This window comes from Schistocerca serialis, chromosome 2 (assembly GCF_023864345.2).
Source record: "Schistocerca serialis cubense isolate TAMUIC-IGC-003099 chromosome 2, iqSchSeri2.2, whole genome shotgun sequence".
Lineage (NCBI taxonomy): Eukaryota > Metazoa > Arthropoda > Insecta > Orthoptera > Acrididae > Schistocerca > Schistocerca serialis.
In genome coordinates, this window is record NC_064639.1 from 464,836,122 (window position 1) to 465,124,479 (window position 288,358).

General features: G+C 42.1%; 1 protein-coding gene across 1 annotated transcript; it reads right to left on the bottom strand.

The window, feature by feature from the left end:
- Positions 1 to 44,919: 44,919 nt before the first annotated feature.
- Positions 44,920 to 234,622, bottom strand: LOC126456089 (kelch-like protein 10). The gene is made up of 13 exons (XM_050091845.1): positions 234,502 to 234,622; positions 196,489 to 196,723; positions 172,644 to 172,895; positions 165,847 to 166,126; positions 134,674 to 134,901; positions 130,633 to 130,802; positions 125,859 to 126,028; positions 114,770 to 114,928; positions 108,100 to 108,304; positions 80,680 to 80,796; positions 76,489 to 76,525; positions 63,241 to 63,396; positions 44,920 to 45,081 (listed from the first exon to the last, which is right to left on the bottom strand). Exons 1-13 carry the CDS (start codon positions 234,620 to 234,622, stop codon positions 44,920 to 44,922), a joined length of 2,292 nt encoding a protein of 763 aa, XP_049947802.1.
- Positions 234,623 to 288,358: the final 53,736 nt, after the last annotated feature.

The window sequence follows — 288,358 nt, forward strand, 5'->3', positions numbered from 1 at the left end:
GAGGTTAAATTCTCACTGTTCTCATTTCTGCTAGTTCTCATCACTTTCATCATGCTTCAGCATATTTTCAGTCCATATTCTGTACTCAATGGACTGTTCATTCAGTTCAACAAATCCCATAATTCTTCTTCACTTTCATTGAGGATAGCAATGTCATCAGTGAGTTTTATTGTTGATATCCTTTCACTCAGAAATTTTATCTTGCTCTTGAACCTTTCTCTGTTTCTGTCATTGCTACTTTGATGTATAGATTGAACAGTGGGGGTGAAAGATTATATCCCCATCTTACACCCCTTTTTAACCCAAGCTCATCATTCTTGGTTTTCCAGTCTTATGATTCTTTTACATATAGCTTACCCCTATTTTTCTCAGAATTTTGAACATTTTGCCCCACTTGACATTGCTGAAGACTTTTTTCAGGTCAATAAATCCTATAAACATGTCTTAATTTTTCTTTAGTCTTGCTTCCATTATCAACCAAAATGTCACAACTGCCTCTGCCATGACCCATACCAATGTTGGGCTGGTGCCTGCTTTCATGCGGCATGATCAGCCCCAGTTGAACCGCTCTGTCACAAGGGTAAATATGGAGTTGGATCAATTGCGTAGGGCTGCCACTCTGTCAGACATTGGATTGGTTCCTGTTGAGGCTATTGATAGGGGGGATTTCACAAGGCATGGCCTACACCTAATAGGAAAGGGAAGGGTAAACTGGCAGGGTTGCTAATGAAATCTATAAGGGGGGACACTAGTACTCATGGATGTACCTCTTTTTTAGACTTATATCAGTGTCCAATGAGAAGTTCAGGCAGGTGGGTGCTAAAGAGGTCCAAAACTCACAAGATTCTCTCAGCAGTAAAGTAAATAATAATGTTACCTTATTTAACCAAAATATTGGTGGATTAAAGAAAAAAGTAGATTCTCACAAAAATAAAGTAAAAAATAATGTTACCATTTTTTACCAAAATATTCCGCGATAGAAGAATAAAGTAGATGAGCTCCTGGCTTGTTTAGATGACAGTGAATCTGATAATGTAATAGATATACTATGCCTGTCTGAGCATCACATTGTGTCTGATATGGAGAAGGTAAATATCAGTGGTTATAAACTTGCTGCACATATGAGTAGAGAGAATAAGGTGAGAGGAGGAGTTGCCATATATGGCAAAAGTTATCACTGTGTAAAAAGCTGGGACACCTAAAAGTTTTGTCTAGAACAACATACAGAAGAATGTGCCTATCAACTTAAACTGAAGGAGGGCTCTTTTATAATTGTAACAGTGTATAGGTCCTCTTCAGGAAACTTTCATTTATTCCTGGAAAACTTGGATGCCTTGTTGTGCTATCTGTCAGACAGGGGAAAACAAATTGTTATTTGTGGGGACTTCAATGTTGATTCACTGAAAGAGTGTAATAGGAAGAATGACCTGGAAGTCTTGCTCGGTTCTTTCAATATGACATATGTCATTGATTTTCCTACTCGGTTAGTAAAGGACAGCAGCACATTGATAGATAACACTTTTATAGACCAAGATAAGTTTAAAATGAATGGCCTTTCTGATCATGGTGCTCAGCTAGTTACAGTATATGACATAGCTCAATTCAGTAATTCAAAACTACCCTCCAAAGTTGTGCGTTCAATTAATGACACAACAATTAGAAATTTCAGGGAAAATCTTCAGAAGTTAGACTGAGATGAGGTGTACAAGGAACCCAATAATCATTTAATATATAACTTATTTCATGATGCACTTGTAAGAGAATTTGAAAACTGTTTCCCCAAAAAAGTAGTTAAATCTAATTATAAGAAACCATGCAATAAACCTTGGCTTACTAAAGGAATAAAAATATCTTGTAACCACAAAAGGGAACTGTATCTAACAACAAGAAAGAGTAATGACCCAGAAACAGACAGATATTATAAAAACTACTGTGCTACATTAAGAAAGGTTATTAAAAAGTCCAGAAGCATGTGCATCATGTCTGAGATTAATACCTCTGATAACAAAATCAAAAAAATTTGGAATATTATTACAAGGGAGACAGGGCAACCAAGACTACAGGATGACAGCATTACCATCAAAGCAAATGGAAACTTGAGAAACAACAAGCCGGAGGTCAAAAACATGTTGAAGAATCTTTTTTTAAATTTTGTAGAGAAAATAGGATCTAAATGTTCACTAGAAGAAGCAAGGCGTTTAATGGAAGAGGCCTTACCCACACAATTTGATGCAACTGAAATTCCACCTACCTCTCCTTCTGAAATTTAGAAGATAATAAACTCTCTCAAGAATAAAAGCTCACATGGAATTGATGGCATTTCCAGCAGGATAATAAAAGCTTGTTACCAAGAGATAAGTGGGATTCTTAGCCACATATGTAATAGCTCTCTGGTGCAGGATATTTTCCCAGATAGACTGAAGTATGCCATTGTTAAACCACTGCATAAAAAAGGGGATATGTCTGATGTCAACAACTACCGCCCAATCTCTCTTCTGACTGCCTTATCCAAAATTGTTGAAAAAGTAATGTATTGTACAGTAGCTTCACACCATTGTAAAAATAAAGTTTTAACAAATTGTCAGTTTGGTGTCCAGAAAGGTTTTTCAATGGGAAATGCTATAAATACTTTCACTAATGAAATATTAAATGCCATGAGTAACCAGAAGTCAACCATTGGGATTTTTTGTGATCTCTCAAAGGCTTTTGATTGTGTAAATCTTGGAAAACTTCTAGATAAGCACAAGTACTGTGGTATGAATGGGATAGTGCTCAAATGGTTTAAATCATACCTAACTGGAAGAATGCAGAAAACTGAAATATGCAGTTCACATAATAAGCAAAAGAAACTGGTGATTTCTCAAACTGGGGAACAATCAAGAATGGGGTGCCACAAGGTTCGGTCTTGGGTCCTCTGCTGTTATTAATATATATTAATAACTTGCCATTCTCCGGTCACGAAGATGCAAAGCTGGTACTTTCTTCTGATGATACAAGTATAGCTATCACACCCAACAGACAAGAATTAACTGATGAAATTGTAAACGAAGTTTTTCAGAAAATCATTAAGTGGTTTTCTGCAAATGGGCACTCATTAAACTTTGACAAAACACAGTATATACAGTTCCACACAGTAACTGGAATGACACCATTTATAAATATAGACTTTGATCAGAAATCGGCAGCTAAGGCAGAATATTTAAAATTTCTAGGTGTATGCAATGATGAGGGGTTGAACTGGGAAAAACACACTGAAGATCTGCTGAAACATTTGAGTTCAGCTGCTTATGCTATTAGTGTCATTGCAAATTTTGGCGATATACATCTCAGCATATTAGCTTAACCCGCCTTTTTTCATTCTCTGCTTTCGTATGGCATCATATTCTGGGGTAACTCATCACTGAGTAAAAGATTGTTCATTGCACAAAAGCATGTAATCAGAATAATTGTTGGAGCTCATCCAAGATCATCCTACAGACACTTATTTAAAGAGCTAGGGATCTTCACTGTAGCCTCACAATATATATACATTCACTTATGAAATTTGTTATTAACAATCCGAACAAATTCAAAAGTAATAGCTGTGTACATGGCTAAAACACTAGGAGAAATGATGATCTTCACTACTCAAGTTTAAATCTAACTTTGACTCAGAAGGGGGTAAATTATGCTGTCACAAAAGTCTTTGGTCACTTACCTAATGGCATCAAAAGTCTGACAGATAGCCATGTAGCATTTAGAAGGAAATTAAAAGAATTTCTAAATGGCAACTCCTTCTACTCATTAGATGAATTTTAGGATATAGTAAGTGGGTAATTTCTATGAAGTGTCATATTCATGATCTATGGAAAAGTACTAATCTAATTTCTCTGGTGCCTTTATGTTGACTAAACCCAAGCTGATCACCATATTATAATCCTCAATTTTCTTTTCTATTCTTTTGTATATTATTCTTGTCAACAACATGGATGTATGAACCGTTAAACTGAGTGTGCAAAAAGTCTCACACTTATTGGATCTTGCTGTCTTTGAAGTCGTGTGGATGATGTTTTTCTGAAAGTCTGGTCATATATCACCATTCTCATACATACTACACACTAATGTGAATAGTCATTTTGTTTCCACTTCTTCCTTTCATTTTAGTAACAAGTCCTTCCCCTCATAGAGACCTTGAATTGACTTTTTCGATCTATCTGCTCTGAGACTCTGCATTTTATAGTGGAGTTCCTATTGCACACTTAATGTTATCACCCTTGCTTTTAATTCCATCAAAGGTTGATTCCACTTTTTTGTGTGTTAGGTCCGTCCTTTTGACAGTAATCTTTCTTTTGATTTCTTCACATTTTTCATGCAGCCATTTTATGTTAGCTTCCCTGCCCTTTCTGTTTATTTCATTCCTGAGTTACCTGCATTTCTGTATCCCTGCATCTCTCTGGACATCTTTGGACTTCCATCTTTCATCAATCAGTGGAAATATTTCTTCTGTTACTCATGGTTCCTTCCTTGTACCTATATTTTTTCCCAACTTCCTTGAGTACCTTTTTGGAGATGCCTATTCCTATTCAACTAAACTGCCTACTGAGCTGTTCATCATTACAGTATCTACAGCCTCAGAGAACTTCAAGCATATCTCTTTATTCCACAGTACCTTCCGTATCTCATCTCTTTGTGTGCTGATTCTTCCTGACTAGTCTTTTAAATGTCAGCCTACTTTTCAAGACTAATGAATTGTGATCAGTGTCTATATCTGCTCCTGGGTACACCTTGCAATCCAGTACCTAATCTTGGAATCTCTGCCTGCCTATGATGTAATCTAACTGAAATCTTTCCATATCTCTGAGCCATTTTCTACTGACCTCCTCCTCTTGTGATTCTTCAAGAGAGTATTCATCATTACCAACTGATATTTCTTGCAGAGCTCAATTATTCCTTCTCCTCTCTCATTGTGCTACCAAGTGCATATACTCCTGTAACCCTACCTTCTTCTCCTTCCCCCACATAGCTTTCTAGTCTCTCAAGACTATTACATTTTTATATCCCTTTATGCACTGAATTACCCTTTCAATATCATCATATACTTTCTCTGTCTCTTCATCTTTTGCTTGTGACATTGGCATGTATACTTGAACTATAGTTGTTGTTGTTGTTATTATTGGTTTGCTGTTGTTTCTGACATGAACAATCCTACCATTGGACTGATTACAGTAGCTTATCCTCTGCCCTACCTTCCTATCCATAGCAAATTCTTCTTCCATTTTCTGTTGATTTTGATGAGAAGAACACTATCACTGAACTATTCACAGTAACTCACCCTCTGTCCCATCTTCCTAGTCATAACAAATCTTACTGCCTTTATATTATTTTCTGCTGTTGTTGATATTACCCTTTATTGGCCTGACCAGTAATCCTTGTTTTCTTTCCATTTCACTTTACTGACCCCCATTTTATCTAGATTGAGCCTCAGCATTTCCCTTTTCAGGTTTTCTAGCATCCCCACCATGTTCAAATTTCTTATGTTCTGTGTCCTGATTTGTAGAATGTTTTGCTTTCACTGGTTATTCAATCTTTTGCTCACCAACTCCTTCCTCTTGGTAGTCCCTCCCAAAGATCTGAATGGGGGACTAATCTGGAATCTTTTGCCAGTGGAGAGATCATCATGATATTTTTTGCAATTACAGACAACGTATCCTGTGGATACACATTATGTGTCTTTAATGCAGTGGTTTCCATTGCCTTCTGGATCATCATGCCATTGATTGTTGCTCATTCTTCTACCTTTTAGGGGCAGTTTCCCACCCGAAGGGCAAGAGAGTGCCTGAATCTCAGTCTGCTTCCTCACCCTCTTTGACAAAGGTCATTGGCAGAACAAGGGTGACTTATTCCAGAAGTCTTCAGCCCCATTGCTGATGATTTTTTATTCCAAATTCAGGATTGAGGACATTTTGATTGGTAGTGAAAAATGTTGCCCCTAGACCATGGGTTGAGTAATAATTGATTATTACTGTTCAACCTCCATTTGCTCATACTAATTTGCAATTATCACAGAAATGTGTGCATTGTTAGAACATTGCAAAATTTACTAATTTCTTTAGTATGTTGATTACTGTAGTCAACAGAGCAAGGGTGGGTCAGAACTACTGGTCTGTATGTCCGAGAGAGAAATATATCTGTTTTTCTTTATTTCCTGTAACATATATATCAACAAATATAAATATTGTTAACTGTAGCAAAAAGAATTTTTTTCCAAACAAAGCGCAATAATTATATTGGAAAATAAAGGAACTGGCTAAACCAACAATGACTGTGAATGTAGACAAGGGAAGTAAAATATATAAATTCAGTGGTTTTTAATAAATTTTGTGTTGTGTGAAAGTGAGTAGTAATGTAATAATGACAATCACCAAACCAATCTCTGAGGCAGAAATGGGTGAGTGTGAGAGTCTGTTGGGCATGGGAGACCGTACCAAAACAATTAAGCAAGAAAATAATATGTTTGATGTCAATGGATCAAGAGACGTAAACATGAAAAGTTTGTTGTTGCGGCTCCATCAAGAAAAGATAAATGCTTTGAAAATAATAAGACTATAGCTTAAACAATCTCCACAACAAATACCAAATTTAGGTAAAGACACAAAAGCATCACACAGTTAAATTCACAAACTTCAAAGAAAGATAGAAGGCTTTGCTCTGAAAAATAGCTTTATTTCTGCTGAAAGTAGTGTTTCTAAACTAGCAGTAACTCAAACTTGGGATAATTTGGGAAACGGATCAGCAATAGTAGATAATAATAAAGTAGTTGATGTTGAGAATGCTAAAGACAATGTGACTGATTAAAATAAAGTTTTTCTAGCTGGTATTATCCTTGTAGCTTGTGCTGAAGACTCAGGTGTGCCTGTTGTAATTGGTACAGGTAAGAACGTGACCAATTCATGTAATTTTTTGTGGAAGATGTCACATTTGCATGAAGTAGAAAATTTCTACAAAGATATCATAGATGATTCTGTTGCTGAGTCAGATTAATTTCCTGTTGTGAGAAGTGAGCTTTCAACATTACATACAGAAAATCTTGTAGAACACAATTTTAGCAACAACAAAATTGTTTGGGAAAAATTGTCAGATTTCTGTGTAACATTAAAGCTTGGTTGGTGGGACAAGTATCTAAACATATTTTACAGAGAATTTAACATTAATTGGAAAGAATTTAGTATAAATTTAGTAAGCCATGATGACACATTTAAAGTGTTTCACTCTGCTGAAAAAACAGTAGTCAGAACTTGGCAGCGAAACTAAGGGAAAAGAATTCTAAAGTATGTTAATGTAAAGTCATGAATGCCTTTTTAAACAACTAGTCAAGCTTACAGTGACTGGTGACTGTTAGTTTAGTAGAAACTATTTAAAAAAATTAGCAAGAAAATTATTTTTTAATTAAACTTCATAATGGAAAAATCACCAGCAGATGTCTTCCAGAAGGAGATTGTTTTTAACTCACATAATGGTAAGGTTGCTACTGTACAGTGATTAACTAATCTTTTGCTTCTATTATGTCTACTATTTATAATTTGGACAATGTTGTAGGATGGTTAGTACTAGAAAATGCAATGTATTATGATTCTGGTGATTTGTACAAAGAAATTAGTTTTGTTGTGCTATGTAATTTTTTACATTGTTGGAGTAGTGAGAAAGCTTTGGAGGGTAAACTTTTTCCAGTATTTGAAAACAATATTATGCCAATTATATACTAAAATCTGTTATTCACTATTTTGATGAGAAATGTTACTGAAGAATTTTTCACTAGATGTGATTTAAACTTAGTCATGTTCAGTGTGACAGAAAAACATTGGTAGATGAAATCTGAGACTATTTGGGACATTTTTACAGTGTCTACATTGAAAATACTTGTAGTGGCAAGTGATATCAATCAGTGAACATAGACAGCAGTGATATTTTTCCATGTGGTTTATCTTTATGTACATAGTTCTTTGTTCTATGGTTCTGGTGCTCACACTCAATAACGTTTCGACATGAACTCGCCATGTTTGTAATTTGTGCTTTGGTGTAAATATATTTAGTCACCTTGCAAGCGTAGAGCTGATTCTTTCTTGCCATCAATTCTATTCACTTAAGGTAGATAGCTAAAGTGGTGACCCAGCTGAAGATCTAGAATCACGATTAATGGTACTGACAGCACTATAATCAAGTTGGAGCCACAGCAGCAACCTCAAAATGCAGCTACACAGGACACCACAGTAGAAGCAAGTTCCTGAAATGAATCTAAAGTCTCTACATTTCAAGATATGAACTTTGGAAATGTTAAATTTCCATTTCTGAATGAAAAGACTGCACCTACGGTTCAGTCAGGTAGACAGCATATTTTTGGAACATGGTGTTGTAGCCACACTCAACAGATTTCATTGTTTGGGGGCACATTTGGATGAGGTACAAATTACGCAAGCAGAGAACCTCTTAAATTCACAGAATTATGAACTGTAAAAGTGGGTTTAATTCTTCACAGAGTGCTGCACTGAGAAGAGGTATCGATGACAGTCGGTGAGGTCTGGCACAAAGTCGGCGTTCCAAAACATCCCAAAGGTGGTCTACAGGATTCAGGTCAGTATTATGAACAGGTGCTCAATCGTGTTGAAAGATACAATCGCCATTCCCAAATTGCTCTTCAACAGTGGGAAGCAAAAAGGTGCTTCAAACATCAATGTAGACCTGTGGTGCGATAGTACCATGCAAAACAACAAGGGTCCAAACCCCTCCATGGAAAACAGGACCCACCACCACCTCCAAATTTTACTGTTGGCACTACACACACACCAGATGACATTCAATGGGCATTCGCCATACCCACATCCTGCCATCGGAATGTCACATTGTGTACCACGATTCATCACTCCACAGAAAATTTTTCCACTGTTCAGTCTTCCAATGTTTACACTCTTTACACCAAGCGAGGTGTCGTTTGGCACATGTGTGGCTTATGATCAGCTGCTCGACCATGAAATCCGAGTTTTATAATCCCTTGCCTAACAGTCATAGTACTTGCAGTGGATCCTGATGCAGTTTGGAATTCCTGTGTAATGGTGTGGACAGATGTCTGCCTATTACACATTATGACCCTCTTCAACTACCGGCGGTCTCTCGTCAACAGACGAGGTTGGTCTGTATGCTTTTGTGCTGTAATGTCCCTTCACATTTCCACTTCACTATCACATCATTAACAGTGGACTTAGGGATGTTTAGAAGTGTGGAAATCTTGTGTACAGACATATGACACAAGTGATGCCCAATCACCTGAGCAAGTTTGAAGTCCATGAATTATGCAGAGCACCCCGTTCTGCTCTCTCATGATGTCTAATGACTACTGAGGTTGCTGATATAGAGTACCTGGCATTAGGTGGCATCACAATGCACCTAATATGAAAAACATGTTTTGTTTTGGGAAGGGAAGGGGGGGGGGATCCAGATATTTTTGATGTAATGTATGTGGGTATCTCACATTTGACGAGCATCAATCAACAGGTGACGTAGCTCTGACTTGTAACAGGATACTTGGAACTAATTTTATGCCGATGGAAGGCACTGACTACTCTGCAACCCAGAGGCCTGTAAGAAGACAGTGCATAAGATTTATGGAGGGATTTGAAAACTACAGTGTTGAGGAGCTCCAGCTGGCAGATAGGATGCAACCTACAAAACAGATTGGCATTGCATGTGCAAGTGAAAAGCAGTGTTGCTCGTTATTTTTTAGAGACAACACATCTCAGGAACAATGTTTTTGGTAGACACAGGCTCTAATTGCAGTGTGTTACTGGCTGTAAGTTTACAGGTGAGAGTCCCAAGGTTTCAAAAACCTTGAGGAAAAAAAAAAAAGAATTTCGAACTGATATCATGGGAAAAAAAGTTTTGACACTCGATCTTGAGCTACAACACACATTTGCATGGCCATTCCTCATGAAAAACATAACAGAACAAATTTTGGGAGCCTTTTTTGAAATTTTTCTGACTGGCTCAGACCTGCACCGTCTTCTAACTGGCTCCTATTAGTGGCTAAATTGGCGCAAGTTCTCAGCGTATCTGACATGGTACCGAAGAATTTCTGGAGATTACAGAAATCAGGAACATTTTGCCAACACAACACTCAGCACTGCATTCAGTCTTTACTCGGCCCTCCAGTAATGGTCCACCCATGCAGGCTTATGCCACAAAAGTTTACTGCAGCTAAGGATAATATATACAGACAGATAATGAAGGCATTGTGACTCTAAGGATGAAGTTAAGTGTAGAAAAGTTGTGGAATGATTTCAAAGAGATAGTATCAACACCAGTTGAGAGATGTATATCACATAAATCAATAAGTGATGGTACTGATCCCCCATGGTACACAAAACAGGTCAGATCGCTGTTGCAGAAGCAGTGAAAAAATCATGCCACATTTAAAAGAACACAAAATCCCCAAGACTGGCAAAGTTTTGCAGAAGTTTGAAATATAGTGTGTGCTTCAATGTGAGATGCTTTCAATAATTTCTGGAACAAAACTCTGTCTCAAAATCCCAAAACCCCAAGAGATTCTGGTCATACATAAAGCACACCAATGGCAAGACGCAATCAATACGTTCACTGCGCGATAACAACGGTGAAGTCACTGATGACAGTGCCACTAAAGCAGAGTTATTAAACATTGATTTTCCAAAACTCCTTCACCAAAGAAGATGAAGTAAATATTCCTGAATTCCAATCAGGTTCAACTGTCAAGATGAGAAACATAGAAATAGATATCCTCGGTGTCGCAAAGCAGCTTAAATCACTTAATAAAAGTAAGGCTTCTGGTCCAGATTGTATACCAGTCAGGTTCCTCTCAGAGTATGCTGATGCAATAGCCCCATAGTTAGCAATTATATACAACCACTTGCTCACAGTAAGATCTGCACCTGAAGATTGGAAAATTGCTCAAGTCACACCAGTACCCAAAAAGGGAAGTAGGAATAATCCAATGAATTACAGTCGCATGTTACTAATGCCAATTTGCAGTAGGTTTTGGAACATATACTGTATACAAACATTATGAAGTACCTTGAAGAAAATGATTTATTGATGTGTAGTCACCACAGATTCAGAAAATATTCTTGCAAAACACAACTAGCTCTTTATACACATGAAGTAATGAGTGCTATCAACAGGGGATGTCAAATTGATTCCATATTGTTAGATTTGCAGAAGGCTTTCAACACCGTTCCTTACAAGCGTCTTCTAACCAAACTACGTGCCTATGGAATATCACCTCAGTTGTGCGACTGGATTCATCATTTCCTGTCAGAAAGGTCACAGTTTGTAGCAATAGATGGAAATTAAAACAACAATAATATCTGGTGTTCCCCAAGGAAGTGTTATAGGACCTCTATTGTTCCTGATCTATATTAATGACATAGGAGACAATCTCAGTAGCTGTCTTCAATTGTTTGCAGATGATGCTGTCATTTACTGTCTTGTAAAGTCATCAGATGACCAAAATGAATTGCAAAATGATTTAGATAAGGTATCTGTATGGTGCATAAAGTGGCAATTGACCCTGAATAAAGAAAAGTGTGAAGTTATTCAGATGAGTACTAAAAGAAATCAACTAAATTTCAATTATGTGATAAGCCACACAAATCTGAAGCATGTAAATTCAACAAAATACTTAGGGATTACAATTACAAATACCCTAAACTGGAACGATCACATAGATAATGTTGTGGGCAGAGGCAACCAAAGACTGTGATTCATTGGCGGAACACTGAGAAGGTGCAACAGGTCTACTGAAGAGACTGCTTACACCACACTTGTACTTCCTAATCTGGAGTATTGCTGTGCAATGTGGGATTCGCATCAGATGGGACTTATGGATGACATCGAAAAAGTACAAAAAAGGCAGCTCATTTTGTATTATCGCAAAGTAGGGGAGACAGTGCCACAGACATCATACATGAATTGGAGTGGCAATCATTAAAACAAAGGCGCTTTTCATTGTGACGGGATCTTATCATGAAATTTCGATCACCAGTATTGTCCTCCTACTGTGAGAACATCCTGTTGGCACCCATCTACTTAGGGAGAAATGATCATCACGATAAAGTGCTTGTTTTTCCTGCGTGTCGTTCGAGAGTGGAAAGGTAGAGAGACAGCTTAAAGGTGGTTCATTGAACCCTCTACCAGGCACTTTATTGTGAATAGCAGAATAATCAAGTAGATGTAGATGAGTGGGGATTATAGAGACCTAAATTGCTATACTATTTCCTATAAATATTCATTACCTCAGCTGGCAGATTGCAACAAAGCCATAGCAGGGTGGGAGTTTTCTATGTTATTGACTGGCACAAGGTATACGCACGGATCCAGTTGCAAAGGGAAACAGAAAGAAGACTGCTATCACTATTCCACTTGGTTTGTTCGATTTCAACTTTATGCCCTTTGGTCTCAAAAATGCCACGCAATCATGGCAAAGATTTATTCACCAGGGCTTCGAGGGTTTTGATTTCTGTTTTGTTACATGGATGATATACTTGTTTTCTCCAGCAATATGGAACAACATAAGGAGCATCTACGTACCCTTCTCTGAAGGATTAAGGACTTCAGAGTGATAATCAACAAATACATGTGCACTTTTAGGAAATAGACTGAACAGTTTCTCTGGTTCGTCGTTTTCATGAAAGGTCTGTCTCCAAACCCTGAAAGAGTAAAACTCATCCATGACTTCCCAGTTCCCAGGGCTTTCAAGGAATTCTGAAGATCCTTGGGAACAATTAATTTCTGCTGATGCCATCTGCCACAAGTAGCTGCAAAATAGACTCCTTTGACTGCACTCCTAAAGGGAAAGATCACCTCAGGGTACAAGAAGGTACCATCAAACCAGAATCTACTGGAGATCTTTAAGGATGCTACGGCAGAGGCTGTACTGTTACACCATACTATTCATGATGCCAAGCTGGCAATCATGGCCAATGTCAGTCAGAAGGCAGTCAGTGTGACATTACAACAGAGAGTCAATGGTGTTTGGCTACTGTTCTCATTTTTTTCCACCTCTTGACAGAAGCACTGTGCAAATGGAGCACTACAGACCATGAATTATTAGCCACTAATGCAGCAGTTAAATTCAAGCACTTTACAATTTATACAGATCAAATACCCCTTTTCCAAGATGAGAGACCCAGCATTGCCCCATCAATATTGCACAGTGGACTTTGTAGCTCAGTACTCCACAGACATTAGACACTAAATGGTGTGAATAATGTTGTGGCTGATTATTTATCACACAGCTGCGCCAGCATCAGGACAGTCTGCTGGGAGAAAATAGCAGTTGATCAAAAGGGGGCCTATGACTTGGCTCATTTATTGGCTAACCAAGCTCATGGTTTGGTGTTTGAAAAAGCAGAAGAAAAGGTGCAGGTACTTACCTTATGGTCTGATGTATACATGGTGGATAACATCCTTACATTCCATTGAGGCACAAGAAAGAGGTTTGCTGCACTTTCCATAATTTAGCCGACCAGGAGTCAGGGCCTTATCTAAACTGCTTGTAAAGTACGTCATATGGCCCAGAATAATAATGGATTTCCACTGCTGGGCTCATTCTTGTTTACAGTGTCAGACATGCATGCACATATGTGAACATTCACTGAACCTACAGCCCATTTCCATGTTCCAAAAATTGTAGCTATGCGTTGATTGTGTTGGATTGGTTTACCCATTTGCTAGAAGCATTTCCTATTTCCAATGTTTTGGCATACGCTGTGTCTGTGACACTACTGGCAAGCTGGTTTGCTCACAATGGCACACCACAAGTTATCACATCTGACTGTGGTAGAGAATTTGAGGCTTTTTTATTTCAAGAGCTGCTGCAGATATGTGGCTGCAGTGACACTCAAACAGCTAGTTACCACACAGTAAGCAATGGTTTGGTTGAAAGATTTCACTGATGTGAAGGCTGTGTTAATGGCAAAAGGCTCTAAGTGGACGAAAGCTTTGCCTCTGGTGTTGTTAAGCCTTCGATCAGCACTGAAAGAAGATCTAGGTTGTTGCTGGAACAGTTGCTGTTTGGTAATCAAACATGCCTACCTACTGATCTACTGGCTGACAAACTTACAATCCTACCATCCGAGGAACACAGGTCCAATTTTGGTAGATGATTAACAGAGAGAATGTCATGGATCAACATGCATCCTCCACAATGTCATGGCAACAAAGCAGTTTTCATGCACAAGGCTCTGGCCTAATCAATGCATATATTGGTTTTGGATGACCCCGTATGTCCCACTCTTGGCCAACCACATACAGATCCATTCTGAGTGCTGTGTAGATTGCCGAATGAGTTTGTAATAGATTGGAATGGAAAGCATGAAATGGTCTCCATAGGGCATCTAAAACCAGCTCACCTCAATGTGGAGGACAACAAAGCTTAGAGTGCAGCCACTACAAACTGTGACCTACGGGGGCCACATACACCTCGGGCTATGGACCACACCGTACAGCCTACAGACACTCCACCTGTTACTCCAGAGATTGCATGGGTTGGGAGAACTGTTCACCACCAGTATCCTGATATAACTAGGGAGATGATGTAGCAGCAAGTGATAGCAATCAGTGGACATAGACAACAATGATTTCTTTCAGTGTGTTTTATCTTTATTATATACTTCTTTATTCTATGGCTCTGATGCTTGTAATCAATATGTTTTGGTACTAACTTACTGTGTTCAAAACTCGTGCTTTAGTCTAAATGTGTTAAGTTATCTTGCAAGTGTGGAGCTTATTCTTTCTAGTTATCTATTCTATTCACTTAAGCTAGATAGCTAAATACTATTGGGAAGTTATATTATTTAATGTCTTTTGAATTTCATGGAAGTGTTTACATTTTAACGAAATTGCTATTGTTTTCGTTAAAGAAGAATTATTAATTATTATTACTTTTAGTTACTTAATTTGCCTTTCTTTAACTTTCTTCTGTAAGTACAAACTTTGTTGTAGAACCTCTCTCTTATTTACGTGTGGTAATAAAAAAATTCACTTTCAAAAGAATTACGTACATTTAAAAATTATGTGAACTCATATTGACTGATTAAGAATATTTAGTTGAGAATTAAATCCTTTACATCATTCGGCCTTGGCACACATTTTCTAAATGCAGTGGATTTTTTGTTAAATGTTTACTGAATTCTATCCTGGCGTTAACTATGGAATACAAGATTATCTGTATTAGCAGAAAATGGTTAATTATTGCCAAGCCGACATTTAATTATCACTGATCAAACCTACTTCGCTATACATTTAAGTTATTTGAAAGAACCAAAATTGTTAAATTTCAATGTTAACTAACATTAACTATCCGCCTACGAATGCATAAATGTATAATTAGTTTAAAATTCATCAGTCTCAGGATCACTGTAAAAGAAGAACAATTTCTTAATTCACTGTTAATTTTTATCTATCTGTTCCCGATTTATGGGTTTGGTTGATTTTTCCTTTAGCGGAACAATTTTTTAAATGTGCCGCCGCTGCAAATCGATCGGTCGCGGCACAGCCCAGCAACACCGCTAAAAATGCTGAAAATTCTTTAAAGAAATTTTATAGATGACATGGGCAAGCTAATTTACATTAATAATACACACTTTTTATAAATTCAGATATATTTAGATCAAACAATAATTCAACTCACATTAATTTGTAACTTCTGCTCTAATGGCGGCTAAATCTAGACAGAGACAAAAGAAGTCTACACATTCATAAATCGCTTCAACACAGCTTCCTCTCGCATTCAGCTCTACACAGAGAAGACCAAAGAATACGCTGTACATGGTTCTTTTATACTACTGCTGACTATTAACATTTCTTTGTAATTTGTCAATATTATTCTCCTCTGGCTAAATTTCACATCTCTGTTATCGCAGATACTGACACATTTCACAATCACATAACAAATATAGAAAAATTACTATCCTAAATACAGAGAGAATATTACTACAAAAATATTACGATAATAACAAATGTCTTTTACACAAAATTCAATAATATTTTTTGTTCAATAATTACGGTATATACAACTTGCTCAGAGCGGCGTATATGGTACAAATAAACTCTTGTTCATTAATAGTGTGAGTTTGCCAGGGAACGTTACAACATGTTTATGAATAGTTCTGGAAAAATATTTGGGTCGAACTTTTTCTTTTACTATTTGGGGTCAGCACTTGAGCAGAATGGTTATAAGAAACTGAATCAACAAAAAGTATTTTGCATTAAATTTGTAGTACATTATCCTCAGGTCATGAAGTAGCTTTTTATCCCATCCTAGCTGTGTTATCATAGAGAATATTGTTTTTAGAAAGAGAAGATTGCTTTTCAGATCACATAGGTAGTATTTGGAAAATATGTCATTTGATGGAAGTTAGGAAAACTGTGAACAGAATAATATGTGTGCTATGGTCAGAATATTTTTATTTATTTTTGCTTTGTGGACAAGACTGTTGTGAGGTGTATATGTATTTTGAGAAATAAAAGTGATAAGGCATTTCTGAAGTGGTAATGAATTGGAAGTTGATGTGAAGTGTATGATGTAAGAAGGTGGTATGGAAATTTATTCTGATTTATGGTGTAGTATTGTCAGATGTAACATGAAGTACGTGTTTGCATCAAGGAGTGAGTTGAGAGTTTACTTACTGTGGTTCTGATAAATCAGAGGAAAACAATAATTGCATTAAATAACTTTGGAGGTAAAAAAAATATAATGGGTTAGTACAAGTACTGAAATCATAGAATAACATAACACCTTCTTATTAATTAATTAAATTTTACAACACTTAAAAATACTGACTAACTTAATAAAAAGTTGCTGTCAATTTTAGAAGACTGATTACTTAGCTTTTGTAATGGAAATCTCCACCATATTGCAGAAACTGTAATTTGAAGTGCTTAATCCACTTCCAGATAGTCCCGAGAATCAGCATGTAAGGATCTGGTGTTTTTAATAAAAGTAAACTCCAGAAAGTCTTCATTTTGGTGGTTTTGTCAACTGTCAACACAACTTTGAAGAAAACAAATGTTTGTTTGCAGTGAATATAGTTTCAAGTATTGGCTTCTAGGTTTTGAGATGAAAATAAAGTGATGAAATGCAGTTAACTATATCTGACATGAAAGTGGAGATTCATTATTAATTATTTAATAACTTTTTGTGCTAACATACATTGTAAAACTTTGTAGACTTTGCAATAAGATTACAAACTTCATATTTTATACAAAAACTTTATATTGTCAGAATCTCAGAAACTCATTTCTTTATATTGGAAATTTCTAGAAAGTGTAATTACAAAATTACTTACAGGCATTCTGAGTCATGATTTCCTAAGATCGTACATGAGTTTAATTACATCTGATGTCATGAGACATTTCAAATTGTTAATTTGGCTTTACATGAAATTTTCTAATTGGTTACAAGTTGGAATTTGATGCTAATGTTATCATGGCATATCCACTTACAGTTTTCAAAAGTTACATAAGTAGTTTTCCTATAACAATTACCAAATTGCTGAATCTGAAATAATGCATTATTGCTAATTACAGTTCTGGCTAACTACTTTTACCCTGCAGGATTGTAAGCTACCACAATTAGTTATACTCCATCAAGCACATAATGTATTCATTGACATCTGATAATACATTATGAAGCAAAAGATGTTTCATTAGATACTGTGTTCTGCATAAATTAGATTATGTGGTATATTGAAAAGCTATCTAGTGCAGAACTGAACAGTGTCCTTGATTAAATCGTATTATAATTGGCAGTAACTATAATATAATGGAGTATTGTGACCCATATTTTACACCACTCACTTGATAAGAAAGGCTGATTATTTAAAAGGGGAAATGGTAAAGATGATTTTTTTAAAGAATTTTTTGTTGAAAGAAAAATGTTTCTGACTGGAAAAAGGTTAGAATATTTACTTGTACTAATCAAACATTGAAAAATGCATTTACTAGATTTATGTATATATGTGTAATTACTATTAATGTCATGAGTTTTTTGCAGTATATCACCTTTTGATTATGATAAAAATGTTTCCCCCAGAAGAATGTACACCCATTTGTACACAAACTGCTTAGCGTTCATGAGTTGTTGTGCATTAATTCCTCCTCATTTTCTGTGCTGTATCCTCTTACTCTGTATTTAAATCTATCAATGTTATCTCTGTCTACCTATACTATCTCTCTTCAGTTTGAATGAATGATGATTCTGACATACACATTTTGGTCTTGTAAATTATTTTATTATGTGCTGTTCCTTATCAATAATGCATGTATGTCTGCGACATATTTCATATTGAAGTAATTTTCATGGCAGTCTCAGAATCATTTTCTGAGCATTTACCACTTTGTAACATAACCATATTTACCTGTGCCAATAAGCCATTGGTAGTTGTGCCTCTATTGAATGTGCCTGAAAAGTGGTTGTCAAAAGTAGGCTATTTTAAATGATGTGGTCCACAGCAGATTGACAGTCCAAACACTTTAACTGCACTTTGATGTTAAATAACCTACAAATGTTTTATGGCCAGATCAAGTCTCACTTATTATAATTTAGGCACAGATAATCAGTTAGCCACATACTACACTTAGTTGATGTCCCATAATGTGATTGTTCAAGTGTAGTCACCCAATACTACGTAACACAAAAGTTCATGTGTGATAAATAAACATATTTCACATCCACAGAATTATACTATTAAATCATTATCCTTGGACTCTAACAGTCAAATCAGTATGAAAATGATGTGCACACTGAGTAATTTTTGAAACTAACCCTGCTTACAGTCTGATCATATTGTCACAATTCAAAAAAGGCATTACTGCCAATTAACACAGTTCATGAAATTAACTACCATTTTACAACCATTTATTAAAAACAGTCACTGAATAACTGACACATAATTTAGAAAAAAGATAATCCATTTTCTGACTTATAACTGAGGCTATAGGGTCTGTGGTATGTTTCTCCATTTTTTTGGACATAGTTCTTGCACCTTTCAAACTAAATTTACCTTCAGCTGTTTACTAATATTTTATGAATTACGATTTATATTTTGGATTAACTGAATAGTGGAGAGACATTCTTCTAAACGTGAACTTTTAAATGCAACAGTAAGTATTATTGAATTACTCTTTTAGTAAAAATGTGTTAACTTTGAATGTTAATTACTCTGCAACTACATGAGAGTAGAAGTTGCTATCACGTTTTCAACATTAACTGTATGAATGCTAGTCCCTCTTGTGGCTTTTTCATCTACATCATCAAAAGTTAGTAGACAGGTATATGTTGACATATGAGCACTGGTATCAAAGTTTTATAATAATTGGATTTGTAATTAGTACAATTTTTAGGTAAACTAATTACACTTATGAGTTCCAGCTAACCAAAGAATGTAATGGATAATAAAGTTGGCTAAGGCCTGAGTGAATATTCAAAACTTTTGGTACTGTGCACATGCCATGTAAGTGATCATATCAGTGATATTTGGGAATAAAAGGGTGGGAGAGGAGGGAGAAGAAAGGATGGAATCCACCTGCTTTGTTACAACTTACTCATATACAGTTTATATTTATTTCGAGTACACTATTCATGTTTTTATGTATGAAACACATGTTTATATTCAAATTTTGGTTTACAGAGTTCAATTTTCAGTGGTAAGGTTTCTTATGCTGTTGTTAAGGACATGACCACAATCATCTGTTTTGCCAATCAGCATTATAAGCTTATATTGGTGGGTGGTTGCCTTCGAATGCTACTCAGTTTAATTTTTGAGCCCTTCTCTTTCACACCCTTACTGTATTGTCTTATAAGTGTTGCTATCCTTTGTTTCTTCTTCTTTTGATGAACAGTAGTTTTGGATAAATTTCTCTGTCAGTACCAGTTTTCTGCCTTTCTTCTGTCCACATATTTTGTGGCATCAAGCTCCCCTTGTTTCAGTGTCTGAATAATGTTTAACTCTTGTTTTCTTTGCCAATGAGTGTGATGCTTCTTGTGTAAATAATCCCTTGTAAAGTCATGTGACTACTTTGAGTTAAATAATCTCCTCTTTTGAAAGAAAAATTAATATTTTATTAGTGCTGTCAAGTTGTCATTTAACAGATTCTATTTGCTACAATATATTTCATTCTAGTTAGTTAAAATGGTATTTGAATATGTAAACTCAATGTTATTTTAAATACAGGTCTGACTTGGTGCATTGTCAACTTACAGTCAGCATTTGCATTGTGTAGGAAGAACTAAAATCTGTTCATAAACTAAAGTTATGGGATGAATCTGATGTATGAAAACCATTTTGAAATTATTATCTTAATAATATTATGAAACGGATGCCATTTAAGTGAGGAAACTGATTTCAGAACACATAAATGAGAAAGAGAAGCTGATGGGCTTAAGTCTATATTGTGGTGATACATTGAAGTACAATTTTTGTGAGATACTGAAGAGAGGTTATGATGTTACTGATGTTGAGGAAGAGTTGATGAAAAGACTGAAGTCAGGGTTAGGGAACTATAGTCTGTATTATGATGTCATGTTCGACTATGACACAGTTCATGTATAAAAATCTCAGTATGTGGTTGCTGTGGTTCTAGCAACTGAAAGAAAAACTATTTAAAGTAATACTAAATAATTATTATAGTAAAAAGGGCACCTTTGGGCAATAAAAATGATGGAAGTAGCAGACAGACTGGATACAAAGGAATAAAGGTATATTTGTAATATCAGATTGTTGCTGAACATATGAAAAATTTATGTAGTGGCTTTCCGTTTTATATACAGGGAATTAGATGGCATTTATTTGAATTATTGAGTTATAAGCCTATGAATATTATTAGTTTATATTTTGAATCATTTTTTTTAAAGCTGACATACAATAACTAGAACATTCTATGAAAGTAAAATGCAATACACTACAAGTAATGAGATTATGCACTTCCAAAGACATGAAAGAGACCAAGTGAAGTAGTGAAGAAATCTGTGCCATCTAAAATGAAACAAAGACCATGATGTATGTGTTCTTATTTGCTGGTCTGCAGATAGAAACACAAGAAAATGAAAATAAAAAAAATAGAAACATACAATGGGGCATTGAATGCCAAATACAAAGAATGTTTTCTTGCATGCAGTACTGAAGAACACAATACTATGTAAATTAAAGTTATGACTCTTGTAATACATTATTAATATATATGGGGCATTCAAAAATAAATGAGCCAGAGTCATAATTCCAGAAACCAATATCTGTATGTTAAAAGTATTGACCCTGGCTGCTGAGACACTTGTTCCACTGTGTCACAAGGACGTGAATGGCTGTCTCATAAAGTTCCCGGGGCTGCAGTGTTAACCAGTTCCACACGTACAGCTGGACGTCATTGTCCACATGAGTGCAGTAAAGGTTATGCTGATGCTCTTCTTTGATCAAGAGGGCCCCCTTCTGATTCACTTCCCACATCACGGGACAACAGTGAAAGTCCTGCGTTACTTGCAAACCTTGACCACCCTTTGCCAAACAATCAAATCAAAACGACCAGGCAATCTCATCCATGGTGCCATTCTGCTCCACAACAATGCAAAGCCTCATACGGCCAACATAGTCGAGGCACTCCTGGAGATCTGCAAATGTGAGGTTCTTGGCCATCCTCCATACAGTCCAGACCTCTCTCACTGTGATTATGCCATTTGTGGTCCCCATAAAAAGTCTTTGAGGGGCAAATGATTCACCTTGGACAACGACATCCAGCTGTACATGTGGAATTGGTTAACACCACAGCCCCAGGAATTTTATGAGACAGCCATTCATCACCTTGTGTCACAGTGGGACAAGTGTCTCAACAGCCAGGGCCAATACTTCTAACATACAGGTATTGGTTTCTGTAATTATGACTCCGGCTCATTTCTTTTGAATGCCCCTTATAATACTTCCTGTTTTTCATAAACATTCACAAAGAAAAAACTGATTAAAAATGCTGTATTTTATGAAGTAGTAATTGCTTGTATCTCTTTGGTTAAGAAACATTGATTGTATGTGCATATCTTTGTGTCTCAATATGTGTTTGGTTTTGTAGACAGGAGTTGGAGTCTGTCTGTTGCTGAATAGCAGGATGGAAGTAGGTGTGTAAATTCATTTTGTAAATGATTTTGTTAAATTGTGAACAATTATTCAGACTGTTGTGCAGTGAAGGATTTGATGTTTAGTAAAAAGTTGGCGTGAAGAAATTAACCTGCTTCATTATACAGGAAGACACGGTTAAAAGTAGCTGTCTCCCCTTTGAATCAAATGCAATACTGTGACGTCTGAAATAAACAACTACAACAATGGACAGTTTTATGCAGAAAACAGTTGTTAACATTCTCCTATCAGCATTTAAGTTTTTTCATTAGTGAAGTTGGACGTTTTCTTTCTTTCTAAAAAATAACTTTCTTGATAGAAGAAAGAATTGAAATTGCGGAAGTGTATGTGAAAACAGGTTCAATTAAGGATAGAGGACTACTAGCAAAGAGAGCAGTACCGAGTCTGTATAAAAATTGGTGCACCTTCAGTTCACACACCAGAAGTTATTGCAGACATTCGCTGAAGAATTATTCAGAGCCCAAAGAAGTCTTCAGGTAAATTGGCCCAACAAGCGCATATAAGTAGGAGGAGGTGCCAGTGGATATTGAAAACTCTTAAATATGAAGCCATATCATGTGACAGTTGTGCAGCAATTAAGGGAGGATGACAGTCAGAAACATGTAGATTACTGCACATGGCTTTTGAATAACATCAATGATGGTTTGTTAGACCCTTTCCATTACCTCATGAGGCATAGTGCCTTCTTTCCTGTCATGTGAATTCACTGAACACAAGGTACTGGACAATGGAGAACCCAAAACTGCATGTCAGCAACCACTCCATTATGAAAAAATTGGTGTTTAGTGTGGTATATCAGGAACATGCATCATTGAATCGATATTTTTTGACACTACCCTCAACATAGTTGCATGTATGGAAAATTTTGATACATTTTGTGATAAGGTCACTGAACATGAAAGACAGTACTGACTCTTCCAGCAAGATGTGCAACATGTCAAGCATTTAAGGTATCCCTGGATCAAGTCCATAACGTCTTCACTGAAGAATGTCAGCAAACATTTATGGCCATCATATTTTCCAAACCTAACAATGTGTGATTTTTTCCCTGTGTGAACAGTTGAAGAGCAAGGTCTATGAAACAAATCCACACATAATACAGGAACTGAAATACAGCATCAGCTGTGAAGTTGCCGCCATCGGTATCTGAATTTCATGCCAGTGTATCTGAATGTGCCTAGACATGCAGCTCTGTATTGAGCTTGGGACCTTCTATAAATGTATTTTTCATTGTAAATAAATGGTAAGGCTATTTCAGCTCTTAGTTTCTGTAATTTCACTGTATTTCCTTTATACTTGCGGAGCTACTTTTATCTGTGCCATCCCGTGTTAATTTGATTTACATATTTCCAAACAACAATCCAGATATATCGCATCAAGGACAACTGACAATCCATACAAACAGATTGAAAATGATTTCAGCATCAATGAGCACAAAGATAAGTAAATAATAACGAATTATTATTGTTCAACCTCCATTTGCTCATACTAATTTGCAATTATCATGGAAATGCGTGTGTGGTTACTACAATGCAAAATTTACTAATTTCTGCATTACTTGAAGTCAACAGAGCAAGGATGGATCAAAAAAGGCACATAACATTCTGTTGCAAAGATTCTCAGATGATTCAGGTTGCCTGCTGATCATCCATACCACAGTTCACATAAGAAGTTTTGTTTCCAATAGTAGACTTCCCAGTGTGATTCAAAAGGTACGTAGCAGTACTGCACGCTTCTGTGCACAGTTTTTTTGGAAATTTACTATGGTTTAACATAGAATGTGCACATTCCACAATAGTGTGGTTTTCTCTTTTTGCACCACCATTTTGCTGTGGTGTGTTGGGTGGAGTAATCCACTGCTATAGGCTTCTGTTTGTCTACAATTCCAAGACTTCTACATCTACATTTATACTCTGCAAGCCACTCAACGGTGTGTGGCAGAGGGCATTTAATGTGCCACTGTCATTACCTCCATTCCCTGTTCCAGTCGCAAATGGTTCGCGGGAAGACCGACTGCCAGAAAGCCTCCGTGCATGCTCAAATCTCTCTAATTTTACATTCGTGATCTCCTCGGGAGGTATAAGTAGGAAGAAGCAATATATTCGATACCTCATCCAGAAACGCACCCTCTCAAAATCTGGATAGCAAGCTACACCGCAATGCAGGGTACCTCTCTTGCAGAATCTGCCACCTGAGTTTGCTAAACATCTCCGTAAAGCTATCATGCTTACCAAATAACCCTGTGATGAAATGTGCCGCTCTTATTTGGATCTTCTCTATCTCCTCCGTCAACCCGACCTGATACGGATCCCACACTGATGAGCAATACTGAAGTATAGGTTGAACGAGTGTTTTGTAAGCCACCTCCTTTGTTGATGGACTACATTTTCTAAGGACTCTCCCAATGAATCTCAACCTGGTACTTGCCTTACCAACAATTAATTTTATATGATCATTCCACTTAAAATCGTTCCGCACGCACACTCCCAGATATTTTACAGAAGTAACTGCTACCAGTGTTTGTTTCACTATCATATAATCATACAATAAAGGATCCTTCTTTTCTTTCTATGTATTCGCAATACATTACATTTGTCTATGTTAAGGGTCAGTTGCCACTCCCTGCACCAAGTGCCTATCCGCTGCAGATCTTCCTGCATTTCGCTGCAATTTTCTAATCCTGCAACTTTGGCTCCATCACAACTGAACTGTTTGATAAGATGACCATTTGTCTTACTTTTACTCATGAACTGTACCTAGATGGTGCTGGGTTCAGTCTTCTTCTTCGGGAAGAAAATTTTGCAAAACTTCCTAAAATTATCTTTGAAACATATGTAATAGTAAGCTTTTATGAGAGACTGTATATATATACTGGCTAATTTATGTCATTATGTACTTGGTGAATGAATCTCTCATGATTAACTTGCAGCATATCTGATGTCATCAAATGAATGGGTATGTCAGACACATAGAGACCATGGCTGACACTGCTAGTCATCATCATTTCCCCCAGTTACTTTGGCGTCATTTTTGACACTTTCATTATCAAGTCTCATGCTAAAACCTTTTTGTGCAGTTGTTTTTACAGAGAACAAGTGAGCACTTGCTTCAGGAATATAAAGTACATCTTCCGCTTCAGCAGTTTTTCTGATATTATCCAACTGAATTTGAATTTGCAGAATTCCCTGTCTGTGAGCCAAAATAACAGCCATTCTTCCCATACTCCCTTCATGAACAGATCAGGAAGAACCCCTAATAACTGATACAGTGGTTTTCTGAGTAAGGATGTAGATACAGATATGGAAATGTGGAATGAGTCATTAGCAAAATACAAGGAAATAATTGAAAATTCATCTTGTTCTGTATTAACAGTAAACTATCAATGTATTGTTTATGGCTATTCTTGCTTATGCCAGGTAAATTTTGGGAAAATACAAACAAAGATGCTACTTTTAAAAAATCTACTGGTTCCTCAGTTATATGAAATACCTCCTGTTTTTCTCCTTATTTACTTAATGCCAAGATATTTTTCATGTAAATATTGAGTCATTTTCAGTGTGTTACTTCTTGTCATGCAGCTTTACAATAAACACTACCTAATGTAACTTTTCAATTCTGTAATATGGGTTTCTTGTAGAAAGTTTAGCTAATGAGGTAGACTTCCAACTTTCTTTTGATATGATTGGAATTCTCAAATTTTTCTTTTGCTGGATGGGAGGTTATTGAAAACATTTGAACCATAGTATGTAACTCCACTCTGAACTTTACACACGGAGACAAAGTCTACGTGAAAATTATTTTTGTATCCTGTATTGTGTAGATCATAATTCACCCAAAGATAATGTTTATTGTCAGCCACAAGCACCAAAAATGAGTACATGTACTGGTAAGTGAGGTAAAAACTTGAAGATCCTTAAAAAGGACTCTGCAAGTTTTGTGGTAACCTCAGTGTTATGAAAAGGTTAGACTGCTACTCACTACATCACCGTATAGTGGAAGTGGAGATGTTTAGTTGTAGATAGGCACAACAAAAAAACTGTCAAACAGGTAAGTGTTTGGCAAAAAGGCCTTCTTTCAAATTAAACACCCCTCCCGCCCACACACACACACACACACACACACACACACACACACCAAAAGCAACTCACATGCACATCACCACTGTCTCTGGTTGAGCCATTGTCTAATTCAGAAGATGGTCTTTTAGCCAAAAGCTTACCTGTCTGACAAACTTTTTGTTCTACCTACCTGTGACTCAACATCTCTGCTATGTTATGCATAGCAATCTAACTTTTTCGTAATATTGTCATTATTTCATCCCGGATTTTCCATTGTTTATGGTAATCTGCTTTACAGGGTTCTCTCACTGCTCATTTCTGCTAATAAATTCTTTATTTACTTTAAGTGCACTGTCTCAGAAGATCATTCCATGAGACAGCAAGTACTGAAAATATGCGAAATAAGCTAACACATTTGTCATTAGGCAGACACAATGGGATATGCTTCTAATAATAAGCCATGCTGAACTAAACTTCTTGGTTGGTTTATGTATGTGATTCCATTTTAACTTGTTCCATAACAGGCACTACCAAATTGGGGGGGGGGGGGGGTGACTCAGCTCTTCTCATTAACATTTTCCAAAACTACGATGAAAATAATAAAGCAAATTAATAAACTAAATTTAACTGAAAGAAGTAACAGAACACCTAAATGCTACAATGTCATCACATTTTAATGAATTATTTTTTATGTTTAACATTATTTCAGCTGTCCCTTTTATTCAAGCTGTACTTTGATACTGGGATAAACAAAACAAAGGTGGACAAAATTTGTCATGAATGCCAGAAAAATGTTTTTATGAAAGCTCAGAACATTTTTACTACAGTCTGTTCCTTTAGAATTTGTATTTGAAATAAATGAAACTACTGAATATATTCTACTATTCTTCAAGCTACCATTGTCAAGGTAGCTCCCAGATTGATTTAGGACTTGGTTGGTCCCACTATTAACTTCCACCTCTTCTCATTCGAAGCAGGAAGTGCTGGTTGTCAAAATTGATGAAATTAAAGGCATAGAAATTTCCAATGAAATTGCTCTTAGCAAAATTCTGATTCTGTGGTATTTACCTTAACTGTAATTTTCATCACTTTTTTCCATATGACCAAAACAGCAGATGGAAAAGATTTTTATTCTTTTCTGCAACCGGTCAGAGTGGCCGAGCGGTTCTAGGCACTACAGTCTGGAGCCGCGCAACCGCTACAGTCGCAGGTTCAAATCCTACCTCAGGCGTGGATGTGTGTGATGTCCTTAGGTTAGTTAGGTTTAAGTAGTTCTAAGTTCTAGGGGACTGATGAACTCAGCAGTTAAGTCCCATAGTGCTCAGAGCCATTTGACCCCATTTTCTTTTCTGCAGTTTAGGAGAACTCCGCAAAACGGAGTTGAAGTTCATATATGGTGTAAATATGTGATCTACACTGCTGGATATGCAAACTGTATGATCACAACATAACCTTGCTACATCAGTCCTTATTATTAAGAAATATGTATAAGTGGAACTGGGCCCTATGGTTGATTGCTGGCTGCCATCCATATTTTTGTGGAGTTGAATGTTCTGAATCAGAACTCACTCAGTTCCTTCAAGTCAACTGGAAGGCTATTTGAATTAACATGTTGACTGCTGCACACTTAGTGATGTATGTTTCACCATGAGGCCAGGCCAGTCTATGACATTAGGTGTGAGGCCCTGGTGTGACTGACAACACTAACACGGCATGTCTGCTGTGGCTGCCAGTGGCCTTGTAACAGTCAATGAGTTCAGGGAAGAAAAGACTGAAATTGGAATACATGTATCAGACTGCATAGTAGCCATGGGGGACTCATATCCATGGATTATAAATAATGGCCTCCCCGTGGTAAACATCAGGTTTCATCTATGATTAACATTTTCATATATGCCAGAGAATCTCATGTGGATGCCATCTGTATCTACTATGAATGATACAGGACCAATGAGAGGAAATATTTTACAATTACCTCATCCTGTTACTTAGAGAAATCATTATCACATATTGTTAACAAAGAGGAATGAAAAACAAATCTCATTGGTGCATATGATGGGCTTCTATATGTGCAGTGCATATTATGGAACCTATACCGGATGAGTGTCACTAACAAACTTTGCATAGTGGTAACTGTCGGGCCAGTGCAAATTTATGAGTGATTGATATTCCAAACCCTGATATGTTAACAATTTGACTCGATACCAGTGAATTTTTAGACGTGGCTCCCTACTCAACTACAATTATCACAGTGCAAATCAGGCAAGATGACAAAAAAGGAACATGCACCAAATCACCACTTCAGTACTCTGCGTTTTGGGATTGGTAACTACATATTTTGCTGTGATTTTATAGGATTTGCATGAAACATCTCACAGCAAACCAAAAATTACTCCTTAAAAATCACTCAACACATCTGCCACACTCACTTATCAGCACTCATCTTTATCTCGATTGCAAAAATTTCTTATGTTAATGTGCTATAGACATTCCCAGTAGCATAGACCATGACAAATTATCCAGTCTTCACTACCTAGATTGGATGGAGTCATGTCCTTTATTCTCATTTACACAAATGTAATGGAAATTTCTTGCATTCTCTTCTTCATTCCTGGTAGATGGACTAACTGCCTAAAGCCAAACGAGTCATCTATTTTCTCTCCTACTAATGCAAAGTTCCTTCTCCATACTTCCACTTTTCATTACTCTCTCTCTCTCTCTCTCTCTGTATGGCACAATTATGAATCTGATATTTCTTTTCCAAACGCAAAGACTTGTGATGTCAACAGGGGTGCCAACTTACAAAAAATATTGGAGGGGGGTGCGGCATACTGGGGGGTCTTCCCCGGGAAATTTTCTAAATTTTAGATGAAAAATAGTGAGTTTTAAAGTTTTTTAAGCGTTTTAGAGTCATATGATCAACATTAGAAACCCAAAAACTGGACTCTTGATAACTCAACACTCCAGGAAACTCGACCAGCCTGACACATGTTTTGGCTTTGAAAAAATAAACAAAACATATGCACACACGCTATTTTTGTGAAAAGCTGACTTAATTTACAGTATTATTCATGCTTATAGACTATTACAGTGCAGTGAATATATAGCTCTGAAAAGATTGAAATTATATTTAAATAAATCCTAAACTATCATTAAAAGAATAAAACATAAAATATTGCTGTCAAACAGTAATAGCACTGTGATTAATAAATGAAATAACTAATTTAAGCTTACCTTGAATAAGGCTCAGGGCTCATTAAATATAAACAATATCTGTAAGTTAATGCTTTAATACTTTATTTTTTATGAAGTTTTCCTTTTAAGTATATTTTTCTTTACATCAGTACTACACAATAAGTGTTCTTCCTCATTAAATGTTTTCTGCAACATAAACTTTAATAGTAGGTTAGAAAACATCTTGGAGATGATCTGCCCTGAAAAGTCATCATTAGAATAAGACACGACACGTCACGTCCACAATCAATTCCAAATAAGCACATGCACAATGTATCATTTACAAATAAAATAAAGTATACAGCCTTGCTCAATTAATTTCAATTGTCATGTCCTGTAGAGCGTTTTTTGTGCGTGTTGTGTTCATGTGGATTGTGGTGTGAGTGTTCTAGTATGATAAAAAAAATTTATTATTACTATTAAATATATTTCAATTCTTTCAATTTAGATCGGTATTTCATACTAGAATGTCGTGTTCCCAGTTTGGCACAGCTTTGCCACAGGAGACACGAAAGCGGTCGAAGACGTCCGTCTTCTGGTCGGCTCCTGATCGTTGTCAGAAGGAGACTAGTTTTTGAATACGCAAAGACTTCTATTACTTGGAAAAGAACAACCCGGATTTCTTTACGTAATCAGTATGATTTTTAAATTACCTAAGGGACCTTTAACAATGAACAGTAAGAAAAAATGCATTTGCAAATGAAATCATTCATAAATGGGGCTGCTATGAGTTGTATAGAAGCTAAGGGGCGGCCTTCTGTACACGACCAGGATGCCGCAGTATTCTCTGCTGTAGTAAAAGCTGTTTGACATTCATAAAAATAATATGGCATGGAGATAAAAAAAGTATAAAGAAAAAAAAACAGAATAAGAAGTCTGGTAAACACTAAATATATTCAAACAATTCTCACTAGCAAATTAGGGCTTATTTATAAACAATACAACTTACATAATTACTTTTCTAACAGTATGGTGCGATCAGATTTCAGCCTGTCTTGTGCTGTTTCCCATGTTCGCGTTTTTTGTCACAAATTACAGTCACTTTTCTCCTTCGTTGAAGACAATTCTTGCACTGTCCAACACCCCCGATAACAATAGCTTGCCGAGTTACAATTTCGAACATAAATTACTTGAATGTTATTAATTAATAATGTTGTCTGCACGCTGGCAAGACCGCTCACTCTTTTAGCTTAAAGTCGACCTCCTTTACGCTTTCACACCACAAGCAGAAGTACATTAAAATCTGAAGATCTACAAACGTTTTCTACCGTCATCTTTTATTTAGATCGAAGCGGAACGACAGTTCAGCTTCTGTTAAAATGTTTCTTTGACTGCGCAATCGATGTATTAGCGTCCGCGCTAGATGCGCATCTTTACAGTTACGTAAATTATACAAAACAAATGTCTTTCAAAGAATACTCAAAGCTTTCGTAGTACGGAAATACCAATAATATTACAGTGTGAATAGCAAATCAAGTGTCTATCATGCCAATTAATATATCAGATTGAGGGCAGAAATTGTCTCCGGTCATTTAGTCTGTTAGCTTGTCTGCAGGGTATTAATAAATATAATCAGTAGTTGTGCTTTGCATGAAAATTGTTAGTTCTTCCTGTGTCTTATCTTCTTGCTGCTGCTGTTGTTGCTGGTGCTGTAAAATGTAGATACTTAAGATTATAGCTTATATCTTCTTCCAGCTTGAAGTACCAGATGTGACATACCTTGTTGTTGTATCAGCATACTCTGCTAAGGGCTAAAAGTTTTCAAATCTTTGTGAGGGTACAAACCTAAAATTCTCTTATTCTTGAGGTTTTGTAAAAGATATGCTCCAGGGTGTGGTATATCAATGATTGCGTAAGGACCTTCATATAATGGACGCCACTTAACATTACATTTTAGAGGTGATGACGATTTGTAGTGGGTCTTAAGTAAAACTTGCATGCCTATTGTAAAGTTTTGCCTTCTTTTAAGACTAGCACCATAGTTCTTATTTCTAATGTCAGCTTCTTCAGTAATTGCAATGAGTACTTCCCTTACCTTTTCCTCGTATGAAGGTTTGGTGTCAGAAAATTTTGGTAGTGGGCGCTACTCCATTCATTAGTTTCCTTTGTGTCAAACATGATTTCTCTGGGAATATAGAGTGAGTTGTATATATTTAAACTGTAGTGTATTTCCTCAAAAAGTGCTAGGTAATGTATCCAGTTTGTGTGCTGTGTTGAGGTGTAAGTTCTCATGAATCTGTTTAATTCTCTAAAAATTCTCTCACAAGGGTTGGCTGATGCATGAAATTTTGAAATAAAGATGCTCTTAATGTTATTATCATTTATAAATTTTCTCCAGGTGAATCCTGCATAATACGTGGCATTATCTGATAGAATGGCTTTAGGTTTTCCACAATATGGCATGTAATCAATTGTGAATCTTCTGATGATGGTGTTTGCTGTGGGTGACTTTATGGCAAAAAGTTTGATGTGCGTAGAAAATATGTCATAAAATGCTAGAATGCATTTACAACCACCGACGCTAGTTGGATGAGGTCTGCTAATATCTGTACAAAGTATCTCTCTAGTTCCAGTGGGTAAGATAGAATGCAAATCTGTTTTGGTGGATTGATTTTGTGGCTTGGATTTTTGACATATGAGACATTTGCTGATATCATCATGTATTTTTCTTCTCATGTTTGGAAAATAGCAATATGTATGTAACTTGTTTAAACAGTTCTTTGTTCCGTAGTGTCCCCAAACTGTGTCAGTGTGTGCAATGAGATTGAGTACAGAATCTTGTGGTATGCAAATGCACCAGTTAGTAGCATTTGTGTGTCTTTTGTAGAAAAGTATGTTGTTATGTAACATGTATCTGTCTTGTAAAGTGTTGTTGTGTTGTTGTACAATGATATGTTTTATTTTCTACCAGTGTGGATCAGAATCTTGTAGTGTTGCCATGTTTTTGCATAGGTGTGGTGTGTGTATTGTAAGACCTTCAGTACACACACCATCAGATTATTTGACCTGTTGCTCTAACGAAGTAGGCGAGTGTCAGCAATATGTCTTGTGGTCTTATCGTAGTGTGTTTATCATCTGCCGTTAGGTCGGACGATGGAAATGCCACTTGCACACTTAGAGCAGCAGATTGACGGTGACCAACTTTAAAAAGAACTTGATTAATTTTCACACAGCCTTTATTAAAATACTAACAAGCATAAAAATTACTTAACTTGGTTCTGGATGCTATTTACAATTGACAATCTGAAGTTCCTTTGGTATTGGTACATTAATCTTATTCTCACATATATCTCTGATACTTGACAAAAGTATCTATACATTTATCTTCATGGCTATGTACAGGAATATGGTAATCTTATTAGGTGCAGACTGAAACTTGACTACAGACTGGTACAGACAAATGTAGAACTCGTACAAGACTGTTGCAGACAAATGCAGACTGGTGCAGACAAATGCAGACTGACTAATCGGAGGTCTTTACACTCGTTATAATACCTCTCGCATTCATGTATCACTGCACGAGTGTGATTTGTGAGGAGAAAAGGTTCTACGTTAGCAGCAATCTCATTGGCTGTGTTACATGTTAATACGTGGATCGGCGGGAGCAGAATTTGGTCCGTCTCTATGGCAGCGCCATCTCGTAGTGCGGAGACGGACGAGCGCTGCGCCTGCGCTGTTGTGCTTAGCGGGGCACGCTCTAGTGGGAAAGTTGTGTACGTGCTGACTACGTGGAACTATGTACACAACAATAGGTCTTTGTAGTATCGTGTAAACTGTTTGTCTTGCATGAGTAGTATTCTGTAATCATGTGTGTTCTCAAAGTCTGTATTGTTATGGTGTAATCCTTGTGGTAGTCTTGAAAGTGTGTCAGCTATTATGTTGTCTTTTCCCTTGATGTGCTTGATTTCAAAAGAGTAATTCTGTAATGCAAGTGCTTATCGTGTAAGTCTAGGATGAATGAGTTTACATGACAAAAGGAAGATAAGTGCTTGATGATGAGTGTATATAATGGTGTGTCTTCCACACAGATAATAATTAAACTTTTTAAATGTCCATACAATAGATAATGTTTCCAGTTCTGTGGTGGAGTAAGATCTTTCACATTCCATCAAAGTACTACTGGCAAAACCAATGATCTTAATATGTTCTGAAGTTTCTGTTTTAACAACTTGAAATAAACAAGATCCCAAACTAATGTTTGATGCATCACAAGCAATTCAAAAGTTCAAATTGAAGTCTGGATGTTCCAGCATGTTAGAATTTACTAAGGCTTCTTTGATTTTAGTAAAGTCATTTTCACAGTCTTGGTTCCAAATCAATATCTGGTTCTTCTTTAATAAGTTTAATAAGTATCGGCTATTGAGTAACTGTTTAGGTATGAATCGTCTGAAAAATGAGCACGGACTGAGAAATGATTTTAACTGTTTCTTTTTAGTGGGACTGGGGAAATGTCTGATAGCATCTAATTTTGAAGGGTCAGGTTTAATGCCTTGTGTGTTGATGATGTGTCCTCGGTATTTGATCTCAGAACAAACAAATTTAGATTTACAAAGATTGGCAGTGATACCAGCTTGTGTGAATCTGCACGTGTGTTCCTTCCATGTTTTTGAGGTAATCAGTAGGTCATCTACATAGTGTGTAACAGTTTCTAGTAAATCATCACTGAGTACAGAGTGTAGTGCAGTAATGAATACTCCTGAGCTTAAATTTAGGACTAATGGTAATACAGAAAATTGATAAGTTTTACGATCAAACAAAGGCTGTATATTTTCTAGATTCTTTGCTTATTGGCACCTGCCAAAACGAATTTTTAAGGTCTATTGTAGAGAAATATTTTGCATCCAAGAATTTCTGAAGTTGTTCATCAAGATTCTCTGGTTTTGTCCTCACAGGTAAGATAATTTGGTTGATAGCTCTTGCATCTAATACTAACCTGATACTTCCAGTGTGTCTTTTCACTACATGCAAAGGGCTACAATATGGAGATGTTGATGGTTCTGTAATATTCCATGTAATCATTTTCTTCAGTTCTTCCCAAACCGCAGGTTGCAGAGCTAGAGATACATTGTATGACTTGCAGTAATAGATTTGGTGAGGCTTGACTTCAATCGTATACATATATGTGTTGATCCTACCTGGCTTACTAGTGAGAACATCCTTATTCTTAAGTAAAATATGTTTAAATTGGGATCTCTCCTCTTCATTAATAGCATCACATTCTGATAACTTCGAATTAATTTGTGTAAGTACATCATTCACTACTTCACTGTGTGATACAGGTTGTTGTGTGGAATCTACATCAGTCTCATGTATAATCTGTATCTTGTAGCCAGAACAGTGCTTTTTATAGTCTACTAGTCGAGTGTCCAAGTTCAAAACTATGTCTCTGTCTTCATACGTAAAATAACAAATGCCTTTGGAGAAGTCTATTGTGCAGTCCTTCTCGCAAAGAAAGTCAGTGCCCAATGTACAATTGGCAGCAAGGTTTTGGACAACTAGGAAAGGCCATTGTACGATCCAATTTCCCATATTAACAGTCACAAATACCTGCTTATTAACCCTACTTGACTTATTACCTAATGCAGTTAATATTAAACAGTTTTGGACTGGGAGCTCTGGTATCTTATAAGTTTCCTTCATCATGGTATAAAAATTGTGAGAAATCACTGACATCAGCTCCTGTATCAATAATATTTACAATAGGATATTGTCTTTGCCAATCGCCCTGTCTGTTTTCGGTTGGCTGAAGTCACTTGTTGGTTTGTGTTGCTTGTTTGTGCAAAATTCCCTTGTGGCATCTGAATATGATTTTGTGGTGGCGGTTGCTCTTTTTGCCACTGTCTCACATAATACTGGTTGTTGTTCCAGTTAAAGTGTGGTGTAGGTGTTCCATTTCTTGTGTTATCTGTGTTATTGTTTCTTTGCCAGTGTTTCTGTTTGGCTTTGTGTCCGTTGTTGTTTCCGTTATTCCTTCTTGAATTAAAATTGTCGTTTCTTCGTTTTTTGTACGGGTTATTTCTCTGTGTATAGTTACAGTTGTTATTTGTGTGCAGCTGTGAGTTTTGGTGATTGTTTTGCATGTTTATTGTGTGTTGTTGTGAATTTTGCTGTGTGACAATGTAGACATGTTGATTCCTCTAAGTGCTTCTAAGGTGTGCTTTCGTACTGTGTAGTTTACGCGTTTTGGTGAAGATGGATCCTCCATTTGATGAAGACACAAGTAGTGAACCCAGTATATTGCAAAATGCAGGATCTAGTGATGATTATGATCCTTCAGAGAATGAAATGTTTGGTTCTTCAGGTAAGTTTAACTCACGTAGTCTGTCATTTGGCCAATTACGTTAGTAATACATTATCATGTCTTTGAAGTTTAACAATGACTGGCCTATAAACGTAATTTCACTGAAAATAATAGCAAATGTGGTGTGCGAGTTAAACGATGTAGCATAATTTCTGCAAAACAATTCGTAAAAATAATAACAGTCTTGATACACAACCTCTAAACGTCGTAGCATAACATTCGGAAAATAATTATGCGTGTTTGTTTGGTTGCAGAGGAAGAAGTGGAAATAACCCAACACGAATTACCAAATCGAAGTAGAAAGAGGCAAAAAAGGGGGAGTACGAAGCAGGAAGGAAAGAAAAAAAGTAATTTGGGTCAGGCATATGAAACTAAGGAAGGGTAATTGTAACTGCAGATTAAAATGTGTAGATAAGATATCAGAAGTGGCACGCAGAAGTTCATTCGAAACATTTTGGAATTTAGGTTCTTTTTCCTGTCAGAATGCTTTTCTATGTGGGTTAATTAAGCAAATAAGTCCTCAACACAGGCGTCCTAGAGATGGGTCGCGATTGCCAAAGTCAACCAGCAATCAATTTTATATTCAAGTTGATGGAACTAGTGTTAAAGTATGCAAAAATTATTTCCTTCAAACATTTCAAATATCAGATGGGCGGATGACCAGAGCTGTACAAAAGTTGAAAATGGGAGAGCAACCAGGATCGGACAAATGCGGAAGTGGGATACCCGTGAACAAAATCTCTGATGAAAGAATGGATGTTCGGAAGCATATTTCATCATTCCCCTCATACCTGTCTCATTATACAAGAGCTCAAAATCCAAACAGAAAATATTTATCCCCTGACCTTAATGTACGTCTTATGTATAACTTATACAGAGAATACTGCAAAGAGATAAAAATCTTACCTGTTAAAGAGCCCATTTATCGCAGATGTTTCAGTCATGACTTAAACTTGCACTTTCATGCTCCACACAAAGATACCTGTGTGAAGTGTGACAAGTACAAAATACAGATGTCCACTTTAGAAGATGCAATAGAAAGAAATAACATGGAAGTACAACACGAACTTCATCTTCGAAAGGCGGAGGCTGCTAGAACATCCACGAAATTAGATAAAGAAAAGTCACAGAAAGATAAATTGTATTATGCCTTCACTTTTGACTTGCAGAAAGCTCTACCATTCCCCAAACTGATGACTTCTGTGGCCTATTATAAAAAAAAAAAAAAAAAAAAATGTATTTATACAATATTGGCTGTCATGAGCTGTCAATTGATATTGGCTTTATGTACACATGGGATGAGAAAATGGCCTCACGTGGGGCACAAGAAATAGGTTCTTGTGTTACGAAACATATTACTACAAGAGCTTCAGCTTCAAAACATGCTGTCATGTATAGTGACACTTGTACGGGGCAAAATAGGATTTTGAAATTTGCATTGTGTCTCATGAAATTGCTTCACACCAGTGTTAACATCGACATTAAGGAGCATAAATTTATGGTTAGTGGTCACTCCTATCTCCCTAATGATTCAGATTTTGGATCTATAGAATCCTATGCAAAAGGTAAAACAGTTTATGTTCCTGCTGACTGGTGGTCCATGATCGCAAAATCAAGAAGAAAGAGAGCTTTTATTGTTACGCAAATGTCACGTGAAGACTTCAAGTCTACGAAGAATCTTGAACAAGCTATTACAAGGAGAAAACAAAATGTCGCTAAAAAACAGTGTCGTGGCTTAATATGCAGTGGTTTCGTTTACTGAAGAACGAACCTTTTATGCTCTATTACAAGGAGACTCTTAATGAGGATTTTCCATTCTCCGCTCTATGTCTAAAGCCAGCCAAACCAGGAAGGCCAGTTTCACTTGGACGTATTGCTATGGAAAACCTATACCACGGACCAAGATCTGTAACCAAGGGAAAAAAAATCTTCTAGCATACATTCCACCCATCAATCATGCTTACTTCCAGGGCTTACAACAGCTGAAGCAACAGTAGATGATGCAGGCTCGCTGGATGTTGTTGATACTGAACGTGACTGAACATTGTCATAGCTAAGAAAGGATATTTCGTTGTACTGCTCTTAGTTATTTCTGAAATATATCATTTGTCATTAAAAATACCTTTTGGTTTTATTTAAATTTACTGAAAATACAAGATTGGTTAAAGGCAAAATGGTGTAAGTCATTTGGGCCCTTCAAAAGACACATAATTTTGTATTAAACCGTTTCCAATTATGAACACATCGAAACAATGACACCTTCCTGTGATGTAAAACACAAAAAAAGTGGTATTGATTTCCTGTGGAATTTATTATAATGCTTCTCACAAAACCTTCTGTTTCTCAAAATGGATGAAACATGACTTACACCACTTTGGCTTTAACCCCCTCAAATTGTGAATTAATGCGAGAGAAATGGGGTTCAGCCTCTCTCCGTATTGTTGTGTGAATCTGTGAATCTCAGCTACGTTTGTTTATATTGTATTCTCCTTTAAATTAATTTCGTCACATGCGCGCGTGTTTGATTCTAATTTGCAATTAATAGTTCCTCAGGTTTTTGTCAATTCATGGATGTGATTGGCATTGTCGCTTTGTCATAACTCTAAATTTTCAAATTTTTCTGTAAGATCGTTGACCTGTTTGGAAAGGCGTGTATTAATTTCATCTACCTTTTGAGTCAGTGTGACGAAGTCTGATTTTATCTCATTTCTGAAAGCTGCATTGTCTGTCATTAATTGTGTGAATTTTTCTTCATTTTGTCTTTGATTGCATTTCCAGTCCAAATTGTCTCCAGATTTTATTCGTTTTCTTAAATATTCTCGTCACATAGGTTGTTGCCGGTCAGGATGTACATGAAAAAGAACAATTATTTGTAGTACAGATACAATAATGAGTCCTGGGACACCGTGGCCAGTTTAACAAATAAAAATAAAAGAATATAATAATGATAATAAATTGTAATAATAATAATAATAGCTTGTCTGGATGAGTAATTGAGAGATTAAAGTTTTTTTCGCCTTTAAGATTGGAATTGAATTTCTTGATGTTTCATAAAATCTTACGTAGCATTGTTCATTGAGGTCACACAATAAAGTAAATGCATTTTACGCCGTGAATTTTTCGAGCTTCGCACGTCCGAAGATGTACAGAACGTAGCCAAGGCTCATTATATACTTTTTGTTGACAAAGTCTGATGTCTGACCTCAGCTTCAATCATGACAATCGGGTGACTAAAACTACTAAAACAGAGAAAAGCGTACGATTAAATAAAACATCAATGTGGCTAAATGTGGAGCCACACAAAATATTACGTCCTTCTAGGACAACGAATGACATAAGAGTGCTGATGTCTACTGGCTGCGACAAGAGAGCGGTGTTAATTCCTTTGTTTTGCTTTCTCTTGTCTTAAAAAATTAAATATCGTCTATGCTCGAGTGCAAATGGTTCCTTGAGAGTCCTAAACTAGTACAAATATTTTGATACTGAAAATTTAACATCATGTATGTATTTAATTCTCTATTTTATACAAATTTTTAATATTGCTCTAAATGCAATTATTACTGCTAGAATGTCTTTAGAAAGGTGCAAATGTTGACCGTCTGAATGGATTACTGAATATGAAGTCGTTGATGACTTGTCGGATATCCAATTCATCCAAAACATCTCGATGGGTATGAAGAACAGCCAAGTTGTTCAATCACTTCTGTCCCATTGTTGATCGGAGATATGACTTCAGATGTCCGAGGGCGCTAAATGACCTTTCTGCTCTTGCTGTCGTGATTGTAACTACTTGGGGAAGGTTAATGCACTTCACTACTTCACATAATATTTCTCCAATTGCAGGCTCTTGAGTAAGGTACTTTCTTACATCACACATGTTTTTTCAAGACCAATTGTTTTTTATTAGCGATATTGGCTAACATATTCAAGTGTAAGTGCAGTCTCTCAGTGTCTAGCTCATTTTTGAAAAGTTCAGTTGTATTTTTCCAAGTTTGTTTCACCTCTGTTTACTAAAAGCAAGCACTCTTGTTCAACTGCAATGACCTGTATGAGACCAGTTGAAGCAAACCACTCAGTAATGCAAGATTGCACCGTTTCACAAACTTCAATGTAAATAACTTTGTAGTATCCCTTTGGGGTTTTGAAAGTATGCGGCGAGCTGGATTTGTAGTTTTCATACTTCTTTGGTATACTTTGCATTCAAGGAAGCGAAGGATCATAAACTTTTGAAAGTTGTTTTCTTTTTCTTCTTCTTCTTCTTCTTGTCTCTCTCTCTCTCTCTTTTTTTTTTTTTTTTTTTTTAACACAATTCCCAAAAGTGTTCAAAACTATCATGCCTTCCATTCAATATACAAATCAATCCCACATACACTTTTTCCAGATCAGCAACACTTAGATGAGGGCATTGAATTTTTTCATTGACATCCTCTACAGGGTTCATTGCATGGCAATAAAGACGTAAAAAGAAATAAATCTTGAATTGTAACATTGACTCAAGGTAGCCTGCACATTTGTAACCTGCCTCAGTTTTGTCCTCTGCAGAAAATGTTCCAAAAAACTCTAGAAATTCTTCAAAGTTTTTCAATATTCTCAAGATACTAGAAGCTCACATAGCCCATCAAGACGGATAAGGGGTTGTAGACCAGCTTGGTCGTTGGCGCTCTCACAGTGTATGTTTCTGGAAAGTCCCATCCTTTTGTTGGATTCCCTTACGGTGTTTATTACGTCCTTGGCTAAAGTCATAATACCCCTCATAGACGTAAGATGGTGGAGACTGTCTGTAACTACTAAGTCTAAGTTGTGGGCACTGCAGTGCTCAAACGTGCTTTTGGTTGTATATCCAAAACTAATTAGTCCTTTGAACTTACCTCTCATATTCGAGGCACCATCATAGCACTGTCCTGTTAAGTTATCCATCGTCAAATCAAGACGAGCGAAAACATCTTTTAAAATACTAAACAGGGATTGTGATTCAGTGTTGGGGGTCTCGTATAAGCCAATAAACTCTTCGTTTATGATTAGAAATCATCGACAATACAAATACAAAACGACACTTGTTCATGAATCGAAGAATCACTTGTTTCATCAACCATAATAGGAAAATGTTCAGTCTTCTTGATTGAAGCCAATATCTTTCTCAACACAGACGTTCCTAGTAGATCAATGACCTCGTTTTGAATATCGTGGGGCATCCACCACGACATCCACTTATACCTCGAACGCCCTAAGCGATCTTTAAACTCAGGTATGTCATTCTTTCGGAGTTCCAACAACTGAAAAAAAAAATTTGAGTTTACGTCTTTGTGCCCTCTAATTGCTAGTCTTTGTCCTTATAGAAATTGCACGGTAGTAAAAATTGTCTCAAGAGCTAAACGGCCTTTCTTCTCATTACTATCTAACTGTTCTTTCAATTGGGAGGTGGTTAGACACTGGACTCGCATTCGGGAGGACGACGTTTCAATCTCGCTTCCGGCCATCCTGATTTAGGTTTTCCGTGATTTCCCTAAATCACTCCAGGCAAATGCCGGGATGGTTCCTCTGAAAGGGCACGGCCGACTTTCTTCCCCATCCTTCCCTAATCCGATGAGACCGATGACCACGCTGTCTGGTCTCCTTCCCCAAACCAACCAACCAACCAACCAACCAACCAATCAATTGGGAGGCCACACTTCGGTTAGTGATAGAATTTAATTTTCGGAACACCTTCTTTATGCATAAACATATTTTCATGAAGACGGAATTATTCCAAAGCCTTTTTCCAGCTAGAAAATCCTACGGAAAATTGTAATAGATTTTTAGTATCTGCCTCTTTGCAGGTTTTGCAAAAAACTTTTTCGATAGATGCTTCATATTCTAGCCATGTATATCACCCAAGACTTCTGAAATGATCTTCCCTCACCGGATTGTCCAGGCTTTGGCTGTGAACGGTTCTCGCCTGAAAACGACGAAGCAATTGACAACACAATAATTGTTGAAGGCTGACTTGCAGTATCATCAACTTCAAAGCGCATCTTTTTGCTAACAGATTTATCCATTGCAAACTTAATTTACAATACACTAAGAGACTAAAGTAAACGATAAAATATGGTCATATGAAATAGTCCACTAGACACTAAAGTAGGACACTAAGCACGTCTGCAGAATCTACATCTACATGGTTACTCTGCGATTCACATTTAAGTGCTTGGCAGAGGGTTCATCGAACCACAATCATACTATCTCCCTACCATTCCACTCCCGAACAGCGCGCGGGAAAAACGAACACCTAAACCTTTCTGTTCGAGCTCTGATTTCTCTTATTTTATTTTGATGATCATTCCTACCTATGTAGGTTGGGCTCAACAAAATATTTTCGAATTCGGAAGAGAAAGTTGGCGACTGAAATTTCGTAAATAGATCTCGCCGGCATACAGCAATCTTTTCTAAATCGCTTTGCAACTGATACTGGTCTTCGGATGACCTTAATAGACGGTAAATTATAGCATCATCTGCGAACAACCTAAGAGAACTGCTCAGATTGTCACCCAGATCATTTATATAAGATCAGGAACAGCAGAGGTCCCAGGACGCTTCCCTGGGAACACCTGATATCACTTCAGTTTTACTCGATGATTTGCCGTCTATTACTACGAACTGGGACCTTCCTGACAGGAAAGGGAACTATCCACACTGAATGACTGCGACAGCAGGATGGGCTTTATATAGCAAGTCTCGAAGCATCAAGGCGACGCGAGGCGGAGGGTCCCAGGCACTTGTGTTCCAGTCCTTCTGATGCCGTGGCCGCAGTGCTGGCCTGGCCGCCACAACGCTGGCCCGCCGGCACCAGACTTTACCCGAAGGTTCGCGCACGGGGGCAAACTCTAAGTGTGACCGCAGCGCGGTAACCCTATCACGATTCACACCACTCGTTTTCAGTTAACCTGCTTACTACCGTAATAATTATTTGTTTTAACTCATTACTGAACGTATTTTAAAAGATAACCATCGTCAAACAAGGAAAATAAAAAATTCCAACACAATTTTGTGATTACAAAGCATAATATAACTAATAATTTTCTTAAATTATTGGGGGGAGAGGGTCTCTACCCCCCCTCCCCCCCCCCCCCCCAAATGAATTTTTGAGGGGCTCGGACCCCCTAAGGCCCCATGGAGTTGGCGCAGTCCTCAACCTGTCATAACAACTCCGCCATCCACTCCCAATACAACAATATTTGGTACAACTACATTACAATCTGCCATCTGGCCATTTCAGCTAATTACTCAGAGCTGTCAGATGCAATGGGAATGTGGTTGCATGAACAAGAACAGGAAGGATCTGGGAAACAAATAAAACTATAAAATTAAAGCATTGTACCATCACTCATTAAGCACGCATAGAACGTATATTGGTGGTAGCAAACATTAAGAGATGTCATGCCATTGATGAGCAATGCAGTGTGAACTAGTACGAGACAGTGTATCTAGTGGGACAAAATCTTCCTTCCCGGAGTCCCTAATGTGGCATTACATCAACACAATGGATGTTTTTACTTTTCTACTTTGAACTGAAGATTATCTGAAAGCAAAATGGCAAAACGCTTTGTGAGTAATCCAAACTGTATCCTGAGACAGACAAAGTCTGAGTCATAATGTGGGCACCTTCAGAGAAATAAAATAAATGTATGTTCTAGCTCCTCATAATGTCAGATCAAATCATATTACAATATGGTAAACGTCTCAGAGAACACTGATACATGTTAGTGCAGCCAGGACACATCACTCTGTTTCGTAAGCAACTATGGTACCATGTGTTTCTCTGTGATAACCCACCTATTTACAAGTTTATACAGGATGAATCTACACTCCACTCACAGAATTTTGAAGCTTGTTCAGGGATACTTTGTTAGTACTTTTGAAGGTGGGACTCATGAACTCTGGAAACTCATTAAAGAGTATTAACATAATTATGACTTATTTGGTTTGTTCCTCCAGTTACCTATTTTTCTGTGAAAGTGCCTTCACAACAGGTAAGTAGTCAGCAAATTAAATGACCAAAACAGAAATCACAGAGGCAAAAGTATTATGATCATCTTCGCCAGAAGATGATGGGTACGAAATTCATTGAAACGTTGCGATAACTGTTCGTCAGTAGTGTTCATGCTGTTGTGTATCACCGATAACACACAATTAACTCTGCTGGAGAAACAAATCCAAGACAGAATCGAGCAGTACTGATTGCTAGCTTGCGGTTGAAGGTTTAACTGAGCTTTATGGTATTGTTGTCAACAGTAAGTACCATTAGTGAATGGAGAAAGTCTATTTCCAAATGGCACATGCAGCACACCCCATCAGTATTGCTCTGTTGTGCTGATATTTTCAGTGAAATACACACATGAAGGTAAAATGAGATAAGAAATCAGACTAAATGTATTTACTCTGAAGAAAGCCACTCGAGACCAAGTGACTCTTATACCAAAATACTCAGAAAATATCCCTGAACAAATGTCAAAATTCCGTAGCTGGATTTTGGTTTATCACTGTAGAATGAACTTAAGTCTCTCTTTTGACTGTATTCTGTGTGTTAAGATATGAATATGATTCGCAAACACTCACAGATGTCAGTGGAAATCACTTTCTATACCCATGTCATACAGTGGATTTGGAGTACTAGTTGAAAACCTGTCTCAGGAGCTCATTAGAGATTTTTGTGAGTTTACATTGAACAGTATCATTGTGTCAGTATTAAGAGGCCGTAAGAAACTTTGCTTTTTAAACTATTACTTTACACCCATGTTAGTATGAAAGTTCCAGGATGTAATGGATGTTCATTTTTTTAGGTTGATGCTCAATGAATAAAATTAATTCTTCTGTGTCGTGCGCTTACTTTCTTATTCCAATGTAGATCATTTCATGCTATGTATTTACCTTCATCCATGATCAAAAGATATGACGCATTCGTAACAAGATAGAAAAACTTCTTTATTACTGTTCGGCACTAGCGCGGAACGTGGCAGCAAGCTGTAGGTAGGGAACTGTGGAATTTAAGAAGCCGAAACAGGGTGGTGTGGCGCAGCAGCAGCATCTCAGCACGGTGGGTTTGGAAGGCCGAAAGAGTCGCGCCCCCGAATGTGTCCAGCTGTGGCGTCCAGGAAAGGCCACCAGCTCAGTCCAGCTCTGGCGTAGAGTCACTGTCGCGGTCCAGATCCAGCTCTACATCGTCAAAATCTGTGTCGCGCTCACCCTCGCCTCTGCCCTCATCTTCTTCTTCCTCTTCCTCATCCATCGCATCCATCGGTTCTTCCGGGTCACTTTCTTCCTCGCTTCCCTGCGGACAAGACTGCCACTGAGTGCTCTACTAGTCTGTGAGGGTCAAGGGACAAATGGGAGCTGTGTATATAAGTCATAGTTTTTAATACTGGAGAGAAAGTAGAACAATGTGACCCTAGGCCATAGAAGTACAGAATGTCCAAGAAGTACCCGTACCTCTTCAAAAAATGTGACACAAAACATTTGCCTCTGTCGTTCAGTCAAATATCAGTCTCCAATGAAATCCATTATCAAAAGAATACTTGAAGTTCAGTTGCTGTGGACAATACTGCACGGCCACATAAAAGAAAGAAACAAACAAACTTGAAAATGAATGGCCTTTCACCAATGCTTGTGAATGAATTATGTGACAACATGGAGCAATGAGTTGCAGCTCACCATGTTTTGCTACCCTACTTCCCAAATGACACGCCTTGCTGATGAGAGTGCAATGTACCGCAGTTCGTGCAGGAGGAATGTGATTTTCTAGTCTAAGGAAAATCTCCATTACCCGCAAGAATGGGAAAAGAAGCAGCCTCATGTTATGATATGGGCTGGGATGTCATCAATATACCTGATTGGACTTTACCACACCAGACAGTTCTACAGGAATAATCAAGTCACATGTTGTCCAATGTCGGCACAAATGTAATGAAGCATTGCGCAAAAGTGGTGACAAATCGTTTCAAAACATAACTTTTGAGATACTTCCCAAGATATCAAGGATGACATGGAGACCCATAAATCCCTGTGTTTGGCATGATTATAGAAATACATACTCTCTGGAAAGGATGAGTTTAAATCACTGCGTTCACCCCGAACATCTAGTGTTAAAACTAGATGGTGCCTTAACTTACAAGCACTGGAGACATGAGACAAAAGGTATGCGCCAGGAACAACTTCATCCACACACTGACAAATGCCACATGGGGAGAGCAGCCCAGCATCCTCTGCACGTCTGCTCTTGTTCTGTGTTTCTCTGCTGCGGAGTATGCTGCTCCAGTCTGGAGCAACTCTGTACATCAAGTTTATGTGGCTCTCAATGAGATTAGCTGCATAATCACAGGGTACCAAAGATCGACTCCATTCAATAAGATTTTTCCACTCTTGGGAGTAACACCTCCAGATGTAGGAAGAAAGGTAGCAGTGTAGATTCAAAAGAAGAAAGGGCTCATGCTTTTCCGTCACGACTGACATACAGAAAAAGGTTCCTCCTTGCAAGAATTCCAATTCCAGCGTCAGCTGTAGCCCACCAAACTGAGCTGTGAAGAACAAAGCCCCTGGTGGATTACAGACAGCAAAAGAGAATCTGCAATCAGACTGTCATGTCCAGATCTGGACTTACGAGACCCTCAAAAGGTCATGAACAGGGGTCACAAGGTGAAGACTAATTTAAAGAAGTGGGGTATCTATGACGGTAAGCTCTGTGAATGTGAGGCAAAGCAAACTCTCGAACACTTGCCAATTTGCAGTAATCTGAATGAACCCTGTGACACGGAAGACTTGTTTCCAGCAAAGGGCTGTGCAATTCTGACTGCTGAACACTGGACTCAAAAGAGTGGAATTCTCTCAATCGTTAATTTTAAGATTATATTGTATTTTAGCGTTTTTTGGACTTAGATAAAATAAATATACGAGGGTAATCCCAAATATAAGGTCTTCTATTTTTATAAGTACGTAGACCTGTTTATTTTTACAATAGTTTACAGCTTGAACATTTAGCTATTTTTCGACATAGTCACCATTTCTATCGATGCATTTTTGTAGATGCCGTGGCAGATTTTGTATGCCCATGTTATACCAGCTCGCCGCAATGCTGTTCAGAAAGTTACGAACCTCTTCTGTCACCTTGTCGTCGGAGTTGAATCGCTGGGACCACAGTTAACGCTGACAGGTACTGTGAGACGCTGAAAAACTCAAACGGGCAATTGAGAACCGGAGAAGCGGAATGTTGAGCAAGGGCGTACACATTCTCCACGACAACGCTCGCCCACACACCGCTCGGCTAACCGTTGCTCTCCTGCAATAGTTTCAGAGGATCATAATCACCCACCCACCCTATAGTTCTGACTTGGCGCCCAGTGACTATCACCTGTTCCCTAGGTTAAAAGAACATTTGGCCGGAAAGCGATTCAACTCCGACGACGAGGTGAAAGAAGAGGTTCATAACGTTCTAAACAGCATGGCGGCGAGCTGGTATGACGTGGGCATACAAAAACTGCGCAGTGTCTACAAAAATGCATCGACAGAAATGGTGACTATGTCGAAAAACAGCTAAATGTTCACGCTGTAAATTGATGTAAACCATTGCAGAAATAAACAGGTCTATGTACTTATAAAAAAATAGGAGACTTTACTTTTGGGATTACCCTCGTATTAAGTATTCCAACATACAACATACTGTTTTGACCTTTGGGTATGGGGCCTTTTCAGACACATAGTATATAGGCTGTACATTCCCCTATTTCTGAGGAAATGAGCTTTGAAACCAACATCGAATCTATTTGATTGGTGGAATACGCCTGTGTCCCTATTAGTATGCACTATGAAAAGTGGAGTTGGCAGCTCTTATTTGCCAGAAATCAAGCATTACATTTATCAGCAGAAAAATGGTCTTGTCCGAGCACAAAAAGGTGAATATGCTACTTTTTAATTACTGAGAGAAAAATGGGGAACCTGCTGCCTCATTCCTCTTTTCACTTTCCTCACAATAACTTGAGCATGCGAACATGTTCACGCTCTTTTAACACAGAAAATGTTAAATCCTTTAACCTAGCTTCTCTCTGGAACCATTCATACACAGTATATCCCTCTCACTGCCACTCTGCGGCTTATATAAAAGGAATTCTGAAAATCAGTGAAGTTTTGACAGTTTATTTACATAACTCGATTCATTTATGTATTTTGAAAGACACAATAATAATAATTAGACATAATACAAGATAACTCAAAATCGTTTGCTTTACAGGTTTCTGCATTTTTTTCTCTTTGAGCGCCATTCATTTAAAAGAGTAAAAATGTTATTAGGAATGTCATACTGAATTTGCAGTCTTTCCAGTTTTATATAATATTTGGTAGTCATTCTAATAAGACCGTTTTAGTCAGTTTTTCGCTCCGAGCATATCTGAATACTCGCTAGAAGTGGGAAGACAAGTATTTGCATGTGAGGACAATTTCACACAACGATCGGCCGATCTACGTCCATTATTATGGCTGAGGGAATATCTGAAATGCAAGTAAATTTTGGACAGATTTTAGTTAAACTATTACAGAGCTTACCATTTCCAAAACAGCATGTAAATATTGAGTCCAGTTGATAACCGTATTTTATATTATATGACGATGGTGTTTCATGACATTTCAAATAATTCACATTTCCAAGTCATGACGGCCTTTATAGCTGTACAGAGCCATAACACTAGCGATGACCATAGAACCTTTACCACGTATTCACTGCCTAGTTAAAAATACATGTATGCCTCCGGCCGGATATTATGTCCATATTTTACGCGGGTAAGTACGGTAACTTTGATCGAAAAAGGTTTCAAGGTTCCACGAACACATCATCTCAGCAGCATACGGTAACAGTTTCGACGATTTGTCATGAATATAAATTACAGAAGCGGCCATCTCCACAAATGGCACTTTTTGTACCCAAAAATCATAGTTTTTCTGGTATCTCTTAATAATGGATACATATTTCCGAACACGAGAAAATGGCGTTTCAAGAAGAATGTCTGAAGATTGTACAGTTAAAATTTGAGCCGTTTGCTATGCGCAGTCCCATAGAGAGTGCAGCTTGTGCAAATGACAGTTGGCTAAACTGATCAGCTTGCCACCGACGTAGTAATGTTCAGAGTAGTTTCATAAATGCCTCGTAGAAGCTCTACATCTACATCTGTTCTGTGCAAACCACCGTGAGGAGCAAGGCAGAGGGTATTTCCCATTGTACCAGTTATTAGGGTTTCTTCCCACCCCATTCACGCATGGAGCACGGGAGGAATGGCTGTTTGAATACCTCTGTGCGAGCAGTAAGTGTTCTGATCTTCTCCTCAGGATCCATATGTGAACGATAAGTAGGGGATTGTAGTATATTCCTTGAGTCGTCATTTAAAGCCGATTCTTGAAACTTTGTTAACAGACTTCCTTGGAATATGTTACGTCTGTATCTTCAAGAGACTGTCAGTTTAGTTCCTTCAGTATCTCTGTGACACTCTCCCATGGACTAAAAAACCTGTGCCCGTTCGTGCTGAGCATCTTTGTATACGCTCAATATCCCATGTCAGTCGTACTGGGTATGGATCCCACGCACTTTAGCAAGATTCTGGGATGGGTCGCACAAGTGATTTGTAAGCAGTCTGCCTTGTAGACCAATTGCACTTCCTCAGTATTCTACCATTAAACTGAAAACTACCGACTACTTTACCCACGACTGAGCCTATGTGATCATTCCATTTCATATCCCTACAAAGTATTACACATAGATGTTTGTATGAGTTGGCCAATTCCAACAGCGACGCGTTGATATTATAGTAATGGGATACTACTTTTTTTCTTTTCCTGAAGTGTATAATTTTACATTTCTGAACATTGAGAGCAGGTTGCCAATATCTGCGCCACTTTGAAATGTTATCAAGATCTGACTGAATGTTTATGCAACTTCTTTCAAATGGTTCAAATGGCTCTGAGCACTCCGGGACTTAAATGCTGAGGTCATCAGTCCCCTATACTTAGAACTACTTAAACCTAACTAACCTAAGGACATCACACATATCCACGCCCGAGGCAGGATTCGAACCTGCGACCATAGCGGTCTCGCGGTTCCAGACTGTAGCGCCTAGAACCGCTCGGCTCAACTTCTTTCACATAGTACTTCATTACAGATAACTGCATCATCTGCCAAAAGCCTGATGTTGCTATTAATTTTGTCTGCAAGGTCATTAATGGAGCTCTTCCACTACCATTCTTGTAGGTGTGTGTGTGTGTGTGTGTGTGTGTGTGTGTGTGTGTGTGTGTGTCTGTTTGTGTGTGTGTGTGTGTGTGTGTGTGTGTGTGTGGTGTGTATGTGTGCGTGTGTGTGTGTGTGTGTGTGTGTGTGTGTGTGTGTGTGTGGTGTGTATGTGTGCGTGTGTGTGTGTGTGTGTGTGTGTGTGTGTGTGTGTGTGTGAAGGAAGATCGTATTTCCGAAATGAAACAGGTAAGAATCATTTTCCGGCTTTCTTAATGAAATTATGATACTCTGTTTCATAAGTTATTTACAGAGTACACGAGCAATAGCCTTTAATTCTTGACTGCATTTTGAAAGGCTGGCTTTCAGTCTATCATACCGCATCCACATGTTCTGCAAATATGACATGTCAACAGATATTCCTTTCTCATCCACGGTATAGATGGAATGAGTAAAAAAGTTTTTCTCTTTTACTACCTACTTCAAATTAAAAAAAAAAAAAAATCTGTCAGCTTGGGGTTTATTGAAACCTTATTCCTGCGTACACTGCATTTCTCTGTTGACTTTGCTGGGAATCATTGTTACTTTACGAAAGAGTGTGCATTTAATGTCCCCAAAGAGTGCGTGCGTATTCTGCAGGGCGCAACTGCAAATTTGTACCATCGTACGAGTGTTGTGGAGTCTGAAGGATAGATTTTGTTTCAGAATGACTTCAAATCATGTACGAAAATTGGACAGGAAGCTCATCTTTACTGAGGAGCTGCTTAATGAGGCCAGACAACTAATCGAAAACGGGAAAGCAAACCGAAGGTTGCCGCTGCTCTTAGTAAGAAAGAGTCTACTAGCAAAAGACAAAAAGCTGTGAACAGAGAACATAATTTTTGGTTTTTTGTTGTTAAACGTCCACTATACAAATACATAGGCTATGTTCAAAATATTATGGTTATGTGTTCCGTTTCCTTTTAGGACACTGCACGCAATGTCACTGGGACGTTTAAAAAAGATTTTCTCTGATGAGCTGGAAAACGAATTAGCAAACCACGTCTGGGACCTTGATGCTAAGTTCTATGGTATCAGCAGGAAGTAGGTCATGCAACTGGCATATGAGTACGTAGAGGCTAACAAGTTGGATTACCACTTCAATAAGGACTCAAAGACAACTGGACAGCACTGGGCCCACGATTTCTGCAAAGGGACCATCTTACACTTCAGACTCCAGAGAAGTGCAGTGTACGCAGGAATAATGTTTCAATGAAACGCAAACAGAGAGATTTAAAAAAAATTCGAAGCAGGTAGTAAAAAAAAAAGTTTCTGGCTCATCGTTTCTATAACTTGGATGAGACAGGAATATCTTCTGTTCCTAACAAGATCTCAAAGATCATAAGTCCAAAAGGAAAACGTTTAGTTGGGAAGGTTGTGTCAGTATAAAGAGGCCAAAGTATCACGGTTGTATGTGCAATGAAATTTGTCTTTCCCTTCATACCACCAGCCCTAATATTTCCATGAAAATGGATGAAGGCTGAGCTCTTAGAAGATGCTCCCTAAGAAACTCTCCCCATGATCTCAGACAGTGGTTTCAGAAACTCTAATTTTATTTATTTATTTGTTTATTTTATTTTTTGATCTCTTTGTTGATTAGCTAAATCACTTCTGTGTCCTCTTGATACTCGACAGTCACATGTAACATTGCAGTTTTTAAGCTGTTCTCTATTGTCGAGACATCACACAACTTTGTTATCCCTATCCGCACTTGTCAGTCATAAACTTCAGCCACTAAACCGAGGATTCTTTGGACCAATTAAAACTGCTTATGCATCTGCAGCTGACAAATGGATGCATTACCACCCTGGGACTGCAATCGTGCTGTGTGACTTCTACCTGGTATTTTGTAATGACTGTGAACGAGTTAGCACTCTGCAGAAGACATAGCATTCTTTAGGTGCAGCAGGATTAAACGCATTTAATCCCGATGTGTTTTCATAGGAGTAGTTTCTTCCATCTGATGTATTCGATCTACCCCAGGATGATCTATTTCCGAATTTTGGAGAAACAGAAGAACGGCAACCCCAAGAGGCAGATTTGAATAGCACCTCCAATGGCGACCCAGATAGAAGCTCTCCATTTGTGGCACGCGAGAACACAGCATAAATAACAGTGTATTCGGCAGAAATTTTGTCTTTACTGATAGCTAAACAAACGATAGTGAGGAGACAGTAAGCCAAACGATCAGAGGTTATAACACTCTCTCCATATGAAAGTTGTATTTTGGAGAGAAATACGAACAGAAAACACGCACCTTCTTATAGACATAATACTCGGAAGATATCCTGTTCCATAAAAAACAATGCTTCTTAGGAGGCATCCCGTTCCAGACGGATCACGCCTACTGCTCTTGAAGAGACACCAGTCAGGTCGGTTATTTTCTTTCCAGGACGTGATGAGCAGTATGAGGAGCCAATTCTAGAGGACCAGATCCACTGCATCAAGTGTGAGAGAGGGTGGCATGAACAGTGCTCTTCATTAGAGGATGGTATTGCATTCATTTGTGACATTTGCTAAATGCACATCATTTGAGGACATTTTGAGTACTCTTAAGCACGGGTGAACGAAAGAGGGCGCACTTCCCATTTTTTGTATTTTTGAGAAGTTTAATAAAAGTATTACCTCTCTGCTGCTGTTGTTTTCTAAACCTGTAGATATTGAGTTAATAAATAAAAACCTGTAATGCTTTTATTTTCCTGTTGATAATAGCCCAGATATTTAAGGTTATTCCTTAACTGAACAGTCTTAGGCACGGTTCTCCTATGGTATCTTTGAACTTCTGGATTTCAGTAACGGATAAATAATATCGAAAAAAAGTGTTTCGAAGTTTCTCCAGAATATGATCTTAGGAACAAACGACAAAAATTTCCACGGTCTACCATGAATAGAAATTGTAGAAGTGACCACTCCCAAAGCTAGTACTGTTGGAGCCCAAAAATTGTGGTTTTTAAGCGTTTTTTCTGTAACCGCCAATGAACTAATGGTACTTTTATAAGCCTCCTAAGGTCTAACCTAGACCACTCCTAAAGCAAAGGAATTAACTGTTTTGCTCAAGTTGCCTGGGTTGGAGGAAGTGTGTTATGTTTAAATTTTAATGCTATACTACAGGATAGCTACAGTACGCCCGCTCTTCCGATAAGTATAAAATGGTCGTTAGGCCAATGGCTAACCAAAGCACTTGACGCCTTGTCTTTGTGATGAACAGAACCCAAGATATGACCCCTGAAAAATAGCATGTGAGCACGACTTATTGGAACGTATTAGTACCGTGCACTGCTGTGTGTGGACTGAACATTTGAGAGACTACCTGTCGATAGTAAGAACATTGGACAAAAATTAGTCTCTCTTGGGGAACACCACTATTTAGCACTACTGCTAGCCTTGATCATTGCCTCAATTTGTCGAGGAACAGAGTCCACAAGTTTCTGTAGGTATACGTCTGAAACCACTTTCTACGCAAAGCTACCAACCTGTAACGATTTTGATTATGACGTTCTACTTTCTGTTCAAAATAGTTGCAGACAATTGCAGTAGAATTAAGATAAGGTAGTTTAGCAGGATGCTCGAGGTAGAATAGCATTTCCGAGTGTTCTAATGGACAGGTCCAAATTCTATAGCCCCTTTCTGCTATTCTGTCATGTCTCCACGTCGACTTTCATACTGCGTTGATTCTATATGACTGAATGTCACATACAGGCTATTCCATTTAAAATCAGCCAAAAAATTAGAAAACTGACGTCCTGCTTTTTAAAATCATTAACAATGTGTACATGTGTCACTTACTGTGAAAGTAAACAACTTTCATAAAGTTGTCTCTTAAATGCTTAGAAGTTTTCGAGTTATTTGCCGAACAGAACTATTTATTTGCTACGTAACTCAAGGACTTCAGACCAAATTTCGGTGAAATATTATTCAGTTTGCAGCTGAATATCTTGTTTATGGAGGTACGCAACAATAACATAATGATATAATACACTTTTTAAAAGCTGTTGTTTCACGAATTAAGCATAAACACAGTTTTCATTACGATTAAACTTACATGGGCTTGAACTTTTTTCATTGCACACTGATTTAAGTTTTAAATTTTATCGAAGCCTTGCCTGAAGTGTGAGAAAAATAGCTGATTTAAAAATATTTACGGTCGCTGCTGTTTGCCCCCGCCCCCTCCCCCCCATCGCCTCCCTCCCGCAAAAAATGGAAAGAGGCCTCGCAGCATTGTGTTGCGTAAAATGGTGTAGCAAAGCGTGTGTGATTTTCCGCTGTTTCTATTTACTTCTTATTTTTTCTGCAGCTCTCCATACCATAATAATGTTTACTAATACCGTTTTTAAATCAAATGCTGAACATTACGACATAATTTTTATTCCACTGAAAATTGTGTTTATCGGAAAAAAATATGAAACGCGAAGAAAATTACACATGGATAGATGCCACCTCAGACTACACAATATTACATTCATTTTTAACTTTATTAGCGAATCTTATTTTAAATAGTGTACGAGCTTCGAATCTCATAGTAGCGTGATCTTATTAAATTACAGTAACTTAGACACTTAAAAGGACCCACAAGCACTTATCTATCACAGCCGCTATTTTGCAAAATATATCAACTTAACGTCTACTTTATACGACTGAAAATTGAACCCCCACGAAAATTGCGAAGTTTCCTGCTGTCTGAACTGAAATGGAACAGCCTGTACAAATAACTTCTTTGCCATGACTTACGTCACCTGTGGAGAGTCGCTTGACTGTGTGGTAGCATTTTTACACCATTTTCAGCGCTCCTAGCGGCCAGTGTGATCTTTTAAGGGGTTGACTAATATTTAGTCCCGTGCATTTCTGTTGCGTTACAATTAATTTGTGCATAATTCTCACTATTAATAATACGGTTATCATTTTAACATTCTATCAAGTAAGAGCGTGAAACTTAAGTTTGAAACGTTATTTTTACATTTATTTCCGTACACAGTTTCCACAAGCTACAGAATTATATTTTCTTCGGCTACGTTGTGTGTCTTAAGGTTGAGGAAAACATGTGTATTTGGTAAATGAAACGTTTTATTTCCTTGCGTTTCCTCAAAAACGCAACATTTATTTGATGTTATTGAAAATGTCATACGCACTGAACCATCACGTCCGATTTTTAGGCGTAATAGGCGTTTATGTTTCATAACTTTCACTAAATCCAGTACAATTCTGAAATAATACAAACAAAATTCTGGATTACTGGGAGTAGGACTCACACACAGAAGGTTATGTACTAATTTAATTGTGTATACAGACAGTTCATCCACCCTAGGAATCGAACATCTCGACGACTTTTGACTCTTATCGATAGCGATTTCGGATAATAAATGACAAAAACATTATTTTTTCGTTTGATATAATCGCAACGGTTTTTTTTTCCTTTGCTTGAACTGTGAAATACTGCTTCTTGCCAAATTTCAAGATTCTAGGTTAATGGGAAGTACCCTATAGGTTTTAATGAGTGCGTTTACGAGTATCGAAATATGTGACATAAATGGCCGTATTTTTTGACAGCATTGATTTGGAAGATTCATTTTTTTTTGTGTCCCTAGGGGACCATAGAGCTCAATAAGTGACATAAACTTCAACTTGATAGTCTATACGTTAATGAGAAAAAGGGTTTTTAACATCTGGACAGGAGAATCGCACAGAGAAACATACAGACAGATAGATGGACAACAAAGTGATCCAGTAAGAGTTCTGTTTTTTTCTGACTGTGGTACGGAAACCTAACAAAAAACAAAATGTATTGGAAAACTGTCATTAAGAATAAAACTGTTGTAGAGAGTTAGATAATGTTGAAATTTATTGCCTTGTGGTATCAATACTATTCATTAGCACCAACCAATAGTTTAATGAATTCATCTTGAAAAATTTATTACAACTTTGTTTAACAGCCCCATGAAACTAAATATTATTTCCTTTCATATGTTTTTCTGTGCAAACAAGCTCTGCACATTACTTCACCAATATAACAAGCAAAAAGCCTGACTGAAAACACTACAATACAATAAATTTGGATGTTGATTTCCATGTAACGATCTCATAAGTTACCTGTCAACCTATCGTGTAAGGCTGTGCCAGGCTGCACCAACAAGCTTGAGCCTACTTTTGGCAAACGGTATTTTGACCAGCTGAGCTGTGGGAGCATGCAGCCCAGAGTGAACACAGATTCGGGTGATGCAAAGGAAGTGCGTATTATTTATTCAAATTTTCTTTTTTTCCATTATTGATCATATTTTCATTAGACAACATGGTAGTGGGACACGTTTTGGTGATTTCTATATAGGAGCTATCCAGCCAAATGTTATCTAAAATTTTAAATGTAGTCATTTCTATGCAAACTAACAAAATAATGAATTTAAAACATAGTGAAAATTATGCATGTTGACAAAATTTCTTATTTAATGTGATGTGGTTTGTGATACGATGTAGATGCCTACAGTGTTGCCTACAGTGATAGTGGTGAGTTCAATGTAAGTACAGAAATTGTGGATGTAAAGACAAGCAGGTACGTGCGTTACTCATGAGTATGGGAAAATGTGTGAGGTGGGAGCTAGGACGGAAAGGTTCGATGGTATGGTTGAGGTAATACGAGGCTGGGTGACATACTGGAACATCTTCGGAGGACTTGGGGGACCTATTAAGACATCCAGGTATCGGCACTTCTGGACAGAGAAGAGAGAGCCTGTTAAAGGTGCATTCAAACATGAAATGTAGTATATAGTGGATAGGGGAAGAATCTGTTCATATAAAGGGCTGGTGACAATTCAATAAGAGAGAGAGAGATAGAGAGAGAGAGAGAGAGAGATAGTGACGACACACCACGAAGGAATTTTTCGAATGGGACAGAAATCGGTAGACGTGATGTGCACGTACAGACAAAAATATGATTACAGTTTCAGAAAAAATTCGATGATTCGTTCAAGAGAAGGAGATTCGCAAATGGTGCAAGTCAGTAGTGTGTTGGTCCACCTCTGGCCCGTATGTAAGCAATTGTTCGGCTTGGTATTGATTGGTAAAGTCGTTGGATGTTCTGCCGAGGGATATCGTGCCAAATTATGTCCAATTGGCTCGTTAGATCGTAAAAATCACAAAGTTTTTGGAGGGCCCTGCCCATAATCCTCCATACGTTCTCAATAGGGGAGAGATCCAGCGGGTTTGCTGGCCAAGATAGGTTGTGTGTGGCAAGCATTATGTTACTGAAATGTAATCCCAGATTGGCTTGCCATGAATGTCAACAAAATGGGTCGTGGAATATCGTGGACACACCGCTATGCTGCAAACGTACTGTGTATGACATCGAACGAGGTCAGGCTATGGAAAAAAGTGCTTCGAACTGAGCCCCGATGACCAATGAAGACATGTCTGGAGAGATAATTTTCGAAAATGTTTTGGCCCAGTACCACATTTACAGTTATTATCAGAAGTACAACCGTATGGGGGTATTAAGCGAAAATTGTGACATTTTTCAATGGGACTTTTTGCTAAGCAGCGGGTTATCTTGGATGGAAAGTCATCAACATTATGTAGAAGTAACTCCGGGTGTGCCCCAAGGAACTGTTTTTGGACTCTTTCTGTTCATGTCTGTAATAATGATTTTGGGGTCAGTATCAATAGTAAATGCAGACTTTTTACAGATGCAGCTATCTGTAATGAATTACTATCTGAAGAAAACTTCACAAATGTTCAATCAGATCTAGATAAGACTTCGAAGAGGTCGAGAGATTGGCAACTTGCTTTAAATATTAAGAAACGAAAAAATGTAGTACCATATTGAAAGTTATCTGTTAGATCTATTATCCTGGGGGATAGTCAATAAGTCAAACACATTTTTTTAGCTTTGAAATACTCCTTTGCTGTTGTTTAAATCCCTCACGTCACCTTCCTTGCCTGTTGCCTTCGTGATTATGATGACCACCTAAATCTATTTTCAGGCAAGTGAATAACGACTTACAAGTAAACAGGTGTTTCTAACTGACTTGGTGGAGTGTGCGTAGCACAGAGACACATTGAGCAAGATCTGTTTTCGACTTGATAAATTATTGAAACTGATTACTATATGACCCCTCTCAAAATGCAAGTTGTGGTGTGGAAACAGCCTTGGGAATGTTAGTGATCCTTTGCATAAACAGTTAAATGCACTCGTAATTTACAATGATAATCATTTACTTCTTAAGACAAAGTTCAAAAGGTATTTTACAGTTACAATTAGAACATTTAGAATAGCAAGGAAATGGTCCCCCTATCGTGCAGTAGTCTAAGAATTAGTTCAAAATATCATAAATAGATTCATTTGGAAAGAACTAAGGTAATCGTTATTCTCTCGCATTCATCACAGATAAACATGGGAAACATGCCTTACTATTAATTACGGTTCATTACACCAGAACAGTGGAGAACGAGATTCGAAAATACCTCTGCCAATGAAACGATTCCTCTGCACTCACGAGTGCGGGGAGACTGCAACACTTATCTCCATTAGAAGCAGGTTTATATTATGTAACTGTGTATCTGTAATTACGAAGTGTGTATTCTTTGTTGATTAAGGTCATTGGTTTGTGGCAGGAAATTTAAAGTATTGTAATGTATATATGGAAAAGCTAAATGATGTTTAAAATAATGAAATTTTACAATATACGGTTATTTAGAAGAAAAACATTGTATATTGGAAGCTGGTTTGTACTTAGGGCACTTGTATTGTGAAATGTGAAAGATGTAGGAAGTCCCTCAACAACGGAAGTGGCTTGGCGCGATGTAAAGGGTGAAATCCGCTAAGATACGACACGGACGAAAGTGTGTGTTGAATGATCGTGACAGACGGTCATTGAAGAGAAGTGATACAATATCAGTTTATAGGTCCCCATTATAGTCTTCTCATATTAGAAATATAATTGGAATATTATTGCTACTAAGTAAATCTGCTATATTTCTTTAAATGGGATTGTAAAGAATGTAATTGTGATATTATTTGTTTTCTTTTATTCCTGGTTTTAACATGTCAGTTAAGATACAAGCCCCTCCATGTCCCACTTTAGTTCGGTGCTTCCTGCAATAACATTTCAGTACTGAGTCACGTAATGATCTTGATTATAGCTGTTATTATTATGAGTTGGGTACAATTTTGCTTTCTGTGACTACTGGTTTGTGCTTTATTGGTAACTACTGCTACCCTCAGCTTCGAATGCCCTGTGTCCGTTTGTTTCCTGTGTGCTGTTCAACGCTAATCTGAATGAAAGTTACATCAAAAACTAATATTTAGTTTTCTTAAAGATATAAGTTCTAATAAATGTGCCTAATTGGGCTGGCGACCATTCATTTTTTCATTCGTATACGAAATTTACTACTTTCATTAAACCCAAAGTTAAAGTCTGTTTAGTCTTTCTATTAATTACACTATATTCAAAATTACGGTCCGAGACCTGCATTCATTAGGCAAGCAAGCGGTCAAAATTTCCCAAATCCTCTCAGAGGGTAACATTAGCTTGTGTCACGGCAGGTTAGTGTTATACGTGGCTTTTCCTGTAACAGACTTAAGGTTAGGTAGTTAGAGAAGAGTGGCGTATCACGAAGCTAATGTTATAAGACATTAATTAAGTTTGAAGTGATCAATCAAGACCTCTCGCAACCATCCCAACTTTTTCGTCCTAGGCCAAACCTGTCTCCTTCTCTGCCGTGCCCGTCCCCATGAAACACAGAGAACACTACTTTTGTTCAAAAAGTAGGAGAGGAAACGACAGAGACTCCTTGAATTTGAAGTGCCCAACCATCTCCCCTTCCAGACTTCGCATTTTCTTTTCTGCTCAGGCTCTGTTCCTTCCTCTGCCGTGTCTGAAACGGCGTTGGCTAGAGAAACGGTCCATCTGCGTAAAACGTGTGGGGAAAGGGGGTCGCTGGGTTTGTAACTTACAAACACGTTATATCTCGTTCCTATCTCTGCATCCAAGCTACGTTAATCTTCAGATATCCATACAATCATTCATTGATAGTCATTCATTGAATGCAGATTAAAAGAAATTAAACTAGCATCCACAAGAATAAATAAAATAAAACACCTACCTTTGTACATATTCTCCTCCAATGTCTTAGCGCAGTCTTGCCAGGGTAAGAATTTAGCATTGCAAACTCGATAACAGGGCAATAAACATGATGCGCAAGTGAAAAAGTTAGTCAAGCCAACGGGTACGTTTGACTATTACAATAATATCGATGAGTCACAGTTGGTGTAGTTCAACTTACACAAATATCTATCTGTGATACTACGTAGGTATGCGAAATGAAATGATCACCTAGTCCAGTCCAGTCTTACCAATCACTCGTGCGACCCAGCCTGGAATACTGCTCAAGTGTGTAAGACCCGTGCCAAGTGGGACTAAACAAGAGGTATTGAACGTATACAGAAAAGTGCAGCACGAATGGTGACAGAATTGTTTGACCCACGGGAGAGCGTCACAGAGGTGTCGAATAAACTGAACTGGCAGACTCTAATAGACAGACAGGGCTTGGACGAAAGTATAGGACACCGCGAGAAATGTATACCCTTACATAAATACGGTAGCTAGCAAAGCTTGTAGGTTGAGCTGGTGTATTTGATCACGAACGGCACCTGTGCGATGTCTTCAATAAGTTCTAAGAGTCAGGTGTTCTCAGGGCACTGTCCTGTGTAGTTGTAAGTGCTTCGTGATGGAGCTGAGTAAATTAGAACGCGGACAAATTGTTGGTAGTAGTATGGTGAGTGCTTCCGTAACCCAAGGTACCCAAGTAGTTTGGTATTTCAAGAAGCAACGTATCGAAGATTTGTAACGCGTACAAGAAGGCGGTAAAACATCATCCGCTAAGATACACAACGGACGAAAGTGTGTGTTGAATGATCGTGACAGACGGTCATTGAAGAGAATTATGACGAAAAATAAGACGAGGACAGCTACAAACGTCACTGCAGAATTGAATGTCATACTCGCGAATCCAGTCAACACAAATACGATACTGCAGGAACTCCATAACAGGGAGTCACTCATCAGTTATTCAGTGGCAGTCATAGCAAAACATGGTACCGAAGCTATAAGACCTGAACCATAGGGCAACAGGAAAAAGCCATTTGGTCGGATGAGGCTCGTTTCACATCGTTTCCATCTTCTGAAGGCGTTTACGTTCCGAGAGTGAAACGTGGCGGGGTTTCGGCAACGCTTCGGGCAGCCGTATCGTGGTTTTCCATGGGCCCCGTGGTTACTCTGCAGGGACGCATTACTGCCAAGGATTTTGTAAGGATTTTGGCTGATTAGGTCCATCCCATGGTACAATGTTTGTTCCTCAATGGTGATGCTGTTTTTCAGGAAGACAGAGCCCCTGTTCACTTAGCTCACATCATCCAGGACTGACTTATTTCACCTAGCCACCACGGTCATCAGATCTCAATATCATGAGACTTTGGGGCCTGCTTTCGAGAGAACAGTTCGTGATCGCTATCCACCTCCATTATCGTTACCTAAATTTGCCACTATTTTGCAGGAAGAATACTATAAGATTCCATTGTAAATCATGCAGGATCCGTATGCATCCACTCCTAGACGATCGGAAGACGTTTTGAGTGCCAACTGTTTACCTACACCGTATTAGGCATGATAATGTGTTGTATTTTTAGTGTTTCCATATCTTTGGACACCACGTAAACTACCCCGAGAAAGCCTACTTACAAAATTTCAAGAACCAGCCTTAAATTATTGTGTGTATATGCTAAAATACCCTAATGTATCTCTTCCGAAGGTATCATGGGGACAATGTTTGATTAATTACATTATTCTTTATTGTATTTCAATTCCACATTGGGGCGGACTGACAGCAGCATATGCTCTGCTCTTCAGCCAAAAGACATAGAACAAACAATAGAAGACATTTAAAAATATACAAAAGGGAAAACATGGTGAACATAGATACAAAAAAAGGGGGAACATCATGGAAGACAATAGGTAAAAAAAAGGGGCGACTGTAAAATGGAGATAAAAACCGTAAAAAAGTAGCTCACACAAAAAACCACACACTGGGACAATTAAAAGAACACAAGGCACAGTTGACCGGAGCATAAAAGTATCGACAGATGGCGTTGCACATAACAAACACTGACAGTGACACTAAGTACAATGCCAGCACACAGTTAAAGTCACACCTCTCGACGCTCAGGAGAAACAGCACTAAACACTACACTGACGTGGCACACTGACGATGATCAAAACGGAGGATCTGCCAGGTGCAAGGAGATGAGAAAGACCGGAAGAAGGGAGGGAGGGAGGGGAAGAGAGGGGGGAGATGGGTGGGGGGCGCACTGAAGAGGGCCTGGTAGGGAGGGATGTGGGAAGGAAAGAGGCAAGGATGGGGTTCAGGGTCTCAGGGGGGGAAGGAGGAAAATCCGCTCTGGGAGAAGGAGGGGAGAGGAAAAAGGGCCCCTGGGGAGGAGGGGGACAAGGCCAGGTTATAGTTGGAAGGAAGGGTAGATGTCACGGTGAAGATCATCATCTGGGAGGGGGAGGCGCTGGAAATTGCCCTGATGAAGGAGATGGAGGGTGTGGAGGTGGAGAGAGGGAAGGGTACAGCAATAGAGGTGTGGCAACAGATGAGGGGTGGAGAGGAAGGAGGAAACCAGAGGGTGGGAGGGATCAAGCCTGCTGACAATGTAAAGGATGGGGAGATGTTGGAGGAACAGGGGGAGGGGGGGGGGAAGGGCATGAGTTCATACAGGACTCGTGTGGGGGAAGGAAGGCAGATATGGAAGGCAAGGCGGAGCGCATAGCGTTTCAGGTTTTGGAGGGCCTTGTAAAAGCGGGTGGGTGCGGAGATCCTGGCAATGGTGGCATAACAGACGATAGGATGGATGAGGGATTTGTAGGTGTGGAGGATGGTAGAAGGATGCAATCCCCATGTCCGGCCAGACAGGAGTTTAAGAAGGCAGAGGAGGGAATGGGCTTTCTGCTGAATGGTCTGGAGGTGTGATTAATTACAGCGCGCACAGGCATTTAAACGTCAGTCTTCCCGCCGTCCATACGAGAATGGAACTGGTGAAAAGCCCTAATGACTGGTAAAATGTGGCATACCATCTGCCGTGCACTTCGCAGTGATCTGCAGAGTACGGGTGTACAGTAGATGCAGTTAGGCGACGCGCCAGTTTACCTGCTGGTCTCCCGGCGGCACCAGCTGCGACCCGGAATCTGCGTCGTGCGCCACGTCGGCCACCAGCAGCGCCGGTACCACCACCACCTCGGGCAGCACAATGTTGTTGTTCACTGCGTTGTTGTTGTTTTCGTCCGTCTGCATCGCTTCCGCCTCCTGTCGAGGAAATACTTGTCAAGACTTTTACTGGATGCGTGATAGGAACTAACAATAAAGATGAGGACAGGCGGTGGAAACTCACGTGCTGAGTCCAGTAGGCGCGGTCTGTGTGTTGTGCAGAGGTCAGTATGGTGTACCAGAACCTCGGAAATATTGAACCTACCGATACCACCCATCTGCTTTGACCAATACTAATAAAACTGGCGGAAATAAACCTCTCATGAAATCCAAAATGTGTACAATAGGCGTCACAAGAAGCTTTATAGACTGGCGTGTAAACGTAAGGATGAAACTTACTTCCGCAAGATGAACCCCTACCACATAACGCAGCTGACAGCAGGTTGCACCAAACTTAGAAAGAACTGCAACAGTGCAGTACAGATGGAAACTGAAAGAAATATGCAATGAGACGAACAGCAATAACACTTTCTTCGAAGACAATAATTAGACTAAAATCACCTCGATTCACGATGGTCCTCAGACCATTTCAAAAGACGTGATATGTTTCTTAATAGGGAGTGTGATCAGCATACGGCAACGCTTGCTCTACAAGGTCCTCTTTTGCTGGCCATATGGTTGCTAAGGAATTATTGTAGGAGGACATTCTGTTCCTCTATCAGTGGTGTTGACAATTACTGGGCGGTCGTTGGTGCACGTAGGTGTGCTGCGGTAGGTGTCACCAACGGACCCTACACGTGCTGGATGGCATTTAAGTCGGGGGAGCAGCCAGACCAGTCCATTTGTCGAGTATACCCTCGTTCCAAGAGCTCCTCCACCTCCGCATTTTGACGCGGTCTTCATGGTCTTCCATAAAAATGAAGTCAGCACCGAATGCACCCCTGAAAAACAGCACGTTCGGGAGATGTACGAGGGGCGTTTGAAAAGTCCGTGCAAAGTCCGAGAGATGGCACCACCGGCGCTTATCGAGGTCATGTTTAGTTATCAGCATCTTTGGAAAGAACGCACACCAAGTTCCAGCCATATGGGTCTATTTATTTGTGTTTAGCATTCGTGTGAATCAAGGAAGTCGAGTGATTATCAAAAAACGGACGAAGAAGAACTTCGTGTGGTGATTAAACATTACTTTATGAAAGGAAAAACGCCCCAAGAGACTACAGAGAAGCTTGACAAACATTACGGCGACTCTGCACCTTCGATTAAAACAGTTTATAAGTGGTTTTAAAATTTTAGGAGTGGCCATATGGGCACAAGTTTTGCTGAACGTTCCGGACGCCCTGTGCAGGTTACGACTCCAGAAATCACTGATAAAATCCATGATATGGTCATGGATGACAGAAGAATAAAGGTGCTTGAGATTGCTAGTGCTGTGGGCACCTCTAATGAACGGGTACATAATATTTTGCATAAACATTTGGACATGAGAGAGCTATCCGCAAGATGGGTTCCGCGATTGCTCATGCTTGACCAAAAGCGGAATCGTGTGAAGTGTTGCAAGGATGGATTGCAGCTGTTCAGGAAGAATCCACAGGACTTTAAGCGTCGTTTCGTCACTGTGGATGAAACATAGATACATTACTATACTCCTGAGACCAAACAACAATCTAAACAATTGGTTACCAAGGTAGAATCTGCACAAAAAAAAGGCAAAGACTAATCCTTCGGCTGGAAAGGTTATGGCGACTGTCTTTTGGGATTTTCAAGGGTTAATCCTCATCGACTATCTGGAAAAGGGTAAAAATATTACAGGTGCATATTATTCATCGTTATTGGACCGTCTGAAAACCGAGCTGCAAGAAAAACGCCGGCGATTGGACCGCAAAAAAGTCCTTTTCCATCACGACAATGCACCAGCACACACCTCAGTAGTTGCGGTCGCAAATAGGATTCCAATTCGTTTCACCTCTCCCCTACTCTCCAGACTTGGCTCCCTCAGACTACTACTTGTTCCCCGATTTGAAGAAATGGCTGGTGAGACAAAGATTTTATTCAAACGAGGATGTGATTGCAGCAACTAATAGCTATTTTGCAGACTTGGCCAATTCCTATTATTCGGAAGGGATCAACAAATTAGAACAGCGTTGGACGAAGTGTATAAGTCTAAAAGGAGACTAAAATGTTTACCACAAACACATAAGTAGTATTTATTTTTACACGGACTTTTCAAACGCCCCTCGGACAGTGTCACTCTTTGACCACCGAGAATATCGTGTTCAAACGTTTGTAGGTCAGTACCACGACCATGCAACATTATGCCTCCCTCTTTTCAGAGATGCGTTCGTCACTGACTTAGTTTTTATGGTTGGCAATACGCGCCCGAGTACGTGGAAGCGGTCTTGGAACGAGTGGGTATTCGGCGAATGGACTGGTCTTTTCGTTAATCCCGTAGAGTACGTGTGGAACGCCTTGAGGTTATGCACTGGAGCACGTCGACATGCACTACCCAGCTCTCCTTACCAACCATGTGGCCAACATGGGAGCACGTTCCAGAGCTTGCAGTGCCGTTCGTAATGACCACAAAGCGTAATAAGAACCAGACCTCGACCTTTTTAATGTCCAGAGGAGCACCACAAATAGCAGTGACTGGAGTGTAAATTTTGTCTTTCAATAAAAGTATGATTTTTGTTCATCTCGTTACGTATTTCTTTCAGTTACCTTCTGCACAACACTGTGACAGTTCTTTCTATGTGTGGTCCAAGTTTCATTGAGATATACTACTTGGCAGGGACATATCATGCGGTAGTTACTTTCTTCCCTGAGTTTTTCACGCAAATGTAGTGACTCTCATAACATCATCACATCCGTTGTCTTCACCTACTCACAACCTGTTTCCTTCCAATCTAACCCAGACCCCGGGTTATATTCAGATCAGTCTGTCACTGCAATTAAAACAGATGCAAAACAAATATTTCGGTGCTCATTTCTGTCGCTGCGCGGGTGTGAACTGATACTCCACAAGATCATTACATCGCGGATCAAAGACGAATCCGGTGTCGGGAGGATGAACCCACAGCTATGTAGCGCTATCGTGCATAGTACCGATAGGGGCAGTGCCTGAGGTATGCGCCTTAAAATGTCCTAGTCAGCTACACATTTGTGAATAGTACGAGTTCTTGCACCGATACTTTCATAATGAAAATACTGTCATAATTAGACGTTGCTGCACATATCCTGACAGTCCATCAGGAGGCGTCCACGGCTATCTGCCGTTGCTAATTGAGTCGATGTATTTCTTTGAAGGTGAAAGTTTTTTGTTTCTGGTGGTTTTGTTTGCACTTCTGCCTTTATCAATACTGTCGCGGTATCCAAGATCGAAATAGTCAAACGAAACAGAAATTCCAATGCGAAAAAGAAGGAACTATTGCTTATGTATTGAGTAAAATTCCAGCTAAAGGAGTGGAGTACCGCTTATAAAAATCTATAAACAGTGTTCGTGATAAAGACACTGGTGTATGTGTCAGGTTTGCGATGGGTTACGCACAACTGCAAATATGATCTTCACACGATATAAACTATTTGGTCAGCAGTAGAATCAAGTAAGATAAAAATTCCATAGTGATGGAAAGTATATTTATTTATTTACTTAATTGTTTATGAATTTATTTCACCTGAGCAAGATTAGGAGGACTTTCAGATCCTCTCTTACGTTCAACCAGACACTGATGAGTCAAAACTACAATTTGCGTACTATAGGGTCGTTATACAGAGCGGAACGGGTGTGGGTGCTGGTATTTTTATACGTGATACCTTAACATGTGGGTACACACATGAGTGTGTTGGTTGTTTTGCCTCTGTATCAAACAGTCTTCCAACAAACACGTCACAAACTTTAGGACCCGATGTTTTCTCCACAGTCGTCGCTACACCACTAAGAAGTCTACGCCCATTAGTACATACTAGCCGTTTTGCGTCCATGTATCCACGTTTCAGTACCTGAGCTGCTGCCTAGTGGACAATCAGCGTTAATGGCTTGCTCTCTCCACATGTACTTGGAGGTTCTAACCAACCAAAAAACATACGACATGTAGTAGTTACAATTATTAGTCTGCAGTTGACGTAAATACTGATGTAATATTGTTCAGTACACCCTCGTCAGTCACCAACACAAATATCTCCACTTACACCCATTACACCCTGTATAATGGTGAAAATAATACAGGGTGATTCAAAAAGAATACCACAACTTTAAAAATGTGTATTTAATGAAAGAAACATAATATAACTTTCTGTTATACATCATTACAAAGGGTATTTAAAAAGGTTTTTTTTCATTCAAAAACAAGTTCAGAGATGTTCAATATGGCCCCCTCCAGACACTCGAGCAATATCCACCCGATACTCCAACTCGTTCCACACTCTCTGTAGCATATCAGGCGTAACAGTTTGGATAGCTGCTGTTATTTCTCGTTTCAAATCATCAATGGTGGCTGGGAGAGGTGGCCGAAACACCATATCCTTAACATACCCCCATAAGAAAAAATCGCAGGGGGTAAGATCAGGGCTTCTTGGAGGCCAGTGATGAAGTGCTCTGTCACGGGCTGCCTGGCGGCCGATCCATCGCCTCGGGTAGTTGACGTTCAGGTAGTTACGGACAGATAAGTGCCAATGTGGTGGCGCTCCATCCTGCTGAAATACGAATTGTTGTGCTTCTTGTTCGAGCTGAGGGAACAGCCAATTCTCTAACATCTCCAGATACTGTAGTCCAGTTACAGTAGCACCTTCGAAGAAAAAGGGACCAAAAACTTTATTGGCTGAAATGGCACAGAAAACGTTCACCTTAGGCGAGTCACGTTCATACTGAGTTGTTTCCCGCGGATTCTCAGTGCCCCATATACAGACATTGTGACGGTTGACTTTCGTCGATTCACTTCTGCCGTACTCAATAACACAAAAAGCTTTCTGTTGAGCGGTCGCCATCTTAGCATCAACTGACGCTGACGCCTAGTCAACAGCGCCTCAAGCGAACAAATGTACAACTAAATGAAACTTTATAGCTCCCTTAATTCGTCGACAGATAGTGCTTAGCTCTGCCTTTTGTCGTTGCAGAATTTTAAATTCCAAAAGTTGTGGTATTCTTTTTGAATCACCGTGTAATAATAATAATAGTAATAATAATAATAATAATAATAATAATATATAGTAATTAAAAACTTGCATTTAGGAAATTTTAGTGTTAATAAAATCATATTAGGCAGTTTCTTCATTAAATTCGCGTCAAACGGGAATAATGCCGTCTAACAGAATCATGGGGCAACAGTGCTGAAGGAATCAAAGTAGGACAAGGAGCTGACTGGTCAGAGAAAGAAAATGAAATAGGCAAGATTAGCAGACGAAATAGAAAGAAGAAAAATGAAACAGAAAGAGATGAGAAAAACTCAGATAGTTTACAATGTGACAGAGATAATGGTTACTTGTTTGACAGAAAGAAAACAGAGAGGGAAGCTATGGCAATGAAAACAGACAAAGCGTCAGTTGTAAAGGTGAAAATTTCGCAGTTTATGGAGTAAGTGCCTTTTCCTTGCAGCCCTATATGTGTTCCCTCACCTCATTACAATCGCAAGAAAAAAATGAAGAGCGATTCTATGGATTTTTATGTGTTAAAATTGCAGCCTTACGAGGCACCATAGGGAAGACGATTGATAAAATTGACGCACGCCGCAGTAAGCATTGGTACTTCCTCCAGATCTGTTATTGCACACAAATTGATACCCTATATCTACAATACGTAGTGTCCTGCGTGGTTAGTAGTGAGTTGCCAGGCCACTAATCGTAACCAAGCAGTGACTGAACGCCAAAGCAGAAACACTGTACGTGGCGCCGTGAACGCTGCTTAGGGCAGACCACGGATTTTTATGATTTTTTCATATTTATAATATAGCCGGCCGCTGTGGCCGAGCGGTTCTAGACGCTTCAGTCTGGAACCGCGCTTCTGCTAAGGTCACAGGTTCCAATCCTGCTCCGGGAATGGATGTGTGTGATGTCCTTAGGTTAGTTAGGTTTAAGTAGTCTTAAGTCTAGGGGACTGATGACAGATGTTAAGTCCCATAGTGCTTACAGCCATTTGAACCATATTTATGATACGTGATGTTCAGTAATCAAATATATCTCTCCCAAAGCAGTTCGACGCAACTCTCAGAAACTCTCTATAAAATCGACTTTGAAGTTTTCCAACCATGTTTAGTGTAGTAAAATAACGTATGTATTTTTCTACGAGGAATGTGGCTCTGTTGTAAAGTGCTTTCTCGTTGTGTGAGGACCTGTATTCGATTCCAGGTCGGATCGAGTTTTTAAACAAAGGTGCATGTTCTGCGAACATTTCCGTGATACGTAGAATACATAAAGCACACAAGACTGATAATCGCTTGATGAAGTCTCAGTTCGGTCTCTATTTATTATTTAAATATAAAATTCGACAACTATCCGTTAATTGACCCATCTAATTGTCATTTTTATGAAAAATCCACGTCTTCGTATTTCTAATTTCATATTGCACAAGAAAATCCCGTGTTCATTGCAAACAAAAACACTTAGATACCGATCTTTTACAAAAACTTGTTTACCAAAATTGAATGGTTAACAAACAATTACAAATTAAATTTTATTATGTTTTTGTGTTTTATGCTTCATGTAAACACTCATACAAAATGCAACTTTGTTTAAAAATTTGAGCCGGCCGTTGTGGTTGAGCGGTTCTAGGCGCTTCAGTCTGGAACCGCGCAACCGCTACGGTCGCAGGTTCGAATCCTGCCTCGGCCATGGATGTGTGTGATGACCTTAGGTTAGTTAGGTTTAAGTAATTCTAAGTTCTAGGGGGCTGATGACCTCAGATGTTAAGTCCCATAGTGCTCAGAGCCATTTGAACCATTTTTTAAAAATTTGATTCGGCCTGGTTTCGAACACAGCACACCCAGAAGGAAGGTGCACACTCTACCTCAAAACTACGCTACTTGTCGAAAGAAAACCCTCTTATTTTAGCCTATTAAAAGTATTTAGAAAACTTCAAAAGTAAATTTTCTCGAGTATTTTCGAGAGTTCGAAACACCCCCGTTTAAATTCCTTTCTTGGGTTTTGTGTAATTTATCGAAGCCGCCAAACAGTTAATTATTATATGACCGTGTGCTTAATGGAAGAAAGGCTATCGGTTCTTCTGCTGTGGTTTCGGGGATATTTCAACCAAGTGCGGCTGTTTTGCAACTGAATAGTGGAATGATTGAAAGTTTGTCTATTATTAAGGACCACAAAGGTTGCGATGTACAAACTTTACTGTATTTTCTACGAACACACAAATTCTGAGGCAGTTGCTACCTTCGCCTTACACGTCTAATTACAGTTATATCTCTTTATTGGTTGCTGATTTTCAGTACTTCGTCACACGCAATGCTGATAGTTAACATTCACAACAATCCCCACTGCAATCCATGGTTGTTGCTGGCCGACGTGGTTGACGCGAAACACGTAATTCGGCACTTGTCACTTTCTGTTTCATATCACTCGCGAATCGGTATTAGTGAGGGTCAACCCCACGACGATCAGGGGGGCGTGCTCACTCGTCATACTCCGGTGAATTTCACCGGTTACAACTCACTCGACCACCATTCTTGCCTGTCTCTCCAACACTACTTGTCACTCAACACACTCCAGTACTACTCCCCACTCAACACTCGTCTCACTGCCTCCTGCAGCGCTTGACAATCGACTCCTGTCTACTATTGACCTGGGTGTCGGATACTAGTGTCTAAGTTTGTGGGATCACGGATCCCTTACAAGTTGCATCGAAATGATTTGGGAGAGATGTATTTGAGTTCTGAGCTTCACGTAGCTTAAACATATAAAAGTCCCAAAAATCTAGATGCAAAGGAATTAAAGACGTTAGCTAACAGTGGGCATTGATTTAAATCAATGGAAAATGTAGAAAATTTGTGCTGGACCGGGATTCTAACCCAGGTCGTCTGCTTGCTAGACATAAGAGCTGACCACTACATCTCCCAGACACAGTGGTAATCGCAACTGCACTGACTATCCCAGCGCGTCTCCCGTCAGACCCAAATTCTCAACTTATTCACACACTACTGACGTAATGCCCCTTGTCCATGATCCTCAATACTCGCAGCATTTCGCTGATTCCCGGAAGAGTTCGAGCTTGGTCTGCATCTGAGTGAAGGAATCATTGGCAGTACTTGCCTTAATTATATGTCAGTCCTTTCTGACATGTCTGAAAGAACAGACACTAATACATACAGAAATCAGATTGCCGTGGGATCTCCTTGTCAGTGTAGGCCCTGCTGTGAGGACTAAACTATGGCCTGACAAGAAGTGATGTATATGACGGGCCAGTGCGATGTCATAATGAATTCACTGCTGGCCGTTAAGGTTTCAGCACCAGAAGGATAGTAACGAAGGAACAATCGTTTTCTCAGTTTAAGGATCTGAAAACGTCCTCTGACGCCACTGCGAATTATTTTGAAATGTTAAATCTCCTTGCTTGACCTTTCTTTTAAATTTGAATTTCTTTCTGTTCTTATTAAATATAATAATAGTCTCTTGTGGCTCAATGCTCTGGTGCAAGCCCTTCAACTGGATGCCCTTCGGGCGATCTGCGTGTCCCTAACCTACCCAAGTTATCCAACTCGGGAAAGATAACCTACAATTTCCACATCCCAGAGACTTCTCTCCAAGGGATCCATGGAAAACGACAAATATAATGTAATGTAATGTAATAGGTGAATGTTAGGTTAAAGGTAGACTGAAATATTCTGTGGTCCGACCACAATTAATCCCGCTGCCTTTCGGTTTGGAGGCAAGTGCTTCTGCCACTGGGTCACCAGGCGCAACATTGATCAAGTGCAAAGGAATCTATAGAAATGACATATATGTTCTTTAACATACTGACATAGGCTACACCAGTTCTCTATTTCTCAGTGGTTGTTGGTGTCGACTTTGTTTGAATGATGACCCAAACAGTCTCAGCATCTAAGAACCCAGGCAGAGCAGTAATTCACACTCACTGCTGGGTTTCGTCCACGTTGGTTCGATGTGGTGTATCCCTTTAGAAAGCCAAGCTGTCCCTTTACACGGTTAAAACATTTTTGTGCATGTGGTGAGTGAAACGTTTATTGAATGTATTGTAACTTACGGTGAAACGACTGACTGATCTATGCTTCTTCGTGTAGTCCATCTCCTGTCTTTTGAAGAAGTATTTCGGTTGTACAAAATGTTAACATAAAATAATACTCCTGATTTCATTAACAATTTAATATAAGGAAAGAAAGTTCGAAACAAATAATAGTAAGCCAAGGGGGTAAGCCACGGAGTGAATATTTTGCGGGACGATGAATAGTGATGTATTTTTCTCCTATCAAGATAATTACGTTTATTTTTATTTATTTCATTTTTGACGGAAACTGAGTGCTTCACTTAACAGCATTCAATAGCCCCTCAAAATAGCAGCACAGCACTGTAACACTGCATGGAAAATAATAGGCAGGAAATGTGTTAATGCGATTCTACATTTTGCTGGCCCCGTTAAGCCTCAAGCTTGTTATTCAATGTTTACGTATCAGTGTAGGTGAAACAGGAGCTTAAAGTAGACTACAACCTAGTAACTACATATTTCACAGATATCCTTCTGTATATCAAGCGGGCTACCGGAGGACCCCTAACATAGGTATTGTATTGTTTGTAGCTGTTTGAAATAGATTATATTTTGCAGACATTGGGATATCGTTAAGCAGTCCCTTCTAAACACTACCACTGTTGAATTTTTGTACTTACATTTATCTATATAACAAGTAATAATTGAAACATTATTCTGGGGTCCTTTTGAACTCTGCTTGGGATTCCGGGTGACAAGAAAACACGCACGTATAATTGCACATGTAGGAAGTTATGTTGATACAAATTTGATATGAATGTTTTAAATTTTAATACATTGTTGTGTGTAATTATGTTCAATCAAATATTTTTCTCCAGTCGTTTTCTTCAGTTCTGTTGTTATGTGTTGTGAAATGGAAACATACTGAACCAGTTGACGTTCCAGAAGAACTAAGATTTACACAAGCAACGAGATCTAGAAGAAATAACGCAAATAATAGAAACAAAATCAGAAGCAGGAGGTAGTGATGTGTAGTCCGTATGTTCAGAAATAAAGCACTCTGCAAAACAAATGAAAAGGTTGAAGACGTTACTGAAGGAAGGGACAACGAAGAAGTGATTGATGAGATCAAAACGCAGGGGAGACTTACATACACCAGCAGATATCTAGATCTAGCGGTCTCACGACGATTTTCAGGAGTGTGTCTACAATTATGGAGACTTCCATGTTGTTCATTACACCTAAAACTGTGAATAAAATTATAAAATACACAAACCAAAAATCAGAGCAGTTTATAATTTATGGAACGCGACTCAACTAGGAATAAACGTAAATGGATCCTGTGTTATTGTGTATTTCTGTACGCGTACCACGACAAACAATACATGTTGCTTTGGAGTTCTCTGGTACCCCCTTGTTATACCGAGCTATTTTTTTTTGCCTTGTATGCGTAAAGTTATGTAGATAAATTCCACTGTGGCTGTCTACAAGGGTAATATCCGCAGTGCATTTTGTTTAGGCGATGTCATTCCTTGGTCGTTAGTTAAATAATGACTATTTTTATTGTGTCTGAGACCCGTATCTACAACTAAATTAAAGGCTGTTTTGTTGACTGCACTCATTTCGCTTCTATTGTTTTTGAGGCATCGTCAAAAGCGTGTAGGCTTTTTCATTGTTACCGAAAGCTGATAAAGAAAGTATCTGGGCCAATTTTAACTAACCATTTATGAAACGTCGGTAGTTTCATATTAGAGAAACACTCCACGTATGATGAACTCTAATGAATTGTTAGAGATGGGGAGCGCGAGCGTATCTCTTATGACACTCGGGACCTTCCCGATGTATTTCCTGTGTGTAAGGCGAGCTTCATGAGTATATCTGGAAGTCAAACACGATTCTGACATTACGATTCCGTGAACGTCGGAGGACAAGAACAGTCTCAGACTCTCGCAGCATGTGCCAGTAGCATGGATCATAAATGTAGGTGTGGCCCTCTCTTCACAACGAACAGCACACGTGCAATCTGGGAGCCTGCAATGCCAAATAACACTCTAGGAAAATTCGGTCTTTTCAGTACAGCAATAACATTCGTTTGGCGTGAGTAAAAGAGAGCTGTACTACGATGAATATTTGTACTGCGTATTGATGGCAGCGAAAATAATGGGCTTGAGTATATTTCACAAATGTCCCAGAAAATAAAATATAATTATATTTATCCTCAGAATATTAGTTTCGAAGCCTAAAACACAACGGTCCATTCGAAGAACCCTGAACCTATGTAATCAGACATCAACTACGATCTCATTTTTGTGGGTTACCATTACAGGTATGAGTCATAGTAGTAGTATGTTACTCGGTGGTTTGCGTAGAGTTGATATGCAATCAGTCGCTTGTTGAATTTAATACGATGTATTGCACCATTAACTAATTTTCTAGCCACTGCACGCTCATCACCAGATGGAGATCTCATTAGGAACATTGTTTTCTGACCGTGTTCAGCTAAACGATGAATGTATTACTCATTTTCTGAGGGTGAAAGTTTTTTATGTATACATTTGGAATAAACCTTTTCGATTGTCGCCTTGAGTATAACATCTACACATCCGATGTGTTTTCCTTGTAGCAGACTTCTATAATTGGTTACTTACTCATCCACCTCTACTCTGTCTTCACGTATATTAAGTGCAAACTGTATTTGGACATCTCGATGTATCGGCTTTTTTCAAATTGTTTTGTAAGAACGTTCGCCACAGACTGTTCATATACGGTACTAGTTTTAATTTGACATATGAAAATTGTAACGTATCTTTTCCTGGCGGAGTTTGTGTGTTTCGTCCTGTGTCTATTGTGGAAGCCGTGGTCGGCCCAGTATATGGGGAAAGGAGGCCTTCTCCCGCATGACAGTGATGAGCCAGTCTTTCCCAAGCCTCCTAAATGGACTGTTGAGGTTATGTCAAGGTTAGCTCAAGGTCGAATGATTTTACAAGGAACTCTGTTTAATCTTTTACAGTTTTTTAGGCGAATGTTGCGTTTTAGCAAGCGGACACGTCCTAACCAGGCAGACCCAGACAAATTCGGAAAAATGGGGGAAATAATTTACAAAGCTTTGAAACTTCGTGAAAACACTCATAGAGGATGTGGTAATCCCCTCCTCTTGCGGGTGAGTACCCCTCTCTCTAACCTCTTAATTCATTTTTTTACCTTGTTTCAGTATTTAAGAAAAACAGTCCTTTTTTCGAAGACGTCTATTGTGGCAAAAATATTTCGAGTGAAATTCTGGTGAAAGCTTTAATAAAGATGAGTTTTCGAGATGTTCTATCTAAAAGAATAAAAATTCGTTAGGCTCTGAGTCTGGCATATGAGAACTAATAATTGTTGCAGAATTATTCAACAATTACTGTCTTTAAAATACATTTAAAATCATCGCATGTACAACATCTATACAACTAAAATACCACTTTATCTGTTGAACCACTAAGCTCTTGTACTTAATTATTTACTGAAAACCATCCTCAGAATACTCTATAAGATCAGTGGGAGTCAAGTCAGCGCAGCTTTATCCTCGACAGCTTTTCAACATTGTTGTGCAGTGTAAATCAACCTTCACACACTTGCACTTTATATTCGGCAACCTTGAGTGTAGCCGCATTAAATGGGTAGTACTAATACTATGTCTGTAGCTCGTGATCGTTTCATGCGAATTAGAAAGAGGTATGAGTTTCAGAGTTAAGCAACGAACTTCAAACATTTCACGACGATTTTGAAGTGGTTTCCTTTCTTTCAGCCTGTAAGTCACATTTTTCAGCGCCCATGAAGCAGCGGTTTTCCCATTTGTTTTCTTTTTTTAAATTTCAGTTGAGTGGATAAGACGAAGACGATCTTAAACGTCTATCACCCACTTGTGCATCTTTCGTATTAATTAGTTTTTTTTTTACATTACCTTGCTGAATATATTCACGTTTATATTCCTTACGCACTTCAATCATTTCAGCTTTTTTTTAGAGAGTTATGAGCCTCATCCTTTCGTTTCTTGCTGGTACATATGAAAGTTTCGAACGCTTTCGTCTTTTCTGAAGTCTCTCTTTCCGAAATAGATTTGCGGCAAATAAAACAAGCGGTAGGGTCCAGCATTGTTCTTCTCTCAGTCCGCAGGTAGGGAAAGAGAGTAAGAAGAAACAGTACGTAACACAACAAGATTAACTGTCCCGCACGGCTTGAAAACCGAACTAAAGGGGACACGTGTAGGGAGAAACGGCCGCGAAAGGGGTAGGTGAGCGGTGAGACAACGGGGAGGGGGACTTACTGTTTTCATTGTTGCGCACCTGAACCTTATTTCAACAGTAATGAACACATAAGAAATTTCATGAGGTTGAAAATTTGCGAAATGTTTACATATATTTAATTGCTCTTTCCATTTACCTAACCGTCTAAGCAACAAAATCTACAAAAATTATGCATTAATAGAATGCTATTCCATCTCTTCTATCTCTTAACCTATTCGCCGATTTAAAAAAAAATGCGTAAGACATCCAACAATAATGAAGATACAAGAAATTTCATCAAGCTGAAAATTGGCGAAATATTCCCCCGTATTTAATTACTCCTTTCATTTGCATAACCGACTAAGAAACTAAGTTTGCAAAAATTATGCGTTAAGAGAATGAGATTCCAGCTTTTATATCTCTTAAACTTTAGTCTGATTTAAAATATGCATAAGACCTTCTTTGATCTTTTTATGTAGAATTTTACGAGGAATTTTTTGTAATTGCGTTCATCTTCTACAAATGAACCATTTTATGCAAAAATTTAAAACGGAAGAGTTTGACTTTTTAGCGAGGGGAATTTGGGGATGCGTCCTCCCTGAGGAAGGGAGGGGGGACTTTACAGTTTCTTACTACAAAACCCCATATGGGTATTTTTCCGAAGTTTCAGAACTTTATAAATTATTTTCCCTTTTTCGGGGGAGGGGGGGGGGGGGGGAGGGTGTATTATATAAGACCGCGATGCCAGTCGCTATCTATAAGTGGACCTGAATGAACGAAGCGGACTTGTTGAGGTTCATTTGAAGCAAAGAGATTCTATTTGTTTACGTGTAACTGCGAGTGTGGGTGTTTTCTGTAACTTTTTTGCCAATTGACTGTAAACTGTATTCCTGTTTTGTTGCTGTGGAGATTATTGGGAGAAGATACTAGGGAGCCATCTGGGGACAATATACGAAGTTTTAGCTGTGTACATGATCCAGTCCAGTGGTTAGATTTTGTAATCTTTCATGAAAGAAATTGGATAGGTAGAGGGCTGTTGGTTTTATGAGAAATGTAATCCTGTCTCGCGGGTCAAAGCAAGGCGCCGAGTGTCATTTAAACTGACTGCAAAGTGTGCCAGTACAGGGGATTGATGTGGGTCCGTCAGTAAACGTTTCCGATGAAATGTGGAGAGCAGTACGTGACGTAGTTACTCTCACTCATTGCACACCATCAAAAGTGCGTGGATTATGGCCGCGGCCACAGGTAGGTTTCGCTTGATTTTACGGAAGCTACGACTCGCAGACGGAAGGGATATTACAAAATGAAACTTTGCATCAAGTAAAATAAAACTTTAAGCAGTGCCACTGTGCCTCACCATCACATCAATAATCTTCGTTTCTGTGGATGCGCACTTTTCGGTGCCCTACAGATTTTTAAGAGTGCCACGCTTCGCACAATCAGTTGATCTCTGACGCCATCGAACGACTGTTGAAGTGAATGGCAGCTGATTTACAGGCTGCCATGTGATGCGCACCATCCACGAAAAGTCGGTTTTCACCCGAAATTTGCTTGTCTTACTACAGAAGAATGCTGAAGATTAGACGGGTAGATCACTTAACTAATGATGAGCTACTGAATAGAATTGGGGAGAGGAGGAATTTGTGGCACAACTTGACTAGAAGAAAGGATCGGTTGGTAGGACACTTTCCGAGACATCAGGGGATCATCAAATTTGTATTGGAGGGAAGGACTGAGGGTAAAAATCGTAGAGGGAGACCAAGGCACGAATACATTAAAAAGAATCAGAAGGATATAGGTTGCAGTAGTTACTCGGAGATAAAGAAGCTTGCACAGGATAGAGTAGCATGGAGAGCTGCATCAAACCAGTCTCTGGACTGAAGATCACAACAACATTAGCTTGTCTAAAACAGGCTTTAACGCTAATCCGAACTCGTAGGGAATATTTTCCACAATAAAAGTGTCTTCTCAAGGGATGTGAAGGCGTTCGTGGACGAGGAGCTGGGCGAGTTTTGTGACGTCACATCGAGGAACTTATCATTCCACTACATTGTGAAGCGAGAAAGGAACAAAGTACTAAGTCGAAATTTTACATCGTGGAAAGGCAATTGAGATGCAACAGCGGTTTTCCGCCACAAGCAGAAGTTAGGAGACGGCATATTGGATTAAGTCATACGGAGCTGAATTTCGTATTTGGCGGTTTTTGTACTGTAACGTATGTGCTATGAATATCAGCTGTTTCAAAGCTGCAGCACATTTAGGGTCTTTTGAAAAGGTGTTGTTTTTGGTACGATTTGTTACAATAAAATGACAAGAAACTACATATCGTTTGTGAATGCAGGCTCTTTCGGCCTACTCCGATACTCGTACTGTTTGTGAAGAGCTCTCGGGGTTCCTTCTGGATGGCACTCTTAAAACACGCGACGTTTCAACAAGTGCCATAGTCTTTTGAGGAAGTGTAGAGATATGCGGATGCTGTGATAATTATACTAGTGGAGTGTACCCCTCCGTCTGGGAGGTGGAGAGAGTGCTCCACTCGTATAATTATCACAGCATCCACATATCTCTACACTTCCTCAAAAGACTATGGTACATGTTGAAAGATGCCGTGTTTTAAGATTGCCACCCAGAAGGAACCTCGAGAGCTCTTCACCAACTATCGTTAGTTAAAGGCTTCTCTCATTTGATGCTCTTCGTATTATAAATTGAATACTACAGATTGATGATTTATCAAAACGATTCATATTTAGCACAGTTTGTTATAGTTAAATACCAAGTAATGACAGCTGTGGTTGGAGTCTTTAGACTTATGTGTAAGTTGCATAACATGTAATTAGATGTTGCTGTTGCGTTATTGACGGTCGTGAACTGTGAGGAAAAAAGGTAGCATGTTCGCGTCTGGGTAACTTTGTATATTTTTTTCACATTGTGTTTTCTAAAACATTCTGGGACTTTCTTATTAATCTAATAGAAGTATGATCTGCAATCTTTCCCTCCGAATAAGCTTCAGAAGGCCCAACGGTATCGACCGAATACCGTCATTCTCAGCCGATGGGCGTCACTGGTTTGTGGATATGGAGGGGCATTCCGCTCTCCCGGCCGATGTCAGTTTTCGTGACGGAGCCGCTACTTCGAGTCAAGAAACTCCTCAGTTGGCCTCACAAGGACAGAGTGGCACCCCGCTTGCCAACAGCGCTCGACAGACGGAGGCGATCACCGATGCAGGTGCTAGCCAAGCCCTACAGCTCTCAACTTCGGTGAAATGACGGGAACCGGTGCTACCACTGCGGCAACGCCGTTGGCTTTTATCTGCAACGCTTGTTGTTACTCGTTATAAATGAGAGCGTCTCTGCCCAGAAGAAATATTGTTTGATTTTGTGAACGTTCCTGGAAACATGGAGTAAAAAGTTGCAAGGCTGCAGTCTATGTCACTGGCTGAATCCTTCCTTCGATAACGCAGCTATTTAATGCGCGTCAATTTTCATAAGCAAACTGCGCGATTTGCGGGCCGGAAGTAGCCAAGAAATGCCGCTGGAGGCCGCTGCAGTCGCAATCACAATGAGCACGTTCCTTGAGATATAGCAGGTCGTTTGAAGAGTGTGCAGCAACCATGACGGACATCATGTCTGGCATGTTTCACGATGAGAAAACGTCTCGTGTGAGGCCGGCTTAGGTGCGTTGGTTCAATACCAGGTCAAGTGAGTTCAGGACAGTTCAACATCTGTCGAGATTCTTTAAGAGATTCTCGAGAATTTGGCAGTTTTTCTCGAGACTGTCGAATGAGACGAATTCCTATCCTAATCGTTAGCCACGTACTCTCACTGTATCTTTTTAATGGCGTTAAATATGAGGAGACACGTATCTGTAGGGCTGGGTGGACCACAATCTCCGCTCCAGTTGGTGTGTATGTGGCCCACCTGGCTAGCGGCTTGCTGAGGTGCCTGGCGGGCTGCCGAAGCGCCCAGGCGCTTCTCTTCGACGAACCGCTCCCGCTGCTGGTGGATGTAGTCCCGCACGTTGGGCACGTCCTTCACCACGCACGCCGACAGCGCGGACCGGCACACGTTCATGTCCGTCGCGTCGTACCTGCTCACGGAACATGCACGAAATTGAAACTCTGACCCTCCAAACTCGAGTTACTTGGATATTATTTTACTAGGTGACCAGGATTTGCCTCTTTTACCAGAATGTACACTCCTGGAAATGGAAGAAAGAACACATTGACACCGGTGCGTCAGATCCACCATACTTGCTCCGGACACTGCGAGAGGGCTGTACAAGCAATGATCACACGCACGGCACAGCGGACACACCAGGAACCGCGGTGTTGGCCGTCGAATGGCGCTAGCTGCGCAGCATTTGTGCACCGCCGCCGTCAGTGTCAGCCAGTTTGCCGTGGCATACGGAGCTCCATCGCAGTCTTTAACACTGGTAGCATGCCGCGACAGCGTGGACGTGAACCGTATGTGCAGTTGACTGACTTTGAGCGAGGGCGTATAGTGGGCATGCGGGAGGCCGGGTGGACGTACCGCCGAATTGCTCAACACGTGGGGCGTGAGGTCTCCACAGTACATCGATGTTGCCGCCAGTGGTCGGCGGAAGGTGCACGTGCCCGTCGACCTGGGACCGGACCGCAGCGACGCACGGATGCACGCCAAGACCGTAGGATCCTACGCAGTGCCGCAGGGGGCCGCACCGCCACTTCCCAGCAAATTAGGGACACTGTTGCTCCTGGGGTATCGGCGAGGACCATTCGCAACCGTCTCCATGAAGCTGGGCTACGGTCCCGCACACCGTTAGGCCGTCTTCCGCTCACGCCCCAACATCGTGCAGCCCGCCTCCAGTGGTGTCGCGACAGGCGTGAATGGAGGGACGAATGGAGACGTGTCGTCTTCAGCGATGAGAGTCGCTTCTGCCTTGGTGCCAATGATGGTCGTATGCGTGTTTGGCGCCGTGCAGGTGAGCGCCACAATCAGGACTGCATACGACCGAGGCACACAGGGCCAACACCCGGCATCATGGTGTGGGGAGCGATCTCCTACACTGGCCGTACACCACTGGTGATCGTCGAGGGGACACTGAATAGTGCACGGTACATCCAAACCGTCATCGAACCCATCGTTCTACCATTCCTAGACCGGCAAGGGAACTTGCTGTTCCAACAGGACAATGCACGTCCGCATGTATCCCGTGCCACCCAACGTGCTCTAGAAGGTGTAAGTCAACTACCCTGGCCAGCAAGATCTCCGGATCTGTCCCCCATTGAGCATGTTTGGGACTGGATGAAGCGTCGTCTCACGCGGTCTGCACGTCCAGCACGAACGCTGGTCCAACTGAGGCGCCAGGTGGAAATGGCATGGCAAGCCGTTCCACAGGACTACATCCAGCATCTCTACGATCGTCTCCATGAGAGAATAGCAGCCTGCATTGCTGCGAAAAGTGGATATACACTGTACTAGTGCCGACATTGTGCATGCTCTGTTGCCTGTGTCTATGTGCCTGTGGTTCTGTCAGTGTGATCATGTGATGTATCTGACCCCAGGAATGTGTCAATAAAGTTTCCCCTTCCTGGGACAATGAATTCACGGTGTTCTTATTTCAATTTCCAGGAGTGTATTATGCGATACGTTAACCAAGATATAGAAATTATGACCAACTCGATTCACGGTTTGTGTCAGTGAAGTCTTTAATGTCCCTTAATTTATGTTGCTTCACGAATGTTTTCCACAGCCAAAGAGAGTAATTTGAAGTTGGAACCCAATGAAAGTTATCGAAGGAACAATGGATTCCTCTCTCTTTCCCTCTTCCATTTTCATTATTTCTTCTTCTCTCTCTTCCTCATGCTATCCAGAAATGTGACACGTGTTTTAGGTGATCCACTTACTGATCGTCATGTAGTCAACACAGCAGTTCGTAACGATAATAATGATTAAGAGACTGGTTTCAGGGCGATCAACGGCATGGTTACGAGCGCCTTCGCAGAATATGAGCTAAATGCTTAGTGAGAATAAAGTGTTCCCTCGTAAGGAGTCTTCTTGAGGCAATGGCCCATGAACACATATTACAGAATATGAGGTACAATGGCTGCTTATCAACAGCACCTGTATTAATATGGATAGTAAAATTCACTCAATAATACCTGCAGTCTACATGCACGTTCATGCCATAGTCTCAACGCTTAATTAAACTGTAATATACCCACTACATAAAATATACCGAGCGAGGTGGCACAGTGGTTAGCACACTGGACTCGCATTCGGGAGTACGACGGTTCAATCCCGTCTCCGGCCATCCTGATTTAGGTTTTCCGTGATTTCCCTAAATCATTTCAGGCAAATGCCGGGATGGTTCCTTTGTAAGGGCACGGCCGATTTCCTTCCCAATCCTTCCCTAATCCGAGCTTGCGCTCCGTCTCTAATGACCTCGTTGTCGACGGGACGTTAAACACTAACTACCACCACCACCACATAAAATACTAGAGAAATTGAGAATTAGCGGAAAAAGTACTAGATGTTATTCCCTGGCATATATGGTTGACTAACCACTAAAGAAAACTGTAACAGCCAGCCACTGTGAGAAAAAAGGGCATCACCGAAAGGTTGCTTCAACGCAGTTGATAATAATCTTCTCCCAGTACCCTAGAAATAAGATCATTGTCGGGGACTATCAAATACCAACATCAGAAAACATTACAGCTTCTTTCGTTACACGTATTGTTGACAGTAATGTGTTTTAGGCATATTAATTCTCATACTTAGAGAACGAACACAACTCCTCCTGGAGTGAAACTGAAAGGGAATTCAGCTACTCACAATAATGACCAAATCATAATGAAAATGATACTATCTGGTGACAAAATTTATGTGTTGATGATCATTTGGAGCTCACAAAATGATAACTAGCAAGCAATGTACAACCAGTTTCTATTTCGGAGAACAATGTTTAACGAGGTGTAAATCAGAAAACCGAAATGAGGAATATCTAACTTTACTTCGATGATCGGGGCCTGATGTTCCGGGAGACAAGAGTAAAGTGCATTTTATATTGACTGACATTCCTGAAACATTTGAGAGCACTACTGAGCCGCCGGTCGATGTGGCCGAGCGGTTCTAGGCGCTTCAGTCTGGAACCGCGCTGCTGCTACGGTCGCAGGTTCGAATCCTGCCTCGGGCATGGATGTGTGTGATGTCCTTAGGTTAGTTAGGTTTAAGTAGTTCTAAGTTCTAGGGGACTGATGACCTCAGAAGTTAAGTCCCATAGTGCTCAGAGCCATTTGAACCATTTTGAACTACTGAGCCACGGTTAATCCTCTGGGCAGTCCGCACAAGTTTCTCCCGTAAACCTGTAGTTGGAGCACCAGTCCACGCCTGTGGGCAGCGTCTGTGCGCTGACACCAGAGAAATGTGGTAGAGGTAACCCGCAATGCTCCTCGGTGGTGACTTGAGTAACTCGACGAATCTTGCAATCCGAGAGCGCACTGGTGCCGTCGCGTTGGGACACCATCTTAGATTAGTAATCAGGGTGTCTTCAGTCCTGGGTTCTAACCCAATCGGCGCTTGAATCTTAAATAAAAATCATTAGCAATGGCAACCGAAGACTTCCGACTTAAGAAATCACCCTCACTCAGCTAACGGCCTAGCACTCTCTTGCCCTTGGAGTGGTAAGCTGCCCTTAAAAGCGGAGGAATCAGCAATCATCAACGGCATGAAGACGCAACAAACAATGGAAACCACTGCATTTAAAGATACAGAATGTGTATCCACAGAACATTTGGCCTGTAACTAAAAAGTGACATGATGATATCTCCATTGGCAAAAGATTCCGAACTAGTCCCCCATTCGGATCTTCGGGAGGTGACCATGAGAAAAAGACTGAATAAACAACGAAAGGATAACTCTCTACGATTAGGGGCGTGGAGTATCAGACGTTTGAACGTGGTAGAGAAGCTAGAAAATTTGAAAAGGAAATGCTAAGGCTCAGTCTAGATGTAGTGGGGGTCGTTCAAGTGAAATGAGTATAAGGTAATATCAACTGCAGCAGAAAATAATATAACGGGAGTAGGAGTCGCTACGAATAGGAAGGTAGAGCAGAGAGTCAGTTACAATGGACAGTTCAGTGATAGTGTTGTTCACATCAGAAATAGAAAGCAAACCAACACGGACAACAATAGTTCAGGTATACATGCCGACGTCACAAGCAGAATATGATAAGACACAGAAAGTATATGACGATATTGAACGGATAATTCAGTACGTAAAAGGAGATGAAAATCTGGTAGTCATGTGGGATTGCAATGTTGTTGTAACGGAACGAGTAGAGGAAAGGATTATGGTAGAAAATGGGCCTGGTAGTAGGAATGAGAGAGGAGAAAGACTAATTGAGCTCTACATAAATTTGATATGGTAACAGCGAATACTCTGTCCAAGAAGCACAAGGGGAGGAGGTAGACTTGGAAAAGGCAGGAAGATACGGGAAGATTTCAGTTAGATTGCACCATGCTCAGGCAGAGACTTCGGAATCAGCTATTGGATTGTAAGGCGTATGCAGGGACAGATAAAGACTCAGATTACAATTTAGTATTGATGAAGAGTAGTTTGAAGTTGAAGAGACTAGTCAGGAAGAATCAATGTGCATAGAAATCGGATACGGAAGTCATAAGGAATGAAGAGATACGCTTGAAGTTCTCTAAGGCTATAGATACTGCGATAAGGAATAGTCAGTAGACAGTTCAGCTGAAGAGAAATAGACATCTCTAAAATGGGTAATCATAGAAGTTTTGAGAGAAAGACTTAGGTATAAAGAGGGTAACTGCGAAGAAAAGATGGATAACAGACGAAATACATCAATAGATCGATGAAAGAAGGAAATACAAAAATGATCAGGAAAATTCAGGAATACCGAAATACAAGTCACTTAGGAATGAATTAAATTTGAAGTGTAGGAAAGACAACGTGAAATGGCTGCATGAAAACTGTGAAAAAAATCAAAAAGAAATGATTATCTGAAGGTCTGCCTCGGCATACAGAAAAATCAAAACAACCTTCGGTGAAATTAAAATCAAGGTGGTAATATTAAGGGTGCAGTGGGAATTCCGCTGTTAAATGCAGAGGAGAGAGCGGATACGTGGAAGGAGTACATTTAAGGCCTCTATGAGAGGGAAGACTTGTCTGATGACATGACAGAAGTAAACCAGGAGACGATATGGAAGAGATAGGGGAACCAGTATTAGAATAAGAATTTAAAAGTACTTTGGATGACTGTAAATCAAATAAGGCAGAAGGGATAAGATAACTTTCCACCAGAATTTATAAAATCATTGGGGAGGATTGCAACAAAATGACTTTACGTTAGTGTGTAGAATGTATGAGTCCGGCGACATACCATCTGACTTTCGGAAAAACATCATCCACTAATTCCGAAAATTGCAAGAGCCGACAAGTGCGAGAATTTTCGTACAATCAGCTTAACAGCTCATGCATGGAAGTTGGTGACAGGAACAATATACAGAGTAATGGAGAAGAAAATTGAAGATGTGCTGGATGACGATCAGTTTGACTTTAGGAAAGGTAAAGGCATCAGAGAGGCTATTTCTGGCGTTGCGGTTGGTAATGGAAGCAAGACTAAAGAAAAATTAAAACACCTTAATAGGATTTTTCAGCCTAGAGGAAGCGTTCGACAGTGTAAAATTGTGCAAGATGTTAGAAATTCTGAGAAAAATAGGGGTAAGCTGTAAGGGAAGACGGGTAATGTACAATATGAACGAAAGCCAAGCGTGAACAATAAAGACTGGAAGACCAAGAACGAAGTGCTCGGATTAAAAAGGATTTAAGGCAAGGGTGTAGTCTTTCCTCCTTCTGTTCAGTCTATACATCAAAGGAGCAGTGATGGAAATAGCAGAAAGGCTCAGGACTCAGATTAAAATTCAGGGTGAATGGATAAAAATGATAAGATACGCTGATGACATTCCTATACTAAGTGAAAGTGAAGAATAATTGCAGGATGTGTTGAATGGAATGAACAGTCTAATGAATACAGAATATGGACTGAGAGTAATCGGAGAAAGATGAAAGTAATGACAAGTAGCAGAAATGAGAACAGCGAGAAACTTAACATTACGATTGCTGATCACGAAGTAGATGCAGTTAAGGAATTCTGCTATCTAGGCAGCAAAATAACACGTGACGGATGGAGCAAGGAGGACAATAAAACAGACTAGCGCTGGCAAGAAGGGCATCCCTGGTCAAGAGAAGTCTATTAATATCAAACGTGGGCCTCTATCTGAGGAAGAAATTTCTGAAAATGTGCATTTGGAGCACATCACTCTATGGTAGTGAAACACGGACTGTGGGAAAACCGGAAAAGAATCGGAGCATCTGAGATGCGATGCTGCAGAAGAACGTTGAAAATTATGAGGAGGTTATCCGGAGAATCGATGAGGAAAGGAATATATGGAAAACACTGACAAGAAGAAGGGATAAGATGGTAGGTCCCTGTGTGAAAACGGACAGTAGTCACTCTCCAAAAGAAATGTGAGGTAGAGGTAACACGTAAACGTCCTCTGTCGCGACTAGTTAACTTCGCCAACACAAACAGTACATTTTAGGTTTCCTGGAACGTAGCCGAGGAACTGTGGCAACCTAGACTTGGCAATGGGTAGGTCTTCCGACCTCGGACCCCTGGTTCCATAGTCACTGACACCAGCGCCGTGTGACACAGGTCAGCTAATTTATGCTTGGCCAGTGGCTGAAGGTGTTACTGTTTGGACGGACCAACATTTTAATAGGGCAATTTTTCCCGGCTATATTCCAAGATGGCGTTTGGAACTGCTAATACATACCTCATATTCGACTATCAAAGACTCGAAGACTATTCCACTGCCAACTTATAAAAGTCTTTTTCTAACTGTTGTGGTCTTCTGTCCTAACATCTTTATCTCTGCGTACCTACTGCAATTTACATCCATTTGAAGCTGCTTACTGTAGTCGATCCTTGGCCTCCCTCTAAAATTTTTGGCCCTCATAATCCCTCCATTATCAAACTGATGAACCATTGATGCCTACGGATGTGTCCTATCAGTCGATCCTTATTTTAGATTAATTACGGGCAACTTTCATTTTTCCAATTTGATTTAGCACTTCTTCATTATTAATTCGATCTACCCATCTAATCTGTACCACCACATTTCTACATCTAGATCTATACTTCGCAAGCCACCGCACGGTGCATGGTGGAGAGTACCCTCTACCACTACTAGTATCTTCCTTTCCTGTTCCTCTCACAAATAGAGCGAAGGAAAAGGTCTATATGATTCTGTATGAGCCCTAATTTCTCGTACCCTGTCTTTGTGACCCTTATGTGCAATATATGTTGGCGCCAGTATAATCTTTTGGCAGTCAGCTTCAAATGCCGGTTCTCTAAATTTTCTCAATAGTGTTTCTCGAAAATAACGTTGCTTTCTCTCCAGGGATTCCCATTTGAGTTTCCGAAGTACGTCCGTAACACTTACGCGTTGTTTATACCTGTGGGTAACAAATCCAGTAGTCCGCCTCTGAATTGCTACGAAGACTTCATTCAATCCGACCTGGCACAAATCCCAAACACTCGAGCACTACTCAAGAATAGGTTGCACCAGTGTGCTATACGCAGTCTCCTCTACAGGTGAACCACTCATTCCTAAAATTCTCCGAATAAACTGATGTCGACCATTCGCCCTCGCTACCACAGTTCTCACATTTTCATTCCACTTCATATCGCTTTGCAACGTTACGCCCAGATATTAAAACGACTTCATTGTGTCAAGCAGGACACTCCTAGTACTGTAACTGGAAACTGTCTGTAAGTCGTCTTGTACCTTCTACAATCGTTCAACTTCGACACTTTACTGTACACCACAGCATCATCAGCAAGCAATCTCAGACTTCTGCCCACTCTGTCCGAAAATCACTTATGTATACAGAGAACAACAGCAGTCCTGTCGCACTTCCCTGGGGCACTCCTGACGACACCCTTGTCTCTAATGAACACTCGCCGTCGTGGACAACGTACTGGGTTCTAATACTTAAGAAGTCTTCGAGTCACTCACATATCTGTGAACTTCTTCCATATGCTCATACCTTCGTTAACAGCCTGCACTGGAGGAGAGTGTCAAACGCTTTCCGAAAAATCTAGAAATATGGAACCCATAGTTCGCAGTATATCATGTGAGAAAAGGGCAAGCTGAGTTTCATTCGAACAACGCTTTCTAAACCATGCGGATACATGGACATAAGCTTCTCAATCTCAAGAAAGTTTGAAATTTTCTAACTGAGAATCTATTCAAGGATTCTGCAGCAAACCGAGTTTAGGGGTTTTGATCTGTAATTTTACGGTTCCGTCCTTTTACCCTTCTTGTATACTGCAGTCACCTGCGATTTTTTTTCCAATCACTTGGGACTTTGTGCTGGGTGAGAGATTCATGATAAATGCAGGCTAGGTAACGGCCAGTGCCGTAGAGTACTCTTTGTAAAACTGAACTGGAATTACATCCGGACCTGGTGATTTAGTTGCTTTCAAGTCATTCAGTTGTTTCATCATTCAGTTGTTTCATCATTCAGTTGTGTCGCCGTAACTGCCGTCTGCCTCACATCTCCTGTGCAGCAAGCTACGTATATTTAAGTATTAACTGTGTTTCTCTTGCTTGTCACTTCTTTTTCCGTGTGTTTTTGCTTTTAGGAAGCTTTAACTTTCGAGTACTAGTAATAGTGTTCCATAGATTTCGTGTTTGTTTTGAATACAGTCCAGAGACAGTTAATGTTTATTTTCATTGTTTCCAACAAGAGGTGTCTAGTAACCACAGTTTAGTCAGCTATCAGCCGCCTTTAGTGAATTAGCAGTCTAGTTAACAGTTGGTTACTTAACTCTCTACAGTAAATTGTTGATTTCTTAGGATGGGTAGGAAGTGTGACTGCTGTGTACGGACGCAGGAGGAGCTGGCCACTGTTCGCGAACAGCTGAACGTGCTGATGGCCACGGTCAGCCGTCTTCAGACTGTTGCCTCGGAGTGTAGCGGCAGTGGTGCGTCGCATGGTATAGCCCAGGTGTTACATGCTTCACCCACGGTCCCTGCTGTCGAGACATCTTCGCGGGTACCGGGCGGGGTTGGGCCATCCTCTCCCCAAGGGGAGTGGCGGGCTCAACGGCGTTCGTATCGCACGAGGCGGAGGGTCAATGTGGAGGCTGGCCGTGTGGCATCGCCCGCTATGCCTGTGAGTCGACATGTGGCCGCTCCTTCAGCAAGGACCGAGCAGGCACATGAGGGTAGGGGCTTATTAGCGATTGGGAGCTCCAGTGTTGTGATGGATCCTCTTAAGGACATAGCGGAAAGGTCGGGGAAGAAGACCAGTGTTCACTCTGTCTGCTTGCCGGGGGGTCTCATCCGAGATGTGGAGGAGACTCTGCCGGCGGCGATAGAGAACACTGGGTGCACCCGACTGCAAATTGTTGCTCATGTTGGCGCCAATGACTCCTGCCGTCTGGGTTCAGAGGTCATCCTCAGTTCATATCATACAGGCGGTTGGCGGAGTTGGTGAAGGCAGAAAGCCTCGCTCGCGGGGTGGAATCTGTGCTAACTATTTGTAGTGTCGTTCCCAGAACCGATCGCGGTCCTCTGGTTTGGAACCGAGTGGAAGGCTTAAACCAGAGGCTCAGACGTTCTGTGGGGATCTGGGGTGCAAATTTCTCGACCTCCGCTATCGGGTGGAGAAATGTAGGGTCCCCCTGAATAGGTCAGGCGTGCACTACACGCAGGAAGCGGCTACAAGGGTAGCGAAGTACGTGTGGAGTGCACTTGTGGGTTTTTTAGGTGAGAGAATTCTCTCCCTTCACCCAACAAGACGCCTCCTGAGACGCGACAAGGTAGCAATAGGCAAAACGCAACACCGAATGACAATATTAATGAGGTAACAGTAAACTGCAGGAGCGTCTATAGAAAGGTCCCAGAACTGCTCTCATTAATAAACGGTCACAATGCCCACATAGTACTAGGGATGGAAAGTTGGCTGAAATCAGATGTAAACAGTATTTAAATTCGAAATTCAGATTGGAATGTATACCGCGGAGACAGGCTGGACAGTGAAGGGGGAGGCGTGTTTATAGCGATAAAAAGTGCAATAGTATCGAAGGAAATCGACGGAGACCAAAAATGTGAAATAATTTGGGTGAAGGTCACGGTTAAAGCAGGTTCAAACATGGTAATTGGATGTCTCTATAGGCCCCCTGGCTCAGCAGCTGTTGTGGCAGAACACCTGAAGGAAAATTTGGAAAATATTTCGAGAAGATTTCCCGACAACGTTATAGTTTTGGGTGGAGATTTTAATTTACCAGGTATAGACTGGGAGACTCGAACGTTTATAACGGGTGGCAGGGACAAAGAATCCAGTGAAATTTTTTTAAGTTCATTATCTGAAAACTATCTTGAGCAGTTAAACAGAGAACGGACTCGTGGTGATAACATACTAGACCTTCTGGTGACAAACAGACCCGAACTATTTGAAACAGTTAACGCAGAACAGGGAATCAGTGATCATAAAGCGGTTACAGCATCGGTGATTTCAGCCGTAAATAGAGATATTAAAAAAGGTAGGAAGATTTTTCTGTTTAGCAAAAGTGACAAAAAGCAGATTTCAGAGTACTTGACGGCTCAACACAAAAGTTTTATCTCAAGTGCAGAAAGTGTTGAGGATCAGTGGACAAAGTTAAAAACCACCGTACAATATGCATTAGATGAGTATGTGCCAAGCAAGATCGTAAGAGATGGAAAAGAGCCACCGTGGTACAACAACCGAGTTAGAAAACTGCTACGGAAGCAAAGGGAACTTCACAGCAAACATAAACAATGCCAAATCCTTGAAGACAAACAAAAATTACACGAAGCGAAATGTAGTGTGAGGAGGGCTAGGCGAGAGGCGTTCAACGAATTCGAAAGTAAAGTTCTATGTACTGACTTTGCAGAAAATCCTAAGAAATGTTGGTGTTATGTCAAAGCGGTAGGTGGATGAAAAGAAAATGCCCAGACACTCTGTGACCAAAATGGTACTTAAACAGAGGATGACATACTAAAGGCCGAAATACTAAGTGTCTTTTCCCAAAGCTGTTTCACAGAGGAAGACTGCACTGTAGTTTCTTCTCTAGATTGTCGCACAGATGACAAAATGGTAGATATCGAATTAGATGACAGAGGGATAGAAAAACAATTAAAATCGCTCAAAAGAGGTAAGGCCTCTGGACCTGGTGGGATACCAGTTCGATTTTACACAGAGTACGCGAAGGAACTTGCCCCCTCTTCTTGCAGCGGTGTACCGTAAATCTCTAGAAGAGCATAGCATTACAAATTTTTGGAAAAGGGCCCCTGGTCATCCCCGTTTTCTAGACGTCGAACAGATGTGCAGAACTATCGACCTATATCTCTAACGTCGATCAGTTGTAGAATTTTGGAACACGTATATGTTCGAGAATAATGACTTTTCTGGTGACTAGAGATATACTCTGTAGGAATCAGCATGGGTTTCGAAAAAGACGATCGTGTGAAACCCAGTTCACGCTATTCGTCCACGAGACTCAGAGGGCCAGGTTCCCAGGTAGATGCCGTGTTTCTTGACTTCCGCAAGGCGTTTGATACAGTTCCCCACAGTCGTTTAATGAAAAAAGTAAGAGCATATGTGTGGTGTCACCGCCAGACACCACACTTGCTAGGTGGTAGCCTTTAAATCGGCTGCGGTCCGTTAGTATACGTCGGACCCGCGTGTCGCCACTATCAGTGATTGCAGACCGAGCGCCGCCACACGGCAGGTCTAGTCTAGACTCCCTAGCACTCGCCCCAGTTGTACAGCCGACTTTGATAGCGATGGTTCACTGTCTACATACGCTCTCATTTGTAGAGACGACAGTTTAGCATAGCCTTCAGCTACGTCATTTGCTACGACCTAGTAAGGCGCCATATTCAGTTACTATGAATGTATTCTGAACAGATAATATTGTGAATCATGTACCGTCAAGAGCGACGTTCATCATTAATGGATTAAAGTTAAGTATCAAACTAATTACGTCCGCTTTCTGAATTCTAATTCCTTGTCATGTTCCAGACCTCGCGTCAGTATAGTCCTTCCCTCCTCACGCCAGCCCAGCCTGCGTGAGCTAAAACGCATGCATTTCGGCCTCCACTTGTAACACGGTGTTGGCTCTTCTGCCAACACAACAATATGGACTATCAGACCAATTGTGTGATTGGATTGAAGAGTTCCTAGATAACAGAACGCAGCATGTCATTCCCAATGGAGAGAAGTCTTTCGAAGTAAGAGTGATTTCAGGTGTGCCGCAGGGGAGTGTCGTAGGACCGTTGCTATTCACAATATATATAAATGACCTTGTGGATAACATCGTAAGTTCACTGGGGCTATTTGCCGATGATGCTGTAGTATATCGAGAGGTTGTAACAATGAAAATTGTACTGAAATGCAGGAGGATCTGCAACGAATTGACGCATGGCGCAGGGAATGGCAATTGAATCTCAATGTAGACAAGTGCAATGTACTGCGAATACATATCATTTAGCTACAATATAGCAGGTCAGCAACTGGAAGCAGTTAATTCCACAAATTATCTGGGAGTAGGCATTAGGAGTGATTTAAAATGGAATGATCATATAACATTAATCGTCGGTAAAGCAGATGCCACACTGAGATTCATTGGAAGAATCCTAAGGAAATGCAGTCCGAAAACAAAGGAAGTAGGTTACAGTACACTTGTTCGCCCACTGCTTGAATACTGCTCAGCAGTGTGGGATCCGTACCAGATGGGGTTTATAGAAGAGATTGAGGAGATCCAACGGAGAGCAGCGCGCTTCGTTACAGGATCATTTAGTAACTTCGAAAGCGTTACGGAGATTATAGATAAACTCCAGTGGAAGACTCTGCAAGAGAGACGCTCAGTATCTCGGTACGTTGTTGAAGTTTCGAGAACATGCCTTCACCGAGGTGTCAAGCAGTATATTGCTCCCTCCTACGTATATCTCGCGAAGAGACCATGAGGATAAAATCAGAGAGATTAGAGCCCACGCAGAGGCATACCGACAATCTTTCTTTCCACGAACAAAACGAGACTGGAATAGAAGGGAGAACCGATAGAGGTACTCAGGGTACCCTCCACCACACAGTGTCAGATGGCTTGCAGAGTATGGATATAGATGTAGATACACCAGGGATGTTTATTATTATGTTGTCAATACGGGAGTATGTCCGACGGTCAAATGACGAATGTAAAACTTCGGCTTTCGTTTTGCTACCTTCGGGTGGCACACCAGACTGATCAACAAGGGACTGAATGAAAGTCTTAGACACGCTTAGCCATTCTACGTTAAACTAGAATTTTCTCGAGTTCTCTACTAGACCATTTGCTAAGGTGTGATGGTGGTAGTAGTTGTGTGCATAGATCTTTTGACAGATGCACGAATCTCCACTAACCTTCGCTTGTAGTCATTTGTGCGTTCTCTTTTGAACCTAGAGCGTAACAGCCTCTGTTTTATCAGCATCTTCCAAATTTCATTGTTAAACTATAGTGGATCTTTTCCATTCTTTATCCACTTACTATGTATATAAATCTCCAGTTTCCAGTTCACAATCTGCTTATACTTTGACCATAATTCCTCCACATTCATCTTACTGGAACTAAATGATGTCAATTCACTGTCTGAGGTGCTAACAACTGCTTATCTGCTCTATCTACCAAAAACACTCTCCTAGCCTACTTGACTGATTTATTAACTTTCGTAACCATATTGTTATAAGGAGATCATGATTGCTAATTCTCGTTTCTGTATTGACACTGTCGATGAGGTCCGGCCTATTTGTAGCTACAAGGTCTAAGATATAACCATTGCGGGTGGGCTGCTGAGCTAGCTGCTCAAGACAGTTTTCAGAAAACGTGTTGAAAAGTATTTCCCTTGACTATCTGCCTGAACCTCCCGCAATGAATCCATAGATACTCCAATCTATACTCGGTAGGTTAAAGTCGCCTGCAACTAGTATTGCATGATCTGGATATTTACGCGCTGCTGACAGTGGAATTTCCTTGAATGACTCTAGAACTGTCACAGCGGCATCGGGTGGCCGGTAAAATGAATCCAACAATTAACTTGCTATACGCGACCAGATAACTTCACTGTCATATTCAAATTCGACATCAACAGAGACAATATTTTTGTCAACTGCTATAAGCACTCCTCTTCGTATGGCCTCCGACCTGTCTTTCCGACATACGTTCCATGACTCGCTAAATATCTCAGAACTTTCCACCTCGTCTTCAGCCACTCTCTGTCCCAAGAAAAATTTGAGCGCGAGAACTTTCGTGGAGGGCAGTAAATTCGGGACCTTTATTACGAATGCATCGACATTTTACTGAAAAATTTTGAAAGTTGAAGTGTCTTAAATCTGAAAGACATATGACTTCCCTTGCTGCGTGTCGACGGGCGGTTGTTCATCAAAGCATCTCAACTACCGTCTACCCCAAAAAAGCCCCATGTGCGCTCCACAAGTATTCTGCTACCCGAGCAGCTGTTTCCTTTGTGCAGTGTCTTCCTGGTCTATCAAGGCGAGTCCTACAAATCATCACACGATAACGCAGGTCTAGAAAGCTGCAGCCAAGATCGTCACAGAGTCGACGAAGTCTTTGGTTGAGACCCTCCACTCGACTCCAAACCAGAGGACCCCGATCAAGAACAATGTTGCAAATTGCGAGCTCTGTTTCGACCCCACTCGCGAAGCCAGCAGTCTTTACCACCTCCGCCAGCCGCCTGTATGAACTAAGGATGGCATCAGAACCCACGTGACAGGTGTTTTTGGTGCCGACGTGAGCCACAGCTTGCAGACTTCACCCTGCACGCTCCACAGCCGCAGGCAAGGCCGCTTCCATATCTCGGATGAGACTACCGGCAGTCATACCGAGTGCACATTGGCTTTCTTTCCAGCCTTTAATGCTATCTGCCTAAGGGATTCTATAACGCGCTTAACGTTGGAGCTCAGGATACATAGTAAACCATTTTCCCTGTGTGACTGCTCCGACCCTGCTGAAGGAGCGGCTCCGACTCCACTCAGAGGGTGAATGGACGAGGCCAGGCGGCCGGTCTCCACATTGGCCCTACGCCTCGAGCGACGCGAACGCGTTACTACCCCGCCGCTCACCCTGCTGTGAGGGCGGATCCACCGTGTTTGGTGCACTAGCAGTTGCCACGGAAGCAGAGCACCTGGGCAAAACAAGTGTCCCATGCGACGCGCCAGATTCTCTGTCACTGCCACACCCAGAGGCAGCTGCCTGAAGGTGATTGACCATAGCCAAAAGCGCATTCAGCTGTTGGCGAGCTGTGGCCAGCTCCTCCTGCATCAGCACACAGCATGCACACATCCTATCACAGCAAGACTAACTGAAGAGGTAAACCAGAAAAGCAGACAGATTCCTAGATATGCAAGCTGTTACACTCCTGCTGTGTAACCTATGGCAAGCTAAAGAGTTAATGAGCTACGTAGCTGGCTGTTCGGTGAGTAACTACTATGCTACAGAATGAATGAATTTACATTTACAAAAACGCGAGATTAAACCATTTAAACAGAAAAACGCGCACGAATTTCAATAAATACACTACGAGGAAAACACAGGAAATGATAAACACTTAACCTGCCGCTCTATAGACGTATATCAGTCGAGAGCTGGAGCCTGACTGTCGGACTTACTAAACGAACAAACGGCTGCTTTCAAAACAAATGAGGAACTACTGTGCTACAGACTGAACGAGTTTACACTTACAAAAAAGTGAGACTAAACCTCTTAAACAGAAAAATATGCAAGTAATTTAATAAATGTACTTCGAGGACAACACAGAAAAATATAAATTTTGAACTTGCCGCTCTGTAGAGGTACATCAGCCGAGAGCTGGAGCCTGAGCCGTTCTCTTCTTGCCTGCCGTACAAGGCTACATTCCAGACAAATACCCCAAAAACTTTCTAACATTTAAATTTATATTCGACTAAATGACCTGTATTGGGTTCGCATGGGTAGCCCTAAGTATCTATGGCGGGACAACTTGTCTGGTGTAGCGGTAATGAATTATGTACACGAACCTACCTCGTGAATCAGTCTGTCAGCGAAAACAGCGTGAAAATCCTTACATTCCTCTTTTCGACTATCCGTCGCATACTGACAGAAAAACGCGGCTAAAGAAATTAATTATAACATGTCTAGATGTAAAAAAATTCTGTTCTTCAGTAATGCTTTCCTTGCTATTGGCAGTCTGCATTTAATGCCCTCTCTGCTTCGGTCGTCGTCATTTATCTTTTAGCACAAATGGTAAAACTGATCTACTACATTTGCTAAACGAATGCCCTCAGAATCACCTGTTTTAATTCAAGTACATTTCATAACCCCTGTTTTACGTTTTTTGATGTTCATCTTGTAACCTCCTTTCAAGACACTGTCCATTCTGTCCAACTACTCTTCCAAGTCTTTAGCCGTCGCTGAAAGAATTACAATATCATCAGCAAATTTAAATGTTTTAATTTCGTCTCACTGAATTTAAAATTCCTCTTTCAAATTTCCCTTTTGTTTCTTCCGCAGCTTGCTTGATGCACGGATTGACTAACATTGTAGACAGGCTACAGCCATGTCTGCCTCCAGTCTCATCTACTGCTTCCCTATCATGTCCATCGACTCTTACAATTGAGGTATTCCCTGAAAAAACGACTGAAGGTCCATTAAGCCGTTTTTCCGTTTCCTGCAGCAATTGCATGTGTACAAACCAGTCTTTGTACTCAGTAATTATTACTACCCTCCGACAGTCGCAACGCCTTCTAGATATATTTAACGGCCGTGCTGCTCCAAGCCGTTGTTCCACCGACCGCCGTTGCCAATAGAGAACTTTCACGCCGCTAGTCCCACTGTTGTGTGTGCGCTGTGCTCAGATGTATTCGTCAGTGACGGGACATCCGTACCGTGGAATTTACGTTTGACAACATCACATAGGAAGTAGTAAATAGAGACTGCAAACAAAATATGGGAAGTGACTGTGATAGTATGTATATCCAGTGTGATTATGAGAACCACTAATTGGAAGGAAACATAAAATTCAGGAGGGGAAATGGAAGAAAGAAGACGAAAAGAAGAAGAGAAATTCCGGCCAGTTTCATGTTTCGCCGGAAACCGGTAAGAAAGTCTGTTCAAAGAAATTTGCAGTCAGTAAGAAATGTGTCATAAAGAAATGCTATCTAAAAATATGCGCAATAGATCAGGAACAGATCCATGAATGATTTTGGGCATTAGGTGACAAGAAGACACAAAATAAAAGGATGTTATGTTTAATTTAAAAGAAATTACCATCTGATGCATCTAGGTCTGGTCGAAATCGTAGCTCCACCTATATATACCATCTAAAATGGAGCAATGATGAGATGGTAGTCTGTAAATCTCTATTCCAAAGTATCTTGCAAGTTACCGATAGTCGCTTGAAAACAGTGTGAAAGGCTTTGAATGCTACTGCTCTTACAGTAGAGACAAAAGAGGGAAATACAGTAATAGATCGCAAAAAATTTGCAACAAAATTTGGGACATGGTCCGCTATCTGGGACCAGTTTCCTTCCAAATCATTGCATTGCTGTCAAGACAAGTCCGAAAGGGAATATTTAGATAACTTTGACCTTAGAGCTGCAAAATTATTCACATCATTCAGAGAATATTTTCTCCATGAAACGAATACGGTACTCCGGATGCAGAATGAAACACGATATTTACGGTTCGGGGTCGCCCATACAGTTTATGCGACCGTAACTTCGGCCTATGTGGAAAAATGTTAAGGTATATTGAAAACATTGAGAATGTGAGCCAATATATTTCAGTACTTCAGGGCTGCAGAAAGAATCCAACACGTTTTGAGGTGGTGAAAGGACGACTGGGCACCAGCTTTATCACCATACTGCGTCACAAAAACCAAAGGAAGGACACTATCTGGAATACAAAATACGTCAATTTCTATTACAACTGAGGCGTATTTTTTGTGGTATCACCGCCAAACACCACACTTGCTAGGTGGTAGCCTTTAAATCGGCCGCGGTCCGTTAGTATACGTCGGACCCGCGTGTCGCCACTGTCAGTGATTGCAGACCGAGCGCCACCACACGGCAGGTCTAGAGATACTTACTAGCATTCGCCCCAGTTGTACAGCCGACTTTGCTAGGAAAGGTTCACTGATAAATACGCTCTCATTGGCCGAGACGATAGTTAGCACAGCCTTCAGCTAAGTCATTTGCTACGACCTAGCAAGGTGCCATTATCAATACATATTTAACTTGTGATGCCTGTACCATCAGACCGATGTACACCAATTGTGGATTAAAGTTAAGTATTCCAAGAACTGCGTTCTTTTCTTTATAGGATAATTACTTTACCTGTTCCAGTCCCCACGCCAGACTGCGTGAGCTTGAAAGCGTGCATTTCGGCCTCCTCTAGCAACACGGTGTTGACTCTTCTGCCAACACTTCATATTGGCGCCGAGGATTTTGTGTTTGTTGATAGACTGATTTAATTGTGTCATGGCTTCGCCACAATCTCCAGATGTACTGTCCGAATTTTATCGCTTGCAGAATCAGCAGACGCAGGCCTTATTGGATGCCCTTGGACAGCTCGTCCAGGGTCAACGTTCAATGCAAACCGATGCGGCCGCCGCCGCTCCACCGCTCCCGCAGCCACAACATGCTGTTGCACCACCTTTTCGTCCTTCTGATGCGGCACTGGAAAGCTGGACGGAGTGGTCACGCCAATTTGGATTCCATCTCGCCGTCTACAGAATTCAAGGTAATGAGCGGCAGCCTCACTTATTATCGTGTGTCGGCGTCCAGACGTACCGTGTGATAGTGAAATTGTTTCCCCGACGCGACATAGCAACTCTGTCCTACGACGAAATTTTGTCTGCATTCGATGCATATTTTAAAGAATCAGTCAATGTAGTTGCAAAAAGGTATACTTTCTTTCGTACAAAATGTACGGCCGGTCAAAGTAATCAGGAGTGGGTTGCAACTTTGCACAGCCTTACAAGGGATTGTGCTTTTGAGTGTGAATGTGGACTTCCTTATTCAGATACTATATGGTACGTGATGCAATTGCACAGAACGTTTCTGATGTTCGTATAAGGGAACAGATTTTGAAACTAGTCAATCCCTCCCTTCAACAAGTGATGGACATATTGGATAGGCAAGACACACTTGACTTTGCTCAGGAATCGTTTGAAACTTCGCCAGCCGTGTGTCGCATTAACCGACCCGCCGGGCGAGCTGCACGGAACAGTAAACAGCCCTCGTGCCCGTCCGCGCAGCTGCCGCCAAGCTCTCCGCTAAGTGTGCCGCGCAAGCAGGCAAATGCAGTGCTAAAATCATGCCCGCGGTGTGCTACTAGACATTCGCGTGAGAATTGCCCGTCACGCCAAGCTATTTGCTTTTTCTGTAATAAAAAAGGACATGTTCAAAGTGTTTGCCAGAAAAAGCTCAGATCGGACACTAACAACCATTCCAGGCCCTTTGCTTCGCGCCGGAATCGGAATTGAACCAAGAATACTCATGCTCGTGAACCTTTGCCCATGGAAATTCATGTAGTTAATTCCACTCCACCCAGTGCCACTCTCTCTAACAGTGACTGTGTTCGTCCCACAAATAGTGTGCATCGTCATCGACGGAAATCCCGTCAAGTCGCAAGTGCTTCTGTACCAGTGTCTGTTCACGTTGCACGAGACAGTCTCTCTTGTCGTCAGCAGGACAATGAACTTTTTGTAGATTTGGACATTCATGGCAACGTGATCCATTCCAGCTCGATACCGGAGCTTCAGTTTCATTGATCAATAAAGATACGTACAAACAACTGGGCACACCTCCGTTGCGTGCCGCAAATGTTAAGCTAACTACATATTCAGGTCACACGATCCCTGTGTTAGGACAGTGCAGCCTTCTTGCAACATACAAGGGACAAACAAAACTTGTGTCATTTTACGTACTTCGTTCTTCTTCTGCAATGAACTTGTTTGGTTTAGATTTATTTCAGTTGTTTAACTTGTCTATTGTCAATCAGGTCCTATCAGTGAACCAGACTGTGCCTTCAGACAGTGTTTCTCGTGTCTGTGCAGAATTTGCAGACATTTTTGCACCGGGCCTTGGTTTCGCTAAGAACTATACAGCACATTTGGAACTGAAAGTCAACGCGCAACCGAAATTTTTCCGAGCGCGCAATGTTCCCCACGCATTGCGTGATGAGGTCGCAAGAACGTTACACGATTTGGAATCACAAGGTGTAATTGAACGTGTGCAGGCTTCTCTCTGGGCCTTACCCTTAGTAATTTTGCCAAAACCTTCCGGAAAATTGAGACTTTGTGTGGACTTCAAAGCTACAGTGAATCCACAACTAGTGATTGCAACTTTTCCTTTACCCCGCCTGGAAGATCTTTTTGACAAACTATGCCCGGGTAAATATTTTTCGAAGTTGGACCTCACAGATGCGTACTTGCAAATACCAGTGGACGACGAATCCCAGCGCGTCTTGGTGGTTACCACGCATCTGGGTTTGTATCGATTCAAACGACTGCCATTCGGGTGTGCATCCGCCCCTGCATTGTTTCAGCAATATCTGCAAACTGTTTGTGCCTCGGTCCCTACTGCAGCAAACTATCTGGACGATATTGTGATATCCGGAAAGACGGAAGAAGAACATTTAGCCAATCCTCGAACATTATTTCAGGTCTTGCGACAAAATGGTCTTTGCTTGCGGAAGGACAAATGTGTGTTTTTTGCTCGTGACTTACCATATCTGGGCCACGTACTCAATGCCCAGGGCATACATCCCAGTCCAGAGCACCTCCGTGCCATACAAGACTTGCCTTCGCCACAGAATTTGAAGCAGCTGCAGAGTGTGCTGGGAATAATTAATTATTACAACAAATATGTTCCCCATGTCTCTTCTATTTCAGCTCCGCTTCATCGCTTGCGCCGTAAAGGTGTTCCGTTCGTCTGGACGATGGAATGCGAACGCGCTTTTCGCCAGTTGAAATCGGCGTTGCTTTCAAATACTTGCCTTACGCCATTCGATCCCCAGAAACCCCTTTTGTTAATGGTAAATGCATCGGATTTCGGGATCGGTGCTGTGCTTGCGCACAAAGATGGATCGCATGATCGCCCTATTGCCTTTGCGTCCAAATTGCTCTCGTCTGCGCAAAGAAATTATTCACAGATCGAGAAAGAAGCTTTGGCTCTCGTATTTGGTGTTACAAAGTTTCATGATTTCATGTATGGTCGTCACTTCACCGTCATCACGGACCACAAACCTTTGACATCGCTTTTTCATCCGAACAAGCCTGTACCCCCACGTACAGCGCAGAAATTCATTCGCTGGTCTATTTTCGTCTCGCAGTACCGCTACGATATCTTGTATTGGTCCACTGCTAAGCACGAAAACGCCGATGCGTTGTCCTGTTTGCCTGTTGCTGAGGATAGAGCATTCGATTCTTCCGAACTTGCTTGCATGTTCATTGATTCGGAAACCGATGACGTGGTCGAATCGTTTCCGATTGATTTTCGTCGTGTAGCTACAGCCACAGCTGCTGACCCTGTCCTTGCTACAGTTTTGCGTTTTGTTGCTACGCAATGGCCCTTGTCAAAGTCACGGATCGAGGATCCGTTGGTTCGCCGATTTTTTGCTCACAAGGAGAGACTTTGTTCGACGTGGTGTTTTGCTGTTGCGTTCTGATGATGATCAGTCCAGGGTCGGGGTCCCACGTTCATTACAGTCCTCTGTCTTACGGCTTCTCCACCAAGGTCATTGGGGTATAGTGCGAACGAAACAACTTGCTCGTCAGCACTGTACTTGGTTCGGAATCGATGATGCGATTACGAAAATGTGCTCTTCTTGCATGGCATGTGCCGAACAACAATCCGCACCACCGCGGAAATTCTTTGCATGGCCGAAAGCCACTTCTCCTTGGCAACGATTACACATCGATTTTGCTGGTCCATTCTGGAATGGTCGATTCTTTCAGTAACTTTCCTTTTGTTGTCCGGATGGCTTCCACGACGTCATCTGCTACCGTCCAAGTGTTATCTGCTATCTTTTGTATTGGTTCAAATGGCTCTGAGCACTATGGGACTTAACTGCTGTGGTCATCAGTCCCCTAGAACTTAGAACTACTTAAACCTAACTAACCTAAGGACATCACACACAGCCATGCCCGAGGCAGGATTCGAACCTGTGACCGTAGCAGTCGCGCAGTTCCGGACTCAGCGCCTTAACCGCAAGACCACCGCGGCCGGCTACCTTTTGTATTGAAGGTCTTCCACAGACTATTGTTTCCGACAATGGCCCACAATTCATGTCCGCAGAATTTCAGTCATTCTGCAAGGCCAATGGTATTCAACATCTGACGTCCGCGCCGTTTTCGCCACAGTCAAATGGTGCCGCTGAACGATTGGTCCAGACTTCCAAGTCACAGATGTTGAAGCTGAAAGAGTCGCATTCTCGAGAGGACGCGTTATTGCTCTTTTTGTCTTCGTATCGCTCTCAGCCCCGAGATGGTCGCTCGCCGGCTGAGTTGCTCCACGGTCGTCCTCATCGAACCTTGATGTCTTTGCTGCATCCGCCGCATCAGGTTCCTGTGCAGCGGCAGACACCTGCTTTTGCTCCAGGCGACGTTGTATACTATCGCAACTATCGAGGTTCACGGCGTTGGCTTGCAGGGCGCATTCTTCGCTGCCTCGGCCGCGCGATGTATTTGGTTTTGGGGGCCTCTGGTGAGGTGCGTCGGCATCTCAATCAGCTGCGCCTCTGTCGTCGCACGGGTTCTGCCGCTCCCCGTCTGCTTTCAGCGACGGTGCCGTCCGGTCAGCGCCCTGGGGACCCATCTACTGGCTCGCCTCATCCCCAGGTGTTACCGACACTGCCTTCCATTTTGCCCCATGGCGCCGCGCCGCTGCCGCCGCCGCCTGTTCTCCCACCGGCGACGCCCGCAGTGGACGCTTCGCTGCAGCCGGGCGCCTCCCTGGGTCACGCGCCGCCGATCGCTTCCCGTGACCAGCTGTCCTCCGACATGGAACTCTTGCCCGCTCTGGACCAGATGGCGTCTTCACCCGTCGGGTACCCCGACGCGATGGAGGTCGACCCTTCGGCCGCTCCTGTCTCTCTACGGGCGCATACACCGCATGTTGGCGTGCACCCTGGACTAGGTTTTCAGGGGTTTCCTAGCTCCCCTCGGACCGAATGGCCGGGTGCGGGTGGCACAGCCTCGCCTGTTGTTGGGCTCCCCACCTCGTCGCATACGTCAACATGGAGTCCTCCCCATGGCGGGCGGAAGCCTTATAACACAACCGTTCGCCGATTTGCGGGGGAGGAATGTGGTGTCACCGCCAGACACCACACTTGCTAGGTGGTAGCCTTTAAATCGACCGCGGTCCGTTAGTATACGTCGGACCCGCGTGTCGCCACTGTCAGTGATTGCAGACCGAGCGCCACCACACGGCAGGTCTAGAGAGACTTACTAGCACTCGTCCCAGTTGTACAGCCGACTTTGCTAGGAAAGGTTCACTGACAAATACGCTCTCATTGGCCGAGACGATAGTTAGCATAGCCTTCAGCTACGTCATTTGCTACGACCTAGCAAGGCGCCATTATCAATACATGTTGAACTTGTGATGCCTGTACCATCAGACCGATGTACACCAATTGTGGATTAAACTTAAGTATTCCAAAAACTACGTTCTTTTCTTTATAGGATAATTACTTTACCTGTTCCAGACCTCACGCCAGACTGCGTGAGCTTAAAAGCGTGCATTTCGGCCTCCTCTAGCAACACGGTGTTGGCTCTTCTGCCAACACTTCATTTTTATTCTCGTCTACTGTCCGGTCCCGGTAGCTGAGTGGTCAGTGCGACAGAATGTCAATCCGATGGGCCCTGGTTCGATTCTTGGCTGGGTCAGAGATTTTCTCCGATCAGGGACTGGGTGTTGTGTTGTCCTAATCATCATCATTTCATCCAGATCGACGCGCAGGTTACCGAAGTGGCATCAAATCGAAAGACTTGCACCCGGAGAACGGTCTACCCGACGGGAGGCCCTAGTCACACGACATTTACATTCTCGTCTACTTACATTTATTCAGGAACATTCAGAAACGAGGATGTACATTGCCAACCCGAAAGACGGACATGGTGATGAAGAAGACGTCTCGTCCTGGGATGCAAAGAAGAAAGATACCGTCGCACTACCCAAGTTCGTTCGAGACGACACTTCAGAAATGCTGAAGAATATTGTCGACGGTTATGGATCTGCGACAGACAGTGACTGCTCAGGATGCGGAACAGACAAATGATCGGTAGTAGCCACGCGTAGACTGTTGCAGATCATTGTTGAGGACGGTGTTGTTTCCCATGTATGCCTGAAATTCAATAAAGTTATTTCTCTCATTTTGGGTATGTTTTTCCAAGGTTAAAGAGGATAATTATGTGCTATGTTCGTTGGGATATATGTCTTGAAGAATACTTCTACAGTGTACTGTTGCTTTGAAAGCTAATTATGTTTGCCGAATAAAAATATATTTTGTTGCTTTACGGCATGAGTAAGCAACTTTTAGATTTAACGACTGTTTAATAGTCAAATATGGAAAATGGTTTTTTTTTCGTGTTATGCAGTGATTTACGGAAAAACAACTTAGGTTTGGTGATATGTCATCAGTTTAAATCAGCATGTAAGTCATACATATTACACTATCGTGTCATTTATTCTGAAACAACAATACGTCGTTTCCATTTGACTGAAATTTCGTCTATGTACGAGGGTTTGAAATGAATGAAAACACAACGTGAAATATTTGATGCTCTGTATCTCGATTTCCACATACTGCATTTCAGTCGTTGGTCCAGAGAACGCCTCAGTTGTGGTCTGCTACACAAGCAATACACTGTCCTGTCACAGTAATGTGACCGCCTGTCGAAAGCCTGAATAACAACCTTTTGCAGCGCGTGCTGTGACGTGCAGGAAGAGTGTCAGTGAGGTTCTGGTTGGTACCGACATGGATGTGGATCTATGCCGACTCCATCGCCGGACCAACTGCGCTAGGTTTGTTCTGGAATGCACCAGCAGGGATGTGGAGCCATGACGATTCCACTGCCATGGCCAACAACGCCAGGTTTCTGGTTGAGGATCCAGGGCGCCAACAGCTCGATAGTCATGGTCCCACAGACCGCACCCTTTCATAAAGGAAATATCTTGAAAATACTGCAGCCAAGATAAAAACTCCTGATAATATCATGCAGAAATTGTGTCTAATGACATGGGGAGCTTCAGCGGATACCTTGTGCACATCATCCACTGGGCTGGTCTTCTTACCAGCCAAGCATTGTGCCCGGGTGTGGCTATACAGTTGCCGTACCTACTTGATCGACGTCCAGTTGAACCACACTATGCGGTTAATAACTGAGGTAATCCAGCCAACACCGATTTATTGGCTTCCTCTGCTGAGCAACATTTATCCACCCGCAATCCGTAGAGGTGAGGCCTTGCTTAGGGAATACTGCAAGCTACAGGAGAACCTGGAATTATCCATACAGAAAGACTTACCAAGTCTACGAGAAAATAGACTCCGTTCAATAAATCGACCAATACGGCAAACAAAACAGCTAGATGCCAGTAATACCGGGGTGAGAGACCTGTGGGACCAGAGCTGTCAGCTTATTGAAAATCCTGAACGGCGTGAGTAGTTCTGAAAGCCTAACTGTGATACTACTGGCAAACTATGGGTATAATTGTACAGAGGTCGCACTGGACATGGAAAATGTGCAGACTTTCTTTACAAGTGGAGTGCTACAGCGTCTCCGGTTTGTAACTGTGGGGTTCCGAATCAGACAATAAAGCACATTAAAGATGAATACCCCTTGACCCGCCAGGTGAGCCGAGAGCGCTAATGCGCTGCTTCCTGGATTCGGGTAGGCACGCTGGCCCCAGATCGAATGCGCCCGGCGGTTTAACGACGGAGGCCGGTGTTCCGGCCAGGCTGGATGTGGTTTTTAGGCGGTTTTCCACATCGCACTAGGTGAATACTGGGCTGGTTCCCACATCCCATCTCAGTTTCATGGCTCGCAGACATCTGAATACATTCACACTATTCCAGCCACCCCTTCAATTAACCTTGCCAAATCCGATTAACCATGCCGACCCTGTGTCCTTGCGGGAAAAGGCACAAGCAAAAGAAAGAGAGAAAGAAGGAGATAAATACCCCTTGCGTTGGAGCCACCTCATGAAGGCTGATGATACGGCTCTTATATGGAATAGAACCTAAATATTGACATTTTGATCGTTTTTTTTAGTTTTGTATTTTCATATTCCTGTTATATATAGTATTATTAATGTTAAATACCTGTAATTTTAAACTGCATGTGAGCCATTCGAATAAATAATAATAAATAAATTTTCCAATCAGCATCACCCACATCTGTGCGACCTTGGTCAAGTTGTTGGCACCACAGCAGGACACGACAATGCATGTGGCCCATATATCACCAGAATTACACGGTGAATCTGTCCCGTGTACTTCTTCTTTGGAACACGTTCCCAGTAGTGGCGCCATTTCACTCCCGGTTTGTGGTGCTTCAGTTATCCGTACTACAGCAGAATTGTGTCTATCGGAAACTCAGAACATGTACTTTCGTCTGACAAGGCGCCACTCTTGTTGTGCATGGCTTTAGCCTGGAATGAAATGTGCAGCTTACTTTTTCAAGTATCCACTCAGTTTCCCAGAATGTATATATTACAGGAAAGTTCATTTCACGAAAAAAATGCTTCAGATGTACGTATGCCCTATTCCAAGTGGTTTTCGAGATAGAACACATTTAATTTACCTTTGTTTTTGTGCTAGTGGCGCGCATGTACGTGTTTTATCCAACCATCCTCTTTGGCTTTTATTACAGCCCAACCTATCTCATTTCTTTCAGCCTCTTTGCCCGGGATGTCTTTCTGCTATTAAAGTAGCCCATTGAAAGTGCAGTTGTCCATGGTGTGTTGTGAGTGAAGTAGTACGAGGTACTGACAGTGTATCTGAGAGAAGCATCGATTAACTTCATATAGTCGAGACTTGGCCCCATCTCATTTTCATCTGTTTCCAGAACTCATACACCATCTACAGTGATGGTATCAATAAACTGGCCTCTCGTTGGGGGGGGGGGGGAGGGGGGGGACGCGTTCGTCACAAGAGTGACCGTACATATGCTTGTAACTACCCTGTTTATCGATTCTTGACAAACAGAGCTGTGGTGTAATACAAGCACTCATATTGCAAGTTTAGGCAGCTCTGACTCACCATTCGTTGGTCCTTTCGTCGTAACACTCGACGTGAAAGATGGTGGTGACGCCATTAAAACCGCCAATAGCAAACAGCATTTCGTCGATCACTTCGATGGCGAAGTTGCTGCGAGGGTTGTACATGTCCGGTATGGGCGTCCACTCGTTGGTTGCCGGGTTGTACTTCTCAGCGCTGCACATCCTTGAGATACCATTGAAACCACCTGTCAGAACAAGTTATTTGAATGATTAACACAGAGGAGATTCATTCAGTCTCTAATATGATATTTATTAAAAATATTTATTAAAATGTAGAATCAAATTTTGGCGTTTCACATAGGCCTTGTGCGAAAGTTTCATATTCTCTAGAGCAAACTATTAGTCCTACATAAAAAAAAAATTAACAGGACCATTTTGTAAGGAATTTAATGTAGTTAAATTTTGTGCTGCGTCACGATTTCGCTGGAGGTCACGGTTTTTCGAGGTAGTCAAGGAAAACGTACAAAAATGACCTTCAAATGGCTCTGAGCACTATGGGACTTAACATCTATGGTCATCAGTCCCCCAGAACTTAGAACTACTTAAAGCTAACTAACCTAAGGACATCACACAACACCCAGTCATCACGAGGCAGAGAAAATCCCTGACCCCGCCGGGAATCGAACCCGGGAACCCGGGCGTGGGAAGCGAGAACGCTACCGCACGACCATAAGCTGCGGACAAAAAGTGACCTTCAAGCGCACCTAACTCCAACACTCATCCTTCACTAATCAGGATTTCTAGTGCGTTGTTCGTGGCACTCCCTCATTCCACTGTACGAAAATTTCCGACTACACGAACTATTCCCAAGATTCGACCTTTTTTTAGTCTCTCCTGATTGGGCTATTACGCCACCAGTATAGTCGGCTGTTTCGTTGATTTAAACGTGTTCGAGAGGAGAATGAAAGAAAAACGACTTTTGTGAACGTTACGCCAAAACTAATCACGTTGACAGTTGGATCAAAACTTAACTCTTACAAGCACAGTAGTTTCGAAGTCAGAAGTACAGATGAATACAACGATGTAATCGTTAATTGTGTACTATTAAAATTCACACTATTGTCTGGTAACATCTACACCAACGTCTGTTTTACAATTTGTAATTGCTCGACTAAGCCGATGGCGTAATAAGGTGAATCAATAAAGACCAATAATGGTTGAATGTGGGAAATAATTCATGCAGTCGCAAATTTTTGTACAGTAGTAGGAGGAAGTGCCATGAACAACATATTAGCAATCCTAATCGGAGGGGGCTGAGTGTGGGAGTGGGGGCGCCTTTGAAGGTCGCTTTTGTGTTGTTTTTTTTTTTTTTTAATAACTCGAAAACTACGGTCTCTAGCAAAAACGTACCCCAGTGCAAAATTTAACTAGAACGGGTTTCTTCCATACGGGGCCTCTGGTACAGCAAGCGGCTATGAATTTCTTGAAATAAGACAGTCTTGGTTGAAAATTTTTTATCTGTTTATTGCCAATAAATAAATACATAAAAAATTTGCAACCAAGACTGAATTATTTGAAAAAAATTTAACTACATTAAATTTCTCATATAAAGGTCCTGTTCCTTTTTCTGTAGGACTAATAGTTTGCGCGTAGCGAGCGGGAGAATATGAAAAACTCGCACTTGGATCCTGAAGGCTAGTTATAACATTGCGGGTTGCATAAAACGACAGCGGTAGGTTCAGCTGAATTACCCTGTATGATTGTAGGATCTGCCTTTATACATGGCTTCTTATTTATCTGTCGTTGTCTGTACTCGGGAGTGATAGAAATTTTATAAAATTATAATAATTAGGAAAAAAAAATATTACTCAGGAAGGCGGGGATATGATAGTAAAAGCCACACGGAGGCAGGAGATCTCTAGCGACAAACTACACCAACCAACTGACGGAAGCAGCGGTGTCACGAATAATGGGTCACTGTTTTGCGCAGAGTCCTAATGATGCTCAAAACAGAAGGACAAACGCCGTCTAAACAATTTTTTTTGTTTTATTGGATAACCAGTTTCTGCTTGTTTTTACGTCGTTCTCAGAGCCATCAGTTACGAATTGCAGCAGAGAGCAGATCATCACTTGGCTAAGACACAGTTTGTAGCAGTGGGGGACGAAATGATAGGAAACGTAGCGCTTTATAGATCACAGACGTAGCCTTAAACTGGGGCGACAGTTTCAACGGTAAGTGTTTTACTGCGCACGGTCCTTTGACTTAACGTGAACTTCAGACCGTGCTGCAGCTTGGCATTTTTCATACTCACAAAGCACTGCCGGAGGTGAAAGACTCTGTAAGTAACAGAAAAAATCCTGGGAGAAACTGGAGATAGAATCCTGACCCATTAGAGTAGCACTTATCCACTTATTCACTTAGCAACCGAGCTGCGAACACCTACGGACATAGGATGATGGAAACCACAATAGGCTCAAATGACTCTGAGCACTATGCGACTTAGCCTCGTGATGACTGGGTGTTGTGTGATGTCCTTAGGTTAGTTAGGTTTAAGTAGTTCTAAATTCTAAGGAGGAGGAGGAGATTAGTGTTTAACGTCCCGTCGACAACGAGGTCATTAGAGACGGAGCGCAAGCTCGGGTGAGGGAAGGATGGGGAAGGAAATCGGCCGTGCCCTTTCAAAGGAACCATCCCGGCATTTGCCTGAAGCGATTTAGGGAAATCACGGAAAACCTAAATCAGGATGGCCGGAGATGGGATTGAACCGTCGTCCTCCCGAATGCGAGTCCAGTGTAAATTCTAAGGGACTGATGACCATAGATGTTAAGTCCCATAGTGCTCAGATCCATTTGAACCATTTTTGAACTATGTGACTTAACTTCTGAGGTCATCAGTCGCCTGGAACTTAGAACTAGTTAAACCTAACTAACCTGAGGACATCACACACATCCATGCCCGAGGCAGGATTCGAACCTGCTAGCGTAGCGATCGCCCGGTTCCAGACTGTAGCGCCTAGAACCGGAAACTACAATAGGCAGATCAGTTGAAGAGCAATGGATATTTTTGGAAAGGAAAATCGTAGAAGTTTCCCAGGTAATTGTACGTACAAGGAAAATAAATGCGAGGAAACCTTCAGGTAACGATGTTCAAGTAATTCAAGTGATCGATAAAAAATTCTGGGAAATGACATAAATCCAGCAATAAAAGTAAGTTAGAGACATAACCATTAGGTAGTGCGAGGAAGCTAAAACGAACGTGCTGAAGGAAAAACGTGAGCAAATCGAAAAATAAACGGTCGTCGGAAGGGCACATTCAGTACAGAGGAAAACTGAAACAGCCATCGGTGAAATTGAAAGCAAATTTGTTAATATTAAGAGTTCAAAATAAACGCAGACGTGATAATGGATAGGTATACTAAAGACCTCTACGAGGATAAGGAACTGTCCGGTAACGCGATATAAGAGGCTATGGGTGCGGATTTGGAATACAGAAAATCTTGCGCTAAATGCAGATTTTGACACGACTTTGGAAGACTTGCTATCAAATAAGGCAAAAAGAATGGATAACATTCCGACAGAATTTCTTCAAGTGTGTGAACCAAAGGGCTATTCAAGTTGTTGCTTAGAGTCTATGAGTCTGGAGAAATATAATCAGAATTTTTGAAACAGTATCACCCTCACGGTATAGAAAGGGCATAAATGTAAGAGAACTACTACCCAGCCAACTTAACAGCTCTTGCATCCTAGTTGCTGAAAAGGGTAATTTAATTGTTTTATTTAACCTGGTAAAATTAGGGTCATTAGGCCCTCTCTCACATATAACCAAACAGTCTGTATAGTTTATGTTATATTCATTACGAGACGCATGTAATGAGTTACATCTAATACAGAACACAATGTTCAGAAGTCATTATTGCATAAACAGCCCAGAAAAAACAAAGAATGGAAAGAACGTATAAAACTGAGCATCTGACTGATGATCACTTTAGCGTTAGGAAAGCTAAGGCATGAGGCAGACTGGTGGGACGTTTCCATAGCTAACGGCGTCAAGATTTAAGAAAATCAAGACACTTTCATAGGAATTGTCAACTAGGAGAAGCTATCGACAAAACATAAACTGGTGCAAGATATTAAAAAAAAAAAAGCTAGATGTAAGTTATGGGAATAGGCGGACAGTATACAATATTTACAAGACCCAAAAGATAATAATAATAAACCAAGTACATGAGACAAGGGCTCAGATTAAAAAAGGCGTGAGGCAAGGATACAGTATTTCTTCTCTACGGATTAATTTATACATGGAGATGCCAAAAATAAAAGAAAGGTTTACTATTGGAATTAAAATTAAAGGTAGAAAGAAATCAATTATAAGATTCGCTGACGTTATTGTTGCCCTTAGTGAAGGTGCGGATGAATTACAGGACTCGTCGCGTGGAACAAACTGCATATTTTGCACGGAATATGGATGTAGATCATAGCAAAGGGAAACGAAATTAATGGGGAATAGCAGAAATGACAATAGCGATAAAGTTAACATCAAAAATGGAGACTATGAAGTAGAAGTGAAGGAATTGTTCTATCTTGAAAGAAAAATGACACACAACGTATTAAGAGGCTATGAGAAACAGACTGGCATAGGCAAAAGGGCAGTCCTCGCTAAAATACGCATATCAAACCTAGGTCTCAATTTCTGATAAGGTATGCGTGAAACACGCACATTTCATGGAAGTGAATCATGGAGTGTGAAAAGTTTGAGAAGAAGAAAATCGAAGCATTTCAATTTTTTTGTCCTACCGTTCTCAGTTACGTGTAATATTATGTTGATAACTGTCGTTTTGGAACCATCTAATTACAACTGAATGAGTTTAATTTTTCGCGTCATACGCGATTCGACTTTATTATTTGAAAGACATATTGAGTAGCCTGTCATACATAAATATTTGTGATTTACTATTCCGTTTTACATATTGGACATTTTAAATCAAGGTTATAAACAGTCATTCTGATTTCTGTGTAGTAATAACGGTGTAAATTTCTAGTTACAAATTTCAAAGACACTGCTGTACACGATTTTTTGCTCATGTTTTAGGGCTGTTCTTCTTATGGTTATTGCCATTCGAAAATTCATTTGCAAAGCGTTAGTGAGCACTCATTTATTTCATGTTATATTTTCGATACCATAATAAAACATATACCAACTCATGTAGACACACACACGCACACACTCATACACACACACACACACACACACACACACACACACACACACACAGAGAGAGAGAGAGAGAGAGAGAGAGAGAGAGAGAGAGAGAGAATGAGAGAGAGAGATTGAGAGAGAGAGAGCATCATCACATGAGAAATTTGAACTACTATTGCGACACAGAAAATCAGTAATTGCCACAACTGTCTATAACGTCAGTGTAAAACGTCCAATGTGTAAAACTAAATAGTATAAACACTGAATATCACTTTCAAGTGGTTCAAATGGCTCTGAGCACTATGCGACTTAACTTCTGAGGTCATAAGTCGGCTAGAACTTAGAACTAATTAAACCTAACTAACCTGAGGACATCACACACATCCATGCCCGAGGCGGCATTCGAACCTGCGACCGCAGCGGTCGCTCGGTTCCAGACTGTAGCGCCTAGAACCGCACGGCCACTCCGGCCGGCAATATGATTTTCAAATAAAAGCGAAGTGAGTGTGGCACGAAAAATTCATTTCATTCATTTGTAATTAGATGGATCCAAAGTGATAATTATCAGCCTAACATTTCATATGTGTTGTTACAGAAGGAAGCTGAAAATTAAGGTGACTGATTTGATAAGAAATGAAGAGATTCTGCACAGTATCGCCGAGGGACGGAACATATGGAAAACACTGACTAGAAACGGGGAAGGAGAGTAGAACTTGTGTTAAGACATCAAGCAATAACCTCCGTGGTGCTAGAAGGAGATGTGCAAGGTGAAAAATGTAGGGGAAGACAGAGATTGGAGTGTATATAATAAATGATTGAGTACATTTGTTGTAAATGCTTCTCGGAGTTGTTGAGTTTGGCTCAGGAGAGGAAGTCTTGGGGAGGCCGCATCAAACCAGTCAGAAGGCCTATGGCCCGACCCTCATTCCACTACCCCTACCAAGCCCGCCCGGCTCGCTGTGCGGTCTAACACGCTGCTTCCCGAGCGGTAAGGCGCGCCGGTCCCCGGCACGAATCCGTCCTGCCGGTGTGCCGGCCAGCCTGTGGATGGTTTCTAAGGCGGTTTTCCATCTGCCTCGGCGAATGCGGGCTGGTTCCCCTTATTCCGCCTCAGTTGAACTATGTCAGCAATTGTTGAACAAACACTGTCTCCACGTACGCGTACACCATAATTACTCTACCACGCAAACATCTGGGGTTGCACTCGTCTGGTATGAGACGTTCCGAGGGGGGTCCGTTGGGGTCCGAACCGCACAATAACCCTGGGTTGAGTGTGGGGCGGCGGTGGGGTGGGTGGGCTGCTGTGGCCCGTTGTGGGGCTGTGAACCAGTGAGGGCGACGGCAGGACGAAGCCTCTCCGTTGTTTCTAGGTCCCCGGTTTACTACACAGTACAGCCACACTCCTACCAAAAAAACTGGGTGTGTACGATAGGCCGTGATACAGTATTTCCTGAGAATCCGCCACAGCGCCGCTGTGCCGTGAGCCAGTAGGCTGTACGCTTCCCTTACTCACCGACGACGTAGATGCAGCCGTGGTAGGCGACGCAGGAGACGCCGCTGCGGCGCGAACGCATGGGCCGGATCAGCGTCCACTGGTTCACCGACGGGTCGTACACCTCGGCCGTGTTCATGCACTCCTGTCCGTTGAAGCCGCCCGTGATGTAGATGCGTCCTGCACAAACACCACACTCGCCGACTGCGTTAAGGCCTCACGCGACACGCAAAGGGCTCAAGTTTCTAAGTTGAGCTGAAGTTGGGGGTGGGCAGATCAATTTTCAAGTCGTGGTGTTATCTGACAAGAAATCCGTTGCGTGCGAGGTCTCAAGATCAGTATTTAGTAAGGCTTATTTGAAAGTGTAGCCTTAACAATTAGCTGCTAATGACTCACCATGAGCATCAGGAAGGCGACAGAAAATGGCTGTTCGGGTGATGCAGAGGTCATCCCAATGTACGTATTACACTTCACAAAATGGACATCGACGACATTCAAGAAATGTTCAAAACAAACCGTTAGCTTGCACCATGAACTGATGATGATGATGATGTGTTTGGTTTGTGGGGCGCTCAACGGCGCGGTCATCAGCGCCCGTACAAAGTCCCAGTTTTTTCACAATCCAATCTGGCCAACAGTCACGAATGATGATGATGATGAAGATCATGAAATGATGAGGACAACACAAACACCCAGTCCCGGGACAGAGAAAATCTCCAACCCGGCCGCGAATCGAACCCGAGACTCCGCGATCCAGAGGCAGCAAGGCTAGCTGCCAGACCACGAGCTGCGGACGCACCATGAACTCCGAATGAAAAATGGCACGCCGCAGTGATCGCAAAGTTCGCATCATCAAGATCGGAGGCGAGCTCCTTGGGAGCTACAAACCGCAGGAGGTTCAGTTAGGTATCCTCTCTTAAGGAATGCATATAGAATCATACTGGTGTAACAGAGTGATGAGAACTGTTGGAATTTGATGGCACGCAACCGAATACTAAAGTCTGTCGTGGAACTTATCGTGAAACTGTCTGTCCTTTAAGATGTAGCTGCAGATACTGCGATAATATGTTTTATAGGCACGAAAAAACAAAACAAAGAAATCCAGAGGCTGAATTTGTCTAATGCTATGACCTGCAACGTCACACAGTTTTCAGGAGCGATAGTTTGCGCTAAAGGACTAAGATTTTTATACTTAGAAGAGGAATCAGGCAAAAGCAAGTTGTTATGACCAGCTACTGGACAAAAGCAGTGCTCATACCATAGTTGTAGTTCTCTTACGCCGATTTTCCCAGTTTTGCTTGCTGTGACGTAAATATTCCCTACCGCCCTTACAAAACCACGCACACAAGAATGAATCGTAGGGGGCAGAGCACCTCCAACTTCTCGCAGCACAATAAATAACTTTCCAACCAATTTACCATCCAGATTAACAGTCGGCAGAATTGTGTGTTAATGTGTTAAAGCACTGATTTTAGTTGATCTTGATATACCTTTCTTGGTACCTCTAATTTCCAGGGTTCCTTTCACATGCGTTTACTCTTCAAATCCCGATTGGTAGGAGTTGAAAACACATTCCTTACTAACTGATGGGATAAGTTTATCTCATCTACAAACTTTCGGGCCGATTCCACAGTTTACACTGTATCGTCAAGTCGACGCTTTGTTTCAAATTTCGTTTCTTACGCCTTCCAATTTTATAGTACTGTTTGAAGTTATGCAGCCATCTAATGCTTCTCTTGAAACCACTGTAATCTATTTTACGTACAATATGACTTGCACAACGTACTAAGTCACTGCCAGTATACTGTATCGAGCACCCATGAAACGTACAAACACCAGTTTTTCTTATGCGCTACACGGTCACAGTGCAGCGAACTTATTAGGAATATGTTTATAATTTTTTTTACCATTCTGCAGATGATATTCCATGTACATAATTATGATTAGTACCCGCTCCTTGGACAACGATTGTCATTTACTACGTTTCACAGGGGACGGGACTCGTGGCTCCCTGTCTGACAAGGATCATGAACTACATGGTTCGACACCTGTTTCAATACCACTTTCACGTCTTAAACATGCATCGACAGCATTGTACTCCCCATTTCCATTGTCCGCACTGTCGAGCATATACGACACCACACATTCCACTGATTCATCTTGCAGAAACGCTGGTATTTCATCTGAAACTTCTTTCTCACTCTGCGAAATTCATTGGGTTTATTTCTGACGAAACGTCAATTTCGGCAGATATAATGTAACATTTTATGTTTCCCATCTGCAGCCAATATTGTGATTGTACGGTAGGTAACATGTACGAACTCGTACTCAAGGCATTCGCTGTAAGTGAAAAAAAATAAACTGAAGTATTTGGACCCAGGTCTGCTTGTCCTCTTGATCAAAACAGGTCTCCATTCGAGGATTCCACCAATGTCCAAAAAAGTGTGTACAACTGGAACCCAAATCAGCGTACGATTTCGTTGCCAGCATGCTCGTCGCATACTTATTCTAACAGTTCACCTCCCCGCGTGTAGGTTGTATAAAAGTCAGTGTGCGAGGGTGACCCATAATTAATAGCGAAAACTGACACGGATGAACGTATTCGATATACGAAACAAAAACGCTCCATTAAACACGGGTCCGCAAATCACCTGCTTGTGAGACAACTAGATATGTGTGGTTACGAGCCGCAACTTACTTAAGTATGAAATATTTGTACAAAGAAGTACAAACGCATTTGAAATGTAAGTTTTTGGATTAAGGCTCCATCTAATCTCGGTCAAATTTCATCCATGACCGATGGTTGGGGAACGTGTTAAGATGCATTTTCCCTTGCAATGTTTGTTTTTGCTATGCTTCCGAAAGTTGTCATTTATTACCGAAACAATCACAGTGTATTACATGTTACCGGTGTGGTAATATCGTTGTATTTTTGTCAAGGAATTTTTTACTAAAGAAAAACATAGATGCCTTAGGGATAATGATATCCTCTGTAAGGATGTATCACCCAAGCCCATGATATATGCTTGATTGCTAACCGCCCACACATGACTATTTACGTTCTGAAATTGTTGCAAAAATATGTAACAAACATCGCTCGACGCGTATATTGCATCCAGTATTTGCATTTGAAACTTCTCAGTCTAGGATAGAAACAGCTTTAAAACGCTGAGGGTTAAAAAAGTCGAATTGACTGTTGCAATGAAAAATGGATGTTTTTTTAAGCTTTTATTATCCTATTGTATTTCGACGATATACTAGATGCAAGTAAATGAGTGAGAAAAGCATGTGCAGTCTTCAAGAATTTTCCATTCACTACGAAAAGAAATGAAACAATAATCAGATGTTTTGGCTTAGAGACATATCACCTTCACTTGAGAGTTTCAACAACCTACAGAAAAAAATGCATCGACATGTGTAGAATTTAACCTCACCTTGTTGCACGGCAACTTCGACCACGAATTTATTCGCGTTAAAATACTGCAGCTCTTTGTTACATGATATACTCACCGGCTAATTATAAATCTTAAGACAATTTACGTTGACGCATGAAGTGTTCTTTCTGCATCTGTCCCTCCGGCAAAAATCCCATGAAATTTTCCTCCCTCATGGGCTAGAAAGAAGCATCCGAAAGCACAAGACTGTCGCATCAGTTCAGTGGAAACTTCCAGAGTTACACTACTTGACAAAAAAAAAAAATTAAGTATGCCAGTGTAACTTGTAACTTCGTACACGTACACACCATCGGTGGGTATGTAGAGGATTAGTTGATGATGATGATGATGATGATGATGATGTTTCGTTTGTGGGGCGCTCAACTGCGCGGTCGTCAGCGCCCATACAAAGTCCCAATTCTTATTCAGTCCAGTTTTTACACAGACCAATCTAGGCACTGTCACTAACGATGATGATGAGGATGAAATGATGAGGACAGCACAAACACCCAGTTCTCGGGCAGAGAAAATCCTCCACCCGACCAGGAATCGAACGCGGGACCCCGTGATCCAGAAGCAGCAACGCTAGCCACTAGACTACGAGCTGCGGACTACAGGATTAGAATCACGATGCTTTGTGACAGCCAACGACCACCAGAGTGCGTTGGTGTTGTCAGTGATTAGCTCTCGCACAAGTCCTGGGATGGTATGTATGGGGCGTGAACAGCATCAGGCGTTGCGTGATCACTGTGAGGGACACCGAGAAGCCGCGTGCTCATTCTAGGTCTCCATTTGGCAGGATAGCTTGAATAGACCAATATCCACATTCGTGAGGCATTCGGGTGTGACACTGGACCGACGTTGGAGTGATGGGAACGAGAGGGCAAGCATACTCGTCGTCTGGGTTTCAATCGACTACGTGGTATTTTGCACCAAGAACAGCGTAACCCCTTCACATCTGACCTTGCCATCCGAGAACAAGTTACGGACGCCCAGCAACACTGTGGGTCACTCCGGACAATTGGTCAGATACACAAACCGAACTAGTGAATTATCGTCACATGCGTGTGCTGCCATTAACATCACAAAACAGACGGCTGCGTTTGGAGTGGTGCCCTGATGGGGAAGCAAGTAGTGCTGATGAATGGCGTCGCACTGTATTCAGCAATGGATCACACTTATGAAGTGCCGCTGATTACCGTCGATGGCGACTACGCCGGCGATCTGCAGAGAGCTCCTATCCTTCCACTGTTTTTAGGTGTGATGTTATTCCTGGCGTCATAGTGTGAGAAGCCATCTTGGATGACTTAAGGTCACGGATGGCAGCGATCGACGAAACCCTAAATTGTACAGTGGTACGTCACGGACATCCTGCGTCCTCATGAACTGCCTCTCAGGCGAAGGTATAGTGATGTCAGTTTTCGATTGGACAATGCTAGTCCATACGGTGTACGTCTCTCTATGAACTGACTGAGTGATGTCGGGTTACTGCCGTGGCCAGCAACATCCCAAGATCTGTTCCCGATAGGGCATGTATGGGACCATCTCGGACGGCAACTCCGTCATATTGTCAGTATTCAATATATCAAGGACCAATTACAACAGTTGTGGTGCAGGTTGTATCTGGAGATGATACAGCAGCTATATGACTCCGTCTGAAACTGAATCAGCGCGTGAATTTGGGCCAGTGGGGGTGCAACGTCATACTGAGGCGTGGTCTCATACTTCCAAGTTGATCGTATAAATGACTCGCTTTTGTAATCGCTGACGCAATACCATACACCCTCTCAACCCGTGAAGTTTCATTTCGTCTCCTCTCCCACTTTTGGGTGCTTCCTGTTTTTGTCAGGCAATATTTACAACACGTCTTGTACTACATACGTATGAAGAGGGTCTACATGACGAGAAGAGTCACGTGACAGGACTTCGGCCAATCACGGACTGCAGACGAAGGCAAGTGAAGAGGAAAAAGATGGCCCTACTTTCCCCGTATAGAAGTGTCATCGTTACACTGGGCCACGCAACTGGGTGCTCTGCTAACATCTGAAGAACAATGTGATTGGCCGTAGAGCGGAGTTCAGACAGGCTTCCGCAGTGAAACACCCAGCAGCCACCAGAATCGCCTTCGCCGTGATTCTCGCACAGTATTCCGATGGACGTCACCACTGCCGCCTCGTTCTGTGGCTCCTCCACGGATTCCGACCGGTGGCTAATTTTGGAAATGTCTGGACTTGTCAAAAATAGTCTGCTTGATAGACTGTAAATTTTCGCCGATTTTGAAAGTGTTACTGTGATCTGACAAGGGACAGTAATGGGTCCGGAACGGCATGAAGAATATTTCTTGTCCGGCATTAAAATTTTAGAATTATTTTGTGGTGTTTACCTGAGGGAAAGCTCCTTTTTTATTTTCGTGTACGTTGAGTTTATAAATAAACTAAACCTATCCATTTGTGTGTTGATTACTTGCTGTGGAACTCGGGAAGAACTTAAAAAATACTATCCGAAGACACATTAAGATATAGCACCGCAGCATGCGGCGGTCGTTCATGTGTCAGGAGCATATGCAGAAGCTACAACAAAAACTCAAGGAAAGCGAAATGTTTGCAACATTCTGTGGGCAGCCTTATGTTTCCCTGCTGCCGTTACAAAATCACAAAATTCTGTTTATAAAACAATCCATACCTTCTTTTTCGGTAAGGCTACATTTATTAGTTATAGAAATAAAACTAATTGCGAAGATTAACTGACTGGAAAATGGCAGAATTGACTTCAGGGGTATGTTAGTGCGTAATTAGTACGCAAACGAGTGGTGTTGCTCCCGGATTCTCAAATTTCACAAATTTTAATCGTAGCTCTACCGAGGTTAAGCGCTATTCACGTGTCGTCCAAACTCTTTGGCCCCTGACAAGAAATGCACCATGGATAGGATTGTCGGAGGGATTGCTGACACGTATGAATTTTGGCACGTCGGTATTCGGCCTAGGGTGAAAGCATAATTACTGAGAGTAGTCGAGCTAAGGAACTGAAGCAATGGCTTTAGGATATTAGTGAATCAAGGTACAGTACTTCTGCGCCCGAACCTTGCTACAGGAAGTTTGATTGGAAAGACAGCATTTTATTTAGTAGAAGAAAATGAAACCTTTAGGTTTCGCAGATAAGTTAAAGACGCAGGAGGAGTTAAATGACATTAAATGAGATATAATACGTTTAACAGAAGAGCAGCGAAAAATCTAAGACCAGGTAGAATTAAAATTAGGGTACATGTTGTACTACACAGGAACAGATAAAGGAGGAAATTCACATGTATACTCTGCTGTAAATAACAAGACTGGAAACCATATTACAGTTTTTGAAGCTATCTCAGGTAGAACAGTAACATTTGTTTCAAAAACAAATTAAAGATCAGTCAATGGAAATCGCTTTATGCACCAATATGTTCACATTAAAGAAGAAGTTTTCACTGACCCACTAATGTCACACCAGAAATGACATAAGTCAAAAGATAAATTAATATGCCATATAGAACAACACATGCGTCCCTTAGCATTAAACTAAGAATTAAATTTGCTATATTTTACCAAACAATAATGAAATTACGCAGGATCAGATGGATTTAAACCATTTTAGAATTTCAAGATGGAAAAAATAACAATGTAAAATATATACAGAGCTAGAAAGAAATTAAATCTCTTCCCAGTGAGATAATGTTTTGTTGACACCGAGATTCATGTGAAGAAATGACCATTACAATAAAATAAAAGAAATCGGAGCTCGCACTGGAAGGTTAAAGTGTTCGTTTTTCTCGCGTTCTGTTAGAAAGAGGAACGGTAGAGAAATTGTGTGAAAATGGTTCGATAAACCCTTTACTTGACACTTAAGTGTGAATTGCAGAGTTGTCATGTACATGTAATTCATCAGGAAGGAGATCCGAAAAGTAGACAGTAAGTTGTCTATGAGAATAGGGAGGTTTATGAGATTAGATGATGCAACAACATCAGCACCTTATAAAATGAGCATTACACATACATTAGACGAAAAAGGCAGTTAAATAAGAAACGTATTTAGGCAAACGGCGAAGAGGAGGTGGGTGTAAAGAAGACAAAAGAAAATATCACAAAGAGCAACGAAACTACCAAACAAAAGGAGAGAGTTTCAAGCAAACAATAGTAGGAGGATGGCGAAATATACTGACTAAAATAAAACCATCTGGAAAAATCTCCGAGAAGAAGTGATAGTAGATACGGGGAATATTTGACAAGAGAGATAATTCGAAACAGGGAGAATACGGAGGTAGCCCCGTAGGTTGATTTCGGCTTTTATTTCTATCTGGAGGAGCCTTGGTAGGCGCTGTGCTCTTCATAGCAGTATGGTAAACCACTTCTCAGGCGACGCCGTTACCGAATCATCTGCTGTGCAGTTGTGTTTGGGGAATGTATTAATCTGCATCTGCTCTAATTTTCTTGTTTCTTCGCGTTAACAATTTTTCTTCACAGCGTGACATTCCCTGAATACTAGTGTTTCATAAGATTCAATTTACTGTGTTACGCAACTATTTTTGTTGTTCTTAACCTTCAAGGACGATTTTTTCAACCAAACAGAACGGATAGCCCCAATAGGTAACAATGGTGTAATTGCAGTAGGCTACCTTCGATGGCCTGCATGTAGTTAAGCGCTTGTTGTCAATGGAATTATAACATGACTTATTTTAAGTATCCACGTTGGCCCTGATACAGAAGCCAAGAACACGGGAAAGAACCACTAATCGGGGAAGTTGTCCGAAGACGCTCTTAAAAATGCGTTGAATTTTATTGATGAACGAAATTCCATTAGTGCGGCAAGCAAATTGTTCATTATCCCATTCAAAGCTCTAGAAGAACTTATGTAGAAAAATAAGGCAACTAAATTTCATCTGGTATCTAATTCTACTTTCACTCAATAACAAGAGGAAGAAACACTTGCCAATAGAATTTTAGAATTTTTTTTAGTCTGTCCATGCAGGAAGTACGAAAGCCAGTTTCTGAGTTGGCTCAGAAACACGACATGGCACACATATTTTCTCAAAATGAGCGTTGCCGAGAAAGAACCTGTCTGACAGTTTTTTGAAACGAAATCCAACCATGAGCATTAGAAAAACCGAACATGCTAGAGTTAACAGAATCACTAGATTCAACCGTGGTTATGCGAAGAGATATTTTGGAAACATGTAAAAGTTTTTTCTGCAACCGATTGCACGCAAGATCACATGTATAATACAGGTGAAACTGGTATCACAATGGTACGAGATCCCGGAACAGTAGCTACCACTAAGGGCAAGAAAAGCGTCGACTCAGTGACCAGCTGGGAAGGACAATGTTAGTGACAGTGATAAGTGCCACAGTATGAGTACGGCAGGATTTCACATTCCTCCAATGTTTATTTATCCCTAAAAAAAGGATGAGCCCCTTGCCAAGAAAAGAAAAAACCTTACCTTGTGCTACACACGAATGCTCACGAAAAGGTTGGACTGACAAAGAGTTGTTCTTCAATCTGTCGAAGCACTTCATCCATCACGCCAAAGCAAGCCATGAAAACCCTATGTTGTCGATACTGGACAATCAAAACACCACACATATTTGCAGTCCTAGATGTTATGTAAAATAATCTGTTTACTATGGTCCCCTGACCATCTCATTGCTCATACAGGCTGCAGCCTTTGGTTGTAACTTTCTATTCTACATTGAAAGGAGCTTTTCAGAAGGAATGTGATCTATACATGAAAATACACAAGCCTTATCTTTAGCTGGTCCATTTATTCGGGCATATTCAAGAGTATCAAAAATCTCAGTGGCTGTATCTGAGTTCAAAACTACAGGAATATACGAGTGAGTGTATATTCAGTCCAAATGTCTTTACTGATCGCGACCTTTGTGCTGTAGACAGGCCGGCCGAAGTGGCCGTGCGGTTCTAGGCGCTGCAGTCTGGAACCGCGAGACCGCTACGGTCGCAGTTTCGAATCCTGCCTCGGGCATGGATGTGTGTGATGTCCTTAGGTTAGTTGGGTTTAAGTAGTTCTAAGTTCTAGGGGACTGATGACCTCAGATGTTAAGTCCCATAGTGCTAAGAGCCATTTGAACCATTTTTTGCTGTAGACATATTTGTATACAGACGAAATCCATCTATTCCAATCATTGAGAATGATGACACAGAGTCTGAACCGTCGGCTCCACCAATGTCTGGTGAAGAAGCAAATCACGAAACTGGAGGATCAGAAGAGCTGCAATATCTCAACAACTCAGTGACTTTTGAAGAACTGACACCACTTGCTTCTACCAGTGGCACAAAGGCAACACCTACAAAACAGAGAGAGATGAAAAGTTAGAGATTTTGACCTCCACATACAGAAAAATTGAAATTCAACTGACCGCAGAAAAGAAATCAGTGAGGGACCTCAAAAAAGGAAAAGCATTAATGAAAACAAATTGAAAGCAGCTGTTCAAAGACATATCTTCTGATATTTATTTTGCCTGCAGGACAGAATGCTATTTGCACACGGTATAGGAAAACCACTGTTGTGCCCTATTGAAACAGTTGCCAAATTTCACACTAAAAATATTAGAGTCGACATCGGAGCATGGACGAAATACCTCCAAATATACGAGGATGAGTCAAATGAAAACCTTAAATTTGTAATAACAAATCGAACTTTGGCGCCGTTATCCTGTAAGTTGGTAAGCATGCTACAAGCTGCGAGCAGAATGGCCTGTAGGTGGCAGCATAGTGCAGATACACACATACCGTCGCAGTATCAGTATAAAGATGGCCGCCGCATTGGCGACTTGCACCAGGGAAGAACAACGTTCTATTATTCGGTTTTTGCGTAGTGAAAGTGTGAAACCCGTTGAAATTCATCGACGAATGAAGGTTCCGTACGGTGTTGCACGTTTGTCACAGCAGTAAGTCTACGAATGGAGTAGGAAGTTCGCAAATGGTGTGACTTCAGTCTAAGATGCTCCTCGTCCAGGTCAGATACAACGAGTTGTGACTCCGCAGAACATTGTAGCAGTTGAAGCCATAGTGAAGGAAAACCGCCGAGTGACACTGAATGACATTGCAGCATGTTTACAGATTAGTCATGGGTCCGCACACCACATTGTGCATGATGTGCTCCAGTTTCACAAAGTGTCTGCGAGATGGGTGCCACGGGAGCTGATTCCTGAAATGAGAGAACGACGTGTTGATGCTTGTGAAGAACTTCTTCGGCGCTTTGAACGAGTAGGTGATGGCATCCTTGCAAGAAACGTTACTGGGGCGACCTGTTTTTTGAGTGTCTTCCTCATCCACCATACTCACCAGACTTTGCCCCAAGTGATTTCCATGTGTTTGAACCACTCAGAGACGCAATGGGAAGGAAGAAGTTCCGTTCTGATGAAGAGGTACGCCACGTGGTGCATGAGTTGTTTCGCGGACTACTAAAAGAATTTGTTAATAAATAAATTAATGCACTTTGTAAGCGTTGGAGGACTTGCATTGACCGTGGGGCAGACTATGTTGAAAAGTGATACAGTTTTGTACCACTTCCGCACAATAAATAATATTTAAAACACTATTTAAGGTTTTCATTTGACTCACTCTCGTACGAGAGTTTAGTTACTCAGTAACCTGTGTAGATCGGAAAAGCCTGATTAGGTGGTGTTTACCGTCTAGCGAGGTGGCGCTAGCGTCGGAGCGCTGGGCGTTCATGGGCGCTATGGGCGACCACTGGTTGGTGCGGTGGTCGTAGCGCTCGGCGGTGCTCTGCCGGTGGTGGCCGTCGTAGCCGCCCATCGCGTAGATGATGTCGCCCAGCATCGCCACGCTCACGTAGCACCTGCACCGCGGACAACATCACCCGGGGACCAATAAACGACCGATCTACATCACCAGGCTACCACACACTTCTAAACGTACCGCTGGATGATTGAACTACTGGCCATTAAAATTGCTATACCAAGAAGAATTGCAGATGATAAACGGGTATTCATTGGACAAATATATTATACTAGAGCTGACATGTGATTACATTTTCACGCAATTTGGGTGCATAGATCCTGAGAAATCAGTACCCAGAACATCCACCTCTGGTCGTAATAACGGCCTTGATACGTCTGGGCATTGAGTCAAACAGAGCTTGGAGAGCGTATACAGGTACAACTGCCCATGCAGCTTCACCACGATACCACACTTCATCAAGAGTCGTGACTGGCGTATTGTGACGAGCCAGTTGCTCGGCCACCATTGACCAGACATTTTCAATTGGTGAGAGATCTGGAGAATGTGCTGGCCAGGGCAGCAGTCGAACATTTTCTGTATCCGGAAAGGTCCGCACAGGACCTGCAACGTGCGGTAGTGCATTATTCTGTTGAAATGTAGGGTTTTGCAGGGATCGAATGACGGGTAGAGCCACGGGTCGTAACACATCTGAAATGTAACGTCAGCTGTTCAAAGTGCCGTCAATGCGAACAAGAGGTGACCAAGACGTGTAACCAATAGCACCCCATACCATCACGCCGGATGATACGCCAGTATCCCGATAACGAATATACGCTTCCAATGTGCGTTCACCGCGATGTTGCCAAAAACGGATGCGACCATCATGACGCTGTAAACAGAACCTGGATTCATCCGAAAAATTGACGTGATGCAGCCTCAAGGGTAGCCGCAGCAATGGTCTCCGTGCTGATAGTCCATGCTGCTGCAAACGTCGTCGAACTGTTCGTGCAGATGGTTGTTGTCTTACAATCGTCCCCATCTGTAGACAGGGATCGAGACGTGGCTGCACGATCCGTTACAGTCATGCGGATAAGATGCCTGTCGTCTCGACTGCTAGTGATACGAGGCCGTTGGGATGCACCACGGCGTTCCGTATTACCCTCCTGAACCCACCGATTCCATATTCTGCTAACAGTCATTGGACCTAGACCAACGCGAGCAGCAATGTCGCGATAGGATATACCACAATCGTGATAGGCTACAATCCGACCTTTATCAAAGTTGGAAACGTGAAGGTACGCATTTCCCCTCCTTATATGAGGCATCACAACAAGGTTTCACCAGGCAACGCCGGTCAGCTGCTGTTTGTGTATGAGAAATCGGTTGGAAACTTTCCTCGTGTCAGCACGTTGTAGGTGCCACCACCGGCGCCAACCTTGTGTGAATGCTCTGAAAAGCTAATCATGTGCATATCACAGCATCTTCTTCCTGTCGGTTAAATTTCGGGTCTGTAGCGCGTCATCTTCGTGGTGTAGCAATTTTAATGGCCAGTAGTGTAATTTGGAACAGCGAGTGTTTTAGGGTTACAGATGGGTAGGGTACGACGGTGACGGATAAAAACTCTCTGGTTTGCATTCCGACATTTTCAATGACGCTCCATCGCAATTTTGCCCTCTCGTAGGATCTCGTTGGTGTTAAGAGTGGCAAATTTGTATTCCGTGTATCTGTCCACACACTGGTTGGGACAGTTTAATAGACAAGTACATTATCTGTTGAAAAGAATCCGGACATTCTATCTAACGCGGAATTTAACAGTAGATGACAGGAGAGGCGGACCCACCAGCATAAAAGGAGGCGGGTGTACTGTGTTGTCGGTAGAGAAACAGGAGAGTTTAGTGACTCCGAAAGTAAACTACTCATTAAATGTGGCCTGAGTAACAAGTCACGGACGTAACAACCGTTTTAAAGCTGCCCATGTCGACTGTTAGTGATGTGGCTGTGAAGTGAAAATGTGAAGGAACAAGACCATCCAGACCGTCGAGCATTGTGGAAGCAGGTTGTAAAAAATTGTATGAAATCAGTGAAACAATTACTCGTGAATTCCAAGGTGCTACCAGCATTGCAGTTAGTACAGGAAGTTAAAAAGAATGAGATATAATGCTCGAGCAGCTCCTCACAAAGCATACATTTTAGTAGTCAATGATAAGCGACATTTGAGATGGTGCACAGGGCGACGACAATAGACAGTGGATAACCGGAAACCAGTGATATAGAGTAATGAATCACACTTTACCCTGTTGCAGTGTATGGGTATGGCGAATGCCTGTAGAATATTACCTGAGTAGTACCAATGGTGAAGTCCAGAGGAGATGTTGTTACCATCTTGTGGTCCCGTTGTCGTGCTTAAGAAAACGCTAAATGAGTAATGATACGAACACATTTTACAGCATCATATGGTGGTTACAGTAAAGGTGCTCTTCGCACCCGATGATTGTATCAGCATGACTACCGTGTCTTAAAGAAGCATATATGTCAGTGGCTTGTAGAGAACAACATTCATGAAATGGACTGGCCTGCCCAGAGTAGCGATCTCAAAGCTGAGAAATGTTTCTGGGATGGGTTCGTTCCAAAACCCGTGTTCAACATCACTACCTTCTCCGGTTTCGGCTCTTGAGCAAGAATTGGCTACCATTCCTCCACGAACATCAAGAGACCTCACTGAAAGTGTCCTCAGCAGAGTTCAAACCATCGCAAAGGATGGACACACACCGCATTAAAGTTCACTAATTGATGCTTGGAGACATTTGATCACGTACCTAAGATTCTCTGCACTTACCCTGCAACTCATCCGTTCAGAGAGCAGCTTGTTTTGTATACACCTGAGACCATTTCGGTTGCGTTATTAATATCCGTAACGAAATACGGCCTTCTCTTTAGGCTAGGTTATTATCGTGCTCCAGCGTGATGGCGCTCGATTTAGAGGAAGCTGGTAAGTGAGGTAATTTTTATCGTCAGAACTTGACCAACAAAAGGTCTAACACACATTTCTTGGTGGCACACGTGGACTCGTCCACTTGGCTTTTGCTTGTGCAGAACCGGTTTGCACGATCTGGTGAAACGGTGTTTTGTTCAGCCTAGAGACTCTGGGCTAGACTTTCTGTTATCCACCTACGTGGTTTGAGGTCGAAGCCTACTGCGCTCGTTGAAATGAAAGTGAATTTCGCACGAAGACTGATTTTTTCCCATCACATTTTGGAAACAAACATTTGACAATTCCTGGCAGGAAGCACCATTTTGCAGAGCAGGCATATTAGCAGGACCGGGAAGTGGCCAACGGGGGTGCGTCACATCTGCTCTAGAGACTAAACGGCTGAAATGGTTAGATGCTAAATTTCCTGGAGTTGCTTGGAGCTGGCGAAATCTAGGGGTTAGCCAGCAGCTCTACTGGGTTCCGGTTTTCTAGGCGAGTGTTGCAGTTTAGGGAATGAGCACTTGCTCGGGGGCGATGTTTGATAAAAGTGACGTGTTCGGCTTTATTTGATTGAGCGGACAAAATACATTTACACTGCTGACAAAAAAATCAAACGCAAGGCGTGGTCGGATTCGTCGGATACGTAAATGATTGGAACTGCAGTTCTCTGACAGGTAGACCAATCACCAGACTGCGTTAATGTTATCGTGTCTGCGTGCTTACCAGATCTGGTTAGTATATAAGGCGCGTGAACAGAGTCAGATGTTGGGTATTCACTGAAAGACGCAGATATGCCATATATTCGTGTGAGACAGTGTTATCAGCACCTGACACAGTTTGGAAATGGCCTCCTTGCGGGTCTCCTTTTCGCCGGCTGGCCCAGTCAAGTGATAGCTGCCCGATGATGGTCTGTATGGAAATGTGAGTGCTGCTGTCGCGAGTAGGACTTCGTGTGACTTCATGAAACCTCCAAGGACGCGACGGTAGGAATTTTCTGAAGAGAGGAGAGGTGGTAGACTTAATTTGTGATCAGTTTACTGTATCCAGTGGTAAATCTCAAATCCCTCCGAAGTGTCTGACGGAGTCACGACGCCTAATAGTGTTGACAGCAATTTGTCCACCGCTTTGTGCCCATTTGGTGCATAATGAGAGGAGGAGGTTACATGCCAACAGTATATTTTACCGTCGTTCCGCTCTTTGTTTCAAACTGAACCATAACGCAAATACAAGACACACTGTATAGATACTCATCGCTATCATTCGTGAGAAACACAAAATGGTTAATGTACCTGCATAGCCTACCACAGACTCATTCAGTTAACATGAAAGTTTTTTTGGGTAGGAATGGTACCGTGTTTAGCTGTAAATAATTATGAAACGAACACTTTGGCAACGGTTAAAGTGGCTTTATTCTGCGTCTGCCTGTAGGCCCAGAAGAAGGCCACTGTAACCGTGGCTGAAACGTTGGTTTCGCCTGTGATATTTGTCTTCAGTATGACATAGTACCATGTGATGTAATTTTTATATTAACAAGAAAGCTTAATTGGTAGGTCGGATGTAGGTGTGACAATCCACCTTTCGCCAACCCAACCAAGATAGTCACTAATGTGTAAGAAACCGATTTTTAGATTAAGAGTGCAAAAACTGATAAAAAATTAAGAATAATGTGAAGCTGAATATACTTCGAAGTGGGGCACATCGTGTTGGACAACTGTTTCGCAGAGCTGGGTGTGTGTTATGGGGTAACGCACCTTCTGCTGTGCATGGGCGCCACCTCGCGCCACACCTTGGTGACGACGTTGAAGCGGCGGCACGAGTTGAAGTAGTCCATGCCGTCGAAGCCGCCGATGACGTAGATGTCGTGACCGATGACGGCGGTGCCGTGGTATGCGCGCGGCCCGGTAGGGTCCACCTCGTTCACCTGCAGCGACCATCCCGCTCTCAGTAGCAACCAAAGTGCTTTCAAGAGAAATCAGTGCAGTGCTGTCTGCCACGAGAAAACTACTACGTTCCATAAGTCAACAAAGACAGGTGGTTTGAAGGAAGGTCCTTGTTTTCTAATTCACTTTAATTACATACTAATGTTTGAGATAACTGCGTAACTCAGGAACAAATATGCTGGGAGAATAGAGAAGTGGTCCAAAAATAAGTGCTCCGGTAAATTGCTTCTTTCCTGTTATCTTATACACTGTCTGTCCACTCAATTTTTGACTCTCTTGCATAGGATGTCATTTCGAATGTGTCCAGTTTATACTTCTCTCTCATTCGTCTGTAATCGACGCCAAAACTTTTGGTGGCTCTCACCTATGAAGTATTCTTCTCTAATCCTGGTGGCGGAAGAAATCTTCACGTAGTCCGACAAGAGGAGAAGTGGTGACGTAAACTTTCTGATATACAGACTTTTGTCCACTGTCCTAGATTCAATTCCCGGCTTGTCAGCAGTGTCTCACGTGTGCAATTTGTGCCACAATTTGTTGCCAGCAGCTAACTGTTTTCAAATTTCGTATCGCTGCAACTTGATCGCCAGCCGATAATGAAAGGAAATGCTCGCATTTATCTTTGTTTATTTACCCATAGCAGTCCGTCTTCCTTCTTCACATTCCCTCTTCTATGAAAATGAACTGAATAACTAATTTACAAGTATGATTCTAATACGCTCCACCTGAGCCAGAGGGTAGTGTAGCACTGTAGGCTCCGGATGCCAACTTAATTTCTTTGAGTCTTAAGGGAGGCTCAGAGAGGTTGCTTTCAGGCAGGAGATGGTCACCTGCCCTCACGTAAAGCGCGGGTAGTGGCAAGCACTGCTTGACCTCGCCCTCGCCCGTGTGTCCTGAATTGGTGAGGAACGCACGCTTTTAGCATACACTGCTGTGTACTGTTGAACAAGGTCTTCGTAAATCGGAGCAGCTTCATTTTCTTAGCGATTAGACTCAGTTGAAGAAATTTTGATGTAAATTTCGCGTAGGAGTGAGATTTTTGAACTTGGCTTAGTTATGCTGCTTTGTTACTGTTTCAGGTGGCCCCCTGCTGTTTATTCTGTTTTGTTTACCAGGTGAGTGTGTCAGTCAAGGCATCTGCGTATTCAGTCCAGACTCTGATGAATCTGCTTTGCTGGACCTGTGGCCGTTGGCCCATAGCCGCCAGGTAGCCTTGGAAGCTGAGTTAAATCGTCTTAGCCGAGGTATCTAGTGAGTTGTTTGTTCACTGTAAGTTCACTGAGGCACCGCAAACAGTTTGAAGTAGTTGAAATAGTAAATTCTGCGAAATCTGTGTCATTTGTGACTTCATCTCTGGTTAGCATCCTACCGCCACATGTTTGTGAAGTTGATCCATATAGAGGAATCACAAGAGGTGACTGGTTCCAGTTATAACTGGAAACATTTAATGTATATTAATTTTGACCTAGATAATTATACGGTTTTTTTCACCCTGATTCCAATGATGCTGTGCAGGGCCGTGTAGGTCAAATACTTAGGATTTTGTACGCTTTCGGGTGACATATTTCTGGCGCGCATCCGCGATATGGCCCATTGTGTCCACGCGCCGCTCAACTGTATGACAGAAGTTTGCGTAAGAGTCACTGGTAACTGCGGTTACGGTAAATAAGTAACAATGTCCTTTCGTGTAACAAATTAGTAAGCCGTTGAACAGATACAATACTACTTCTCACGTATTATGTGAATAGTGATGAATACTTAGTGCAGTCACGTGGGTACCCGCATAGCACTGGCTAATTATCTCTGGATCTCTTCAGGGCGCTGTTCTTGTGAAGAAACCGCCAGTAGTTGAATAATTGCATGCTTCTTTGCGGTGCACGTGTGAGCGGAATTGAGTTTACCCCTCCCTCCCTCCTGCACCCGCCCCCCCCCCCCCCGCCCAACGTGAATGTGGACTGCGCCCAAAGTGAAACGCACATTGAATCAAAAGTTTAATGAGAGATCATAAATAATATTAACAAGGAGGAGGGGTAGCGTTTCATTACTCAAAGCAATTAGTCTCCGTCCCCCAACAGTTACACTTACAACACAACACTCATGCATCATGATTTCTCGTTGTGCACGAAGGAAAAAAAAAAATCCAGCTAGGTGGCTGAACAGACCCCTCGGGGTCTCCTAGTCAACAACGCAATCGACTCTTTCGTGCTTCTCTCTGGTTTTTCCAGGCTCCACGCTCATTTCCATAAAATGCTGTGCTCAGTGCACACATTACTGGGACATTAAAGTCCTCGCAAATTTTTAGTACCAATATATACATTTGATAATCTACGCCAGTCCATATTGTAATTCTTGCTGTTGGCATTCTGTGAAATCGCACCTCCTAGACAGCAGAATTATTTTGCTCTTCCTACTATTTTGTCGTTCCGAATGTTTTAAGTCTACAAAAATGGTTTTCTCCTTTTTCCTGCAAGTCTTCACTTTTGTGTTAACAGGCGTGTTCTTAACTCTTACTTTGCATCAAACGAAATTATATGGTTCATGTGGTGTCACCGCCAGACACCACACTTGCTAGGTGGTAGCTTTAAATCGGCCGCGGTCCATTTAGTACATGTCGGACCCGCGTGTCGCCACTGTGTGATCGCAGACCGAGCGCCACCACAAGGCGGGTCTCGAGATACGGGATAGCACTCGCCCCAGTTGTACGGACGACATTGCTAGCGACTACACGGACGAAGCCTTTCTCTCATTTGCCGAGAGACAGTTAGAATAGCCTTCAGCTAAGTCCATGGCTACGACCTAGCAAAGCGCCATTAACTATTTTAAGATAGAGTCTCACTTGTATCATCAAGGAATGCTGTATTCAAATGAAGGATTAAAAGTTAAGTATTATAGCAGCTACGTACTTTTCTTGCTACCATTCATTACGTATCCTGTTTCAGACCTCTATCTAGCCTAAGTGAGATTACGCGTGCCTTTCGGCTACTTCAGTGTGGCGTAGCTGTCTTGTTACGCCACAACAGTTCAAGAGACCTTTTCAGCTTTCAAAAATATATTACGTATGTAAGCAGACTGAAGTGACGAATGAAAATTTGTACCAAGGCCGGGATTCGAATTCGGGTCCCCTGCTCACGAGACAGATGCGATAACCACTACGGCATCCTCGCACAGTGGCATTGCACAACTGCACGGACTCTCCAGCACGCCCCCCTCTTTAATCATTTGAATGAAGCACCTACACTTGGGCTTCAGGTGGGATTCCCCTTTTCTTTCGATGCTGAGGTGCTATTCTAATACAATTGGAGAAACTCTGCAATACTGTTCGAGTGTAGGGGGAATACCAAGTGGGCTACGCCGTGAATGGGAATTTGGACTGAGGAGGGAGGCGTGTTAGGGCAGTCTGTGCAGATGTACATAGCCACTGTGCCAGGGTAATGTAGTGGTTAGCCCATCTGCCTAGTGAGGAGGAGACCTGGGTTCGAACCCTGCCTTTAGTACAAATGTTCACTCGTCACTTCACTCTGAATACACAGGGTGAGCATCAATAAAACTGATGACCGGAGTCCTGCACACTGTAGATGGCGCTGACGAATGACAGTTCCTCTGACCACATGCCACGCGTTCTTTGTGTGTTGCAGGCTGTGTGATTGACGCAGTGTACTGTAAGCAGCAGAATGGTCTGGTATTCATGTCACGAACAAACCGAGTCGTGTTTGTGTACGATTAAGCGCAGTGCTGCTATACCAAAACAAGTACGCCAGTGGCAATCCTAGACAAATGAGTTAAGTGATGTGGCCTAACAGCCAGCCTTCGCGGAGTAGGCGCGCGGCCTGTGGCGACGAGCAGGCGCGCGCGCACCTTGACCCACTGGTCGGCGCGCGTGTCGTAGATCTCGAGGCAGTTGGTGGGGCTGCCGCCGCTCCAGCCGCCCACGGCGAACAGCAGCTCGTGCGGGACCCGCGGCCGCGCGCAGTCGGGCGTCTGCTGCTCGCCGTCGCGCATCTCCAGGTCGTACAGGTAGCGCAGCGTCTCCATCACCAGCGGCCGGCACGCCTCGTTGCCGCTCACGAACGGGTGGTCCTTCACCTGCGACAAGCGACAACCACCACACCAGTTCAAAAATGGTTCAAATGGCTCTGAGCACTATGGGATTTAACATCTGAGGTCATCAGTCCTCTAGACTGAGACCTACTTAAACCTAACTAACCTAATGACATCACACTCATCCATGCCCGAGGCAGGATTCGAACCTGCGACCGTAACAGTCGCGCGTTTCCGGACTGAAGTGCCTAGAACCGCTCGGCCACAACGGTCGGCCCACCACACCAGTCAACCACCGATATCTCTCTTCCCTGTCCAACTTTTAAGCGAGTAACAGGGAAATAATTTTCATGTCTGGACGTGAATTACTCCAAAAAATCGTCCATTTTCATCGACCTTCAAAATTTTACTAATTCCAAGGTTTTCTTTTATAGGCTCGTAGAAGTGATGGTATATGTCGACGACGTGGAGATTCTTTTGAAGAGATACTCCTGAAGTGACCTGTAAGAAGTTCGTCAAGAATTACATCAGTGATGTTAAGGAATTAACTTGTCTGTTGGGCCTGAAAACACCACGTACCTGTCATTAAGATGGAGCCTTTTAAGAGGCCCAGTTATAAAATTAGGCAACAGGTCCATGAAGAGAAAGACCATCACCGGACTTCTTGGCGCCATTTTGGATGATTGACAAAATTAGAGTGCACTTATTGAACCAGTTGAAACGTGGATATGCCGCAAAATGGCAAGAACGAGCAGGACGGAAGGAAAAACCAATTTAGAAGTATATATATGTAAATGGTGTCTGTTCTTTCGGACATGTCCGGAAGAACAGATTCCATCTTCATATATATATAATTGAGGTTCACCGGCCATTGGACCATCTTCTTCCGTGCGGATGCACAAACAGTGCCCGAACTCTTAAGGGAATCAGTAACAAGCTGCGAGTAGTGAGTATAATGGGCAGAAGCACTATGAAATAGTGCGGGACAGTAAGTTGGGAATGAGAGTCTCACGGGAGGCGTGCCAGAGGTAAGTCCCTGCAGTCGCACTCTCCTGCGCCCTCGGTGGCTCAGATGGATAGAGCGTCTGCCATGTAAGCAGGAGATGCTGGGTTCGAGTCCCGGTCGGGGTACACATTTCCAACTGTCCCCGGTCACTTATATCAACGCCTGTATGTAGCTAGGGGCATTCAATTTAGAAGTGTTGAGGAAAGAAAACGAAGAGAGATTATCAGAGGAAATGGTAAAAAAAAAAAAAAAAAAAAAAAATTATTCGGAATGTCATCAGCAACTATACCTTCATCATTAATATTTTTGAAGGGAACGTTTTGGGGAAAAGGAAGAGGTCGAGCAAGGATAAACTATTTTTTAAGGCATCGAGGAGAGGATGTGATAATTACTTGGAACTGAAACGGACAGCCAATCGACGAGACAGTAGTCATTAGAATATGTATGCATTGAAGATATGAACAAGACAGGCAGCAACACGATGAAAAAATTATTAACGTAGCGAATTACGATTATAAACTACAAATGCAGACAGTAAGAACTCATCATAACTCTATTCTAACTGAGATCAGGGGATACAGTATGAGCGCTTTGGCGCATATAATTTTCCTCATAACACTTTCTCTAGTAGTTAACGGGGTGCAGCGCGGACATATTCTTTCGAAATTAATTCGCTGACTGCGAATTCCTTGTCATCAACTGTATGAGGATAGCTCTACCACGCAACAGTATTTTCTTTCCTTTTTTGACGTTCAAGCACGCTCCACGGACCGATCCTATCACACGACACACTGCCTTATGTCATGGTGCAAGCATTAGGTAATGAATTTAGTGTAGGGTGTAGAACGTGTGACATGTGGAACTTTTGGCCGGTCCGGGATGCGTGCACGGACAGTCAAAGTGGTTAAAGCGACCGCTAGCGATAAGCGGGAAATCCGGATTCACGTCTCGGTTATTCTCAAGTTCTCATGTGTAACTATTGTGTAGTAGATCTATGCTTAATACAGGTGATGTCAAGGATTTCGCGGCCAGCGAATTAATTTCGAAAGAATTTCGTACAGCTGTCGATTGGCAACAGTCCCTGTCCTTTTAGACATGCATGTAAGCGGAAATGTTCTTCGGCTGATGGGAGATTTTGGTGCTGCGCCACTTGAGGCGTTGCAGCTATACTTCGGATATGGCCACTCAATCTCCAGATACGGAAAAACTCTGCGATGTGTATTCTAAAGAAAGGACATCACAAAGAGCAGAATTTAACAGGAATATGAGCCACAAACAAGTTGCAAATCCACAAACAGATCCTCCTCCTGTGGCAGAAACGACAAGATGACGCCCAAGGACAGAGATGCACCTATGGTTTTCTCCCAGATATAAAACAGAGACTGGGAATGACGCACTAGAATCAGTCCCTCAAGAGGTCTCACACTCTTCTTAATGGCTCATGGGACGTCACCGTCTACTGGCGTCGAACAGCGCGAAACCAACTTCCGAATGTGTCTGTGGTGAAGGAGGGAGTACATACTATCTGGCGATGTCCGCTGTATGCTGGTGTTACTGATACTGATTGGTAATGACTGAATCGGCACTGAAGACTTGCTGTCAAGACATACTGCGTTAGAAGTCAATAATCCTAGACAATATAAGCGACACATTTTCAAAAAAGTCTCGAATAGAACATCACATTATCAATCAACCCCGTCCACTGTAGTACGGGATATTGCGACGGAAGGTCGAGAAGCAAGGCAGTGAAGACAGCATAGGTCAAAAGCTGCAGTAGACTAACATCCAACAGCATGTACTTGGCGAACATAACAATAATACCAGAGTTGAAAGGCAGCTGTGGGCCGTATCTCGCTACCCAAAGAACTAGAACCAGTATGACGCGGGCTGGTACTTGGCTGCATTCCTCACCACCAGCAACGCTGAAGTTCTCTCCAAACAGGAGAGTCGTTTCTCGCAGCCAAGGAACCGGCAGGCAACGGAACAGGCAGATTCGACCACAACACCCTCAGGAACATTCAAGTAATAGGCAGGGAGCCATGGAGTACATTGTGATATGTGGCAGACAAAATACTAGTGTCGTAATCTATTTGAATTAGGTATATGGGGTTATTACAAATTATTGAAGCAATTTCACATATTTCCTGTAGCTATATTACACTACAGGCCATTAAAATTGCTACACCACGAAGATGACGTGCTAAAGACGCGAAATGTAACCGACAGATAGAAGATGCTGTGATATGCAAATGATTTGTTTTTCAGAGCATTCACACAAGGTTGGCGCCGGTGGTGGTACCTACAACGTGCTGACATGAGGAAAGTTTCCAACCGATTTCTCATACACAAACAGCAGTTGATCGGCGTTGCCTGGTGAAACGTTGTTGTGATGCCTCGTGTTAAGGAGGAGAAATGCGTACCATTACGTTTGCAGCAGCATGGACTATCAGCTCGGAGACCATGGCTGCGGTTACCCTTGACGCTGCATCACAGACAGGAGCGCCTGCGATGGTGTACTCAACGACGAACCTGGGTGCACGAATGGCAAAACGTCATTTTTTCCGATGAATCCAGGTTCTGTTTACAGCATCATGATGATTGCATCCGTGTTGGCCACATCGCGCTGAACGCACATTGGAAGCGTATATTCGTCATCGCCATACTGGCGTATCACCCAGCGTGATGGTATGGGGTGTCATTGGTTACACGTCTCGGTCACCTCTTGTTCGCATTGCCGGCACTTTGAATAGTGGACGTTACATTTCAGATGTGTTACGACCAGTGGCTTTATCCTTCATTCGATCCCTGCAAAACTCTACATTTCAACAGGATAATGCTCGACCGCATGTTGCAGGTCCTGTACGGGAAAATGTTCGACTGCTGCCATGCCCAGCACATTCTCCAGATCTCTCACCAATTGAAAACGTCTGATCAATAGTGGCCGAGCAACTGGCTCGTCACAATACGCCAGTCACTACTCTTGATGAACTGTGGTATCGTGTTGAAGCTGCATGGGCATCTGTACTTGTACACGTCATCCAAGCTCTGTTTGACTTAATGACCTGGCGTATCAAGGCCATTATTACGCCAGAGGTGGGTGTTCTGGGTAGTGATTTCTCAGGATCTATGCACCCAAATTGCGTGAAAATGTGATCACATGTCAGTTCTGGTATAATATATTTGTCCAATGAATACCCGTTTATCATCTGCATTTCTTCTTGGTGTAGCAGTTTTAATGGCCAATAGTGTATTTGACATATTGTCACAAGGCTTTGTAAAAACATAGAAAAACTCAAGAATTTAGTTTTTGTTTTTACGTATTACAAGTGCTCCATATGTGCGCCCTACTGATTCTGCAGATATCAAGTTAATAATCAAGTTTCTCAAACTTTCGACGAAGCATGTCCGTATCAATCTCTTCAAAAGTACGGTTGATGCGAACTTGCAATTCAGTTAGATTTGTTGGCAGAGGAGGGATAAACAGTGAATCTTAAACAAAACACAAGAAAAAAAATCACATGGCGTGAGGTCGGGAGAGTGGACGCAATGACATGGGCTGCTGATTATCAACCGCGTCACCAGCGATCCCACGGTTTCTCAATTTCCTGTTTGAAAATTCGCGACCATCATGATGAAAGTTGGTGGAGGGCATTGGTAGATGAACTTCACACTATCGGTCTCGTATGGCATGAGCGAATTTTCCAGCACGTCCAGATACACGTGTCCTGTAACAGTATTTTCGCAGTAGAAAAACTGACCATTAAACTTTAAACTGCGAGACTGTGCAGAAAACGTTAACTTTTGGTGAATCTCCAATGTGCAGCACGATACCGTGGGAATTCTCTGTTCCAAGATTTGCACATTGTGCTTGTGCTCTGTGGCATTCACAAAATGTGTTGCTTCGTCTCTGAAGATGAGTTTTTCACAAAATCCATCCATCCTCTTCCATTAGGTACTGCAACTGTGCAGAAAATACAAAGCGTCTGATTTGGTCATCGGGAGTCAGGCTCGTAGCAATTGCAAGTGGTAGGACTTCAACTTCAGTCGTTTCCTTTACATCTTCCAAAGCGTCGGCTGTTATGCGTTCAGCCATCTGATTAGTCTGTTCGTCGACTTCTCCGGCTAAGTGCGAAACTCGCCCGTACGTGGTCAACGGTTGATTTTCTCACTGCAGACTGACCCGTTGATTTTCCCTTAGCAGGAGCATCCTGAAGCTGTAAATTGCTCATACCATCGCTGAACCGAGTTAACAGTTGGAGGATCTTTGTTGAACTTCGTTGTGAAGTGTTGTTTCACTGTTGCGGCAAACTGGTGTGAATGTATTTCAAGAACAACATACGCTTTGTTGGCACCTGTCATTATCTTGCCTAATTTGTCACCGCTGCTCTCTCATGGTGAAAATCAGAAATGCGGCTACAACAATTCAAAACTTTTTGAGTTTCTCTTTGAATGCTGAGTTTTTTGATAATGTGCGTGTTAATGTAGCTACAGTGCTTAAATTATACGCAACAGGCCACAATGCAGTAAATAAATAAATATATTCCCTTTATATTCTCATTGCACCTTACTATCAGCTTGTGGCCCGTCCGTGGAAACACGTAACCGCTAAGGTTATCTGTAAGGAGACAAAATCAAGATATTTAACTGTTCTTAACAAAATCCGTATAAAAGTAAAGTCTTACAGGAAGACATATTGGGGATTGGTGTACAAGGTCTCCGGAAGTGTGTTCCATATTGGTCGTATTTTGCGGAAATGTGATGTGAAGTGGGTTCACGAATCTCCATCTAAGGTCCTTTTATGTTTCTTTAAGGATGATGTTGGTTAGCGTAAGGGGGTGGGGGAAGGGGGCTCTATCGTATTCCTTGCAGTTGTTGCATTCCATAGACTGGTCAGACTATCAGGGCCATGGAGGACTGGTGTACCGAGCATAAGAGTCACTCACGCCGACAACACAAGAAATCACCTATTACAGAACATTGTCTTGGCACCTGTCATCCCATGGAACATAACACAGATATTCTGTCATGCACTTTAAGCTAATGGGATACTGTTATTAAGAACGCAGCTGAGATTAAATTAGGAACTAACCTTGCAAACAGAGATGGAGGTTTTGTTTAAATTTTGCTTGGAATCCTGCTCTCTCATTTGCCAAAATACATAGGGACAGAGATAATGCTACCTCACTTGTTATTTAGTAATTTTCACCACCGATAATTTTTGGCATCGATCATCTTTGGTTGTGGCGTGGCGGCAGTGTTTAGAGAGAGAGAGAGAGAGAGAGAGAGAGAGAGAGAGAGAGAGAGAGATAGTTATCTTTCAGGAATTTCTCTGCAAGCCGAAGTTTTAAAGTGTTTACTTGCCATGAGAAAAAGGTTGAGAAAAAGATTGAATAACCAACGAAAGGATAACGTTCTAAGAGTCGGGGCGTGGAATGTCAGAAGCTTGAACGTGGTAGGGAAACTAGAAAATCTGAAAAGGGAAATGCAAAGGCTCAATCTAGATTTAGTAGGAGTCAGTGAAGTGAAGTGGAAGGAAGATAAGGATTTCTGGTCAGATGAGTTCAAATGGTTCAAATGGCTTTGAGCACTATGGGACTCAACTGCTGTGGTCATAAGTCCCCTAGAACTTAGAACTACTTAAACCTAACTAACCTAAGGACATCACACACATCCATGCCCGAGGCAGGATTCGAACCTGCGACCGTAGCGATCGTGCGGTTCCAGACTGTAGCGCCTATAACCGCTCGGCCACTCCGGCCGGCGTCAGATGAGTATCGGGTAATATTAACAGCAGCAGAAAATGGTATAACAGGTGTAGGATTAGTTATGAATAGGAAGGTAGGGCAGAGAGTGTGCTACTGTGAACAGTTCAGTGACCGGATTGTTCTAATCAGAATCGACAGCAGACCAACACCGACAACGATAGTTCAGGTGTATATGCCGACGTCGCAAGCTGAAGATGAACAGATAGAGAAAGTGTATGAGAATATTGAAAGGGTAATGCAGTATGTAAAGGGGGACGAAAATCTAACAGTCATGGGCGACTGGAATGCAGTTGTAGGGGAAGGAGTAGAAGAAAAGGTTACAGGAGAATATGGGCTTGGGACAAGGAATGAAGGAGGAGAAAGACTAATTGAGTTCTGTAACAAGTTTCAGCTAGTAATAGCGAATACCCTGTTCAAGAATCACAAGAGGAGGAGGTATATTTGGAAAAGGCCGGAAAATACGGGAAGATTTCAATTAGATTACATAATGGTCAGACAGAGATTCCGAAATCAGATACTGGATTGTAAGGCGTACCCAGGAGCAGATATAGACTCAGATCACAATACAGTAGTGATGAAGAGTAGGCTGAAGTTCAAGACATTAGTCAGGAAGAATCAAAACGCAAAGAAGTGGGATACGGAAGTACTAAGGAATGACGAGATACGTTTGAAGTTCTCTAACGCTATAGATACAGCAATAAGGAATAGCGCAGTAGGCAGTACAGTTGAAGAGGAATGGACATCTCTAAAAAGGGCCACCACTAAAGTTGGGAAGGAAAACATAGGTACAAAGAAGGTAGCTGCGAAGAAACCATGGGTAACAGAAGAAATACTTCAGTTGATTGATGAAAGGAGGAAGTACAAACACGTTCCGGGAAAATCAGGAACACAGAAATACAAGTCGCTGAGGAATGAAATAAATAGGAAGTGCAGGGAAGCTAAGACGAAATGGCTGCAGGAAAAATGTGAAGACATCGAAAAAGATATGATTGTCGGAAGGACAGACTCAGCATACAGGAAAGTCAAAACAACCTTTGGTGACATTAAAAGCAACGGTGGTAACATTAAGAGTGCAACGGGAATTCCACTGTTAAATGCAGAGAAGAGAGCAGATAGGTGGAAAGAATACATTGAAAGTCTCTATGACGGTGAAGATTGGTCTGATATGATAGAAGAAGAAACAGAACTCGATTTCGAAGAGATAGGGGATCCAGTATTAGAATCGGAATTTAAAAGAACTTTGGAGGACTTACGGTCAAATAAGGCAGAAGGGATAGATAACATTCCATCAGAATTTCTAAAATCATTGGGGGATGTGGCAACAAAACGACTATTCACGTTGGTGTGTAGAATATATGAGTCTGGCGATATACCATCTGACTTTCGGAAAAGCATCATCCATACAATTCCGGAGACGGCAAGAGTTGACAAGTGCGAGAATTATCGCACAATCAGCTTAACAGCTCATGCATCGAAGTTGCTTACAAGAATAATATACAGAAGAATGGAAAAGAAAATTGAGAATGCGCTAGGTGGCGATCAGTTTGGCTTTAGGAAAAGTAAAGGGACGAGAGAGGCAGTTCTGGCGTTACGGCTAATAATGGAAGCAAGGCTAAAGAAAAATCAAGACACTTTCATAGGATTTGTCGACCTGGAAAAAGCGTTCGACAATATAAAATGGTGCAAGCTGTTCGAGATTCTGAAAAAAGTAGGGATAAGCTATAGGGAGAGATGGGTCATATACAATATGTACAACAACCAAGAGGGAATAATAAGAGTGGACGATCAAGAACGAAGTGCTCGTATTAAGAAGGGTGTAAGACAAGGCTGTAGCCTTTCGCCCCTACTCTTCAATCCGCACATCGAGGAAGCAATGATGAAAATAAAAGAAAGGTTCAGGAGTGGAATTAAAATACAAGGTGAAAGGATATCAATGATACGATTCGCTCATGACATTGCTATCCTGAGTGAAAGTGAAGAAGAATTAAATGATCTACTGAACGGAATGAACAGTCTATTGAGTACACAGTATGGTTTGAGAGTAAATCGGAGATAGACGAAGGTAATGAGAAGTAGTAGAAGTGAGAACAGCGAGAAACTTAACATCAGGATTGATGGTCACGAAGTCAATGAAGTTAAGGAATTCTGCTACCTAGGCAGTAAAATAACCAATGACGGACGGAGCAAGGAGGACATCAAAAGCAGACTCGCTATGGCAAAAAAGACATTTCTGGCCAAGAGAAGTCTACTAATATCAAATACCGCCTTAATTTGAGGAAGGAATTTTTGAGGATGTACGTCTGGAGTACAGCATTGTATGGTAGTGAAACATGGACTGTGGGAAAACCGGAACAGAAGAGAATCGAAGCATTTGAGATGTGGTGCTATAGACGAATGTTGAAAATTAGGTGGATTGATAAGGTAAGGAATGAGGAGGTTCTACGCAGAATCGGAGAGGAAAGGAATATGTGGAAAACACTGATAAGGGGAAGGGACAGGATGATAGGACATCTGCTAAGACATGAGGGAATGACTTCCATGGTACTAGAGGGAGCTGTAGAGGGCAAAAACTGTAGAGGAAGACGGAGATTGGAATATGTCAAGCAAATAATTGAGGACGTAGGTTGCAAGTGCTACTCTGAGATGAAGAGGTTAGCACAGGAAAGGAATTCGTGGCGGGCCGCATCAAACCAGTCAGTAGACTGATGAAAAAAAAAAAAAACCCCTTGCCGCATTTTTACCCTCAAAACAACAGGGAGTGCACCTTTAGAAATATCGTCCGTTGTCGGCGACGTCAAATGGTTCAAATGGCTCTGAGCACTATGGGACTTAACATCTGAGGTCATCAGCCCCTAGAATTTAGAACTACTTAAACCTAACTAACGTAAGGATATCACACACATCCATGCCCGAGGCAGGATTGGAACCTGCGACCGTAGCAGCAGCGTGGTTCCGAACTGAAGCGCCTAGAACCTCTAGGCCACAGCGGCCAGCTGTCGACGACGTCACCCGGCTGCATTTCCGTAAGTTATTAGAATATGCTCCATATAAACTGTTAGGCCGAAACGTTACTACCACTGCCTATCGCGAGATTTAATGCCTCCTGGTGTCTCTGTAGTCACGTGACACGACGAGGACATTATATGAGCAGAGCAAAGACGTATAGGACTCTTTCTAGCGCCGGTGCAGGCAGCAAACACCTGTAGGTAAATCCACTGACACGAAGTACTTTATTGTCATGGCCTGGCCTCTGAGAACGAGCTTCTCAAACACGGCGAGGCTGGCCGGCTTTTCGCGTGTTACGGTCTTGAGCAGCTACGAAAAATGGTTAAAGGGCGGTGCAACTACGAGCAGATGGCAACGCGCTTGACGTCCACGCCTCATCACACATTGTGGAGGTCGCAGGTTTTCCCGCTCTGTAAAGCACGATAGGCGTCGATCTGCGGCACGCGTGGCGACAAAGTAGAGTGCTGATGGAATCAACAGTTTTTCGGAGCACATCAATCAGCGCACAATGCTGAACATGGGTCTGAGCTGCAGAGAAACCCATATGTGTTGCCATGTGGACCGAACGACAGCGTAAGGTGTGATTGCAGTGGACACGGGATCCTCGAAAATGGACGGTGGATCAATGGCTGTGTGTCGCCTGGTCGGATGAAGCACGGTTCTTGTTGTGCCAGATGGACGTCCGTTACCGGATACTACGTGATTCAGGCGAACGGTTCAAGAAACATTCATTGCACCTTAGACGCTGGCCGATGGGCGCAGTATTGTGCTATGGAGGACTTTCACCTGAGCTTCGATGGGATCTGCGGTAGTAATCGACGGCACTATGAAGGCTGTGGAATGTTCAAATGTGTGTGAAATCTTATGGGACTTAACTACTAAGGTTATCAGTCCCTTACACACTACTTAACCTAAATTATCCTAAGGACAAACACGCAAACCCATGCCCGAGGGAGGACTCGCACCTCCGCTGGGAGCAGCCACACAGTCCATGACTGCAGCGCCTTAGACCGCTCGGCTAATCCCGCGCGGCAAGGCTGTGGACTACGTGAGCATTACTGCGGACCAGCTATATCCGTTCATGATATATGCCTTCCATGACGTCAATGGCATCTTCGAGCCAAACAACTGTCCGTGTTACGTAGCCAGAATTGTGTGAGGAACATGATAGTGCACACACGTTGATGTCCTGACCACCAAATTTGCCTAATACGTACCCAACACAACACATATAGTACGCCATCAAGAAGCAGAGCTCCCCGCCCGCTAATCGCCGGAACGTAATTTGCGGAAACTACATGACTTGCGCGTGGGCGTCTGATGTCACATACCTCCAAAAACTTACCAAGGACTTGTGAATCCATTATGCGCAGAATCGCTGTTGTATTGAACTCCGAAAGTGGACATCAGTCTTCTAAAGCAGGTGTTCATAAAGGTCTGACTCAGCAGTTTTTGATGCAACGACTCGCGAGGCCACCCTGATCTTACACCGTAGTTGTGTGCCCTCTGTTGAGTCATTGTCATTAGTAGCGACGAGAACTAACTGTGCGGCACGCGAAAGGAGGAAGAATTAAGGGAATTATGTGACAGTAGCTGTTGGTAGAGTCTGGTTTACTCCAGACCACAATATCGCGTAGTGCGATTTCGGTTCAGAAAGGATTTATTGCGTTTCAGGAACTAATATAATGGATACAGTTTAGTTTCGAAGATTTTTGTTTTGCACGGATGTTGCCCCGAAACACAAGAAAGTGGGTATAATATATTTATTACCTGATGTGAGCAGCTCAGATTCACTTCAGCTGGACTAACTCTTCCACGATAAGAGTCTTTCAGAATATTTTTTATCCCGTAGGTGAATAAAGGATGTTTTCACAAAGATGTATTCGGAGCTATCTACTATTCATATTAGACAACAGAATGTGCCAGAGGTCACACCACTGAAAAGAGAAATGTGAAGAGGTGTTCAAAGACGTTTGCAGAAGGGTAACCGAGATGATTACTGGGTATGAATAACTGAATCTGATAGCCCATACTTTTTTTTTAAAAAAAAGGGATATCACTCGTCTGATGATGATGATGAGTCCCATACTTCTTTACAGAGCCTAGGGGAGCGACGTGGGAGACCCGCGCCGCCTTACTAGGCAAGGTCCTAGTGGAGGTGGTTTGCCATTGCCTTCCTCCGACCGTAATGGGATTGAATGATGATAATGAAGACGACACAACACCACCCAGTCATCTCGAGGCAGGAAAAATCCCTGACCCCGCCGGGAATCGAACCCGGGACCCCGTGCTCGGGAACCGAGAACGCTACCGCGCGACCACGAGCATCATCATCATTATCATCATCACTCGTCTTATTCAACGATGGAGCAACTGTATCACTTTTAATGAAACATGTGTAGCAACTAGCTATAAAGGAAAAGTCGATCCGAGCACATAAGCAATGGGAAGATCTATAACGCTTCATCAAAGAGTTACCACCACTATTGCAATACCCTCGACATAGCGTTCTTAATACGAAGGAGTGCTGAAAAGTAATGCTGCCAAATTCTTTATGTGAAAACTGTTAAAGCTTTTTTACATAGAACAAACGTTATTAACATTCTACATTTGTATGCTTCATGTCTACATATTTGCAGCCGTCTGCCGCTAGACGACTCCGAATTGTACGGTGTAAAGGGCAGTGTGTAACGTAACTACACAGTGATCAGCCAGAACATTATGACCACCCAACTAACAACGTATGTCCACTTTTGATACGGATAACAGCGGCGACGGCGAGGCGTCGTGGTATGGAAGCAATGAGGCCTTGATACGTCACTAGGAGGGGTTGTGACACACCTGCTCACACAGGTCACCCAATTCCCGTAACTTCCGGAGAGGAGGGCGGTGAACACGTTCAATCCCATCCCAGATGTGTTCGATCGGATTCAGATTTGGCGAGTTGGGAGGTCAGCTCATCAATTGGAACTCGTCACTGTGTTCCTCCACAGTTCAAAAATGCCAATGCCATCGGGAAACATAATTGTCACGAAGGGGTGTACGTAGTCTGCAACCTCCTTGGCCATCATGATGCCTTGTGCGAGCTACACTGGACCCATAGATGCCCTTGTGAAAGTTCCCCAGAAAGTAATGGAGCCATCGCCCGCTTGTTGCCATCCTGAAGCGCAGGTGTCAAGGAGCTGTTCTCTTGGAAGACGACTGATTCGCGCCCTTCCATCGGCATAACCAAGAAGGTATCAGGATTCATCAGACCATGCAATTCTCTGCTACTGCACCAATTTCCATTACCGATGTTCAAGTGCCCATTTCAATCGTAGTTGCCCATGTCGTGGTTTTAACATTGGCACATGCATGCGTCGTCGCCTACGGAGGCCGATAGTTAGGAGTGTTCTGTGCACTGTGTGTTCAGGCACACTTGTGCTCTGCCCAGCATTAAAGTCTAATGTTAGTTTCGTCACAGTTCGCCGCCTGTCCTGTTTTACCAGTCTGACCAGCCTCTCGTCGTCCGACATCTGTAACGAGGGGTGGTCGCCCAGGCCCAAGACGTCTGGACGTCGTTTCACATTGGAGTCGCCACGTGTTAAAGACACTCACCACAGCATTCCTCGAACGCCCGACAAGTCGCGCACTTTCCGAAATGCTCGTGCCGAGGCTCCGGGCTATCACAATCTGTCCTCAATCAAACTCAGACAGATCGCGCGCCTTCCGCGTTTCACACACGGACAGTACGCTAACTGATACTATATGCACCGTGCTTGTGTCTGACTATCAGTCATTCCTGGTCAGGTGACGCTGCTATCGCCAGGGTAGATCGATAGTAGGTCGGTGGTCATAATGTTCTGACTTATCAGTGTATCTGTGCGTGAGAATTAGTGTGCTGCAATCGAGTTTCGAATTAGAAGAGTTCGGCCATGCATGGCAATGCCAGACCACACACGAGCGCTGCGACATCTGCTTCAGTCTGACGTCTTGGGTTCATTGTCATTGATCATCCCCCCTAGAGTTCCGATTTGGCCACTTCCGATTTTCATCTGTTTCCAAAACTTAAAGATCATCTGCGAGGACTTCACTACGATAGTGATGAAGCGGTGCAAGTTGAGGTGAGAATGTGGCTCCGTCAACAAAGTCAGACATTCTACAGTGACACTATCAACATACTGGTCTCTCGTTAGGAGAAATGGGTTCGTCGCCAGGGTGACTATGTTGAGAAATAAATATATAGGCAAGAAGAATAATGAAGCATAATGTGAATGACGTTTGTTTTATTTAAAAATCATTATGAATTTTCACATAAAAAAGTGATGCGAATGCCGGCCGTTACGGCCGAGCGGTTCTAGACGCATCAGTCGGGAACCGCGCTACTGCTATCGTCGCCGGTTCGAATCCTGCCTCGGGCATGGGTGTGTGTGCTGTCCTTAGGTTAGTTAGGTTTAGGTAGTTCCAAGGCTAGGGGACTGATGAGCTCAGATGTTAAGTCCCGTAGAGCTCAGAGTCAGTTGAACCATTTGTGATGCAAGTAATTTACAGCATACAATGTACCGATGTACATTTCAGTATTCCATGAAAGTGTCAACAATGTTTTAAGGTGGTTACTATCAGCAGCTGCATTTCTTCAATAGGCGTCCCACTTCATTGGCAACGAACATCATCAAACTATCTGCTCTGTGAGTAAGACTTGTCAGGCGATATATACACAGTTGGGGAAAAAAACACGATGATAAGCTTACTTCGTGTTTCTTTATGGCAAATTTCTTTCTCTCAATACTCTTTTCACCGTACGAAATCGCTACGTGCAGCCACCTTTACAGTGAAGGTAAAAGTAAATCTGAATTCTCAATGGAGTTTAGATGAGAGTGTTGTTCCTCTGATTGTGAAAGGAACAACTTGGCCTATGTTCAATGTTCAGCCTGTCAACGTGCCTGGACTATCGTGCCAAGCTTAGAACGTATCCGTATTATCACTCTACGGTTCTCGGCACTGCACGTTTCACGGCGAACTGCACGCCATTCTTACGTCCAGATGTTATCACGAGACACAAAACATTGAAGATCTGCCTTTTGATGGTCTGAACTGCACGCTGATTTTTTGGAGGTAACTGGAAGGCTTGTGTCGACCCAGACTGACCGCAACCGTCTCCACTCGATCAATCTGGGCTGTTGGTGTCCATTGCGAACAAAAGTACAATGCCACCTCTACCCCCAGCACCATGGTTCTTGAAGAAGATGACCAAGGGAATACCTGGACTGTAGCCTGGACCAATGGTATCGATTTTTTTGACATCTGACGATCGCCATAGAAGAGTGCGAAAGTGGCCAGGTACACATACACGCCGTAGACACAGAGTTCCATGGATTCAGCAGGGAATAGGATGAGTCATGGTTTGGGGCGTTACCATGTACAGATGTCGGATGCCTGTCACCCCTATCGATGGTAATTTGAGGCTCTGCAGTATTTGGGACAGGATCATCCAACCTACTGTTCACCAAGACAGTCAACATTTAGGCGATAGGTTTGTTTTTCAAGGCGATAATGCACGACCACGTAGCACCTGTACTCTGAACACTTTCATCCAGGAGGCGGGAATCAACTGAATGGAAAGACCTACGGTACCTGCTGACGTGATGCTTCTTGAGCAAGGGTGGGACCAGTTGAAAATTGCAGTACGCCGCTGCAGGAAGCCTTCTCGCACATTTGATGACATCGGGAGGTCCACCGTCGAATAGTGAGCTAGGACCGAGCAACAACGACTCGACTATCTTATGTACAGAGTTTCAAGAAGGACCCGAGAGTATTATAATGCACATGGTGAAGAAATGCGATGAGAGTATTATAATGCACATGGTGAAGAAATGCGATGAGAGTATTATAATGCACATGGTGAAGAAATGCGGTGCTTAACGTTACCCAATAGCAGATCTTGATTTCATAGACGTGCACTTTCGAACTGCCTGCCTCTATTTCTGTGATTACGTTGTTTTTGTTCCACAGCAAAGTTTTTCTAGATATTTTAAATTCGTCCATACAACTACAAGAAAGTGAGTACTGTTGTCTCGTTTTATTGATGTAAAACATCGTCAATGGTCTGTAACGAAACATATTTTTTGTTTGGCATACTCTGTGGGTGGCTGTGGCTGATGTGACGTCTCGTGTGAAACCCTAGAACAATTAAACTAAACCTATTCCAGATGAAGTAAATGTGAAGTGTAGGGAAAGCAAAAAACTGAGAGTATTTCTGTCGATAAAAACCGTAGCTAACACGACAGATAATTACAAAACCTACAACTCGTTGATATGATACTTTTTGAGTTAAAATGTTAATAAAATGTGCATTTTAGTATCAAAGAATAACTGTACAATGTAAAGACATTCTTTGTAACCATGGAAATCCTATGTCATTGATGTTAAAAAGACTTGATTGAAAGATCTAATGTTACGTTTTTCTCTACTGTTGAAGAATTAAGTCGATTAGCTGTTCTGACGCACTAAGCGTTTGATGTACGTATTTTCTATGAAAATAGATAGTAAAAAATGAATTTCTCCTGTTCTTATTCAAAGCCTCTCCCTTGCTGCAGAAATATTTAAGTGAAAATAATTATCTAAAGTGAGTTTCGTAGAAGATTGCCCATCTGGCTTTCTTTTGTCGTAATGGAGCACAGGCAGTCATTGGTATAAAATATTAAATATTGGGCTTTGCGCTCAGGTTAACATAATAAATGCTTTGAATACTGATATTAATGTTCAAGCATTAATATTAGCAAAATTCATTTCATCATAATTTTTACGTATTTGCATAGATTTAACTGCAGTATTCTTCAAGACTTAGGTTTGATTCACGTTATCTTTGTGTTTACAATTAAATTTATTTCCGTCAAGCAAATGCTTAACGAAACTGAAGTCAGTGTGATCTAAATGAAATTATTTATCGTGGGTACAAATCCTTACGCTACTTATGTGGTTACAGCGCCTCTATTTGTGCAAAAATTAATTTATCGGACAATAACTGTAATAGTTTCGTGCTATTTCTGATTACCTTTGAGCTAGCGGCGAGCTTGGATAACGTAATTAAAGCAACACTGTACGCGTTTTTACTAATATTGTTGCCTGTGCAGTAACTTTGATTATCATCGGAGTAAATGTAAACCGCATTTAAGAGCGTGCATAATATACGCGATGCCAGAAGTGTATTAAAAATAAAAATAAAAAATGGTTCAAATGGCTCTGAGCACTATGGGACTTAACATCTGAGGTCATCAGGCCCCTAGAACTTAGAACTACTTAAACCTAACTAACCTAAGGACATCACACACATCCATGCCCGAGGCAGGATTCGAACCGGCGACCGTAGCAGTCGCGCGGTTCCGGACTGCAGCGCCTACAAACGCGTGGACACCGCGGTCGGCTATTAAAAATCCATTACCTTTTCCCAAACAATCTCGACCACACCTTACGTTAAAATCAGAGCACGTTAATACCAGAGAAGAGAGAGAGGCGATATACTGTCTAGCAAGTAAACATCAGACTCCAGCCCAAGAGGTCCAGGCTTCCATAATAGACAGGTGTGGGAACTTTTTCTCGTTCTCTTTCTTCTAAGGCGACCTTAAAATCACTCACAAGGAAACCACAGTGCGTTCAGATTTTTGTATTTTTGCATATTTGTGGTACGTGAAATTCAGAACCCAGATACCAGTCAGCAAAAGTAATTCTATGCTACTCTCAACAATTCTCGAGAAAATTGACTTTGAAGTTTTCCGACCGATTTTAATATACTAAAGCAAGTTCAGTTTTTTTTCAACAGGTCGTGTGGCAGAACGCTCGCCAGCACATGTGCTCCATAGGTTCGATCCTCAACCTTCCCAGAATTATGAGCAAAGATGCATGATCCATGAACATTTCCATGAAACTTAAAATACGTAAGGATGAAAAAGAATGTAATATGTAATTTTTTAAATGTAAATAACGTTTTATAAAAAAACAGAAATTGATAGTTAGCCGTGAAAACTACACTCCTGGAAATGGAAAAAAGAACACATTGACACCGGTGTGTCAGACCCACCATACTTGCTCCGGACACTGCGAGAGGGCTGTACAAGCAATGATCACACGCACGGCACAGCGGACACACTAGGAACCGCGGTGTTGGCCGTCGAATGGCGCTAGCTGCGCAGCATTTGTGCACCGCCGCCGTCAGTGTCAGCCAGTTTGCCGTGGCATACGGAGCTCCATCGCAGTCTTTAACACTGGTAGCATGCCGCGACAGCGTGGACGTGAACCGTATGTGCAGTTGACGGAGCGAGGGCGTATAGTGGGCATGCGGGAGGCCGGGTGGACGTACCGCAAAATTGCTCAACACGTGGGGCGTGAGGTCTCCACAGTACATCGATGTTGTCGCCAGTGGTCGGCGGAAGGTGCACGTGCCCGTCGACCTGGGACCGGACCGCAGCGACGCACAGATGCACGCCAAGACCGTAGGATCCTACGCAGTGCCGTAGGGGACCACACCGCCACTTCCCAGCAAATTAGGGACACTGTTGCTCCTGGGGTATCGGGGAGGACCATTCGCAACCGTCTCCATGAAGCTGGGCTACGGTCCCGCACACCGTTAGGCCGTCTTCCGCTCACGCCCCAACATCGTGCAGCCCGCCTCCAGTGGTGTCGCGACAGGCGTGAATGGAGGGACGAATGGAGACGTGTCGTCTTCAGCGATGAGAGTCGCTTCTGCCTTGGTGCCAATGATGGTCGTATGCGTGTTTGGCGCCGTGCAGGTGAGCGCCACAATCAGGACTGCATACGACCGAGGCACACAGGGCCAACACCCGGCATCATGGTGTGGGGAGCGATCTCCTACACTGGCCGTACACCACTGGTGATCGTCGAGGGGCCACTGAATAGTGCACGGTACATCCAAACCGTCATCGAACCCATCGTTCTACCATTCCTAGACTGGCAAGGGAACTTGCTGTTCCAACAGGACAATGTACGTCCGCATGTATCCCGTGCCACCCAACGTGCTCTAGAAGGTGTAAGTCAACTACCCTGGCCAGCAAGATCTCCGGATCTGTCCCCCATTGAGCATGTTGTCTCACGCGGTCTGCACGTCCAGCACGAACGCTGGTCCAACTGAGGCGCCAGGTGGAAATGGCATGGCAAGCCGTTCCACAGGACTACATCCAGCATCTCTACGATCGTCTCCATGGGAGAATAGCAGCCTGCATTGCTGCGAAAGGTGGATATACACCATACTAGTGCCGACATTGTGCATGCTCTGTTGCCTGTGCCTATGTGCCTGTGGTTCTGTCAGTGTGATCATGTGATGTATCTGACCCCAGGAATGTGCCAATAAAGTTTCCCCTTCCTGGGACAATGAATTCACGGTGTTCTTATTTCAATTTCCAGGAGTGTAGATTTTTGTATGCGATATCCAATTAGAAATAAGAAGACGTGTATTTTCATAAAAAACAGCGATTACAAATCTGTTAGTTACCATATATATGATGAGTTTTAGCTGAGCGGTTTACGGCACTACATCATGGACTGTGCAGCTGGGCCCGGCGGAGGTTCGAGTCCTCCCTCGGGCATCGGTGTGTGTGTTTGTCCTTAGGATAATTTTGGTTAAGTAGTGTGTAAGCCTAGGGACTGATGACCTTAGAAGTTAAGTCCCATAAGATTTCACACACATCTGAACTTTTTTTTGATGAGTTTTATGTTTGATTGACAAGGGTATACGGGCTGAACAGAAAAACGAAAAATATTATGTCTGAAACTAGTCTCGAACCAACGATTACCAGTCTTGTGTGCTACTGAATTTTTTCCTTCTTTATGTATTTTAAACTTCATGGAGTTGCTGGCAGGACAGGCACCTTTTTTAAGCATTTGCATCTGTTGGGAATCCAACCTAACCGCCCCAACAGGCGACGAACATTATACAACTCAGCCGCACGGCCTGTCGAGGAAAAAAATCGATCTTGCTCTAGCATATTAAAGATAGCGGGAAAACATCAAAACCGATTTTCTCGTGAACGTTTGAGAGTTGCACCGAATTATTTTGGGGATTGGTATTTGATTTCTGAACTTCACGTACCACAAATATAAAAAAAAATTACGAAAATTCCAATATCTTGTGGCCCCCCTTGTCAGCCTCTTATCAGACGAGTACCAGGAATATTTCTTGGGGGTAAAAGGCGGCCGGGAAGAAAGGTTGTAATCTTCCTTCTGTCAGTCCAAAGGCCCAGTAACAGGCTTTTGCCACAGACTTACACTTTTACTTCTTTACTTTCTTTCTGGATCTAAAAACAGTGTAGAACAAAAGATATTGAGGCGTGGATTTACCTACAGTACTTCATGTACGATTTTCGCTCCCAACAGGAAATGTTGTGTGCTTGTAAATTTTTCAGATGATCCTACGTTTGCCACTGCTGTTTCTGCCTTTGCTTTGCATCACTACAACTTTTTCTTTACGTGAAATACGATACAATATTGCCCCATTAGTGTGTGTTTGTATACTACTGGCTAAACGTGGGTCTGTGTATTTTTGTTTGAGTAGTGCTGCCAACTTAAAAGCTTTCACTTTGAGAGTTGGCTATCAAGTGGTCACTTTCAATCTATGAATAATTTTCATTCAATAATTCGTAAACTTGTCTTTCTGATACCATGTAAAGAAGTCTCTGTAACCAGTATGATACATGTGATACAGATTCTTTGAATTTGTCCTTTTGAGAAGTTGTAGAGGAAACGTGGTCACCTCCGACGGCTTCCGGGCGCTTTTAGCTAATGAAGGCGCTGACGGTTAAGAGTACATACATGCTGTAAGCTTTCAAACAGTCTGTCTTGTTCCAGGAGCTGGCCATGGCTGGGGATCAGATGATTGTTGGTGAGAACGTTGCATTTATTCGCGCTTATTCTAGGTGGCTGTTCATTGGGAAGATTTTGTTATTATTTCATTCGTATGGCGTTCGCATCCTACGGCATAATTTTCACTAATTTCGTGTGCTACAGTTGCTAAGAACTGCGAAAGCTAGCATGCACCCACGCGCACAGTGTTAGAAAATTTTCGTCTCTTTGTGAATTTGTTGAGCTTAAAAATTAATAAAGAATCGCGTTCTTATTATTCGGAACGACACATTATGCATTCAAATCACTTTATCCATCAAATTAGCTCATTTTATGCTTTCCATTGAGACGTGGAAATATATTTGAGTCTTTCGTAATTACTTGTAGTTTCAATTCACGTGCACGTGTTTTGTGGAAGCCAAATGATTTTTGTTGAATGCTAACTTCATTGTGGAAATATTTATAGATTTAAGTCCATATGCAGTTTCTCATTCCATCTTTCGTAAGTCATTTATTGAATATTTACTTAATTTTGAGATACGCTTTGCTCATGTGTGGTAAGTTGCACCATTGTCTACCTAACACTTGCACTTCACAAAGCACATGAAGCATTTCAGTTCTCAAATGGGTTTCCCCTGTTTGTGATAATAAGTACCCCGTTCATCTTATAGTTCCAGCTGTGAAAGCAGATCTTAACGATGAGCGCTGAATGAAGAGAAACTGTGGCTGAAGCTACGAAGTATTTTTTTGTTCATGTTCACGCTGAACTACAGAAAGCGTTTCGTCGACGTATCTATATTGCTTAATAGGTCATGTACTTTCAAGCCTTGGTGCTGCACCTTATTAAAATTATTTTAAGACGTACTGCCAGCAGTTATTCACTTTTCATAAGTGACCATTGCAATTACAGAGTGGGGTCTCGGTCCTCATTGCACGGTGCCAACTATAAGTTGGACATTATTATACTTACAAGAAAACATTATAAGTAGGCTGTTTAGGTTTTCTTATTGGTAACGCCACGTAGCGCTCTGTATGAAAATCACTGGCTGTGCTGTGTGCAGTCTGTGGCTAGTTTGCATTGTTGTCTGCCATTGCAGTGTTGGGCAGTTGGCTGTTGACAGCGCGTAGCGATGCGCAGTTGGAGGTGAGCCGCCAGCAGTGGTGGATGTGGGGAAGTGAGATGGCGGATTTTTGAGAATGGATAATCTGGAGGTGTGTCCATCAGAGCCGGACGCGGTGGCCGTGCGGTTCTAGGCGCTCCAGTCCGGAGCCGCGCAGTTGCTACAGTCGCAGGTTCGAATCCTGCCTCGGGCATGGGTGTATGTGATGTCCTTAGGTTAGTTAGGTTTAAGTAGTTCTAAGTTCTAGGGGACTGATGACCACAGCAGTTGAGTCCCATAGTGCTCAGAGCCATTTGAACCATTTTTTTTGTCCATCAGAAACAGTACATTTTTAAGAATAGATGTCATGAAGTGCTATATATATTATGACTATTAAGTTAAATACATTGTTTGTTCTCTATTAAAATCTTTCATTTGCTAACTATGCCTATCAGTAGTTAGTGCCTTCCGTAGTTTGGATCTTTTATTTAGCTGGCAGTAGTGGCGCTCGCTGTATTGCAGTAGTTCGAGTAACGAAGATTTTTGTGAGGTGAGTGATTTGTGAAAGGTATAGGTTAATGTTAGACAGGGCCATTCTTTTGTAGGGATTATTGAAAGTCAGATTGCGTTAAGCAAAAAAATATTGTGTGTCAGTCTAAGCACAGCCATGTATAATTTTTCAAACGGGACGTTTCATATGTCGACCCTTAGCCGAGGATACCTCACTGGAATCTTCTGATTTTTTCTTGTAGTTTGTGTAATTAGTGCAGCCTTTGTTTATTGCTAGCGCGTGATTGTAGAGAGAATTTCCGTTGTAGTTGTAGTTTTTCATTCTTGTACAGTAAAACAGTTGTGGCATGCATGTAGATTTGCACCAAGTATTTCGCAGCTGCGCTTGCAATTAACGACCTATGCTATGTTAATGTGTTTTCTTATTTTGCTCTTCAAATTGTGGTTTGCTGTGTTGTCGTGTGAAATGTTGTGACAATAATGGCGTGTGAAAAACGTAATACTAGGCTCCAAAGTAAACTGAGAAATGACAAGTGAAGACGAAAGCAGTGTGTTAGCGCCGCCGAGTAATGAATTAACTAATGTTCAAAGTAGTAATTTGGTAATTGTGCATAATGAAATGGAGCGGGCTGCAAATAATGGTGTAGGCAGTGAAACAATTAGTGAACAGGGAAGCATTATCGATCGATCGGTCGGCAACAGCTCGCCTCAGGAATCCGAAATGATAGGACACAATCTTGCAAATACTGTAGATTCAGGTTTTGCGTCCTCACCGTTTTCTCAACTGAGTCAAGACACATTGTCTGCTTTGCCGGTGCAAATGCTCTGCCGAAAAGCATAGAGGAACAGATTCCATACACTAATACATTATTATTGCAATTAATGCAACAAATGAAACAAAGTCAGAGACAAACACAGCAACAGTTAAACAGAATGGAACAAAATCAGAGACAAACACAGCAAAAGCTTCAAAAGTTAGACACAATGGAACAAAAGCTTCAAAAGTTAGACTCAGTGGAACATACACTTGGACAAACACGTGAAGATTTAACTACTGAGTTACATAAAATCGAATCCAAATGTCAAAAAGTCTGTAATGACGTAAAAACACAAATTTGTGAGAATTTCCAACCTATTTTTTCGCGGCATGAAAATACATTACAGAATCACGAATTAGCCATAAAAGAACTTCAAACTATTGTTCATGACAATCATAAGACCTTGCAAGCTAAAATTGACTCAGTTGCATCTACTGATTCGGTTACGCAACTTGCAAAAACTCAGGAAAACTTAAAGGACACAGTAGATACGATTTCAACACAAATGGACACACTGAAATTTGGTTCAGAGAAACACACTGATTAAATAAGCACACTATCGGAGAAAGTAGCCGAACTTTCGGATCAGTTCACTAACTTATCTGCAAAGGTAGATGATGATCTGAATGACACAAGACCTGTAGCCATCACTGACACAGAAGAATATGAACAAATTAAGAAATTCAAACAAAAACAGAATCAAATTAATACGCAACACAAAAGAGAAATCCGGGAAGTACAAGATCAGTTGGCACAAGTAATACAAAAATTACATATTTCAGAGGACACTCGCGCTCCAACACGGGAAGAGGGACTTAGAAATACGGAAAAGCCACAAAATAATAACACAGGGCATTTCGGAAATTATGAAAGAAATTGGCTAGGTGCACCGAATTTTGAGATGGAACCGCCGACACGACGTAACAATGACCGATATGCTACTCGGCGACACGATGATTTTGACTATAAACTGATTATTACTACACGTAAATTCAAAACATTTAAGAATTCTGGCAACGACATTCATCCACAAGCATGGCTCCATCAATTCTCTCATTGTTTTCCTCCCAACTGGTCATTAGAGTACAGATTAGAATTTATGTGTGGCTACTTAGAGAATGAACCAGCTGAAAGAATGTGATCGGTCATTCACGATTGTCACAGTGAAGGAGAACTTTATCACGCCTTCCTCTCAGCATATTGGTCTCAAGCTACACAAGGCCGAGTAAAACATAGCATCATATTGATAAACATTTCGAACAATCTGAATTTTCCAGTCTTGTGACATATTTTGAAGTCATGTAGCACAAGAATCAGTACCTGTCAAACCCTTACAGCCCCTCAGAACTCATCCGCATTTGCTTAATCAAATTGCCTGAACATTTACGACATATTATTCTGGCAGGACGTTGCAAAGACGACATTGAAGCTTTTCAGGGACTGTTACAAGAATTGGAAATTGACACTGACAATCACGGAACGCGAAAACAGGAGCGCAACAATTTCAGGTCACATCCGTCACAATTCCGCAATGACAGAAATAATAAATGGACACGACAAGGCTATTCCTACAATGCAAATCGTGACCAAAACAGATACCACCCGTATGACAACCGTTGGCAGAGTAGTAAGGATTACAGGGAAAGATCACCTCTCCGCGGTAAAGACTATCACAGAGACAATCAGAGAAACAGACAATATGGGAACCAAAATGATTATTATCAAGGGAGACAGAATAACTTCAGACGCAACGGTCCAGCATGCAGGTACTATTCAGGGAGAAATTCTCCACCACGTGACCGACAAGAAAGAAACTATGGAATCTACCAACATGACGACAGACGATATGATCTTAAAGACAGACCTGAATTACATCAGAACTGGCAGGATTCAAACAGGGTAGGGCCCTCTCGACAAGGTGAATTTGTAGAAGTTAGGTCTCCAAATACCAATAAAGTTGTGTACCAACAAAGAGACAGACAATGACTAGCACCGCAGGCAGCCACGTGCGCCAGCTGGCGCAGCGGAAAATAACGTAGACGCTGACCTTGAGAAAAATTTTAGCATTCCTTACCGACTTATACCACATGATAATTGCGTTGAAGCTGAAACTCTGCGTACTAGGAAGAGTGAAGGATTGCACCACATTTCACATGTAAAACCGTTTATTGAGAGGAAATCCGCTTTTTAACTTAGTCTTTGCCATAAAACTTTTCACTTCACGCCAATATTACAATTTTTTCACACTGAGAAACTGTTCACATGCAACAATGTTTTGAAGTTAACTGTCCAGCCTAAAACCTAGGGAACATTTTTAAACATAAATTACGACTGCATTGTTATAGTGAACAGATGGTACAATGTTGTTATTTGTACATTCTTGCCTGTTAGTTGCACGATTACGTAACGACTATCAGGCTTACATACTTAGAACATATACTGGCACTGCTAATGAGATTTTAATGCAACATTTTGGTTTACTTGAAAATACATTTTGGATTTAAAGTACTTTCTGTGAGATACCAGATGACACAGTGGTTAGTTTATGTGACAGCTACACGACTTTATCACGACGCTGCTAATGAGTGACCATTTACAATGTTGCTTTTGTGGTGTTTCTGTTTTATATCTGCACAGTTTTTCTGAATTCTTCTGGAAAGTAAAACATGTTTTAGTAGTAACTTTTGTGGATATCTATATGCATGACATTTCACTTTTGTTCATGCTGAGGTAAGTACATTGACTTCTGCAGAACTTAGATTTTGGAGGACGATAACTGCAATACTTCCACAGAATTATCTTACAGCAAGACGCACATTTAGCACTAAAGGACACATATTTGAGTGATTAATTTTGTACTTAAAACATTTATTTTCAAAGATTTTTGAATTACAATGATACAAAGGTTTTCCCTGATACATTTCATTCTGTAATCTGTTACACCTGAGGGTATAATTACATTGATCCTCAAGGGGGTACACGCTTACTCTGTGTACCATGTGTTTGGCAAGCACAAGGAGCCCTAGCTAATATGGTATTTGCTTATACAGCTTTACACATCGGTATCATGTTTCTCTAACACAGAATTACACAGCTATCTGATCATTTAACTGAGGGAGATAAACATTTATTTTACTACATCAGTGACAGATGTTTACGTAATTACACAGTTGGATAACTTCACACTTATGAAATTGTATTTTGTCTGTACTTTGTGAACTGTTCGTATTTTTTCGGAACCATTGTGATACTATGAGAGCTTTGAATGTCATATTTGGTACGGGATCATGATTTTTAAAGTATGTTTGAGGTAGATGACACTATTGAAATAAGCAGAGAATTTTTTAGGTTTTGAAATTATTGCAGAAAGCTACAACGTTTTTTAGATTTGACTGAGGTGTTATGATGTTATTATTATGATGACGATGTGTATTATGCTGTTGAGGTATGTTTATGATCAATAAGCTGATGCTATATGAGGAATTTGATTATGCTACATATTTATTATGATGAAATATTGAAGAAGTGCCGATGAATATGTACATGTGTAATAAGGTAAGGAATAATGAGTAGTGGTTAGGGACTCTGACTTGTGAAAAAGGCTGTTGGAAACCGTGAATCGTACTTTAAAGAGTTATAAAATGTGTGTAAATGCATGAATCACAATGCCGGTGAAAATTTCTTGGATGCTGTTATATTCATAGGATTTTGTTTCTACACATTTGCAACACAAATTTTCGACCCGTGAAATTTTTTTTTATGAGACTGTCACTGTAGAGTAAACTGGTGTCGTAAATATTTCAGTTAGAAAACTAAGTGACCTTGACGTAATGCGTTATGGGCGACCAGCTGTGCGAGTCGCCTGGAGAAAAGGCCATTAGGTAGAAAAAAAAAGAGGCCATTACATCGCTGTTGACATTTCTTTGTAGAAAGCATCGCAAATACGACACGCCCAAACTTGAAAACATATGATTACACTGTGGAGCTCTTAATTTATGATATTTACTGAAATGAAATGATGAGAAACATTTCATGTCTAGGGTCTTGCTAGTTGAAAGATTGTTTTCTGCACTATGAAATGCCATATGGCTAGTGAATGACGTTTCACGCCTTGCTTTACCTATTTTGTTTATTATCTAGTTTCCGGCTGCACTGCAGCATTGGTTACAATAAAATTTAATGGATGTACTAATATAGATACTTTATGCCTACAGATCCAGTAAATAATAACTTTATGATCTACTTAAAAAAAAAACGAAGGAGCACAAAAAGACATTTCCCTTCGCAGGACTTGCATACATAATTTTCTTTTCAACTACTTGGTAATATTTCTCGTAGAATAAGTTGTGGTGCACCACTTTAATTACATAGACATTAAGATGTGAATAGACATTTCCCTTATCTGCATTGTTGTCTTTAGTAATATTTTTTCTGCTTGAGCTATGTCATGTTTAGGTGTAAGTTACTGCATTTGCTGCTGCTGTTTGCCAGGCATAGTGTTACTGATTTTGACTTTGTATTATTCTGTTAAGCCAGTTTTACTAATGATTTATTTTTATTGTTTGCTGCGCATTGCCTTATATTAGTTGTAATATTGCATTTGCTTTGCTAATTTATGCTGTATGCTTTGCCAATTTGCATTTTTTATCATTGCTGTTTGTGTTAATTGTTTTGCGCTGCTGTATTACCTCATCCTTTAGTTTAGCATCTGAGCTCAGTAGATTTAAGTTAGCTTAAGATGGGGTAGGCTATATAAGAGAACGAGTTGTGATGAATGGAAAGAAATGCATTGAGAAGCTGTAAGAAAATGGTTTGGCCAAAAAAAAAAAAGTATTTTGAAAGAGGATATGAACAAAAAAGTAGGGTTTAGGGACAACAGGTTTAGGTAGGATTTTCTTGGAAATAAATGATGAGGTAAGATAATGGAAAATAAATAATGAGGTAAGAAATATGTGAACGTATAAATGCAGAAAGCATGCTTGGATTGGATTTTTTTGGTGGTAACAAATGTTGAAATAAGACGAAAGATCTATGGAATGAAGTTTTGGGTTGGACTGCAGTACCAAATGTTACACTGAAAACAAACCCTGTCCTGTATTTTTGTGTTATTACACTATGTGAATTTGTGTTTTTCCTGTCTGTATGTGTTTAGCTAATAAGATTTATGTTCTAGAATTTTTCTGAAAATATGTTATTTACCTTGTAAAGATGCTTAGACATTATTTATTCTGTTTTATTTTAATGCTCATGTGTGAAGTTGATGTTTTAAAAGTTATTCTGATCTTTTATGTATTTACTTATGTCATAATTCCTGTAACACTGATGTATATGTCAATTTCTATTGTTTTGTAAAGCCTGTATTACTACAAATGTTATCTGTATTATTATGTTTTTAATGATGTATTTTGTACCTTTGTCATTGTATTCTTATGTTATAAAATTGTAATTAACACCAGTTCATCAAATCAAGTAACTTGTAAGTTACATTTCACTGCACACATTTCTGTTGGTCATACTATGAGGACAATATGTGAGAAGTAGGGACTGATAGTGTTTGCACGTGTGTTAATAATTCAGCAAGGGACTGGATAACATCATTGCTGGTTCTACGGACATTTTTAAAAAAATTTGGGAGTGCACAAGTTGTGGTTCATGGACTTGCTATATTGTCCACAAGACTCTTCTATGGTGATTGTGCACCTGCACAGTCGCAACGGATGGCTGCTAGCCATCTCTACAAGGACTACAGTGGGTCTACACCTCTGATGACTCACCAACACCATTATTTCTACAAGGACTGCACCTCTGGTGGCCCACCGATACCGTAATCTCTAACAAGACTACAGTGGTCAGTTCTGTGATGACCTACCTACCAATATTCTTCAAAACTTCGACTGACTCCGCTGTGGGTTTGATCTGTTGTGGCCCATTACCTGTCTGCATGTCGAGAGTCAGCACTGTCTTGCCGTTGGAAGGACAACACTACTTCTTCAAGACTGCATGGAAATCCACTACTTCCGTGTGCATTTTCTTTTACTGCTCAGACTTTGAGAAAAAACACTGCTATTTTACTGTGATGAACGATCAGGACTGTCTTTATGGACTGTGAGAAAATTTTAGCTTTTGACCAAAATTGTATCAATAAGTATGTGCATTTGATTTCTTGTTATGGTAATTATGATTATGAAAAATTTTTTCAAATCTGTATTGGCCACTGCCCAAAACAATTTGTAAAATTTGTGGGGAGCATGGGGGTATGTAAGTAGGCTGTTAGGTTTTCTTATTGGTAACGCCACATAGCGCTCTAGTATTGCATTTGTATGTAAGTGAGGATGACATATTACGTACACATATTACTTACTTATTTCTCTCATACAAAAAACATGTCTTATCGAAGACGATTTCGAAATTCCTGACCCTCACTTTCAACAAGCTGACAATAGGAAATACATTGTACTCTGGAGTCAGGCGGCTGCAGTGGGGTAGAGTGAATGACAAGCAACCAGTGCGCTGGAAAGTTTAAAAGCTATGCATTCAGAAGGTCGTAAATCCGTACTATCAGAATTATGGACCAAATTTTGACCGCTGGGTCTATTGCTGGGGCTGATAACTTGCAATTGTGCTTTTTTCTCTTTATAAATGACGTCAGGTTGGAAATGTTTCCTAGTTATTTATTTTGGTGGGGTGCTACAAGTTAGCTCCCTATTCATTGGTTTCCAGATACTCATACTACGCCTGGCTTTCACTAAGTTGCACAATCTACGTAATTGTGGGCTACCCTTTTACTATCCTTTATCTTAATCAAAGTCAGATAGTGTTACAAAAACTGATGAGTTGAATCTTGAGTTTGATTATAACAAGGCATAGATTCAATAAATGAGGGCTGTACTAGCAGTTCATTTGCTCAGAAGAGCAGCCAACTTTCAACTTAATCTAAAAATAGCTCTTCGACTGTAGTTTGTCGTACATGTATTATATCGCTTAATTACACTGCGATGTATTTGTGGTTCAAATGGCTCTAAGCACTATGGGAGTTAACATCTGAGGTCATCAGTCCCCTAGACTTAGAACTACTTAAACCTAACTTAACCTAAGGACATCACACACATCCATTCCCGAGACAGGATTCGAACCTGCGACCGCAGCAGCAGCGCAGTTCCGAACTGAAGCGCCTCGAACCGCTTGGCCACAGCGGCCGCCTGCGATGTATTTATGTAATATTTAAGTAAAATGAAGGAGTAGTGATGGAGTTGAAGGTCTAAATGGTGTGTAGGTAGAAGGGGGTGGAGGAAGTTGGGGAGGCGGCGGCAAAGATGAGTGAAGGTAGTGAAAAGCGAATGCAAAGTAGGAGAAGGAAGGGTAAGCAGGAAATGAGATGCAGTAAAGGGTAAGAGGTGAAATGAAGGGCGAAGGAGAAAGTGGGAGATAGAGTACCTGTGCACGGGAGGGACGAGGGTTGTCAGACGGTTTTAAAACACCTTAAACAATCGTAAAGCAACTGCAAGAGGCCATGTGTGTTAAAGCGCCGCTTCCGGGTCAGGGAGATGCGCCGGGCCCAGATCAAAACCACAATGTGGATTAACGACGAGGGTCGGTGTGACAACCAGCCCGGATACGGTTTTCAGGTACCTTCCCATATTCTATAGGTGTATACCATGGGTGTACCCATGTCCCTAACCAGTTACACGATTCAAAACATTTAGCATTTGCACATGAATAATGGACAGATAGTTGAGGTACACATGTTCCTTCCCTGTGGGGAGGGGGGGGGCGTGGAGGAGGGGGTAATGGGGTGGTGACAGAACTGAGCATGGCAGATCCGTTTATAACCATGCCAGCCCTGCACCGACGCGGGGCAAAGGCGAAAGAAGAAGAAAGAAAGTCTTCAGATATGCATGTAGTGTAGTAGTTTAGCTGGTGTCACGCGGGCTAAACCGTCGCGAGCGGCCGCCTACCTTCTCGAGGAAGTACTTGGTGTCGAGCAGGCCGAGGCGCACGGCGCGCAGCAGCGGCAGCAAGTGCTCGCGGCGGCCGGCCGGGTCGTGCTGCATCCAGCGCAGCACGCACTCCCACGCCGCCTCCTCGGAGCGCAGGTTGAGGTCGTCGTCGGCGAGCAGCGCGCGCAGCTCGTTGGCCGGCAGCTGCAGCACCTCGTCGCTGTCCGCCGCCACGCGCACGAAGTTCCGCAGCGTGTACAGCCGCGCCGTCTTCTCCAGCTCCTCGCAGAAGTGGTCCCTGCGCGCGTGCCGTTAAGTTGCGGTAAGAAACCGGGCGGTGAGGCAACGCCCAGTAGCGAGGGCAACGTACCACGTGACACAACAGCCAATAGCGTCTGTAAGCGCTCTTCGAACCAAACATTGGTTCAAATGGTTCAAATGGCTCTGAGCACTATGGGACTTAACATCTGAGGTCATCAGTCCCCTAGAACTTAGAACTACTTAAACCTAACTAACCTAAGGACATCACACACATCCATGCCCGAGGCAGGATTCGAACCTGCGACCGTAGCGGTCGCGCGGCTCCAGACTGAAGCGCCTAGAACCGCTTGGCCACTTCGGCCGGCCGAGCATTGGTATTCGTTTTAGTTTAGGCACAGTAAAATGGAAGAAGTAGTGTGAGGGTACAGAATTTAGCTGAATTAAATTTTTCTCGTAAACACTGAAGGTGCGAAGTTTTCTGTATCCATGACCTTTATGAATCAAGTAAGTGTAGAGGTGTGTTCAATAAGAAATGCAGTAAATTATTTTTCTCGACCAGTTTCTATTGAACAAATCCAGAATTTGCTGTGGGACATCGTGGAATATTCCAGCTTCAGCCCTTACATTTTCACGGAGTTCCGATAGATGTGGACGCTATACGTAGCCTTCAAAATGGCATCCGCAACGGAGGTGCGTACCAGGCAAAAAGCTATCACTAATTCTTTTGGCCAAAAACCAGAGCATTACAGATAGTCATAGGCGCCTGCAAAATCTCTGCTGAGACCGGACAGTGAACAAAAGCACGGTGATCCGCCCGGCAAAGCTTCTGTCATCATCCAACAAGGTCGCGCAAATCTCTCCATTGCCGCCGGGCCGCACTCAGCTGTGACTCTTGCAGTGTTGGAACTGGCGAACGCTCTCATTCGAGGTGATCGACGGATCATAAATAAACACCTCACTGCAAAGGTCTCACAGAAATCTGCACACGCGAAAAGAGTTCACAAAGGTTCACTGGACAGTACTTCCTTATCCACCCTGCAGTCAGATCCCGCACGTTCCGACTGCCAACTGTTTGGCCCAATGAAGGGCACGTTCCGTGGAAACTACTGTGTGGATGGAGGTTATATATGCAGCAAGGAACTGGCTCTGACGTCGACTAAAGAAGTGGTACCATGCAGGCATACAGACCCTCCCAGTGAGGTTGCTTAAGATAGTCGCTTTGAACGGATATTAGGTCGAAAAATTGGATTTTGTAGCCAAAAGAGTGGAAAATAATATGCGTATTGGAATCCTGAATAAAATTAACCTGGTTTTCAAAAAAAAAAAAAAGAATGTTGCATTACTTATTGAACTATTGTCATATTATAATCATAATAGTGTACAAACATCACAGAAATTTGTCATTTCTATGTATATGATGATCTGTATTAATTTAAATATTTGTGTAATATTTTATTATTTGTTGAGGCACTCCTTGAGTGGCGTGCACCGGTTGCAGTTTGTCAGCAGACGACTCTACATCACAACAGGTGCTGCATGGAACTATGGAACTACGAGAGCTATTCGGAAAGCAAGGTCCGATGGGGTCCGCTGTAGAAATCCGATTAATCTTTCCACAGATGTGTTGGGCAGTGTCTCTAGTATGCCCATCGATCGCGTCACGTCGCTCTTTGCAGTTCTGAGCGCGCAGTGAGCACGTTAAGATGCTTAGAACAATAGTGTCTCCCTCCAAGTATGATGGCCTGGTGTGAGATTTCGCCTGATGCCATGCAGCCCACACAACATAACTGTCATACGATTCCTTCTGCATGACAGTTCTTGGTCGCGCTCTGAAGGGGCAATGATGGTGCTCCCGCAGCGTTTTCGATGGGAAGTGTTTGATCACTCACAATAGAGCCCGTAATTGACTCTCCCTGAGTTTCATTTCTACTCACATGAGCCGCTAGCTATGAAGACAACGTTCTGACACAGACAACGAGCTGTAGATCAGCGTAGAGAATTGGTAGGAACCACAGGCGGCTTCCTTCTATGACGAGGGTATTAAAAAGTTGGTGCAATGCTACGACAAATATCTAAATCGGAGCAGCGACTATGTAGAGAAGTAGCTGGAAGGTGTAGCTAACTGTTGCAAATAAAACATGTTTGATTTTCACAGTGGTTTCCATTTTGCGACCGATCGGACCTTACTTTCCGAATAGGCCTCTTAAATGAAACAATGACAAAATTTATAGCAGGAATATTCCAGTACAGCAGGGGTGGCAAAGTATTCATATTTTTAGCCGTGTCCTGGCACGTGTGCCATAGCGCTCAACCTCGCTGCACATTTCCCCCACTGCCATGGCACGCTGTCTGGAGTGTAGGTGCACTGCCCATAATTTGGTTTTATATTTCACATTTCGTAACAAGAAAGTTCACAAACAAAACAAATTTTCAGTATCATGGAGGCTGTGCTCGTACATTACATATCACTTCAAAGAAAACTATTTATAGACAAATAACCAACACGGATTCAGAAAATATCGTTTTTGTGAAACACAGCTAACTCTTTATGCTCACTGATTAATGAGTGCTATCGACAGGGTACGTCAAATTTATTCCATATTTTTAGACTTCCAGAAGGCTTTTGACACCGTTCCTATGTAGTATCGTCTCAGTTGTATGACTGGATTCGTGATTTCATGTCAGAAAGTTTACAGTTCGTAATAACTGACGGAAAGCCATCGAGTAAAACAGAAATAATATCTGGCTTTCCCCAAGGAAATGTTAAGAGGCCCTCCGTTGTTCCTGATCTACAGAAACAATCCAGGAGACAATCTGAACAGTCCGCTTACATTGTTCAGATGATGCTGTAATTTGCCGTCTTATAAAGTCATCACATGATAAAAATTCCAAAGCGATTTTAGACAAGTATCGGTATTGGGGGGGGGGAGTAACTGACAACTGTCTCTAAATAATGAAAAGTGTGAAGTCATCCACATGAGTACCAAAAGGATTCCACAAAATTTTTGTTACATGATAAAAGACGCAATTTTAATAGCTGCAAATTCAACTAAATACTTAGGGATCCCAACCATGAACAACTTAAATTGGAACGATCACATGGATAACATGGATAATGTTGTGGAGAAAGCAAACCAAAGGCTCCGATTTATTGGCAGAACACTTCGAAAATGTAACAAGCTTACTAAAGAGGCGTACACTACGCTTGTCCTCCCTCTTCTGGAGTATTGCTGTACGGTGTGGGATCTGCATCTGATAGGACTGACGAAGACGTGGAAAAAGTTCCAAGAAAGGTAGCTCGTTTGGTATTATCACGAAATAGGGGAGAGAGTGCCACGGATATATCACACGAATTGAGGTGGCAGTCACTAAACCAAAGGCGTTTTTCCTGAGCGGCAGGACCTTCTCATGAAATTTCAGTCACCATCTTTCTCCTCAGAGTGTGAAAATATTTTTTGGCACCCACCTACACAGGGAGAAATGATCAGCATAATAAAATAAGAGAAATCAAACTTCGCACGTTTTTCCCGCGCAATGTTCGAGAGTTGAACGGTAGACAAGTACCTTAAATATACTTATATGGATATGGTGTCTGTTCTTTCGGACATGTCTGAAAGAACAGACACCAATGATGATCTGCAGCCGTCTAGAACGAAATTAGAATTATACATGAATACCTTCAGCATACCGACAGACAGAGACGATTTCATAGATTTTCGCACTCGGGTTGCCACGTGATCGTAACTTAATAGTTTCATAAACGGAAAAAGGTCCTTCACACAAATATGTCATCGAAATATTGTAACACTTTTGCAACCTCGTTATGGAGACGTGGAAACTCTAAGGAAAGTAACGAAGACGACCTGCACAGTTTTAACGTAAAACGATTTGTCATGAAAACAGGAATTACCTAGCAGGTCAATCAGTTACATTTGCACTTGCATAGGAGCGCTTTCAAGTGAAACGGCAGAGAGCATCGAAAACAGCTCCAAAAGAGATTAAGACTGCAGTGTCTTCAAAATGTTTAGGAAACTATCATCGTAATTCTTTCAAGGCTACAATGAATTCTTCAGGCCTCGCGTCTTCTTTAACGGCAGTGGAATTGGATTGCGTTGGGCAGAATGTATCTTTTCTAAAACACAATTTTCTTTTTAGATGCACCCCCATCAAATCAGAAAGAAATTGTTTCTCACCTTTCATTGTCTTACTGTAGGCAGTGTGCAGTCAAGTTCACGTAAAGTCCGAAATCTGCAATCCATTCCGGATGGTCTAATTTTCCTTCCTGTACTCCTTTTTCCTTCATAAATTCAGTAGTATCGAGTTGTAAATCGAAAAATCTTTCCAGGCAGACAATGTGATTTGTAGTAATATATTGGGTCTCCATATTCTTCGTTCAGTTCCATCGAAAACTGTTTGAATAATGCATGCGACGTCAGAAATTTTACTGTTCATACCGCCAGTTTCTCCAAGTACAGCATGCCTGCAAATTTAGCACAAAGTGCTTCGTGATAAACAGAACAATGAATACTATCTGCCGATCGTCGTAATTATTTGCTCTTTCATTGTCAACTAAATCTTTAAATTCCTTCTGCTTGGTATTGTAACATCGTTTCATAGCAAATTTGCTGCACCCTTCGCATATGCAACTGCGTAATATGTATTGAGAATTCTCATCCCTCTGTTTTGTCATTCCCATTATTTGTTAAAGGCTTGTGAGAACAGATCGCTAGAATGCCTCTCTTTGTGCAAACAGTCAATGGGCCTGTAAACGTCCATTATACCAGGAACAAATAGAAAAGGGTAAACAGCGCTGTCAACACAATTCTGCCGAACTGAAGAGGGCTGTGCCGACCGCAAAATGCCGCAACGCAATACTGATTTAAATGTAGCGCTGTACCGAGTCCTTCTGGGAAGGAACGAGCAGAGACGGGACATGTCGAGCCTTGGCCCAGACGCATCCCGCACATCCGGCCAGGTGAAGTTTTACACGCTATGGTTAGCGCCGCTGTACAGGTACCAGCATATATTCTGTCAGCACGTGTACTTTATTTGAAGATGTTCTTGTTTGGAAAAGAAGTTTCCTTAAAATAACTAGCTTCTAAATTTTCTTTTCTACTTCATAGACGCCTGAGACTAAGTCGCCTCTCAATTTATTTTCAAGTGTTTCAGTCTTTTCTAAACACTGTATTCTGAGTTGTAGTTTATTTTACTGGATGATCGATGTGTTTCGAATATTTACTGTCGTTTCCGTGTTCCATGCATAATTTGCAAATGATTGACAATGACTGCTCACTCTAGGGAGAGAGCAGTCTTATATCTGTTAATGTCAAATATTACAGAATACACTTTTATTAAATGAATAAAAAAGTCATAGAATCTCTTAGAAGAGCTAAGGTTACAAAAAAAGAAGAAAAGAAATGGAGTAGCAGATTTCGAACCAACTGCATCTGATTTCCTAAGTCTAAGTCTTTGATTTACATCTCCTGAAGGCTTTAACTGCTGATATGTCAGTATTTTGTAACAATAAATCGTATCGGTACTGATATATTTTCGAGAGATCCTGAATGTGTTGGTAGTTTGAAACACCACATCTTAGGATGTAAGTTATAACATACAAGCCATCAAATACCACTAAGTATAATACGGTATCTCTCACTTCTCAGAACTCGATACAATCACACAAGTCGATAGACATTCCCAATGGTCAAAACTGGGCATGTACACATCACGGTGACGTCACGGCGAGGTATCACTGTGGGAGGTTAACGTCTCCTGCTACGAGTTACTCAACGCTGCTTTCTGTGCGTGCTTCACTTCCATCCCCTCTGCCAGGTTCCAGACCCTGCAATCGCATCTACACAAATTCAGGGGTTTTATACAGCCCGCAACGCCTTCAAAAATCACAACGAGATTTTCATGTTCTCTAGCTTGCTATGTGCGAACTATTAGCCATACAGAAAGAAAAAAAATAAACAGGACCTATTTTTAGGAAATTTAACATTCTTAAATTTCGTACTGGGATACGTCTTTGCTGGAGAGTATTATTTTCGAGTTATTAGAGAAAAAACGCATTTGAAGGACACTTTTGTATTTTTTCCTGAATAATTCGAGAATTACGACCTCTAGCCAAAACATATCCCAGTACAAAATTTGACAAGTTAACTTTCCTACAGAAAGGTTCTCTTCATTTTTTCTATAGGACTAATAGTTTTCATATAGCGAGTGACAGAATATGGAAATTTGCGCGTGATATTTGAAGGCGTTGCGGGTTGCATAATGCTCAGAGTTGGGGCAGCTGAATCACCCTTTGTGTGTGAGACGCCACGCCAGCTCTAGCAGGCAGTGGTTCTTACTCGTGATGAGGATGGCACAAACAACCGTCGAAATCTCGAGTGTTTCGCTCGGAGTGACATAGCTCGTAACACCAGAAGATTTTGTCCGTGTTGTGTACTGTTCATTTGTAACATAGTACAGAAAGTAAGCAGCTACTGTCTCCACACTCGCTCATTCCGTTGAACTTTACGGTACTGGACGTATTGTGGAGGACTGAGTACCTGGCGAAGATCATGACGCCGAGGCAGTTGTGCGGGGAGAGCGAGTTGGTGACGTACTGGCAGCAGAGGCGCAGCAGCCCCAGCACGCACAGGTAGTCGGCCGCGACGAGCAGGCGCAGCGCATTGTCCGGCGTGAGGTCGGCGCGCCGCAGGTACGCGTACTTGATGATGTTGCCCATGTCCTCCGAGGACACGCCCGGCACCAGCACGTCCGTGCGGCAGCTCGAGTGCAGCGACGTCGTGAACAGCGCCCTGCGCAACCTCCGCGCCCTTTACCTACCCTCCCAGCACGTACAAACTGGCTCATTTACTATACCAATAAACGGCTAACCTGGGGAACTGTCACAGTTGGAGGTTGCCTATCTAACGACTTTCAGGGGTAAGCAAAAATTTGATTTTCAGTATTTCAGGCAGCTGTTGTCTGAATTTAATAATCTGAAATGCTGCCGCAGCCTACTCATTAAGAGCTACAGGGTGACTATTGTTGAACTATATGAAACAAAACGTAAATTATTTACAAACTACAATGTGAACACACTTTATTCAACATGTAAAGGTCACTGCAGATATTCGGATTTAGGTTATGACATATTCAATGTGCATACCATCATTGGCGATGATGTGGCAGAGACGAACAGCGAAATTTTGCATGACCCGTTGAAGTGTCAGAACATCGATGCTGTGGATGACCTACTGAATGGCGGTTTTCAACTCAGCAACGGTTTTGGGGTATTTGCTCTACAACTTGTATGTAATAAAGCACCCACAAAAAGGAGTCGCATGTGTTCAGATCCGAAGAATATGGCGGCCAATCAAGGCCCATGCCAGTGGCCTCCGGGTACCCCAGAGCCAGAATGCGGTGCCCACGGTGCTCCTCCAGGACATCAAACACTCTCCAGGTTCGATGGGATCAAACTCCGTCTTGCATGAACCACATATTGTCGTAATAAGGGTCACTTCGCTTAATGGGGATGAAATCATCTTCCAAAACCTTCACGAACCGTTCGGTAGTCACCGTGCCATCAAGGAATGTTGCACCGATTATTCTATGAGTGGACATCCCACACCTCACAGTCACCTGTTAAAGGTGAAGAGGCGGCTGGAGTGGCCGAGCGGTTCTAGGCGCTTCAGTCTGGACCCGCGCGACCTCTACGGTCGTAGGTTCGAATCCTGCCTCGGACATGGGTGTGTGTTATGTCCTTAGGTTAGTTCGGTTTAAGTAGTTCTAAGTTCTAGGGGACTGATGACCTCAGATGCTAAGTCCCATAGTGCTGAGAGCCATTTGAACCATTTTTGAAAGGTGAAGAGACTTCTCGATGGCACAGTGCGGATTCACAGTCCCCCAAATGCGCCAATTCTGCTTATTGACGAACCTATCCAAATGAAAGTGGGCTTTGTTGCTAAACCAAACCATACATACCATGCTAATTCCCATGGTGGCCCGTAGCCTACCGAGCAGATTGAACGTCCTACCGCAAACCATTCGCAAGCTATGACGATTTTATTTCATATAGTCCAATAATTATCACCCTATATATGAACACAGTAATACAAGTATCACAGTTAGATACTGTGTGTACGTCTTGAGGAAGGGTAACTCACAGGACCCATATTACCAGGACTATATCCATCCAATATTTGGAAATGAGAGCACTTAGTGACCTCCAAAAACCTTTACACAAATTCAAAACCTTTACAAAACTTTTTCCCTCTGGCAAACCGTAGAAAACGGTGAAATAAAAAAATTGTTTATCGCTAATCACTTTTTTGCTGCCCCTACAGTAAAACTGCCGCATCCAGCACGATGTTTAAATTTATTACTTCTTTGCTACTAACACCGTTCGCAACAAATTTTGCAGGCGCTATTCACATATACCATTGAATTTATCTGCAAAATTATATCATTGTACGACACGTGGTTAAGGAGACGTGACGTCACAAACATGCGTGATAAACTAAAGGAAACCATAAAGCTCTTACATGTTCAACGTCAAATATTTAACACGTTAACTCATTTGCAAAGTAAACAGACTTTTGAAGCTGTTTTATAAATGAGAGTTCGCTTCTTTAAATGGTAGAGGGGGCGGGGGGAGGGGGTCACTGGTTGCATACTGACCCAGTGCGAACAGTTGCTATTTGTGGAGCAACAAGAACGGCTAACTATGAATGTCTACATAGTAATTTCACTCCTGATGACTAAATCACAAACTACCAAGACACGGCAAAGCTACTTAGATTTCATTGTATTACGTATAGGATATCAAGTGACACGCATCAAACTATTACCAAACGTAAGTACATTTGGGTATCATCACTATTAATAAAGGCTATTGTTTTTGTCTCATTGTGTTGCTAAATTTCTGATCCAGTGCCGCCCTGTCATGCAGGCTATAATTAGCTGTTACTAGTGTGCATAGAGCGATCTTAATTAGAATTTATTAAAAAATGATGTAGTAGAGGGATGCAGTTTTTTGCCCCTACTTTCCATGTTATACATCGATGAAACAATGATGAAAATAAAATAAGGGTTCAAGAGCGAGATTAACAATAAAGAACTAACTAAACTCCGTCCAAACAGGCCATGAAGGTCCAACGGTACCGATCGGCCCATAGCCGTCACTGGATGCGAATACGGAGGGGCATGTGGCTAGCACACCGCTCTCCCGGCCGTATGTAAGTTTACGAGACCGAGATTAAAAATTATGATGAAATGATATCAGTGATAACATTCGCTGATGAAATTGTTGTGCTCTGTGAAATTGATGAAGAAATGCAGGACGTGTTGAATGTAACGAACAGTCTAATGAGCACAGAATACGAAGTGAGAGTAAACCGAAGACGAAAATAATGAGGAATAGCAGAAATGAGATTACCCATAAACGTAACATCAAAATGACAGATAACGAAGTAGACGAAGACAAACAGTTTTACTGCCTTGGAAGCAAAATAACACCCGACGAAGCAAGGGGGATATAAAAATCAGACTAGCACAGGCGAAGAGGGCTTTCCTGGTCGAAAGAAGTTCTGCTAGCATCAAACATCGGCCTTAGCTGAGGAAGAAATTTCTGAGTATGTACGTTTGGAGCATAGAGTTGAATGGTAGTGAAACTGTAACACTGCCAGAAAAGAAGAGAAGCGATGCGTTTGAGATGTCATGCGACAGAAGAATGATGAAAACCAGGTGGACTGATAAAGTCAGGGATGAGGAGGTTCTCCGAATCGGCAAGGAGAGGAACATGTGGAAAACATTGATAAGAAGAAGGGACAGGGTAATAAGATATGTGTTACGACATCAACGAATAACTTCAGTGGCACTACAGGGGCCGGTAGAGGGTAAAAGTTGAGGACGAAGACAGAGATCGGATTATATCCGATAAATAACCGGCGACGTTGGTTGCAAGTGCCACTCTGAGACGAAAAGATCGCCAAAAGAGGGAATACATGGCGGGCCACATGGAAGCAATCAGAAGGGTGATGACATAAAAACAGTCAGGCACACTGCATTTACGAAATATTTTAATTTAATCCGTGACGTGACGTTTTGAGTATGTTTTTGTTATTACTAGACGTGTCTGCAAAGCAAATACAGGTTACGTACAGGTACCGTTACTTCATTAGTCTAAGCCCAGCTGGGAAGCTATGGGTTTTTGAACTATGTCGAATATTCTGTTGACTTTTCTTTTTTTATGTTTTTTTAATTTTATTTACTTATTTATTTATTTTTGTGAAAGGCTCCGATATACTCATTCTCATTTCTAGTATGTTTTAATGACACGCCCTTTGTTGGACGCAACATACACTTCCGTATCATATAAATAATGAAAAACTGCACCAGTTACTAATTGTTTCATGCTTAGCACAACGTGTTTCGAGAATTTATTCTCATTTTCGGATGCATTTATTTACATGTTTTTCGTGGTGTTTGCGATTTTCTGCCTCTCTTGCACAGTATTTGTCCGATTTGCGGATTGCAGTCTAACCTCAAAAAGACAACTACGGTGCCAGAGAGGCGGGAAATCACACATGCAAACATTACAAAAAATGTAGATAAACGAAGGAGAATAAATTATCGAAACTCTTCGTGCTAAGCATGAAAAAATAAGTAACTGGTGCAGTTTTTCATTACTTAAGGCACAAATGACACAGTTCAAGGCTTTCTGAAAACATCGATTCTAACGAACGAAATGAAGAAACATTTGCAATAGTTTCTGCGGTATAAGGTTAATATAACATTCTGTCTAAATTTAGAATGACTGAGTTCCTATTTCGTCGTTAGTGACGAATAGAAATTCTTTGACGTAGCAGCACCCTGTTCAGTGTTATGGCGTATTTTTGTAAACAAAGTGTAAATGTGGCGATACAAATAAGAAATAAAATGCTGAAAAGCATTTTTAACATCTTCATGACGTGGGTAGTTCCCTTACTTTTATGGAAACGTCTATCCCAGTATTCTGTTGACCACAGGAAATCGCTCATACAGCCGCCTGAGTTATGGAGTCAAAAGCAAACTTGCTTTTTCAGTGTAGTTCAGTGGAGGCGTCTGCGAGATTGCGGCTTGTGAGCACTCTTCGATCCATCAACATCCCTCGAAGGATAATTTCAACCACGTAGCCTTGTCGCGTTAAAGTTACCGTCTCGCACTCTCAGATTCACCATGCTAGGAAATACGGCACGTCTTGGAAACTGGTGAGAGGAGTAGATAAGGTGTGGATTACGCCGACTATTTGTTTCTCTGTCATCTCAACGAACAAAGGTTCCACGATACCGTCCCTATCTCACATCACCACAGTCCACCCTTCTTGCATTCTACTTGTCTCTGACGAAGGTGATGTCGAGCAGAAGTTATATACAAACTTTTTTCCGTCTTTCACGTCATAAAAAATGAAGCGTTACAGCATTTGCTCTACACCCTTCTTCCAATTCCCCCCCCCCCCCCCACCCCAAAAAAAAAAATTCCATTCCCTGCAGAACCAATCGACGTTTAGCAGTATTTCACTTTGAGACGCGGACAACGAGGACAGTACCATGTCATCATTGAATACCTTACATAATTTTCATTAGCTTAGTATCGAACTGTATACATTTAATCATTATTTTCTTTTTTTAATTCTAGCAAATTTAAATATTTTAAAATTTTTATGACCCGTTGCCGAGTCTCGTCTCCAGAATTGTACTAGCTTAAGAGGTACACACTTTATGAAAAGAATTGCAGTCACATTGAGGAAATAAGCGCGAGCAGATCAATTTGCTAGTTGCCGCTCCGCTGTTAGAGTCATACGTTTCTGAGTTGTTTAGATACACTGAGGCGTAGAAGACAATTGTAGAGGGAATGAAAAATAAGGAGTTCGGTTTCAAAATCAATAATGCATACCTTTCGCTCATATTGAACTGAAGAACTCAGAACAACCAGGATATGTTTGTAGAGTTTGTGGAACTTGAAAAGCCTTTCTCTTTGTAAAGTGAACCAAGGTGCTTGGAATCCTGGGTAATTTAGAGAGGCAATATACTGTGTGGTTATAATTAAAGAACAGCTACTTGCAGAGGTCCATTGCGGGCTTTAATTATCGAATAGCTGCGAAACTTGGAATATATTCTAATGCGTTTATGCGGAACCGTTTTACGTCGGAGAAAACATGAGTTCAAATTTTGGCCACCAGGTGCATAAATGGCGGTGTGAATGCAGTAAGGACGTATAGAACCGTTTCCATATGTAATGGATTATGAACGGGATTTGGCAGAGAAGGCCAAACCACTAAGAAAGACGTAGTGTTGATCTGTTACTAACTGCCGCTTGAGCAGTTTGTTCAACATGAGCTTCGGAGACGTCGACGAGATGCTGCATCCGTAAAACGACGTGATAAAGGGCTGCTCGCAGCAGTTTCAATGAAATCTGAGCAACGAGAACCGGTATATTCGCCTTAAGATCAGGCAGAGATCGAACGTGTGCCTGATAAACGCGTACTTTTAGATATCCCCAGACCAAAAAGTCACGTGGTTACAGATCAGGTGATCTTGCAGGCCATGCATCTGGGAAAATGTCTGGAGATAACACGTTCGTAAAAGATTGCATTAGGAAGAACTTTAATTGGGATAGCGACATGGGGTGTTGCACATTTTACATGAAAACAGTGATTTTCACACGGTTGCGCTCTTCGAAAGCAGGACTCATGTTGTACAAGGGGGTCTCGATAACTTGCAGATATCACAGTACACCTGGGAGGCCCTCTGGACGTATTCGCTTCATAGACTAATGGACCGAGAATAAAGGTGCTCGTGAATCCCCACCACAGAGTCATATACGGCAAATGTATTGGCTCTTCGTGTACAACAACCGGTTTAACAGTACCCCAAATTCGGCAGTTTTGTGTGTTCACTGCACCCTGTAGTGTAAAATGTGCTTCGTCACTCCGTAGAATATTGCCCGGTCACATGTCATGAACTTCGACCCGTACTAGAGACCGAAGAGCAAATTCAGAACGTTACTGCGGATCATGGGATTTCAGCATCGTCCTGATTTTGTACGACTACAAGTGAAAAACAGATCGCAAAGCTTTCCATACTGTTGACTATGGTGTGGACAATTCTCGTGACAACTCACGAGCACTAATATTACCCGGAACATGTATTGCATTTTCAGTTGTAGCAACAGCAACCTCGTCACTTCATTGCAGACATTCCACGAGGCCTATTGAAGGTAAGGTCCGATCTGTCACAAAATGGAAACCACTGTGAAAACCAGACATGTTTTATTTGCAATAGTTAGCTACACATTCCAGCTACTTCTCTACGTAGTCGCTGCTCCGATTTAGACATGTGTGATAGCGTTGTACCATCTTTTCAATACCCTCGTCATAGAAGGAAGCCGCCTCTGCTTCCTGCCAATTCTCTACACTGGCTCGTCGTCCGTGCCAGAACGTTGCCTTCATAGCTAGCGGTTCATATGAACAGAGATGAACCTCAGGGAGAGTCAATTAGAGGCTCTATTGTGAATGATGAAACACTTCCCATCGAAAACGCTGCAGGAGCATCTTCATTGCCTCTTCAAAGTGCGGCCCAGAATTGTCATGCAGAAGGAAACGTATGACAGCTATGCCATGTGGGCTGCGAGGCATCAGGCGGAATCTCACATCAGGCCCTCATAGTTGGTGGGAGACACTTGTTATAGGCACCTTTACGTTCTCACTGTGCGCTCAGAACTGAAAAGAGCGACGTGACGCAATCGATGGGCATACTAGAGACACTGCCCAACACATCTGTGCAAAGCTTCGTCGGATTTTCGCTGTAGTTTCCATTTCGCACCCCATCAGACCTTACTTTCCGAATATCCCTTGTATAATTAACTCACAGAACTGATTCAGGCCGGCCAGTGTGGCCGAGCGGTTCTAGCCACTTCAGTCTGGAACCACAAGACCGCTACGGTCGCAGGTTCGAATCCTGCCTCGGGCATGGATGTGTGTGATGTCCTTAGGTTAGTTAGGTTTAAGTAGCTCTAAGTTCTAGGGGACTGATGGCCTCAGATGTTAAGTGCCATAGTGCTCAGAGCCATTTGAACTGATTGAGTGCAACTTCCGTTTACGTGGCTTGGAGAAAGTGATGTCTTAACTGACGTGTGCAATCTTCAGCAGAACAGCTCAAGGTTAGTGAATATCTAATCAGAAAACTTGCTTTCGCACCATAAGCGAATAATGAAGGCTGCTGACTACGAAGATGCCTCCGGCTCGTCGCATTTTGAAGTGGGATGAAAACCAATGAGGAAAAAGTATTCAGCACTCCCTTGGCGACAAAGTTCTATCTTTCTAGCCAAAACCATCAACTTTAAGCGGCAGCTGAACATCGCCCCGCAACCGATCCTACTGTTTGGACAATTTCTGATGACATGTCAGGACATTCCAGATATATTTCGCCCTGCTAGCCGAATAAACACAGATTAGTGAGTGCGTTAATCTAACAGCAGGAAAACAGAGACATTGCAAAAGTATCTTTCCTGGCGCGGCTGTGGAGAAGTCGTCTTGGCTGTTGGGGATGCCAGAGCCAGTTTCCGGCGTCTGATTGAAAGAGGCTTTACCCATACTGGGGATGATGGGTTAGTCTTCCCGTAATCTGTCTAACAAGGACACAGCACCAACTTCATCTCATATGGAGAAAAAAGCACACTAGCAAGATAACAGCCACAGCAATTGATCCTGCGCTAAAATTTGGCTCACAAATCTGATAGAACACAGTTATAATCTTCTGAAAGTACAGCTTTTCAACTTCTGAGCGCACCAGTTGTCACTCGTTCGGCCCCACATCAGCCGCATAATGCACGAATGCAAAATACTGTACAGTGAAGAGAGTAAGAGGTTTGTGTATTTCTGACATTGTAACATGGTTTGTTCATGTGTTCATTGTGTCAAAGTACAAGGTTTCTAACCTGTAGCTGGTGCCAGAGATTCCTTAGCTTTGAACATTTTTATTAAATGTATTCGCAATTGCGACTATGGATAGCCATCAACTGTAGAATGTAATGACGACAATGAAAATTTGTGCCCGACCGGGACTCGAATCCGGATTTCCCGCCTGTCGCGAGCGGTCGCCTTACCATTTGGCTATCCGTCCATGACACAGGGCCAGACCGCAATTTCCATGTGTCGTCAACCATGTGTGTACGACCTGTACTCGTACGTCCATTGTGTGTATTCCTGTGCAGGTGACACATTTCACTTGAATGTCGCTTGCCCTGTGTCGACGGATAAAGACGACATTGCAGTGCCTGTACGAATCTCAATGACGACGCTATGTTTCTTTGGACGTGCATGCTTATATGAAGAACGTTTCCAAGTAAAATGTCTCACCTGTACGGGAGTATACTTAATGAATGTACGAGTACAGGTCGTAGACACGTGGTTTACGACATATGCAAGTTTCTGTCTAGCCCTGAGTCGTGAAGGGATAGCCAAATAATAAGGCGACCGCTCGTGGCAGGCGTGAAATCCGGATTCGAGTCCCTGTACGTCAGAAATTTCCATTGTCGTCATTCCATTCTTCATCTAATGGTTGTCCATTTTCGCAATTACGAATACATTTAATGTGTTGATAACGTCTGTAGTTGCCACAGTGCCCGTTCCTTTAGACATGCATGCATGTCCGAAGGAATTTTTCATCGTAATTCGGAATATCATAGACACTGCAATATCGAACATTGTCATTTTCTGATTCACAAATGCAGTGAAAATGAATGAAACGAACGAGTATGTCATTAAAGTTGTAGTGTAGCGCTATTTCATTATTAACATTGCTGCTGCGAGTTATTTCCTTTCTATTTTAAAACTGATGTTAAAGTGATGTACATTTGCAGGAGGTGCGCTATTCATCGTGTCTGGCGTTATTAAATTGTAATTCGAAAATCATTAACTTCATTTCATAACAATTCTTCAGTTGCTTAGATTTTTTCATTTTGATTATCAACAATGTTGTACAAATAATACTGAACATAAATGTACTCATATTACTTACTGTTTTACGAGTAAAACAAGACAACTTCTCGAACAAGATTTGAAAACACGTTGAGCAGATGTATCTACCTTCTCTTCTACCCCTTTCCCCCCCATCCCTTTAATTCCCAAGCCTTCAACATCCCCCACGAATAGCAGAGCTGTGATCGTCACTCCATTGTACAGTAATCAGTAATCCACGCTTGGGCATTAGGCAACTGAAAAGTGGCGGAGCTCGTGACAAACGAACGGTGGGCGAAGTTTGAAAGCTGTGCTTTCAGAAAGTGGTAAAAAGTGGTAACTTCATACCTCAAAATTATCGGCCAACTTGACGCACGGGATCAATTTCTGGGGCTGATATTTACCAAGTGTACATTTTTCTCCTTAAAGTATGTGGTTGAGTTGTTTATGTTTTCTAATGTGTTCTCGAACGGCAAATGTTCCGCAGCAACTGATGTAAATAAACTTGCAAACAGACAGACAGGAAGTAGACCTTTCCAGAGGCGTGCAATTGCTTTTCCAATAAAGGTAGCGTACAATAATTGGAGTGTGCATTCCTGTCCACGGACATGAAATTCTGCTTAGTCATTTTATGGTATTCTAGAGAATGTTTCAGTTTAGTGAGGATGCTTATGTTCCGTTGGAGAAGGCTTCATATCGGAGCATGGAGCCATTCATTAGCTCGTGTGGTGCGATTCGATAGTAGTGGTGGACTTGATGTTCCCCGATTGAAGCCAAAGAAACACATTTGTTTTCATGGAGCCTATAAGTGTAGTGTACACACCCGTATTACTTACCATCATTCGCGTAAAACAACAGGTTTTCTCGAACAAGATTTCAAAACACGTTGAGCAGATGTATCTACCCTCCCTTTTCGCTTCTCCCCTTTAATTCCCAAGCCTTATTTAAATCAAAAGCAGTCCAGGACTTAAAATGTTTTTTTTTTACTTTTATTTTTACTTCTGGTTACCGGCTTGGGTCTATGAGGGCATCGACAGACCAAGGCTTCAGACGACTGCAGTTAATGACGGGATTAGTCAGTGCTACACAGCGGCTCCTCACGTCATCTGGAGCCTTGGTCTGAAGATGGTCTTAGAGACCGAAACTGGTAACTATAACTAAAAATTTTATTGCGATCTGTTCTGCTTTTTATTGAAATACTAGCTGACAGGCCGGCCGGAGTGACCGAGCGGTTCTAGGCGCTACAGTCTGGAGCCGCGCGACCGCTACGGTCGCAGGTTCCAATCCTGCCTCGGGCATGGATGTGTGTGATGTCCTTAGGTTAGTTAGGTTTAAGTAGTTCTAAGTTCTAGGGAACTGATGACCTCAGAAGTTAAGTCCCATAGTGCTCAGAGCCATTTCAACCATTTTTGAACTAGCTGACAAACTTGGCATTGCCCGAGTATTCATTTTCCCAATTTTCTATTAGAAAAGGAAACAAAAAATGAACTGTGTTTACAGCGTCATATCAAAAAAATTCATTTAAATGTATTTGTGAGAACATCATTGTAATTATGAAACAGTCATACAAAGAAATATGCATAATGTGCAAATGTCTAAATACAGCTGCCTCTCTTGTATACAACCGATTTTGTAAGTGTCTTCGGCAATGCCTCTTCGTAGCTCTATAGACAGCTATTGTTTTCAGCTACAGCCGTCTGCACTTCGCAGTTGAAGGTGTCAAAAGCGCTGCCAAATGTCAGCAATTTCCTTAAGTCAGCTCGATTGTAGGACTATCTTAGCAGCAAACAATAAATGTATTAAAACTTCGTGAATGTCGTGACTTTTTTCCACGTATCTCACCATTTATGACGTCATATCTCCTAAACTATGTGTGGCACTAAGATATAATTTTGTATGTGTATTTAGCATCATATATTAATACTGTTTGTGAAATTTATTGCAAAAAATGGTTCAAATGGCTCTGACCACTATGGGACCTAACATCTGAGGTCATTAGTCCCCTAGAACTTAGAACTACTTAGACCTAACTAACAACCTAAGGACATCACACACATCCATGCCCGAGGCAGGATTCGAACCTGCGACCGTAGCGGTCGCGCGGTTCCAGACTGAAGCGCCTAGAACCTCTCTGCCACGCCGGCCAGCTATTGCAAATAGACCTAGTAGCACAGAAGTAAGAAGATTAAACGTCATGCTTGATGAGGCAGTCTTTCAATGTTTATGGAGCAATATATCCTAAACTGTAATAGGCAGGTAGTTCTTACCCCGACAGCAACTGCCGCCTGATAGTAAGGGATGTGTGCACCAAGTTTTGTTCAAATCGGTCCAGTCATTTAGGAGGAGAAGTGGAATGTAGATATATACACACTCACGTACAAACATACATCGATTTTTATAATGTGTATGGATTAAGTACGGTTGCTGTTCTTCCATAATGACATCAAAAATTATTACTTTCCCTTGTTGTCTATGAACTGTTTTCCTGTTTTCTCTTTGCAGAAAGTATTGGCGGAAATTGTTAGAAACCAGATGAAGGCGGTGTTTTGTCTGTTAGCAGTGGTCGAATTTTTTAATCTTGCACGATTTAGTTACAGGCCGTTAATTGTTAGTTTGGTAGTAATGGTAAGTTTAACCTTGTCTCGTGGCTCCAAAGGACGCTATTAACCCTTATCAGACTGGTTATAATACGGTGTAAATAAAGAGAATTAAGCAGAAGTTGCCAATAAGCGTCGCTCAGCTAGTCTCTCTCGCCAAGTGGGCGTTGGTGCTGACCGGCGAGGCAGATTACGCGCGACGCACGGACGCCCCGAGAACAGGCGGAGGAATGTGCACTACGTGCTTGGATACGCGAGTAATCAGTATTTCAGCGCAACCCCTATCTACGTTCAGTATATATAAAAGGAAATGTCCTAATTGACCAAACGACTATCTGACTGACTAACTCGTCATCATTGGTATTTGGTTTCGCAGTCAGAAATAAAGAAATTCGTCCTTCAGCATTTTTGGAAATTCAACCACTAAGGGGTAAAATAGTAAGTGAAACGTTTTTTGAAAATAAATCATTATTAAAGTACTAATAAAGCTACATGTATGAATTATATATGAGGGCGTGGTGTCTGTTCTTTCCGCCATGTCCGAAAGAAGAGACACAACGTGGAATCCACTGCTGTGATACATATTATGTAAACTGAAGGTAGAGGAGAGAGAAAGGAAAGGAAGGGAAAGGGATATGTATGACAGCTGCGGTTTCCGCATGGTGTCTTTTCTTTTGGACATGTCCGAAAGAACAGACACCACGCAGTTCATGTAACTGATACGCCTCAATGGGCTATGAAACCACAACCATCAGTGCAGACGCGGAATCGCGTTCGACCTCCAGCGGAAATCCAAAATTAGCTCGCATGGATGACACGGATGAGGACTGCAGATAAGAGATGGCGCTAGATGGGAATGTCGGTCGGCCAAGGAGCGTTAGAGATAATCGGCGCACTTGCTGTTAACAGTGTGTCTGCGTGGTTCAGTAATTAATTCAACTGGTTCGTAAACAGGAGGTCCTGGGATCGAGTACCAGTCTGGCACTCGTTTTCGCTCATTTCCGCATAAAGTACCGATGCAGCTGATATTAGGTATTTGACTTCTTGGCTAGAAATAAAAACAAATACATACTATAGTGTTTTTGGAAATTCAATACCTAACGGAATAAAGCTTTTTATGAAATTATTTCATTATGAAAGCGTATTTCGGAGTAGGCCTAAATGTAAGAAAATATGAATTTGGTTTCTCGGATAGAAATTTAAAAAGAAATGTGTTTCGGTGTTTTTTGAATCCCCTAAGGTAGTAAAGTAGGAGATAGAACGTTTTATAGAAATTTTTGAAACTGAATATCTCAGAACGTGTATTCACCTTCTCAGTTAGAAATAAAAACAAAAAAATGTGGCTCTGTGTATTTTTGGAAATTCAACACCTAAGAAGGTGAAACAGAGGATGAAATATTTATGAAAATATTTTGTTGTACTAAAAATTTGTAAAGGTAACCCTATAAAATTGATATTTTAGGTTTAAAGAAATATGTACTACGGGATGAATGTTTCTCTGGAAATATCACCACAAGAACTCAAAATGCTGGGCTGATAAAGACCTCCGAATCCAGGTACTAGAATCCCTTTTTGGTCAGAATTACGGTATATTCGGAAAAGACGATGCTTCTATGGCCTTAAGTAGCGTGAAATGTTAAAGAAAAAAATACTGCGCAAACGATATAGTTCAGTCAGAAGTCTCATCCCGGTGTTGTTTGTTTGGGGGACCTCCCGTAAGAAGAGACATGTCTGCCAGCACGTGTTGGAATCCGACAGCAGAAGGATGGTGGCTCACTGAGAATGCGGATTCTCATCATGTGATACTGTTGGTCGCTTTAGTCGGATTCCCACGACTCTTATTCAAATATTGAATCGAGATGTTCAGGAGGGCCACACTTAATGGATTGCAGGATGTCACAAGCTCCACGTGACTAGCGCAAGAGAGGAGAGACACATAGTTCGTTGGGCCGTTTAGGATGGAACTGGCGCGTCATGTACCTTGAATCAGGAAACAGGTTTGTTTGTAACATAAGAAGTACCCTGACGAGCAGTTCGACTATGTCTGAGGCGCCACAGACAGTTCTCATGGTGTCACTGCCACGGCTTCCCTTGACGCGACAGCAGAGACAATCGCTCTGACAGCATTGCACAAACCTACAACACAGGACAGACCGGCGCCAAGTCATCCAACTAATGGCAATAGTATTATAACAGACGTATCTGCGTGTGGAGGCTTCGAGGAGAAAGAATGTTGCCATACTGCATTCGTTATATGGGCTCGGCACCTAGCGTGATACTGTCGTGTGTGACAGTATACACAACACTATCACTTCTGATTCGCACAGACGATAATTTGGAAAGTAACCATACATTTCTAACGTTTTAAGGCCTGACCTAAGTTCGAAGTTTCCGTCACGTTTTCAATAGGACAGGACAACCTCGATGTTGCCCTTACTGTTCTGACCTAGCTCGATACAGAGTGTGTTCAACTGTTTGTAGCACTTATATTCGATATTGACCATATCTACTGTATGTCATGTAATTCTTTGTCTACTTAAACTTAATGTGGAATATTTTCCCTATGTTCTTTGATTCAACCTCTATGTAAATGTTTCATCATATTTTCTGTCAATTTATATTACTGTAATTGAAGTATGCACGTGATTTTAAAAACTGTATCCTGTAGAAATACTGAAACGTTGAAATAGTATTTGTAGGGTTGGTTCATGCACAGGGAACGTTAATTTGTGCTTACGTAAAACCTGAAGAGAGGTCCCTCTGCTACGAAGCCCGCATGGCGGGAACAGAGTAGGCTGATTTGACCGTAGAACCACAGGGTGGCTTTGTGTCACTGTCAGTCGCAGGCTAGCATTAAAACTGTTCACATCTCGTCTGTTGAAGAAGGCGAGGAAAGCAGAAATCTCGAGCAATAACACCTCAGATGTGGTAGATTATTGGCTAATTATTCATGACATTTATTGAATCACAGAAATCCGTCGCCAAGAAGATAATTTTCAGAGCACTTATCCATAATTAAGAGCCATCAGTATGTTTGCCGCCACTACTTGCATCTCAAGTAAAATTTCAGTACTGCATGGACCTGTTATTTGCTTTGCATGCAACTGATAATCGTTTTTAGTTCAAATTGATGTCGAGAACGTTGACTCACTCCGTAGTCATTTTACCCACGAGGGAGCAGTAACTGCTGCGCAGAAGCAAACCCATTTCTGACGTTCTGCGCATGACGTCACTAAGGAACAGCTCTTGTGTCTCGTGAAACTAATCAAATACTGGGCAAAATATTTTCACCCAATCAAATTAGAAGCTTGTTGCATGGCTCAAAACGGGTTCGATGGGGCAGAGAGGACATTTGTAGGTCTATTACTTTACGTGCTCTGTCGCAGAAGAGTTACAATTTCCTCAGAGAAAAACTCGGATATCCTCTACCTGCAGTGTCAACCTTGCGTTCTTGGATTAATCGCAGTTTCAGTTGCCAACCAGGAATTTTGAAGGATGTTTTAGTGATGATGAAAATGCAGGCTGCAACACTGACTGACAGGGAACGTATTTGCGTTTTGTCATTTGATGAAATGAACATTGACAGTAGAATTTGTTACGATCAGCAAGATGACAGGATTCTTGGACCTCACAGTAATGTCCTTGTTGTCATGGTCCGAGGCTTGTTTGCAACGTGGAAGCAACCTATCTATTTCAATTTTGACGTTCAGATGACAGCAGCACTCTTGAACGAAGTAATTGTTTCCCTGGCCAGCATTTGCTACAATGTTGTGGCTGCAGTAGCAGACATGGGTGCAAAGAATAGTTCTGTCTGGAAGGAGCTTGGCATTACTCATGAAAATACTTGTTTTCCACACCCGTGTGATTCTCTGAGACGTGTGTGGGTGTTTGCTGACGTTCCCCATTTGCTCAAACTCTTAAGGAACCACGTGCTGGATCAAGGAATAATGTTGGAAAACAAGGCTGTGACAAAAACTGTGTTCGAGAAACTGTTAGTTCTGGACAGTGGCGAGATGAAAATATGTCCCAAGTTATCTCAGCAACACATTATAGTGAAGGGCAGAGAGCGACAGCGAGTACGCTTAGCAGCTCAGCTGCTATCAAATACAACTGCACAGGCGATTCGGTATTTGATGCCTGAAGAAGAACACGCCAGTGATTTCATACAGATGGTGGATGAGACTTTCGATGTACTTAATTCAAGGACAAAAGAAAGTAATAAATCACTAGAATGAGATCTCATTCTGGAAACATCCCCCAGGCTGTGGCTAAGCCATGTCTCCGCTATATCCCTTCTTTCAGGAGTGCTAGTTCTGCATGGTTCGCAGAAGAGCTTCTGTAAAGTTTGGAAGGTAGGAGACGAGATACTGGCAGAAGTAAAGCTGTGAGTACCGGGCGTGAGTCGTGCTTCGGTAGCTCAGATGGTAGAGCACTTGCCCGCGAAAGGCAAAGGTCCCGAGTTCGAGTCTCGGTCGGGCACACAGTTTTAATCTGCCAGGAAGTTTCATATCAGCGCACACTCCGCTGCAGAGTGAAAATCTCATTCTGGAAACATCCCCCAGGCTGTGGCTAAGCCATGTCTCCGCTATATCCCTTCTTTCAGGAGTGCTAGTTCTGCATGGTTCGCAGAAGAGCTTCTGTAAAGTTTGGAAGGTAGGAGACGAGATACTGGCAGAAGTAAAGCTGTGAGTACCGGGCGTGAGTCGTGCTTCGGTAGCTCAGATGGTAGAGCACTTGCCCGCGAAAGGCAAAGGTCCCGAGTTCGAGTCTCGGTCGGGCACACAGTTTTAATCTGCCAGGAAGTTTCAATAAATCACTAGCTTGTGGATTTGGTGTCAATTTTCAAGCCCAAGAACAGTGCCTACGTAAATTTTCGAAGTGTTGTGAGAAGATGCGTGTTGGCAACTCAAAACATCTCCTACCCTTCCAGAAAGGATTTTTGAAAACTGTTCGGTCACTTTTGGGTCTGTTCAGTGACTTAGCTGTTTATAATATTGAATATATTCTTACAGCAAGATTAAATCAAGACTGCTTGGAGAACTTTTTTTCTCTTATAAGAGGCCTTGGACGTTTTTATGATCACCCATCGCCAGTCGAAGTAAAGAGCCGAATAAGACTGTTGTTGTTGGGAGCAAACGCTCATGATATTCCACTTTCAAATGCATCGTCTGTTGAGCCAGATGAAGAAGGAAGATTCGTGACTGCAACTGTTTTTGGCAATATCCTGCCTGATATGTCTGAGGCGTTGCCAATGGTTGAAGGAGAGAAGGAGATAGAAGATTTAGATTTTGGAGTAGGAGAATCCGATGTGCCTCCAATGTCACTGGCTTCTGATTGCAGCACTGAAGGATTTAAATATCTTGCTGGATATGTAGCTTATCGATGCAGACAGTATGACAGATCACTGGCCACACCCACTGGAGAGTTACTGACACTGCCTGAGGAGACATCGAGAGGATGGCTGGGCATGGTTTCTCGTGGGGGTTTGCTTGTGCCTTCAGAAACGTGGCTCGAAACAATTAGCAGATTTGAGTTAATTTTTGCCCAGATCCATGGACACGACAGTTTGTCCAGGGAAACTGGTGTCATCAAGAACCTGTGTGCTATACTTACCGAGCGATTCCCCACTATTCACCCAGAAATCATTAAGATTTATGCTAGGACGAGAACCTTTATCCGACTGCGTTGGCTGTCTGCAAAGGACAAGTCGAAGAAAGCAGTTGCCGCTCAGCAACGGAAAGCAAGGAAGTGGTATTTGTCATCGCTTTAGAATGGAAATAAACATTATTTGTGAAAGTTAAATAATATATAAACTTAGTGATAGAAGTGAAGGTCCTCTGACTGTGTGTTTCACAACAAGCAAGACTCTACACTGACAGTGTCAAGGATTGGCTTATTGTTTCCCACACTACATACCAACTTTGCTGAACGGCGGACTCGGTAAGTTAATTTACCACTATTTCCTGTAAATCGTATTTTGCAGCACTTTTTTTGATTCAATGCTCTTTTGTATAAGTGAATTTTAACAACTAGGGCAAACATTATACAGCCACCTTGATAAAAATATAAGCCAAGGTTTGAGGTGTGAGAAAATTAAGAATGTGTGTGTGTGTATGCGTGTGTGTGTGTGTGTGTGTGTGTGTGTGTGTGTGTGTGTGTGTGTCAGTTCAGGTAGGTAATTCAAATGCTTCCTACAAATAAGGCAATTGCATAATTTCTTGAGTGAAAATGAAAGTGTTTTTGTAGACATGATGTAAACAGAATATAAATGAGCGTTACATAGAGCTTGTCTACAAGTTAACACTTTTCCCAGAGCCAAAGTTAGAAAATCAAATGCTCATTTCGAACGTTTACTTCGTAGAGAACTGCAAAACAGACTGTACTTTGCACTTATTTTTGTATAGTTTGATCTATAGACGCTTGATTTAAAGTCAACACTCAGCAGTGTCTGTTTAAAAGCTGGACAAGTTACAGAATATAGCAGTAACTTTCTAGAAATAGCAGAATAACAATTTACCTTTTACTATTTCTGTAGAAACTGAAACATTTCACAAATACTTCGCTTAAATGCGCGGACTGCGTCTTGTAGCGCTGTTCAGAGGCAGCGGCGGTTCCTTCGTGACGTCACAGCCTCAGCCAATGGCAGGACAGAACGCTTACTGCTCAACCTTATTTTTTTACGGACCTTGATTTTACCTACACAGGATCCAGCTCCTAGTGATGCAACATATGCGAGTTTTCCATTTTATTGAACTGGAGAATATTTATTGATTTAATACTGCTCATTAACTTTTGTGAAGTAGTAAACTTCTTAAGAGTTCAGTCAGCTTATTTCTGAAATACTCCACGTGAAAATTTTCATAAGTGAGTAGTTAAAAGTTTCGTAAAAGTGTAGATGCAAAGGAAATAACAATTTATTTTACTTAAAAGTCATTCTTACTAAAGTCTATATTCAGTTTTGAAAGTAACTGAATAAAACACTGATGATAATAATTATTTGCAGTGCAATTTAACAGCGAGCATAATGAATACCTGCTGCATAGGTTTGTAAATGTTTATATTCATGTATTTCTGTTTAAAAGTATTTCCTCAATGTGTTTTGCCAGAAGTGTTTCGTTCTACTCTGAGTTAAATGATAGAATAGTTTCTGGGTCCCCATATTAAATCCTGAGTCAGTATTATAGTCATTGTTACAGTGAAACTGCTTATGAAATGCATTAGTGAATTTAACGGCTTTTGTGTTATTTAAATACTAATTGGCTGCAAGTGTTCAGATCATAACAGATTCAGGGACCCCATGTCTCATATATATTCTACATGGTACAATGATGGATATGCTCTCACAGACAACACGTGATAATCTGCTCAGTTAATATGACCATAAAAAGATGAATTATATGTCAGTGTTTCTCAATAGTTAAATGGTAAAAGCTTCTCATGTCCAAATAAGTTGTGGTCCTTCCTTTTGCAGTTACGCTGTGTAATGAGTATTAGCTTACTGTGTTGAATACAGAAAGTATATGTTAGTCTAAGACAGTTTGTTCCCATAACATTTGAAGTTCACATTTGTCTTGCTCATGACAAACTACGGTTTCAACACTTGCTAGGTTGTTCTGCTGATTAGTATCCAATTTGCAAAACAAATTTGCATACCAAGTAAAGCCATATACAACCGAAACTTTTCTTAATGAATCGTGTAAGCACTTGGTACCATATTGCCTAATTAGGATGGCGACCATTTTCCCTTTAATAACAGCTTACTTTACAGCGACAATAATTTCGAGTCGATTCCCGTTATTTGAACTACTGGTTGTGAGGTAACGTGCGAGTTCTGACGCCCTGGAAATATTGTGTGTTCGGAATTGGGGCGGCCGCACAGGGCGCTCGTCAAAGCCGCGGCCCGGCAGCAGACACATGGTGGCAGACGTTAGCCGGACGAGAGGGGTAGCCTCAGCGCATGGTCCAGGCGCGTGGCTGGGAATTTAGCTGTGACGAGCACGGTGCTTTGTGTCGATGAAGGAGACACGATGGGAGTGCCAAAGATGGCGGACTTTGTGAAACCTTAATGACAGACATTTCACAGTTCGCGTAGAAATTAATAGTAGCCGGATGAATCATTATACCTCAAAAAGAAACATGTACATCACTATTATTTGCACGACGATTCTTATGGTGTAATCAGATTTTCAATATATTTACTAGTTTAAAGTTTAGTATCTGACGGTAAATTATACAAGTAACACCCAACAACGAATTTACAAAATATAAACGCTTCATCCGATTTTGCCTATCGCCATGTCTTTAGAAAGCTATTAGTCTAAACCTAAATTGGTATGAATTACAGGCATGTAACTTGAATAGTACATGAGTTATTGGAGGTCAAAGTGGCCGATTACTATCGATCGCGTCAAGCCATAAGTACTCCACAGTTACACGAAAAAACGGTAGCAGCATGCTTATATTTATTCATCTATGTTTTTGTTTATATCCAATATACGCTATTCATGAAGAAATTATAGATTTTAAGAAGGCATATGACTGTCTCCACAGACCTTCAGTATTGAAAATTTTAAGAAATCTAGGACTCCATCCAAAACTAATTAAAATAATACAACTCACTCTAACCAACACCAAAACAAAAGTGAAGTTTAGAGGAGAAATTTCGGAACCATTCTCATAAAAACAGGCTTAAGACAAGGTGACTGCCTATCACCATTACTGTTCAACTGTGCACTGGAATACATAATGAGAGAATGGTAGAAGCACAATCCAAAGATGATAAGAATTGGAAGTGCAAAAGATGATATTAGTTTAAACTGCTTGGGATTCGCTGATGATCTTGCTCTCCTAGCCAACACCGTTCAAGAAGCCAGGCAACAAGTGAAATCACTACAAGAAATAGCAGAGAAAAAACGGAGATTATGCTAACTGATCCACCACTTGCAAACAAAATTACGGTAGGAGAACAGGAAATCAAAAATGTTGATAAATTTAAATATTTAGGCGAAATAATAACATACAATCTAAATGAGAATCCATCATGGCAGAATAGAATAAAAAAACTGAACTACGCAAATTACATTACCAAAACCACATACAACAAAAAAAGCCTATCTATAGATGCAAAATTAAAACACTATAAAACAGTTATACAACCAGAAATAACGTATGCAGCTGAAACTATCTTCAAAACAACTAATACAGCAGAAATTGACAGAATACTAAAAATAGAAAGAAGAGTAATTAGGACATGTATAAAATAAATGGACATTGGAGAATAGCATCAAATGAAACACTATATAAGAAAACAGAACGAGTCATGAGCACGATCAGGAAGAAACGCATCTCATTCTTTGGACATCTAATGAGAACTCCAGAAAACAGAACTAGTAAAAAAATAATACAAAAATTGTGGAATAGCAAGAGCGACATTAAATGGATCACAGAAATTAAGGAAGATATAAAAGAACACCAAATTGCAGTAGATGACCAAAAAACAAGACAGAGAAAACCACAATACTGCAAGACCCGCAAACCAGACTACAAATGAAAATCAATAAAAGGAGTACAGGAAGAATGGTCTCAGATGAAGAAAGAAAGAAAATATCTGAACGAATGAAGAAATATTGGGCAGACAGAAGAGCAAAACACCTTTCATATAAGAATAGACTCTAATAATTATATTACCTAAATATCATATTAAGTTATTGTTGAGCCAAATTGTATCCCTGTGTAACAACTTGTTTACAGCATTGTATTTTTGACTATAGTGGTCCAATGAAGGCCATAAAATAAATAAATAATAATAATAATAAAACAAAAACATTAAGAAATTAGTTAAATATTTACTGTGTGTTGGAAAGCACAGACACATAGGCACCTGGCCTACCTTTTGCTTCTTTTCTTTTGATATATATTTATTTAATTGTTTATGTATTTAATAATTAGTGTTAGAGCGTATTTATGGTCCAGCCGTAGGAATATTTATTTAATTTCAAGTATTTAAATGTAAATCCAGTACTTAGTATGTGCTTAATGTGTGTGTGTGGGTGCGTTCGCTTGAAGACATGGCGCGAGCGCTCTAGCCAGTCACAACACTCGTGAATGGGGAGACTGGATGGGAGCATCGTTTCCGGAGAGGACACGGGGCAGTCCTGGCAGTGCGGCAGTGCTGGAGAGTGCGGCACTGGACACGGGAGTGAGTGCTGAACGCAAACAGTACAGCGTGACGGACGCACAGTCGCGGCAAAGACTTGGACAGTGGAGCAGTTTGCGCGTGATCGCGAGAGATAGAAATATTTCGGAGTGCCGACCTGTGCTCTTGTGTGATTTCCGTGGCTTCTGCAGCGAAGACGTAGTGTGCGTTTAGAAGTGAATATATCGCGAGCTATGTTGTTGTTCATAACTAATTACGTGCAGTAGGAATCTATTGTTTCCCTGTTATTCAACTTATATTTTATTTAATTGCTGGACCATCGACACCAATAAGTGTTTTGCAGAAATATACCGCAATTTCAAAAGTACTTCTACTCTCGTACTCATCATTCAAAGTCGTTAAGTTAGTACCAGCAGATTTTATTTAATTTCAATCTTTCATTTGTAAATTTCTGTATTAATTCACGATTGCCGAGTGATAGGAACCTTCGACCATTCGATTCATGTGTGTATTCATGTTGTATACTGTAGACTCAGCAGTATTTGGCCCGTAATGCGGCAACTTCGTATCCCAGCCCCTAGGCAACGAAACCAGCCAAAACTTTTCATACTGCAACGTTGAGTCTGAGGGGGCGTGGTTATTATGAAAGCCCGCATGGTGCCTATAAAAAAATTATTTTTCGAGTAACGAAAAATAGTCGGATATCTCAATCATTAATACAAGGCCACGGTCATTTTAAATTCCTTTCATAGGAGTCACGTTATCGGCAAACTGATCATGGAGTAGTAACCAGTAGTGTTACATGTTGTCCTGGCAAGCACGTTCTCCAGACCGCCCATCCACTGGAAACATTTGGTCATGGGTTGCCGAGGGAGTGGACGCCAGCACTCGCCAGCCACTACGGTTGATGAGCCTTGGCGTAGGATCGAATCAGCTGTCAGTGCTGTCATCTGATCACAGTTCAATTGGAAGCCTAGTCAGATTAAATCCGTTGTCGGTAGCAGAGGTGACTACTCTGCATTCTGAATTTGGTATCCTGCATACCCCCCAAATGAGCTGAAATTTTAATCGTTTATTGTTACTATTAAACTGTAAACGTTCAGTAAGTCAGATTTCGTTGTTATCCTTTCTAGTGAGGCAATTTTAATTGCTAGCAATGTAGATTGAATTAAACCCGCCAGGTTATCCGAGAGCGCTAATGCGCTGCTTTCTGGACTCGGGTAGGCGCGCCGGCCCCGGATCGAATCCGCCCGGTGGATTAAAGACGGAGGCTGGAGTGCCGGCCAGCCTGGATGTGGTTTTTAGGCGGTTTTCCACATCCCTCTAGATTAATACCGGGCTGGTCCCCACGTCAAGCCTCAGTTAAACGGCTCGCACACATCTGAACACATTCGCCCTATTCCGTGGCTTACACTAGACGCAGACAGTCGGGGTACACTACTTCCGTCCCAGGGGGTACGGGGTGGCGGCAGAAAGGGCATCCGGCCACCCCTTAAAACAACCTTGCCAAATCCGATTAACTATGCCGACCCTGCGTCACTGCGGGAAACAAGCAAAAAAAGAAAAAAAAGTGTAGACTGAATTACAGGGTCTAACAAAGCGTCAGAGGGATGAAATATAAAGAGGGAATGGGAAGCGCGAGGCAGGCAGTAGGCTACCTGAAGTAGGAGCTGCAGGCGGAGAGCAGGTTGCGGTGTACGTAGAAGGCGCCCCCGTCGTCGAGGCGGATGACGGCGTCGCACAGCTGTCGGTTCTGGCACAGGTCGAACAGCATCTGCATCGCCTGCACACTCATCGAGCGGCCCTCCTCCGTGTCCAGGAGCCGGCCGCCCACCTCTTCCGTCTGGCACTCCTGGACAGCCTGCTCTCTATACTCTCCGCTCTTACTCAGCTCTTATAAGTTGAAAGGTCTCTGTTGGATTCCTTTCATGTTAATTTTTTAAAACTGTTGTCATTTACGGCATACATTCCACTTGTAAATTTACTGTGGTGTTTCTGACTATCTGGTAGGAGACTGAGCAGTGGAACGTGTTACTTTTACACATAATCAAGAACGACCTGCCACACTACTACACTTTAAAGCACAGTTTATATATAATTCATGTCACAGAGTCTCATACGGAACCTACATCCGCTTTCTTTTATATACTGTATATGATAAGATACTGTCATCCCCCTTCCCTTCTGTGTGAAAGGATGAATGAGCAAATGTATTTCTAGTTGCATGCTTGATGGTAGCAGACAAGTCTGTCTGCTAGAGAACAGTAGGACCAACGTCGGAACAGGTAGCGACGCTTCCTAAAAGCAAAGAGGTTTCTATTCTTGGTATGGTCCTGTCCGTCCCTTGTCATGTTGGTATAGGAAGCTGCCTCTCTGGTCACTTCCGTTTTGTATCTGGAAGCACCCTTGGTATGGGCCCAGGGCAGTCTATCCGCGGCGAGCGTCTGAAGTGGTAAGATCTCCGGTTAAGCACGTCTCTGCTAAGTCTGTAGGACAATGGATTTCTTAAGTTCAGCCTAACTGAAAATTTAATTACCTTTATTTCAGGTTTAGATAAAAAATATCTAATGTTATCTTAAATTGCAACGCAGTCTAATTCGAGTGTGAAGTTCAGAATATCTTCCAGTAGTTGCTCTATCACTACTTTGTGAGTAAAGTGGAACCATGTCTGGATGATCCGTAACTCTAACTAAGATCATCAATCTTAAATGAGAATGTGCGTGAGATTATAACGTCTCGTCTTGACAATATTTTTCAATATAGCAACTTTCCTTTATGTTCAACCTACGTGGGGTGTACTTTCTGAGACCAGTACCACGTGCTTATGCAATTGCTTGACCCACCAGGTTGATAGTAAGACGATAGTAACCAGTTCGAGGTTTTTCTTTTGCAAATTGCGTTTCGATGTAATTTATTTTAATTATCAAAATTATTGTGGAGTTACACTCTTTGTGTAAACCAAGTTGACCACGTGGTGTAAGCATCAAAGTAGCCCTCAGCTGTTCTTTTCGGGAAGATTTCACAGAGAGTTGGTATGAATTTAGTATACCAGTGTGTGGTAATTTCATGACGGACAGGATTGTGCTACGAACGTAACTTCTTTGGGTGAAAATTGAATCGGTTGGTTGTGGTTAATTTCCTCTTGCATATGTTTCAACGTTCTTTGTGTGTTATTTTATGAATGCAGTGTTGTATGCAGTCTCCCAATCTTGGCTCCATATTTGATGTGTCCCGTAAGATTACAAACTCACATTTTCACAATCCTAAATAAGGCACCAGTTTAGTTATGAATCAAGTTTAATATGCTGAAATTTTAACCGAACAATGATCAATGGTAAAATAAATGTCCAACTTTAAACTGATTTATTTATTTTTATTTAAATTCTCTTTATATATACATATATCACCGGTTGTCGTAAGATGACTATTGAAAGATTATAATTAATGTTAGTCTGGTTGGGAATTTGGTAAGCCAGACTCGATACCCGGTGAAACAGTTGCTCAGTAACGCAAGGTTAACTTCACCACATAGCTCACAGCTTTTAACCCGCTTTTATTGTCTTGAATATCAGCACTGCTTTCAGAACAAATTAATGCACCAACATTACAAAGTGTCTTGTTAATTATAACCTTACCGGACAATGTGTTAGTCACCCCCATGGGAGAACACACGGGACGCTTAAAGCACTTCGGGTGGTGTAGAACTATAGTTTATTGACAGCATTCCGAACGAATTCTCAGGGGAGTGTGGGAAGCGGAGTTAGTGAGTTCCGCCTACCGACTCCCAGTACACTGACTGCCGACGGAGTAGCAGGTGCAAGAGGAACATACTGCGCTTTCGTCATGCATTGTTGGCACTGCATATATGCTTACTGATTTGGCATGACGCGACACGACAATCGCTTTGTAACGGCTGCAGTAGACAGGGGTACGGTCGAATTCAATCGTCTTCTACCGATGCAGGGCTACCGAGACCTGGTTCAGGACGTCGTGAACAAATGATAGTAGACATTGAGGTGACAAAACTCATGGGATAGCGAAATGCATACACATAGGTGGCGGTAGTATAGCACATACAAAGTATGACAAAGCAGTACATTGGCGTAGCTGCCATTTATATTCAGGTGATTCATTTGAAAAGGTGTCCGACATGATTAGGGCCTAAGACAGAAATTAACAGACTTTGAATGCGGAATGGTAGTTGGAGCAGGGGACACCCAGTTTTGGAAATCGTTACGGCATTTAATATTCCGACACCCGCAGTGTCAAGAGTGTGCAAAGTATACCAGATTGCAGGCATTACCGCTCACTACGAACAACACAGTGGCCGACGGCCTTCGCTCAACCACCGAGAGCAGCGGCGTTTGCATAGAGTTGTCAGACCTAATGACGTGCAATACTGCGTGAGATAACCGCAGAAATCAATGTGGGACGTTCTAAGAACGTATCCCTTACGGTAGTCCGGCGAAATCTAGCGTTAATGCGCACTGGCGGCAGATGACCGACGCGAATGCCTTTGCTACCAACAGAAAATCGGCTGCAGCGCCTGACCTGGGCTCGTGACCATATCTGATGGACCCCAAATGACTCGAAAACCGTGGTCTGGTCAGATGAGTCTCGATTTCAATTAGTAAAATTCATGGTAGGGTTCGAGTGTGGCGCAGATCCCATGAAGCCATGGACGCAAGTTGTCAGCAAGGTACTGTGCAAGCTGGTGATGGCTCCATAATGGTGTCGGTGGTGTCAATATGGAGTGGACCGGATTCTCAGGCCTAGTCGAACTGATCACTGACTAAACATGGATATGTTCGGCTGCTTGGAGACGATTTGCATCAGGGACTTTATGTTCGCTAACAATGACGGAGTTTTATGGATGGCAATGAGCCATGTCACCGGGCACAATTGTTCGTGACTAGTTTTAAGAACATTCTGGACAATTCGAGCGAATGATTTGGCCACCTGGATCGAATGACATGAGTCCCATCGAACATTTGCGGCACATAATCGAGAGGTGAGCTTGTGGACACAATCCGCCACAGGCAACACTTTTACAATTATGGAAGGCTATAGAGGCAGTATGGCTCAATATTTCAGCAGGGGACTTCCAGCAACTTCTTGAGTACATGCCACGTCGAGTTGCTGCGCAACGACGGGGAAAAGGAGGTCAGACACGATATTAGGATGGGTCCCATGACTTCTGTCATTTTAGTGTAAGCTGATCATGTGAGCTTCTTCACATGATCTAACTCTTCGCAGTAAAGTGATCTGCCAATCGGTTGTATGGAAACAGCGCAGTAAAATGGGTCTACACTGAAAAATGACACAGTGACAGGAAGCAGCCATCGAATTTAGACCTGTCCTAAACAACAACGTGAATGAAGTTGGGCGACTTGTCCATGTATGACGACAGTCTGTCCACTTTTGTACAGGGAGTAGCGTATCAGCCGCAAAAATCCAACTCGGCGTAAGAAAAGTGGTCGTAAAATGATCCTAAACGACAAGGACCGGAAACAAGCGTCACACCTTCTCAATGACAATCGATTTCATACACGACAGGAATTGTTGCTCATAGTGAACGCGCGTCCGTCTGAACCAGTATCTTCTACATCTACATATACATCTACATCCATACTCCGCAAGCCACCTGACGGTGTGTGGTGGAGGGTACCTTAAGTACCTCTATCGGTTCTCCCTTCTATTCCAGTCTCGTATTGTTCGCGGAAAGAAAGATTGTCGTTACGCCTCTGTGTGGGCTCTGATCTCTCTGATTTTATCCTCATAGTCGTTTCGCGAGACGTAAGTAGGAGGGTGCAATATACTGCTTGACTCCTCGGTGAAGGTCTGTTCTCGTATCTTCAACAAAAGCCCGTACCGAGCTACTGAGCGTCTCTCTTGCAGAATCTTCCACTGGAGTCTATCTATCATCTCCGTAACGCTTTCACGATTACTAAATGACACTGTAACGAAGCGAGCTGCTCTCCGTTGGATCTTCTCTATCTTGATGATCTTTGCGGAGTGAACTGCACACAATAATCGTTTAGAGTCAGAGTTATTACTCACAGCGGCACGTAATGCTGCACTTCTTCACTTGTCAAACAGCACAGAACCACACAGTATCTGCAGCTGCAGTGTGATCCGGTGAGTCGTGATTTTGTGTCTTTTCAAACTACATAAGGTGTCGAATAGTAGACGGCTCAATGAGGCATTTAACTGGAATTGTGTAGAGGGTGCAACTCATGCCGGAAGTGGTTCTGTGATGTTTTGTACCTGCTTTACAATCGCTCTGGCCCACTCATTCAGGTTACGGTGATCATGAGCCAGGACGTTTAATTCAACATTCTCTGTTATCAGTCGTGGCTCTTTCTTCTGAATCTTAATTACGAGTATGTTGTGTACACTCTCATCTTTCACGACGAAAATAGCAGTATTCATATGAGTACCCACTTACGTTCTGGTTTCAAGCAAACTCAGGCACCCTATCGCAGCTCCACTGGCCCGCTAAATCATCCGTTCTTAACCGCACAGAAAAGTCTGTCACCATTTCCTAAATTAAGGGATCTAATCATCGAGGAGTGGCTTCAGTTGCATATTGAATATGTGAAGATATTTGCGAATCCAATGCTTTGCCGAATTAAGACCTTTATCGGAGTTAAAGGGAGTATTACCATATATTTATCTTTTGCTTCCTGAGAGTGACTTATTTTTGTCAGGTGTACTTATAAATGAACAATAAAGATCTGTTTATCACAAGGTAAGTACAGTAGTACGCTTTATTAACGTACACAGATGTCCTGATATAAAGAAGGAATAAGGAAAGAAAAGCTACTGTAAGCGGTTTAGAGAAATTGTGGAAAACCAAAATTTGGATAACACTAGACGGATTTCATTCCCGGCTCTTCTGAATACGCGCCCAGTGTAACTAGTGCGGCATCTGATAATTTGATTAAAATAACGTCGGGTTTATCGAGGAGGTGCTGGTTAATGACTTATGACGCAAGTGCTGCGTCCGGTGTTGGGCGGGAACCAGCTCTGTGGAGGCAAGTTCCGATCGCAGCATTAGCTCCGGCTGTTCCTTGCACATCTTCAGGTGGCGTATCGGCTTTAGCCTATGATGTTAACAACCATCACCACTGTACAAGAGTTCGTTACTGATTTATCCTGTTGTGCCATATCAATATGACGATGTTCTCAATACAGGCCATCATACAAATGTTCAGTAAGCATGTTATTTGATGTTCAGCTATTCAGAAGGGGCTGTATTAATAACATTGCGTTATTGATGTGATATAGCGTGATATGGAAATAATATATGAACTTTCATAGTGAGATGATGTTTATTAACCTGAACTGGTACTGCTTATAAAGGACACGTAGACAGCTGCGTGGCCAGCCGGTGTGGCCGAGCGGTTCTAGGCGCTTCAGTCCGGAACCGCGCTGCTGCCACGGTCGCAGGTTCGAATCCTGTCTCGGACATGGATGTGTGTGTTGTCCTTAGGTTAGTTAGGTATAAGTAGTTCTAAGACTAGAGGACTGATGACCTCAGATGTTAAGTACCATAGTGCTTAGAGCCATTTGAACCATTTTTGAACAGCTGCGTGCTATTCACTTCATAAAATATTTAATAGCTGCTGGGAATAGACTTCAAAAAGTAAGACACTGAACCTTAACAAATCAAAAGTGTCCTGACATATATAAGTTGACAGTAACAACACCCTTCGCTTTTATTAAGGCTTGAATCCATCTGTGGACATTTCCAGTGAGGTGTCTGAATACCTGTGGAGGAATGGCAGCCAATTCTTCCTCAACAGGCCAAACCAGAGAAGATAGTGATGTTGGACGCTATGGTAGGGAGCAAAGTCGGCGTTCTAACTCATCCTAAAGATATTCCATTGGGTTCAGGTCGGGACTCTGGGCGGGTCTGTCCTTTTCAGAACTGTCGTTGTGCACAACCCATTGCCTCACAGGCTTTGCTTCACGACAGGGTGCGTTATTATGCTGATACAAACAATCATCGTCTCTCAACTGTTCTTCTACTGTAAGCAGAAAACAAGGCTGTAAAATGTGTTCATTTCCTTCCGCATTTAGAATTCTCTTACACACAATAAGGGTGCCACACCTTCACGACACTAAGCACCACGTTACCTCAACCCCATCCGCCCTGCACTTCACTGTTGGTACAGCTCTTGATGGCAGGTGAAGTTCTCCAGGAAGTCGCCAAATCCAAACGCTTTCATCGATTTGGCATAAGGTATAGAGTGCAGCATGACTCCAAATCACTTGTTATCTGTCAGTGTGGTAGCTGGTCTGCTGGTAGGACTTTGGAACTCACGAGCGACTCCCTTCGCCGATTTCACGCCATTTTTTTATAACCACCGTCCGCAATGCTTGATGATCCCTGTCAAACAATACGTGAGGTTTGCCTGGGGTGGATGGGTTGTTTTGGGGCAAGAGACCAAACAGCGAGGTCTTCGGTCTCATCCGACTAGGGAAGGACGGAGAAGGAAGTCGGCTGTCCCCTTACAAAGGAACCATCCCAGCATTTGCCTGGAGCGATTTAGGGAAATCACGGAAAACCTAAATTAGGATGGCCGGACGCCGGATTGAACCGTCGTCCTCCCGAATGCGAGCTGGGTGTGCTAACCACTGCGCCACCTCGTTCGGTGAGGTTTGCCTGGTCTTGATTTAGCTGTGGTTGTTATTTCGCGTTTCCCCTTCGTAACCACGTGCCGGCAGGGTGGACGAGCGGTTCTAGGCGCTTCAGTCTGGAACCGTGCGACCGCTATGGTCTCAGGTTCGAATCCTGCCTCAGGCATGGATGTGTGTGATGTCCTTAGGTTAGTTAGGTTTAAGAAGTTCTAAGTCTAGGGGGCTGATGACCTCAGATGTTAAGTTCCATAGTGCTCAGAGCCATTTGAACCATAATCGCGTAACAAACAGTCGAATTGGGTAACTGTAGAGGGATTGAAAGGTCCCTATGGATTTCTTACTCAGATGACATGTTTGAAGCCACTGAACTCGCCTGAACCGAACTATTCTGCTGTTACTTCCTCTCTACTGATGCCACCACTTACCGCTCCTCCTTTTACACTGGTGGATCTGCCTCTTGTGGCACCTAGTCGACAATTCCGCATCACATAGAGGTCTTCAGATACTGTTGATCAGATAGAGTAGTTACTATCTCCAAAAACACCTCATGATAGTATGATAGTTGCATTGGCAATGTGAGTGCTTGGACTGTCCTGCCTGAAATAACCATATGTGTTTCGTTAGTTCATAACGGGTTGCAGTTTTGATGCAAAAAGAAACTGGTATAGGTATGCCTACTGAAATACAGAGAAATGCAAACAGGCAGAATATGACGCTGCGGTCGGTAACGCCTGTATAACACAAGTCCTGTCGCCTTTGGTAGACCGGCTACTGCTGCCACAGTGCCAGGTTACCAAGATTTAAGTGATTTTGAACGTGGTGCTATAATCGGCGCTCGAGCGATGGGACACAGCATGTCTGAGGTAGCGATGAAGTGCGGATTTTCCCGTACGACAATTTCACGAGTGTATCGTGAATATCAGGAATCCGGTAAAATATCAGATCTCCGACATCGCTGCAGCCGGAAAAATATCCTGCAAGAACGAGACCAGCGACGACTGAAGAGAATTGTTTAACGTGACACAAGTGCAACCATCCTGCAAGCCGCTGTAGATGTCAATGCTGGGCCATCAACATGTGTCGGCGTGCGAACCATAATCGATATGGGCTTTCGGAGCCGAAGGCCCGCTCATGTACCGTTGATGGCTGCACGACACAAAGCTTTACACCTCGCTTGGGCGCGTCAACACAGACATTGCACTGTTGATGACTGGAAACGTGTTGCCTGGTCGGACGAGTCTCGTTTCAAATTGTATCGAGCGGATGGACGTATACGGGTACGGAGACTATCTCATGAGTCCATGGACCCTACATGCCAGCAGGGGACTGTTGAAGTTGGTGGAGGCTCTGTAATGGGATGGGACGTGTAAAGTTAGAGTGATATGGGTCCGGCGTGCGAACCATAATCGATATTCCATGACTTCCCAGACATGAACATTCGTATCTGGGATGCCTTGCAATGTGCTGTTCAGAGGAGATCTTCACACCCTGGCACTCTTACGGATTTATGGATAGCCCGGCAGGATTCATGGTGTCATTTCCCTCCAGGACTACTTCAGTCATTAGTCGAGTCCATGCCCTGTCGTGTTGCGGCACTTTTGCGTACTCGCTGGGGCCATACACGGTATTAGGCAAGTGTACGAGTTTCTTTCGCTCTTTCAGTGTCTATTGCCGGACATGGCCTACAGAACAGATACTACTCGTGATGACGCGACAGATGTGTACATTGTATATGAAATAGAGGAACGAGAAGGAAAGGGAGAGAGTGGGTGGGAAACTAACGATTTCCAGCTGCTCATGGCATTCTGGAAATGTAAGGGCGAAAGGTGAAAATAACTGCCAGACCGGGAGTAGGATCCCCTGTAGCTTGTGATATTTTGGAAATCTGGGTCGATCAGATCATGTCGGGTTGGCCGAAGCGGTTGGCCTGGCAGACAGTTTATGCCGGCACGGTAGCTCAGCGTGTTCGGTCAGAGGGTTAGCTGCCCTCTGTAATAAAAAAATTGAGTTAATCGATCAACAACGAACTTAAACGGATGTCTTACGACGTCGGCCCCGAGCAGATGGAACGAACTAAGGCGAACAAAATGAGATTGAAAAAAAGAGGTTAAGGCAACTGCTTATAAGAAGTGATAAATCCGGGTTCGAGTCTTGGTCCGGCGCAAATTTTTAACTTTCGTCCTTGCAGTTCTACGATGCTCTTTGTGGCTGGAAGTCACTGGTTTCCCACCCACTCTTTCCCTTATCTTCCCATTCCTCTGTTTCATACACAACGAACAACGTAGGTTGATGTCGATCACGCAAAAGCCCTTTAGGCACCTCATTAGGATTTTCGGAGCATCAGCTGTTCTGCAAGTCAGATTCCCCAATAAAAGCAGTCATGCTTTATCAGGTAAAAGAGCATTTCAGTACCAACGTTTCCAACACGCACACACTATATTAGCCAGATGCTGTGCTGGCGTCAAGAAACAGTACCTGAACTGGCCAGTCAGTGCTCAACCATTGCTAAGTGAGGATTCAGTTTAAGTTTTTCACTGCTCTGAGAGCTGATGCTACTGGCACGCTACCCTAAACTACTAAATGCCTCAGTGGTTGTTCTGTTCATAGTTCCTCGTAGTCAGCGCGTACACAACTTTCCCACTAGAGCGCGCCCCGCTAAGCACAACAGCGCAGGCGAAGCGCTCGTCTGTCTCCGCACTACGAGATGGCGCTGCCACATAGACGGACCAAATTCTGCTTCCGCCGATTGACGCATTAATATGTAACGCAGCCAATAAGATTGCTGCTAACGTAGAACCTTTTCTCCTCGCGGATCACACTCGCGCAGTGATACATGAACGCGCGAGGTATTATAACGAGTGTACAGACCTCCGATTAGTCAGTCTGCATTTGTCTGTACCAGTCTGTACGAGTTCTACATTTGTCTGTACCAGTCTATAGTGAAGCTTCAGTCTGCTCCTAATAAGATTACCATATTCCTGTACATAGCCATGAAGATAAATGTATAGACACTTTTGTCAAGTATCAGAGATACATGTGAGGATAAGATTAACGTACCAATACCAAAGGAACTTCATATTGTTAATTGTAAACAGCATCCAGAATCAAGTTACGTAATGTCTATGCTTTTTATTATTTTAATAAATGTGTGTGAAAATTAATCAAGTTCTGTTTAAAGTTGGTCACCGTCACTCTGCTACTCTAAGCGTGCAAGTGGCATTTCTATCGTCTGACCTAACGGCGGAAGATAAACACGCCACGATAAGACCACGAGACACATTGCTGACACTCGCCTACTTCGTTAGAGCGACAAGTCAAATAATCTGATGGTGTGTGTACCGAAGGTCTTACAGTACGCACACCACAGTGATCTTCTCAACCTTTTTTGTGAGGTCTCGGCCGTTTCCGGTATGAAGTACTTTCAAATACGCGCGCCGCTAGATACACACTGCGTTTGCTACAGCCGCCACCACGGCACAAGGACGCTGCCACCAGCGACTGTGCCGCTGCCACGACGGTACGTTACGTCTTCTGTTGCACGCTGTTTGGTTCGTTAGTGGTTACAGTAGTGAGGAACATATGCTGTTCATGAACAACAAAGAATTCGAATATTAATTTATTTATTCTACATCCAATTTCAAATAATAAAAATAATACATAACATTGTTGCAATGTTAGCAGTGTCAGTTGCTAACGGTAGCTTTGAATGTTGGAACACATACAGATATAAAATAAATCTGTCGCTCTTCAATACAACGTCTATTCAGAAGATATCGACCCTTGGCCACTATGAAAGTTTGAAAATGTTACTCAACTCGCAAACCAAAGAGTGGTCTCTATGCATGAACGTTGGAACTTCAGTACACCCACCGCTGCAGTTCCGGAGAGGGGATGCTTGCCTCTCGTTGACAGCAGGGTAAACCTATGTGGCAGCGCCCTCGTGCCACGGTGGCGGCTGTAGGAAACACCGTGTTGCATCTAGCGGCACGCGTATTTGAAAATGCGGCCGATTGAGTAACGGCCGATACCACAACATCTACTACACGGAGCGCAGTGTACACGGATAGCCGAAGTGGTTAAGGCGACCGCTGGCAATCAGCTGGAAATTCGTGTTCGGGTCCCAGTTCGGCACAAATTTTCATATGTCACTATTCGACAGCAAACCTTTACATAAGACAGCTGATGTCAAGTCATTCACAATTATCGAATTAATTCGTATAACTGTGGATCGTCAACAGCTTCTGTTCTTTCAGACGTGCATTTACGTACTTGTAACTACTTGAAATAGATGAGCATGAATTGTGCGGATGAGGAGAGAGACAGTGAAACCAGATACCAGATTCATTTACTGCCAGTGTTTTCCGATAACTCAGCACCAATTATGTCTTGCGACCTCACTTCATAAATTTTTAGACTTCATTCCAAGGCATTTTCGAACGAACTGGTTTTACTGATACACACTAGCATTTCATATCATAAAATTTTCGAATATAGAATTTTTGTTCATCATCGGGATTACAGTTGGCTGCTTCCTGAGTATGGGTATGATTCAGGGGCAACGGTCAATAATGGGTCTTCAGAGCATCATACAGGACTGTTCCCAGTATTTTCGAATAAGTTTTTCAGAAGCTATTGTTCATCAGTGGACCTGACAATTATCAGTCGCTTCAGGATCAATTACGGGTCAGATCAAAAGCTGCGCAAAGGCTATGAACAGAGAAAAAATGAGGGGACTTCAGAAAGTAACAACAAGAGTAGTGCATTGCCGCAAGACCACTTGGGTCTCCCGCAGACACAGTTCCGTTGCGGTACGGGTAAGAGGTGCGTCACAGTGTGGAAGTGAAATGGCGCGACCACTGGAAACATAGTCCAAAGTTTAAGTATGCGGGACAGTAGCATTCTTGTAGGCAAGACCTTAAACTGCACACAAGATTCACCGTAAAATTCTGTCGCTGCATGAACCAAATGCAATGTCACACTCAGTCGTAGTGAAATGGTGACAAGAATTTCACCAAAGTCGCTCTTGGGGAAGACCGCCTTCGGCGTCGACCACAGGCGAGAATGTCCAGGCAATCGAGGAACTGATTCTCGGCATTCGCAGATTTTTCCACGATGAGGGCGTTCACACACCGGTTCTCGAACAGCTCCGTGACCGAAGAGTGGATTTCTGTCGTCGAGGAACTGAACGTTCCGATCGTTGTCTACAGGGATTTGGTGCCTACACTGAAAAACGGGGTCATAAATCCGTGCCAGTTCGAAGTGTAGTCCAGCACTCAGTAAAAGTTTGAACCCCCTTCGTATCGCTTTGAAACGTACTGCGTGAACGTCTCAAGAGCAAACAAAAAGTTTCAGTGTTGTCCTACATTTCCCATACTTCCAGTCGTAACAGAGGTTGTCCTACGGCTTTGCTGTACTAGCGTTCATAGGAGATTAAGTTTGCTTCCAGAGTGAATTTACCACTCTACACTGGAATTTAGGCTGTAATAAAACTGAAAGGTAGACTAAAAGAAAATTCCAGTAGGAGAGTCGAACTAAGATCTTTTCGTAATTCTTTCCCTTCAGTAGAGCCTTTTTGACAAAATGCAAAGATACAGAGCCGAATTCTGGTCAAACAAAAATTTTCAATACTTTTTTAAGTTCCATTATCTTCCTACAGAGTGGAAGTTCCAATTTGGAGACAGCTTTCAAGCTGTCGTTAACTCTTTCGTCACAATGCCCTTTCTTAACGACTGATGTTCCTGTATGATAATTACAGCTTGGGAAGTAGGAGAGGGGTACTGATCGGTTGATGCGTTGAGAAAGGACTCAGGCGTACTCATTCATCTAGGTGAGGTAGCGCAGTCCTAAGGCAATTGGACTTCGTATTCGGAAGCAGAGCGACTGTAATACGTAGTCTGCTCATCCGGCTCCGTGTTTTCCCTGAATCACTCAAGGCGAATGCTGGTGTGCATCCCGTGAAAAATCACAGTCTGTTTCCCGTTACGTCTCTGTCCTGTTTGAGTCTAGGTTCAGCAGACAATTTTGAATTATCGGAGAGATGTACACGGGCCTGAAAGATTCATCCTCGCATGTTCACTTTACCTTAGCTAAATCATGGAAGTTTTTATACAGTTGAATCATGGTTTTATAAGTTATTGAACAGTTGACGAATGAAGACTTGGTAAGCAGTTTTCCTGAAACAGCCTAATGGTACTGTCTCATAATTGTAAAGTTTCCAAATGAAATTTTCTCTCTGCAGCGGTGTGTGCGCTGATACGAAACATCCCAGCAGAGTAAAACTGTGTGCCACACCGAGACTCGAACTCGGGACCTTTTTCTTTCGCGGTCAGAGGCTCTGCCGACGAGGTACTGGCAGAAGTAAACCTGTGAGGAGACATTGTTAGTCGTGCTTGGTTAGTTCAGACGGTAGACTCCTTGGCCGCGAAAACCAAAGTACACGAGTTCGAGTCCTGGTTCAACATGCAGTTGTAATCTGCCAAGAAGTTTCAGTAGTAACGCTTTTTTCGACAGAATCATTTAAACATTGTCATCCACAGGAAGAGTATGAAGGAGAATATATCTCTGAAACAGGTTAAAACTTGTTCTGAGGCTATTTGTACGATACTGACTTTCAACGCCACCACAAGAGATGGCAGCCACTATAACCTTATTATAAGGTTATGTGATGCATAAAATGCGTCAAATATAAATTCCTTCGGTAAAATGTACAGTTTAAAGAGAAAAAAACCAACTGTCTCTCGCTTTGCTACCAAATATTTTACTTTACTCCTCCTTCAAAGCCATCATAAAAAGAAAAGAAGAATGATATGAAATAAACAATGTTAAAACATTGTACCTATTGTGCGGGATTTAGTAGAATATGTAGTACAGTAATAATCCAGAACGTTGAGTTCCATTAAGGAATTCGGCTACTTGGAACTCACTTTTAACATCGTAAACTTTTGATACGCTCGTCATCACAAGAAATATTCGCACCTGACTTGCATTGATACAATGACGCAAATGCCCGTGGGATAAGTCGATTAAAATTTCATCTTTATGTGAGCGTATTTTCAAAACAGAAAAAAGCTGTTCTTAGAGACGAAGAATACTTTGAGAATGCTGTTGGGTGAGACTAACGTTACTGGAGCTTTTCACGGGGAGACCGCAAAGCAGCACCCCAAGCATCCCAGAGACTGTGCGTGTGCAACTTACGACCATTTTCAGGTGGAATCATTAACATTAGGGAAATGGGAGCATCCTACCGAGAAGACCGTAGGATTGTTCGACTGCCGTTGACCAATAGAGTGATGACAACAGCTGAAATCCAGGCCAGGATATCACTACGAACTGTCGGCAACAGACTACTGGAAGCTGGGATGAGATTTCCGGTTACAGAGCGTCGTTTACCGCAGGGACCACCACGGAGATGCATGGCGTAGAGCCCCAGTCAGCTTCAACATTGAGCGGGCTTCCTACTGTGTTCTTCGATGAGTTTCGCTTCTGTTTGTGATGGTCAACAGCTTCAACATTGAGCGGGCTTCCTACTGTGTTCGGCGATGAGTTTCGCTTTTGTGTGTGATGGTCAGATCGACACCACTGGTCTGCAGATGACATGATGAAAGATCACAGGAAGTAACAATTAACGACACTCATATCTCTGCAACTCGTTGAATTATGATGTAGAGCACTACTGGATACGACAACAGCACTAATTTGGGGCTGTTGAGAATGATTAACCCTCGCCAGTAACTGGCAAGATTGGTAAACAACGTTGTCATTCGCTTCATAACCGGGATACCAAGTAGCACACTCCAAAAGATAACAGAAGTCACCTCGCTGCAGTTCAAACCTCTGAAGCACAGAGGAATGTTTAGATCTCTCACTGGCTTACACCGATCCATAATTTGTCAGCCATAGAACATATCTCGGATGCGACGGGAGGACTGCTTGCCATCTGTCTTCACGAACTAACACAGGATGTGTTCCAGGAGTGGCAAGATATTCCTAAAGATGATTTTGACTCCATGGCACAACGAATACAAGAGTGTATTAGTGGCCGTGGGGGTCGCACCTCAAACTGATATTGATGGTGGACATACGTGTGGAATGGAATGATAATTTAATCGTTTAAATCTCGTTATGTGCTGAACATCTCCATAAAGTTTGATGTCTGTAGGGCTGGTTCTTCAGGGTGTAACACTTAGCATTGCCGTCAGTGAATGTAAAGAAATTTTGTGATTTGTAACCCTTTATAGTTTCTACTACTGTTTTCCCTATAATGTTGAAAAGAAGGCACTCGATTAACATAATCTTTAAACACAATAGCTTGTTGCTACACGTTTCACGTTTCTTCGAAATGTGTATTTGCTATTCCGGTAGTAGATAATACAAATCAAAACAAAAGCTGGGTGCCTTGCCCTAACTGCAAATGAAAAAATTTATAGTAGATATTGTGCTAGGCGAACACGAAGACAAGTGGTTCAATGGCGGAATTCATACTATATGTAATATGTGAATTTACCTGAGAGTCAGCCACACACTCAAATGAACTTTCAATTTTGCAACAGTACTGTAAGAAATCTAGTTTCTCTTATTATTCATCTGTGTTATTGCACACGTTCCCGGCGTTTACATAAGATATTCCGACATCAAAAATATATAAAAGGGGCGATGTAAAACACTCGAGGTCTTATACGCTGCCTCCCAACAATTAAACAAACTAATCTGACCCGGAAACAATTCATCTGATCCAATGTTCATGTCGTTCACATCTGAAAGCAAGCACGTGTCAGTTATTAACCGGAGGCCTATCCATTTGTGGCTAAATGCACTTACGACGCCGGCAGATTTCCTTTGCGTGCTGCTGTTGGCAGTTCACTATCGTAGATCACTACCAATCTGATGATAATATACTGTAGGCAATGAAAATCGCCCAGTTTTATGATTTTGATTTACCAGTATCTCAAATATGTGGCTGTCTTTTCCGAAAATGCCGCGATTTGTGGATAGGCAGAAACCTAGGAGCACAACTTAAACCTCTGCGAGTGAAAAAAATATCAGTTAACTTCACTTACGAGGCAAATGAAATTGCGAATGACAATCCCATAAGCTACCTACAGATCTGACCCCTCATTCGTAGTGTTAACTTCCCATTATTCATCATGCGAACTGTCACCAACATCAGCACGCAACGGAAAATCCGAAGAAACTTGGTACTCTTTTACCCCACTTGTCGCAGAAATAAAATACGCTCTGACCGACATCGGTGCAACATAGGCGTAACGCTTATAGAACTGGAACCAGTCCTCACCTGATACTTCTGACAACGTACAGGCTATATGGCTCGCCTTGAGCTCGTACTATTTAGCTGTAGGCAGTATTGACAGCATATTTCTTGGGACAGAAAACGGGATACAAACATGCGCTTTGGGCGACGGGAAGCAGCTCGTTCGTGTGCGCGGTGCGCGGCTCACCTGAATCTGCTCCGCCTCCATGTCGAGGGCGCGACTGGAGAAATTGTGGAGCTGCTGCTGAGGCTACTGCTGCGTCAGCACGGGCTCACTGTGTTACCCTGGATACCACACACATTGTTAGCTGCGCCCCAGCACCCCCGCCCAATACGCAACAGAAAATAGTAGTGGCTGCGTCTATAGCGCGAATCGTTACGAGTGAAGATGCTCAGTCGGTAGAACGATCAGTTCCTGCGAAGGATGAACAAAGCGATACGATCGTCTTTTCGTAGAGGTGATCATTTCCAGGAGTATTTGTTTTCTTCTGGTTCATGTATAACGTACTATCGTCTTTTGTTTTCCTCTTGTACTATTATATCTCAGGAAGTGTTTTCAGCTACCAGTACACCTGCAATCGTTGTGTTTCATCATACACCGGCGATCGTTGTGTTGCATCATCATATCATACTTCACAGGGTTCTGGTTAGGGCAACTTGTCGGTATGGGTCTAGTTGATACATCCATGACGACAGTCGCAAATCAACCCAAGGTGTTTGGAAGTACTCTACCTTTTTTTGGTCATCAGTCTAATGACTGGTTTGATGCGGCCCGCCACGAATTCCTTTCCTTTGCTAACCTCTTCATCTCAGAGTAGCACTTGCAACCTACGTCCTCAATTATTTGCTTGACGTATTCCAATCTCTGTCTTCCTCTACAGTTTTTGCCCTCTACAGCTCCCTCTAGTACCATGGAAGTCATTCCCTCATGTCTTAGCAGATGTCCTGTCATCCTGTCCCTTCTCCTTATCAGTGTTTTCCACATATTCCTTTCCTCTCCGATTCTGCGTAGAACCTCCTCATTCCTTACCTTATCAGTCCACCTAACTTTCAACATTCGTCTATAGCACCACATCTCAAATGCTTCGATTCTCTTCTGTTCCGGTTTTCCCACAGTCCATGTTTCACTACCATACAATGCTGTACTCCAGACGTACATCCTCAGAAATTTCTTCCTCAAATTAAGGCCGGTATTTGATATTAGTAGACCTCTCTTGGCCAGAAATACCTTTTTTGCCATAGCGAGTCTGCTTTTGATGTCCTCCTTGCTCCGTCCGTCATTGGTTATTTTACTGCCTAGGTAGCAGAATTCCTTAACTTCATTGACTTCGTGACCATCAATCCTGATGTTAAGTTTCTCGCTGTTCTCATTTCTACTACTTCTCATTACCTTCGTCTTTCTCCGATTTACTCTCAAACCAAACTGTGTACTCATTAGACTGTTCATTCCGTTCTGCAGATCATTTAATTCTTCTTCACTTTCACTCAGGATAGCAATGTCATCAGCGAATCGTATCATTGATATCCTTTCACCTTGTATTTTAATTCCGCTCCAGAACGTTTCTTTTATTTCCATCATTGCTTCCTCGATGTACAGATTGAAGAGTAGGGGCGAAAGGCTACAGCCTTGCCTTACACCCTTCTTAATACGAGCACTTCGTTCTTGATCGTCCACTCCTATTATTCCCTCTTGGTTGTTGTACATATTGTATATGACCCGTCTCTCCCTATAGCTTACCCCTACTTTTTTCAGAATCTCGAACAGCTTGCACCATTTTATATTGTCGAACGCTTTTTCCAGGTCGACAAATCCTATGAAAGTGTCTTGATTTTTCTTTAGCCTTGCTTCCATTATTAGCCGCAACGCCAGAATTGCCTCTCTCGTCCCTTTACTTTTCCTAAAGCCAAACTGATCGTCACCTAGCGCATTCTCAATTTTCTTTTCCATTCTTCTGTATATTATTCTTGTAAGCAGCTTCGATGCATGAGCTGTTAAGCTGATAGTGCGATAATTCTCGCACTTGTCAGCTCTTTCCGTCTTCGGAATTGTGTGGATGATGCTTTTCCAAAAGTCAGATGGTATATCGCCAGACTCATATATTCTACACACCAACGTGAATAGTTGTTTTGTTGCCACTTCCCCCAATGATTTTAGAAATTCTGATGGAATGTTATCTATCCCTTCTGCCTTATTTGACCGTAAGTCCTCCAAAGCTCTTTTAAATTCCGATTCTAATACTGGATCCCCTATCTCTTCTAAATCGACTCCTGTTTCTTCTTCTATCACATCAGAAAATCTTCATTCTCATAGAGGCTTTCAATGTATTTTTTCCACCTATCTGCTCTCTCCTCTGCATTTAACAGTGGAATTCCCGTTGCACTCTTAATGTTACCACCGTTGCTTTTAATGTCACCAAAGGTTGTTTTGACTTTCCTGTGTGCTGAGCCTGTCCTTCCGACAATCATATCTTTTTCGAGGTCTTCACATTTTTCCTGCAGCCATTTCGTCTTAGCTTCCCTGCACTTCCTATTTATTTCATTCCTCAGCGACTTATATTTCTGTATTTCTGATTTTCCCGGAACATGTTTGTACTTCCTCCTTTCATCAATCAACTGAAGTATTTCTTCTGTTACCCATGGATTCTTCGCAGCTACCTTCTTTGTACCTATGTTTTCCTTCCCAACTTTAGTGATGGCCCTTTTTAGAGATGTCCATTCCTCTTCAACTGTACTGCCTACTGCGCTATTCCTTATTGCTGTATCTATAGCGTTGGAGAACTTCAAACGTATCTCGTCATTCCTTAGTACTTCCGTATCCCACTTCTTTGCGTATTGATTCTTCCTGACTAATGTCTTGAACTTCAGCCTACTCTTCATCACTACTATATTGTGATCTGAGTCTATATCTGCTCCTGGGTACGCCTTACAATCCAGTATCTGATTTTGGAATCTCTGTCTGACCATGATGTAATCTAACTGAAATCTTCCCGTATCTCCCGGCCTTTTCCACTTATACCTCCTCCTCTTGTGATTCTTGAACAGGGTATTCGCTATTACTATCTGAAACTTGTTACAGAACTCAATTAGTCTTTCTCCTCTTTCATTCCTTGTCCCAAGCCCATATTCTCCTGTAACCTTTTCTTCTACTCCTTCCCCTACAACTGCATTCCAGTCGCCCATGACTATTAGATTTTCGTCCCCCTTTACATAGTGCATTACCCTTTCAATATCATCATACACTGTCTCTATCTGTTCATCTTCAGCTTGCGACGTCGGCATGTATACCTGAACTATCGTTGTCGGTGTTGGTCTGCTGTCGATTCTGATTAGAACAACCCGGTCACTGAACTGTTCACAGTAACACACCCTATGCCCTACCTTCCTATTCATAACGAATCCTACACCTGTTATACCATTTTCTGCTGCTGTTGATATTACCCGATACTCATCTGACCTGAAATCCTTGTCTTCCTTCCACTTCACTTCACTGACCCCTACTATATCTAGATAGTACTCTACCTAGATAAAGTCAAGTCAAGTCTTATGATATGAATGGCTGGGAGACCCCAAAGTATAGTTTTAGCTGCCTAACTGGAAAGGTGTTTCTTATCCTCCGCGCCAGCTGGCAACTTTCCTCCGCGAAGTGTGAGATCTGTGTGTGTAGGTGTATTTGTCAAGTGTAGGTGTCTTTAATGTGTGCGAGTGTGTGTGTGTGTGTGTGTAATGTCGTGTCCGTGTTGAGGAAGGTGAGGCGACGGAGAGGGTGAAACCCAGTACAGCCTACTCCTCTCGAAGAGCACCAAGCGGGTGGCAGATAACGGTCAACAGTGTAACAGTGTCACATACCCTCTCTCCATGAGACACTACGAACAGGTTCTGGATTTAATCCAGGGCGTCGGCGCAAAGGCTATTGGTCAATGATTTACACCACCACCTCTCCTGACCCCTTTGCCGTAAAGGCAAACTGGAACATTGTCAGCAGCACGCGGCGTACGTGGACGGTCACCCGTTCAAGTACCGGGCACCCCTGTGCGCCGTGTACGGTACGGCGGGCTACATAGGACGACGATTTGAGCCTCGGCATCAGTTTTCAGCGGGACTCAGCAGCACGTTGTTTTTAGGATCCGGCAGCAAGCCTGAGGAGACAAATGTTCAAATGTATGCGAAATCTTATGGGACTTAACTGCTAAGGTCATCAGTCCCTAAGCTTACACACTACTTAACCTAAATTATCCTAAGGACAAACATACACACCCATACCCGAGGGAGGACTCGAACCTCCGCCGGGACCAGCCGCACAGTCTATGACAGCAGCTCGGCCTGCCGAAGTGGCCGTGCGGTTCTAGGCGCTACAGTCTGGAGCCGAGCGACCGCTACGTTCGCAGGTTCGAATCCTGCCTCGGGCATGGCTGTGTGTGATGTCCTTAGGTTAGTTATGTTTAATTAGTTCTAAGTTCTAGAGCGACTGATGACCTCAGAAGTTAAGTCGCATAGTGCTCAGAGCCATTTGAACCATTTGAACAGCAACTCGGCTATCCCCGCGCGGCTGCTGAGGAGACATACAGCACACGTACTTCATTGGAAAGCATCGTCTGTTCAACGCAAACTTTCTGAGAATAACATGAGGACACTAAGAAGATTTGTTACCTCTGACAAGAAGACAAATAGTATGGAAATGATTTTTTAGGTTAACACGTTTAGAAAACACAGTTTCGTCGAAATTAAAGGAACGGAAAGTGAATAAACCAAACATTCACTCTGCATCTGCTGTTGCCAAACCTATGGCAGACGAGATGGCTCTAGAGAATAGACTCCAGTGAAATAATTAACACCAAACTGGGAATACTGTGTAATCGAGACATATAATGTGGTCCTTAAGAGTACAGACACCAAGGGAAATTAAGCAAGTCATACTGTTTTCTTTCAATAGTGAACGTTGTGGAGGCTCTGACTTGTTTTAGCGAATATATCGTGTTCTATTTGGATTCTGTTGTCATGTGGAAAGAGAAAGTAGGTGTAAGCTCCCTGAAATAGTTTCGGATCACCGAGGTCACTCAGAGTTTCCAGCAGAGAATTACATCTTCCAGAAAGATGATAGGCTTCCAGCATTGCTGCAAATGTACGATGTTGTTTGAATGAGAATCAGGATTAACCACTACGTATTCCGTCGCTTGTACAGTCGATGGACATGAAAGTTTTGGAGGCATGGTCTGAGTAAACAAATCCTAAAGCCTCTGAAAAGCACTAAGCTGTTCAATTTCAATACTTGCTCGCATTTGCTCGTTATTTATAAGTAGATTATAAGTGAAATGCGCTCAGACATGTTCTGTACATATGTGATTGGCTTCATTCTGGCTAAACGTACGGGTTTAACCATCGCACAAAATTCTGCAAAATGATCGCCCAATGAAGATAATGAGGGAACCAGCTGCAACTGCTTTTAAAAAGTTTACTGGTTTCCAGTAATAAGTATCCGGACACCCCTGTGTAACGCGGAATTGACCACCAGATGTCATGAGGGCACACTCGTCAATATAAAAGCAGGCGGTGGGTGTTGTGCTGTTAGTAGAGAGCCAATATAAAAGCAGGCGGTGAGTGTTGTGCTGTTAGTAGAGACGCAGGAACAGCAGAATGGGTCGGTCAGGATAGCTTACTTCGAACATGAACTAATCATTGGTCTACCTGAGTATCAGATCCATTAGTGACATTTCAGTCCTTCTGAAGCTCCAATGACGACTGTTGGTGATGTGATTTAAAGAGCTAACTCGAAGGAACAACCGTAACTAAACCAAGCCCAGGTAGACCTCATGTACTGACGAATGGGAGACACCGACCTTTGCTTCAAAAAGTCGCACGAAATCAGCGGAAGGAATGAGTCGTGAGTTCCAAAGCGCTACCCGAAGTTCAGCTACCAGAATTACGGTGTAAAGGAAGTTTAAGAGAATGGGTTATAATGGTGGAGCAGCTCCTCATAAGCCGAACATTTCTGTAGTCAGTGATTCTGTAGTCAGTGACAAGTGACGTTTGAGGTCGGTAAAGTGTGACGCCACTGAACAGTGAGTGAATGCAAACGAGTGATATGGAGTGAGAAAGACGACGTATCCATGGTAATTCGAGTTTGCTGAATGCTTAAGAACGTTATTTGCCATCATGTGTAATGTTAACAGTGAAGTACAGACGAGTATGTGTTACGCTGTGGGGATATTTTTGGTGTTTCGGGTGTGGTCTCCTTAAGGCGCTTAATAAAACGCTCATTGAGGAATGGTATGAACAAATTTTACAGCATTGTGTACTGTATAGAATAAGGAACACTTTGGAGACGATGACTGTTTGTATCAGCATGACAGTGAACTATCATAAAGCAGTGCATGAGCATCGATGGTTTGTGGATAATAACATTCCTGAAATGGAATGGCCTGTCCAGAGTCTCGATGAGTCTCGGATGAGTCAGAAAGTCGACTTCGCTCCAGGCCTCAGTGCACGAGATAACTACCTTCTCTTTTTTCCGCTCTTGAGGAAGAATCGGCTGTCATTCCTCCGCAGACTCACTCAATGAAAGCGCCCCAGCCGATTTCAAGCCATCACAAAGGTAACGTGGGGATACACCTCGTTTTAACGTCCAGTAATAGGTGTTCGGATACTTTTGATCACATAATGTGTATCATAATCAGCTGAAACCACTCACTGATAATCAGATAAAGCTAGCAAATTGTAGTGTTATTGACTGTAGCCTTTTACCTAATACTCCGTATGGTTCCATACAGCTACATCTAAATCACTGCAGTGCACTGTCTGAGAGAGGGTTCTGCGAACAACCTTCAGACTGCTGCTCTACCGTTACACTCTCGCACAGCGCTTGGGAAAAAGAACAATTAAATCTTTTTGTATGAGCTTCGATTTCTCTCAGTTCATTATCATGATCATTTCTTTCTAAGTAGGCCGGCATCAGTAAAATATTTTAGCGTTCAGATGAGAAATCTGAGGATTGAAATTTCGCAAAAAGATCTCGCCGCAACGCAAACCAGAAACCAAAACACAAGCTGCCTTTCTTTGGACTTTTTGATGTCCTCCGTCAGTACTGCCTGATAATGATCCCATACCGCACAGCAATACTCTAGGACTCTTTAGGAGACCTTTTGTATCTTCTAAGTGCTCTTCCAATAAAACTCAGTTGTTGGTTTCCCTTACACGCAACGTTATCTATGTGGTCTTTCCAAATTAGGTTGTTCGTAATTGCAATTACGTATTTTGTTGAATTGACAGCCTTTAAATTATGTTTGATTTATCGTGGAGCGAAATTTAACGGATTTCTTTTCATATTCATGTGGACGATCTCACATTTTTCTTACTTAGGGAAAATAGCCACATTTCGCACCATAAAGATATCGTATCTAAGTCATTTTGCAATTGGTTTTGAGCTTCTGATGAATTGGCTAGACAATAAATGATAGTATCAGCTCCTCACATTGTCTCCTAAATTGTTTATTTATGTTAGGAACAGCAGAGGACCTGCAAACTCTTCTTTGGGGAGCTCCAGGAATCACTCCTGTTTCACTCTATTTTCTGTCAGTTACTGAGTTCCGTGATCTTTCTGACAGCAGCTCACGAATCCAGTCATACAACTGAAGTTATGTTCTGTGTGCCTACAACTTGATTAGAAAGCTCTGGAAATCGCGGACGATGAAATCAGTTTGGGATGCCCTGACCAGGGAAGCAAAGAGTGAACCGTTGCAGTCTACATTGTTGTCAGATTTATTCAAGAAGGTGGGCCACATCCCAACCCTGCCACCTTGCCTCTGGTGCAGATGTGGCAATGTCGCACTGAGGACATCACTGGATGATGTCTGGGATTTTCCTCCTCCCTTCCGCCCACTTCCCTACCACTCATCTATCATACTTCCCAATGACAGCGTTCCCTCCTAACCCTCTCCCCAACCCTCTTCCATCCGATAATTTGTAGGAAAAATTGCTCAGTCTGTGCTGAGCTGTCGGAGTGGAAGGTATACGGTGGTTTTCCTTTACTTTGGGGTGTTATCCTGTTAGCAAATGCGTGGTAAAATTTTTTCTTGTGCATATGCTCACTTTTACATGTGGAGACTGAGTGACCTAGTTCACATACAGCCACCAGAGGGCGCTCGAAATTGTGATGTCACGAGAGAAAAAATTGTTAGAAACCGATTGGAATGCTTATACAGAAGGAAAACTGTGGTCATCAGGTTCAGACATGTTAGGTGTTGTTGTCCCACAGAACGCAGCAACCAGTTCTTCTTCTTCCTCCAGGTATATATTTGTCACTGTTCACCTCTCCTTCCTGGTTAAAACCTGTTCTAGGTTACATCAAAGCTGGTACAAAGATGTTGTTCACAAGGCAACCATTCCAGGAATATCTTTGCCAAACTTCGTGTTGGTAAGAACAGGGTTAGCTACACTTTCAACTAGAATCTGTAACAAGCCATTTTTCTATTAGAGTATTATTACTATATTTTAATAATCTTGGCAGACTACAGAATCTATAAAGGCTAGGATTTGATTCAGGATCTAATGCAAACACCATCATATACTCGATTCAAGTCTCCAGTAACTTATATGTTGCAACATAAATGTTATTAAAGATAAGACTTGATCAGTGCGGCTCCGTCCTGGTCAGAATCCAGCTTGCTCAGTAGGAAGGTTCTCAGAGATTACTGGACTGATTCGATCGTATAGAATTCTTTTCGGGAACTTATAAATATTCTCAATAGTGCGATTAGGTGATAAGGTCACCCAACCACCCACTTCATCCGTCGAAAAGACGTACATGTAGATCATTTTATATATGGGACTTATTTGGATTTTTGCAGGAGAGTAGCTCTAGCCAGTCTAGGTAATAGTTGGTGGATGTAGAGAGGATGTTTTCGCTGTTAGACTGGCACTAGAGAGCTGCTCCAGTCAGTCTAGTCAATAGCACTATTTGGGAAGGATGGATAATAAGAATAGGACAGCAAACTGTCTCTGAAGTGTAGGGGAGTGGCCGCCTGTCGAGCTACAAGTAAACAGCTGCTGGGAGAGACATGAGGGTAGGTAATAGTAAGACAGTGACCCACTGTCCCAGTGCCGTTATAGAGCCTTGCTCCCTATAGACAGAAGTCATGTAGCAACAGCATTGGGAAACGAAACGCACTTATACTTCAAAGCCAGCAGAGCCTTGGGAGAAACATCAAGAGAAATTTTTTACGAATTTAGTGCTCACTATCTTACTTGAGCACAGCATCACAAGACGACAAGCTGACCAGTGACCTCCAGTCTAGCCCAGCGCCATCCACTAAGTGCATTGTGCACCTAAAGACCTGACTGGCCGGAGCATTTCCTTGTACCTGCCAGGTTGCAAGAGACTAGGCTGCGGCTTCCAGTCGGCCGGCTCTCGTGACCATGCCTGCTGCTGGCCACGGACAGTCGTTGCAGCTCCTAGCACATTGCGAAACAAGCAGCTGCAGCTTGGGCGTAGAGTTCTAACTGCAATTCCACCCTCCGACATAGACTCCCAAGTTTAAAAAATCTACTTTACCCAATCTAAGATGGGGACGTTGGTACTGATACGGACGTATATATGTCTACATGTCTTTTTTTCCCAAGCTCTATTTGTGAGTGGAATAGGAAAGGAAATGACTACTAGTGGCACCTTACGATAGTTTGCAAAGTACGCACATAGATGTAGACGTAAATTTAGTCTGTCTGTTAAGATGTCAGTCCATCTATTCATAGGCACTCAGAACTCACGAAGGAAAGTTGTCTCTTATTTATCGAGAAAACAGAAGATGGAACTTCTACTGCTGATTGTCTCGCAGAAAAAACCTTCGTATTAGCCTCTAATTTTCTCACTGCAGTCACTTTACGAGACGTATTTGGGAGGGAGTAATATGCGTGCACACAACGATTAGAAGAAGCGGTAAAGATATAACATCCTAGCCTCCCTCTTGTCAACGTATCGCCTACCCTCCATATTCTCACGAATCTTCCAATCTTCGATATCTAGCTATATATACCCCCCAGCCAATTCACAGACCGCTCCTAATTCTCTTGAAATTCCATCACGTTGCGACAGGATTGTTCCATTAGTTAGAAGACTGTGTAGTCCTCTACACACCACTGTCTATGTAGAGAGCTATTACAACGAGAAAAAATAGCACACAAACATTCAGGGAGAAATTCACCATAATACTGATGCTCGCATCCAGATTTTTTTTTTTTTTAACGATTGATACTGCTTCTAGTGATTTGTGCTCATTGACGTAATAGAACGGTACCATGTCTCTTCGGCTATTTTAGATTCAATAGCTACATTTATATACATTCAGCTTCAACGCCCACCAATCCTCATTGCTTTGCAAATCTCCAAAGCTTACCGGTGTTGCTATAGGCAGGAGCCTACACCTAAATACGTATTACGCAAACCACTGCATGGTGTTGACTACGTCATAAATGTATTGTCGAGTTCTTCGTTCCTTTTCCAGTCAGATGCGTAATGATCGAGTAAAAATCAATGTCTGTATGCCTCTGTATATACTGTATATGATCTCTACGCCAGAAGGAAGTTTTTTAGTGACCAAAGAAGCCTTACTGGTGCATCTTTACTATACGAGGACTGTACAAAGAAAATCTCATATATCTGCTGTTCATCGATATCTAATGGTGGTCTGTAAAAATGACACTGTATGTGTCCTAATATCATCGACTGTAGGTCCAAAATACTGTCTGGGGGCCCCCACGTGAAACTGACACACACACACACACACACACACACACAGAGAGAGAGAGAGAGAGAGAGAGAGAGAGTGAAATAGCGTTGTCGCGCTCTGTTTTTGCAACTTTCCTACGTTTGCAAGCAAATTTAGAACACATGACCAGAGGTCACGTCATGATCAGTGAAAAGAAGTGTCAGCATCTTGGATATTTAGAGCCGACTATACAATGATAAGCCAAAACATTATGACCACTAGCCACCGCATCATTGTGTGTCTCCTGATGGCGTTGCTGGCACGTGACTTGGTAAAAAAAAGTATGTAAGAGAGGCAGGCACGGACGGAGAATCACCCAACAGAAGATATGGGCTCAAAATGGGGAAATCCATTGAGATAAGTAACACTGACAAAGGCAAGATTATTATTACGTGGAGCCTGTGAACGAGTGCCTTGAAAACGACGAAGTTTGTCGAATGTTCCACGTGCTACTGTAGCGAGCATCCACGAAAAGAGGTAGGACAGTGAAACTACCGCTAGGCTGTAAATGGTTGGACCTTCACGGCTCATCACAGAACGTGGTGTTCGGAGGCTTGTCTGCTCTGTAAAGTAGGACAGATGGCGATCTGTCGCAGCTCTCCCGAAAGAACACATTCCTGGTGCACACACAAGTGTTTTGGAGCGCACCATTCACAGTACATTGTTGAACATGGAGCTCTACAGCAGACTCTCCTACGAATTTAATGTTGACCCTACGATATCATCAATTATGATTGCAGTGGGCACAGGACCATCGGGATTCAACCTTCAATCAGCTCTTCGAATGAATCACATTTTTACTACACTAGGTCGACGGTCGTCTCCACAAACGGCGTCATCGATATAAACAGTGGCTCAAAAAGTGCAGCGCGCCACGGCTGCAGGCTGGTTGAGCAGTATTATGCCATGAGAGACGTTCTCCTGCGCTTGTATGGGACCTGTGGTAGTAATCGAAGACACGCTGACAGATGCGAGCCATCTGCATCCATTCATGCTTGATGTCTTCCCGACGGTGACGTTATCTTTCAGCACTATAATTGTCCGGCCTCCCGGAGTGGCCTTTGAGGCGTTGTGTCATGGATTGCGCGGCCACTTCCGCCGGAGTTTCGAGTCCTCTCTCGGGCATCGGTGTGTGTGTTGCTCTTAGCATAAATTTGTTTACGTAAGTTTAAAGTAGTGTGTACGTCTAAGGACCGATGACCTTAGCAGTTTGGTCGCATAGGAATTCACACACATTTGAACACTTGAATTTGAATTGTCCGTGTCTCGGAGCCAGAACCGTGCTACAGTGGCCTGAGGAGAATTACAGTGAACACACGTTGATTCTCGGCGACCAAATACGCCTGACGTAAAGCCTATTGAACCCATGTGGATCGCTATCTGGCGTCATCACCGCGTATTAAGTGAGCTGCTCTTTATTTACTCGAATTACATAACATGTGCGTAGACATCTAATGCCACACACCTCCACGAACATACCGACAAGCTGTCGGATCCCTGATACGCAGAACCAATGATGTATTTCTTTCCAAAGACAGACAAACAAGTTATTAAGCAGATGGTCATAATATTATCAGTGTATATAGAGGGAGCTTTGAAAGCAGGTCGCTCTGTATCGGTGTGTCGAACTGTTCGTTTTGTGTGATAATTGTAATCCTTGCAGAATGGAGATACTCCCCACATTCATCTTCCGAAATCACCATCGTTATGCAGTTCAACATATGATGAGTGGGGGATAGGTTCAGTTCAACCTAAAAAACTAAAAACTCCTCCCGAACAGACCATGAAGGCCCAACGTTACCGACCGGTCGCCGTGTCATCCTCAGCCCACAGGCGTCGCTGGATGCAGATATGGAGGGGTATGTGGTCAGCACACCGGTGTACCGGCCGTATGTCAGTTAATGATACCGGAGCTGCTACTTCTCAGTCAAGTAGCTCATCATTTTGCCTCACAAGGGCTGAGTGCACCCCACTTGCCAGCAGCCCTCGGCAGACTGGATCGTCGCCCATCCAAGTGCTAGTCCATCCCGACAGCACTTAACTTCAGTGATCTGCGGCAAGGCCGTTGGCTAAATCACTCTAAATATATAACATACGATGCGAGGTAGACGTCTTTCAAAGGCTGTTATTAAACTATTTAGCAGCGCCCTGACAAAATAAATGAAGGCGGATTCTTTTATACTTGTGACAAAGATGATACCGTATGTTTCCATTGTAATGGAGGGTTGAAATATTCGTATAAAACGAATAAGCCATGTGTGGAACATGCTGTGTGGTTTCCAGCTCCTTGTTTGAGCTTCTTGCGAGAGGTAGGGATTTTGTGGAAGATATGTATCACAAGAGAGATGCAAAAATTATTGCAAAGTATGTGGCCAGCAATAAACCTCCATGAAATCTTCTGACAGCAACATCAGAACACCAAGTGACTGTGAGAGCTCCCGACAATGCACAGCTGTGTAAAATCTACTTCCAGGAATAAGCAGGATACTATTCTTTCCCTGCAAACATGTTGCTGCTGGGGTTAAACGTTGACCTACTCTTTCCTTACGTGCTGTGTGTCAGAGACCCGATTAAGTTGCAGCTACAGCACTTTTCACTGAGGCACCGATGTTATAAGAGATACCATTATTTTATGATGTATTTCTTTATACAGGTGGAGACAGTTAAAAGTAGCCCGCCTCCACTTTGAATGTGATAGCAATATTTCGACTTCTCAAATAGAGCAAACAGTGGACAGTTCTATACAATAAACGATTGTTAGCATTCTTCTGTGAGCATTTCATTTCATTTCATCAATGAAGTTAGATGTTTCTCTTTGCGGTCTGCAAAATGACTTCCTCGATAGAAGAAAGTATTGAAAGTCTAGAAGCATATATGAAAACAGGTTCGATTAAGGAAACTCACAAAATTACCGGGGTCAGTTATCCGGAAAGGACTACCAGCAAAGAGAACAATACAGTGTCTGTGTAAAAATTGACGCACCTAAGGATGTGTGTAAAAGGACAAAGAATTCCTTCAGTTCGCGCACCAGAAGTTACTGCACACGTTAGCCAAAGAATTATTTAGAGCCCAAAGAAGTCTACACAGGAGTGTTTAAGTAGGAGGAGTTGCCAGCGGATATTGAAAGGTATTAATTTGAAGCCATATCATGTGACGGGTGTGCAGCAATTACGGGAGGATGACAGAAACGTGTAGGTTACTGCACGTGGCTTTTGAATAACATGAACGGTGATTTGTTAGACCCTTTCAGCTTTCCGGTGATATGAATTCACAGAACACGAGGTACTGGGCAACGCGGCGTTTGGTGCGTGAAACGCGCATCATTGGAATGATATTATTTGACACTGTGCTTAACACGGTTGCATGTATAGAAATTTTTGATACATTTTGTTTTCAACTCACTGAATATGAAACACAACACTGCTTCTTCCATCAAGACGGAGAAACACGCCTCACATATAAGGTATCTATGGGACAGGTCCACGATGTCCTCAATGAGGAATGATCGGTCAGCAAACATTTATGATCACCTTCTTCGACGGATCTAATAGCATAGGATTTTTTACCGTGAGGTCTCTTGAAGAGCAAGGTCTTTGAAACCAGTCCACACACAATACAAGAATTGAAAGATAACATCAGTTGTGAAGTTGGCGCCATTGATATCCGAACTTTACGCTTGTTATATCTGAATATGCTTAAACGTGCACAGCCGTATATAGATGTTGCAGGGGTCACTTCCAACATCTTCTATAAACGAATTTTTGACTGTATTTTTCATTGTAAAAATACTATGTGATAAAAAAAATCACCTGGCTGAAAATGACTTACAAGTCCGTGGCGCCCTCCATCGGTAATGCTGGAATTCAATATGGTGTTGGCCCATCCTTAGCCTTGATGACAGCTTCCACTCTCGCAGGCATACGTTCAATCAGGTTTCTAGGGGAATGGCAGCCCATTCCTCACGGAGTGTTGCACTGAGGAGAGGTATCGACGTCGGTCGGTGAGGCTTGGCACGAAGTCTGCTTCCAAAACGACCCAAAGGTGTTCTGTAGGATTCCTGTCAGGACTCTGTGCAGGCCAGTCCATTACACGGATGTCATTGTCGTGTAACCACTCCGCCATAGGCCGTGCACTATGAACAGTTGTTGAAAGATGCAATCGCCATCCTCGAGTTGCTTTTCAACAGTGGGAAGCAAGAAGGTGCTTAAAACATCAATGTAGGTCTGTGCTGTGACAGTGCCAAGCAAACCAAGGGGCGCAAGCCCCCTCCATGAAAACCACGGCCGCACCATAATACCACCGCCTCCGAGTTTTACTGTTGGCACTACACACGCTGGCAGATGACGTTCATCGGGCATTCGCCATACCCACACCCTGCCATCGGATCGCCACATTGTGTACCGTGATTCGTCACTCCACACAACATTTTTCCACTGTCCAATCGTCCAATGTTTACGCTCCTTACACCAAGCGAGGTGTCGTCTGGCATTTACCCGCGTGATGTGTGGTTTATGAGCAGCCGCTTGACCATGAAATCCAAGTTTTCTCACCTCCCGCCTATATGCCATAGTATTTACAGTGGATCCTGATGCAGTTCGGAACTCTTGTGCGATGGTCTGGATACATGTCTGCCTATTACACATTACGATCCTCTTCAACTATCGGCGGTCTCTGTCAATCAATAGACGAGGTCGGCCTGTACGCTTTTGTGCTGTGCGTGTCTCTTCACGTTTCCACTTCACCAGCACATCGGAAATAGTGGACCTAGGGATGTTTAGGAGTGTGGAAATCTCGCGTACAGACGTATGACGCAAGTGACACCCAATCACCTCGCACGTTCGAAGTTCGTGAGTTCCGCGGAGCGCCCAGTTCTGCTCTCTCACGATGTCTAATGACTACTGAGGTCGCTGATATGGAGTACCTGGCGGTAGGTGGCAGCACAGTGCACCTAATATGAAAAACGTATGTTTTTCGGGGTGTCCGGATACCTCTGATCACATAGTGTAAATAGTATTGGTTAAAAACAGTCTTGGTTGCAATTTAAGTTTTCTATTTTTCAACGACGCGTTTCGCCTTATTTAGGTATCTTCAGGTTATCTTAATTTGGTATTTCTTAGAAGAATCCTTTAGTCAGTGTAGCCAAAAGAAATACCAAATTAAGATAACCTGAAGATGCCTAAATAAGGCGAAACGCGTCGTTGAAAAATAAAAAACTTAAATTGCAACCAAGACTGTTTTTAACCAGTATTGTTAAGCACTGGTTTGCTGTATGCCACATATGGATTGGAAGACATAGTGTAAATGGTAAGTCCATTTCAGCTCTCCGTTTCTGCAATTTCACTGTGTTTCTTGCATACTTACACAGGGTACTTTTACCGGCGCCATCCTGTACTTCGTTAACGCACATTGTGCAGAATAAAGCATTATCGTTAAAATGCGATCTTTTTGTGTTTTTTCCATCATCAATCACACTTTGGTCTGCACTCAATGTGATAGCTATGATACACGCTGATCTTAACATCTGCTGACCTGTGTTGACGAATCGCGATTTTTTTAGTGTCGAAACGTGGACTTTGACAATATCACCGTTCTGTCAACGTACGCCGTCTTCCAAGGAATTACAAAAAAAAAATCATTTCGTCCCCCAGCAGAGTCCTATTGTTAACATCTGTGCTACAAAGTTCCATATGATCCTGCAACAAGTTCTTTGCGATATGTACACGCCACTAAGCTGCTAGCCACTAGATTCTGTGATGGGTGTATATCAGGGAGAAAAAGAAAGTGTGAATGCTGCCTACAGCAATTCGTCATATTACTTTAGTACAAAGCATTACACAGCAGATCGTAATCGGAACTGCCAGGTGGAAGGTGATTTATTTCTTAATGTACGCACTGTGTGGTGGAATGGGAGTGATGTCACACACCATTTGTTTAATGGGGGAAGCCTACGCACTCTAAAAATATTGTATCATAGTCCATAACCAGGAGCATGGTGATGAATTCTTCTCGGGTTATCAGCCGAGTGGCGTCGTCTTCTTGTCGCAACGTTTGAATGAGTTTCGTACACATCATCTTCTGGCGAAGAAGATGATGGGCACGAAACTCATTGAAACGTTGCGACAAGACGACGCCACCACTCGGCTGATAACCCGAGAAGAATTCATCAGTGGAATAAGCCGAGAAAGACTGCAATCGCAGGAGCGTGGTGTATATTAGGAGAAATTAGTATGGATGCAGCGACAATATAAAAAATTCATCTAATGCAGAATTCGTTGATATCGAAATGGACCATCGCCTGTACTATTGCAATGGCCTTACGGATTTTGATAGTCAGAATGGATATGTGTGACTATATAACGTTTCGGAGAAACGTTACAGCTTTCTGCGCTAAAAGAATCTGGTTCTTTAGCTGGTTTAAGCTAAGCTGGTTTAAGCTAAAAAGAGTTTTGTCCGGTGAGCTCATGCACCTTACTACCCGATGAAAGGAGAAGTGTGCACAAAGACTTGACATCGGTGCCTGAGCCATTGCTCACAAAAAGCGGAGTATATTTCCGCTGATCATCCTTGCTGTACTCCTATCATCGACAACGTTGGAAAAGCCATATTTACGTCCCTTTATAAGGCTCCGACGTCAACTAGTAGCTAGGGTGCTGTTTCAGGGAAACAGTGCATTGAAAAGTTACCTCAAACACGTTACCTTGGTGCACTAATGCCAGTTAACGACGCAACGTTGGCGAGAGGCCTCAGGAGAAGCAATGTCAACAGTATTAATGTGCCGATCTGTATGAATTCATCGTGCTCTTATGGTTAGAGTGCTAGATTTATGAGATGGTAGGAAGTGTGTAATAGGTTCAGATCTCGCTACAAGTATTTTTTTATTAATCTCTGCGTTTGTAGCTGATTGCAGGCTTTTATTATTAATGTAATAAACGCCTTCGATTGAAACGAGCACCAGTGACTTTTAAATTCTTCCTTGTCACAAATAACAGTTTGTTTGCGAATATACCGCGATTTCCGAGATAACACCAACCTCAGCCGTGTGGTAAAAGTTTTCATTGTAGCCTACTCATCTCATCCTATTTGGATGTGGGTGCCCCAGATTTCTAATCATAATCATCTTATCGGCCCTAGTAATTCAATCTATTTCTGAATGAGACTTTCTGTTTAGTACCAGTTTCTTGCTTGGGACAAAAACAGCTTATTAACAGACCTTTTTCACTGCTTTGAAGCCATTCACTATATAGGTAATTGTTCTTACATAATGCTTTGCAATCATACACATGCCGATGTAACAAAGGACCACTTTTTGCTTTGAGAAATATAATTTCTCTATACATAGATGACAATATTGTTATTATTTTATAACCTGTATACCTTAGTAAGGTGTACAATACTTCTTGTTCCTCTGGCCTTTTGTCATATTAAGAGGTTTTAACCTTATGTGTAAACAGAAACTGTATATAACTTTCACAGTCTGTATCTTCTGTCATTTCTCAGTATGCATTTTCTTAGAATACTTGTAGTGGTATCATTGTGTACTAGCAAAGAAGAAAATTTGGTCACCTTTCTACTTCTGTTTGACAAACGGAAACCATTTTAACAGCTTATTGGAGTGAGCTGTTGACATACTAGTAGATTGATAAATTCTCATTATTTCTGCCAGTAACAGGTTGAAATGTTTTACTACTGTAATTATATTATAGGCTCATTTGCCAATTTGTTTTGTCAATGACTTCATTTGTGCTTATAAAGATTCGAGCACCGCTTTACATTTCCTTACAACCTGATCTGCGACGTTACTCTTATTATACATACGACGTAATTACCCTTTCCCCCATATCATATTTCTGCTATTACAGATTTTTGTAATTGAATTACTACACTTTTTTATAGTGGGTAGAGGAATGGCAAAAAATTTACAGACAACATACGCACACTATATTTTGCTGTTCTGTTATGCACTACATTTGGACCACATTATACAGTGGACAGGTAAATTTCATTTAACTCTAGTATATGACTAGTGACCAAATGTACACTGAGGATACACTCATGTGATAATATCAGTCATGCATATGTTTAATTTACGTAGTGAACATTTTGTTAGAGTATCCAAATATGAGTTATCCAAGTTGTAACTGCTCTATCGGTCATTTAAATTTTTCATGATTGTTTCCTTGTTCCGTCATCCCTGTAGGGTCTTGGTCTTGGAGACTACATGGAACAATTAGTTTCCTTGTCGTGTCTGTACTCTGTTTCTCTGTACTCCGTTTCCACTTGTCTTCTGCCCCTGAAGTTACTTCCCCAAGTAAACCAAATTATCTAACCTACAACTAAAGTAACATGACAGTGTGTGGAACACTTGCAGGCAGCAAAACCACAATTAGTTTCTATTTCAATTACCAACATCCGTTCTCTGCAGTATTTCTATCTCACTTGTACTGTATGCATTGCTTCACTACGCTAATTTTGCTTCGCGATATTTCTGTTACGAACACAATTTTCGCTGTGGGTGCTGTAAATCATAATAATGTTTCCATAAAAACTGTACACAATACACAATAAGGCGTGGTAGAAACTTAATCATAGCTAACACTTGGTTCAAGAATCATGAAAGAAGGTTGTATACATGGAAGAACCCTGGAGAAACTAAAAGGTATCAGATAGATTATAAAATGGTAAGACAGAATTTTAAATTGTAAGACATTTCCAGGGGCAGATGTGGACTCTAACTACAATCTATTGGTTATGAACTGTAGATTAAAACTGAAGAAACTGCAAAAAGGTGGGAATTTAAGGAGATGGGACCTGGACAAACTGACTAAACCAGAGGTTGTACAGAGTTTCAGGGAGAGCATAAGGGAACAATTGTCACGAATGGGGGAAAGAAATACAGTAGAAGAAGAATGGGTAGCTCTGAGGGATGAAGTAGTGAAGGCAGCAGAGGATCAAGTAGGTAAAAAGACAAGGGCTAGTAGAAATCCTTGGGTAACAGAAGAAATATTGAATTTAATTGATGAAAGAAGAAAATATAAAAATGCAGTAAATGAAGCAGGCAAAAAGTATCACAAATGTCTCAAAAATGAGATCGGCAGGAAGTGCAAAATGGCTAAGCAGGGGTGGCTAGAGGACAAATGAAAGGCTGTAGAGGCTTGTCTCACTAGGGGTAATGTAGATACTGCCTACAGGAAAATTAAAGAGACCTTTGGAGAAAAGAGAACCACTTGTATGAATATCAAGAGCTCAGATGGAAACCCAGTTCTAAGCAAAGAAGGAAAAGCAGAAAGGTGGAAGGAGTATATAGAGGGTCTATACAAGGGCGATGTGCTTGAGGACAATATTATGGAAATGGACGAGGATGTAGATGAAGATGAAATGGGAGATACGATACTGCGTGAAGAGTTTGACAGAACACTGAAAGACCTAAGTCGAAACAAGGCCCCGGGAGTAGACAACATTCCATTAGAACTACTGACAGCCTTGGGAGAGCCAGTCCTGGCAAAACTCTACCATCTGGTGAGCAAGATGTATGAAACAGGCAAAATACCCTCAGACTTCAAGAAGAATATAATAATTCCAATCCCAAAGAAAGCAGGTGTTGACACATGTGAAAATTACCGAACTATCAGTTTAATAAGTCACAGCTGCAAGGTACTAACGCGAATTCTTTATAGACGAATAGAAAAAGTGGTAGAAGCGGACCTCGGGGAAGATCAGTTTGGATTCCGTAGAAATATTGGAACACGTGAGGTAATACTGACTCTACGACTTATCTTAGAAGAAAGATTAAGGAAAGGCAAACCTACGTTTCTAGCATTTGTAGACTTAGAGAAAGCTTTTGACAATGTTGACTGGAATACTCTCTTTCAAGTTCTGAAGGTGTCAGGGGTAAAATACAGGGAGAGAAAGGCTATTTACAACTTGCACAGAAACCAGATGGCAGTTACAAGAGTCGAGGGTCATAAAGGGAAGCAGTGGTTGGGAAGGGAGTGAGACAGGGTTGTAGCCTCTCCCCGATGTTATTCAATCTGTATATTGAGCAAGCAGTAAAAACAAAAGAAAAATTCGGAGTAGGTATTAAAGTTCATGGAGAAGAAATAAAAACTTTGAGGTTCGCCGATGACATTGTAATTCTGTCAGAGACAGCAAAGGACTTGGAAGAGCAGTTGAACGGAATGGACAGTGTCTTGAAAGGAGGATATAAGATGAACATCAACAAAAGCAAAACGAGGACAATGGAATGTAGTCGAATTAAGTCGGTTGATGCTGGGGGAATTAGAATAGGAGATGAGACACTTAAAGTAGTAAAGGAGTTTTGCTATTTGGGCAGCAAAATAACTGATGATGTTCGAAGTAGAGAGGATATAAAATGTAGACTGACAATGGCAAGGAAAGCGTTTCTGAAGGAGAGAAATTTGTTAACATCGAGTATAGATTTAAGTGTCAGGAAGTCGTTTCTGAAAGTATTTGTATGTAGTGTAGCCATGTATGGAAGTGAAACATGGACGATAAACAGTTTAGACAAGAAGAGAATAGAAGCTTTCAAAATGTGGTGCTACAGAAGAATGCTGAAGATTAGATGGGTAGATTACATAACTAATGAAGAGGTATTGAATAGAATTGGAGAGGAGTTTGTTGCACAACTTGACAAGAAGAAGGGACCGGTTGGTAGGACACGTTCTGAGGCATCAAGGGATCACAAATTTAGCATTGGAGGGCAGCGTGGAGGGTAAAAATAATAGAGGGAGACCAAGAGATGAATACACTAAGCAGATTCAGAAGAATGTAGGTTGCAGTAAGTACTGGGAGGTGAAGAAGCTCGCACAGGATAGAGTGGCATGGAGAGCTGCATCAAACCAGTCTCAGGACTGAAGACAACAACAACAGATACGATTACGGTGAAACCCTCAGTGAAAAAATATACTCCAACTTTGTGAGAGAAATGCATCAGCCCCTAGCGACTGCTCCACAAAGCGTGTGTGTGTGTGAGACACCTGAGTCACCTGGCTGTGCGTACCTGCCTGTACGGCCAGTGGCGGGGGAGCGGCGCAAGTAGGCGTCGATTGAGCGGGCCCGGCCGCGGCGCGCCGTGCCGTGGGCCGCCAATTGTGTAACGAGGCACATCCGCGTGCTGGCTGCGGTGGCGGCGGCGGCGCGGCCTCACACGGCGGCAGAGCAGCGGCGGCCATGGCAGGGGGCAGCAAGGGCGAGCCGCCGGAGAACAAGGTGCGCGACTACGAGTTCTACCTGCGGCCGCCCCCCGTCGGACGCTGGCGCAGCTTCCGGCTCTTCCTCTGGAACCCCGACGAGGGGCAGATCTTCGGCAGGACAGGGCCAAGCTGGGGTGAGTACCCACAAGCGACGCTCTTCAAAACCTATCAGATTTTTTACTGTTTTACTAATTACTCTAAGCATCTTCGAACCTATCGGCACTGAATAAACCTAATTTTTAAGGTTGTCTGAACATTGTTATTGAATTAGATTATCAGATTTGAAGAATAAGGCAAACACTCTGTTATTATACCTACTTTAAACTGATGCTCGAGCACCTAACGTTCCATACTAACCTTATGTTGTCCATGTTGGACACTGGTTTGGAAACTGCAACTGTTTACGTCTCGTGTTTGTTTGCCATCTGATGACGAAAATGTACAACGAACGTCTAGGTTCCTTCTCCCGGAACTTCTTGTAAGTAGCTTTGCTATTATTTACATTTAAAAATTCCAGTGCCATAAGAAGACCAAATTATTCTTTATTTGGAGCGATACGAAGTTCAGCACAGGCTACTGGTTATATCCAACAAAGAAGAATGGAATGTAATTCACTGATCCAGTTGAAGAAGTGTAGGAGTTGGAACCTTGTTGTGGGAGAAAATAAAAGTGACTGATACAGATAATTTTTTAAATTTATCTTTTATCCATAATAAACGCTGTTAATGTAATCTCATCGCTCCAGAGTACCTATGAAAGCGTAGGTCTTCTCAAAAGGAAGTGTGGAGGCTTTAGACCACACGTCGTCCAGTGCGCAGAGATGAGGCAACTTGCTGACCACCATACAAGAAGACTGGCACAAAAGAATAATATTCCTACATAAATCAGTACAGCAGGAAATTACGCATTCTTAGAGCTTTAGTTATTTGTGTCGCGGAGCTTTGCGACATTGACATGATCGCCGAGGCGCCGTTTTTCATTCCCTGTCATCGACACAAATATCCTTCGGCAGCCAAGCCTGACGCCACGTCACTGATATTTCTGTTCCAATCCTAAATCGCATTTGCAAAATCTCGTTTTTCGAGTGAGCTTCATTTAAGTTGTGTGTCCACAAATCTCTTACTCACTCCATAATGTCCGTAATAACTATCTGTTTCGCTCTGCTGAACTTTATGAAGTGAACGAGGACTGATAATTTTCAGTGTTGCAATCAAATATACTAATTTCTGTCAGGCTGTTATACTGTAATGCAGGTACCGAAATATCACCTCCTGAGATAAAGTATCCAGAATATAATCTTCTTGCCAGCCGGTGTGGCCGTGTTGTTCTAGGCGCTCCAGTCTGGAACCGCGTGACCGCTACGGTCGCAGGTTCGAATCCTGCCTCGGGCATAGATGTGTGTGATGTACTTAGGTTAGTTAGGTTTAAGTAGCTTTGAGTTCTAGGGGACTGATGACCTCAGATGTTAAGTCCCATAGTGCTCAGAGCCATTTGAACCATTTTATAATCTTTTTCTTTACATCATTCTTCAGATGAGATTAATCATACTGTAAGTGTCACCTGAACTAACAATATGACACAATGTTTCCAGAGAGGCCCTCTAGGTTTTCAGCGTCTGTCCCTTCGTGGGAGGACCTAATACTGAAAATCATCGTTTGATGACGTAAATTATTATTATATTTAATGTGCGAAGTCTTCCTCCCACCACAATACGCTACCGTAATTGCGTCTTTTGTGTGACAATTGTACCCGGTCTTACTTAAATTGTATTCCTGTAGTATTTCCGTGGAGAAGAGTAGAATAATATCAGCATTTGCCTAAATAACTAATTTCACTGAGGTGACTGTCTCCATTCGCTAAGTGAATTCCGTCAACGTAAAATATTTAGTATCGTGAAACCTACAAATCAACTCAGATTTCTTTCTGTATAACTGCTTTTCCCTCATGTTATATACAGGGTGATTCAAAAAGAATACCACAACTTTAGGAATTTCAAACTCTGCAACGACAAAAGGCAGAGCTAAGCACTATCTGTCGGCGAATTAAGGGAGCTATAAAGTTTCATTTAGTTGTACATTTGTTCGCTTGAGGCGCTGTTGACTAGGCGTCAGCGTCAGTTGATGCTAAGATGGCGACCGCTCAAGAGAAAGCTTTTTGTGTTATTGAGTACGGCAGAAGTGAATCGACGACAGTTGTTCAGCGTGCATTTCAAACGAAGTATGGTGTTAAACCTCCTGATAGGTGGTGTATTAAACGTTGGTATAAACAATTTACAGAGAATGGGTGTTTGTGCAAAGGGAAAAGTTCTGGACGGCCGAGAACGAGTGATGAAAATGTAGCACCCATCCAGCAAGCATTTGTTCGCAGCCCAGGAAAATCGACTCGCAGAGCTAGCAGAGAGCTGCAAATTCCCCAATCAACTGTATGGAGAGTCCTACGAAAAAGGTTAGTTATGAAACCTGAACGTCAACTACCCGAGGCGATGGATCGGCCGCCAGGCAGCCCGTGACAGAGCACTTCATCACTGGCCTCCAAGAAGCCCTGATCTTACCCCCTGCGATTTTTTCTTATGGGGGTATGTTAAGGATATGGTGTTTCGGCCACCTCTCCCAGCCACCATTGATGATTTGAAACGAGAAATAACAGCAGCTATCCAAACTGTTACACCTGATATGCTACAGAGAGTGTGGAACGAGTTGGGGTATCGGGTTGATATTGCTCGTGTGTCTGGAGGGGGCCATATTGAACAGCTCTGAACTTGTTTTTGAGTGAAAAAAAACCTTGTTGAATAGTCTTTGTAATGATGTATAACAGAAGGTTATATTATGTTTCTTTCATTAAATACACATTTTTAAAGTTGTGGTATTCTTTTTGAATCGCCCTGTATTTTGGAGATAATCTGTTCTCCTTGAGTGCAGCCAAAGAGCCTGGCTTACATTTTCGGTGATACGCAACAGCAAGAAAATACTTGCCTAGATCCCCAGTTACAGCAAAAACGTAAATTGAAATTTGTATTTATTGTCATTGTAAAGTTGTTTCGTGTTTTTCAGGTGAGAGGGGATTAACGTGGGATCTGCCACTCTTTCACATCTAAGATTGTTCCAAAGTCTGATTATCTTTTTTATTTTTCGTAGCTTATGTATGTTCCAGAGACTACATTTACAAAGCAAACATGAACGGAAATGCCGATGTTGCTCATGGCAGTATGAGATTTCTTGTTGACACAGTTGCACAACATAAGAAAATGTAAAAAACTTTTTCGTGTTACATATTCTACCTATATGAAGCGCTGGGCGTTCGCTTATAAGTGGGAGCCTCGCCTATTTCACGATGGTCTCACTTAACAATTTGATGACGATGGGGAGGCAATCATCGACGGCTTGGGATTTTGTCAAAATTTGACGCTACAATTGGACTCAGAATACTTTATCCAATCGTAACCGTTGTTCTGTTGTCACAAAATCAGTTTCGCTGTACGTTCTTTGTTGCCTATCAGAACGATAGGTCGATGAAATTTTTGTGTGGGGGAAAGCTGTTCTCTCTTCTTCCCATACTGGTTATTAGTTAACTTCTTCAGTTGATGGCAGCGGTAATTATCTCAGAAGTTATTGTAAAATACTTGACCGTTTGTTCAAACTATGTTATAACCCTTTCGGCCTCGTTTCCTTTGAAGTGTCACTGACAATCTATAAAACGCCACCATCTACATCGGAAATACCGGTACATAAGGAATTTTCATTTTATATCGATTCTCTTCGTTATAACAGATATTTGTCGCAGTGTCGGGCAGTTCCTCTAAAGTCCTTCACCTTCCCACAAGTTAAAACACGACTGCACATAAATAAATTTAATATCAGGAACTATGATTATCGGAACTGTCCTGACGTATCTACAATGCCTGTTAATCCAGTCTGAAGGCTGAAAGAAAAACCAGTCTTTCAGTAACGCCTACACAGTGTACTTAGAGTATTGATTCTCAGCACGCGGTTCCTTCTCCAACCACAGCACATATCACTGAGTCATTGCCATAACTTCTTGCTAGGATTGGCTCAAATATTAAATTCCTACGTTACACCTTTAGAACCGCTCTTTCTTCGTTCTCCATTATTATAACCTGTTCATCGCAGATTAGGTGGAGGAACGTGATAAGGAGTGAAATTTCACGAGAACTGACGTTCCTGCGGACGTCAATGCGTCACGTGTCAGTCACACAGGTACAACAAATCTTATAACATGAAGCAGGACACAGGGGTCGCTCTGGCCTGAAGGTCAATATAATTAAAGCAACACCCAATATTCACACTTCTGAACGGGTCACACACTTTTTCGATAAGAAAATAGTACTGAAAGTGATAGACTGCTGCCGGCCGCGGTGGTTGAGAGGTTCTAGGCTCTTCAGTCCGAAACCGCACGACTGCTACGGTCGCAGGTTAGAATCGTGCCTCGGGCATGAATGTGTGTGGTGTCCTTAGGTTAGTTAGGTTTAAGTAGGTGTAAGTTCTAGGGGACTGATGACCTGAGATGTTAAGTCCCATAGTGCTCAGAGCCATTTGAACCATTTTTTTGATAGGCTGCTGCTACCATATAACGCTATGCAAGGTGTTCTATTATCTAATTTTAGGGTGAAGTCTCACGTAATTGTACATTCTCAGGAATGAGTTACGAAGCTCAGCACAAAAAATTTTCGAATAGCTCCAATTATGACAACGACAGGAAAGTTCAAGCTTTCACGATGTTCCAGATTTATAATCATCGTTCGGAACACATTATGGATGGTAGCTGAATCAGCTATTTTCTCTCCGTTTTCTCTTTGTCATCAATCTTTCCAAAGTCGTCTTCCATCATTTCTCTTGATGATGATGATGATGATGATGATGATGTTTGTTTTGGGGGGCGCTCAACTGCGCAGTTATCAGCGCCCGTACAAAATCCAAACCTTTGCTCAGCCCAATCTCGCCACATTCATGAATGATGATGAAATGATGAGGACAACACAAACACCCAGTCATCTCGAGGCAGGTCAAAATCCCTGACACCACCAGGAATCGAACCCGGGACCCAGTGCTCGGTATTTCTCTTGAGGATATACAAATCTTATAACTTGATCTACGCAAACATCTTACACACAGTGTCGCTATTTCCGGCTCCAATGTGAAGAGTGTTGTGTGCTTTACCGTATGTCCTCATGCAGAAACAACGTCCTTTATTTCTAGCCACTTGTATCTAACATTTTCTCCTGTATTAATTAATTCAGCTGATTCCACTGAATCAATATATCTAGCTTATGGCCAGTAACATTTATAATACATCCTACGGCTTGTACGTTTGGAAAGTCCTCTTTTCACTTACTTCAGTTTTATATTCCTCCACAATGACACACACACACAATATTTCTCTACGAATTTGTTAGAAGTAAAAACCGTTGTTCCAACGGACCTGTAAGCATTTCTCAAAAAATGAAATTGTGCTTTGCCCAGATGTGATGTACAAATAAATATTAATTGTTGACAAAATCTTACAGATCGTGTGGAACCATAGTTTTAATTTTTAACAAATACAACTATTCGAAAGACATAACCCGATCACAGATACGAAAAGTGAACGAAGAGTAAGGTAGTAAGGTATGCGTTCTAAAGGAAGGAAGGAGTACTATGGTTTATCGTCCCATCGACGATTACACTCCCATAGAAACTGCTTTGTGTTTGACGTTATGGTGAGTCAAGTGTTAGGGGCCTGCTGCCACCCAATCGCAGTTTTTTCTAGAGCACCATGTGCTCGCAGCATTGCTTCTTTGGTAGATACGCTGTACGTGCATCGCCTTTTGAAGCGTGGCTGGCTGCTCACCTGCAATACTGTCTCACGCAACCATAAAGTTGGAGTATAAGACGTTAGAGACGAAAAACGAGTTCAGAGTGGAGAAGAATGGTGTAGGAAATCAGCCATGTCCTGAAAAAGTAACAACGGAACCATTCTGACGTTCACCATAAGCTATATTGGGTAAATAACGAAGCCAATAATGGGAAGCCCAAATCCGGTTGATAGGACGAGGATTTGAACGGCTGTCCTCCCTAATGCGAGTCCAGTGGCTTACCACTGTACCACATCTCTCGGTATTCGTAACACATCGATTTTAGGCATCCGTAACTCAACCGGTTAAAACAAGACCCTCACTGGATCACTTTGCTGTCCGTCTGTCTGACTGCACGACTGTTAAAAACCATTTTTCTCAGCGACGAATTGACGATTAAATTGACATGAATGTAATCAAAACATACGGCCATTTATGTCACATATTTTGACACTCGCGAACTCGCTCATCAAAACTTATGGGGTAGTTTCCGATGACCTAGAACCACGAAATTTGGCAAGGAGTGAGGTTTCGCAGTACAACTATAGGAATAAAGTCCTAAAATTGTGCTACATCACACGAGAAATTTTTTTTGTAATGTGTTATTCGGCTGTCTTTCTGTCCGTCCGACTGTTATGACTCTGTTTTCTCAGCGACGGGTAGACGTATCAATTTAACATTTGCGTCGCATACTGAGATCTTCGATCCTTGGGCGGTGTAATAAATGTAAGCTTCTAAGTCAATGCAATCAAGAGATACAGTCGATTATATCACATATTTTGATACTCGCAAAACCATCAAAACTTGTAGGGTACTTTCCTTTGACCGAGAACCATGTAAACTGGCAAGAAGCGAGGTTTCGCAGTTCAACTGAAGGAAAGAATACGAAAACAGTTTATCAGTAACTATATCACACTAAAACAATATTTTATGTCCTTAATTTGTTATCTGACGGTCTGTCGGTCCTTCTGTTAAGATCCCTTTTTCTCAGAAATGGACAGACGTATGTCTTACCTGCATCAATATCGATAACAAACAAAAATCATCGACTGTCCCGAATCTCAGAATGGACGAACTGCCTGTACACACAACGAAGTTTGTACGGAACCCTCAATGGGCGTTTCCTTCTCTCACATATCCGGATTTTTATTTCTTGCAGGAGACAGGCTACTGCATTATTTCTTTACACGTTGTATGTACCGTCGAAAGCTATTCCAATACCCATCCGATTCCGTAAGGCAGACCTGTTGCTTTGAGCGAAATTCAATTGAAGGCTCGATGGCTGAGAGGTAAAGTGACACACTAGAAATCCAAAGGCTTTCGGTTCGATCCCCGATTAATTCCAGGAGCAATATCTGTTAGTTATAGGTCTGCTATAGCCGTCTGCGTCAACCGGTTCACCACCTCCAAAAGGACCGTGCCCAGTAAAGCACGGTGGTTGTCTACTGATGACAGGTTTACTTATTAACATTAGCCAACATGATGTAAGAAGAATTCCACTGATAACTGGTAAAAGTGTTGTTTATTGGTACACAACTGGCTTCGTGGTCGAAAGCTGCATCATCAGGTGCAACCTGCATAGTAAAGAATAATATCCAATGTGTCAACTTTGCGGATTATTAAATTAATAAAGGTAATATCTAAAATATGTTCACAGTGTTAAAAGATCACAGGTCTACCCATCGCATCTAGTCAAGACACAATTCAATGATTACACTGAAGCGCCAAGGAAAATGGTATAGGCATGCGTATTCAAATACAGAGATACATAAACAGGCAGAATACGGCGCTGCAGTCGGCAACGCATGTATAAGACAAGTGTCTGGCGCAGTTGTTAGATCGGTTACTGCTGCTACATTGGCAGGTTATCAAGATTTAAATGAGTTTCAATGTGGTGTTATAGTCGGCGCACGAACGATGGGACACAGCATCTCTGAGATAGCGATGAAGCGGGCATTTTCCAGTACGACAATTTCACGAGTGTACCGTGAATATCATTAATCTGGTAAAACATCAAATCTCCGACATCGCTGCGGCCTGTAAAAGATCCTGCAAGAACGGGACCAACGACGACTGAAGAGAATCGTTCAACGTGACAGAAGTGCAACCCTTCCGCAAATTGCTGCAGATTTCAATGCTGGGCCATCAACAAGTGTCAGCGTGCGAACCATTTACGAAACATTATCGTCGACATGGGCTTTCAGAATCAAAGGCCCACTCGTGTACCCTTGTGGACTGCACGACACAAAGCTTTACGCCTCGCTTGGGCCGGTCAACATCGAAAACGGACTGTTGATGACTAGAAACATATTGCGTGGTCGGACGGGTCTCGTTTCAAATTGTATCGAGCGGATGGACGTGTACGGGTATGAAGACAACCTCATGTATCCATGTACCTTGCATGCCAGCAGGGCACTGTTCAAGCTGGTGGAGGCTCTGTAATGGTGTGTGGCGTGTGCAGTTGGAGTGATATGAAACCTCTGATACGTCTAGATACGACTCTGACAGGTGACACGTGCGTAAGCATCCTGTGTGATCACCAGCATCCATTCATATCCATTGTTCATTCCGACGGACTTAGGTAATTACAACAGGACAGTGTGACACTTCACACGTCCCGAATTGCCACAGAGTGGTTCCAGGAACACTCTTCTGAGTTTAAAGACTTACGCTGGCCGCCAAAATCCCCAGACATGGACATTATTGAGCATACCTTGGATGGCTTCCAACGTACTGTTCAGAGGAGATATCCACCCTCCGTATTCATGGACAGCCCTGCAGCATTCATGGTGTCAGTTCCCTCCAGCACTACATCAGACATTAGTCGAATCTATGCCACGCCGTGTTTGGCACTTTTGCGTGCTCGCTGGGGCCCTACACGATATTAGGTAAGTGTATCAGTTTCTTTGTCTCTTCAGTGAATAATGTACGTTACACTGACGAACGATGGGTGAGAAAAAAGATGATCTAATTTCGTTAAAACTGCTATTGGGTGAATCATACAGTTATGGCCTTTTTTTTAAGATTTGCCTGCGTCTAAAAGAAGAAAACATATTTTACACCGAGAGGACGCTACTGTATTTTTTTTTAAATAAGCCCGGTTGCCTATAAACATTTATTTGGGGCCTAATGCTAATTTATGTGCAGAATGATATAAGGTGGCACTTCCTTAAGGTGTGACGATACGGCAAACCGTTGCGGGAAGAGTAGAAGCGGCCCACACATACGACTAAGACGGAAGAACAGGCTGTGAGAACGGAAACTGTCTTCAGGACGGTGTGACGTCATGTACTCGTGACTAGGAGCATATGGGTCGCTCTCTTTACAAAGCAGTTCAACACTGAATTTTATTACGTAATAGTATTTAATCGTATAAACAATCAAAATCATCCCGAAGGCTATAGTGCTATAATTCTAATTTATTATTCAATGTCAACTATGCATTTTCTTTTTTACAGGGAGATTATAATTAAGTTAAACTTTCAAAACGCTGTAGAAATAATACCACTGGTCAGAAAGACATCAAACTGCAACGGAATATTATCGGAGAAGGGGGAAAACGTATGGCAGAAGAAAAAAATAGTGTGAAAATTGATCAATAGATGGCGCTGTATGTGTCAGAATACGTAAATGAAAACTCCTGTCATGCGCACGACCCTTTTAAGTTGGTATAAACACGCCGGCTACACGGCCTTTGGCCAGTCGGTGTGGCCGTGCGGTTCTAGGCGCTTCAGTCTGGAACCGCGTGACCGCTACGGTCGCAGCTTCGAATCCTGCCTCGGGCATGGATGTGTGTGATGTCCTTAGTTAGTTAGGTTTAAGTAGTTCTGAGTTCTAGGGGACTGATGACCACAGATGTTAAGTCCCATAGTGCTCAGAGCCATTTTTGAGCTGCGCGGCTTTTCCTCCTTTCGCGTCTGCAACGTTCGCCATGACTGTCTAAATGCAGGATCGCGTCTGCTTGTAAAGCTGTATTACAATAATTATGACTGTGCATATGTTGCTCTGCAGAAGTTCCAGACACTGAAGGGTTTGGAAAACGGTGTTGGTCCGATGACTGCTGTGGATCTGGAGAAAATGAACTGGAAATTCTAAAAGATGTGTTCTTTTGGTGTGCAACCTGGTAGAGAGAGGAAACGACTTGATTCGACGTCAGTGGAATCAGTGGCCACAGCAGTGTAGGAGACGAGTGGTGTTGTGGAAACGTGCAGTACACGGAGAATTGCTCGAACAATGGACATACCCGTGAACAAGGTGCGTAAAACCCTACGAAACATCCTTCTTTGCTATCCACTCAAAATTATCCACATTCACAAATTGCTTCCTGTTGACCTACAAGCAAGAGAGACCTTTGCTCGCGTGGAAGTGGACAATGATTGGCCGTGGAAGATTTTGTGGACAGACGAAGCCCACTTCCATCTGACAGGACATGTCGATACACAGAATTGTCGAATAGGGGCAACGGAAAATCCACACGCAAATCAACCAATACCACTTCATCCTTAAAAGGTCACTGTGTGGTGCGGGTTTACGGCATCATTTATCATAGGGCCATATTTTTTCGAAGAGACAGGTGCTTCCGGTCCTGTTACCTGTACCGTCACTGGTAAGCGCTATGAATGTATTTTGCGCAACAACGTCATTCCAGCTCTCCAACAGCGTGGATGTGTGGATGGGATCACTTTTATGCAAAATGGCGCTCCTCCGCACATTGCAAATCCGGTGAAGCAGCTGCTGAAGCGCCATTTCAGAAATGCTAGAATTATTAGTCATCATTTCCCTACAACCTGGCTGTCCCTATCATTTGATCTTAATCCGCGTGACTTCTGGCTGTGGGGCTATCTGAAAGAGGCTGTGTTCAGTGTTCCAATTGCAATCTGCATTGAAGGCACACACTGCGCAACACATTCTGAACGTGACCCCGGAAACACTTCGATCAATTGTGGATCATGCTGTTTCTCGATTTCCACTTGTTGCAGAAAACGGTGCAGAGCATATGGAACATGTTTTGCGCCAGTCACACGGAAATTAATAATCCGATTTGATTTTGATTCATGCTTTTTATGCAGTTCTTGGCCCCAGGACAATTAAAAACAGACGTGATTTGTGCTTTTTATGCGGGTTTTGGCCTCAGGACAATTAAAATCCAATTTTTACCATCCGATGTGATATGACCTTGCCGCGGTAGATGGCCTTACGTAACTAGCAGTATCACGCATGTATACCCAAGCACACTGAGTAGTACAGTGTGTTCAAAGTCGAACATACACGTTAGGCATTGCTATATGATTCATTTGTCATTGTTAGTCGACCACTATCAAATTATGATGCTTACAGCGCCATCTATTTCTACATTTTTAAATATTTATTATTCTTCTGCCATACGTTTTCCCTTTTCTCTGGTAATATTCCGTTGCAATTTGACGTCATTCGGGCCAGTGGTGTTATCTCTACAGCTGTTTGAAAGTTTAATTATAATCACCCTATGTGTCTGCTTCCTCCAATATATTCAATACATGGCTTTTCTTTCTTTTTTATCGAGTATTTTCAGAGTTTATGAAGGGCTTCTGATGCTGTGTCCCACTTCGCGTAAGTGCATTGTTAATGCAGATCTGCAATTAGTTAAGGTGTTCGTGAAATCTTCTGCAAAATGACCTTACGGAAATCATTGCATGTAATGGAGTGTACACCCGCTTCATTATATTTACCATAGCTTTTTCCTTGTGCCTGAGTTTACTATCTAGATACGACGGAGAAAAATTCGCTGACATGGTGTTAGCCAACATGTTTCCACTCTGTGTGACTTTTCGAGATGACTAACATTAAAGCTGAACTACAAAAACCAGGACACGTAAGGAAGAAATGCAACGTCGTTTGGGGAGTTAACGCTCGTTAAGGTCAGCAAACTGCCGGTGGCACGTCCTGCGTGCAGCCCACGCAGTGTGCCACTGACTGGTCCGGTCTGTCCCGTGTTGCGTGCAGTGAGTCACCACTTTAAGCGGGCCTCCAGTATGTGCCGCCTGTGTCTGTGATTGCTTTGCGGCTTCCCATATTGCAGCGAGGCTCCTTGTTTTAAAGTGGAATATGGATTCCATAATACAATAATACATGTGGCGGTGTACAGTTGAGTAGGATTGCGGGACTGGCTTGAAGCTTGGGAGAGAGAGAGAGAGAGTGTGAGAGATCCGATGCGGTATTGGCGAAACAGCATCCACGTAGATTGACGCTAGTTCACAAGGCATTCATCAGTGGCTGCTGAAGAAGCATGCTGAACTAGTTGCCGACAAGTAACATCACTCAAGAACGTTCGGCGGGTGACGTGGCAGATTAACGTGTAGACTGGCGTTCATGATCACACTGACTTGTTGAAATATGGCTTGAGGAGTTTGTAACCTGCCATCGTGTAGAACCAGAGAGAGAGAGAGAGAGAGAGAGAGAGAGAGAGAGAGAGAGAGATCCAATATGTCACTGGCCAAACAGCATCCACGTAGTTTGTAAGCTAGTTCACGAAGCATCCACCACTGATTGCTGTAAAAGCATTGTGAACTAGTTGACGACAAAGAACATAAGTCAGAAATGTTCGACTGGCGGCGTCGCAGATTAACGTGTTGACTGCCGTTCATCACCACACTGACCTGTTGAAATATTTCATGAGGTGTATGTAACCTGCAGGGCTGAAATGTGGGTAGTTGCACGTACGATGGTGATTGCTGTGGCCAGTGGCTGTAATGTTCTCATACCTGATCTACCATGGCACACTCAGCCACGTGGTCCACAAACAGCATGCGTTCCTATAATTAACTTATGTCTGCAGGACTTGGGGTAATGGTTCATTCTTAGAAATCGTTCACATCGACTCTGGTAAAACTGCATTATTGAGACCAAAGACAACATACGTGAAATCTAGGCTGCACTGTCCAATCTATAGTAATTTGTTACTTATAATTAGCAATTGATGTTTTCTAATTACAAACTGATCTTCTGCAATGAACTCACCTGATAAATAAAGTTCACAGTATATATTCAGGATTTGTCAAAGTCTTTGGATCAAACTTCTAGGGGAACAACTTTCATTAGAGACAAAATGATAGCTGACAATTTCGAATGACGCTAGTATTCGCCAGACTTGTGACGATGAGATGTGATGGAACTATTAGGGTCTACTAACCATGTGTTCTGCCCACTACCCACCCCAGTAAGTTGGGAAAGCGATTTTAGACAAGAAAATGTAAAGGATACATAAAGAAATATTTTGGAAGTTAATCAGGAACTTTACTTTTGCTTGACTTTCCACCTTTCACACGGAGAAGAAGACTGGATTATAGGCAACACATAATGAATTTATACGCAGCAGAGTGCCTTTATCCTGCCACCTCTCAGGAGCAAAAGGACGCTCACTTCGCCAAAAGCATCAGAGAACATTTTGTCTCTAACGAAAGTTGTTCCCCATGACATGATTTATTACCTCTAGACGTTTGATGAAAGTAATTGGAAACACACTATATCAGGGGGCCAAGGGCTGTGGGCCGCTCAACATCGCTGCACATTCCCACCCCCTCTCCCCCCCCCCCCTCTTTCTCCCCACCTCCTTCGCCATGATGTGCTGTCCAAGGGCTTCGAGGGGTCGGAAGGGGAAGTTGCGATCGCGTCGCATAGCATATAGCTTAGTTTTATACTTTACATTTCTCAATAAAATAGAAAACTAATAAAAATTTTGCGCAATATTTAATTATTTTTACATGCTTAAGACATAATGTAATTTTTATCTGGTGCAAAGTGTCGGCCTACAGACAGACACACACAATTTCCAACATTTTCACACTTAAGTTGCTACGTTATTGTCATCTATTTAGTTTCATTACACAAATATGTCGATCGACCTTCGCAAGCTCATTATGGAGACGTGGAAACTCTACCTGAAGAAATCAATATAGGCGTGCTGGACAGTTGTAACATAAAAGGATTTGTTATTAAAGCGGCAATCACCCCGCAGATCGATCAGTTACGCCTGCACATGCACGTGGGCGCTTTCTACTGAGTTGGCAAACAGTATTGAAAACAGCTCAAAACGTTTGGCTAACTATCCTTTTAATTCTTTCAAGGCCACAACGAATTCTTCAATCCTCGCATTTTCTTTAATAGCCTATGAACTTAGGGAACTGGATTGTGTTTGTCAGCATGTGTAACTGAAGCTACTTTCTATTAAAATGCATCTCCATAAAATCAGAAATAAATAGCTTCTCACCTTGCAGTGTCTTGCTGTGGGCGGTGTGCAGTCAAGTTCACTTAAAATGCGTGGTCTGCAATTCATTTCGGATTTTCGTTCTTGTACTCCCTTTTTACTTCATAAGTTCAAAAATATCGAGTTTTAAATCGTAAAACCTTTCCAGACATTCCCGGACATACTTATCAGTAATATATATAGGCTCCATACCCTTCGTTCCGTTCCATCGAAAACTGTTGGAACTGACAGGGGAATAATGCGTGCGACTTCAGAAAATTTACTCTTCATACCACCACTTTTATCACGTGCAGCACACCTGCAAATCTAGCACAACGTGCTTCTTGATGTACAGAACAATGAATCCCGCCTATCGATCGTTGTAATTTTTTTCTGCTTAACTATCAACTAAATCTTTAAATTATTTCTGCATGGTACTGTAATATAGTCTCATAGCAAATATCCAGTACCCGCTACTTATGCGACTGCATAATACATACTGAGAATTCTCATCGGTCTCTTACGTCATTCCCATTCATTTTTAAAGGCTTGTGACTACAGATCGATAGACTGCCTCTTTTTGTGGAAGCATCCACTGGACTCGTGAGCATTCTTGATGACATGAGCAAATACCAAAGGGTAACGGCGCTGACACCACTCTTATGCCGAATTGAAGAGTGCTTTACGGACCGAAAAATACCACAGCGCAATACTAAATGAAACGTCGCGCTTTACCGAGTACTTCCGGAAACAAACGAGAAAAGCCGAGACAGGTAGGTCCGTGGCCTGCAGCTCATACACCCGGCACCTGTGGAGCTTGGCACGCCGTGGTGGAGCGCTGAATAAATCTCCCGGCAAGGTGAACTATGTGAAAGAGGTATGTTACGGGTGGGCTATGCAAGCTGATGCTTCTATCATCCAGCACAAGGATTGCCAGATGCCTGAGCTGCAATAATTAACACAAAAATAAAGAAATATCTGCTACATTCCTTAGGCTGATCGGAAGCTATTTGTTTTTTAAATGAAGATTTGCCCCACGGAACTGTCATAAGTAACAACGTTCCTTACATACAGGTATGGGTGATGGCGTTGGTTATTCTGCAGTTAAGTGAGTTGGAGTTAACTAGCTACAGTAATGATGTGGACAGGAATTCGATTACTTCACATTTATTTCACAAAGGTCTACAAACATGGAAAAAACGAAACATGATGAACCTCTTCATTAAAAGTAATAAGAAAATAATACAATAGGCCTTATTTCCAGAGTGAGACTTCAAATGATGCAGCTAAAATTTTGCTTTTCCCATGGTATTAAGGAGAGGTTAGACATGTAGCGAAATTAAGATTTACTCTGCCCGAGATAACGAGCGACTCATGGTAACCTAAGAATCACCCTAAAAACGTTGAGTATCAAACAGCGGAACAAGTGAAATGATAAAATATGAAGTTACGACTACGGCTGTAAACCGACTCTAACCTGATAGCGGGATTCACAAACTTCACACGATGCCAATATTAGTTAAATCCGAACACCGCAGCGAGAATGCATTCTGCTCCCGTCTCCGATCTCAAACGAACACTAATTGCCCTCCATCTATCTCAGATCTAGAAGTGTGCTGTCCTCCACCGCTCTCCAAGACTGCCTGCTCTCTCCACCCTCACCCTAACTCCGGCCTTTCACCAATAACAGCTCCTGCAAAAACCCGTGTCAGCCAGCCAGGTCTCGCGATTATTTATTGACTCCCCACCTGTCGTCTTATGAGCCTCAGAAACATCCACGCCGCGTATTAGCGGCCAATCAGAGATCTTATCTCGGCGTTAGCCTGTGAAACATGAGCCAACGCCCACATCTTCCCCTACCGTTCAGACTATTTTTCTAGTGTCTTAACTATACCACGAAAGTTCTTACGGTTCTTGTGAACATCTTTGGTGTCGATAAGTCTGGGGAGAGAGTATCTTCCGACTTAATCAACAAACTGTTAACTCTCTGTTGGCGGCGCCACGTTTGTCGTAACTCATTCTCAATTTCAAAGCGTAACTCGACAGTTAATAAGAAGGCTGTCCACCAGAGCACACTCTACCAACTCAAACCATCATGGATTCCTGGTATGTCTGAAAAGAACTCGTAACAACCGCCTTCCAGATTGTCCTGTATGCATTACTTGAGGGGGTCCGTTATTTGAAGGCCACTCTGGTGTTAGAGGCACCCGAGAGAAGTAAGAATTGCTACAGGCAAAAACACTTCAGCAGATGAATACTCTTATTTCAATAAAATCTGTCTTGCTCGTTTCTTGCCCTGTTAAGAGCACTATGGAATTATCTGTCTAGATTCTTCATCAGGTTACCTTCCCTTGGGAAAGCTGTTGCACTCAGCGACTGTTATATTGACTTGTAAATTATAAATTTCAGCGATCAGTCGTCCTTTTTAAATTTTATTGGCAGATCTAGATTTCAGCTATAAGCTGGCCATACTCAATGCACTATTATTTATGCTCAATGCATGTAAGGTCTGTTGGTCGGGCATCATCCACAGCGCATTGAGAATGGCTAGCTTGTAGCTGAAATCTAGATCTGCCAATAAACTTTAAAAAGGATGACTGATCGCTGAAATCTATAATTTACATGTCTAGATTCTATTAAAAGGAGTTCTATTGAGAGTAGGTAATTACTAGAGTGAGCTCGATTACTTTTGTTCTGATCACGATCACAATGAAATTACTGTCCAGACCCAATCTTAAACCGATTTTTAATCACAGCACGCGGATGTTTCGCTCTAGGTGCAAGTAGTGTGATACATTCCAGCATCTTCTTATGTTGTCTGTATCCATAATGAAACAACAAATGAAAATTTGTACCAGAGCCATTTGAACCTGTCTCCTGCTCACTAAGCAAATCACCTAATCACTACGCTGAGACATGAATGGAAATTTGGATTGCAGATGGAGGTGTGATAGGATAGTCTGTGCATTTGTACAAAATCACTGTGCCAGGGTGACGTAGTGGTTGATGCATCTGCCTAGTGAGCAGGAGACTCGGGTTCAAAATCCGGTCTTGATACATATTTTCATTCATCATCTCAATCTGCATACATACATAATAGATGTTTGAGACTTGAAAAGGTATCTGGAATCGTATAGTTTCATTTTATCTTCCACTGCTGTTTTTATTACTTTAATTCTGTCATTCGTTACCTGGTTTAGGAAAGGATAAAGGAGTATGGGCCCAGATTATCATTTATCAAACGTGCTAACCTAAAGAATAAAGTGGCACAGTTCTTTCCGACAGATTGGTTATATTCGCAAACATTTAGCAGGTGGTAAACCCGATGAACAGTTTCGAAAAGTAAAAAGAAGTGGAGGGATTTGAGAGCCATCTTTCAGTGTGTATATACATTTTTTTTTCGTCCTGATTTTCATAGTTCATAATGACTACGTAACATAGAGTTCCTATTTGAAAGACTTCGCATGGCTGTCGTGAGACGAATGGATGTTGTCTGCATGATACAATGACTATGTGAATCTTCAGCCACCTATGGAATATTGTCCTTTAGTGTATACTTTCCTTTTGAATGTCCGTTTACACTATATCATCAAGTCCGCAGATTCTCATGTCTCACCAAACCCTCTCCTTGATGGTGATTTTTAGTCTCCTAAGCCGGCCGAAGTGGCCGTGCGGTTCTAGGCGCTGCAGTCTGCAACCGCGAGACCGCTACGGTCGCAGGTTCGAATCCTGCCTCGGGCATGGATGTGTGCTCAGAGCCATTTGAACCATTTAGTCTCCTAAAGGCACACTTATTGGAAAGTCAATAATATTTATATATAGTTGCTCATATACACTATGTGATCAAAAGTATCCGGAAACCCCCAAAAACATACGTTTTTCATATTAGGTGCGTTGTGCTCCCACCTACTGCCAGGTACTCCATATCAGCGACCTCAGTAGTCATTAGACATCGTGAGAGAGCAGAATGTGGCGCCCCGCGGAACTCACGGACTTCGAACGTGGTCAGGTGATTGGGTGTCACTTGTGACATACGTCTGTACGCGAGATTTTCACGCTCCTAAACATCCCTAGGTCCACTGTTTCCGATGTGACAGTGAAGTGGGAACGTGAAGGGATACGTACAGCACAAAAGCGTTCATTCCGACCTCGTCTGTTGGCGGACAGAGATCGCTGACAGTTGAAGAGGGTCGTAATGTGCAATAGGCAGACATTTATCCAGACCATCACGCAAGAATTCCGAACTGCATCAGGATCCACTGTAAGTACTATGACATATAGGCTAGAGGTGAGAAAACTTGAATTTCATGGTCAAGTTCCTGCTCATAAGTCACACATCAAGACGGTAAATGCCAAACGACGCCTCACTTGGTGTAAGGAGCGTAAACATTGGGCGATTGAACAATGGAAAAACGTTGCGTGGAGTTTAGAATAGCAGAGTGTGGGTATGGCGAATCCCGGGTGAACGTCATCTGCCAGGGCGTGTAGTGCCAACAGCAAAATTCGAAGGCGGTGGTGTTATGGTGTGGTCGTGTTTTTCATGGAGGGGGCTTGCACTTCTTGTTGTTTTGCTTGGCAATATCACAGCACAGGCCTACATTGAAGTTTTAAGCACATTCTTGCTTCCCACTGTTGAAGAGCAATTCGGGGTTGGCGTTTGTATCTTTCAGCACGATTGAGCACCTGTTCATAATTCACGGCCTGTGGCAGAGTGGTTACACGATAATAACATCCCTGTAACGGACTGGCTAGCACCTGAATCCTATAGAATACCTTTGGGGTGTTTTGGAACGCCTACTTCGTGCCACGCCTCACAGACCGACATCGATACCTCTTCTCAGTGCAGCACTACGTGAAGAATGGGCTGCCATTCCCCAAGAAACATTCCAGCATCTGATTGAACCATGCCTGCGAGAGTGGAAACTCTCATCAAGTCTAAGGGTGAGCGAAAAACATATAGAATTCCAGCATTACCGATGGAGGGCGCCTCGAAATTGTAAGTCATTTTCAGCCAGGTGGCCGGATACTTTCATCACATAGTGTACATATTTCAGCTGGGCTCATATACATCTAGTATTTCAGTATCAAGCCTATAACTTGACTGTGATCGTTTTTAAGCGATATTATTGTTCATTACATAATAGCCATTAGTACATCTGGTCGCCAGCACGTCTCAACACTCACTGTTTTATAGCCGTAACTGCTACCTTCAGCAATTCCATACTTGTTAGCATATGGAGCACAGCGTCGATTTGGGCAGCGATACGGCGATTCACTTACAAGTTGTAATAAGAACCGGCAGTACTTTTGGCTATAAAACCTTCCAAATGTAGCGGTATTTGTTGTCCATAATCGTAAGCGTCGATAGCGCTTATAATATCCGTTGGTCCCCAAACCATGAAACTTAATATTTGTCTGCTATATCTCTCAACAAAGATCGCTACCAGACTGCGTTTGTAGCTCTGTGATTTAACACAAGATGTTGTTTCAAATATTGAGAATGATAATTATGCCGAGAGTAGAGGGTCCTAAACCGAATACTTTGAGATAAGGTGATGGTGGTCGGAAATCAATATTAAGTTTTGTATTATTATAAAAAATTTACACTTGGTGACAGGGTTAATGAAAAATATAAAAAATGGCTTTCAGCTGTAACGGTATTCAGCTTTGTGCTATATATTTACGTCGACGTTTGTTGCAGATCCGAAATAACTCGATTCATTTCTTTCCAATAATATTCTAGTCGGATTTTGATGACAAAATTTTGAACTCTCTCTTTCATAGATGGAATATGCTTCCTCAGAGTTATCTCGACGAACAAATTCAGAAAACTGCTGTATTCTATTATCATTTTCTTCGTCTTATACCACAACTCAAATGCACCGATGGAAGCTGCGAACCTCCTTACCAGATTACTTTACCGTGCCTCTATGAAAGATTTTAGTCGACTGGAAGCAACCATGAAATGAAATTGTTCATAAAAGTGAATATTTATTGCTAAAAACGTATGTATTATCAGTACTCAATCCACAATCTCAATCTTTCGTGCTGTACAGTCATTTTAGTGAAAGACATTCATCAGTCATTTGTTCAGCTGATTACTTGCTAATTAATTCTAAGAATTAACTAGGTACCTTTGGAATGTATATAACCTATAATTTTATGTCACATTGAACTGTTCCTGATTCACAAGAGTTTTCGTCACCGACGAAACTTTTTCAATGTCTTGTCTTAGTTTCCAACAGTAAACCTTCATTTACAATTTAATTTTTGCGTTGTATTTTAATGACATTGTTACTTTTCTGTGAGCAACTCTCTCCGGTTTTTTATGAGTATAATCTTGTGTCCCTGTTTACAATTGGTTTCGGTACAAACAGGGTGTGAAAGAGTGGGGCAACTCTATTATGTTTCATATATTGATGTAATAGCTTATTAAGTCAGCATTTCATTTCCATTTTGAGTCATACCATCATAATTCGTGCACAAATTTAAGAAGCCCGTTTATTGACGCTGACTTTCAAATCATGAAAGGAAAAGTGAACCAACGTACACTACATATGCAAACGCAAAACGTTTTCATCCGAGAGTGCTTGCTCGTGAGGGTCACGCCTTTTCCAGCGCCCATTTGACTGCGGAAGTCACGTAACCTTCGCGCCTGCTTAGCCGAGGTTATGCAGCCTGCATAACATTCTGACACTGTTACCCGTGCATGCTGGGCGAGGCAGTATTCTAGAAATTCGATATAATATACTTTTTTTCTCAGATTTGGTTGACTGCGTTAGTAGTAATATGCTTAATATAACAGTATTTGGCACTGACTTTTTATTGAGAGAAATTATCAATAATATTTATGCTATCTGTCTTCGTTCACTTCTATCTGCTACTGAACTATCGTATTCTTCATTTGATTATCATTACCTAAATAAATCAGGTAGTACGGATGGAACTTGTGAATTTAGTAGGAAGGATAATGGGAGAGGGGAGGGGTGACGAGTTGGGTATGTTGGAATAGGGTGTGTTAGATAACAGGTGGTGGACGTCTGATACAACCGCAACGTCAGACTGCGGCGTGGAAAGTACTTCAAGGATTATGAGGTGCACGAGTTGTTCAAAATAAGCTGCCTTTATTTCGTAACAACGCTAGAGAAATTAATTACAAGGGACGATTCACCAACAAGACCAGTATGGATGCAATAGTTCTTTACCACACAGTCACACAGAGTTTTTGTTATTACTAAACTATTTCATTAGAATATTCAAGCCGACAGAGTGCATGCCGACATCAACAGAGAACAAATTTCTACAGAAGTGACTTCAGTATATCCTGTGCAGATTTCAACTGGTACGCAAACTAGAGCCCAACGACCGTACGAAGAGGCAGACGTTCCTAACAATTTTTAAGACTATTGCTAAAAACAAGACGAGGGTTTGCCAGGACGAATTATAGTGATGCATAAAACTGAATTCTTCTTCGGTGTTCGCAGACAGCAATTAAGAAACTGAAATTAGTGAGTTACGCCGTTAGATTTCACTTACTTGGAGAAGTTACTCATCACAATATCTAGATTTGAGAAAACGAATCCACACTGTCGTTTAACGTTACAGATGAAATGCAAAAATGCTATCGGTACTGGAAAATTTTGGAGCTTTAGCGAAAGCCACAATTCATAGTGGACGATAGGAACAGGAATTCATATTCCTATAACGTAGAGCTTCGCCACAGTGGCATACAAATATACAAGAGTGTGTACACGCTCGGAGCGTGATTTCTTCTTGTGAGGTGTGGTCTCAAATGGTTCAAATGGCTCCAAGCACTATGAGACTTAACATCTGAAGTCATCAGTCCCTTAGACTTAGAACTACTTAAACCTGTCTAACCTAAGGTCATCACACACATCCATGCCCGAGGCAGGATTCGAACCTGCGACCATAGCGGCAGCGCGGTTCCGGACTGAAGCGCCTAGAACCGCTCGGTCACAGCAGACGGCTGGTGTGGTTTAGAATAGTCTACATCTCTTCACTTTCGGCGACAACTGCAGAAATGAAATGTACTATGACAGTCATCTAGCAGATCATACCAATACAGCATGAGAAGACTGCAAGAATAACATTATAGCTGGATCTATATACACACTCTCCAATTTATCGTATAATACATTACAAAGGGTACTTTATCTCAATTTTGACCGTTCATACTCCCAATGCATTCATTTATGGAGCAGGGAACGATCACTGTTTACTTCTGCATGCGCCATTATTTCTCTCATCTTATTCTGATGAACACCACGCGAGATATGCACTGCATGAAGAAAAGTTCTCACGCAGTTAATATCTAATAACGATTTTCTAAATTGGGCCAGAAGTGTTTCGAGAGGGCCACACAGTCTTTCTTTTAAGTCACTTGAACATCTATGTTACACTTTTACGTGGAGTACGCCGATCTGATTTAATTCTAGCTGTACTCCTACGAAGTACTTAAATGCCCGCTATAGCACTCATTTGGTAGCTACCCCACACAATGGGGCATTACGTCGCACTTATATCTATTTTTGTTTAAATTACATATGCACTGCATATTCTCATAATTCTCCAAACGTTTCTTCTATTCTTCTCCCAACAACAAATTTCACTCTTTCGTTCTATTTCATGTCGATTTGCAGTATTACCATTGGATTTTAAAATGCTATAACAGGCTTCAGAAGTTCACTACAATCGAATATTGCGGATTCTTTCACTTCTCTGTGGCCACTATCTGACTCCCGTTGGAAGTATCTTATATTCGAAACGAGACTCAAAATGGCTCTGAGCACTATGGGACTCAACTGCTGAGGTCATTAGTCCCCTAGAACTTAGAACTAGTTAAACCTAACTAACCTAAGGATATCACAAACATCCATGCCCGAGGCAGGATTCGAACCTGCGACCGTAGCGGTCTTGCGGTTCCAGACTGCAGCGCCTTTAACCGCACGGCCACTTCGGCCGGCTGAAACGAGACTCACATAGAGTGTAGTTAAGTCAAAGTAAAAGCTTAAGAGTTACTTGCTTTATCTACATAATCGCGTACTACGTTGAATTTCGGTGAAGAAATGACATGTTCAATAGGCTTAACGTAAGTATGGATGTATTTAACGTAAGTTGTTGAAAGTTAGACACATGGCGAAAGCTGCACTGCTGTATATCAGCGTGTGTACAATTATATGTGATATTATTAATTTTAAAATTTTCTGGGTTGTTAGGTCGCATCACTTTTCCTTCTAAAATAATCAACGTTTCGACCCCTCTGCTGGGATCTTCTTCAAGATGTTACAGCGTGCACTATTGCTAGAACACTATCAGAGACCAGTGTCGCGTTCTCTTATAAAGGGGAGTTTTCCCGCGTTTGTGCTGGAGAAGTGGGAGTATCAGTTAAAATTCTTGTGGCTATCATTGGAGGGCCATCGTCATAGGCTAATACTCCCGCATCGATGCAGAAGAAGGGACGTTATTGGCTAAACGCGTATGGATACTATTGGTGGCCCATCGGTATTTTGTCTAAGACTCGAAACATTTTTTAGGAATTACACGCACAATGAAGACATCTACAGGTGACATGTTTTTTAGCTTCGATGTGGCATCGTTATTTACTAACGTGCCAATATCAGATACAATGGAGATCATGAAGGAGAAAGTTGCTCCAGATGTTTGGAACTTACTTGAATTATGTCTTCGTTCGAACTTTTTTAAACACGATTGTGAATTATACAAAAAGGCTGACTGCTTTGCTTGGGGCTCATCCTTATCGCCAGTTTTTATGGAACATTTTGAGCAACAGACATTAAGTAGCGCTCCCTTGAAGCCTTCTCGCTGGCTCCGCTATTTGGACGATACATTTGTTATATGGCTACGCAACGAAGAAGACCTTCATGCATTCCATAATTTCTTAAATGGAATTACCCCAAATTCAAATTTACCTTGGAGGTTGAGAGTGAGGTCGGTCTCCTGTTCCTAGATGTCTTCGTATACAGAAGATCTGATAACACTCTAGGTCAAAGAGTGTATAGAAAGCTGACCAACACAAACAAGGATCTAGATGCACTTCGCACCACCACACAACCCAGAGGTAAGCACTGCTCAACACTGTCTTCACCTGCCTTCCGTATCAGCGATGACGACAACCTAAAATCGGAGTTGAATTTTTCAATGAGGACAGTAAAGACAAATGGGAATGATAGCTGTTCAATCGACAGGGCTTTTAGGCGCAATATTAATAACGCTAATAAGAATGACGAGGAACAGCCTTCTAACTCCTTAAGTTACCGTTAGTTTCTGGGTCACTGACCGCATAAGCAGAATTCTAAAGAAAAATGGTATCCAGACATCTTTGTTTAGTCAAAACAAAAGATTTACTCCGACGAAACACGGAAGCACCTGATTGCCTATCAAGCGACTTGTGGCTGTAGCAAAGTGTCTATAGGCGAAACGGGAAGAATTGTTAAAGAACGTATTAAGGAACATGAACGGTACACGCGGCTAAAACAAAATGTAAAATCGGCAGTAGCGGAACATCAGGAGAACTGTGGCTCTGACATCGATTTTAATGATGTACTTGTGCTGGATAAGGAAACCAACATTTATAAAGGAAAGGTCCGAGAAGCGGTTGGAATTTCCAAGAGTGTTTGTAATTTCAATAGAGAGGACGGCTATAGGCTTCCAACATCGCGGCTCTTCGCCATCGAGGAAGTGAATAGGCGGACGCGGTGTGCGAGCAATACAAACACCGCGCTGCAAGTCACCTCGGCGGACAATAATGTTTTGGGTAAACATTCCCCCCCCCCCCCCTCTTGCTCTGTCCGTTTCGCATCTAGCCAATGATGGTGGCCAACCAATAGCAGTAGGAGGAATTTCAACTAATAACCCTTCTCTAGTGAAGCGTGGAATAGTGCTTTTCTACCCAGCGACGATGGGCCACCAATAGTATACACAAGAGCTTAGCCAATAACGCCCCTTCTTCTGCATCATCGCGGGAATATTAGCCTATAACGATGGCCCACCGATGGTAGCCACAAGAATTTTTACCGATACTCCCACTCCTCCAGCACAAACATGTGAAAACTCCCCTTTATAAGAGAAAGCGACACTGGTCTCTGACAGTGTTCTAGCAATAGTGGACACTGAAACATCCTGAAGAAGATCCTAGCAAAGTGGTCGAAACGTCGATTATTTTAGAAGGAAATATGACGCGGCCTAACAACCCAGAAGATTTTAACTTTAGTGACAACGGCCACAAAAGCCTGCAGACTTACATGCATTTGATTTGTACATAATTTTTAACCAAGACACTGCTGGGTAGAGAATGGAAGTAAGTGCAAGTTCGCCGACTGGGGTGGCTGAGCGGTTCTAGGCGCTACAGTCTGGAATCACGCGACCGCTACGGTCGCAGGTTCAAATCCTGCCTAGGGCATGGATGTGTGTGATGTCGTTAGGTTTAAGTAGTTCTAAGTTCTAGGGGACTGATGACCTCAGAAGTCCCATAGTGCTCAGAGTCATTTGAACCATAAAAGCACGTTCATGGAAAAATATGTTGTTATAACCTACTCGAAAAACATGGTGATTAAAAGCAGATTGTTATTTTGCACAAAACAGCTGCTAAACTAAAATGCAGCGGACATGCTCGTACTCACAATAAATATGTAGCTCTATTGGTTCCAATGGTTCAAATGGCTCTGAGCACTATGCGACTTAGCTTCTGAGGTCATCAGTCTCCTAGAACTTAGAACTAATTAAACCTAACTAACCTAAGGACATCACACACATCCATGCCCGAGGCAGGATTCGAACCTGCGACATGTTGCTCTATTACGCGAACTGAAACTAGATAAAAGAATGAATCGCGTCTTGGTATAAGTAATATTAAAAAGTTACCGGCCTGAATGCTTTATTCCTTCCAATAGTTTGTTGTCGTTATACAGGGTGTAAAAGGTATAAGCGCCAATATTTCAATTGGTGACTAAGGACAGTGTATTGAACAACATTACATTAATTTACGTCAGTTGCTGACTAATAATTATAGCTGTTATCAGTTGTACGTTGGTAGGTTGGGTAGTACCTCCAAGTACATGTGACAAAAGCAAGCCATTAATTCTTATTTTCCCTGGGCAGCAGGTGTGGACGCAAGACAGATAGTCTCTACTGACAGGCATAGTCCACTTAGTGGTCCAGTCACGACCGTGCAGGAAACATCAGGTAGTAAATTATGTGAGGTATTTGTGGGAAAACTGTTCGACGTAGGGAAAAAACAAACATCACACTAATGCATCTACATATTAAAGTACCACACATAAAAATATCAGCACTTATACCAGTTACACCCTGTATTGTGAGATGAGCTTGGACATGAACAGATATAATCGCATCTGGCTCTAACGGTCACTATGCCGCCTGCTTTCACCTACATCCACCTGTATGTTCCTTTAATTACTTTACAGAGTCTGGCAAAGAGTACTACCTTTCAATACTGACGATGATCTCTCCTTTTTCATCGAAGACAGAGTGAGGGGAAAATGGCTATCTATATGACTCTATGAAGAAATAAAAACTTTAAGAATGAGATTTTCACTCTGCAGCGGAGTGTGCGCTAATATCAAACTTCCTGACTGATTAAAACTGTGTGTCGGACCGAGCCTCGAACTTGGGACCTGAGTTCGAGTCTCGATCTGGAACACAGTTTTAATCTGTCAGGAAATTTCAAAAGCTTTAAGGTTTGCCTATGATATTATAATTCTGTCAAAGACAGCAAAGGGATTGGAAGAGCAGCTGAAAGAAGTGGACAATGTCTTGAAAGGAAACGATAAGGGGAACATCAACAAAAGCAACAAAAAAACCGTAATGGAATATAGTCGTATTAAATCCAGAGATGCTAAGGGAATTAGATTAGGAAACAAAACACTTTAAGTACTAGGCCAGTTCTGCTATTTGGACAGCAAAATAAAGGATGATAGCCGAAATAGAGAGGATATAAAACGTAGACTGGCAATGGCAAGAAAAGCATTTTTGAAGATGAGAAACTTGTTAATATCGAAGATAGATTTAAGTGTTAGGAAGTCTTTTCTGAAGGTCTTTGTATGGAGTGTAGCCATGTATGGAAGTGAAACATGGACGATAAATAGTTTAAACAAAAAGAGAATAGAAATGTAATGCTACAGAAGAATGTTGAAGATTGAATAGGTTGATCACGTAACTAATGAGGAGGTACTGAATAGAACTGGTGAGACAAGAAATTTGTGGCACAACTTGACCAAAAGAGGGGATCGGTTGGTAGGAAACATTTTGAGACATCGAGGGATCACCAATTTAGTATTTGAGGGAAATGTTGGGGGGTAAAATATGGAGGCAAAACAAGAGATGAATACAGTAAGCAGATTCAGGAGGATGCAGGTTGGAGTAGTTATTCGGAGATGAAGAGGCTCTCATAGGATAGAGTAACAAGGGGAGCTGCATCAGACCAGTGTTCGGACTGAAGACCACAACAACAACAACAACAACACATGACTCTATAAGCGCCCTAACCAATATTATTCTGATGACCACTGTGCGATATACATCATCTGATCAGAAGTATCTGGACACTCCTTTGTAATGCAGATTTGGCACCTACGTGTCACAAGAAGGACAGTTAGGAGATTATGATTGTTTGTATCAAGATTAAAATGTACACTCTCATAAGGCAGCATCTGTGATGCAATGGTTTGTGGATAATAACATTCTTGAAATGGAAAAGGGAAGGAAAGAAGATTGGGTGTAACGTCCCTTCGACATCGAGGTCATTAGAGAGGGAGAACAAGCTCGGATCGTGTCAAGGATGGGGAAGAAAATCAGCTGTGCCCTTTCAAAGAAACCATCCCGACATTTGCGTGGAGTTATTGAGGGAAATCACGGAAAATCTAAATCTAGATTTGTTTTGTATATCCATCCTTGTGATTGGAGGTCTCAGGGAGTTCGGCCGTTCACTTATGTAATAAAATGGGACATCTAGAGCAGTCCTTATGATGTCATTCATTGTATGGCGACCAGTTTTCGGTGCTTCAGTGCACCATCTTCAGGCCTTAGCTGTCGCTGAAGGGGTTACCACCATCTGTATACAAGATGCATCAGTGGCCAATATCTATAACTGATTTTCGCAGATTACCTATAACCGCGATGTTGTCTCTCCTAGCATCAACTATCAACTCAAATCTGTATGGTTGAACGTGGCTTTGAACCATCGCTCTCCCGAATGCGAGTCCAGTGTGCTGACCACTACGCCACCTAGAAATGGACTGGCCTGCCCAGTGTCTCGTCCATCACCCAGTGGAACCCGTTTTTGATGAACTAGAACTTCGACTTCGATCTATTCTCCAACGTCCAGCATCATTATCTTCTCTGGTTTCAGCTGCTGAGGCAGAATTGATCGCCACTCATCCACAGGCATTCAGACACCTCACTGAACGAGTCAGCAGCAGAGATCCTGCCGTCGTAATGACGAAGGGCGGACACACCCCATATTAGTGGCCACCAATAGGTGTCCGGGTACCTTTGGTCTCTCATGCCGATTTTACCTGATTGTCTCATTTCATATCGCTTCCTGTACTTAGACGGTATGAGGAGCGCAGCACGTTTTGTATTCTCGCGAAATAGGGGAGAGAGTGTCGCTGAAATGATACCGGATTTGGGATGGACATCATGAAAACAAAGGCGTTTTTCTTTGGGGAGTAATCTCCTCACGAAATTCCAATCACCAATTTTATCCTCCGAATGCGAAAATATTTTGCTGACGCCGACCTACATAGGGAGAAAGTATGACCCTGATAAAACGAGGGAAATCAGAGCTCGTAGGGAAGGATACAGGTGTTCGTTCTTTCCGCGAGCTATACGAGATTGCAATAATACAGAATTGCGAAGGTGGTTGGATGAAGCCTCTGTTAGGCACTTAAATGTGGTTTGAAGAGTATACATTTAGATGTAGATGTAGTCGTAGATGTAGAGATGATATTCACCAACACTCTCGTAAGAGGCAGCTTACTGTTCTTTCTCTTTGTTATTGCCAGTATCGTGCTTTTACTCATATTTAAAGAGAGCGACCATTCACTACAGCTGTAGAAATTTTGTCCAGGTCCTTCCGCATTTCTTTACGACAGTACAACGACGATATTTCCCCGTAGACAGCGACGTCGACAGCGCTCTTCATCCCATCTGATAAGTCGCTATTGTACATCATTGACAACGTTGCCAGCCATACTATGTTTCCTTGGGAACATCAGATATTTGTTCCTTTTCTATTGAGCATTCACCGTACAAAACGAAGCAGTTACTTTTATTTCCCAAATATTCATCCAGTAAATTATCGATCTAAGAGGATATTACTGTTCTAACATTGTTAAAAATCGACGCTGTGGTATAGTAGCGAATGCCTTTCGAAAATCTAGGGAGACGGAATCTACCTGTTCATCTGAATAAACTGTTTGAAGATATCTTGTATGAATAAAGTAAGCTGCTGAAAGGTCTCCGTTGGATTCCTTTCATGTTAATTTCATAAATCTGTTGTCATTTACGGCATACATTCCACTTCTGAATTTATTGTGGTGTTTCTGACTCTATCTGGGAGGAGACTGAGCACTGGAACATGTTACTTTTACAAATAAACAAGAACGATCTGTCACACTACTACATTTTGAAACGCAGTTTATATGTAATTCATGTCGCACAGTCTCATATGGAACCTACATCCGCTTTCTTTTATATAGTGTATATGATAAGAACTGTCATCCCCCTTCCATTCTGTGTGAAAGGATGAATGAGCAAATACCTGTATATTTCTAGTTGCATGCTTGATCGTAGCAGACAAGCCTGTCTGCTAGAGAACAGTAGGACCACCGTCGGAACAGGTAGCTACGCTTTCTAAAAGCAAAGAGGTTTCTATTCTTGGTATGGTCCTGTCCGTCCCTTGTCGTGCTGGTACAAGAAGCTGCCTCTCTGATCACTTCTGATTGTATTCTGTGAGGCACCCTCGGTAGGGGCCCACGCCAGTCTGTCCGCAGCGAGCGTCTGAAGTGGTAAGATGTCCGGCTAAGCGCGTGTCTGCCAAGTCCGTAGGACAATGGATTTCTTAAGTTCAGCCTAACTGAAAATTTAATTACCTTTGTTTCAGTTTTAGATCCAAAATATCTTATGTTATCTTAAATTGCAACGCAGTGTAATTCAAGTGTGAAGTTCAGAATATCTTCCAGTAGTTGCTTTGTCGCTACTTTGTGAGCAAAGTGGAACCATTTGTTGATGATCCACAACTCTAACTAAGATCATCAATCTTAAATGCGAATGTGAGTGAGATTATAACGTCTCGTCTTGACAATATTTTCCACTATAGCAACTTTTCTTTATGTTCAACCCACGTGGGGTGTACTTTGTGGGGCCAGTACCACGTGCTTATATAATTGTTTAACCCATCAGGTTAATAGTATGATGATAGTAACCAGTTGGAGGTTTTTCTTTTGTATATTGCATTTCGATGTAATTTATTTTGATTATCAAAATTATTTTGGAGTTACAGTCTTTGTGTAAACCAAGTTTACCACGTGAAGCATGTGGTGTAATCATCAAAACAGCCCTCAGCTATTCTTTTCTATAAGATTTCACAGACAATTAGTATGAATTTAGTATACCAGTGTGTGGTAATTTCATGACGGACAGGATTGCGCTACGACTGTAACTTCTTTGGGTGAAAATTGAATTGGTTGGTTGTGGTTAATTTCCTCTTGCATATGTTTCAGCGTTCTTCGTGTGTTATTTTATGAATGCAGTGTTGTATGCAGTCTCCCAATCTTGGCTCCATATTTGATGTGTTCCGTAAGATTACAAACTCACATTTTCACAATCCTAAATAAGGCACCAGTTTAGTTATGAATCAAGTTTAATATGCTGAAATTTTAATGGTCCAATGATCAATGTTATAATAAATGCCTGATTATAAACTGATTTATTTCTTTTTATCTAAATTCTCTTTATATATATATATATAATCACCGGTTGTCGGAAGATGACTATTAAAAGATTATAATTAATGTTAATCTGGTTGAGAATTTGATAAACTAGACTGGATACCTGGTGAAACAGTTGGTCAGTAATGCAAGGATAACTTCCCCAGATACCTAACAGCTTTTAACCCGCTTTTATTATCTTGAATATCAGCACCGCTTTCAGAACAACTTAATGCATCAACTTTACACTGCGTTTCACACGAGTGATGTTTCTTTCTGAATTTGAATTGATTATTCTACAAAAGCTTATCTTCCTTCGCGAGCATCATAGTTATGTAGAGCAATATGTGTGTCGTCGCTGTTGCAAAACAGTTCTAAATTCTCAAAATATAAGATTTTGCGATAGACGAACGTCTGCCATTGTTAAAATTCATGGTGAAATCCTCGTCCGTTATTGTTTTATTTTATTATGGTATACCTCTTGTGCCGTTGATGCCAGCTAAGCTTGATAATGGTCACTAAACGAAACTAGTAGCGAATTGTGCAAAACAAATGACAGATTAAGATTTCACCATGAATTTCGCCAGTCGTTGTGGCCGAGTGGTTCTAGGCGCTTCAGTCTGTAACCGCGCGACCGCTACGGTCGCAGGTTCGAATCCTGCCTCGGGAATGGATGTGTGTGATGTCATTATGTTAGTTAGGTTTAAGTAGTTCTAAGTTCTAGGGGACTGATGACCTCAGAAGTTAAGTCCCATAGTGCTCAGAGCCATTTGAACCATATGAACCATGAATTTCAACATTTATTTTGCAGCTGAATATCCCCACCTGCAAACATACATAACGTCTGTGATGTTGATCGATAATTCTGCGCATTCGATCTTTTACCCTATTTTGGGAACAAGGGAGACCTGTACTCTAATCCTGTCATGAGGGACCACTCGCTGCACATGAGATTCTTGATAGATATGAGATAGGAACAGAGCTAAAATCATACTGAAATTTCGCCAAGGCTTGCTAACTTGTTCACGTCAGTGTTTTTCAATACCAGGAGGTGTTCAGCTCCATCCATGTTTCTGAATCTTTGTGGCTGTCAGACAATGGTAAGGTAGCGTCTTCACGATTAAATACATTTTTAAATGTGCCGTTTAACACAGGGTGTCTCAGAAATATTACAACAAACTTCGAGGGGTCGTAGAGGGTGTCTTGAGGAACCAATCGAGGATAGGAACTCGTGTCCAGAAACGTCATCCAACGACGCAAATGAACGCCGAGGTTATAGGCGCTAACGCCTGCCACTAGGCACCCCTTCAGCAGCAAAAGTGACTTTCTACACTAACGGCCTGTAGGTGGAACCCTCTCCCTGTTCGTTGTTATTCAATGACCACGAATGATAGCCATGATCGCCAGTCGAGAAAATGGAACTAGCTGTTGCTCCTATGAATTCAATGCTCTGTTGCCTCACTGAATGACGGTTTGGACACGGATTTCCTTAGTAGTTTATTTTTCTCCTGGAATTCGTGCAGTAGTTTTCGGTGTACAGGAGAAAAATAAACTGCAAATGGGAACCCATGTTCGAAACAATCTTCCACCAAGGCAACAGAGAATCGCACTCATAGAAGACAAGCCCTGTCTACTTACCAGCTAGCACCATCTTCTCCTCTGGTGACCGTGCAATCAGCCACGACCGCTGAATAACAACGAAGCATTCCGTGTCGTCCCACCTACAGTCTGTTTGTTTACAAAGTCAAGTTTAACGCCGAAAGGGTGTCTTAGTTGCAGGCACCAGCGGCTATAAATTCGTCTGTAGCGCCTTTGGATGAAGTTTCTGGACACAGGTTGCTGTCCTCGATTTATTTCTGAAGGCACCCTGTACAAACACCTCGAGTTTGTCGCAAGATTTTTGGAACACTCTGTATTTCTGTTTCCTGTCTTCTGTCTTAGTTGGACATCAGACGCATCCACTGGAAATGGACTTGCCACGGATCGCGCGGCTACCCCTGTCGGAGGTTCGAGTCCTCCGTCGGGCATGGGTGCGTGTGGTGTGATTAGCGTAAGTTAATCTAAGTTAGATTAAGTAGAGAGTAAGCTTAGGGACCGATGACCTTAGCAGTTTAACAAGTGGACCTGAACTAATTGTTTATATAATACCATCCTCATTACACAATAGCATTATGCAAATATTTTCTGAATAGCTATCTAGTCTCTAAATTGAAACGATGCAACATAGAACACCAATTTAAATCACCAAGATGAATAGCAAGAAATGGATGAAACATCTAATACTGTAGCGGAAAAAAATTACCGGCAGTAATATTGCTGAGTGACAGTTCCCTTCACGCATCTGACCTCCAGAGACACGTTATGCGCAGGCCGCCTGCTGCAAGCCACTATGTCTCCCATACACACCGTGCGAGCCGCTAACGACTCTGTCCAGAGTAGCCTCCAGTAAACAAACAGCGGCGTTGCGTTGTGCTCCCCGCTTACGACAACCAGCGTACCGTTCTCCAGGGTTCGTCGACCAAACTCTCACATACTCTGCTGCCGACTTCCTTCTTCCCCCAAAGCTCACTCGTTCGCCCAGATGAACCAATCTGAAGCAGGGACGTTCCACTACGCCAAAACAAGGAATTCTCACCAACCTAGTTCGGCATTTGCTAACCTATACCAAACGCCGTATACGGCACACAAGCCTGTGCACATTGGTGTCGTCCTCTTGGAAGACAGTGTCACAGCATTCCCACCGTGAAGGTTCAGAAGAAAGGGGATCAGACACCGAGAATGTTGAAACATGTATCTTAGTTGAGCATGGTAAAGTGAATAAGTCATGGTACGAAAAACGTCACCCAAAAGCGAAATAGAATGACGTCTTATCTGAACTATAACCTCCACATACCCGGGGCTACACGCCACACGGAGCATCGGTGCAATGGACGCCTCGTACCATTTGCGAAACAGGAAAAGAACGCCTCGTAGGACTGCACTACAAGCCTCCAGTCAGTAGCCCAGTTCCTACGTTGTTTGGCCTATTCAAGACTTGCAGCACTGTGAGAACAATTATCGCTCTGATACAACATCAAATTGGTCAACGTTGCTTGCGGTGTGGACATTGGCACGTCCAAACACTATAGCACCATTGTGTCTTTGTATCACGTACCCACACTGGCTTATCCTGCTGCGATGATTCCTTACAACTGACTGGCACATAAACACTAATTCACTGTCACGATTTGTGTCGGCGGCGAAGTTCACGTGACCGCCTGTTAAACAATACATTTCTACAGGACCCCAAAGCCACCAGTGTGACCGTTTAACGGGATGGCTAATATTTTGTACGTCGAGCTTATTAGAGCTGGTGGATTTCGACTTTAGTTTGCGTCACCCAGTATAAGCCATCATTTGGCTAAACTGCCCAGTGAAGCACGGCAGCTACGGGAATTGTGGGAGGAGCCGAGAATGCCGGACATTTGCCACGCCGGACGTTTGCCACACTTGCCCCTTCGCCAGGTAGCGATCCCTCAGACATGGGACGCCCTTCCTCGTACTACTTCTGTCCGCTTTCAAACCATCGTCTCCACATCTTACACGATACAACCAGTACGTAAGGGACCTTCTTCTTCGACATCTTGGCCAAATACAGAGCTTCTTTTCCGAAATCGAAATATTTATAACTTTTGGGAAGTGAAAGCAATACCGATGATTATGTCAGTACGTAGTTAGTTGCCGGCCGCGGTGGTCTAGCGGTTCTAGGCGCGCAGTCCGGAACCGCGCGACTGCTACGGTCGCAGGTTCGAATCCTGCCTCGGGCATGGATGTGTGTGATGTCCTTAGGTTAGTTAGGTTTAAGTAGTTCTAAGTTCTAGGGGACTGATGACCACAGATGTTAAGTCCCATACTGCTCAGAGCCATTTGAACCATTTGAACGTAATTAGTTCTGCCAAGTATGAGTATAGATCCCTCTGTCTGTACGGTAGCTTCCTTTCACGCTTACTGATTGCGATAGAAACAGTCCATCGCAATGGGAGCAACAAGAAAGGAACGATGTAAAGAGAATGCGAATGTATGCTTGTAACGTACGTTGTTGTTCTACATTGTTTAGCTCTGGTATTTACAGGGTCACAGAGGAGGCATCCTAGGTTTTGGAGGGAAAAGCCGTAATTGAAATGATCTGCACTACAACAAAAGCAAGAAGCACGACTTAAGGAAAAATAATGTAATTTGTGTTCCAGCTGACAAGCGACATTGAAGCAGATAGTTCCTGTGACCTAGTATGGCCAGAGGTTATATTCGACAACTAGAATAAATTAGTAACTGGCTCCATTTACCGACCCCCAGTCTCAGATGAAACAGTTGCTCAACAGTTCAAAGAGTCTCATCACAAATAGGTACCCTACTCATACAATTAAAGTTGGCAGTGACTTCAATCTACCTTACGTATGTTGACAAAAATACATTTTCAGACCCTATTTTAGATAGGAAACAACTTCCGCAATTGTTCTAATTGCTTTTTTAAAATTATTTTGAAGAATTAGTTCACGAGGCCATTCAGATTGTAAATGGTTACGAAAACACACTTGACCTCTTAGCCACAAATAATCCTGAGCATGACGACATACAGGGATTAGTGAACACACAGTCGTAGCCAGGCTCAAATCCGTAACAAAGAAATTCACCAAAACTAAACGCGAAATATATCTATTTATAAAAGCAACTAAAAATTCGGTTGACGTCTTTCTAAGAGACAGTCTCCAATCCTTCCAAACTATGTAAGTGAAGACAATATGTGGCTTAAGTTCAAATAAATAGTATCGTACCAAATAAATTAGTAAGAGATGGAACTGATCCCCTATGGTACACAAAACACGACAGAAAGCTGCAGGAGCACCGAAAAAGGCAAGTATAATTTAGACGAACGCAAAATTTCCAAGATTGGCGAAGTTTTACTGAGGCTCGAAATTTGGTGCGGATTTCAATGCGAGATGCATTTAATAGTTTCCACAATGAAACTCTCTCTAGAAATGTGGCGGAAAATCCAAAGAGATTCTGGTTAAGTAAGCCAGCGGAAAGGCTCAGTAAGAGATGGGGAGGAGGAGGAGGAGGGGGAGACAAGGGACCCAACCCTTCGGAGCAGGTAAAATCGTGGCAAACGTCCGGCGTGGAAAATGTCCGCACACCGGAGCCGATGGGGCGGACAGGAAGCGGCGGCTCAGATTCTCGGCGAGCCGTGAGAAAAGCGCGGACCGCGGAGTCGCGTTCCGCCAATAAATCCCCATTGAGGCCGGCGGACCGGTCGTTAGCGGAATGAGTGGCCGCCAATCACGCCGGCCGCCATCCCGCGGTGGTGGCGCGTGCCAGAGGCCGGCAGTCGGCCCCGGACCGCCGCCAACTCGCCCTCCCAGCTCCCCTCTCCCCTCTCTCCTGTCCTGCCCCCTCATCTCCTTCCCCACACTGCGAACCCGCCGTTACACTAATTCACACGTTTTAACTGCAGCCTCAGTTACCGAGCGAGGTACGGCGCAGTGTTAAAACGCTGCAGTTTGCTAGACTCGACACTGTACGAATCAATGCTTCTGCGATAAAACTGGTAGCCTAGAAAGTATACTGTCTACAATCATATGTCTAGGAGCCGATTAATCTGTAGAAATTATGACAGTCCGGATGAAAATACCGTACTATCGCTGTCAAGACAAGCGTCCTGTCACAGTCACCAAATATCTCATGATCTCGTTGCGTCGGGTTCTGGATTGCTATTCCTCATGAAGGAAATCAGACTTCGGTGGAAATTAATTACAGTTTTACCTCTTGTCTCGTTATCGTCACTTTTTTCATGTCATTAAACATCCAGTCAGCCTCTGAACTCTCCTGGAGATAACTTTCATAAAATCATCTTGTTTATTTGAAGGACGATAAGTGCCCTTTCACATACTAAGATGTGATCTAATACCAGAACAAAAAGATGCGTCCGTTTCCTACAATAACAACAAGGAACTGGAATGCCATACAGACTGTCTGCAAGCATTTTCGTTTGTTCAAGAAACGGACTAAATGAGATACTTTTTAGCATCTTTGTAAAATATTAATAACGCAGCGGAAGGCTGGTCCACTTGAAATGTCCCCTTTAAAAAAATTTGAATGACTCTGCTGGTAAACTTCTACGTTATTTTATTTTCAAACAGCTGAGAAAAACTCAACGTACTCAGGCAGTTTTATCTTTACATATTCTGATCATCACTAAACTGACACACAATATTTTTAGCGCAACGCAATCTGACTTTCAATAATCCCTACAAAATTATGGCCCTGACTGACAATAACCTATATCTTTCATGAATCACTTACCTCACAAAAATCTCCGTTACTCGAACTATTGCAATACAGCGAGCGCCAATACTGCCAGCTAAATAAAAGATTCTAACTACTGCAGGCAGTAACTACTAATAGGCATAGTTAGCAAATGAAAAATTTTGGTAGAGAACAATGTATTTACCTTAATAATGTTCAAAAGTCATCATCTATATATCTATCAGTTCATGACATTCATCTTTACAAATTTCCTTTTTCTGGCGGACACACGTCCAGATCGTCCGCTTATAGCAACCTCTCAAAACTCTGGCATCTCTCTCTCCACATCCACCACTGCTAGCGGCTCACCTCCAACTGCACAACGCTACCCACTGTTCACATCCAACTGCCCAACACTGCACAAGCGAATATTCCAACAATGAGTCCAACCAGCCACAGACTGCACACAGTGCAGTCAGCGATTTTCATACCGAGTACTACGTGGCGTGACCAACATAAAACCCTGAACAGCCTACTTACACACTTAGCCCTTTGTTTTAGTAATTAGAAAAGATTCCACGCCTGACGACCTTACACATGTAATTGAAAATAATTTATTCTCTCTATCAATGTCCAGTTGGTCCATTATCCATATTTAGAAAGGTGTCGTAGTAATGACAGGCACAGTACCTAGCTTATGCAGTTCCATCTGTGCAGGAGAGACTGTGAAGTTATTTACAACTACTGCTTGAGCCAAAGGCCTAAAACAAATAATTTAACCCAAGAATTATAAGCACAACACAATTTCCGACTTCCAGTAACGGACAGATGGTAGTTCTTCCTCTATTTATGTAAAAACACCAAACTCATAATAAAAGATAGGTTGCTGTTGTTGTGAAACTACTTAAGTAATGTAGTCAGATACAGATACAGATGATTTCCAAACTGTGAACATAAGGATCATCGTATTTCACCAGAAATCCTTTCATAATTCCTATAATTAACACTTGAACACAATCTGAAATACTTTTGCATAGTGGAGATATGATCAACTGTAAAAAACAGAAAAAACAACAACAAAAAATTACTTGCACTTCGCTAACTAAAATTCTCACAGCGTCTTGGGCGGAGAGTATTAGGCCAGGATTAGAACAAACTTGTTTGCCTACGTCAGGCCTGCAGCTGTTCTCTGCGTATAATGTAGTTTCTGCAAATAACAAAAGTTTTGTAATTAATAAGATCATACGGACTGAAAAAGCACGTAAACCGAACTGAATCATGATCGCTTTATTACCACTAATGGCCAGTCGTGACAAATTGTGCAATTCTTTATACTCGAGTGGGATTCACATTTTACAAATGATGTACTCAGTTTTTATTACTAGACCAAGGAATTTGTACCAGAAATGACGAATCAGGCGATATAAACAGGAGCAGCATTATACTCTACATTCATTCATCAGAATCATCAATTATGAAAAATTACGTTTAACAAAAATCACAAACAGTTCACGGAGGAAAAGAGATATCGCCACAATTAAGAAAGAATCTTTTCTGTCCTCTTGTAAAGAAACTCAAGGGATCTTCCATCTATCCGGGGAGTACAGTTTTATTCCCATACAATATTATTAGTTTCAGTTTTTCACCCCAGCATTATGTGTGCACAGCTTACGTTGAGTGCTAAATCTGAGCCCGTCAGGCACCATTGTTGTTGTTGTTGTTGTTGTTGTTGTGGTGCTCTTCAGTCCTAGACTGGTTTGATGCAGCTCTCCATGCTACTCTATCCTGTGCAAGCTGCTTCATCTCCCGGTACCTACTGCAACCTACATCCTTCTGAATCTGCTTAGTGTATTCATCTCTTGGTCTCCCTCTACGATTGTTATCCTCCATGCTGCCCTCCAATACTAAATTGGTGATCCATTGATTCCTCAGAACATGTCCTTCCAACCGATCCCTTCTTCTAGTCAACTTGTGCCACAACCTCCTCTTCTCCCCAATTCTATTCAATACCTCCTCATTAGTTATGTCATCTACCCATCTAATCTTCAGCATTTTTCTGTAGCACCACATTTCAAAAGCTTCTATTCTCTTCTTGTCCAAACTACTTATCGTCCATGTTTCACTTCCATACATGGCTACACTCCATAGAAACACTTTCAGAAACGACTTCCTGACACTTAAATCTATACTCGATGTTAATAAATTTCTCTTCTTCAGAAACGCTTTCCTTTGCATTGCCAGTCTACATTTGATATCCTCTAAAAAAAATGGTTCAAATGGCTCTGAGCAGTATGGGACTCAACTGCCATGGTCATCAGTCCCCTAGAACTTAGAACTACTTAAACCTAACTAACCTAAGACATCACACACACCCATGCCCGAGGCAGGATTCGAACCTGCGACCGTAGCAGCAGTGCGGCTCCGGACTGGAGCGCCTAGAACCGCACGGCCACCGCGGCCGGCGATATCCTCTCAACTTCGACCATCATCAGTTATTTTGCTCCCCAAACAGCAAAACTCCTTTACTAGTTTAAGTGTCTCATTTCCTAATCGAATTCCCTCAACATCACCCGAGTTAACTCGACTACATTCCATTATCCTCGTTTTGCTTTTGTTGACGTTCATCTTATATCCTCCTTCCAAGACACTGTCCATTCCGGTCAACTGCTCTTCCAAGTCCTTTTGCTGTCTTTTACAGAATTACAATGTCATCGGCGAACCTCAAAGTTTTAATTTCTTCTCCATGGATTTTAATACCTACTCCGAATTTTTCTTTTGTTTCCTTTACTGCTTGCTCAATATACAGATTGAATAACATCGGGGAGAAGCTACAACCCTGTCTCACTCCCTTCCCAACCATTGTTTCCCTTTCATGTCCCTCAACTCTTATAACTGCCATCTGGTTTCTGTACAAATTGTAGATAGCCTTTCGCTTTCTGTATTTTACCCCTGCCATCTTCAGGCACCATTATCAACTATAAAATCACATGCGTGGAAACACTATAGTGAAGAGTAGGAGACAGTGTGTTTCGCTGATGAGGCAGGTTCGCAGCACGCCTCGTGCAGACACGTGTGCCCGCGTGACGTCAGAGTGGGTCAGAAGTGGGCCGCGTGCAGGATGCGACGCTTGAGCGCGGCCTTGGGCCTGGCCGACACACGCTCGCCGGGAGACGAAGTCCGCCGGTTTCCTCGTACTCGCTCTGGACACACGTGTAGCTTCTGGATAGCAGCTGCAGTGTGCGCCTGTGTCTAAATCTCAACTGCAAGCTTTATGAAACTAGGTCAGCTGTGTACTCTCCACAACTACAAGTCTTGCCTCGACGAAAGTATCGGAATGCAAGACCATGAGGAATTATAATACAGACACCTACCTAGTTAACTTGTAGCATCCCTTCTCGATCTCTTGGCACCGGGGACGAATCGTGGCGCGGAGTCCGCCACTCACCAAATTGTTGGCAGGTATCCTCATCAAAGGCCGCTCAGGCGCCAGCTGTAAAGTCACGTAGACTGACAGGAACTAGGTCTATCGCTCTCTATGGCGGCCCAGATTTGCTTAACAGAGTTGAGGTCAGGCGACTTACCACACTGCCCAAACAACCTGATGACTCTGGAGTGTTTCTTAAACCATTCTGACATGCACTGAGGTGAGGAAAGACATGGGATGCCTCCTAATACCTTGTCTGGCCACTTTTTGCCCGGGGTAGCGCAGCACCTCGATGTGCCATGAATTCGGAAGTTTTGAACCAAACTGCCGCCATACTCGTCCATAATTGCGAAAGTGTTGCTAGTGCAGGAGTTTGTGCACGAACTGATTTCTCGATCATGTCCCACCAGGAAGGAGGAACACGGCTCGTGTTGTCTGTAGCCTAGCCATGCCCAGACGGTCAATACCGCGGTTCGATCGCGTCCGCGTTATTACTTTGTGCCAGGAAGGGCTCTCAACGAGGGAAGTGTCTAGGCGTCACGGAGTGAACCAAAGTGATGTTTTTCGGTCATGGAGGAGACACAGAGAGACAGAAACTGTCCATGACATGCCTCGCTCAGGCCGCTCAATGGCACAGAACTGCACTTCCGACGTCCGTAGCGAAATCAATCTTTGCGACCACGACATCATGCAGCGCGGTACAGGTGGGCCCAATAGCATACTAACTGTGAAAGGTCTCTGTTGGATTCCTTTCATGTTAATTTCTTAAATCTGTTGTCATTTACGGCATAAATTCCTCTTCTAAATTTACTGTGGTGTTTTTGACTATCTGGGAGGAGACTGAGCAGTGAAACGTGTTACTTTTACACATGAACAAGAACGATCTGTCACACTACTACATTTGGAAACGCAGTTTATATGTAATTCATGTCGCACAGTCTCATATGGAACCTACATCCGCTTTCTTTTATATAGTGTATATGATAAGATACTGTCATCCCCCTTCCCTTCTGTGTGAGAGGATGAATGAGCAAATGTATTTCTAGTTGCATGCTTGATGGTAGCAGACAAGCCTGTCTGCTAGAGAACAGTAGGACCAACGTTGGAACAGGTAGCTACGCTTTCTAAAAGCAGAGAGGTTTCTATTCTTGGTATGGTCCTGTCTGTCCCTTGTCATGTTGGTATAGGAAGCTGCCTCTCTGGTCACTTCCGTTTGTATCTGTTAAGCACACTCGGTAGGGGCCCAGGTCAGTCTGCCCGCAGCGAGCGTCTGAAGTGGTAAGATGTCCGGCTAAGCACGTGTCTGCTATGTCCGTAGGACAATGGATTTCTTAAATTCAGACTAACTGAAAATTTAATCACCTTTATTTAAGGTTTAGCTCTAAAATATCTAATGTTAACTTAAATTGCAACGCAGTGTAATTCGAGTGTGAAGTTCAGAATACCTTCCGGTAACTGCTTTGTCACTACTTTGTGAGTAAAGTGGAACCGCGTGTTGATCAGTAACTCTAACTAAGATCATCAATCTTGTGTGTGAGATTATAACGTCGCGTCTTGACAATATTCTTCAATATAGCAACTTTTCTTTATGTTCAACCCATGTGGGGTGTACTTTGTGAGACCAGTACCACGTTCTTATACAGTTGTCTGACCCATCAGGTTAACAGTAAGACGATAGTAACCAGTTCGAGGTTTTTCTTTTGTAAATTGCGTTTCGATGTAATTTATTTTAATTATCAAAATTGTTGGGAGTTACACTCTTTGTTTAAACCAAGTTGATCACGTGAAGCATGTGGTGTGAGCATCAAAGCAGCCCTCAGCTATTCTTTTCGGGAAGATTTCACAGAGAGTTAGTACGAATTTAGTACACCAGTGTGTGGTAATTTCATGACGGACAGGATTGGGCTACGAACGTAACTTCTTTGGGTGAAAATTGAATCGGTTGGTTGTGGTTAATTTCCTCTTGCATATGTTTCAACGTTCCTCGTGTGTTATTTTATGAATGCAGTGTTGTATGTAGTCTCCCAATCTTGGCTCCCTATTTGATGTGTTCCGTAAGATTACAAACTCACATTTTCACAATCCTAAATAAGGCACCAGTTTAGTTATGAATCGAGTTTGATATGCTGAAATTTTAACGGAACAATGATCAATGTTAAAATAAATGTCCAAATATAAACTGATTTATTTCTTTGTATTTAAATTGTCATGTATATATCACCGGTTATCGTAAGATGAGTACTAAAAGATTACAATTAATGTTAGTCTGGTTGGGAATTTGCTAATCTAGACTGGATACCTGGTGAAACAGTTGCGCAGTAATGCAAGGTTAACTTCCTCAGATAGCTCGCAGCTTTTAACCCACTTTTATGGTCTTGAATATCAGCGCCGCTTTCAGATTGAATTAATGCAACAACATTACACATGGCGACCCTGTTCTGTGATTCCGCTAGACTCTGGAATCTGTGGAACGTTAGATTGCGAGCGTTGTATAATCTTAATTTTTTTCCCTGCAGCGCTCAAACAACTTCTGCGTTGTTTCTGAGCAAACTTTCAAAAGATTCACGGCGTTGTTGAGTGGCGTTGTGTTGTTTGTCTTGTTTTGTTTTCTATACTTGTGTGTTTTATATGTATGTGTTTTTTTTTCTCGCTTGAAAATTGCACTGACTTCGATCAAAGATATAAATTTGTTTTGCGTGTGAAAAAGTGCGTACTAGATTGGGTACCTTTCGTGTGACTGTCGTAATTTTTGGAGGATCCATTTATTCTGATTAGTGTGTTGCGTACTGGGTATAAATTGAACTAATGCCGACACGTAACCAAGCTAAAAGTAGGCGGTCCAACAACTTAAGTAACATGGACCAAGGGGATAATTTGATTTCGAATATTAACACGTCGGACGGATCCGAAAATACAATGGGGAATACTTCAGAGGAAATGCAAAACAGGACGAACGGGCTCACAGCGGAGCCTGAAATTAATTTGCCTCCAATTAACCAAATTGATTTGGCAGAACTCATAAAAGCCTTATTGCATCAAAATAAACAAAACGCAGAGAAATCAGAAAAATCGTTCCGAGAGCAAAAAGAATCATCCGAAAAATCGATCCGCGAACTAGGCGAACAAATGACGCAGAAATCTGAAAAATCGATCTGCGAGCTAGGCGAACAAATAGACGAAAAACTAATCCAGCAGATAAATAAAGTCGACAAGTCGATGCAGAGAGTGTCCGATGATATCTCACAAAGAATAAACAATCTGGCAAGTGAAATAAAAAGTGATATTATGAACGAATTAGGCAGTACATTTGAACAAATCGATGATCGTCTGCAAGCCTTAGAACAGGACAAGCGGAGTCGCGATGCGGAATCGAAAGAGAGTGAGGAACAGCTACTTGGGAATTTCCAAGTGCTGAGAGAAGAATGCCAAAGGGAACACCAGCAGGTACTTTCCAGGGTCCAGGAGGCGGAAAGGCATTGTCCCGCGTCCGTTAGCAACACAGCAGCGGACAACAGTCAAGCGATTCACGCACTCGAACAGCAAGTAGAACAATTGAAGCAGACTGGGGCGGAGGACAACAGGCAAATACATGATAAGATTGCGGCATTAGCGGACATTGCAGGCACGATAAAGGTGACGGAGAGCGATAACACTACTACACCGGTAGCGGTCGTAGAGGCCGAAGAAGTGCGTTCGCTTCTTAGATTTCAGAAGGGACAGTTCGAAGTGAGCAGGCGGCACAAAGCTGTAACAGGCGAATTACAAGAACGCGTGGCGCATCTGGAAAGCCACATGGGGTGTGATTCCGAACTCGCCAACAGCACTAAAAATAGCTGTACAAACAGTGCAGAGAGGGACTCCAGCCACAAGGGAGATTTTGACGACAGGGAAGAATGTATTTTGAGGGGCAGACATGAGAAAAATAGAAACATTCAAGGGCCTCGCCGGGAGGAAATGCGGGGATTTGATTTCAAACATTTCCTTACAGTGAAAAAGTTTGAGATATTTCGAAATTCGCAAAAAGGAATACATCCACGAGCATGGCTCGAGCAATTTGAGTTCTGTCTTCCCCCCGACTGGGCAAGTTCACATAAGATAGAATATATGTGTGGCTATTTGGAAGACGAACCGGCGATTCGCATGAGGTCGGCAGCGCGTCACTGCAACTCCACTCGGGAGTTTCGACAAGCCTTTCTGTCCGCCTATTGGTCGGAAGTGGCACAAGATAGGGTCATGCATGGCATAATTAGGCTCCCAAATTTGAACCAGTCTGGCTTCGGTAGCCCAGCACGCCTATTCGACCACATGCTGCAGGCAAATCAATTTCTATACGACCCATACGGGCCTGCGGAACTAATTACAATATGCATCACCAAATTACCGATGCACTTGCGCCACGTCATTCTTGCGGGACGATGCAAAGAGGACGTGGAAACGTTTAAGGCACTTCTCCAAGAGTTGGAATATAATACAGCAGAATGCCCGCCAATCAGGCACAAAGTTATTACGGGCCACAGCAGCGCGATCGCAGTCGTGGCCGTAGTACTAATCAATGGCGTGACTGGTCGTCGCGACGCGAACGGAACAATAATCGGGACCGGCCGTATAGAAACTGGGGTAACAGTCGCGAACACAGGTGGAACAACGGAAATGATCGAGTACGTGGACAGGATCGTGAACGCAACAGTTACGGCAACCAGAATCGATACTACGGTGAACACAGTGGGAATAGGACTGTAGGCGGAGCACCTCATGATGTTGAAATTCGGCCGGCTAACGCTAGACATAATCCAGCAAATGGAAATGAACAAAACCGGTAATGACAAACGATCAGCGCCGAAGGCGCCCAATCGGAACAAATGAGCGACATGGCAAATGAGTGCATACGGTATATAGAGAGGGAAGATATTAGAGAGGATTTGTTGCAAGAAACTACGAATGCTAAAATTACGGGAATAAATCCAGTCGTGACAGTTGCAGTAAACGAAATATGTTTTAAGTGTGTTATTGACACTGGAAGCCCTTTTCCCATAGTGAGCGAGGCAGCATTTCAAAAATGCGAAGGGACTGGGACTTGGCCCGTTTTTCAAGTGCGAGGAATAAAGGTGAAGAGCGCAATCTACGGTAAGAGCGTAGAAATCCGAAGGCAGACCCGGCTTAATTTTACCTGCCAGGGAAGAGAGTTTGAGTACAACTTCTTTGTGCTCCCAATGCTGAATGTGGCAATGATTTTAGGAAATGACTTCATGAATGCCCACCATGCAGTAATTGACATGGGTGGAGGAGTAATGACAGTTCAAGTTGGGGATCAGCCAATTAATTTAGTATTTGATGAATGCATGTTACGTGCCGAGTCAGAAATTAGTTGCCTAAAATTTCAAGCTCAAACCGAGTCGCAACCCAGACTGGAGCTACTCGTGAACTATGTAAGTGAGTCGTGCTCTACGTCTGGTGAGCAAGGGAAAGATGTTATTTTTGCTGATGCACTGAGAAAGAGCATCGCGGGTCTCAGAACCACGGACAGGGAAAAGGAGAAATTGTATTGCCTACTTAGGAATCATGAACGGGTATTTTCTGAGACTCCGGGGGCGATTAAGGGTTTTACTTACCAATTCAGAGTACGTGACCATCAGAAGTTTTCTATTAGACCATACCCTACTCACGTGGCGTATAAAGCCCAGGTGGAGAAGGAAATAAACAAGATGTTAGAACAAAGAATAACTGAGCGGGCAGTAAGCTCGTACAACTCACCCTTGCTTGTCGTACCAAAACGCGACAACTCGGTTCGTTTGGTACTAGACTCGAGACAGATAAACACAATTATTATGTCGGAAACGGACAGGCCTGAGAGCCTTGAGGAACTCTTACAACGTTTCCACGGGATAAAGGTACTATCATCTGTCGACCTCCGTTCGAGTTTTTGGCAAATCGTGCTACACCCATCTTGCAGATTATATACAGCGTTCCCGTGTTATGGAAATTGTTTCCAATTCCGGCGTCTCCCGTTCGGACTAAACGTCTCATCAGCTGCTTTTATAAGGGGATTAAATAGCATTTTGCCTGATGATTTGAAACAGTGAGTGACAATTTACGTGGATGACATATTAATTGCGGAAAAGTCGTGGGAGGATCATAATGACGTTCTGAACAGACTATTGGATGTTTTTGAGAAGGCAGGTGTAACAGTCAACATAGATAGTCACAGTTCGGACGAGAGAACATAAAATTCTTAGGCCATATTGTCCCAGCAAATGGAATACAACCTGAGCCGGAGAAAATTGCGGCGATAGCGGAGTGTGCAATGCCGACAAATAAAAAACAGTTGCGAGCATTCTTAGGCCTGTGTAATTTTTATAAGCGATTTATAAATTTTAGTGTACTTGGTACACCCCGTCTATGTGGACTAACAGGGAAGAACGCTTTGTGGGTCTGGGATCAAGAATTGAAAAAGGCATTGGTAGAGGCTCCCATCCTCGTGCATCCCGACCTGACACAAGAATTCTTTTTAATGACGGAGAGTTCCTTGTCAGGATTAGGTGCGGTACTGTTTCAAACGGAAGGAAATGATGATATTACAACTTGGAAAACAATCTCGTTTGGGAGCAGGGTGCTCTCCCGATGTGAAAAAAATTATTCCGTGACAGAACTCGAAGCACTCGCGATAGTTTGGGCATTCTCAAAATTGAGGTATTTCTTATTTGGGAGAACCACCAGGGTGTACACTGACCATCGTGCACTCCAATTTCTTATGAGCACAAAAATCACGCATGGGAGACTAGGACGCTGGGCACTATACCTACAGGAATATAATTTCACTGTAGAATACATTCCGGGACAGAAAAATGTAATTGCGCGTTCCTATAGGTTTGGTTCACACAGAAGAAGGGGAACTCGGTGAAAATAATTTTAGCATCCTATACTTACAGAATGTAGCGTTCGAGAACTTTGTTACCACCTCTTTAGGGAGTATAGCGGACGAACAGGATAAGGACGCAGTATTGAAAGATATAAAGAAGAAGTGGGAGGACAAGGAGAATGTAGGAATACGTCAGTACTACTTAGTGCGCAATAGAATACTATTCAAGAAACGAGCCCCGGACGACTCCAGATGGGTGTTGGTGATTCCGGAGGAACACGTAAACAAAATTATATGGTACATACATTTGAGTTTTGGTCACTTCGGAGCACAGAAATGTTGTGAAAAACTGAAGGAGACATGCTATTTTAATAACATGGTACGGTGTATTCGTTGTGTACTTAGAGTGTGCGGACCTTGTCAGCGAGCAAAGGCGGCCACAGTGACGTATGCTGCATCATTGCACCCGATAATACCAAGCAAACTTTGTGACCTCGCGGCCGTGGATCTATTTGGGCCACTAATGCGATCTAAAGCAGGTTTTGCATATGTTTTCGTAGCGGTGGAGCTAACCTCCAAGTTTGTGTGTCTGACTCCGTTGATGCGAGCCACAGGAAGGGCAGTGGCAACTGCATTTGCAAAGCAGTTTCTGCATGAAGTTGGGCGTGTGTAAAGGGTTATCTCGGATAATGGAGCACAATTTAGATCGCAATACTGGCAGCGGATGCTTCGAAAGAGAAGAATTAAACCTATATATATATATATCTATTTTACCCCAGCTCGAACCCCACTGAGCGTATTATGCGTAAATTAGGAAAATTATGTAGGTTATACTGCAGTCGTGATCACCGATCGTGGGACATACACCTAAAAGGATTTCAGAACATAATTAATGAGTTGCCTAATACATCAACAAAGCTTCCGCCAATCACTGTGCTAAAAAACAAGGAGCCCCCGAGCAAAATCAAAGAGGTGGTGCCTTGGCTACTAGAGCCGAGACTACGCCGGAACGCAGTTGTTGACTTAGCTTTACGCAACATCAAGCGTGCAGCAGAAGCCAGAGTCAAGGCGTATAAGAAAAACGTGAGAAAAACAGTGTTTCATGTAGGACAAAAAGTTCTTATCAGATCACACAAGCTGCCTAACAAACGGTCAGTTGTCTGCAAGAAATTTTTTAATCTCTTTAACGGCCCATATCGGATAAGGGACATTCCCCATGAAAACGCCATAGAAGTTGAAACTCTTCGATCGAAAAATCAAAAGGGATACACCATGTGTCAAACGTAAAACCAAACATTGAGTAGAAAGGACAGTGAGGAGTAGAGAGGACGATGAAGAGAAACAATTGATTAGTTTACATTTGTGATAAATGCATTTTGAATAACATGTTGGTAAAAATAATGATAAAGACGTTTCTATGATTGAAGTGATGTTTATGGTTTTTTTGTGTAAATTGAAAAGAGTCGCTCCTGAGGGAAGCAAGATCTGTGTTGAATTAATGCAAAACTCAGGAAATATCCGATCTGTGGGTATTATGGGTCTGGCAAAACCAGGTCCCAGCTGTTAGTAGCCTTGTTTCCGGTTTTCTGCTTTCAGTGCTACTATCTATCTATTACTATTCTATATCTGTCAGTATAAATGAGGATCTCTTACTATGGTATGCGTGCTGTATGAATATTTTAAGATAGGAGAACTCTGAGAAAGGAATGAGTAAGTTTGAAATCTTGAAAACAGGATGCGATAATACGATTGTTTAACCAATGGCTTCCCAATATGTGCTAATATGTTAATATTGATGATATATCGTTTTGTTCTTTATAGCTGAGTACGTAAAGTGCTGTCTGTGGATTTCGTTAAGAGATTGATTCCCTTCAAGGTGAAAGAAGAGTTGTGGTTTGTGTAATTTACGTGGCCCTGAAATAGTATTATGGCAGTCAAATGACGAGCAGTTTTCCAACAAATGGAGAATGGAACGGAAATATGGATCTTTTTTGTAGTCTTGACTGATGTTGAACAAGAGCCTGAAAAATTATTCTGCTTTAATACTTGTCCCAGAAAAGTGACGTTTATGTGTTTTGCTGATGCTGTGAGCATTGCAGGTTACTGTTTTCGCTGGTGCGGGATGCACTGCAGCCTATATGAGTTGAATTGAAGAAATGTCCCTCTTGAAGGTAGAGGAAGACTAAATAATGTTGATTATGGGACCGAAAGCTTGGTTTAATGTGATAAGGATGAAGCAAAACATTTGCCATTTAAATTACAGGAGGATTCGGATCTTTTGTGTCTGTTGTAAGTTAAATATGTTAAGATGAAACTGTTTTACAGAATAGAGGAGACCACAATTTTGCCATTCATGAGAAATGAATCCAGAATAACCACCACAGGCGAAATAACTGATTTGGAAGCGAAAGGTAACTTAAAGAAGGAACGAAATTGGAGCAAAATGGGTAAGAAAATGTAATATAACCTGTTGGATGAAAATATTTTTACCCTTCTCAGAGTCATCTGCGTGATTAATTCTTGTGATAATTTTAGATGAAATTCTCTTACTGTTTTATGTCTAAACATATGCGTATGATAAATGTATAATTGCGAGTCTCTTATCAGGTGTGTCAACTGGTATAAATGTTTTGGCGTGTAAATAACCATTGTTCTTCTTACTGTGTATGTTTAAGGAAAGTTTCTCCATATTTATCATGTGACAAGACTAATGTCGCGAGCGTCATGAAGAGGACGAATTAGAACAATGTTGTAGTGGTATGAACACTGTGTTGAAGTAGCATTGAAGTAGCTTGTTGGATTAACTAGTAGTGGATTGAAGTAAAATTTTGAGTAATTCATGTTTATGGGTAGTTAGTCTGTAGAATAGACAACAGGTGTGCATGTGTGTGTGTACATAACATGTGAACCCTATGCTGTCCTGACCTATATTTGCACAAGGCATAATCCTATTCATTTTAGTGAATTAATAAGTAGCATTTGATTTATTAAAACGCAAGTGAACCACATTAGCGATGTGGATTTAGATATTATATTGTCAGTTCATTTAAATTTTATTTTTATACTGGCAAGTCATTTCACTTTTATTTTTTACATTGTCAAGTCATTTAACTTTTATTTTTATATTGTCGATTCATCTAACTTTTTTATTTAAAAAAAATTAAGTCTCACTTTTATTCTTAAAAATTGTGAAAGACAATACTAAGTGGTATTATGTATGACATTTTGTAACCACATAACTATGATGAACAATTTCTGTGAATGCAGTTGAGAACGTGAAAGCGAACCGGCTAAACTCTTATGAGACAGTGGGAGCAGCGAGGAGGAGGACTAGTTGCAAACAAGCGGGTTTCCCAGCAGGACGCACTGTCCACCGGACCACTTCGGGAGCGCGGTCGACAACAAAAGAACGGTACGGGACAAACACTTTCCCTTGCACCCGGAGCTAATGACTGGCCACACCAGTGGGGCCCTTCGTGGAGACGATGACCTGAGATGGCCGAGCGGTCCACCACGCGGAAATCCATCTGCTGGCAACACACCACACGCACGCGACAGTGACGAGACGGGCGCGGTGAAACGACAGAAGATAGGGGATAAAGGGGCGTGGAGCCCTTTGGCAGGTACTGTCCAGAGAAACTTGCAGGCGTCAACGACGACCATCAACATTTCTTGGCGGAAGCCCATTGTCAAGAGACAGTAAATCATGGTTCGGTGTTCTCTGGTTGCTGAGGGTGGCACAAAGAAGAGCCACTAGGTGTCATCCTTGGCCAGGAATATCAAACCGGCGAGCCAATTGAGGATAACTCAAGAATGTAACAACACTATGGGCGTGGAGCCTTTTGACACATACTGTCCAGAGACACTGGCAGACTTCAACGACGCCTGTCAACATTTCCTGGCGGATGCCCACTGTCAAGCGACAGTAAATCATAGTTCGATGTTCTCTGGTAGCTAAGGGTGGCACAAAGAAGAGCCATTAAGTGTCATCCTTGCCCAGGAATATCAACCTGGCGTGTCAAACGAGGATACCGCACGAATTTGACAACACAAACATGCAACCAAATCGATATGTACATGACACGGGCCACCAAGAGAAACTTCATGAGAGGGCAGAGACGGCGGGATTGCATGCAACAGATGGACAAAAATCCCTACTGACAGCTGCGGCGACAACCCCCCCCCCCCCCCCTATCTCATATTGTGCCTCGGAACAGTGGAACTACTGAGTGTGCCAGTGAACAGTGGCTATACAGTTATTATAGTTGAATTCTTTTATCTTGGCGGCTCGCGCATGCCCGCCCAGACACGGGAGATTGCTGCTTTGCCAGTTGCACACGACGCACGTGCCAATAGAAGCAGCACCATAGTATAGCATAGTTCGCAAGCTTACGTTTAGGGGGGAGTGCGCAGTTCATGAAGTAAAGCCACCACGGCTGCATTAACCCTTTCGCTGCTACAAAGACGTGTTCCCTGCATTCCGCGCTGTGCGCGATTTTGTCACTGCACTGCTCGCCTGTGCAGACACATTGTGTTCCGACTGCTTTGACACTCTTATCATTCGATTCCAACTTAAATTAAATGAGATATTGTTATACAGTAAATTTTATATGCAATTTAGGTATCTTGTTCACATTTCATTCTCAACATTATGGCAACTAAAATCGACCATACGGGAAGTATACGCTATGGACTTCTACCTCTGCAAACTCTTCAAAATTTCGTGCAATGGTTTACTACATTTAATGCTACATAATAACTGCGTTGAACATCGAAACAAAATTAAGTCATTTATGGGGGGAAGGTATCAGTCAAGAAGATGTGTAAAAATCTAATTTTTGGGCCAAACAGTTTTTGTGAAATCAAATGGTAAGCGTGTCAAAGCAGTGGGAACACCACGTGTCTGCACAGGCGAGCAGTGCAGTGATGACAGAATTGCCCACAGCGCAGAATGCAGGGAGCACGTGTCTGCAGCAGCGAAAGGGTTAATGAAGAGACAAAGCACTAGAAATGTCAAAAAATTGCATTCAAACGAATATAATTCGTGAAGTAAGGCACTTCGATATTGTTTTTAAATAATGAAAATATTAAGCAACGCTCAAGGTTTGAACTCATAACCTTTCACATAGAAGCCAAACACCTTAACCGTTATGCTATCGCGGCTCGTCCACCTACAGCTTGCCATGAGGACTCTAACACGTCACGCAAAATACTGACAAACACTGTTGGTATAACTATGAATTACTCACGCTTCATCGAAGTATAATAGGAAATAAACAATTACCGCTGTTCTTTATTGCGAAAAAGCAGTATAAAAGAAAGTCTGCTATCAAGACATTGCTTTTGTTCTATTACTTTATTTATGACTGAACGTTTCTAAAACAGAAGACACTCGTCCATGCTCTGCACTGCAGTCGAGATCTGGCAACGTCGTTCTCTGTTCATTGGCTAACTGTGTTTTGTAACGTCAGATGCGCAGAACGAACCTAAACTCGGCCGCCAACATAAATCACGCTCACTTTAGTGTGTTCTTTCAGAGAAACTTTTATCATGTATTTTGCAGGGGTTCGATTTATTGGTGTTTTGTTTATTAGACTGAATCTTGTATTTTGCAGGTGTTTTATTTACTGGTATTTTTTTTAGACGTTGACTGCTCTACTTTCAGAGATCTTTTATTTCTCAATGTTTGTTTTTTTGTGATGTATTAGATTTGTGATATTTTGTTTCGTAAATTCATTCTTGTGGCATTGCTTCGTTTATCAGTCAGATAGCTATTCATTCTCATTGGACTGTGATCGATTAGCCTTTGCATGAGGCATATTTATAGTGAGGAACCCCTTAAGGGTAACAATCACATAATTAATTGTAGTTTCAGTATAATGACACAGTGATCATTGTTTGCTAACTAACTGAAATATAGTAGAGTGATTAAATTAGTGCCACAAAGTTATTTTAATTCTACAAATTATTAGTTTTATAAGATATAAAATTTTTTTGCGATAACCACTTTGTAAAACATGTTATTTCTCTTATC

Coding starts and splice junctions, on each gene's coding strand:
- LOC126456089 (XM_050091845.1), bottom strand. CDS start 234,622: ATGTGCCTCGTTACACAATTGGCGGCCCACGGCACGGCGCGCCGCGGC. Junction 196,724..234,501: donor AGGCAGGTACGCACAGCCAG/GTGACTCAGGTG, acceptor TCAACTTATAAG/AGCTGAGTAAGAGCGGAGAG. Junction 126,029..130,632: donor GCGCCCATGCACAGCAGAAG/GTGCGTTACCCC, acceptor TCCGCGGTGCAG/GTGCTACGTGAGCGTGGCGA.